We start from the raw sequence: 243,793 nt of genomic DNA, 5'->3' as shown, positions 1-243,793 counted from the left end.
AGTTGTTTGACTTTCCACAATTGTATTATTTTTATAAAAGCCTTTTATTCTTTTATCTAAATTTGCAAACAACCCAACCCTTCTTGTTCCGAAAGGTCAGGTGTACTGGAGGAGTACAGTTTATGAATAAATATGGCTGTCAGTCGTTAACCCGTCTCTAAGTTATAGAAAGGCCACCAGCAGTCTCAGCTTTCTACTGTACCTGAATGAAGAACAAGCTCAAGTCATAGGATGGGCTGCCAACGTACAGACTGCATTGAGAAGCCCTTGTCGAATCTCTTTGAGAAATTTGGACGAATTGTTGGCACCTACCCGGTCTGTTTTTTTGTTATAACTCTAATAGTATCCGGAATTCTGGGAGGAGGGTTTTATTTTCTGAAAGACAGGGTGGATAATGACATTGAACGACAATTTACACCAAGGAGTGGACCCTCAAAGATTGCTCGGGCCTTTGTCAAAGAGAACTTTCCAAATGACGACACAGAGTTCTCAAGCCAGAGGCTCTATGAAGAAGGGAATTACGCATCAATCATCATGGTATCCAATGACAAATCAAATATTCTAAGCACAGAAAATTTGAAGAACATTATCAAAGTGAACAATAAAGTTAAAGATATCTCGGTTGATGTAGACCAAAGGGAGCTGAGGTTCAGCCATTTATGTGCAAAGACAAATGGACATTGTGTGTCAAATGAGATTTTAGAAATTATTGACTTCAATGCAAGCAGAATTGAGCAGACAAACATTACTTTCCCTCTATATACACATAAATCAAGACAACTCTTTCTGGGATCTGCAATAGGTGGGGTTCAAGCAAATGTCAAAAGTGAAGTCAAAAGTGCCAAAGCTGTAAAGCTTTTCTACTTCTTGGAAAGTCACACCACCAGAGCTGAGGCATGGTTAAAAGAATTCCAAAGGATCCTATCAGATGAGAGAGACAATGAAAATATGAAGGTATGTATGTCATTGAAATAATAGCATATATGTACTATAGCTTTAGCCAACCTTATGAGAGCATTACGACGGACAGGGTTGGGTAGGTTACTTTCTAGACATCCTTTCTGAATTTAAAAGTAATCCAAGAAGTGATCATCTAGTTTTTCAAAAGTATCTGTAATCTGATTACAATATTTTTGCTGGTAACATAACCGATTACAGTTAGTTTTTTATAAATCAGATTACATGTAACATGTAACTTACATGTAATCAGTTGCTCCTCAACTCTGACTACGAAACATTGAAAGAAAGTGTTATCAAGAAAACAAACTTAAAGTACTGGTGTACCACTTCACAAGAAGGTTACACAAATCAACATTAACTAATCATTTTACATTTAGCAGATGCTCTTATCCACAGTGACTTACTGTAGTGAGTGCAAAGGTTTATGTACTTGTCCCCCACGGGAATCAAACCCACAACCCTGGCGTTGCAAGCACCATGCTCTACCAACTGCGCCATTATAAGCTAACAATTATCAATTTGATTCACAAAACATGGACAAAACTTATTTTATATTTGTTATATTTGTTTTACTTTTACTGTTGACAAGCTATATCCCAAGTATAAAAACAGGAAAGTGCACACACAAAAGGGTAAAAAACAATGTTTTGAGAAAAATAGATGCTAACATCAAGGAGTAGGTCTGATGGGCATTTGTGATGTCATCGGCCATCCACGCCCCGAAGAATACAGGTTGTTCTGTAGGCAAAGGGGGGTCCTAGATGGGTGCACCTAATAAACTGGCAGGTGAATGTATGTTCTTGGTAACAAGTAAGTATCTGGTGGCACGAATGGGACATTAAGGGCATTTTCTGAGCTATAGTTCGAATCAGAGTTTGACTATTTGTTACGTTGTATTTTTGTGATTTTTAAACTGGTTGGTTTCATATTCGCAAAATGTCAAACAAACTAAAAGTCCTAAATAAAACCACGTGTTCATGCAATATGTTTGTTTATTGGACAGGCATAATCACGTTAAATCCATTTATGATTATCATGAAGCATCACTTGTCTTCCAATCTTCATATTACTTTCGCTCTGGTCTTTCAACAAAGTGCGGGAGCGCAAAAGCCGCTCTTACTGCAAGGTGAATAGGTTATATTCAGTAGCCTTTATCCCGGTATAACCCCCATATCCCTTAATCTGCATCGGATGCGCTCATAAATGCGCTCCTACTCACTGAATGTTTCAGAGATATCAAGTTATGATGCTGCGTGTATTTAATAAAATGCTCCCAGTCAAACAACCAATAATAATGTGCGCTTCTGATTATTTTCCTGTGTTTGATCCGGACTGCATTCTCAGCTACAGCGAACCGAACCATGGTATGAACTGAATATGACCGAGACCACCGTGGTTGAGCGAGCCACGGTGTGCTGTTTAGTGCGCTCCAGAATGCACACCTGTTCAAACAATCCAACTAAGGGGGTGAACGGAAACCCACCAGAGTGCGAAACCCCCTAATCCATTCCAGACCAAACAGTCGCAATTTCAAATCCCAAGAGGATTTATGTCAAGTGTCCCTGAGCACTTCTAATTTTTAGTTCGCGTTTTTACTGAGTCAATTCAAGGTTCGGTAGCCGAAGTCTACGCCCCTTCATAGGTAGGTGATTCGTCAACAGTACTACTGTTAAAAGGAGTGGGAACTATGGACGGAATTGTTCAATTAAGTGTTTGTTGTCATTTAATGAAATGCGACTAGTTTTCATGCAAATTTTTTTCACTTGAGAAATACTGCACCAAACATCGTAGTTAGATGTAAAATTGCGCGACTAAGACTTCCTCTGCAAAAAAAGTCCAAATTAATTACAGATTCATTGATTTATCTTAGATTATTACAGAATATTTTGAGGAAGTGTGTACTGACTATGTTGTAGTTACCTTGCCTCAAGAGGGACAAACAGTAACATTGCCGTTTTTTTCTCGTTTTTCAGGCGAAGGCCTTTAAGGGAATATGGGAGGCACAGACATTCGTATCGCCTAGACGGATTTCTTCTAGGAGTAAACTATTATCAATCAATCAATCAAATGTATTTATAAAGCCCTTCTTACATCAGCTGATGTAACAAAGTCACAAAGTGCTGTACAGAAACCCAGCCTAAAACCTCAAACAGCAAGCAATGCAGGTGTAGAAGCATTTTGCAGCCGCCTTTACAGAAAGAAACATGGAACTGTCACTTCTCTTTGCTTATTTGATCTGTTCTTGCCATAATATGGACTTGGTATTTTACCAAATAGGACTATCTGCTGTATAACACCCCTACCTTGTCACAACACAACTGATTGGCTCAAATGCATTAACAAGGCACACCTGTTAATTGAAATGCATTTCAGGTGACTACCTCATAAAGCTGGCTGAGAGAATGCCAAGAGTGTGCAAAGCTGTCATCAAGGCAATATATAAATATAAAATGCATTTTATAATGTAGAAATTAGTAAAAATAAAGAAAAACCCTGGAATGAGTTGGTGTGTCCAAACTTTTGACTGGTACTGTATGTACCGGTAACCTTATTTTAAAGCATTAACAAGTACGGTAATGGCATGGCTACAGCACTTGAAATATAGCACTCTATGTGCTTTGCTAGGCAGCTAAACATTGACTGGAGAACTGCAGCAAGCTAGCTAGCTGCAGTACCTTCAGAAACTATTCAGACCCTTATGACTTTTTCCACATTTTGTAATGTTACAGCCTAATTCTAAAATTGCTTACATTGTTATTGTTTTCTCATCAATCTACACACAATACCCTATAAAGACAAAGCAAAAACAGACATTATTATTAATTTATAATAAAAAAATTATTGAAATATTACATTTGCATAAATATTCAGACCCTTTATTCAGTACTTTGTTGAAGCACCTTTGGCATCGACTACAGCTTAGAGTCTTCTTGGGCATGACGCTACAAACTTGGCACACATGTATTTGGGGAGTTTCTCCCATTCTTCTCTGCAGATCCTCTCAACCTCTGTCAGGTTGGATGGGGAGAGTAGCTGCACAGCTATTTTCAGGTCTCTCCAGAGATGTTCGATCAGGTTCAAGTCCGGGCTCTGGCTGTGCCACTCAAGGACATTCAGAGACTTGTCCCGAAGCCACTCCTGCATGGTCTTGGCTGTGTGCTTAGGGTCATTGTCCTGTTGGAAGGTGAACCTTCACCACAGTCTAAGGTCCTGAGCACTCTGGAGCAGGTTTTCATCAAGGATCTTTCTATACTTTGCTTCGTTCATCTTTGCCACAATCCTGACTAGTCTCCCAGTCCCTGCCGCTGAAAAACATCACCACAGAATGATGCTGCCACCACCATGCTTCACCGTAGGGTTGGTGCAAGGTTTTCTGCAGACATGACACTTGGCATTCAGGCCAAAGAGTTCAATCTTGGTTTCATCAGACCAGAGAATCTTGTTTATCATGGTCAGAGTACTTTAGGTGCATTTGGTGCAAATTCCAAGCGGGATGTCATGTGCCTTTTACTGAGGAGTGGCTTCCGTCTGGCCACTCTACCATAAAGGCCTGATTAGTGGAGTGCTACAGAGATGGTTGTCCTTCTGGAAGGTTCTCCCATCTCCACAGAGGAACTCTAGAGCTCTGTCAGAGTGACCATCGGGTTCTTGGTCACCTCCCTGACCGAGGCCCTTTCCCCCCGATTGCTCGGTTTGGCCGGGCGGACAGATTTAAAATCCGTCAATGAGGCCTTCAATGCTGCAGACATTTTTTGGTACCGTTCCCCAGATCTGTGCCTTGACACAACTTTGTCTTGGAGCTCTACGGTCAATTCTTTTGACCTCATGGCTTGGTTTTTGCTCTGACATGCATTGTCAACTGTGGGACCTTTTATAGACAGCTGTGTGCCTTTCTAAATCATGTCTAATCAATTGAATTTACCACAGGTGGACTCCAATCAAGTTGTAGAAACATCTCAAGGATGATCAATGGAAACAGGATGCACCTGAGCTCAATTTCAAGTCTCATAGCAAATGGTCAGAAAACGTATGTAAATACGGTATTGCAAAAATGTATAAAAAACAGTTTTCACTTTGTCATTTCGGGGCATTGTGTGTAGATTGCTAAGGATTTTGTTTTATTTGATTAATTTTAGAATAAAGCTATAACGTAACAACATTTTGAAAAGTCAAGGGTTCTGAATACTTCCTGAAGACACTGTATATGACAAATTGAATAGAATATAAACTATGGGCGATATTTTCAGAACATTGCTTCTTCAATGTATTTGTTAATCATTTTCTCATGCTATAACAGAAATGAATGCAAATGTATGTAACCATATTCTAAAGTGTTACCAAGTACAGTAGTGGCATGGCTACGGCACTTGAAATATAACATTCTCTGTCCTTTACAAACCAGAGGAATCTTCTATACCACAGTTACGATACTCCTCTTATGGATTATTGACTTTTAAGTAGGCCCTATATTGAAATAAATATATTTTGTTTAACAGTTGCTTCTCCGTGGAACATTTCATTGTGTAGGTGTTTTACTATACATCACAATCGAAGCAGGAGGAGATAGAAAAACACACCACAGACGGGATTCCATTGTTCTCAGCCACATATGTCCTTGCCATCGCCTTTTCAGTCATATCTTGCCTAAGGTAAGCAGATTTGTTGTTGTTGACCAAATTGACCAGTCGCTGTCAAAGTATGGTAAATTGTCATTCAACTGTTGATCATTCCAAGTAAATTTGGTTGTTTGTGGATGACAACCATTTTGTCTTAGGCTGGACAATGTGAGGAACAAAGTGTGGGTGGCTGCTATTGGTGTCCTCTCTGCTGGCCTGGCTGTGCTGTCCTCATTTGGATTGATGTTTTACATTGGAATACCCTTTGTCATTACTGTGGCAAACTGTCCTTTCCTTATACTTGGTAAGATCATTTATGGAGTCCATAATAAGTCAATTTTCAATGTCAGGTTAAATGCATTTCAAAGCTCCAACTGACTCTGTTCACAAGATGACAACAGCATGTATACTTTACAGGAATTGGTGTCGATGACATGTTCATTATGGTGTCAAACTGGCAGCAGACCAATGTCAAAGACCCCGTGGAGAAACGCATGGCACACACCTACAAAGAAGCTGCCATGTCTATAACCATCACCACCTTGACTGACGTCCTTGGGTTTTACATTGGACTCATGTCCGACTTTCTGTCAGTACAATATTTCTGCCTGTATACAAGCACTGCCATTATATTTTGCTACATTTACAATGTCACATTCTTTGGAGCTTTCCTGGCATTGAATGGGAGGAGAGAAAGAAGCAACAGACACTGGTTGACTTGCATAAAGATTCCATCTGAGAATCCCAAAGAATGTTCTAATGGGTATAGTATGTGTTGTGTGGGAGGGAACTATGATAAAGCCACTGGGACAGAGAAAGAACAACCAATCAATCATTTCTTTAAGAAATACTATGGTCCTTTTCTGACAAAACCATGGACCAAAGTAATTGTAATCTTTATTTATGCTGGGTATTTGGCCGCAAGTATCTATGGGTGTTTTCAAATACAGCAAGGAATTGATCTTCGTGATTTGGCTGCTGATGACTCTTATGTTATTCCGTATTATGACAATGACAGGCAATACTTCTCTACTTATGGTCCTAATGTCATGGTAATTGTCAGTGAGAAATTTCCATACTGGGATAAGAACAAACGATCTGAACTACACTCCTGCATGGATGACTTTAAGAAGCTTCCATTTATTACGGATGATTTGTATACATCCTGGCTAGATTACTATGAAGGCTATGCACAAAGTACACATTTAAACATTGATGATGAAATTGTATTCAGTGCAAATTTATTTTTATTTCTGAATTTGTACCCTGATTTTAAGCAAGATGTGAACTTCACCAGTAATGCTATCCATGCTTCTCGATTCTTCTTCCAAACTGTTAATATAGTCAATGCCAGTATGGAAATTGAAATGGTGTACAGCCTTAAAGAAACAGCAGAAAGTTGTAGTGTTGTCCCATTGATGGTTTACCACCCGGCATTCATCTACTATGACCAGTATGCTGTTATAGTGAGTGGCACCCTTCAGAATATTGGAGTCACGACAGCAGTCATGTTGATTATCGCCCTTTTACTGATTCCAAACCCTCTCTGTTCTCTGTGGGTGACATTCTCTATCGTTTCTGTCATTGTGGGCGTCACTGGTTTCATGGCATTGTGGGACGTCAATCTAGACTCTATATCCATGATCATTCTTGTTGTCTGCATTGGTTTCACCGTTGACTTCTCTGCTCATATATCCTACGCCTTTGTCTCGTGCAAAAAATCGAGTGTCAATGAAAGAGTTGTTGATGCTCTCTTTACTTTGGGCTATCCCATAGTACAAGGGGCTAGTTCGACCATTTTAGGTGTGGTGGTTTTGGCTGCTTCCAAGAATCATATTTTCAGGACTTTTTTTAAGATTATGTTCTTGGTAATGCTTTTTGGGCTCATTCATGGCATCACTTTCCTCCCAGTGTTTCTAACTTTATTCACATCCAACTCAGAAAAACCAAAAAGTGATCTGAAAAAAGATTTTAAGAGTGGGGTTATGCCTGAAATGAAACTTGACAAGAAGTGTGTAGCCTGTGACAACAAAGTATTTGTTACCGATAATTTTTGCAATGACATCCACACAATATGTACACAGAAAACCCACATTTGTGTGATACAAAACAAAAACAATTTGTCTCACACAATTTGGGCCACAGACCCTGACTGCCCATGAAGCATGATGGTGATACTAGCCCAGGATGTCTTCATGTACTGTACAGTTTCGATAGATCTGTCACTGAAGTTACTATTTACCACGTGTGTCAATTAAGGTGCTGTTTACAGTTGTATTTCTTTGGTTTGTCTGTTTTTTTTAACCTTTTAATATGGTATACAAAATCTGCTTATTTTGTACTTTGACTGTATCTGTTGACTTGTGTCCTTTTTAAATGTCAAATAAAGGTTGCTTCATATGCCCCGTTTAAATGATATCCAATGGGTATCCAATTGTATCACAAGTAGAAATCCTAAGAATCTTGCATTTTTTTTGTTGACATTTTTATTTAAACTTTAAAATGTTATTTTACTGTCACTGGTGTAGAGAGGAGTAGGTAGGAGGCAGTCGCAGGTTTAGAACGACTTAATTTATTAAGCACCCTAGAACAAAGCAGGACGAAACCCAAACACTGTTGTGCTCAAAATATATCTTCATAATCATCATCTTCATAATCAAAAAGGCATAGGACAAACCCAAAGTGCAAAATATAAATTACTCAGGAAATAGTAGGAGAGATTCCTCTCAGGATAACAAATAACACTTACAATGACCGACAAAGACAAGTGGCAGAGGGAGTATATATACAGTGATGGAGTGGGTAATTGGAACCAGGTGTGTGTAATGAAGGGCGTTTGCCAGCAGTAGGTTCGGCAGCAGCTAGAAGGACGGCAATGCCGAACGCATGAGCTGGACAGGAGAGGGAGCCAAAGTGAAGGCTGGTGTGACATTTACAACAATTACCTGACGTCTTAGATCACTAAATCAGCTAAATTACCTATCAATACAAGTCTTACAGCTTTTTCAATTCCAGGAGAAATGGCTAAATACATTACTTCCATCTCTAAACTGTCAGAGAGATCTGGACTTAAATGTCTCTCAAAGTGCCAATTACTCTGTATTAAGGTCCTCTGATAAATTATAGTGTACTTTGAACACTGGCATGTCTTTTTAAGAGACTTAAAAACAACTTCAGTTTGTCTGTCTAGAATAAATAATTTGAAATTGTTTACATTTGATTGTCTGGGTGTGAAGATATTGAGCAATCTGTCTGGAAAATGTACACCATACTTAAGCAATAAGGCCCAAGGAGGTGTGGTATATGGCCAATATACCACGGCTAAGGGCTGTTCTTAGGCACTACGCGATTACCAACGTAATTAGAGCAGTAAAAATACGTTTTGTCATACCCGTTGGCATTCAGGGCTCGAACCACACAGTTTATAATTTCTAATAGCTACTGTTATAAAACTGGTTGCTTGGATCCTGGATGGTGATTGGACGAGCAGCGTTCCAAGCTGTGCTGTATAGGCCGCCACAGACACCTATGCCTGATAACGGTTCCATCTGAAAAGTATCACTGCTCCGCAAGAAGAATATTATGTTCATGTTGCTGTTCGAATCATCTCTTGTGTTTATCCCAATTCGCACATTATTTCCCCTTACTTCCAGGCTAGCATTTAGTTTGGCACAGCGGGGGTTAATATAAGCCTCGGAAACAATGTTTCACTTTTCGATCTCTGCACTAACGTCCAGAGTAAACAGTACCCAGAAGAGACGAGACAACTTTTTCTGCGCCAGTGGATATCACGCATCAACGTCATTATCATGGACATATCCAAGTAAATGTCAATTGAAAAAAAGCTCAGACAAACGAAAATGCAGCTAGTGTACTGTCATTCCAGGTTTAGTGTTTGAGTGACTCAGGTAGCTAAAGTTGGCTAGCTAGCTAGCAAATGACAAAAACATTAGCTGTCCAGCCTGCATAGCAACAATTTTGTTTAGAACGGATTGTATTATTTTTGCATTAAAAATAATTAAAGTCGTTAAACCAAAATAATTTACTACCAGATTTTTGTTCGGGCTACATATTCTGTTGGAAGAATGAAATTGTATGAAATTACTTAAATTTTAACGGTTTAATTAAAACATCTAATTCATTGTTATTTTAAACATGGTAACAGTTTTATAAAATCAATAAGGCACACGAGGCAGTGCTGTATCATGAATACAGTCACAGGTAAATGGGTTGACTGGCCCAGAGCAGAACAATTCCATTTACCTGTGACTGTATTCATGATACAGCACTGCCTATGGTGCCTGATTGCTTAAATATAATGGCATAATGGTGACCTCTTTCAAAATGAATTTATCAGTATATGTGTTTGCTTATGTATCAAATTGCTTATCTGTGCCATTTACATTGCATCCCTCATGTGAATAGTGTTGTTATTTTGAACTGAAACACAATTTATGCAATTCCTCAACCAATATATTGGAAAAGCAGAGGTTTGAGATGTGGCTGATAACGATGGGTGCACCTGCTTCTGCTGATCCATAAGTCTGTCTTGGATGTTGGGTTTAGTTCCCTAGTGGCCCTCAGGAGGCACCCCAGCACCCAGCTGTCACACACCCTCCCTCCCCTCCGTCACGGCTGTATTCCCCCAGCCTTAGCCTCCTCCCTGGATGAGATGCCTCCAGCCCAAACAGCGTGACTTGACATGCCCCTACACCCCAGAGAGAGATAGGGGAGAGAGAGAGAGGGAGAGGTTGAGAGGGGGATGGATAGAAAGAGAGAAGGAGGGGGTGGAGAGAGATAGATCGAGAGATGGAGATAGAGGTGTGTGTGTGTGTGTGGGGGAGGGGGTGAAAGACATGCAATGAGATAGATACAGGGTCCACATGAGTTAATGAAGCCATGATCCTTCAATGATGCTTGCTTGAGTAACACAAATGAGGGACCCACAGAATACTTTAGATGAGTTTATTGATTGGAAGGTGCACAGGTCTATAGTAGATTGTAGGGGAAATACACGCCTGAATTTGCAAGGTGCTGTAGGCAGGATATAATATAACAGGCTTCAAGGCACGCTTCACCTCATTTTATGCCTCACAAGAGGTCTAAAGTAGAACTGGAGTCCATATTCTATTCTATTCTATTAGTCGGATTAGTTTGGAATCAATAAGGTGTGCGGCTACATTAGCAAATTCATAGAAATGGCTTCATTCTTTGAATGTTTTCTTTATTTATTCTCTTGTTGAGAATACTGTACACCCATGAGGTTAGAGAGTTATAGCTTGATTGACAATTTGATTGATTGTGAGGATAGCGGGACCCATTGAAAAGGTGTCAAAAGACTAAGATGCAAAGGTGACAGGAAATGTGTTGTGAATGCCTGACTGTTTTATTGATGGTCTTGGTTGTAAAGAATGTTGTTGATGAAGCGAAAAATGGACTTTAAATATTCATGCCCATAAACATTTATGAGGGTTATAGTGACACCCTATGGTCAACAAGATATCACAGACTCACGTCATTTCTTGACGTCCTTGGAGAAAACGTTATTTTTTACTATTAACTTGACTTCATCTCCCGTCATCCTGTATTTAAGCACACAGCTCCCGCATAGGCTCCAGACGATCTAGGTTTATATTAGGCACACTGAAACAACTACTATTGGCACAGAATGCATTGATTGTAGTACACAATCCATAACCATGTAATATAAACTGGATATGGAATTGAGTAAGAATGTTGGTCATTGTGTGTGTGACAGTGTTTCACTGCAAATTGCGTCTCACATATCGTTTCATTTATAAAGACGAGGGAAACTGACATTGCATAATATGACAGTGTGTACTTGTGCAACTCAAGCCACGCCCTAGAATTTATTTAGGATGTCTAAAACGAGAAAAATCTGTTTTTGTGCCACATGACCCAGTGACGCAAGTCCAAAGAAAGATGAAGTCGTTTGTTATTTGATATTACCTTGTTTACAGACATGAGCCAACGGATTAAGTGGTCGTGCAGCTACAATGACTCATTGCACCATGATTCACAACTTGAAACGTTTTACATTCAGCCTGTTCTATTTTCCGGCGGTCCCTCATCACCTATTCTTGGACCATATTTGTCTGCGAGGCAGAAAGGATACAATACAATTTCGATGCCATATAGCCTACTTTGGCTGCGTCTACAGGCAGCCCAATTCTGATCCTTTTTTTCACTAATTGGTCTTTTGACCAATCACATCAGTTCTGAAAAAGATCTGATTTGAAAATATCTGATGTGATTGGTCGAAAGACCAATTAGTGGAAAAATATCAGAATTCGGTTGCCTGTGTAAACGCAGCCATTGTGACATCTTTCAAGATGTATTCAAATGTGAATAATCAATTCGTGATGAATGGTTTTGTATTTAGCCTACATTGCGGTTGCCTCCTAGGCCGGTAGTCACTAACGGATTTATTAATAAAGACGAAAGCAACGTAATCTGCGCTGTGGCATGTTTTTAGCATTACTCATCAATCCATTTGTAGCCTATACCTATTAACACTTAGCCTAAACAAATAAACACAGCGTATTTTACGACAAAATACCTTTATCAATAAAATCCCAAAATAATGTAAACCTATCTTTAGAACGTTATTATAGATTAGAATAACCGAAAGTCTCCCTCTAAAAATCATCATCTGAGAGAGATCACAGGTTGCTGAGCGAGCGACTCCTTTCCTTGCCTGTTTTTCTCGAGCGCAGCTTTCAGGACTGGACAGCTCCTTCGCCGCTCCACCTAACCCGCGTTCCCATTGCAATGATTGACAGAGGAAACGGCCATACGCGAATCAAGGGCACTTTAGAAATCCTATAAGATAATGAAGGAGACGGGCTTTAAGAACGAATGGTTCCCGATGTCCCCACGGTTTAGTTACTGCTTGTTGTGGACGGAAGAGGGCGGAGTGTGTTTGTCACCCAAGTGTGAAGTACTGACTCGGTGCTTCCAAAAATCGGAGGATTTTTCCCCCGTTTCAATTCAGGCTGTGTACAAACATCACAGTCTAAGGAGGACGCCAAGCAACACCCAAGCCCGTCTTGGATGTTATTTAGATTGGTTTACCAAACGGAATCAGAGAGGATAAAGCAGCTGCAAGCGGGAGACACAATAACAAGCCAAACGTGACAAATGTTTGGAGACAAAATAAGGGATTTGACTAGAGATTTCAAAATAGTTATCTTATTTTCAGGAGCCAAGTGTGGAACTCGCGTGAATATCTACAGGTGAAAAAAAAAAGATTTGGTAACTGAGAAATTGGTTCGCTCTATGGTGCCCAACGCAATCATTTGCTGAGCATCAACCCAGTCGCCAAACATCTGTAAAATGATTGGGGATATGGCTGTTTTCCGGTTATCAATACTGTTGCAAGTGGGATTTGTTATTGGATCAAATTATAGACATGTGGAGTGGCCAGAGCACGAGCGAGATATCAGAGCACAGCAGCCGATCTACAACACTCATATCAAGTACCAACAAGCACATCTTCGTGCGTCTCATCCGCCAAAAGGCGCGACAGAGCGCTCTGTCTTGCCGCAGACTATTGAGGAGCATCTTCCTCGGGTCGTTACGGCGTTTTTACACACAGGGGATTCTACTACCTTAAAACATGCCAACTGCTCACGGAGATACGAGCTCAGTGCTCTGCGAGGAAGGTCTCATACGGCCCCGCATTATACCATGCACAGCGTGCTGGACACTGTGATGCACGCTACTAACTTCCTAAACATGATACTGCAAGCCAACAGGTCAAGGGAGCAGAGTCTCCGACGAGACATTGAGTGGTACCACGCGCTGGTCAGGAGTATATTGGAGGGGGACTCCAAGATCCACAGGGCCGTGGTCATATTCAACACTGAGTCGTCTGCCCAAGGCCCCTCTGTCTTTCTCCAAGCTACGAGAGCAGGAGGCGAGATAGTTCTCCAGGATCTCTCCAGCACGGCCCACCATCACCTCAAAAACAGAACGGCCGAGACAGAGTGGTACCACGACATCAAAGACAAGAAGAAGCCCCACTTCCACAAAAGGGTGTTGAGCCAAGACATTACATCAGTTGACGCTTCTCTGAAAAGAGGAGAGAGTTTCATACCTGACAAATCCCATATCAAATGGTCAGCACCATACCTGGAGTGTGAACACGGGAATTTCATCCCGCGGTGGCTTTTGACCCTATCAGCTGGTTTCTATGGCCTCAAACGCAACCTGGCTCCAGAGTTCAGGTATGGTTGAACTACTACTGTTGTTTCAGTCGTTATTCATAAGCATTGCACCCAGGGGAAACCAGAATAGTAGGCCTATGCTGCTGCTGTAAGGTAACGTTACTTTTGGCACATGAGTAAAGTAGTGAGGCAGCGGCATGCTGGTGTCTTTGTGTAGCCTATACTTTTTTGTTTAAGTCACCTTTCTTAAAACACCCCAATGCACAACGCTATATAATACATTTCAGTTGGCGTGGTAGGTCTACTGGTACTCCGTACGTTTGCGTGAAAGCTAATGATTAATTTCAAGTTATCTACCGCCGCCGTTATTTCCAACGGGTGTCGCTCCTTCTCTCGTCTAACAACGCGCGTTGGGAAAGCGTCACTGCAGGTGCAGAGGATGATGCTAAAAATAACTCCCGATGTTATTCCGTTGCAACGATGGAAACCTCTGGCTAATTATTTTTTCAAACTCGTACATCTCCTTTACGACTCATACAGTGTTGGGTGCGTGCTTTTCCCTTATCCGAAAAGAAACCCTTCTATTTTCATATCACTCAAATGTGCATAACAAACATAATATCCTGGTATTTCGAGTAAAACTGCATCCAATTGAAATGCGAGACACAGTCTCACGCATGCTCCAGGGTGGCCAGTTTGCGTCTCAGCTGTAACGAGGAATGTTGAAATATATATTCTTGAATATGAGTGTTTTATCTATTATTCATACTCCAATATGTTTACCACCACTACTGTCTAATAGCTCTCCTGTAAGTGTGGTATTACCATGTTTACGACAACAGTGGAATAGGTAGCCTAGCCTAAGTGAGGCTCAATAGAATTTTGACCGACATCTTCGTGATACATTTTTTATTCAGATAGATAGTTGTGTGCACTGCGTTCAATTCATCTTTAATTGATACACACCAGGGTTGCTCACGGAAAGGCATGGATTGCAAATGAGACATATAGTGCTGAACATTGTATATAGGCTTACTATAGCTACGTTACATTAAGCTTTGGAATCAAATTCATTTTCTATTCAGTTTCTCTTTCCTCACTGCAGATGCAGCATCATGTCCATTTGTGATACCAATGTTACTTCAATGTAACAACAACGTACAATAAGAATGTTACAATGCATTTCTACCCCATCAACTGTGTAAACTCAATAACAACATCATACTGGTTAAATAGTGGATGTTATGTATTGTCTCAGGTCCTTAGGGAGTGGCCACAACAACAGCAACCAATGGTGCATCTTTTCAATCCAATTGATCCCACAGGTACTTTGGAAATGTCTCACCAGTCAGCATTATACATTCTCTTCTGAAAATCATTATTGTGAATCAGTATCCGTACATAAAACACTTGTGTTTCACCTCAATGATTAGTTAAATAACAGCTTGTATCAGTCTGGTCTTTTCTTACCCCCACATTCAAACTACATGAGAACATATTGTGATGCTGTCATATGCCCAGCCATTAAGACTGCTGTGTTACCTTTTGTTTAACACAGAGGATAGGCCTATCTGGTTATAAGATGACATGTGGTTCATCAGGTTTTTACTTAGTCAACATTTTGTTTTGTGGGGAACCCCCTTCCCTCCACTTTCTCTTTGAATTGTGTGATGTTCAATTACCTCTATATATATTCTCTTAAAACCTTTCTGTCCCTTACCTCCCCCGTACACAGATACAAAGGGGGAAATGTTTGCTAATATACTGCGTCAGACATCACTTCTTAGTCCCCTATCCAGATCAATACGCAATCAATACAATGATGAATTAATAATGAAAGATGTTCAACAACAACCCTGGGCCATCTTGATTCCAGTCCTTGAATTCTTCAACAGCTACTTTTAGTTTTTACTAATAATGCACTCATTCTGAAATTGGGAATTGTGCCTCATGTTAGAATTGTTGCCCACAACACGGAGAGGGAAACTGTGAATAAGTCAATGTCTTTCTACAGTTATTCAAAGTAGATTTGAGTAAACTTTGTAGTGGTGCAAACACTTACTAATCTGTCCCTATACGGTACAGCAGATTGGTACACTAGAATGAGTGTGTGTCTATATGAACACGGGTGGATGTGTGTGTGGCAGATCAACCTGCTCACATGGAGGTGTGTGAGCTCACACTTTGAACATCCTCTCAATTCATCAACATTTGCCACAGGGGACAAGAGGGAGGCCACAGGGTGTAGTTAGAACAGTGTGTAGAGACATGCTATCTGTACAGTTCTGGCCCTTAGCTATACCCATCGGGGATGAGTGTGTGTGTAAGAGAGACAGAGACAGAGAGAGAGAAAGTAGTGTATTTGTACATGTATTTATCCGCTTATTTTAGGCACTAAACGATCTCCATATATATTTCCATTCATATACGTTTGTAGCCTAAACTGTGCGGAAACTACAGACAGAAGTTGGCAGAAGAGGAGTCTTGTGAGGTTTCTGGGCATCCTAGAGCAAAACGGAGAAAACCATCATGTTAGTGAGAGTCTCAGCTTTCAGTAGCGTGCTTTGTAGGCGAAACCGTTTGGATGCTACAGACTTTTATGCGACAAGACCGATTTTCGGGATGTCTCATGGTCTGACAAACACCACTCTAGCTCTGTCACCTTTCACCACAGATGCCCAAGGGTGATATCGGCGGATGCGGTGGATTGAGACGCAGCCCATGCAAAAAAATATATCTCTAGCTTAAAGGGACAGATTTTGATGGGGATGTTTTTATTATGTTAATTAGGTTGTACCATAGTTTGGGTGAAATAAAACGCCTCCCTTTTCCCTGCAATATTCCCTATCTTTGGTTATGTTACACTGACCTTAGCTTTTGCTGCCTTTTTTCCATTTGCAAGTTTTGGCACGTTCATTCCAGCAACATAGCACACGGCATAGCACTGCTGGTTTGCCTCTGAAGCTAAGCAGGGTCTGTCCCTGGATGGGCGACAAGATGTAGCTGGAAGTTGTGAAAGATGTATTTAAAAAAAAATATATATATATATATTTCACCTTTATTTAACCAGGTAAGCTAGTTGAGAACAAGTTCTCATTTACAACTGCGACCTGGCCAAGATAAAGCAAAGCAGTGTGACACAGACAACAACACAGAGTTACACATGGAGTAAACAATAAACAAACCAATAACAGTAGAAAAAAGAAAGTCCATATACAGTGTGTGCAAAAGGCATGAGGAGGTAGGCAATAAATAGGCCATAGGAGCGAATAATTACAATTTAGCAGATTAACACTGGAGATCTGTGTCTTAAACACCCCTTTCAAATTAGTAGATTTTCCTATTTCAGCCACACCAGTTGCTGACAGGTGCATAAAATCGAGCACACAGCCATGAAATCTCCATAGACAAACATTGGCAGTAGAATGGCCTTACTGAAGAGCTCAGTGACTTTCAATGTGATACTGTCATAGGATGCCACCTTTCCAACAAGTCAGTTCCTCAAATTTCTGCTCTGCTAGAGGTGCCCCAGTCAACTCTAAGTGCTGTTATTGGGAAGTGGAAATGTCTAGGAGCAACAACGGCTCAGCCGCAAAGTGGTAGGCCACACAAGCTCATAAAACGGGACCGCTGAGTGCTGAAGCGCATTACAAAAACAAAATAACAAAATCGCCTGTCCTCGGTTGCAACACTCACTACCAAGTTCCAAACTGCCTCTGGAAGCAACGTCATCACAATAACTGTTTTCTCGGGAGCTTCATGAAATGGGTTTCCATGGCCGAGCAGCCGCACACAAGCCTAAGATCACCATGCACAATGCCAAGCGTCGGCTGGAGTGGTGTAAAGCTCGCTGCCATTGGACTCTTGAGCAGTGGAAACACGTTCTCTGGAGTGATGAATCATGCTTCACCATCTGGCAGTCCAATGGACAAATCTGGATTTGGCGGATGCCAGGAGAACTCTACCTGCCCAAATGCATAGTGCCAACTGTAAAGTTTGGTTGAGGATAAATAATGGTCTGGTGCTGTTTTTCATTGTTTGGGCTGCATCAGATGACCTGGCCTCCACAATCCCCCGACCTCATCCCAATTGAGATGGTTTGGGATGAGTTGGACCGCAGAGTGAAGGAAAAGCAACCAACAAGTGCTCAGCATATGTGGGAACTCCTTCAAGGCAGTTGGAAAAGCATTCCAGGTGAAGCTGGTTGAGAGAATGCCAAGAGTGTGCAAAACTGTCATCAAGGCAAAGGGTGGCTACTTTGAAGAATCTCAAATATAAAATATGTTTCATACTTTTTTGGTTACTAGATGATTCCATATGTGTTATTTCATAGTTTTGATGTCTTCACTATTATTCTACAATGTAGAAAATAATAAAAATAAATAAAAACCCTGGATATTTATTTAACCAGGCAAGTCAGTTAAGAACAAATTCTTATTTACAATGACGTCCTAGGACCATTAGGTTAACTGCCTTGATCAAGGGCAGAACGACAGATTTTTATCTACGCAGCTCAGGGATTTGATCTAGCAACCTTTAATTACTGGCCCAACGCTCTCACCACTAGGCTACCTTCCGCCCCTGAATGAGTAGGTGTGTCCAAAATTTTGACTGGTATACCAGGATTTTTTCATGTTTTTCCTTGTAAGGGAGCTCACGCTCCCATTCTGATCAAGCTGGTAAGAACCCAGCAAGGAAAAGTGTCCTTCCCTTTTGACCATATTATTAGCACCTTCTAAACAAATAGTTTTCATCTCATGTACTTGGATTGACTTTATTCCCAGTAAGCAACTGAACTCAGTGTTAGAGGATAACATATAATGAAGGGATTAACCTCTCTTTGCTTGACATTTGGAGTCCTTTAAAATAAGATTTGTTTTCATTTGTGCACATTATCGCAGGTACTAGGAACAACTTTCCTTGAATATTGACAGGCCAATATTCAAGCCGTGATTGCACGGTTGGATACATTAGTCCATCTAGTTTCACAATGCGGTGTCTCGATTACATCAGTTTGAATAGACATTCAGAGGAGCTTTGAGTTGAAAAGACCCCATGAAAACATAGATTCTCTACTCTGTTAATGTGATTGCAAATCCATTCATTATGCACACTACTGTAGTAATACAAAGAAAAGAACAAGAAGGATCATGACCGATATACTATCTACACGTTCATTACTCTATTCAAGATACAAATGTACTGTAGACTAGAAAATGAGTGTTAGAGAATGGATGAGGTAGAGTACACTCTTGGGAAAAAAGGGTTCCGAAAGGCTTCTTCGGCTGTCCCCATAGGAGAACCGTTTTTGGATCCAGTTAGAACCGTTTTTTGGTTCAAGGTAGAACTCTTTTGGGTTCCATGTAGAACCCTCTGTGTAAAAGGTTCTATCTGGAACCAAAAATGGTTCTTCAAAGATTCTCCTATGGCGACTGCCGAAGAACCCTTTTAGGTTCTAGATAGCACCTTTTTTTCTAAGTGTAGAGGGGGGACAAGGACAACCATTTAATATAGTTATATACAGTATGCAGTGGTAATATCTTGGCACTGCCATGATGACAATACACTAAGCCAGGCATAATATACATGGTCACTTCTTCATGTGCTGTATTCAATCAAAGCTCCTCTGACCAAAAGTAATTTGTTTAGCCAGCCCAAGTCACATGCTTGCCCACATATAACCAAATATATCATATCTTTCAGAAGAGCACAACACCTTATGCATTATGTCAAAGAATGATCACATTGTCCGATTTTTTTCTGGGAAAATGTCACCAATGTGATGGAAATCTATTAACCTGACAGGACAAGCAGAGACTAATGTGACCAGCTAGCCGCTGGCTGGGCTCCGCCGCTGCTGCCTCCATGAAGCAATGCAACCGGGGTCATTTTATAGAGTTCTGTCGCTGGTCATCAAAGCAGACGGAACGCCCATGGCGACTTTAATGTCACAGAAAGCAGTGAACGCCATTCTCTTGAGTGCTCTCGCTTCTCTGTCATAGCGGCACTGCACTTTAAACACCCTCACGTCAACCCTCTTTTCTTTAGACCGTAACCCAGAAATGATTGAGATGATTGAGCAATACCCCCATCTTTATCAAATTAATGAAAAGTGAAAATATCCATAGTATTGAGAAGATCAAATTTAAGATAATCTCACCATTACTTTTAGTTCATCTAAACATGCAGAAACATGGCCATAGCTGAATTGTTTAGCCTTTATTACGCCCTATATTGTTTACAGCATGTATCTTTACCCCCAACTAGCCAGCCCAAACACATCTCTCATTAGGCCTTCTCTACTGTATTACAGCTCTAGCTCTCTGCAAAAGATTACATGGGGATAAATCTAAAGACATTACAGGATTAAAATCCCTGTAGGCGATCTGTCATGCAACAACAGATGGTGATTTGATTATCATGAATAAAACCACTGAGATGGTTATTATTAATGAAATGGTTATTATTAATTGCTTTCTCTCTCTATGTAGGGGAAGTCGTGTTTTTGTGTGTCCAATGAGCCTCAGCCGTTTACTCACTGTTCACATTTACCTGATTGGCAACAGAGTATTGACAAGTAACCTTACTGAGCAGTGGAGCCATGACATCAATGGAAAATGTAGGTAAATCCTAGGGATTGTTAGCTAGCCATTGCACATGTCAAATACAACGTTGCTACAGCGCTGTAAACCATATAATTTACCCTGGCATAACGTTATTGCAACATTACGGTAGGTTTTGTGTTTGTTGCAATTTGAAGTCCCTGATCCCAGAGAGTATGGCTGTCAAAATGATAATTTTCTGTCCTCTCTGATCTTCACAGCTTACTAGCATATTATTCCACTTAGCTAGAGGCATACTGGGGCTTCCTTACTAGCTGTTTCTGGAAGGCCACCATCTCAGCAGATGCTATTGGCACCTCACTGTGCTCCCACTCTGGAGGACAGTGGGATGTCCCGTAGCAGTCAAGCTGTCCAGATAGCAGTCAGCTGCTAAGCCAAACTGAAAGCCGGCTACATAGTTCTCTAATGGAAACCATTTGACCATTGGAGAACATAACAATTTTTTTTGCTCTTGGTCTTTCTAGTTAGTATAAGCTTTAGGATTTTAAAGACAATTCTGAACGACTATTCTGCCCCCAAAACCACTCATGTCATCTCCAATTTGAACGTCCACAGTGCAAGGTGTTCTACATTGGACGGACCAAGAGGCGCCTTCAAGACCACTTAGTGGACCACAAGTACGCCATTACGGGTAGGCAATGAAGACTACCCCATGGCAAGGCACTACAAGTCCTTACACCATGGCGATCCTGCCTCCCTACAAGCTATGGGTATTGATCATGTTCTGGCCTCAATTAGAAAAAGGGGTAATCTTAAACAGCTAAACCAAAGGGAAAGTTTTGGGATTTACAAACTACAGGCCACTAAGTACCCTGGTTTAAATGAAGATATGGATATCTTACCTTTCCTGTAGGGTCGTGAGAGGTCCATTTGCTGTCATCTAGTGGACATTTTGCTCTATTGCCCTCAGCTATGTTTAGACTGTAGTGGTCCATGTCTGCTGTGATCTAGTGTACTATAAAATAGATGGCTCTCCTATTCGTAGCACTTGGGCCAGTCATATTCAAGGTTAGAACTACCTTTCTAGGGGTTCTGATGCGTCTAGCCTTGAGTTGCATTTTTGATAACATATCTACAGTATTTCACTTTTTAATGTGCATAGTATTGCTTGCTAGGTGTTGTTCAATGCATTCTTTAACCACTCCCTCTTCAAATCAGGGTTGATTGAAAAAAGCTGTTCTAAAGAGGACATTGTATTATCATATCTTTGTACTCTCTGACGAAGGCCATGCAGCTGAAACACGTTGGAGTTTTTAAACTTGATTTCCATAGAACATGCCATACAAATAAAGGCATTTTACTTAATTATATGAAGAGTGCCTTGGTCCTCCTTTCTTTTTGATGACTATTCTGATCCATTTAGCATTAGGTCTCAGCATTTCTACAAATCACTGCACATATTAGCATATTGACTTTGAAACATGTGGAAGAGACTTCAAAGTACGTGGGCTAATATTATATATTATATTTTTTAGGGGGTAGATCAGTTTTAATATTGCAGAGAGATTGTATCTTCCATCCAATCCCCCATATATTATTTTGCAAGTATAATATATATATATATATTTGCAAAAAAAATGCCAATACATATACATACGTACACATATGTATGGGTTGGCAGGTAGCCTAGTGGTTAGAGCGTTGGACTTGCAACCGAAATGCAAGATGGAATCCCCGAGCTGACAAGGCAAAAATCTGTTGTTCTGCCCCTGAACAAGGTAGTTAACCCACTGTTCCTAGGCTGTCATTGAAAATAAGAATTTGCTCTTAACTGACTTGCCTAGTTAAATAAAGGTTAAATACATACATACTGTTGAAGTCAGAAGTTTACATACACCTCAGCCAAATACATTTAAACTCCGTTTTTCACAATTCCTGACATTTACTCCTAGTAAAAAATTACATGTCTTAGGTCAGTTAGGATCACCACTTTATTTTAAGAATGTAAAATGTCAGAATAATAGTAGAGAGTATGATTTATTTCAGCTTTGATTTCTTTCATCACATTCCCAGTGAATCAGAAGTTTACATACACTCAATTAGTATTTGGTAGCATTGCCTTTAAAATGTTTAACTTGGGTCAAACGTTTTGGGTAGCCTTCCACAAGCTTCCTACAATAAGTTGGGTGAATTTTGGCCCATTCCTCCTGACAGAGCTGGTGTAACTGAGTCAGGTTTGTAGGCATCCTTGCTCACACACGCTTTTTCAGTTCTGCCCACAAATTTTATATGGGATTGAGTTCAGGGTTTTGTGATGGCCACTCCAATACCTTGACTTTGTTGTCCTTAAGCCATCTTGCCACAACTTTGGAAGTATGCTCGGAGTGAGTCATTGTCCATTTGGAAGACCCATTTGCGACCCAAGCTTTAACTTCCTGACTAATGTCTTGAGATGCTGCTTCAATATATCCACATCATTTTCTTTCCTCATGATGCCATCTATTTTGTGAAGTGCACCAGTCCCTCCTGCAGCAAAGCACCCCCACAACATGTTGCTGCCACCCCGGTGCTTCACAGTTGGGATGGTGTTTTTCGGCTTGCAAGCGTCCCCCTTTTTCCTCCAAACATAACGATGGTCATTATGGCCAAACAGTTCTATTTTTGTTTCATACTATATACATTTTATGGTCTATTTTAAAATAATTATATTTTGTTTGTTTTCACTCCTGTCCTTCCTCTAACCTCAACCTCTCCCATCTATTTATTTCACAAAAGTCTTGAACCTACGGTGTATATGCGTTTTACGGACACAGTATGTTTTACATTAGTTATCTTGTTGTTATTAGTTGTTATTAGTCCCAACCTTCAGATCTATTCAACCCCTCCCATCTATCTCACCATTGATATTGGATTTCTATTTGCTATATATTTTTCAACTGTGCTATGTTTTACAAAAGGTCTGAACATTTCTACTCTCATAATTTCTACAGATTGTAAAATTAAAAATAAACATTTTTGCTAAAAGTATTATTATATTATTGATCGATTGACTATGACTTTTCAGATCACCCAGTAGCTATCTGCAGAGTCAGCTCCAGGTAAATGTTGCAATCTTCAGCCATTCCTGGACCTGTGACCAAAAACAAGCTACATATGGACGGTACCAAAATAAATGTTCTAATGATTCTGTCTCTTTGCAGCAAAATCTGCAGAGCTGGGAAGGTTGTATTCCCCCATGTACTGTAGGTAAACTGGGATATGACTAAAGAGTCAGGGTGATTTTTCCACAAATAGACAGGTATTTTCCTTTCCATGGTAGTAAGATCTTGTCTATTTTTGCTAACTTTCTTTAAAAATCTATTGGAATGAGATCATTTATTTATTTCGGAATATGTATCCAGAGTATGTCCACCTCAGACCATTTTACTGGGAAACTAGACAGCAATGTAAAAGTAGCATTTTTTTGTGATCCAATAAATAATATAGTACACATAATTTGGTTGTAATCCAGAGAGGTTAGAAAAAGTATCTAGATCCTCTATGAGGCTGTGGAGGGATCCAAATAGTGGATTTCAGCGTACAATGACACCTTTGTTTTTAAGCCCTGTGTTTCTAACCCCTTGATATTATTGTTGGATCTGATTTTAATAGCTAACATTTCAATGGCCATAATAAATAGATATGCCAATAGTGGACCACCTTGTTTTACTCCTCTTCACAGTTTAAAACTTTCTGGGAAGTAGCCATTATTTAATATTTTACACCTAGGGTTACTATACATGATTTCAACCCATTTTATAAGAGATTCTCCAAAATTGAAATATTCCAGGCATTGATGTATAAACTCCAGTCGTACTTTATCAAAAGCTTTTTCAAAGTCAGTTATGAATAGCAGACCTGGTTTCCCAGATTTTTCATAGTGTTCTATTGTTTCCAGTACTTGTCTTATATTATCTCCAATGTATCATCCATGTAAAAAAAAACTGTCAGATTAGAATGAATATTATCTGACAATACCTTTTCAATTCTATGCGCTATACATTTTGCTAGAATTTTTGCATCACAACACTGAAGTGTAAGGCGTCTCCAATTTTTTTAATGGACTGGATCTTTGTATTTACCACTTTTATCCTGCTTCAGTAATAATTAAATCAGACCTTCTTGTTGAGTGTCTGATAATCTACCATTTACATCGGAGAGGTTAAACATGCTAGTAATGGTCCTCTGAGTATATCAAAGTTTGGTATACCTCAACTGGTATGCCATCCAGCCCTGGAGTTTTCCCGGTCTTAAAGGCTTTAATAGCATCAAGAAGTTCCTCCTCTGCCTTCACATGAGTCTTTCTGTACAGCTGTTAATTTTACATTATTAATAGAACAAAAATCCATACAATTAGCTTCAGTTAGAGGAGATGGAGGAGACTGAAACGAAAACAAATTGCTTCCTCTTTCAAAATCTAATTTGGTGAATCATGGGTGACAAGTTTCAGTAAATTATTTTTGGTAGCATTTATATGTTGAAGACGAAAAAGTATTTGGTATATTCCATCAAGTTTGTTTTATTTTTTATAATATATTATACTTTCTTTCTTGAATAAGTTCCTGCATTTCTTTTAGTTTTTCCTCTAACTTATTCTGAGCCTCTATGGTATAGTTTTTATCGCTATCTATCTGTTCTGTTAGACCTTCTATTTCCTTTGTTAATATGGACTCTTTTGACAAATTATGCATTTGTTTTATTGATGAGTACTGAATTGAATGGCTTCTAAAGGCACATTTAAAAGTATCCTATACAATAAGGGGATGTGCTGTACCTATGTTTTGTCTGAAAAATTCTGTTATAAATTCCCCTGTCCTAGTTTTAAATAAGTTATCAACAAATAGGCTTTGATAAAATTTCCAATATCCTCGCATACGTAGGCTAATTTTAGCACGGCATTGTGGCTGACTGGTCCATTAGAGGAAGTGGAACCCCCCTGTCCGATGCTCATCCTTTCTCCCACTGTTCTTTAGAACCTGCAATGAATGGAGATGGAGGAAAAAAGAGAGCTCTCTGATTCCTGGGACAAGACTCTTTCCTGTTCCCTGTGATCTTTCAGCCTTTGTGCCTGAGGGCCCAATGACCACTAGGATGCCTTTGGAGCCTGCTCCTTGTGGCTGCCCAGATTAAATTGCACTCCAACGGTGTCGTTTTTATTCATTCACTGCCTCTGTCGGATAGAGCCATGGTTCTAGGCATTTGGACGCTTCGGAAAACTGCACGTGCTTGAGACTTTTTGCGTATCATATGGCCGCTTTGGCTCGGCTGCTGAAAATTGCCTGGGGTATTTCTCTTAGGCTCTAAAAGAGATGGATAAATTCGGAAGAAAAAATCAGAAGAACATACTTTTTTGTTTGGTGGGAAAGCAATGTCTTGTTATCTGAGCACTGGCTGGGGGTGTGGGTCAGGCGAGGTCGTAGCAAGAGTTATAAATAATGGCATACTGTAGGTAGGTAGTGTTTGTCCACACATCACATTATGTCCACTGCGTACACTAGAAACCAGTTCACTTGGACCTGGAGAAGGTGCTTCACCAGCAACATTCATAGCAACATGTGTATGTGCTTGTGTGTGTGACTGGAAGAAGTACTAGGAGTAATATTAATATGTCCTAGTACATAGTATCAATTTATGTACACATCCAAATATGACTTTTTAGGTAGTTGAGACTGAATGATTGTATGATTGTGTCAGAGGCAGGACATTGAAATGCATTATTTTCAAAATATCGTTTACCGGTATCTAGTTTTGGCAGCAGCTGGTAGCATCATAGGAGGATGGAGAAATTGCACCTTTTTTCTTTTCTCATCTCTGTCGGTATCTGCTTGTGCCAAGCTGTTCTCCAAATCACAGTGAGGTTGCCAACAGCAGGTGCAGGTAAATCAGGTGCAAACACCTGCTGCACCTAGAGTAAAAATAAACAAGGTGAAAAGATAGCATCGTACTGTGACTGAATAGCGCAGTCAACCTCCTATATCCTCTCTCCCATCGGAACTCACCGTCCTCATAAGCCTCATGGATCTAACCAACTACAGGTCAAACACTATTTCATGAGATTCTCCCATGTTAAAGGGATAGTATGAGATTTTGTCAATCAATCCATTTTTATGTCTCTGCGTGCAGTTTGAAGGAAGTTGAAGGTAGTTTCCCAACCCATTGCTATCTAGCATTAGCGCAATGACTGGAAGTCTACTGGAATAGCTCCTCTTCATTACCATAAATTAGAAAAATATACTCATTTCCTCAGCTCTTTTTGTTGAGGAGGGAGGTATAAGGATGACTTGTCATTAGGAATGAGTGCTGGGTTGGAAATTGTTATCTGTTATTGATACACTCTTAGAAAAAAGGGTTACAAAAGGGTTATTTGGCTGTTCCCGTAGGACAACCTTTTTTGCTTCCAATTAAAACTATTTTGGGTTCCATGTAGAACCGCCTGTGTAAAGGATTTTACATGGAACCCAAAAGGGTTCTACCTGGAACCAAAATATTCTACCTGGAACCAAAAATGGTTATTCAAAGGGTTCTCCTTTTTTCTAAAAGTGTATTGCACAGGAGCATTATTCTATGGCACTGGGGGCAAAGAAAACATTAGAAATCATAAGCACGGTAAAGCCTAGTTAACAAATCTGCAGGTGTAGGGACCTTGTTTGTTTTTTTCTCTGTCAAAAAATCACAAGATAATGGTACATGGATAGTGGTGTCCATTTTTTGTCTTACACATAGACCAGCTTGGTCTCATAGACTAGACGTAACATAGTAAACCTAAATCCGGGACACTCAAATTAGTGTGCTATGTTACGTTTGGTATGGTTTACCACAACAAACTTGAATTTGTAACATATCATACGTTTTGCAAATTCATAACATCAAATCAATTCAAAGTGTATTGGTCACATACACATGGTTAGTAAACAGGTATTATCAAACAATTCCACAACAAAACCTAATACACACAATCTAGTAAAGGAATGGAATAAGAATATATACGTTTAAAATATATGGATGAGCAGTAACAGAGCGGCTAAGATGCAATAGATAGTAAAGAATAGATATTGAAGGATATAGTAGACATTATATACATATAGTGTAGGATTCAGTATATACATATGAGATAAATAATGTGAGGTATGTAAACATTCTTAAAGTGGAACAATTAAAGTGACTAGTGTTCCATGTTTTAAAGTGGCCAATGATATCAAGTCTGTAGGGAGGCAGCCGCCTCTCTGTGCTAGTGGTGGCTGTTTAACAATCTAATGGCCTTGAGATAGAAGCTGTTTTTCAATCTCTCTGTCCCAGCTTTGATGCACATGTACTGACCTAGCCTTCTGGATGGAAGCGGGGTGAACAGGTAGTGGCTCGGGTGGTTATTGTCCTTGATGATCTTTTTTGCCTTCCTGTGACATCGGGTGCTGTAGGTGTCCTGGAGGGCAGGTAGTTTGCCCCCGGTGATGCGTTGTGCAGACCGCACCACCCTTTGGAGAGTCTTGCGGTTGTGGGCGGTGCAGTTTCCGTACATATTGTATGAAATGCAATTGGTAACATATCATACGAATTGTAATTTCTTTGTGGCAAACATAAGCTAGGTGGCTAATGCTAGGTGGCTAACATTATCTAGGCAAGGGGTTGGTGTTAGGGGTTGAGGTTAGGGTAACATATCATACGAAATGGATGATGGACATCCACAAATTAATACATATCACAAGACATGTAACATATCATACTAATTGGGGTGTCCCGAATTTACATTTACTATGTTACGTCTACCCCTGAGTCCAGGTTGCAGCGACGGGTTGCCTGACAACTTTACGAATATGATGTGTGCGCAACGATGAGGCAGAAGGCTGTGTGTTTTATGATTCTGGATGGTCAGATAGCTAGCAACAAGTACAATAAGTTGGCTTAGTTGGCTTGTTTTCAGCTAGTTCTTGATACCATATCTTGTTTTGAGGTATTTTGACTTATGTCAGGCCTATACTAATATTGCTAAAATTCACTAGCTAGCTTACCAACAACTGTAACAATGTATTTGAAAGACAACAAGTACTTATTGTGAAAATGTATTTATGTTTTCAATAAACATTTGGAGACAAAATATAGTTCAAATGTTCTCAATCAATAAGCCTTTGGAGATGACAGCTGTTTTGCCCTAAAGTTGCACACGCATAAGTTTTGTTGCTAAACAACCCATCCGTCTATGTAACCTGCCTAAGAAACTGGGGAAATACTGCCCTTGTGGTGAGTGTGAGTGCACACGTACATACATCTCTGTTTGCACATTTGTGTGTGTGCACATATGTGTGCGCGTGTGTTCGTATGTGCATATGCATGTGTGTTCGAGAGGGGATTACAGCCAGTCGATGAACAGAATGCTGTTGCAGTTCAGTGAAATGTCATTATTGGCCTTACAAGCTCCTGCCTTTCCATTTTCAGGAGCAGGTTCACTTCTTCATCAACCTTGCTCTAAGTGTTTCGCCTCCAGCCAAACGTTTCCTATAATTGTACAATGATTTCTATGCATGTTACTGCAACGTGTCTAATACCAATTACTAGTAATAACTCCAACAAGGGTTATTGTAAATACGTATTTATACAGATTAGAAGTAGTGTTTACTTTGTAGTACAGGTTCAGGAAGTTTTTCTTATAGATACAGTACCAGTGAAAAATTTGGACAGATCTACTCATTCAAGGGTTTTTATTTATTTTTACTATTTTCTGTATTGTAGAATAATAGTGAAGACATCAAAACTGTGAAATAACATAAATGGAATCATGTAGTAAGTTTTAAACAAATCAAAATATATTTATATTTGAGATTCTTCAAAGTAGCCACCCTTTGCCTTGACAGCTTCGCACATTCTTGGCATTCTCTCATCCAGCTTCATGAGGTAGTCACCTGGAATGCATTTAAATTAACAGGTGTGCCTTGTTAAAAGTTAATTTGTGGAATTTCTGTCCTTAATGCGTTTGAGGTAATCAGTTGTGTTGTGAAAAGGTAGTGGTGGTATACAGAAGATAGCCATATTTGGTAAAATACCAAGTCCATATTATGGCAAGAACAGCTCAAATAAGAGAAGAGAAATGACAGTCCATCATTACTTTAAGACATGAAAGTCAGTCAATCCGGAAAATTTCAAGAACCTTGAAAGTTTCTTCAAGTGTAGTCTCAAAAACAATCAAGCGCTATGATGAAACTGGCTCTCATGAGGACCACCATAGGAAAGGAAGACCCAGAGTTACCTCTGCTGCAGAGGATAAGTTCATTAGAGTTACCAGCCCAAATAAATGCTTCACCAGAGTTCAAGTAACAGACACATCACGACATAAACTGTTCAGAGGAGACTTCGTGAATCAGGCCTTCATGGTCGAATTACTGCGAAGACACCACTAGTAAAGGACACCGATAAGAAGAAGAGACTTGCTTGGGCCAAGAAACACGAGCAATGGGCATTAGAACGATGGAAATCTGTCCTTTGGTCTGATGAGTCCAAATTTGACATGTTTGGTTCCAACCGCCGTGTCTTTGTGAGAAACAGAGTAGGTGAACGGATGATCTCCACATGTGTGGTTCCCACCTTGAAGCATGGAGGAGGAGGTGTGATGGTGTGGGGGTGTTTTGCTGTTGACACTGTCTGTGATTTGTTTAGAATTCAAGGTACACTTAACTAGCATGGCTACCAAAATCAAATCACATTTTATTTGTCACAAACGCATGTTTAGCAGATGTTATGGCGTGTGTAGCGAAATGCTTGTGTTTCTAGCTTTAACAGTGCAGTAATATCTGACAGTAATATCTAACAATTTCACAACAATACACACAAATCTAATTTAGAGGAATGGAATTAAGAATATATAAATATTGGGCGAGCAATATCAGAGCGGCATAGACTTAGATACAGTAGAATATGATAGAATACAGTATATACACATGAGATGAGTAATACAAAATGTGTAAACATTATTAAAGTGACTAGTGTTCCATTATTAAAGTGGCCAGTGATTCCAAGTCTGTGTATATAGAGCAGCAACCTGTAATGTGCTAGTGATGGCTATTTAACAGAATTTAACAGTCTGATGGCCTTGAGATAGAAGCTGTTATTCAGTCTCTCGGTCCCAGCTTTGATGCACCTGTACTGACCTCGGCTTCTGAATGATAACGGGGAGAACAAGCTGTGGCTTGGGTGGTTGTTGTCCTTGATGATCTTTTTGGCCTTCCTGTGACATCGGCTGCTGTAGGTGTCCTGGAGGGCAAGTAGTTTGCCCCCGGTGATGCGTTGGGCAGACCGCACCACCCTCTGGAGATCCCTGCTGTTGCGGGCAGTGCAGTTGCCATACCAGGCGGTGATACAGCCCGACAGGATGCTCTCAATTGTGCATCTGTAAAAGTTTGTGAGGGTTTTAGGTGCCAAGCCAAATTTCTTCAGGCTCCTAAGGTTGAAGAGGCGCTGTTGCGCCTTCTTCACCACGCTGTCTTTGTGGGTGGACCATTTCAGTTTGTCAATGACATGTACGCTGAGAAACTTGAAGCTTTCCACCTTCTCCATTGTGGTCCTGTCTAAATGAATAGGGGGATGCTCCCGCTGTTGTTTCCTGAAGTCCACGATCAACTCCTTTGTTTTGTCGAGGTTGGGTGAGAGCTTATTTTCCTGGCACCACACTTCCAGGGCCCTCACCTCCTCCCTGTAGGCTATCTCGTTATTGTTCGTAGTCAGGGCTACTACTGTTGTGTCGTCTGCAAACTTGATGATTGAGTTGGAGGCGTGTGAGGCCACACAGGTATGGCTGAACAGGGAGTACAGGATGGGGCTCAGCAAGCCCCAGTGTTGAGTATCAGCAAAGTGGAGGTGATGTTTCCTAACTTCACCACTTGGGGGTGGCCCATCAGGAAGTCCAGGACCCAATTGAACAGGGTGGGGTTCAGACCCATGGCCTCAATCTTAATGATAAGCTTAGAGGATACTATGGTGTTGAATGCTTAGCTATAGTCAATGAACAGCATTCTTACATCGGTATTCCTCTTGTCCAGATGGTATAGAACAGTGTGCAGTGCGATGGCGATTGCATCGTCTGTGGATCTATTGGGGCGGTAAGCAAATTGAAGTGGGTCTAGTGTGTCAGGTAAGGTAGAGGTGATATGATCCTTGACTAGTCTCTCGAAGCACTTTATGATGACAGAAGTGAGTGCTACGGGGCGATAGTAATTTAGTTCAGAAACCTTTGCTTTCTTGGGTAGAGGAAAAATGGTGGACATCTAGAAACATGTGGGGACAGTAGACTGGGATAAGGAGAGAGTGAATATGTCCGTAAACACTCCAGCCAGCTGGTCTGTGCATCCTCTGAGGACACGGCTAGGGATGCCACCTTGCGAGGGTTAACACGTTTAAATGTCTTACTCACGTCGGCCACGGCGAAGGAGAGCCCACAGTCCTTGGTAGCGGGCCGCATCAGTGGCATTGTGTTGTCCTCAAAGCAGGCGAAGAAGGTGTTTAGCTTGTCCGGAAGCAAGACATTGGTGTCGGCGACGTGGCTCGTTTTCGAGGGAATAACTACTCTGTTTGTATTCGGTCATATTCCCAGTAACCTTGTCATGGTTGAATGCAATGGTTGGCACTTTCAGTTTTGCACGTATGCTTCCACCTATCCACGGTTTCTGGTTTGGGTAGGTTTTAATAGTCACAGTGGGTACAACATATACAGTTCCTGATAAACTCAGTCGCCGTATCAGTATATGCATAGATATTATTCTTAGAGGCTACCCGGAACATATCCCAGTGGATTCCAATTGGTCCGACCAGCGTTGAATAGTCCTGAGCACCGGTACTTCCTGTTTGAGTTTCTGCCTATAGGAAGGGAGGAGCAAAATGGAGTCGTGATCAGATTTCCCAAAAGGAGGGCGGGGGAGGGCCTTGTAGGCATCCCGGAAGTTGGAGTAGCAGTGGTCGAGTGTTTTAGCAGCGCGAGTACCACAGTCAATGTTTTCACATTTGCTTTGTTAAAATCCCCAGCTATGATAAATGCGTTCTCAGGATATGTGGTTCCCAGTTTGCATAAAGTCCAGTGAAGTTCTTTGAGAGCTGTCGTGGTATCGGCTTGAGGGGGGATATGCATATATGTGACTATAACCAAAGATAATTATCTTGGGAGGTAATACAGTCAGCATTTAATTGTGAGGTATTCTAGGTCGGGTGAACTAAAGGACTTGAGTTCCTGTATGTTATCACAATCACACCATGAATCGTTAATCATGAAACATGCACTCCTGCCCTTCTTCTTCTCGGAGAGATATTTATTCCTATCTCCGCGATGAACTGAGAACCTAACTGGCTGGACGGACACAAACAGTATATCCCGAGAGAGCCATGTTTCCGTGAAACAGAGTATGTTACAATCCCTGATGTCTCTCTGGAAATAAATCCTTGCCCTGAGCTCATCAACTTTATTATCCTGAAAATAATTGGCGAGTAATATACTCGGAAGCAGTGGGTGGTGTGTGCGCCTCCTAAGTTGGACTAGAAGACCACTCCAGGTATCTCTCCTCCGCCGGCGCTGTTTTGATTCAGCCTCTGGAATCAGTTCAATTGCCCTGGGAGGTACAAACAAGGCTACGATTCAGGAAAGTTGTATTCCTGGTCGTAATGCTGGTAGTGCTGGTGAGTTACCACCGCTCTGATATACAAAAGTTCTTCCCGGCTGTATGAAATAACAGAAAAATATTCTGGGCTAATAATGTAAGATATAACACATAAAAAAACAAAATCCTGCAGTTTCCTAAGAGCTAGAAGTATGGCAGCACTCTCTGTCGGTGCCATTTTGCAGCGATACGCCATCCCATCTGGTTTGCACTTGGTGGGACTATCATTTGTTTTTCAAAAGGACAATGACCCAAAACACACCTCCAGGCTGTGTAAGGGCTATTTGACCAAGGAGAGTGATGGAGTGCTGCATCAGATGACATGGCCTCCCCAATCACCCGACCTAACCCAATTGAGATGGTTAGGGATGAGTTTGACCGCAGAGTGTAGGAAAAGCAGCCAACAAGTGCTCAGCATATATGTGCGAACTCCTTCAAGACTGTTGGAAAAGCATTCCAGGTGAATCTGGTTGAGAGAATGCCAAGAGTGTGCAAAGCTGTCAATAAGGCAAAGGGTGGCTACTAAATATTTTTTGATTTGTTAAACACTTTTTGGGTTATTACGTGATTCCATATTAGTGAAAATAGTGAAAATAAAGAAAAACCCTTGAATGAGTAGGTGTGTCCAAACTTCTGACTAGTACTGTATATTTACAAGTACCGTCAGATATACTGTATAACAGATAGATAGTCTGTAACTGGCTTTGGTAGTACATCATTGTTTCTTCCTCTGTTTTTAGGGGTGTGGTTCGAGTGGATGTCAGTCTGCAGGATGTTGACATCGACCAGTGCTCTGCGGATGGCTGGTTTGCTGGAACCCATCGATGCAACCTGACTACTATGGAGGTAGCTATGTCTAATGGATGCATGAATGACTGATTGATTTGCGTGTGTGTGCGTGTATGCGTGTGGGTGTGTTGATGTGTTCGTGTGTGTGTGTGTGTGTGTGTGTGTGTGTGTGTGTGTGTGTGTGTGTGTGTGTGTGTGTGTGTGTGTGTGTGTGTGTGTGTGTGTGTGTGTGTGTGTGTGTGTATGTGCGTATGTGTGTGTATGTCTATATGTGTGTGTGCGTGTATGTGTTTTATATGATTCGTGCCTTCCATAAACCTGTACACTGGCCGATGGCAAGTCACATTACAATGTCTTGAATGCCATGAATGGGTAAATGCTGAATCATTGCACCACTTGATCAATGGCAGATAGTATACTTCTTGTATTTTATTGATGTTGTACATGCATCACAGCACTTGATAGTCACATTATGTTGCCTGTCATTGTATTGTTGGATTGGCTATATTTTGTCCTATTTTTTTAATAGAGACTTACTCATTTCACCCATACATTTTTATGAAGTAAATTCAATAATCCCAGAGTTGGATCATGTACAGAAACATATAAACAAATTTCGCATTTTACACTACAACAATACGGTACACCTACTGCCTTTACTGTTATATTTTTGCACCTACTGTACTTAATAGGTTTTTGTAGCTATCAGCTAGTCTTTGTCGATGGTCATAATGCTTTAACCTGCTGTTTTAGGATCATCATTGGGAATGATAGATTTTTAAGAGGCACTGTAGATCAGACTCCTTCATAATACATGTGATGTAATGGATTGCAGGGAGCTCCTTGAATAATTAATTTGTCTCTTTGTCTGAGCACTTCCATCTCTCCATGGACAGTTGGCTGGAGTAGGAGACTGGCAGAGTGTGTGTGTGTGTGTGTGCGTGCGTGTGTGTGTGTGTGTGTGTGTGTGTGTGTGTGTGTGTGTGTGTGTGTGCGCGCACAATAATAAGTCTATGTGTGTTAGTGCAACTGGTTTCTCTCTCTGTGTTTGTATGCGGTCATTTTTTTGTGCTTGTTGATACAGTAACCCAGTTCAGTCTGGCCTTGTCCATGTAATTTATCTGGCCTTGACCCTGTACTATATCTGGCCTTGGCCCTGTAATATATCTGGCCTTGGCCCTGTAATATATCTGGCCTTGGCCCTGTAATATATCTGGCCTTGGCCCTGTAATATATCTGGCCTTGGCCCTGTAATATATCTGGCCTTGGCCCTGAAATATATCTGGCATTGGCCCTGTAATATATCTGGCCTTGGCCCTGTAATATATCTGGCCTTGGCCCTGTAATATACCTGGCCTTGGCCCTGTAATATATCTGGCCTTGGCCCTGTAATATATCTGGCCTTGGCCCTGTACTATATCTGGCCTTGGCCCTGTAATATATCTGGCCTTGGCCCTGTAAAATATCTGGCCTTGGCCCTGTAATATATCTGGCCTTGGCCCTGTAATATATCTGGCCTTGGCCCTGTAATATATCTGGCCTTGGCCCTGAAATATATCTGGCCTTGGCCCTGTAATATACCTGGCCTTGGCCCTGTAATATATCTGGCCTTGACCCTGTAATATATCTGGCCTTGGCCCTGTAATATATCTGGCCTTGGCCCTGTAATATATCTGGCCTTGGCCCTGAAATATATCTGGCCTTGGCCCTGTAATATATCTGGCCTTGGCCCTGTAATATATCTGGCCTTGGCCCTGTAATATATCTGGCCTTGGCACTGTAATATACCTGGCCTTGGCCCTGTAATATATCTGGCCTTGGCCCTGTAATATATCTGGCCTTGGCCCTGTAATATATCTGGCCTTGGCCCTGTAATATATCTGGCCTTGGCCCTGTAATATATCTGGCCTTGGCCCTGTAATATATCTGGCCTTGGCCCTGAAATATATCTGGCCTTGGCACTGTAATATACCTGGCCTTGGCCCTGTAATATATCTGGCCTTGGCCCTGTAATATATCTGGCCTTGGCCCTGTAATATATCTGGCCTTGGCCCTGTAATATATCTGGCCTTGGCCCTGTAATATATCTGGCCTTGGCCCTGTAATATATCTGGCCTTGGCCCTGAAATATATCTGGCCTTGGCCCTGTAATATATCTGGCCTTGGCCCTGAAATATATCTGGCCTTGGCCCTGTAATATATCTGGCCTTGGCCCTGAAATATACCTGGCCTTGGCCCTGTAATATACCTGGCCTTGGCCCTGTAATATATCTGGCCTTGGCCCTGTAATATATCTGGCCTTGGCCCTGTAATATATCTGGCCTTGGCCCTGTAATATATCTGGCCTCGGCCCTGTAATATATCTGGCCTCGGCCCTGTAATATACCTGGCCTCGGCCCTGTAATATATCTGGCCTCGGCCCTGTAATATATCTGGCCTTGGCCCTGTAATATATCTGGCCTTGGCCCTGAAATATATCTGGCCTTGGCCCTGAAATATATCTGGCCTTGGCCCTGTAATATATCTGGCCTTGGCCCTGTAATATATCTGGCCTTGGCCCTGTAATATATCTGGCCTTGGCCCTGAAATATATCTGGCCTTGGCCCTGTAATATATCTGGCCTTGGCCCTGTAATATATCTGGCCTTGGCCCTGTAATATATCTGGCCTTGGCCCTGTAATATATCTGGCCTTGGCCCTGAAATATATCTGGCCTTGGCCCTGTACTATATCTGGCCTTGGCCCTGTAATATATCTGGCCTTGGCCCTGTAATATATCTGGCCTTGGCCCTGTAATATATCTGGCCTTGGCCCTGAAATATATCTGGCCTTGGCCCTGAAATATATCTGGCCTTGGCCCTGAAATATATCTGGCCTTGGCCCTGAAATATATCTGGCCTTGGCCCTGAAATATATCTGGCCTTGGCCCTGAAATATATCTGGCCTTGGCCCTGAAATATATCTGGCCTTGGCCCTGAAATATATCTGGCCTTGGCCCTGAAATATATCTGGCCTTGGCCCTGTAATATATCTGGCCTTGGCCCTATAATATATCTGGCCTTGCATACTGTATGTAATAGGAGCTTGACAACTATATGACAGCTTTGTGAATGTAGTAATCCGTATGAAAGAAACCCTTGACGGTACAGTATTTTTCTCCAGAACAGACACTCACCTCTATCCTCAGACCTTGTGTTGCTGCCTGCAGCTGCTGTACTCATCTGAACGTACTGTAGGGCCATCAATGAGTCGATGTCAGCAATGTATCTGTTACAGTTAACAGCTTGCTTTTTCTATAGGATCGTGCTACAGTATGAGGTAAAGTAGAGGTAAGGGGAGAGTGGGGCTTCTCTAGTGATGGAGACTACCTCTATAAATAGCACATTGGACTGCAATGTAATCAAGACGTACTCAACAGTGCTGTAATGTGATAAAAAACAAAGACACATTTTGTTGTATTACCGTGCTTCTGTTTCACACAGAAACTGTACAATCCTCCACGGAAACTATCCCACTGTTACCCTAAATAAAAAGGGTTTTGATGTGTGTAGGTCTTGTCAGGGGGGTGTGAAGAATCAGGAGTCAGGTAGGATTCCGGTGCAAATGGTGGTATTTATTTATAGATGGTGAGCTGGATCCATTAGTATTTACAAGATATTGACAACACTGACATACTGTATAGACTTTCAAGATTACAAGCAGATAAACTTAATAGGCAGAGTACCTTCAAACTAGGTATTGTGTATATAAGTTCCTATAAGTTCCTCACACAGCTGAGTTTACACTTCAGCCTTACATTTACGGAAAAAACACGAATTTCACATGTGAAGTGTTCCAAAAAACAATTTTGTTATGTGATCGTACATATGAAGTTAATGTGATAACATGTGACAACATGTAAAGAAACGTGATGATATGAGACTATACATGTGAACACGTGATCACATATGAAGTGTTCCAAAAACACGTTTTCACATGAACAGGTTAAAAGCCCAACCCTAAACACTGTGGTAATCCAAAAAGCACCTAAATAGGTATTTAATCTATTAACAATTAATACAAATGAACAATCAGTCCTTTTCACCAGTTTCAATATCAATGGCTAATACATACACATTTCATATGCATTTCAACATATCCGGACATAATATCACAAACATTCAACAAATAATGATATCGGGGAAAATACCCCTCAACATAGAGCATTTTAATTGTAATTATATTTTAATTATACCTGCTGGATAACTAGGAGCATGTCCTTTCTTATAGATACCTGGGCATTTGGATCAATGATAAATTGTCTTTTAAAACACAGTCTTAATTGAAGTATTTGTGTCTAACTTGTGTAATTGCTTGGTGCTCTTGTAATGCAGGGCTCCTTCGAAAAAGAGACATTGGTCTCAATGGGACTCAATGGGACATGTTAAAAGGGATACTTCGTGATTTATGTCTCTGTGTCCAGTATGAAGGAAGTTCGAGGTACTGTAGTTTTGCGAGCCGATGCTAACTAGCATTAGCACAATGCCTGGAATTCTATGGGTACCCATAGACTTCCAGTTATTGCATTAACGCTAGCATCTGATGAATTTGAGAATGATTAGTTGCTGCATTCAAAGTCGGCCACGCTACCCTACTAGATGGCACCATACAGGACTATAAGGGCTGAACAGATGTACATGGGGCCATGAAATTTGGTATATTAACATTATGTATACAGTGCATTTGGTAAGTATTCAGACCACTTGACTTTTCCACATTTTGTTACGTTACAGCCATCTTCTAAAATTAATTAAATCATTTTTTTCCCTCATCAATCTACACACAATACCCCATAATGACCAAAAAAACTGTTTTTTATACATTTTTGCAGATTTTTTACAAATAAAAAACTGAAATATATCACATTTACATAGGTATGCAGACCCTTTACTTAGTACTTTGTTGAAGCACGTTTGGCAGCGATTACAGTCTCGAGTCTTCTTGGGTATGATACTACAAGCTTGGCACACCTGTATTTGGGGTGTTTCTCCCATTCTTCTCTGCAGATCCTCTCAAGCTCTGTCAAGTTAAATGGGGAGCGTCGCTGCACAGCTATTTCTCTCCAGAGAAGGTCTCTCCAGAGAAGTTCGATTGGGTTCAAGTCCTGGTTCTGGTTGGGCCACTCAAGGACATTCAGAGACCTGTCCCATAGCCACTCCTGCATTGTCTTGGCTGTGTGCTTAGGGTCATTGTCTTGTTGGAAGGTGAACCTTCACCGCAGTCTGAAGTCCTGAGCACTCTGGAGCAGGTTTTCATCAAGGATCTCTCTTTACTTTGCTCTGTTCTTCTTTACCTTGATCCTCCCAGTCCATGCCACTGAAAAACATCCCCACAGCATGATGCTGCCACCACCATGCTTCACCGTAGTTATGGTGCCAGGTTTCCTCCAGGATGATGCTTGGCATTCAGGCCAAAGAGTTCAATCTTGGTTTCATCAGACCAGAGAATCTTGTTTCTCATGGTCTGAGAGTCTTTAGGTGCCTTTTAACAAACTCCAAGCGGGCCTTCGTGTGCCTTTTACTGAGGAGTGGCTTCCGTCTGGCCACACTACCATAAAGGCCTGATTGGTGGAGTGCTGCAGAGATGGTTGTCCTTCTGGAAGGTTCTCCCATCCCCACATGGGAACTCTGGAGCTCTGTCAGAGTGACCATCGGGTTCTTGGTCACCTCCCTGACCAAGACCCCTTCCCCCAATTGCTCAGTTTGGCTGGGCGGCCAGCTCTAGGAAGGGTCTTGGTGATTCCAAACTTCTTCCAGAAGCATGTAAGGCCACTGTGTTCTGAGGACCTTCAGTGCTGCATAAATGTTTTGGTACTCTTTCCCTTGATCTGTGCCTCGACACAATCTTGCCTCGGAGCTCTACGGACAATTCCTTCTACCCCATGGTTTGGTTTTTGCTCTGACATGCACTGTCAACTGTGGGACCTTATATAGACAGGTGTGTGCCTTTCCAAATCATGTCCAATCAATTGAATTTACCACAGGTGGACTTCAATCAAGTTGTAGAAATATCTCAAGGATGATCAATGGAAACAGGATACAACTGAGCTCAATTTCGAATCTCATAGCAAAAGGTCTGAATACTTATGTAAATAAGGTATTTGTTTTTCAAAATGGTATTGAGAGATGATTGCACATAAAGGAAGATAGTCCCTACATTATAGAGTGCTTGCTTTGTCAAAGAATTCCTATTCTGTCCTTTCCGTCATCCTGTGAACCCCATTCATTGCTGCTTGCAGCTATATTTGCTATTGATTGATTGTTTGACAAAGGGTAGTCTTTCGACTGAAGTGTCTTATTTCCCAATTATCATCAATGTATCCCCCTCTATCCAAATAATGGTATTTCTTTGTTAGCTATTTTCCTCCTTTCCTACTACAATAGTGCCAATGTAATTGATTGTTTCCCTTCATTGAATGTTTGACAATGTAAGGGGCTAATACAGTACCCCACCCATATCTTACCCCACTGTTCAAGCTGCTGTTTGGCCAGCCAACCATGCAACTAGCCCAAACTGAGATGGAGGCAGACGGATGTCTGATTCATCACAGAGAGAAAAAACAAAATGAGGCCCAGTCTGTCTCTTTGTCTGAAAAAGAAGACCCAAAGAAACAGAAACAACCCGACAACAACAACCAATGTTTATTTTCTGCCAGACATCGCTATTTTAAGATCCAACCCCCATATCCATTTGAATCGATCTATTCCCACTGACTCATCCAGCTTTTGTCCTTATTGATCATTTTCACTATCTTCAATTTTTTGCCAACCTTTACGTAAAGTAGACTGGGAAAATATGAGCATTTGAAGGAGCCGTTTTGTAATATAACTGACTGCCAAACAAATACAGTGGATTGCATAAGCCGTAATATGTAATATCTGAAATAATCAGTGGTTGTGTATGTGTGTCTGTGTGTGTGTGTGCACAGTTTTGTTCTCTATCGTGAAGTTTGCTAAAAGTACATATTTAGTGAGCCTTTTCTCCTTGCCTGTCTTTTAGATGTGTCATGAAGGAGATACATGTCTTCAAAGAGATGTGGTGGTAATGAAAGGGGCTTCGCTGCATGGTGGCTCAGGAACAGTTTCTCTGAGGCCTCTTAGAATCAGAAAACAACCACGATGATCAGCTAAAGTACACTGTCTTCTCCTTCCAACATCAACATGCATAAATCTGTATGGAATTGTTTGCATCCACCAAGTGTCCTTGTACAATCATCCTGCACATTCTGAATTCTGAGATCCACCCGAGTTAATGTCAGATGTTAGATTTTTCTTTACCTCTTCCGGCTTACATTTCTGCATATGGTCTGATTATGAAAATGACAGAACTCTGATGAAGGTGAGCGAGTGTTGCACCTTTTCCTTTGCAATGAAAATTACAGCAAGGCATGAGGAAGTAATATTGGGAGAAGGGTAGTCTGGTGGACCAGCCAGTGATAGCTAGCTCGTTTTACTCATGCTTCAGGTGATAGAAATCTGACCGCACTACCAGCGGTTTTAAAAGTTGCTTTAATAATACTTTCCTGTGCATATATTGTCTCACATTTCAAGCAGCATAAGGACCAACACCCAGACAACCAGTAAGTAAGTTAAAATGTAAGTAAGTTCAAATGTAATTTTATTCAACATTCCAACTCGCAGCGGTCCTTAGGAGGACCCTTTCCAAATAACTACATTCCATTCTACCAGAGGGTGCATTAGAGATGTAGGATCTTAATTTGATCACCCTGTAGCAGGATAACTCTCCTGTAATGCAGGAAATGCAAAACTTGTAATTTCTTTGAGGTTAAAAAAGGCTTCTGAAGTTTGTAGATTCCACTTTGGAATTTCAGACTTGATTTTCCCTTATGAAAAATGTATCAATCCATTCAGAAATGTCCACTAATTATAATCCACATAATAATTCACATTTCCTGTTGCTGGAGGATTCTTTTCCTGCTTTAGCAAACTTGCTCAAACTTTATCTGTAGCTAGCTATCACCGGCTGGTACATCAGGCTAGGAAAAGGGGTGACCAAGCTATATTCAGTTAACATGTAAATAAATGCATATCACCGTTGAATACAAGAAGGCCAATGCCTACGGGGTGGAAGCATCAATCTGCTTAGGCCAATGCCAATGCTACTTGGCCTGTCAAGGACAATATATGACAATCAATTTGGTCATGGATTCTAGGCTGTGAACCAACCATCCATTAGCTTAACAGCCAGGCTGCTTGGACCGATTGGATCTCTATATAACTGTATCAGTAATGTTGTAAAGACTCAATGCATATGAAATGTATTAAATACAGCATATATATATATATATATATATTCTAATGGATACACAATGTTTGCAGCCATACTAGTAAGCCATAATGTACTTGCTATCGCTGCAGAAACATTTACAAACAAGATGGGCCTTCAATCGGGAAGCAAATAGGAGTCAAACCTGTCATACTTGACATTTTCCTTTTTCCCTTTTTCCTCATCTCCCACTAATGGCACTTTCATTCTTGTGCTTCAGTGTTCTTCAAAAGTCTTGAACTTTGCCCCGGGGGCACCTTTCATGCAAGTACATAAAGATGATGATGAATGTCTCAATCACTTAGCTTATTGCACAGAACAAGTGGTGAAGCCCACAGGGACTGGCTGCTGGAGCCCAGTGGATGTGGTGACACATAGCTTGAATGATTGACCCAGCAGAATAACAGTGACTGCAGGCTTCACAAGGCTCTCAGTCACAGAGACTGACTGTGGAGAAATGGTCGTACCTAGTGTTTGGCTGCACTGGCTGGCCTTAAATCAACAGGCAACAGTGAGCAGGGTTGGGGTCAAATCCATTTAAATTCCAGTCAATTCAGAAAGTACACTGAAATTCAAAATCAAACTATTTTCAGTGCTTTTCAATTAGGAAACTTTGGAATTGGAGTTGTGTACTTTTTGAATTGACTGGAATTTAAATGGAATTGACCTCAAACCTGGCAGTGAGTTAACCTAGTATTTCATGGAACTTGAGTTCTGATATGTGCTGTTCTTGTAACATAAAGTCTCAGGCTACATCCTCATGTCCATACTAGGATATCACATTGAATGTCGAACACATTGTCTCATTCAGGTCGTATGCTAGTGTGGATATTGTAACAGAGACTTCAAGTGTTTCTCAGTATGCATACTTCCGTGCTTCACGCTAATTAGAGCAGGGAATGGAGCAGGGAGTCCAAACAGAGCACGGAGGACAGTTCTCAGATGTGAACTCCATTTGTACACATTAAGAAGCAAGCATCGAAGCAAGCTTCAACTGAAATATTCCCAGGATTGTTAATGTAATATGATGCAACCACGTAAAATATTATGCAAAATTTATTGAAAATTATGGCGGGTGTTTTTTTTAGATGAAGCGAGAGAAAATTAACTCCAACTTCGAAATGAAAAGTTGCCCACTCACATCTTATGTACAGTATGTTGTCGGACTTCAATATTTTATCTTGATTTGTTAATGAATACATGTTGTGTTCATTTTGACATGTTTAACTGCCTAAAATATCCACAGTGGTCTGCGTAGATCGTAGGCTAACAGACGAAGAATTGGTAGCTAGCTAGCTACCCATGAAAAATGTGTAGCTAACGTTGAAAATCTACCGTGCATACTGTATACAAACATCCCACTGCTCACATACGTCAATTTAACATCTTGTTTTGATTTACATTTGGTTGAGTTGTCAATTAAAGTGAATTCAATGTGAAATCAACAAAAAATGTAATAATTTCATTGAATATAGGTTGAAAGTTGTGTGAAAAAAAATAGGAAATTTCCTTACGGTGATGACTTTTTGCAAATCCAATCCGTTTTCCACGTTGATTCAATAGACAATGTCATGAAAACGATATGCGTGCTTCCATGGGACAGAAGTCAACGTGTTGTTGTGGTTCTGGATGGCCAGATTGGTCGCAAAATTACAAGAAACTGCCATGAAGGGAATCATAAGAGGCTCATTTCAGCTCGTTTCATCTTGTTATTGATACCATGTCTTGTTTTGACTGATTTCAGCTCAATGCTAATATCGCAAAAAAATGTGGTAGCTAACTAACCAACAACTGTAACAATGTATTTGAGAGACAACAAGTGCTCATTGTGCAAATGTATTTATGTTTTCAATAAACATTCGAGACAAAATATATCTTACATGTTGTCAACAATCTAAGCCAACCCGTCTGTTTTGCCTCATAGTTGCGCACCACTCGTTTTTGTTGCTAAACAACCAACCTGTCTATGTTATCACATTGAATATTTGTTGTTTAAATGTCGTGGAAACAACGTTGATTCAACCACGTTTTGCCCAGTTGGATTCGTTTTAGGTTGTTTTTTGACATGGAAAACTAGCTAGCTAGCTAGATTAAAATGATTCACATATAGCTAGCTGATAATTCTGAAGTTAAACATTTGTGTTTGCTTTATGTAGCTATCTTGTTAAATCTGCGAATGCTTCTCAAGTGTAAAATGTGTTGCTTTCTCCACACTCTCATCTTAACAAGAACATGCGCAAGAGAACGTCATCAGAGAACCAGCTTAGAGTATGACAGTGTACAGCGTGGTAGTAAACATATTGGGAGACACGCTTAGTTTTTCCAGTGTGCCACGACCAACTTTATCGTTCCTGAGTGGGTAAGCCGCTTCTGACATTTCAGGTCTTTTCTTTCAATGTGTTTTTTGGTTAATTCTCACCTTGGTTCACAAGGTTATCATTGCCTCACACTGTCATCTCTATCATGCTGTGGTGTTCCCTGTCCCCCTAATGCTTCTGAATTAATAAGGCAATCTGTGTTCCAGCGACCTGCTGCCCTGAGCTAACACAAACTCCATGAAGAGGAATGAGAAACCAACATGCCTCAGTCTGCTCCATTAATCTTTCTCAGTGATACATTTGGGAAAACGTATGATGGCACCGCAGTTCCAATGTTGAAAAGCTGTTTAGACTCATAGGCAGGCTACAGATGACATAAAGGACATGGATAGATACGGATACACAGGCTTTTAGCGATATCTATCCATTGAATGTTTAGTTAGGCTATAATGGATTTATGGGAAGAATCACTTATAAATTCAAGGTACCTGATAATTTATAATGTTTAGTGGTGGTAACCATTGATGATGTCTTATTGGCCTCACTGTTTCACAAGTTCACATAGAGAGATGCTGTATGCATCCTCATGGCCTCAGTGTAATAGCATGAGACAGAGGCCTGCCTTACACTGATAGCTGTGAAAAGAAGTGATCCATCTTCATGTCAACGCAGGACAATTCATCTGGTGTGCTCGCCAGCAACGTGTAGCAACCAGACCCAGCCAAAATGGGTCTCAAAATAACATGGCTAATGCTGTTTGGATCTCGTCTGGGTGACCACCCAAAGGGGAGCTCTGAAACACACTGAGCATGCTCGAAGGGTTGGGTTTTGCAGTGTTAGCATTAGCATTAGTTGAGTAGCATCATTGGGCATCGAATTCATTGTCTCTCTAATTGAGTGTGTTTTTAATGAGATAACCAATTAAAGGTCTACAAGGGTATGGTAAGGACTTCACTTTAGTTGAGGCAAAATCGATTGTGCTGAAATAGCAAACAAGGGATGAATTAGTATAAGTGAGTGATGGGACCCGCGCCCTCCCGAAAATGAGCATCAAACACAGACAATGGCAAAAAACTATTGAATACATCAACAATTTAATCAAGCTTTTGTTGACTTTGTCTTCAGGCAAGACCCACAAATTACCTTTCGAAGAGCAGGAGAAAACAGCTTTTCTCCACAATTATCTAGCAATTACACTGACAGCTCCCACAAAAGCCAGCCAAAGACACTTTGAGATAGGCTGGCGCTCTCTGAATATGAAGTGGAATATTATGTTGAGATCCCATGGGTTCCTGTGACACAAATAGGCCTACATGATGCCAAACTTGTGAATTGGGTGCTGGAAGCTAGCCATTTTGCACCAGATAATGTACATAGAATGTGTTGGATATAGCACTAAATAGGATAAAATTGAATGACAATGTATGAACACTTACTGTAAATACTAAATAAATAACAAAGCATCAACATTTAACACACGCACAAGGAATTGAAAGGAAAATGCTAATCACAGTCATCAATGATCAACTGAGATAAAGAAAATCAGTCTTTTTTTCGAGTCTAACTACCGTATGCTTTCTCAAAGATGTTACTTTGTCTTTTTTTGATGTGGAAGGTATATACTCCCCCCATGCAGCCCTGGGAAAGTAGGTGATATTTTAGCAGAACGTCAGTGAGTAACATATTTATCTGTTATTAACAGTGACAGCTTCTCCGCTTGGTTCTCCTTCTACAGGATGAAAAAAAGGTTCTTACTCTTTCATCTCCAGCCATAGTTCCAGATTGCTCGATAAAAATAGCGAATTCTCCTGTTCTCTTGAGGGATTTCCCCGGCGTTATAAACATTGTGTCATCCCAAGTAGGGCCCTATGTCAACGAATGAGGGCCCCTGCTCCTTCTCCTCCTCCGCCCACCCCCACCCCCATTCTACAGTACAACTGATTAGGGGCCAGACAGTGACACTGAGCAAAGGGATTGGGATTAAGCAAACAACACTGATTATTTGCTCTGCCTGTTATGCCACACTGGGGTGTATCATGTGTGAGACATTTGGGTTGGAAGGGATAGAAAATAATCATCATCATTTTAGCGCAACCAGACTTTTGTATCAGACCTTATTATGTGAATTAGCCAGGCAATGTAATGGCACCCCAATGGTATTCGAAGAGCTCAAAGTCCAAAGTGGACACTGCTGAGAAATCTAATTTCCCATGGCCATAACTCCACAGGGCCAGCCAGTTAAGAACATCAAATGCAAAGTTTGGGCTGTTGTCCATGATACTGTTCGTGGAGAGATCACAGAACACGTGTGGATTTAACAGTAGCCTCCGTCGTTGTCTGTACGGGCTTTCCTTAAGCACTGTCCCGTTAATTGGCCATGTGGATAATGTTGGAACTCTGAATTTACATGAAAATGCTTTGAAGACTTTAATACACATGCCCCAAGGCATTCTTTCACATTTTAGTTTCCCATGTCTGTATGAGGCAGAAAGCAAAAGCAGCAAGGAAACAGATTCAGTCAGGGAAGTATGGGATGACAGAAGGGTTGTCAGATACTGTAAATCCAGAGCTCTTGAGTTTAAATACGAATGGGAATTGATCTCAAACCTTGGCTGGTAATTAAATGCAAGTTGTTGGTGTACCTGAACAAGAAACTATACATTGTTGGCTTCAGCAAAAATTCATCGCAATACAGCACATAGAAAAGGAAAGCAATAACTATAATAAGAGGTAATGGGTCAGATCAGTGGAGGACAGATCAGTATCTCACCACACGGCATAATTATGATGGGCCTGAGCTTTATTATATCAGCCATGAAGCTATTTAGGCCTTCTCCCCCCTGGGGCTGTTATGGGCCTGTCAAAAGGCTGAGAGTGGGTGTCCATCCTCTGCCTATGCTCTCCTCATCTCTACTCTCCTTGCCCCTTTGCTTATCAGAGTGTGTACGCCAACTGTACGTTTTAGGAGTGTGTGTGTGCGCGCGTGTGTGTTGATATGTGTGTATGATCAGAGCAATATGTCACAAGCTGTCTTGTGCTAGTCGCCACAGTCCCTGCCTGGTAGGCTGTTTAGCTCAGTGTTTGGTCTCAGTGTTTATCTCAGTACCGTTTAGAGGCTGGCCATTGGACATCACCCAGGGCATTGCCTTTTGCGGACCAGACTGTGTGTGTGTGTGTGTGTGTGTGTGTGTGTGTGTGTGTGTGTGTGTGTGTGTGTGTGTGTGTGTGTGTGTGTGTGTGTGTGTGTGTGTGTGTGTGTGTGTGTGTGTGTGTGTGTGTGTGTGTGATTGTGTGTGTTTGTGTCTATCTGAATGTGTCTAATGAGAATACGTGTGGTGTCAAGATGGTGCTATGTTTAGCAATTCTCACAAAACTCCTGTTGTTTTTCTCTTCTGTCAAACAAAACATGCACTGGCTTAATATCCTCTTATTTCCCCTGAGCCTTCACACGTACTGTAGTCTGAGCTGGCATCTTAGCTGAAGCACACACACACACACAGACTCACACACACACACACACACACACACACACACACACACACACACACACACACACACACACACACACACACACACACACACACACACACACACACACACACACACACACACACACACACACACTTCGACATCATGCCTGCAAATGTTGCGTTTTTAAATGTCATAGAAATCCATGCACCTCCTGAAAATGCTACATGTTTGAAGGTTAAAGCATGCTGGATCTTATTTCAGTATCTCATGAAAACTATGGGATAAGTCAAATCTTGAAATGTCACCTTGTCCATTGGTGTAGCCATAGCGAGCCGAATGGTTTATGACAGGACATCATAGCGGTTATCACTATGAAGATCATTATCATGTAACTACCAGTGTTACTTTGCATGTCTACTATATGGAGGTCCATAACCACTCTCCTTCGCCATGATAACTCCACAGCCCCTCTTTACCTTAAAGAAAACATTCAAAATATTGAAACCTCATATTCATCAACTCCAGCACCACCCCAACATCAACACATGTGAACATTTCGCGTGTCTAGGTTTTATAGTAGAAGATATAGAGTAAAATAGGTGTTTCCAATGACATCATCAGTGTGATTTTAACCAATTATGAGTAAGCATTGCCTACTAATTGTCTACTAATTGGTTGATGATGTCATTGGAAACACTCATCTTCCTCTACCTTTTTTATGCCAAAACAATGAAACGCACCATTTCCACATGTTGGGGTGGTGCTGGAGATGATGAATATGATGTTGAACATTTTAAAAATTTCCCTTGAACTCCTCCCAAAATACCATGCTATACATAGGGATCACTCAGTCCACATCCAGAGACCTATTAGAGAGTTGATGAGGCGCTGTGTTGGACCGGAGGAGTGTGATTGTAATTAATTCAAAGAGAAGTGGTTTATGGGTAAAGGTCTAATGATCGAGCAGTGTACCTACTGAGCAGGTGGAAATGGGAAGGCTTCTGTATCAATTAGCCCAATTGCAATATGTTCCCCCCCCTATTGCATGTCAGAGAGAGTTGAATGAGGAGACCCTCTTATATGTTAACGCGAAAATGTGTGTGTTTGTGCCCATATTAGCAGACTTATTTCATTTCAAACTTTTCTCTAGTATAAGCTATTTACTGTGATTATCTATGTTAGTAAAATGCCCTCGATAAGTGGCTGGTGTCAAAAATGTTCTGTTTATCGTCCCAGCTCTACAGTATATTTGTGGAGCCGTATACCCTGAACCACATGTGTACGTTTTCCTGCAGGCAATACTTATTGTATAATGTGTTTGTACTGGAGCCAGTGTGTCCACCGTTCATTTCTGACTCCTATAGCTACCCTGTCATAGGCTCTCGGTACCGACGGCCCCCCTCTGGCGTGACAGCATGACGCTCTCCAATAAAAAGGCTCTCGCTCCCGGTCACACACATGTCGCCATGGCAATTAGCGTGCCAGAGAGTGGGTGATTGACAGCTGCCACAGCTGTGTTGTAAACAAAGAGCAGTTGTGCTCGTAGGGAGACCTACGGCAACCACTGCATCATACCTTTTCTTTTATGATTAATAGTAGAAATACATTGCATACTGTAGGAGTCTCTGTACATCCACAAGTGCAAGGTGGAAACAGATGGTCAGAAACGGATATCATTATAATGATACTGTATGACAGAATGTATGACAGAATACATATCAGTTTACATCCGTATACCGTGCCATATAATACCTAGCATCCAACTCTCTGTCACTTGTGCTTCTAAAGCTCCTTATCCCTGTGTGGAAAGGTTTATGTATCTTGTCCAAACGGACCATTTTACGGCCCATTGGAGGTAATCCCACTCCTGGCTTGGCCGATGGGCCGATGTTGCTGAGATCACATGTGACGGATGGCAGGTAGCTGGGAAGCAGGCTGCTCCGTCTGGCCTCCTTCGCCGCTCAACACACTCCGGGCCCAGCCCGCATCAATCACCTAGTCAGAGTGGTGGGGGAGTGCTGTGACTATTCCCGGCCCCTCACACTTTTACACACACACACACACACACATGCACACAAACACACACACACAAACACACACAAACAAACACATACACACTTCTCATTTCCCTAGCTAATGCAAAGGGACTGTGTTGAAAGTGGCAGACAGGTCCACTGCGCCCCACCTTCCTTCCCCACACACAGAGCAGATTTCAACAGCGGTTTGTTCTGTCAGATGGAGAATTAGGAATGACTTGCATTTCAAACCAAGCTGCACAAAGGTATAGCCTCAATTGGTAGGAAAATATTTGCAACAAGACATTTCACTTCATCAACTGAGCTAATTGATCCATTTCAGTGATTTCAGGAAGAATCTCACCTACCTGTGCTCTCAGGTCGAAACCCAAACATGACCCAGCAGCAGTGCATGGGTAAAATCGTTGGGGAAGCCAAGCCCCCCCCCCCCCCCCCCCCCCCCCCCCCCAAAAAAAACGTGTGTTGGGATTATTGCATTATTTGCTGTTAATTCATATGCCTTGCGACTGTGATATATATATGCCTAAAGGCCATTACAATAAGAAGACAGCGTCAGAATACATTTTACCACAACTTTGTTCCATCACAAAACCGGATAGCAACTTCTGTCCGGTGAAGTCCAGGAAGCATATTGCATGTAACAGACGGTTACATGACCTACAGCATGGTTAAGCAAGTTAATGTTTTCGACATTTTCGGTCCACTAAACAACTATTTATTTAAAACCACAGAGAGTTACCTCAAGTCGCAAAGAAAACAGGAGCTGCCTCCACAAAACGTGTTGACTCACTCTACTTGTAGAGAAATGCCAATGCCGTCCTCCTCTCTTTCATGTTGACAAAATGGTTTGTCACTCTGTCATACAGTACATGCTTTTATTTTTTGTTGTCCTAGGCTACCTGGCTAAAATATTTGCTCACCAGCCTAACTTCCATTCACGGGCAACGTGAAGCTAGTTACCATTAGCCTTCTACATCCAGGTACTGTACATATTGAACTTCCATCCTCTCAGGTTAGGGGCACAACAATATTTTCATTCATGGTTGGATCAGAACCACCATTATAATCATTGGCCAGTACAGAGAATTAAGTTAAACCGTCCAAATCCGTCTCTCCATCCATGGCTAATTTAGGGGCCAATTTTAACTAGCTAGATAGCCACTGGAGGACAACAACACAACGAGATGCAACAATTCAAGTTGTTTCTGTTAATGATGTATGCTCTCAAAGCATCTTGATAGGAGAGACGCCAAATCCAAGCAGGCTTCCTTTGACACTTTTTTTTTCTTTCGCCAGGACCATTCATAGTTGATCTCGCTCAGTTTAGCTCAATGCTGATTGGGAAATTTTGTATATTTTTCTTGTCAAGGGAGGCCATGTGCTCGCTGGCTTCTCATGCCTTCAATGATATGGACGGCAACAATGTCATACTTGTTTGGACCAGACAGCATCAGATAGATGGCCTACACGTAGAGAGACAGAGGGGCGCTGTATCGCTCGTTCGGATGCTTTCTCCTGTGAGATACATTCAGCCTCTTGCCAATTGAAGGAAAATTATGGAACACAGAGAGACAAAAGAGCTAAAAAATGGTGGTGGTGGGGGGGGGGGGGGGGGCTGGCTTCCGTTGGCCTTCATGAATACACGCCACTGAACATGACACGTACAAAATCTGACCTGCCTGCGATACTCCAGAAAAAGGGTCGCCAGTCCTCCCATAGCTCACAGAAAATAAAATATGTTCTCTGTTCTAAAGGCAACAGAGAGAGAGAGAGCTGCATGACGCTATAGTAGCGTGTTGTCCTGGAGTTGTTCACTGCTGGCCGCTTTGTGAAGCAGGGTGAGCAAAGTTCAGCAGGCCAACACACATTCTTAATGATTCATAAGGTTTGGAAGCATGGTGGTCCCAGTTGACCTTACTGAAGGTCTGAGAAGATGCCTGCTGAGTGGGGAATTCAGAGGACTAATACTAAAAGAGATGGCAAAGATTCAGGAGGAACTGTGCTACACTATCCTATTCTATGGAATTTGAAATATGCTGTATCAATGAAAAACCTCAGCAGCATCATTCATTTTCAAAAAAGTATTTAATGTCATTTCAGCCTGAGCCAGTTATAGGATTCTCTGGCACACTCTGAGGAAGAGGGGTGGAGCTGTCAGGTTCCTGACCTTATTTCCTTTGTTTAGTATGTGTTTAAGTGGTCAGGATGTGAGCTGGGTTTGCATTCTATGTTATGTGTTTCTATTTTGGGTTAATTGTATTTGCCTGAAATGGTTCTCAATCAGGAGCAGGTGTTTTACGTTTCCTCTGATTGAGAACCATATTAAGGTAGGCTGTTCTCACTGTTTGTTGGTGGGTGATTGTTCCTGTGTCTGTGTATGTCGCACCACACGGGACTGTTTCGTTTTCGTTCGTGTATGTGTTCGTTCCTGTTAGTGCGTTATGTTCTCTAGTTCAGGTTTGTTCACATCGTTTATTGTTTTGTAGTTATTCAAGTGTTCTTCGTGTTCGTCGTCTTGTTTAACTAAATTTCATCATGACATCAGACACCGTGTTATGGTAGAGCGCACGGTGTCTCCTGTACGTGTGCATAGCCCGGTGCGGGTTATTCCACCTCCCCGCACTGGCAGGGCTAGATTGAGCATTGAGCCAAGTGCCATGAAGCGGTCCGATCCTTCTCGCCTCTCCTCATCCGAGGAGGAGGAAGAATTAGACGAACGTTACAGGAGCCCTCTTCCCCAACAGTATATTTGCATCCGATTGTAAACAAGATCTGCTGGATGGAGTTTTCCATGGATTTTCATGGCAAGTTAAATGTCACTGAAGCAGGGGCGTAGGCAAATATATATATTTTAGATAGGCCTAAAAAATCTGGATAGGCATTTTTTATACTTATTTATTTAATTTATTTAGCGATTGCACCGTATATTATTTTCGTAATACAATAATTTTATACTAGTGCATGGTACTTGGAGCAGCCTCGTTACATATACAAATAATGACCTATCCCAGCATATTAAAATAAGACAGTAACTTTAGACCAGTTGCCAACAACACAAAACTCATCTTCAGACGCACTTTAATCTCAATGGGCTTACAAGCCTATATTTGATATTACAATTTATACCACGGCGGGCAGTAGTACTATAAAATGGTACCTTACCTTTAGTAGACGTATCATAAGGCGTGACCTACATCACAAGGCGCAAACGGTGAGGTTTTGAGTTGAATATGGTGATGATTTCATCATAATCCAATGTATCTGTAAATTCACTCTCAAAAGACAGCAAACTGAAGTGGTTCAGCCAGGCGTTTGTCATTGATGTGGGAAGACAATTTTTTATCCTAGTTGTTGTTGTTGAGGAAAGTCTCTCCACACTGCATGATGACATTGGAAGTGTGACAATGATCATTAACAGAGTTTATATTAGAGAAAACATCATCAGGGCAGCTGTCAAGTACACTCATTATGGAGGAAAAGTCACTCTTTCCCATGTTACTTTTGCAACTCAACTGCTGAATAGAAACAGTGAATTCAGCATCCTCAATTGATATTGCAGAATGATTGCATGTGGTCTTCAGCTGCTCTTTAAGGCCACAGGTTTGGGATTCTTTGGAAAAGGAGGCTGCCGCTTGCATGATCCTGTATGTGTCTTGTTGAAATCTTGAGTTCAACTCAGTAATCTGTCTGTCTAGAATATTGTTGTTGTTCCCTAATGAAGTTGTGACTACACTTGTCTGCGAATTGTACAGGCAGTTTTCGCTGCCGTGATGCACTCACATCCCAATTACTAATATCATGCTTAACCATCATCTCTTCAGTTAGCATGAGAATTTTATCGAAGTCTCCTCCTGAGTTATCTCTGAACGTAGAAAAGGATTTCAATTAAACCAATACAGTCCGTCACAGATAATGTAGAGCTTTGTAACAGGAATAAGGAATAAACACTTGTTGTTCTGGATTTGTTGTAAGAGGGCATCGGCTTCTAATTTGGTTTGTCCACAAGCCTCTGAAAACTCTGCAAGAACCTCTAAAATGACATCTAGCAGTATTACTCACAGACACTGATTTTGAACTCCACCGTACACCTGTGGATCTTTCTAACTCGATGCATGGTCTTTCGGGATGCAACTCTTTCTGTACTTCTATGAGTCCAGCATGTCTGTGGAATCCACTCATAAATGTGTGTAGCTAATTTACCGTGTCTAAAAAAGTACTGACATGTACCGACACGTTTGCTGCGGTGCACAGAACCGAATTCAGACGGTGGGAGTTGCAATGCACATATACCGCTTGCTTAAATGTTTGCTTTAGTAGGACATGTACCCCTCCTCTGTTCCCTGACATGACTGATGCGCCATCGAAACAAAAACCCACACAGAGTGGGATCCAACTCCAGGGGTTGCAACACTTCAAGTATTTTCAGAGACATTTCTTGTGCAGACAAATCAGCAGTTTCCATAAACCCAACAGCTCTTTCTTTAATCATTCCAGCATGAATGTATCGGATGCACACAGCAATAAGTTCTCGTTTAGATTGATCTTTATATTCATCTGCTAGTATGGCAAAACACGTGGAAGGTGCAGAATGAACTTCATCTTTTATCCTCCACAGTAACAGTGATGCTGCACACTCCAGCAACTCGTTCTGGATTTCGGGGCTCATAAGCGTGGCATTGTGTGGTAGCTCATTAAGCCTGTTTTGTATTTCTGAGTCATACTCTGAGATGAAATTGAAGATTTCTAAAAAGTTACCTTTGTTGACTGCCTCTTGGGTTTCTCTATGCCCTCTGAGTGGAATATCCTGCTTTGCACACATTGGAACCATATCTATGACCACTTTAATATGTGCACGGTTTCTTTCTATAAAATCCATGTTTGCATCACCATGCATTTGGTTCAACACAGTCCCACGACTTCTAGGCCCATGGGTCGCCTTGTAGGATGAACATTTTGCCAGGGCACTAACATGTCATTTGCTATTCTCGTGTTTGCAGCAAGCATTTCTTGTGAGTTTCCAGTTTTTACATTTTTAAATCTTGTATAAATCTGAATTCGACATTTGCCCCAGGAAAGTGCCTACAAAACTTACAATAAATTCCATATTTTGCTTTACTATACTCGTTCCACACGAACTGGTCATACCACCTTGAAGAGAAGCAGTGTGATTTGCCATTTATCATACTTGAAGGGAACTTTGCTAGCTTTGGTGGACGGGCATACCACCTTCATCAACGGCAAACAAATATGTCGGTGGACCTACTGAAGGTTCACCCCCGCCCGCAGCATCAAGAACGAGAGGAGGCCGTGGGGTAGGCAAGCATGCCTGGCTCAACGTGGCATTGGCGGTTGTGATGGAGATTGCGGTTGTTTCTATCATGGCGCCACCTGTTAATGTCTCATTCTGGAAGCTATCGGTAGATCGATCCAAATTATTTTCTGGCACACACTCCTTTTCCTCACTCCTTTTCCTTTTTTGAAAAACCTAGCGATCGACATTTGGTTTGCCATTGCTAGAACTACTAAATGACCTTTAGCTGGTGAGTCAATTTGAGTAAGCTAGCGTTGTAGTGCTTGCTAGCTTATGCGCTACAAAGTTTAGCCATGTGACGTTGGCAGGTTGTTGAGGCAAACTACGGTATGAATTTATTTTAAATGTAACCAATAGTCGGAAGCAAACTTGATTGTCGCGGACTATTTCTTTGTTACATTATAACAAAATTACCCATAGAAAATAAATCTCACATGCGTTTCTTTTAAAAATGTAATAAATTATAACACAATTTATATTGAATAATTTCTGGGACATTTTCTGGGTAGGCCTGAGATCAAACTGGGTATGCCGCTGCACTGAAGTTAGGATTTGACGCCATGTAAAGGGCAGCTCATTGTACCCTATATGACCAATTTGATTTGAATGCACATCCCACTTCTGACACCATATTACTGGGGCGGCAGATAGCCAGCTGGGATGGCAGGTAGCCTAGTGGTTAGAGCATTGGGCCAGTAACTGAAAGGTTGCTGGATTGAATCCCAGAGCTGACAGGGTAAAAATGTTGTTCTGCCCCTGAACAAGGCAGTTAACCCACTGTTCCCTGGTAGGCTGTCGTTGTAAACAAGAACTTGTTCTTAACTGATTTGCCTAGTTAAATAAAGGTTCAATTAAAAATAAACAAAATATCTTGGGCAGGGCTTGAATCAAGGACCACTATGCCACCATACTGCTGAATATTTCTGTTTAAATAAGCTGTGTAGTGCTGATTTAGGTGGCTTGGTGACATCAGTGCTTTGTCTGAGAAGAGTGTCCATTGAGCGGTAACTCTATAATTACCTTGCGATTGCAGATGGTCGGGAAGGAGAGTCTCAAAGGATTTGTCTGAGGGCCTGGTTGACTGTTTTCAGATTTGTAAATGCAGATGGCCTGGCTCAGAGCTCCTTGAGAGACAGACAGAAATAGCGACCTCTTAATGCAAAGTCCAGTCACAATAGCCGCTGCTTCATTTAGAGTAGACGGTGCCACTGCCATTGGCCTTGAACCACAGGTCACCAACACTTCAACACTTCACATCATGTTAAGTGTCTGGTGGAGTCCAATACTTCGTCTTGGTCCCTCTTGTTATCCTGGGATTCTCAACTGAAGTTATATTAATAATCTGGGCTGAGAAAATAAAATCTTGTTTCAGTTTGAAAATGAGACGGTACTCTTAAAAGAAAATAACATTTTGTCTCACTGTGACCCAGATGTTTTAGAAGCGGAATGGAAGATGGAATCAGGTCCCCCGAGACATAGAATTAATAGTTCTCTTTTAATCCTTGCAAATACGCCTGTTCTTAATTTAGATATTAATTACATCTTGTAATTTGGCAAATGCCGAGAAAAGTCTGCCAAGGATGCCCCTTGACGCTCCTCTGGAGCTCTCTCTAACAGGCCTCTCTCTGTTTCCTATCAGCTCAATCAAATGAAACAGCCTCGCCTAATTTAATATGGAGCATTTCACTGGTTTTCCCATTATGTTCATTGATTAAGACGAGGCTTTGGAGGTTTGTGCTCACTGTTGTAAGTGTTTTCATTGGTTAATTGCTGAGAGAATTGAGTGCGATTCTTTGACATATGTTTTTTAAATGTAAATAGAATTACCATTGAGAGCAACTGCTTCTCAAGATGAACACATATACAGTAAATCCATATATTGTCAATTTTATTCAACATATATTGACACCTGTACCTACAGTAGATGCCAAATACTGTATTGTCCTTTTTTCTATCCACAGTGCATGTCTATCCGAGGCCATGGGTTTGTGCTCGACAAATACAAATGCCAGTGCAAGACGGGCTTCTACCACCCCAACAGAGTGGCGGTCAATGGCTTCAAAAGTAAGTAACATTACTGATATTTGCCAACATGTTGCAAACATGCTCTGCGAGGTGTGACATAATTTGGGATGGGAGCGTGGCGAGGACCGAAGGCGAATCATGGTCCTCAAAAACTCGGACAAAATATGATCCTCATTCGTAGCAGCTGCAAGTCGGTGATGTGTTGACCATGCAAATGTATTCAAGTTCTTCTTCTTTCTGTTGTTCCTTCCAGTCGCATATGATGGCTCCTAATCAGGAAGAGGAATTTAGCAGATGTAGCTGTCTGACCCTTTGAACGCTCTCTCGCGACATGTTCAGTAGTGTTAGTAGCATTAGCATTACTGTTGCTATGACGACATTACCGTTGTTTACGGCGACATTGCCGTTGTTATGACGACATTATCTTAAACCCCGCCTGGTGTTGGCACCATGTGGTCCTTTATAATCCTTTATTTAAGGAACAAGATACAGTGGAATCGTCATTTTGCGACCCTCCTTCCTTCCCTCCATTGTGTTAATTAGAATAGGCCCTTGCAGACATGAAGCCCCTGTGGTATTCGGTTGGTCGGGCTTGAAGCCCACTCACACTCCTGTGTTCTCCTCCCAGCTCTCTCCCTCAGTCTCCTCTCATCCCACCCGGACCTCTGCGTGTCTCTCTGTGTCTGCATCAGTCCCCCCCTCCGTCCCTCCCTTCCTCCCTTTATCCCTCCATCCTTACCCACACCCGTCCCTTTTTGCATATGACAGCACAGCAAGAGCTCCCACCACGAAGTTAAGCTCTCTCTCATTCAGAGAGGGGTGGATGTGTCTGTGCGTGTGTGCGTAGCTGTGCGTTTATGTGCAGGGGGGGGGGGGGGGGGTAATTTGATTAGAGCAAACAGAGGCACGTGCCTTACAGACATGTTCTTCAGAAGTTTTGCCCACCACCGGGCCAAAAACAACTGTTGTCTTAACCTCAAAGTGAACATTCTCCTTCCTCAACACTATTTGTAGAGGAAACCGCCACTGTTCACCTTTCCTTTTCGATTCCTTACATTTCCATAGCTTTAGCTTCCAATGAAATTAGGTTCGCTTTCAGACTGTGAGAAACTGAGTCAACAGGAGAAGCAATGAGCCAAATGAGAGACAGCTATGAGTCATACCATCAACCCAATGGGAGATAAGTAGGTATTTTCAGGAGATCAAGGATGTGCAGAGTCATAGATTTCTAAAATAGTCTTTGGTTAAGAGCAAAGTCCCAGTAAATGGGAGAAATGGTTGGAGTTTTACCCAATATCACTGCCAAACTGGCATCACTAAAGGGTTTCTCGCTCTCTCCATCGACACCCCTCTTGAGACAATTATCTGAGCCCACCAGCATTTCCCATGTCCCCTGAATTTGTCCATGTAGAAATAATATGAGCCTTGCACATTTCTCTGTGCTTTAGCCATGAGTATTCTCTGCGGAGTCCTGGTATGATATGCCAGTCGTTGAACCAGGGAAACTGTGTTGACTTTTCATGTTCACACATATGCTTTGATGTTTAGGTGCAGTACAGACACCAGAGAGAGCTTAGGTTTCATCCTCCAGGCTTTCACTCCGTCATAGGGTGGCAGGTAGCCTAGCGTATAGAGCGTTGGGTCATTAACCGAAAGGTTGCTGGTTCGAACTCCTGAGCCAACAATGTGAAAAGTCAGTCAATGTGCCCTTGAGCAAGGCACTTAACCCTAGCTCCAGAGGCACCGTACTGCTATGGCTGACCCTGTAAAACAACACATTTCACTGCACCTATTTTTTTTATTTTTATAGAGGATACTGTCATAATTTTAAAAAGGCTGTTTACTTAAAGGCCCAGTGCAGTCAAAAACTTGATTTCCTGTGTTTTATATATATATGTCCATACTATGAGGTTGGAATAATATTTTAATAATACTATAATAATAATAATAATTGTGAAAATTATGATAATGCCTTTTTAGTGTAATTGCTGTTTGAAAAACTCCCTCAAATTTCTTCATGTTTTGGTTCGGTTGGAGTTTTGGCCTGCCTGGGGACATCATTATTAGACCAATAAGAAAGAGAGTTCCAAACCTCTCTGCCAATAACAGCTAGTTTTCAGTGTTCCCCTTATCACTCAGACCACTCCCAGACAGTCCTAGCAATATTCTTTCTTGAGAAATTGCTCTTTGCTAAGAAGCAATTTTTGTTTCTTTTTGTCCATTTGAATTGAAAACATTCTCAGCAAGGTATTTAATTATTGCCCAGAAATGATTTGATATTGAGATAAAAATGGCTGCATTGGACCTTTAACACAAGAGCCGAGTGAGTCATTTAGACTCAATATGAATTCAACATTATAAACAAGATGTGTTTCTATGCCCTCATTCATACAGCCAATCAAACATTCAGCGACGTTTAAAGTGTCCGTTACTTAGCTATGGCTTTAGCAATGTCAGGTGTAGGTGTATGTACTGCTGACAGAAACACTATATTACAACAAACAGTATGCCACCCCTCCTTGTTATATACAATGGTACACAACATAAATCCTTTTTTACACACTGAAAAGGATGTCATCAATGATCGAAGATGTGGAAGTTAATCAATGGCACCCTATTCCTTTAGAGTGCACTACTTTTGACCAGGGCCCGGGATCTGGTCAAAAGAAGTGCACAATGTAGCGAATAGGGTGCAATTTATGCACATGCTGGGTCTTATCTTAAACAATAGCTGTGAAATTCCAATAAATGGAGGTGAGATGATATCATGATGATGATGATGATGCCGAAGCCAGAGAAGATATTAGAGATATAAAGGCCTGGCACAGATGGTGTTCGAACACCCACGTAGAGACCTACAGGAAACCACTGGAGGAGCAGCCACAATCAGAGAGAAGGGCCTATGTTTAACACGTTTAAGGAGAGTCACTTGAACAGGGTGAAAGGTTACGTTGACATGAGGAGTCTGGCTCCCTCTAATTGCTACAAAGGAGCTAAAGAATAGCACTAAGTAATTTACCAAATAAAGCTACCATAAAGTACTACAAAGTACCTAATTTAGGTGAGTGTTGAAGTGCCATTTTATTGGAAATTGTTTTTATGACCCAGGTAAAAAATCTTTAAGAAATCTTTCTGTCACAGGTTGGGGCAGAAAGGGAAAAGCTTCAGACGGGAGTCCTAACCTGGCCGAGGGGTCGTCCAGCGACTGCCTGCCCTGTCAGGAGGGCTGTGCCTACTGCAAGGATGACACGCCCTGTGTTGCTCGAAGCGACAGCGCCCTGCGCATGGCCGTGCTCTCCTTCCAGGTCCTGTGTATGCTGGTGGACTTTGTCAGCATGGTGATCATCTACCACTTCCGCAGGACCAAGGTGAGGCACTATTCAGCCGTCATTCATCCCCTTTAACGTTGATCATAATCACTATTCATCATCTATTACATTGATATATGATATATTAACATATAGTTCATGACTTAATACATGTTATTCATGTTATTTTCCATCCTAATTCTTCATCTATGTTGATGTATTTGTTCATGGATGACTTGATACATGTTATTTTATCCTATTAGCCTACATTGTTTTATTCATTAATGGATGACTGGGTCTATCTGATCCTTTTCCTTTTCTTTGTTCTTGAACCTGAATGAGAACAGGGGCACACACTGCACTGTACTTTTTGAACAGAATGATAATTGCTGTATATTTTACTGTATAGATTGTACGTGTTTTGACCATATGGCCATGGGTAGCTCAGGAACATTCAACTAGTGTATTATTCATGGGGATACCTCTTCTAACAGTTCAGAGCACCACAAATAATAATTGACTCTATCTGATTATACATGATTCATTGGCACACGCAATCTGGTACAGTTTGGCACATTGATGGCAGAACTAAGGTTCCAACTCTAAGCTTTAATGCCGATTGACATGTTTAGTTGGCATTTGCACCAGTTCAAAAGTTGTGTCTTTAGTTTCAACTGAACTGGAGTGGGTTTTCCAAGACATTCGTGGCACTAAGATCAGCGTTCGTCCCTTGCCAACCAAATGTCTCACTCTTAGACTCTATGAGAGGATCTTAGCTACAACGTTTTGGGAAGTTCACTATAGAGCTGGGCTTCTATCCATGAGATGTTTCAGAGTAGGAGTGCTGATCTAGGAACAGGTCCACCCTGTCGACATTATCTTATTCATTATGATCTTAAAGGGAAAACTGATCAGATCAGCACTCAGCAAGCATTAAGAATATGGGCCCTGATGTTCAGCATATGTTATGAAGGGAGAATGTTAGTACAATGAAATTGAGAACAGTGCTGTAGGTGCATACCTTAGGTAGATGATAATAACTATGTTGCGTCTAAGACAAGGGTTTAGTCTAGGCCTCACTGGTAAGTAAGTCTTGTCAGAGCCAGAACATCTTAAAGGGTAGGAGCCTATTACCTATCTTTTTAGCATGAGGCAGCTTGTACAAGTACACCCCCTGGACAGGATGCTAGACTTTCGTAGGGCCGATCCATCTCCTTAATGCTGAGTGCCAAGCAGGGTATTATGTCCCATTTTTAGAGTCTTTGGTATGACTTGACTAGGGATCGAACCCGAAACCGTTCAATCTCAGGGCAGACACTCTAACCACAAGGCTACTGAGTTGGTACGTGGAGGGATCTGATTTCTCTTAACAAGATTCAGTTTCTCCATGGCTGTCCTAGATGCTATGGGCTTATAAATAGATCTGCCTAGCTTCTCCAATGCCCACACACTCTCCAAATCCCCCAGGCTTCTAACAGGAAAATAATAACATCTCTGAGATAGAATAATCTTGGGTACAGTGATATTCTTTGATACAAGTAAAAAATTCACGAAACTTCCTTGCCATGGATGTGGAATCCTCAAGAATGTGTGTACTGTAGACAACAATACCTACCTAGAGAGTTTTCATCTGTATTTTCCATAGCTGTCTACATACCACAGTCAGAGGCTGGCACTAAGACAGCATTGAATGAGCTGTATTCCGCCATAAGCAAACAAGAAAATGCTCACCCAGAGGCGGCGCTCCTAGTAGCCGGGGACTTTAATGCAGGGAAACTTAAATCCGTTTTACCAAATTTCTATCAGCATGTTAGATGTGCAACCAGAGGAAAAATCTCTAGACCACCTTTAACTCCACATACAGAGACGCGTACAAAGCTCTCCCTCGCCCTCCATTTGGCAAATCTGACCATAATTCTATCCTCCTGATTCCTGCTTACAAGTAAAAATAAAAGCCGGAAGCACCAGTGACTAGATGAATAAAAAAGTGGTCAGATGAAGCAGATGCTAAGCTACAGAACTGTTTTGCTAGCACAGACTGAAATATGTTGCGGGATTCCTCCGATGGCATTGAGGACTACACCACATCAGTCAATGGCTTCATCAATAAGTGCATTGATGACGTCATCCCCACAGTGACTGTATGTACATACCACAACCAGAAGCCATGGATTACAGGCAATATCCGCACTGAGCTAAAGGCTAGAGCTGCCGCTTTCAAGGAGCGGGAATCTAACCCGGAAGATTAATAGAAATCCTGCTATGCCCTGCGACGAACCATCAAACATGTAAAGCGTCAATACAGGACTAAGATCGAATCATACTACACCGGTTCTGACGCTCGTTGGATGTGGCAGGGCTTGCAAACCATTACAGACTATAAAGGGAAGCACAGTTGAGAGCTGCCCAGTGACACAAGCCTACCAGACGAGCTAAACTACTTCTATGGTCGCTTCGAGGCAAATAACACTGAAACATGCATGAGAGCACCAGCTGTACTGGAAGACTGTGTGATCGCGGTCTCTGCAGCCGATGTGAATAAGACCATTAAACAGGTCAACATTCACAAGCCCGCAGGGCCAGACGGATTACCAGGACGTGTACTGCTAGCATGCGATGACCAACTGGCAAGTGTCTTCACTGACATTTTCAACATCTCCCTGTCTGAGTCTGTAATACCAACATATTTTAAGCAGGCCACCATAGTGCCTGTGCCCAAGAACACTAAAGTAACCTGCCTAAACAACTACCGACCCGTAGCACTCACGTCAGTAGCCATGAAATGCTTCGAAAGGCTGGTCATGGCTCACAACAACACCATTATCCCAGAAACCCTAGACCCACTCCAATTTGCATACCGCTCCAACAGATACACAGATGATGCAATCTCTATTGCACTCCACACTGCCCTTTCTCACCTGGACAAAAGGAGCACCTATGTGAGAATGCTATTCATTGACTACAGCTCAGCATTTAACATCATAGTGCCCTCAAAGCTCATCAATAAGCTAAGGACCCTGGGACTAAACACCTCCTTCTGCAACTGGAACCTGGACTTCCTGACGGGCCGCCCACAGGTGGTAAGGGTAGGTAACAACACATCCGCCACGCTCATCCTCAACACAGGGGCCCCTCAGGGGTGCGTGCTCAGTCCCCTCCTGTACTCCCTGTTCACTCATGACGGCCAGGCACGACTCCAACATCATCAATAAGTTTGCCAATGACACAATGATGGTAGTTCTGATTACCAACAACGACAAGACAGCCTATAGGGAGGAGGTCAGAGACCTGGCCGTGTGGTGCCAGGACAACAACCTCTCCCTCAACGTGATCAAGACAAAGGAGATGATTGTGGACTACAGGAAAAAGAGGACAGAGCACGCCCCCATTCTCATTGACAGGGCTGTGGTGGAGCAGGTTGAGAGCTCCACCACGTCACTAACAAACTAACATGGTCCAAACACACCAAGACAGTCGTGAAGAGGGCACGACAAAACCTATTCCCCCTCAGGAGACTGAAAAGATTTGGCATGGATCCTCAGATCCTCAAAAGGTTCTACAGCTGCACCATCTAGAGAATCCTGACTGGTTGCATCACTGCCTGGTATGGCAACTGCTCAGCCTCCGACTGCAAGGCACTACAGAGGGTAATGCGAACGGCCCATTACATCACTGGGGCCAAGCATCCTGGCATCCAGGACCTCTATACCAGGTGGTGTCAGAGGAAGGCCCTAAAAAGTGTCAAAGACTCCAGCCACCCTACTCATAGACTGTTCTCTTTGCTACCGCACGGGAAGTGGTACCGGAGCGCCAAGTCTAGGTCCAAGAGGCTTCTAAACAGCTTCTTCCCCCAAGCTATTAGACTCCTGAACATCTAATCAAATGGCTGCCCAGACTATTTGGATTGCCCCCCCCTCCCCTCCCCCCCCTCTTTTTGCACAGCTGCTACTCTCTGTTGTTATCATCTATGCATAGTCATTTTAATAACTCTACCTACATGTACATATTTCCTCAACTAACCAGTGCCCCCGCACATTGACTCTGTACCGGTACCCCCCGTATATAGTCTCGCTATTATTGTTTTAATGCTGCTCTTTTACTTGCTACTTTTATTTCTTATTCTTATCCATATATTTTTTTGTTAACTGAGTTGTTGGTTAAGGGCTCGTAAGTAAGCATTTCACTGTAAGGTCTACACCTGTTGTATTCGGCGCATGTGACTAATAACATTTAATTTGATTTGATACTGGCAAAATATGGCAAGGCCATTACTTAGATTTGACAGTATTAAAGGCAACTTCGCTATTCTACATCTACAACATGACATTTACTTTTTATAGTAGAGCCGTATAGTCCTGAACCAGTACATTAATCATAGCCTGGTGAACTTTTGGCTGTGTAACTTTTGGCTCTATAATCGCATTAGCTTTCTGGATTGGAGCACAACACCTAAGCCCTCAGTTGGGTTCTGTCAATTAATTGGCTTCATTTAGGACTTTGTCTTGAGCGTGAGAAATCTCTGGATTAGAATGTAGGTTGACAGATTCACTGACAGGAGAACATCTCCTTACTGGATCACACACACCTTGGGATGAGTTAGCTCTAATAGGGTTGAGACGAACAATGTCTTTTCTCACTAATACAACTTCTAGAATTTGGAGGTATGTCATATTGATTGTCCCTGTATGTAATCATCATTCCTCCAAAAGGGACTTTACTTCTGTTGCCACTCTATGCGTGGTAGCAGCACTATCATTTGCTCAAGGTTCAAGAGCAGTAAGCTGTGTATAGGCACTTATACTGTATGTTTGCAAACCCATGGCACAGCTGTCCATTGCCCCTTGAAAGCATCCTCAAGCACCGTTTACTGTAAAAGAATGCATGGCTGAATGTCTGGTGTACTGTAAGAGGAGCCTGGAAATATCCATGAAATGGAAAACCATAGAAAACGTAGAATGTTCTAGTTCTGTGGGGCAAACATTTATTTGATGAGGTTTGATAAGGCTTAGGATACAGCTGTTATTTATTTTGTTTGTTTACGAATGCACTAGTACATTTACATTTTAGTCATTTAGCAGACACTCTTATTGAGCGACTTAAAATAAGTCCATTCACCTTAAGGTACAGTAGCTAGGTGAGACAACCACATATCACAGTTATAGTGAGTACATTTTTTCCTCAATAAAGTAGCTATGAAAGTAGGCTTCATTCAGGTCGTCTTGGCTCCTACTAATACGTAGTTTTAGCATTATTCAAATTAAACCTTTATTAAATGTTGTTTCTGTCTCCTGTGTTCCAGAGTATCAGAGCCTCTGGGGTAGTTCTATTGGAGGCCATCCTGACTGGAGCACTGCTTCTCTACTTTCCGGTAAGTCACAGTGTGTGTGTGTGTGTGTGTGTGTGTGTGTGTGTGTGTGTGTGTGTGTGTGTGTGTGTGTGTGTGTGTGTGTGTGTGTGTGTGTGTGTGTGTGTGTGTGTGTGTGTGTGTGTGTGTGTGTGTGTGTGTGTGTGTGTGTGTAGGAGGGGGGTTATTTACTATCTCTAGTATGACTGGCCTCTGCCCTTATTATTTAAAAGTTTATGACAAAGTTTGTATGTGACAAAAAGTTGCCATTCAGTTTAACCTTTGATCCAGACTATATATTCATTCAACAACGCATGAAGGCTGCCGTGGAATGTTGACTTGGTCAGGTAATAGAAAAGCATTCATAAATCACAGTGCCTTGTTTTGGAGGGTTTCTACAGAGGAGAGTTAAACAGTGTTACTTTGTTTGGCGGAGACAAACATCCTGGGGCTCTCCTCTGACCTCCTGCTAACTGTACGCTGCTAATCTGCCCAATGAACCCGGCAACCTGTGAAATATACCATCTGTTGACCAGCCACTCATGTTAAATGTGTGCAGCACCTATTCAGACCTTAGCAAGTCTCCTATTCAATTACATTACATTCGCGAACACATTTCTTCACAATAAGGATGGTTGACATTAACTGTCTATAACCTTATTTGACACGTGTTACATCACTCATAACAGACGTTACACCATTCTAATTGTAGAAACTCATAGAAACGATCAACTGTACTAGATTAAGTATCATTAAGAGCAAACGATACAATTTAGAGGCAGATGAAAATAACCAAATAACCAGAGCTTCTATTTGAAGCGTCTGATTATTTCCACAGATGACCGAGCCTCAGGGCGTCTCCACATAACATGGATTTACGCAGATGTATTGTTATGTCTTAGTCAGTGGTGCCCCGGGCCTCTGGGTGATTGCAATTTGGTGGTGATCGCAGCGAGCTATGGGCTTAGCATAGCCACGAAGGGTAAATTAAAGTGAACTGATTTAGAGCCGCTCGCTAATCAATGCAATTAGCCAGTGACAAGGAAAGTAATCATCTTTGAAATTGCAATTAAATAGGGAGCGAAAGCAGGGGTTGGTTGGATGGGGATGGGGTCGTCTGTGATTGGATGGACAACGTCAGTGTAATGTCCGTCGTTAAATGAAGACCAAGGTGTAGCGTGGTAGTCGTACATTTTCTTTAATATTAAATGTTCCACCAAAAAACAATAAACAACTTAACAGAAGTGAAGCTAGGAGTGCAACACCTGCAACATAAAAAGACAAGATCCCACAACCGAAGGTGGGAAAAACGGCTGCCTAAGTATGATCCCCAATCAGAGACAACGATAGACAGCTGCCTCTGATTGGGAACCATACTCGGCCAACAAAGAAATATAAACATAGATTTCCCACCCTAGTCACACCCTGACCTACCAAATAGAGAATTAAAGGGATCTCTAAGGTCAGGGCGTGACAGTCAGTCCTGTTGGAGGATTGGTGAACGAGCAGGAAGTGGGCATTTCTCAGACGGAAATTAAAATATGGAAATTACAACAACAAATTAATTGAAAATAGTGGTTGAAAAATTGCTCCATGTCTTGTGTTTCCATTGAAATGGAATGGACCACAATTCTTATGGAACACCATTTTGGCAAACATCTTCCATTATCAAAATGAGCCATCCCAATTGAATATTGAACATATTGGAAGGCTGAGCAAATTATTTATACCCATATTTTATGTATTGAAATCCAAGTCACCACAAGACCTCCTTGTCTCATTTTGATATGCTGTCTTTCAGTTCCTTTATATGAAAATTGTTCCTTTCTGCACGAGTCCATTGTCTACGTAGGACGCTATATTGATCTCCAGCCTGATCCCTTTGCATGTCTCCTTTGTGAATCTCACATGAGCCTTCCTTCCTGCCTGCTAGGGCGAGTCGCATCACTCCCAATCTAAATATAGATTCAGAAATATTCCACCGCTGCTGCTGCTTCTATTTTAAATAATTCCAGTGTTATTAAGGAGCAAGGAGATGCATCTCATCCCAGCGCTCTCTTGGCATTCCGTTCTTTGGAGTAATGCAATTTCCCCCCCTTTCCCCTGTTCTCCTCAGTGTGTCACATGCAATAACTTCAGTCCCTGCCCAGAATAAGGCAGGAGGAGAGACAGGGAGCGAGCGGAAAAAAGGAGAGAAAGGAAATTACGGGAGTGCCAAAGCTTGCTATTTCTGTTTGGCTGTGTGGAGATGAGAGAGGAGGGAACAGACACATAACTTGTGATTCTCCATGTGATCTGTGCATTAGCTTTCCGGCTATGTATTTGTCTCTTATTCAGGTGGCTCGAAAGCCTGAGATTGGAGTAAAGTGACAGTTTGGATTGCTATTTCTCATCATTTTCAAAATGCCACCAAGTTTCTCAATCAAGGGGGGATATATTCAGATAGAATCATTTGTGGGAGCTGTCCATCGTGGTACAACCTCACTCACTCATTCACTCACTCACTCACAATTCTCTCCTCCCTTCATTCACTGTTGGTAGCTCCATCTCTCTTTCTTTCGTTTCCTGTCTTCTCCTCCCCCACAGTGTTTTGTGCTGCTCCCTCTCCCAGCCCATCTGTGTGTGTGCTAGCGCAGGCTGCCACTGAGACCCCCCGTCTTTCCCTCTCCCCCCGCCTGGGTACCCCATCAGAGACTCTGGGCTTTTACTCTGCTGCCTTCCTGTTGCTTCACACACATACGCCCACAAACATGCACACACACTCACATATACACAGTCAACCACAACAACCACATCATGCGTGCATATACTCTCTCTCCCTCTCTCCCTCTCTTTCTCTCTCTCTCTCTCTCTCACTCATACACACACACACACACACACACACACACACACACACACACACACACACACACACACACACACACACACACACACACACACACACACACACACACACACACACACACACACACACACACACACACACACACACACACTCCACCTCTCCCTCCTTCTCCTCCTCCTCCACCTGTCTGCTTGCGTCTCTCCTCTCCTCCTCCATCTCAGGCCTTCCCCAGTCCCCATGCAGTGCAGGGCAGACAGACATAGCGTCACAGCACATCAGGGGGCTAATGAGAAACAGTATGTCTGAGGGATAATGCATCCTGACCTGTCAGGCCATGAAACACGGCCCGCCTGGCATCTCCTTCCCCCTTCCTGCTTCCCATCCCAGCTGCTCCGACACTTTCAATCTGCCTTAAGTGGATCTGTTGTGGGTGGAGGGTGAAGTGGCGTGTTTTGGAGCCCCCCCCCCACCGCCAGATCGTGTGCCTCCCTGCTTCCCTGCTTCCCTGCAAAGTGCTGAGGCGTAGGGCTCATCCAAAACCCACAGATGCTCTCTGAGTAGAACGTTAGGGGGTAGATAAACTTGTGCTATTGTGGTACTTGGTGTGTTTACAGAGAAAGAGGAACTTAAGAGAGTGAGATTGAACATAGATGGAAGAGCATGAAAGAGGGTTGGACAAACACAGTACATTGACTTAGGTCGACCAGTCAAATCAAATCAAAATCAAATCAAATTGTATTAGTCACATGCGTCGAATACAGCAGCTGTAGTAGACCTTACAGTGAAATGCTTACTTACGAGCCCCTAACCAACAATGCAGTTTAAAAAAATATGGATAAGAATAAGAAATAAAAGTAACAAGTAATTAATGAGCAGCAGTAAAATAACAATAGCGAGACTATATACGGGGGGTACCGGTACAGAGTCAATGTGCGGAGGCACCGGTAAGTTGAGGTAATATGTACATGGAGGTAGAGTTACTAAAGTGACTATGCAAAGATGATAAGAACAGAGAGTAGCTGCTGTGTAAAAGAGGGTGGGGGGCGGGACAATGCCAATAGTCTGGGTGGCCATTTGATTAGACATTCAGGACTCTAACGGCTTGGGGATAGAAGCTGTTTAGAAGCCTCTTGGACCTAGACTTGGCGCTCCGGTACCTCTTGCCATACGTCTATGACTAGGGTGGTTGGAGTCTTTGACACTTTTTAGCGTCTTCCTCTGACACCGCCTGGTATAGAGGTCCTGGATGGCAGGAAGCTTGGCCCCAGTGATGTACCCTCTGTATTGCCTTGCGGTCAGAGGCTGAGCAGTTGCCATACCAGGCAGTGATGCAACCAGTCAGGATGCTCTCGAAGGTGCAGCTGTAGAACCTTTTGATGATCTGAGGACCCATGCCAAATCTTTTCAGTCTCCTGAGGGGGAATAGGTTTTGTCGTGCCCTCTTCACGACTGTCTTGGTGTGCTTCGACCATGTTAGTTTGTTGGTGATGTGGATACCAAGGAACTTGAAGCTCTCAACCTGCTCCACTACAGCCCCGTCGATGAGAATGGGGGCATGCTCGGTCCTCTTTTTCCTGTAGCACACAATCATCTCCTTTGTCTTGATCACGTTGAGGAAGAGGTTGTTGTCCTGGCACCACACGGCCAGGTCTCTGACCTCCTCCCTATAGGCTGTCTAGTCGTTGTCGGTGATCAGAACTACCATAATTGTGTCATCGGCAAACTTAATGATGGTGTTGGAGTCGTGCCTGGCCGTGCAGTCATTAGTGAACAGGGAGTACAGGAGGGGACTGAGCACACACCCCTAAGGGGCCCCTGTGTTGAGGATCAGCGTGGCGGATGTGTTGTTACCTACCCTTACCACCTGGCGGTGGCCCGTCAGGAAATCCAGGATCCAGTTGCAGAGGGAGGTGTTTAGTCCCAGGGTCCTTAGCTTATTGATGAGCTTTGAGGGCACTATGGTGTTGAACGCCATGCTGTAGTCAATGAATAGCATTCTCACATACTGTAGGTGTTCCTTTTGTCCAGGTGGGAAAGGGCAGTGTGGAGTGCAATAGAGATTGCATCATCTGTGTATCTGTTGGGGCGGTATGCAAATTGGAGTGGGTCTATGGTTTGTGGGATAATGGTGTTGATGTGAGCCTTGACCAGCCTTTCAAAGCACTTCATTGCTACAGACATGAGTGCTACGGGTCGGTAGTCATTTAGGCAGGTTACCTTAGTGTTCTTGGGCACAGGGACTATGGTGGTCTGCTTAAAACATGTTGGTATTACAGACTCGGACAGGGAGAGGTTGAAAATGTCAGTGAAGACACTTGAAAGTTGGTCAGTGCATGCTCGCAGTACACGTCCTGGTAATCCATCTGGCCCTGCAGCCTTGTGAATGTTGACCTGTTTAAAGGTCTTACTCACATCGGCTGCGGAGAGCGTGATCACACAGTCTTCCGGAACAGCTGGTGCTCTCATGCATGTTTTAGTGTTTTTTGCCTCGAAGCGAGCATATAAGTAGTTTAGCTTGTCTGGTAGGCTCGTGTCACTGGGCAGTTCTAGGCTGTGCTTCCCTTTGTAGTCTGTAATGGTTTGCAAGCCCTGCCCCATCCAACGAGTGTCAGTGCCGGTGTAGTACGATTCGATCTTAGTCCTGTATTGACGTTTACCAGTTTGACGGTTCGTCGCAGGGCATAACGGGATTTCTTCTAAGCTTACGGGTTAGATTCCGGCACCTTGACAGTGGCAGCTCTAGCCTTTAGCTCAGTGTGGATGTTGCCTGTAATCCATGGCTTCTGTTTGGGGTATATATGTACGTTCACTGTGGGGATGACGTCATCGATGGATTTATTGATGAAGCCAATGACTGATGTGGTGTAGTCCTCAATGCCATCGTAGGAATCCCGGAACATATTCCAGTCTGTGCTAGAGAAACAGTCCTCTAGCTTAGCATCTGCTTCATCTGACCACTTTTTATTGATTGAGTCACTGGTGCTTCCTGCTTTTATTTTTGCTTATAAGCAGGAATCAGGAGGATAGAATTATGGTCAGATTTGCCAAATGGAGGGTGAGGGAGAGCTTTGTATGTGTATCTGTATGTGGAGTAAAGGTGGTCCAGAGTTTTTTCCCTCTGGTTGCGCATTATAGAAATTTGGTCAAACGAATTTAAGTTTCCCTGCATTAAAGTCCCCGGCTACTAGGAGCACCTCCTCTGGGTGAGCATTTTCCTGTTTGCTTATGGTGGAATACAGCTCATTCAATGCGGTCTCAGTGCCAAGATCAGTCTGTGGTGGTATGTAGACAGCTACTAAAAATACAGAAACATTCTCTAGGTAGATAGTGGGGTCTACGGCTTATCATGAGATACTCTACCTCGGGCGAGCAAAACCTTGAGACTTCCTTAGATATCGTGCACCAGTTGTTATTTACAAAAATACATAGTCCGCCACCGCTTGACTTACCAGACACTGCTGTTCTATCCTGGCGATACAGCTTATAACCAGCCAGCTGTATGTTGATAATGTCGTCGTTCAGCCACGACTCCGTGAAGCATAAGATATTATAGTTTTGAATGTCCCGTTGGTAGTTTAATCTTCCACGTAGGTCATCGATTTAATCCAAAGATTGCACGTTTGCTTGCAGAATGGAAGGAAGTGGGGGTTTATTCGATCGTCTATGAATTCTCAGAAGGCCCTCCGGCACCTTTTTCTCCACCTTCTCTTCACGCAAATGACGGGGATCTGAGCCTGTTCCCGGGAAAGCAGTATATCATTCATGTTGGGCTCATCGAATTCGTTAATGGATTTTGCCAGTCCGTGGTGAGTAATCGCCGTTCTGATGTCCAGAAGTTATTTTCGGTCATAAGAGACGGTAGCAGCAACATTATGTACAAAATAAGTTACAAAATAAGTTGCAAACAACGCAAAGAAACAAACGAAAAAAACACAATTGGTGTAACAGTCCTGACCTGTTTTATGTTGTTTTTATGTGTTTATGGTCAGGGCGTTAGTTTTGGGTGGGCAGTCTATGTTATTTGTTTCTATGTTGGTTTTGGTTTGCCTGGTATGGCTCTTGATTAGAGGCAGGTGGTTTGCGTTTTCCTCTAATCAAGAGTCATATTTAGGTAGGGCATTCTCACTGTTTGTTTGTGGGTGATTGTCTCCTGTGATGTCTTCGTCGTTGTCGATGTTATTCACTTTCGGAGCTGTTTGGCTGTTCGTGTGTTTTACTGTAACGTTCCTGTCCGTGAGTTTACGTTTATTGATGTGAGTTTATGTTCAGGTTTCGTTCTACGTCGTTTTGTTATTTTGTAAGTTTGTTATAGTGTTTGTGTTCGTGTTGCCATCATCATCAGTTTTTTCGTTGTTATAAAATAAAAGATGGCTTATTTCCCGCAAACCGCATTTTGGTCTGAAGATCCTTCTCTCCTCACCTCATCCGAGGATGAGGAGAGCGACAGCCTTAACAATTGGTTAGGAATACGTAAAATGTCAGCCTTGTTCTCCGGCGCCATCTTGACTCGCTATCTTTCAACCCTCTATATTCGTTCCTCTTCTTCCTGAGCGTAGTTTTCGTATTCAATGAGGCCATACAGGGCGGCTGTTTAAAATGCATCCGCTGATTTCGTAATGTGGAGGGTTGGAGTGTTGAGTTGAGTTTTCACCTCTCGGACAGTAATGTGACAACATGTGAAGTGTGCACAGCTGAGTTCTGAGTAACTTGGGGACGTCTGCGTTGGTGACACATATCAAAATATCCAGATTAACATACTGTATGCACACTGTAAATTGCGGCACATACAAACACAAACAGTCCCATGTCCCATGTCTCATTGAGAGGGAATATCTCACAGGAAATAGCGGTGACAAGGAGAAGGTATTGTGGGAGGCCAAGTTGGATGTAATTTACACAAGGCCAACCTCAGGGGGACGAGGGGGAGAAACCATTACCTCGCCCATAGCCACTAGGCCCTCTCATATCATATCATTGGGGAGTAGCTGTCAGCTTTCATATCAAAACAGATTCATTGCCCCTATCCCATACCAACCCCACCTCCCACCCCTCTCTCCCTTTAAGGAATTTACTCGATTAGAGTGGAATAGACAGAGGAGGGGAACGAGATGATGACCAGAAAAGAGAGGATTGAGAGAGATGGATGGATGGAATGGCAGTGGGCATGTCAAAGCACTAGAAGGGGTGTAATGACATGATACTTTCCTGAGGCTTCAGTCTCACATTATCTCCTTCTCAGATGGAAACAGACAGACATTGTAACGGTCCTGACCTGTTTTATGTTGTTTTTGTATGTGTTTTTGGTCAGGGCGTGTGTTTTGGGTGGGCAGTCTATGTTTTGTATTTCTAGGTTGGTTTTTGTGTTCGGCCTGGTATGATTCTCAATTAGAGACAGGTGTGTATCGTTTGTCTCTAATTGAGAGTCATACTAAGGCAGCCAGGGTTTCACTGGGGTTTTGTGGGTGTTTGTTCCTGTGTCCACACATGAACGGTTGAAGGTTAGTCACGTTTGTTGTTTTGTAGTTTTGTAGTGTCTTGTTTGCTGTTTTCATTAAAAGATGGCTTATTTCCCTCAATCCGCATCTTGGTCCTATCCATGCTCCTCCTCGTTTGAGGAGGAGAACAACATTGACTGCCTTTACAGAAACACCCACCATAACAGGACCAAGCGGATTGAGGAGAGAGAAAAGGAACTAAAGCACTGGACACAGGAGGAATGGTCTTGGGAGATCATGGACGGAAAGGGACCCTGGGGAAGGGTTGGAGAGAATCGCCGCTCTCGGGAGGAGAGGAAGGCAGCCACAGCCCAGGAGCGCTGGTATGAGGAGGCAGCACATAGGAGAGGCCGGAAGCCCGAGAGGCTCACCCAAAAATTTCTTGGGGGGGGGGGCTAAAGGGGAGTGTGGCGAAGCCGGGTTGGATACCTGAGCCAACTCCCCGGGCTTGCCGTGGAGTAAGAGGGCGTCGTACTGGTCAGACACCGTGTTATGCGGTAAAGCGCACGGTGTCCCCAGTACGCGTGCTTAGCCCAGTGCGGGCTATTCCACCTTGCCGCACTGGGAGGGCTAGGTTGGGCATCGAGCCGAGTGCCATGAAGCCGGCCCAACGTATCTGGTCTCCAGTACGTCTCCTCGGGCCGGCGTACATGGCACCAGCCTTACAGGTGGTGTCCCCGGTTCGCCTGCATAGCCCAGTGCGGGCTATTCCACCTCGCCGCACTGGCAGGGCTACGGGGACCATTCAACCTGGTAAGGTTGGGGAGGCTCGGTGCTCAAGAGCACGTGTCCTCCTTCACGGTCCGGTATATCCGGCGCCACCTTCCCACCCCAGCTCAGTACCACCAGTGCCTACACCACGCACCAGGCTTCCAGTGCATCTCCAGAGCCCTGTTCCTCTTCCACGCACTCTCCCTATGGTGCGTGTCTCCAGCCCGGTACCTCCAGTTCCGGTACCACGCACCAGGCCTAGAGTGCGCCACGAGAGTCCAGTGTGCCCAGTTCCTGTTCCCCGCACTCGCCCTGAGGTGCGTGCCCTCAGCCCGGTACCTCCAGTTCCGGTACCACGCACCAGGCCTATAGTGCGTCTCAGCCGGCCAGAGTCTGCCGTCTGCCTAGCGCCAGAGCCGTCCTGCCATGACCAGCCAGAGCCGTCCTGCCATGACCAGCCAGAGCCGTCCTGCCATGACCAGCCAGAGCCGTCCTGCCATGACCAGCCAGAGCCGTCCTGCCATGACCTGCCAGAGCCGTCCTGCCAGGACCTGCCAGAGCCGTCCTGCCAGGACCTGCCAGAGCCGTCCAGCCAGGACCTGCCAGAGCCGTCCAGCCAGGACCTGCCAGAGCCGTCCAGCCAGGACCTGCCAGAGCCGTCCAGCCAGGACCTGCCAGAGCCGTCCAGCCAGGACCTGCCAGAGCCGTCCAGCCAGGACCTGCCAGAGCCGTCCAGCCAGGACCTGCCAGAGCCGTCCAGCCAGGTCCTGCCAGAGCCGTCCAGCCAGGACCTGCCAGAGCCGTCCAGCCAGGTCCTGCCAGAGCCGTCCTGCCATGACCTGCCAGAGCCGTCCTGCCAGGACCTGCCAGAGCCGTCCTGCCAGGACCTGCCAGAGCCGTCCAGCCAGGACCTGCCAGAGCCGTCCAGCCAGGACCTGCCAGAGCCGTCCAGCCAGGACCTGCCAGAGCCGTCCAGCCAGGACCTGCCAGAGCCGTCCAGCCAGGACCTGCCAGAGCCGTCCAGCCAGGACCTGCCAGAGCCGTCCAGCCAGGACCTGCCAGAGCCGTCCAGCCAGGTCCTGCCAGAGCCGTCCAGCCAGGACCTGCCAGAGCCGTCCAGCCAGGACCTGCCAGAGCCGTCCAGCCAGGACCTGCCAGAGCCGTCCAGCCAGGACCTGCCGGAGTCCCTAAACCAGGACCTGCCGGAGTCCCTAAACCAGGACCTGCCGGAGTCCCTAAACCAGGACATGCCGGAGTCCCTCAGCCCGGACCTGCCGGAGTCCCTCAGCCCGGACCTGCCGGAGTCCCTCAGCCCGGACCTGCCGGAGTCCCTCAGCCCGGACCTGCCGGAGTCCCTCAGCCCGGACCTGCCGGAGTCCCTCAGCCCGGACCTGCCGGAGTCCCTCAGCCCGGACCTGCCGGAGTCCCTACGCCCGGACCTGCCGGAGTCCATAAACCAGGACCTGCCTGAGTCCCTCAGCCAGGACCTGCCGGAGTCCCTCAGCCAGGACCTGCCGGAGTCCCTCAGCCAGGACCTGCCGGAGTCCCTCAGCCAGGACCTGCCGGAGTCCCTCAGCCAGGACCTGCCGGAGTCCCTCAGCCAGGACCTGCCGGAGTCCCTCAGCCAGGACCTGCCGCCCCTTATCCCGGTGCTGCCCCTTATCCCGGTGCTGCCCCTTGTCCCGGTGCTGCCCCTTGTCCCGGTGCTGCCCCTTGTCCCGGTGCTGCCCCTTATCCCGGTGCTGCCCCTTATCCCGGTGCTGCCCCTTATCCCGGTGCTGCCCCTTATCCCGGTGCTGCCCCTTCATTTAGGTGGTGTTAGTGGGAGGGTGGTCATTGGGAGGGGGATAAAAAAGCGGGGATTGATTATGGTGGGGTGGGGACCTCGCCCTCAGCCTGAGCCACCACCGTGGTCAACTGCCCACCCAGACCCTCCCCTGGACTTTGTGCTGGTGCGCCCGGCGTTCGCACCTTGAGGGGGGGGGTTCTGTAACGGTCCTGACCTGTTTTATGTTGTTTTTGTATGTGTTTTTGGTCAGGGCGTGTGTTTTGGGTGGGCAGTCTATGTTTTGTATTTCTAGGTTGGTTTTTGTGTTCGGCCTGGTATGATTCTCAATTAGAGACAGGTGTGTATCGTTTGTCTCTAATTGAGAGTCATACTAAGGCAGCCAGGGTTTCACTGGGGTTTTGTGGGTGTTTGTTCCTGTGTCCACACATGAACGGTTGAAGGTTAGTCACGTTTGTTGTTTTGTAGTTTTGTAGTGTCTTGTTTGCTGTTTTCATTAATAGATGGCTTATTTCCCTCAATCCGCATCTTGGTCCTATCCATGCTCCTCCTCGTTTGAGGAGGAGAACAACATTGACTGCCTTTACAGACATGTTAAATAGCTCAAAGGGATTTTTCTTTTATGCCTCAGGCCCAACACATGTTGACAGTTATCGTTGTATGAAAAGATCGGAATGCCCCACATAGCGAACCGTCTTGCATTAACTAGTTAATGTCTGCTGGTTGGAGCATGGTTATGGCAATGTTCTAGCAACATTCTGGCAACTAGAGACGTTTCTAGGATTTGTACACATTCAGGATTGTTATTTGTTTTTAGGAGGAAAATGTTATTTTTATAAATGCATTTCTTGCAATTCTATGTCATATTACTTGACTCGATAAATTACCAACATTTGTTTTAAGGCAAAAATGACCAAACATACTAGCCTACTCTGACGCTGATAACCTGAGATCAATAAAAATGATATTGTCTTGAATGCAACCCATACAAAAATGTTAGAGTGGAGAAAAATTGTAGCCCACAATATTACGTCCTTCTGGAGGCTTTTTTCCCTTTTCGCCCATGTGAACCTGAGTAAACCCAGTCACTCAGACCCTTAGCCATGCCTGTTTATTGGCACCACACACCATCACGCACTGCCTTGGCTGAATTCAATCTTCTCAACCAAAACTCACACTCATGAAATGTCATAAGCTTGCAGAGGAGACAGGCAGTCAAAGCAGCTGAACCAAGGTGCGATTTGAAGCTTATGAAATTTTGTTTTTTGGGAGTAGATTTGATTTCAAGCACTGCCTGGCTCCCTAAAGACATGCTCCCTTTCAACTGAAAGTAAGGATACTACCCCGTAGGAGGAAAAAAAGAAGGAAAGTGTCACTGGTGACACTTTGCGTCTTGAAAGTCCAATATGTTGAAACCTTGACTGCTGACATGCAAAATACTTTGAGACTGTTTGTTTCAACAGAGGACTAATTCAAAAAATACCTAAAGATTGTTTTTGAGCTCAGGTCACAACTCCAAAACTGGACTTCTGTGTATTTCCCAATATCCTTTATGGAATGCATTGTATTGTATTGTATTCATTCAAATCAAGCTACTATGCAGAATAAAGAACAGGCGACAGTTCTATTTGGTGTATTTCAACGCCAGAAAATTTACTACAGGGTTACTACGTGTATGGGGGAAAGGTGAATAAGAGGTCAAAGGGACAATTGTTTCTTGAACGGATGGTCAGGGGGCTGGAACATAATTACACATAATTTGTAGACTGCCCAAACAGATATAATATTTGACTGAAGCATAATCACTTCAAACCTTGTATACAGTCACATACAGTGCATTTGAAAGTATTCAGACCCACTTTTTCCACATTTTGTTACGTTACAGCTTAATTCTAAAATGTATTAAATAAAACATTTTCCTCATCACTCTACACATAATACCCCATAATGACAAAGCAAAAATGTTTTTTTTGTCAGCTGTGGGACCTTATATAGACAGGTGTGTGCCTATCCAAATCATGTCCAATCAAATTAATTTACCACAGGTGGACACCAATCAAGCTGTAGGAACATCTCAAGGATGATCAATGGAAGCAGGATTTACCTGAGCTCAATTTCGAGTCTCACACCAAAGGGTCTGAATACTAAATAAGGTATTTCAAAAAAAATAATGTGTGTAGATTACTGAGGATTGAAAAAAAATGTAATCCATTTTATAATACGACTGTAGCGTAACAGAATGTGGAAAAAGTCAAGGGGTCTGAATACTTTCCAAAGGCACTGTACCTACTATATAAGTGGGGGTGGGATGCAGGCATTCTAAGGGGGTCTCAGATAAGCACCTGATAAGGTTTTAATCCTGTTAGTATTTTGGTGATGAGGTTATTGGCATTTGACCTTTGTGACATAGGAAATCCTTCAGGGGTTCAACGGTTAGTTACCAGTGGTTGAGATTGAATGAAAATATTAGCTTTTTGGATTGGTTCACCGATGAAGCGGAACTTCATTGTAAATGTATTGACATTACATACAGTAGTTGAATGATTTAAGTGATGGTCGCAGTCAGTAATCACACCTGTAATCTCTTGTGAGAAACACATAAAAAAAAACACACACACACACACACACACCCACACACCCACACACACACACACACACACACACACACACACACACACACACACACACACACACACACACACACACACACACACACACACACACACACACAGTCAGTTCAGTTGTTTTATCTAACTAAATAACAGTGGAATCAAATAGCTGACGGGAGATCAATACCCGGGGCCACACGTCCTGACCTTGACAGGAAGGAAGGGGTCCATGTGGGGGATCGACCCCTCAGGTACTCACCCCCCTCCAAGCATCTATCGATACCACCTCTCCATCTCATTTACATGTTTATTGTCTACAGACTATAAGTCAATTACATAAAGGCCTGTCATGCCAAATAGTGTCCGCCCTGCCAAAAAGTCCCCCCCCCCTTGTGTCACAATGGGATTCGATAAACTATTAGCGGCTCATTCTCTGGTGGTCAAAGGCCATGTTGTTGTGATCTCAGAACTCTATCTCAGTGTCTCATGTGGTCAATAGCTCCCTCCTCACCTCCCACTGTAGCACGGCTAAGTCCTAAATGGCACCCAATTCCCTATATAGTACAATATGGCCCTGGTAAAAAGTAGTGCAAGTCGTAGGGCATATGGTGTCATTTGGGACAAACCCAGGGTTTCACACATTGCTGTTAAAAAACAACATGGAACAGTCCTATTCAGTAGACTACTGAGAGAAATGAGGTGAAGGGAACTACCCTGGTGCGTTTGGATTACTGTTACAGTGCTAGTTGGTGGTTAATTGGGACGGCAGGTTGCCTAAGCACATTGGGCCAGTAACCGAAATGGTGCTGGTTCGAATCCCCATGCCGACTAGGTGAAAAATCTGTTTGTGTGCCCTTGAGCAAGGCACTTAACCCTGATTGCTCCTGTAAGTTGCTCTGGATAAGAGCTTTTGCTAAAAATGTCAAATTGGATTTGTTTAGACATTTTTATTGTTTTATTATTGTGTATTGTTTGACATTTACTGCATTGCTAGGAGCCAGTTACATAAGCATTTTGCTGCTAAAACATCTGCTAAACTGTGTAGGTGACCAATAAACTTTGATTTGATTTGTGCAACAACACCCATGATGGCAGTTATGCCACGGCTTTGTGGCTGAATGACGTCACTCGTGTCAAAAGGGACACACTCTTCTGAGACACAAGCTGGCAATGATGAGCGTTATGGGTGCTTGAATGAGCTTCATTCTATAGAGTTGTCTTAGTCTGCTCATTCCCACCTTTGTGACTGGGATGCTGAGAAAAGCGAGTGGATTTGGGAGGCCAACAACAGTAAAGTCAGCGTTATAGACTTATTGCCATCAATACGTTTGTTATCTATTTGTATCAAGCCTCGAGTTGTACAATCTGACACAGGTAGCTCGTCAGCAGAGCTCTCTACTGTACTGTAGCACAATGACGTTCTCAGGACCCACAGGCCTTTGTGAAGGAAGCACTGCAGTCAAAGAATCCCAGCTAATGTACACGGGTGCAAAAACCAAATCACTCCCGCTGGAATAGAAAGATATGAATGCATTCTAACTACGCTTTCAATTGACAAAGGCTGGTTTTGAGATCCCAGTACTATGATGCACTGATGAGCAGTGATGAGCAGTGATGAGCAGTGATGAGCAACAATAGGAGTGTTCATTCAGGAAAGGTGGTCATTAACACTGGAATGAGAGCATGATTCATGTATGGTGCATTATGATCTTTCACTCTCTCCTTTCTTTCTTTCTTTCTTTCTTTCTTTCTCTCTCTTTCTTTTTTTCTCTCTCTCTCTCTCTCTCTCTCTCTCTCTCTCTCTCTCTCTCTCTCTCTCTCTCTCTCTCTCTCTCTCTCTCTTCCTCTCACTCTGTCATCTCACTCGCTGCCTCTCTCTCTACTTCCCTCTGCCGAGCTTCTATTGCCCCGAACAATGTTTGAGCAACAGACTGAGGTGGTTTGATGGGGCGAAGCTGGCGTGTGTCGATGTCTAGCACGTTAAGTGAAAGCTGTGGGCTCTTTCAGACTGTGTCGATTGACAAAAGTGTTATTGTCAAACTCATCCCTGTCTCCACTCGTGTCTGTGTTCAAACACTTACTGACAGGTTCTCTACTCCACCGGTGCTCTTGTTGTGTTCTGTAGAAAGAAGAACAAGTAGTGCTCTAGGGACAGACTTAAGGTAGATAAGTGCTTAAAAGTATAGAAATGGTGAAATCACAATGGACGGAGTATAAGAGCTCCTAAGAAAACGCTATGAGAGTAATTATGAGAACAAACCATGTATCCTGTCATACATGTAGATAGTCAATGAGTAGTCATCCTAATAGCTTATGGGAGATTCCGCCCCAGGAAGGCCCGAAAATATTTTGGTGTCTCCGATTGTTCTGGCAATTCTCACATAGAAATTGAATTGGGAGGGAAGGATGTTAGATACGCTTTTTACATTTGTATCACAAACCACAAGCCTATACATGCCTCCAGTAAGACCCTATGGTCTGTGAACCATACGTGATACAGAAAACAACTTGGCGTCATTATACTTATAAATATTAATATCTCAAAAGTACCCCTTTTTGATTCGGATTATGTTGAGACATGTGGTTTGATAAAACATACTCATCAGACATGTCACATTTCCAGAGCGGGCTCTCTGCTACTTTTGAACCATTTTGTCGTAGAATTGACATTATGGGTCATTAACAATCACAGCCCTCCTTTACGATTACACATCCAGACAATCACCAGCAGAGAGAGTTTCCTTTAAATCCATCTTCCCATTCACTGTGTTGGGGGTGCTCATAACATGTATTAGAACTTGAAAAGTAGCAAAGAGCCCACTCTGGAAATGTGATGCACTTATAGAGTATATTGTTTGAAACATTATGTCAAAAACATTTACAAAATCCAAGGGTGGCGGGTAGCCTAGTGGTTAGAGCGTTGGGCCAGTAACCAAAAGGTTGCTAGATTGAATCCCTGAGCTGCCATGGTAAAAGTCTGTCGTTCTGCTCCTGAACAAGGCAGTTAACCCACTGTTCCTAGGCCGTCATGGTAAATAAGAATTTGTTCTTAACTGACTTGCCTAGTTAAATAAAGGTTAAATAAAATAAGGTACTTTTGAGATATTCATTATGAATATTTTTATTGTTGAATAAATTAATGTGAAAAATTGCATTTCAGAATGTAGACCTACTCCATATGTTAGAGCACCCTAAAAGGAGTAAAATGACACGAAGATGGTGTCTGTATCCTGTACGCTTCACAGATCATCAGGTCTTACAGGAGGCATGTATAGGTCTAAAAAGGGCCTAATATGACCACTTTAATCATGGTCTTCTCCCCCCAAAAATTGGGACAAAAACGTAAAATGCATGTCAAACATCCTGTCTCGTAATGAGAGAATTCTATGTGAGAATTTCCAGAACAATCTAAGATACCCATAATATTACTGGGCCACGCTGGCATGGAATCGCCCTATACTGTAAATGGAGCCTTGATGGTCACGGTAAACATTCTAGAGATGAGTGTATGTTGATAATGGTCTCCAGGATATTGATGTCTGTTAGAAAAGTATAAGGTAGACTACCCCTCCCCCCACCCATACACATCTCCCACACACAAACAACACCCGATCCCCTCCCTCTTCCGCCAGAGCGGAGTCCAAGGTTCCGAGCACTCAGCATTGATTATTAATAGAAGGTTTTAAAACAGAGGAAGGGAGAGGAATTGTCCTCCTCTTTATGCATACTGGAATTAACACCCACTTGTCAAAGCATCAGGGCTTTCCTTTTCCCAGAACTGATGCAGTCTGAGGAAAGTGCAGTTCAACAGTGTGTTGCTAGTCTAATGGCTCTCTGCTGAATAGGAGATTGTGTGTGTTTGTGTATGTATGCGTGTTGGTGTGTGTGTGTGTGTGTGTAGGTAAGTAGGTAGCAGTGCATGGCGATGGTAAGAGAGAGATGTGTGGGGGGTAGAGGATATCATATTAGATATCTGAGACGTAGCTACAGAGTAGAGTGGAGAATCCAGGAGGGAGACATTTTGGACCTTGTGTTTCGGCCAAGTCATCTCCTCTCATTGTTTTGGAATAGGAAATTAGAACCTTGTAAAATGCTCATGTATGAGTAACTTTGAGCAATTATTTTTTTAAGCCTTGATACAATTGAGACATGGATTGTGTATGTGTGCCATTCAGAGGGTGAATGGGTAAGACAAAATATTTAAGTGTCTTTGAACGGGGTAAGAACTGCAACACTACTGGGTTTTTCACGCTCAACAGTTTCCCGTGTGCATCAAGAATGGTCCACCACCCAAAGGATATCCAGCCAACTTGACACAACTGTGGGAAGCATTTGGGTCAACATGGGCCAGCATCCCTGTGGAACGCTTTCGACACCTTGTAGAGTCCATGCCCTGACAAATTGAGGCTGTTCTGAGGGCAAACTCAATATTAGAAAGGTGTTCTTGATTTTATGTACACTCACTGTATGATGATCATTAAACAACTCTCAACTAGAAATACTATGGGGAATAATACCATATACACACGTATGTATGCACATACTTCATTCCCCTGATATATCTCACAGTAGTCATCAACACATTGCTGAAAAAAAGGTAAATCATTGATCATATCATCAATACTATTACAGTGTACGAGTAAAGCCGGTTCAGTGTCAGTTGTGGCATCCTGCAGAAGCAAACCTTATACAGCCACATCACGGCATCACAGATTCAGTGGGTATTTATGCAGTTTATCTAAAAGGGTGTCATGATCTGTGTTTTCCCATGGTGCATTTTACAAATCATGTGACCTCTTGTGCCTTGTTAATTCCCAATGGACCTGGGCATGCGTCAGCAAGTTGCTCAGTGCCTGCCTCGCTCTCTCTCTGTTTGTCTGTCTCTCTCTCTCTCTCTCTCTCTCTCTCTCTCTCTCTCTCTCTCTCTCTCCTCTCTCCTCTCTCCTCTCTCTCTCTCTCTCTCTCTCTCTCTCTCTCTCTCTCTCTCTCTCTCTCTCTCCTCTCTCCTCTCTCCTCTCTTCTCTCTTCTCTCTTCTCTCTTCTCTCTTCTCTCTTCTCTCTTCTCTCTTCTCTCTCCTCTCTCCTCTCTCCTCTCTCCTCTCTCCTCTCTCCTCTCTTCTCTCTCTCTCTCTCTCTCTCTCTCTCTCTCTCTCTCTCTCTCTCTCTCTCTCTCTCTCTCTCTCTCTCTCTCTCTCTCTCTCTCTCTCTCTCTCTCTCTCTCTCAGAACTTGTTTATTAGCACATTCTCTTCTATCACTTGCGGGTTAGGGGAGGGTTTGGCCGGGGGGGGCTTTACTTGGCTCATTGCACCATACACCTGAAACCCCACCTCTTCAAGGAATACCTAGGATAAAGCAATCCTTCTGCCCCCCCCCCCCCCCCCCCCCCCTTAAAAGATTTAGATGCACTATTGTAAAGTGGCTGTTCCACTGGATGTCATTAGGTGAATGCACCAATTTGTAAGTCGCTCTGGATAAGAGCGTCTGCTAAATGACTTAAATGTAAATGTAAATAGAGACTCCTTGTGGCGGGTCGGGTGCCTGGAGGCTGTCGCCAGTTGAACGGTCTTTCCTCCAACCCATTGGTGCGGCTGGCTTCTGGGTTAAGCTGTGGGTGTTAAGGAGCACGGTTAGGTGGTTCATGTTTCGGAGGATGCATGACTCCACCTTTACCTCTCCTGAGCCCGTTGGGGAGTTGCAGCGATGAGACAAGATTGAAATTGGGGAGAAAATACATAAAATAATACAAATGTATTACGATTGGATACTGTGATTTTATTTCGATTTGATGTTCCAAACATATTGCTGCAGAGGGACAAGAGAGAGCCATAAGAACAGTTTTTGGTCAGTCATGGAAATAAAATGGCTGAAAACTACAGACCCGGGTTCATTCCAGGGCTGTGCCACAACCGGCCATGGGTGGGAGTCCCAAACAAATTGTCTCCCTATTTAAAAATAAGATGGAAAAATAAGCTATGAAGGAAAAATACTGCAGTTTTGGTGCAGGCAGAGCCAACGAGCGCCAAAATAATATTGCGATATTGTCAAAATGATACATTGCGATTTATCGTCAAAAATAATATCCCGATATGTAACAGATTTCCCCCCCATCAACACTAAGACAGTATGTAGGCTATGTTCGACTTAAGAGCCTGGAGCTCTGTAATTACAAGACTGGTCCCCAAAGGACTTTCTCAACTAAAGGAAGTGGCCAACATTGCATTGTTTCAATCAAAGCAGGTCTATTTCAGGAAGAGTAACTGTAGTTAATGTTGTCCCACTTAGTGGGGTGGAGGTTTTGGTTGGAGCCAGTCCACTTTGTTCTGTGTGTTGTTAGCCAGTTTAATTCAGTTCAGTCTGCTCAGTGTTGTCGCTCTGCTTCTGAGCTGCTGCTGATGATGTGGGACTCATCCGTCTCCAGTGGGGTCCTTCGCTGTCCTCTGACTGACTCAAACCTAGTGAGCACAAAGGTTACTATGCCTGCGTGCAGCTTCACTAGCCTACTGCTTCTCTGCCTGGGGGGAAATATTAATGCCTCTGCTAATCGGATTAACATGAACTATCCCACATCTGCAATGCACAGATAATTATGTCGCTTGAAATGTTTATTTTCTCTCTTTTAGGTTCTGGATGTTTTTTGGACAATCATCAGTGTTTTTTTCTGTTGTCTGCTAGGCTGGGCATCATTTCAGTGGGTTTCCGGGGCTTATAGCTAACATAGACGAAAGACCGCTTTCCTTGTCTAAAGGGCAATTTTGGTTGTTGTTGCGATGATTCGTGGTTTTAGTATGATCGATTTGTGATTACTGGGCAGTAAATTAAGTTTTGTTATAAACGTCTTTTAAGAGAGTCATAATAAATGATGCTTGTAGAGAAAGACTTACGATACATCCATAATGTAGATATGCATTTAGTACACTGAAGAACAGAGAGACAGTACGAATCATATAAAAGTGCAGGAAGCTTAAACCCCATACACTCATTAAAACACACTAGGCTCAAACTGGTTGAATCAATGTCGTTCCAATGTCATTTCTCAACCAATTTTGATGTGGAACGTACGTGGAAAATACGTTGGATTTGAAAAAAGTACTATTGATTTGTTGGATTCACGTCTCCATCTCAACCACAAAAATGTAAGTTAAAGAATAGGACTAAATGCACTGAACATAACGTTTGATTTGATTTAGTCCCATTCTTTACTTTGATTCTCGGGTTGAGATGGAGACGTGAATCCAACATATCAATGATTCATTTGTAGACAAACGGGAATTAAAGCCAGACTAAGTCAGTGTCACAAAAAATACATCTCCTTCAAACGTTGATACTTGGTTGCGTTGACAACCAAACACAACTCAATATCACTTTTGTAATATAGTAAATAGCCTTAAGTTAAGGCTATTTAAAGGTTGAAATCTCATTGATCAACGTCACAACCAAATATTACCTATATTTCCACGTTGAATGACTTGGTGTGACCAGCGGGAAGTCTGCTCACAGTATAGACTGTTGGGACTGGGCATCAGACAAGTGTCTGGGGTAACACACTGTGTTTGTTTGGGGATAGTCAGACAGACATACTGTCTAGGGCTACGGCCAGATGACCTATACTGGGAAGATGGTAGGAAATGAACACAGAGTCAACGCAATAGAACCCCTACAGAACATTCAACTTTGACTACAACACCCCATACTTTTCCTGATACATCAACAACCAATGGAATTTACCCAGTACTAGTTCTCTCCCCCTCTCTCTCGCTCTCTCTTTTGCTCTCTCTCTCTCTTTCTCTCTCTCTCTCACTCTCTCATAGGCAAATATTGTACATTCGAGTTGTGCAAAGCTCATAGAGACTTACCCAAAAAGACTCACAGCTGTAATCGCTCCCAAAGGTGCTTCTACAAAGTATTGACTCTCTCTCTCTCTCTCTCTCTCTCTCTCTCTCTCTCTCTCTCTCTCTCTCTCTCTCTCTCTCTCTCTCTCTCTCTCTTTCTCTCTCTCACTCTGTATGTCTGTCTGTCTTACTCTCTCCGTCTGTCTCACTCTCTCCTCTCCTCTCATTTCCTCTCCTAACCATCATAGCACTCAATTACGACCAAACAGTCAGTACTTCAAACACGGCCTAGATGTAATTAATCTACACGGAAGCAGTTTTAGCTAATCAATCCGATGGACTCACATTGGCAGTGAGCATACAGGCTTTATTGGATTATACAGAGTGAGCATTTCCCCTGTTCACACACTACTAAGGGCTAAACCAGGAAGACTCCCGACAGCAGATGCTCGTGGAGGTCCGCAGGAGGCCAAGGCACAGCTGTGCCTCTTTTTCAATTACAGCCCCTCGTCTGGTGCCCGCTGCCTTGTTTTGGAGTGTGAGAGGGAGAGTGTACGCCCTCAGAATATATGAGAGAGATGAATGTCAACACAGATCCAGCTACGGGTACAGTGTCGATGAGTTTGTGTGTGTGCGAATGTGTGTCCATCCCGCCATACAAACCCATAAAGTTGAGCAATAATGACTGTATGAAATAAATAATTGAAATACTGAGCAATATTGTATGCAACGCTTTTGAGGGAAATTCTAATATTTGATACTAACACAATTGTAATCCTGAATGAATCATGAATGAATCGTGAATAATGATAAGTGAAAAAGTTACAGAGGGTCAAAGATCATACCACCAAGACATGCTAACCTCCCCTTGTCTTTGGGGTATGATCTTTGACCCTCTGTAACTTTTTCACTCATCATTATTCACGATTCATTCAAGATTATCCGCAATAATGGTAGCATCTACATTAATGTAGAAGTGTTTAGAAACATATTAAATTCTTATTATATTCTTATTTAGTGACTCCAAAATGACACAATACATTTTGGAGTCATTCATTTTCTATTGGGCACAAAATAATCTGAAACGCAACCAAAACAAACTGCAAATACACCCAACAAGTTTATAGAGTCACAAGCTTGATGTAGTCATTGCGTGCTAGGAATATATGGGACCAATTACTACACTTTTGACTACTTTATTTATCAGAATCTTTAGGGGTGTCAATAATTTGGATCCCTTTGACCCCTGTCTTTTTGAGAAAAAAGCATTACTTGTTAAACAAAATCTCTTTCTCTGAGCAATTATATTAGTATAAAATATTATAATTTCCCTTTTTTTTCACACAATATAGCTCAGTATTTCAATTATTTATTTTATAGAGTCATTATTGCACATCTTTATCAAGGGTGTCAATAATTTCAAACCCCACTGTACATACTTTACATACACAGAACAAAAATATAAAGGCAACATATAAAGTGTTGGTCCCATGTTTCATGAGGTGAAATAATAGATCCCAGATATGTTCCACATGCAGAAAAATCTTCCTCCTCTCAAATGTTGCGCACAAATTTGTTTACATCCCTGTTAGTGAGCATTTCTCCTTTGCCAAGACAATCCATCCACCTGACAGGTGTGGCATATCAAGAAGCTGTTTAAACACCATGATCATTACACAGGTGCACCTTGTGCTGGGGACAATAAATTACCACCCTAAAATGTGCAGTTTTGTCACAATGCCACAGATGTCTTCAGTTTTGTTGGCATGCTGACTGCAGGAATGTTCACTAGAGCTGTTGCCAGATAATTGAATGTTAATTTCTCTACCATACCTCCCTCGTAATTTTAGAGAATTTGGTAGTACGTAACCATTCCAGCCCAGGACCTCCACATCCGGCTTCTTCACCTGCGAGATTGTCTGAGACCAGCCACCCAGAAAGCTGATGAATCTCTGGGTTTGCACAACCGAAGAATTTCTGCTCAAAATGTCAGAAACCGTCGAAGGGAAGCTCATCTGCATGCTCGTCGTCCTCATCAGGGTCTTGACCTGACTACAGTTCGCGGTCCTAACCGACTTCAGTGGGATCTCAGGGATTCCAACATGAGGCCAATGGTGATTTTAAAACAGTTCAAGAGTTTAATGGCTGTGATAGGAGAAAACTGAGGATGGATAATGTAGTTACTAGCTAAATGACAGAGGGAAAAGAAGGAAGGCTGTACAGAATACAAATATTCCAAAATATGTATCCTGTTTTCAATCAGGCTCTAAAGTAAAACTGCATCAAATGTGACAAAGAAATGAATGTTATGTCCTGAATACAAAGCATTATGTTTGGGGCAAATCCAACACAATACATCACTGAGTATCCCTTTAAATATTTTCAGGCATGGTGGTGGCTGCATCATGTTATGGGTATGCTTGTCATCGGCAAGGACTAGGGAGTTTTTTTTTTAGGACAAAACTAAATGGAATATAGCTATAAGCACAGGCAATATTCTAAAGGAAAACCTGGTTCAGTCTGCTTTCCAACATACACTGGCAGACAAATTCACCTTTCAGCAGGACAATAACCTAAAACACTATTCCAAATCTACACTGGAGTTGCTTACCAAGTCAACATTGATGTTCCTAAGTGGCCTAGTTGCAGTTGACTTAAATTGGCTTGAAAATCTATGGCAAGACTTGAAAATGGCTGTCTAGCAATGATCAACAATCAACTTGACAGAGCTTGAAGAAAAATGAAGGGCAATTAGTGTACCATCCAGATGTGCAAAGCTCTTAGAGACTTACCCAAAAAGACTCACAGCTGTAATCACCGCCAAAGGTGCTTCTACAAAGTATTGACTCAGTGGTGTGAATACTTATGTAAATTAGATATTTCTGGATTTATTTTATTTTTAAAAAATTGTTAAAATGTCTAAAAACCTGCTTTCACGTTATCATTATGGGGTATTGTGTGTAGATGGGTGAGATAAAACCCACATTTAATCAATTTTGAATTCAGGCTGTAAAATAAAATGTGGAATAAGTCAAGGGGTATGAATATTTTCTGAAGGCACTTCATACAGAAGGTGAGTTGTCGGCTTGTTGGTTGAATGGACACAATTCAGATTACACGACTGTACTTTAAAAGTCACCCTTAGAAGTTGAATGTAGGCCATGTCTCACTACTTCACTCTATGTTTACTTGACCTATGACCACATTAACATTCAAAAGCATAACAGGAACAGCAGGGGTTTTCCAGGAACTTATTTTGGCATTTTGCAAACTATCCCGTACAGTACACGGAAAATAAGGTTTGTGTTATTTAGCAGTCCTTCCATCCTTTAAAGGTCAAGGACGACAAGATTTGTTACCAATACCATTTGGTATGATTTTATTTTATGTGACTGTCCTAATATGGACACCATAGCAGCATAATCACATCAACAGAAATGATTGTAATTTACACTTATGTTCTCTCTCTGTTTGCATGCAGGTGGTCATTCTGTATTTCCAGCCGAGTGTATTCCGCTGTATCTTGTTGAGATGGGTTCGCCTGTTGGGATTCACCACAGTCTATGGGACAGTGACCCTAAAGCTCTACAGGTACTCTTTTACCATGTTTAATCATTACCGTTAACCAGGCATGGGATAAATGATGTTATATTGCTACCTGCTGAGTAATTACTTTAGGATGAGAGTCATGTCCCAAGAAAGGGACTCTGGAAAGCACTTGATTGCTGGCTTTTTACAGGGTTGCATGCAGTGGAAAACACTCATGCATGCACACATGTAACAGAGTATATTCTACACACACACACACACACACACTTCGACATAATATGGCTATCTAGAAACTGCCAATAAATCACCTTGTTTGTTTATGATTTTTTTTAATTTTCATAAATCAACAGGGTGATTCACTGGCAGTTTCTAGATAGCCATGCTATTAAAGGTCACATCCCTCTCTAGGTGACTGGGGCTGTCCTATTTGACAGGGACAACCCCATACCAATGTCCTGGGAACACCAGAGAAAGACGTGCACTCAGAGACGAAGGGAAGGATTCTACTGTAGTTGATTGTGTACTGGAAGAAAGAAGCAAAGGTTGAACATAGCCAATCACATCCTGCCTGTGTTCTGCCAGCTTTAGAGTTCAGGGTGTTACTCAAGGATCGGGTTTACTCTGAACATGTATCAAATGGAATGCTGTAAGGGCCATTCTGCCAGCTTTCAAAGTCTGTCTCATCCACAATGGTAATGAACTAAAGGAAAGGGAAAACAATGGAAAGGATATACCCCAAGGGCCGGTTTCCTGGACCTACAGTAGATTAAGCCTACTACTGGACTAAAAAGATATTTCACTGCAGATGAGACAAAGTCTGGCACATACAATTACAGTAATTTACACTAATTTAACGGAATATGTGCTCTGGCACTTCAAGTCTGTATTAAGTTCTGTAAGTGCATTCACATTTACAGTGCAAGCTCTTGTTTTATCCACAAGCCACCTACATTTGTTTCAACCGCGTTAAACAAGCCAGTTCATCCCTATTGACCCACTGTGATACTCTTTAATAAACGCAATTATAGGTCGGCTGATGTCTAAGAAAGTAAGAGCCCTTATGAAGTACGGGGAGCAGCTAGTGGCGTTTCTTGGCTTGTTCATCAGGCCACACTTTAGAAAAAATTCACTACCTCGTTAAGCGAGACTGAGAGTTTGCCCAGTTAAAGTGTGGGAGGAAGAGAGGGGAGAAAAAACAAACAGAGAGCACTTTGGCCCAAATGGTCTCAATTTATTACATTTTATCGAATGGCTGAGACAGGCCAGGAGGCAGAAAACAAATAGAGGGAGTAATGCTGGTAGAAAGAGGGAAACCCCTTAGTCAAAGCTAGCTGTGGGAGAGAGGGAGGGGTCTAGAGGAGGAGAGGTGGAGGGTGAGCCCCTGTGAACAGTTGATAATGAGACATGGGGCAGACGTATTTAAATAGATACAGGAGCGTGATCGGAAATGGCGACAGCGGCAGTGTTCTCAGCAAGTGAAGGTGGCAAAAATACCTAAGGAAGCTCTTAATCATGGTGGGGGGAGTTGAATTTGGGCGAGAGTAATCGGAAGGTGAGTCGTGGAGGAAGTCATGGAGGGGAAAGTGAGCACATTGCACAGATCCATTTTTGAGAGGAGCTCATTAGGGGGGATGCACAGGACACTTCATCAATGTGTCTGGAAGTTCTGGGGCTAATAATGAGGATGGGGCTGATGTTAAACACTCAACAGGACCTCTCTGTCTCTGATGGCCCCCATGGATGTTCATTTGAGGAAAGGGAAGGGAATTAAGAGACGTAGCAATGCCACTATTACATTACATCATTACATTGAAATCATTTTATGATGACGCTAATGAGAATGATGATAGTGACTATAATGACAAATGTTATGGTAATTCATAGATGAAGATGACAATAAAACCACAACAATAAAATCAACAAGCAGCATCACAGCAGCACCTTTCCTTGTATGTCTTGACATTGAGCTGTCCCATGTCCCCAGGGTCCTGAAGGTGTTCCTGTCGCGAACGGCCCAGCGGATCCCCTACATGACCAGTTGGCGGGTGCTGCGTCTCCTGGCCATTATCCTGCTCATCGTCTGCTGGTTCCTGGTGGCCTGGACCTCGGCCGTCTGCCAGAACCTGGACAGGAACCTGGCCCTCATCGAGGTGGGCTACACCCCCGACGGGCTCCAGTTCAGCATGTGCCTGCTAGATCGCTGGGACTACATGATGGCCGTCGGTAAGTGACATTTTTTTTAAATCTATATTTAACCTGGAAACCTCTTTTGTGTTGACGATAATAATATATGCCACTTAGCAGACTCTGCAAGCGAGTGCAGTTTTTGTATGTGATGTTTGCGGGAATTGCCAGCGCCTTTCTCTCACCAACTGAGACAGAAACATAGTGATCTTACTGCATCCTGTTAAAGATACGAGGGCCAATCATGTACTTTATGGCTTAAATGTGTGAAGATCCTCACTTAGAGTGAGACAGAGGGGCCAGAGAGAGAGAGCGAGAGAGGGTGGGAGAGAGAGAAAACACTTAAATATTTTATATGAACACGTTGTTTTGGGGAAAATTGCACTTGGTTCATAGAACCGAAGTCACGTCAGTAACGTCCAGCAGTGGTTGTAATTAACAGCGGTTTCGGTTTCCTTGCTACAAATGTGTCTCTATCTTTTGAACATTTAATTTTTTTATAATCAGAAGGTGAGTCATGGAGGAAGTCATGGAGGGAAATTTTATTTAATTTTATTCCAATTTTGTTTGATTTTATTAGATTTTGTTCGATTTGAATCAATTTGTTTTATTATAATACAAAACATAAACATACAAACGACAACATACAGTCTCCAGTGCCCGAATCACTCTCTACCACATGGCCTCAAACTGCACCATTTTGTTCCTCTCCGTCGCCCACGCACTTTCAACATTTAGATAATAAAGCATTTCATCTTCCCATTGTGTTAACGATGCAGGATTGGTTGATTTCCAGTTTTTAACGATACGTTTTTTCAAGTTGATTGATGAGAAAAGGATTGTCCAACCCATCTTTCAGTGATGACCCCATCACTGAAAGATAAGACTCTCAGGAACACATATGTGTCTTCTGATAACCCTCAAGCCACACAGGACTCATTAGTACAGAGCGTACAAGACCAGGCACTAAATCAGACGGGGGGAAATTCTACACAGAATATACAGTAATACAAGACTATTGCCTGATGATCTTCTGAACTTCCCAATACCTTTCTGATGCATTTCAGTCAATTCAAACCATACTCATACCAGACTGATTTGTAATAGACTGTTAAAGCCCCAATTAAAAAACTATACATTGGCCTTTGATAACATCACAATTTTTATATGGTGAGGTTGCAATTTTTTTTAAATATCAAAGTGGGGTAGCGTGCCAAAAAAGTTTGGGAATCCCTGGCCTACACGCTTATCTGTGCTCCTACAACAGACATGAACTCTCCTTAGGTAGCCTGCAAGTCAGCCCAAATTGAGAGTGAAAAGCAGACTCGTTTTAAGCATATGCTGACTAAGGTCCAAGTAATGCTCCAAGGTCCAGGAAAACAGAACGCTGGCCCTGCTTTGCATTTGTGGAACAGGTGTAGCCCAGGGCAACCATTACACGCTGTGTTGAAGCCAAACATCTTTGTGTTCAAGAGGGGAAAAACTGGAGGAAAGTCCAGCTAAATTTGACTCACTAAGCTGTGTGAGCAACTGGGTCGTTCCACGTAGTGAGTCCCTTTATTTTATTTTACCTTTATTCAAACAGTGAGTCACCACTGAGACCAGGGTCTCTTTCACAAGGGAGTCCTGCATATACTATTTAATAAGACAAAATCAAAATCAAATACAACATAAAATAAGTAAAATACAGCACAACACAAATAAGAAAAACTGTTAAATTCCTCAATAAGAATGTTTGATGTTTTAAGTAGAAAATGTGCACCAATATTGGAATTTAAAAGCCTGTTATATTAAATAGAGATATACTGTAAATAAAGACTTGCTAAAGTGCCAAATTGCAGAATTTTGAAATGTATCTCTGTGTACTCTCCATGACTTCCAGGAAGATTTTAACCAATTTAACCCTAGCATTTCTCAAAGTTTTCATCATCATTGTAAAGCCCTAGTTATTTTGTTGCTTTCACAAAGTGATTTCTGAAGACTATTATTTATTTCATGCGATTCATTTTAATGGGAAAAAACAATAAACTGTCCCTAATTTTAAGTTAAGGTCAACCTTGTGAAGTGAACTCAACTCTTGTTTTAATGTGTTGAAACTATTTGTTTAATTATTATTCAAAGGAAACATTGAACATTACAAGATGGTGCCGGAGAAAAAGGCTGTCATTACAAGATGGTGCTGGAGAAGAAGGCTGACGTTTTACCTATTCCTAACCCATTGTGTTTTTTGTTCGTTACTTTCTGTTGTTTGAAACTTATTTTGAAACTTATTTTGTACATAATGTTGCTGCTATCGTCTCTTAAGACCGAAAATAACTTCTGGACATCAGAACTGCGATTACTCGCCACGGACTGACAGAATCCTTTTTTTCCTTTAACAAGTCGAACGAGCCCGACGTGAATGACATACTGCTTTCCTGGTAACAGGCCCAGATCCCCATCATTGAGTGAAGAAAAGGCGGAGAAAAGGGGGACGGAGGGCGGGTTGCCTTCTGAGAATTCGTAGGCGATCGATTAAACTCCCACTTCCTTCCATTCTGCTAGCAAACGTGCAATCTTTGGAAAATAAAATCGATGACTGACGTGGAATATTAAACTACCAACGGGACATTCAAAACTGTAATATCTTATGCTTCACGGAGTCGTGGCTGAACGACGACATTATCAACATACAGCTGGCTGGTTATACGCCGTATCGGCAGGATAGAACAGAGGCGTCTGGTACGACAAGGGGTGGTGGACTATGTATTTTTGTAAATAACAACTGGTGCACGATATCTAAGGATGTCTCGAGGTTTTGCTCGCCTGAGGTAGAGTATTTCATGATAAGCTGTAGACCACACGATCTACCTAGAGAGTTTTCATCTGTATTTTTCGTAGCTGTTTACATACCACCACAGACTGATGCTGGCACAAAGACTGCACTCAATGAGCTGTATTCTGCCATGAGCAAACAGGAAAACGCTCACCCAGAGGCGGCACTCCTAGTGTAAGAGGACTTTAATGCACGGAAACTTAAATCCGTCTTTCAATCATTAGTATCAATTTTAAATGTGCAACCAGAGGGGGAAAAACTCTGGACCACCTTTACTCCACACACAGAGACACATACAAAGCTCTCCCTCGCCCTCCATTTGGCAAATCTGACCATAATTCTCACATTCTCACATAATTCTCATAATTCTCTCAAAAATAAAAGCAGGAAGCACCAGTGACTCGATAAAAAAGTGGTCAGATGAAGCAGATGCTAAGCTACAGGACTGTTTCGCTAGCACAGACTGGAATATGTTACGCGATTCCTCCGATGGCATTGAGGACTACACCACATCAGTCATTGGCTTCATCAATAAGTGCATCGATGACGTCATCCCCACAGTGACCGCAAGTACATACCCCAACCAGAAGCCATGGATTACAGGCAACATTTGCACTGAGCTAAATGCTAGAGCTGCCGCTTTCAAGGAGTGAGACTCTAACCCAGAAACTTAGAAGAAATCCCGCTATGCCATCCGACGAATCATCAAACATGCAAAGCGTCAATACAGGACTAAGATCGAATAGTACTACACCGTCTCTGACGCTTATCGGCTGTTGCAGGGCTTGCAAACCATTACAGACTACAAAGGGAAGCACAGCCTAGAACTGCCCAGTGACACGAGCCTACCAGACGAGCTAAACTACTTCTATGCTCGCTTCGAGGCAAATAACACTGAAACATGCATGAGAGCACCAGCTGTTCTGGAAGACTGTGTGATCACGCTCTCTGCAGCAGATGTGAGTAAGACCTTTAAACAGGTCAACATTCACAAGGCTGCAGGGCCAGACGGATTACCAGGACGTGTACTGCCAGCATGCGCTGACCTACTGGCAAGTGTCTTCACTGACATTTTCAACCTCTCCCTGACCGAGTCTGTAATACCAACATGTTTTGAGCAGACCATCATAGTCCCTGTGGCCAAGAACACTAAGGTAACGTGCCTAAATGACTACCGAACCGTAGCACTCACGTCTGTAGCAATGAAGTGCTTTGAAAGGCTGGTCTTGGCTCACATCAACACCATTATCCCAGAAACATTTGACCCACTACAATTTGCATACCGCCCTAACAGATCCACAGATGATGCAAACTCCAAACTGCCTTTTCCCACCTGGACAAAAGGAACACCTATGTGAGAATGCTATTCATTGACTACATCTCAGCATTCAACACCATAGTACCCTCTAAGCTCATCACTAAGCTAAGGACCCTGGGACTAAACACCTCCCTCTGCAACTGGATCCTGGACTTCCTGACGTGCCACCCTCAGGTGGTAAGGGTAGGTAACAACACATCCGCCACGTGCCCTCAGGGGTGTGTGCTCAGTCCCCTCCTGTATTCCCTGTTCATTCATGACTGCACGATCAGGCACGACTCCAACACCATTATTAAGTTTGCTGATGTCACAACAGTGGTAGGCCTGATCACCGACAACGACGAGACAGCCTAAAGGGAGGAGGTCAGAGACCTGACCAAGTGGTGCCATGGCTACAACCTCTCCCTCAACGTGATTAAGACAAAGGAGATGATTGTGGACTACAGGAAAAGGAGGACCGAGCACACCCTCATTCTCATCGACGGGGCTGTAGTGGAGCAGGTTGAGATCTTCAAGTTCCATGGTGTCCACATCACCAACAAACTAACATGGTCCAAGCACACCAAGACAGTCATTCAGGAAACTGAAAAGATTTGGCATGGGTCCTCAGATCCTCAAAAGGTTCTACAGCTCCACCATCGAGAGTATCCTGACTGGTTGCATCACTGCCTGGTATGGCAACTGCTCGGCCTCCAACCGCAAGGCACTATAGAGGGTAGTGCGTACATTCCAGTACATCACTGGGGCTAAGCTTCCTGCCATCCAGGACAACTATACAAGACGGTGTCAGAGGAAGGCCCTAAAAATTGTCAAAGACTCCAGCCACTTTAATCATAGACTATTCTCTCTGCAAGCGGTACCGGAGCGCCAAGTCTTGGTCCAAGAGGTTTCTAAACAGCTTCTACCCCCAAGCCATAAGACTCCTGAGCATCTAATCAAATGGCTACCCAGACTATTTGCATTGCCCCCCCCACCTCTCTTTTACACCGCTGCTGCTCTCTGATGTTATCATCTATGCATTGTCACTTTAATAACTCTACCTACATGTACATATTACTTCAATTAATTTGACTATTCGGTGCACCCGCACATTGACTCTGTACCGGTACCCCCCTGTATATAGTCTCGCTATTGTTATTTTACTGCTGCTCTTTTATTAAGTTTAATAAAAAATATTTTTTTTTAAATCTTTGACCATCATTCTATCTCCCACACGGCAACTCCACTCCCACTTGTCTCCATTTCCACATGCCAACCCTCATTTTCCCTCAGCCTATCCCATCTATCTCTGCTGGCCACCCACTTCGGGTTTCTACCTAACACATATCTTTCAACTATGCTGTGATGTTTAACGTACAATTTTACTCTATCCAATCGAATAGAATCCACAGATTGCAAGTTGAAGATAAATACTTTTACTAAGAGTATTAGTATATTAGTAATTGACTGACCCGGTCTCTCCAGATCTCCTAACAGTACTATTTCTAGGGTCAATTTTAGATCAATGCTATGCATTTTCCGCCATTCCTGAACCCGAGACCAGAAACAGGCTACCTGAGGGCAATACCAAAACAAATGGTCTATTGATTCTGTATCCTCACAACAAAATCTGCAGAGCTTTGATGATTTTATGCCCCAAACATTCAACATTTTGTTGGTGGCAAGAATTTTATATAATAATTTTAACTGAAAAGCACGAAGTCTTGAATCTTGCGTTGTTTTATATATTAACTCATACATGGAATAGGTACATCAAAAATCTCTTCCCAACTATTTTGCAATCTGTATGGCACAGTTGTCAACATCCTGGTCCTCAAATGAAACTGGTATACTTTCCTATTTATGCTATGTTTATCCCTCAGCCAGTTTTGATCCTTTATATTGGGCAGACAGACCAGTTCCCTACCTCCTTCCGCTGCCACCTGCCTGTAATCAATTGGTTGCACTCTTGGATTGAGCAGACCTTTCCGTACAATTCTGATAACTCCATGAAGGACATAACTCTACCATTCCAATTTATAATATATTATAAGAACAAAATAGCCTTTTCAAGCATCTTTCCCTTAAATACAGGTATTATATCAACCAGCACATTTGAGTTCAGCCATAATATTTGTTGTAGTAATTGTTCTACCTTTTCAGGGGGATGAAATTGAAATTGTATCCAGCTCTTCAATGCTTGTTTGAAAAAGAGAGATACTTTTTCAATTAATCGAAAATGAGACATGGCAATCTGCACAAAGGCAAAAAGGCCATTTTTAAACAATGGATGAGCTTTTGTTAGTAATCTACTTGAGAACCATTTAGGGTTCAAATAAAACTTTTGGATGAGTGAAGCTTTTAGAGAGAGGTTTAGTGCTTTTATATTTAATACTCTCAACCCACCCAATTCAAATTCATTATATAGATAGGCACGTTTTATTTTGTCTGGTTTAGCATCTCAGATAAAGCAAAATATTTTTTGCTTATATGATTTGATAAGCGAATCATCCGGAGTAGGCAGCGATGTAAGTAAGTGAGTAAACTGAGATTTGAATACGGAGTTAATGTCACGTTCTGACCTTAGTTCTTTTTTTATGTCTTTATTTTAGTTTGGTCAGGGCGTGAGTTGGGGTGGGCATTCTATGTTGTTTTTCTATGTTTTGTTCTGTATGTTATATTTCTATGTGTTTGGCCTCGTATGGTTCTCAATCAGAGGCAGGTGTCAGTCGTTGTCTCTGATTGGGAGCCATATTTAGGTAGCCTGTTTTTTTATTGTGTTTTGTGGGTGATTGTTTCCTGTGTTCGTACCATATGGTACTGTTTCGGTTTTCATTTATTCTCTTATTCTTTTGAATTTTGTATTCATTCTCTATTAAATGATATTATGGATACATACCACGCTGCATTTTGGTCCTCCTCTCCTTCCACCAACAGAAGCCTTTACAGTTAATCATGGCAATTTTCCCATAAATAGACAGGTATTTACCTCTCCATGGTTTCAGGATCTTGTCTATTTTTACAAGTTTTCTATTGAAATTCATTGTTGAGAGCTTATTTATAATATAATACTGAGTATGTCTACTTCACCATCAGCCCATTTTATAGGTAAACTGCAGGGTAATGTAAAAGTAGTATTTTTTAAGGATCAAATACCTAATATTGTACACTTATCATAATTAGGTTTTAGTCCAGAGAGTACAGAAAAGTTATCTAGATCTTCAATGAGACATTGCAAGGATCTAGCTTGCGGACTTAATATAACACTTGAGTCATCGGCATACATGGACACCTTTGTTTTTAAGCCTTGGATTTCTAATCCTCTAATGTTGTTATTGGATCTGATTATAATAGCTGGCATTTCGATGGCCATAACGAATAGATATGGTGACAGCGGACACCCTTATTTAACTCCTCTTGACTATACAACACTCTCTGAGAAGTAGCCGTTATTTACTTTTTTACTCCTGGGGTTGCTATACATAATTTTTTACCCATTTTATAAGACAATTACCGAAATTGAAAAAATCCAGGCATTTATAAATGAAATCCAGTCGTATTTACCATAATTAGTGCTTGTAAAGTTACTGCCATCAGAGGTATTATGAAGGTCAAAACTAGAGCTTTCAAATGACAGATATTTAGAATTCAAGAAATAGGTTCTAGCAATATTTGTTTTTTTACCTTGCCCGTTTGCCTGTGAGCCAATGCCACAGATGTTAGAAAATTTAAACAAGATATGTGTGTAGCAAATCTGAGTAGGTTTTCTTTTTTTTATCGGGTTAAAGTTATTTTGTGAGGTGGTCAGATCTTTCCATGATAGAGTATGTTGTTCCTCCATAGCGTAAAGCTGTTGGTACTCGTCGATTTCCCTCAGGATCTCCTTAGTATCCATTTGGCTCTTTACGGCAACCAGTTGTTTTACGAAAAGATAACAATGAGTCTTTCCCACGACGATGACAGGTGTCTGTACTACAGCCAGCTAGCACTCATGGAATCCACGCAAAAAAAGAAGCACAAACTTGCAGTCCCAGCCGTAAAGGCTAACCACGTCGTGGCATCCTTAGCAACAAAACTTTCATTCGGAATTAAAATCGATTTAATGAAAATGTTTTAATATAAACAACAAACTGAGTGTAAACAGTACAATGTTCTGTTGTGCACTCTGATGATGTATATCCGGTCCACTCACCTGTCTCTATAAGCTCTATAAGCTTGGCATCTTTAGTCTCTTTTATTACTTGTTACTTTTATTTCTTACTCTTATTCATATTTTTTTGAAACTGCATTGTTGGTTAGGGGCTCGTAAGTAAGAATTTCACTGTTGTATTCGGCGCATGTTATTTGATTTGACATGGGCCATTGATTACATTGGCCTTTGACCGTAAGGCATTACAGACGGTAGTGCTTACGGCCCAGTACATCACTGGGGCCAAGCTTCGTGACATCTTGGCCATATATACTAGGCGGTGTCATAGGAAGGCCCAAAAATTGTCTCTCTGCTACCGCACAGCAAGCGGTACTGGATTGTCAAGTCTTGGACCAAAAGGCTCCTTAGCAGCTTCTACCTCCAAGCCATAAGACTGCTGAACATCTAATCAAATTGCCAACCAGACTATTTACATTGACCCCCCCCCCCCCCCCTTCCTGCATAGTCACTTTACAAATTACCTCGACTAACCTGTACCCCCGATCATTGCCTCTCTACCGGTACCCCCTGTATAAAGCCTTGTTATTGTTATGTACATTTATTGTGTTACTTTTTGATTGTTTACATTTTTTATTTTTTACCTTAGTTTATTTAATAAATGTTTTATTAATTCTTGCCACTAGGGGGGTGCCATTTCGACATAGTACAAATTCGTTTCCAAATTAAACTGCCTCGTACTCAATTCTTGCTCGTACAATATGCATATTATTATTACTATTGGATAGAAAACACTCTCTAGTTTCTAAAACCGTTTGAATTATGTCTGTAAGTGAAACAGAACTAGACTTAGAGCAATTCTCCTATGAGGATTTGAAAATGCTGAAATCTGCTTGCTGTTCCCAGACCTGTGGATAACTCTGACTGTCTTCTATTGGTTGAGATGCACTGCATACGCCTTCCCCTGGTTGTTAGCGAATAGGGAGTCTTGAAATGGCGTCTCTACGTAGTTCCCAAAGTTTATAAATTGATTGGGAACGAGGTGGCTGATTCTTTCCACCTTCGCTCGGGCGCATTGAGGACCTGGGGACGTTCTTTTGGAACCATCGGTTATAGATCTCAGACATTTCCGGCTGTGTTTTTATTCGATATAGGTGTTGAAGACATCGTAATGTTGTTATTTTGAACCGAATTATATCAGTTTACGTCAGTATATTGCGATTTTCGGGTATTTATTTCCTTGGCGCTGTAGGAATGTGGGTATTTCTCTCTTTCGTGCTAATGTTAACTGCTAATTGCAACTCTGAAGAGGACGTTCTCCAACCTATCAACGATTCTTTTTGACAAAGGACACCTTTTCCCAAGATTCTGATGAGAGTTCATCGAAAAGTAAGAACTATTTATGCTGATAATTCATTGTTCTGTTGAAAAATGTCAAATGCATGAAACGCCATTGCTTGCAGTGTAGCATTGTGTTATCGCAGCCTGTATTGCGCAGTAAGGTTAATTTTAAAAATGTAATTCAGCGATCGCTTTAAGAACTAATTTGTCTTTCAATTGCTGTCCAACCTGTATTTTTTTAGTCAAGTATATGAATAGTTTTCGATAAGAGTAGGTGGCTTTTCAAGATGGCGCCGGACAGATTGCTCGAGCTCTTGGCTACTTTTCTCATTGTATAAGCACAATTTGTGCCACTAAATATGCACATTTTCGAACAAACTATATATGCATTGTGTAATATGATGTTACAGGACTGTCATCTGAAGAATTCTGAGAAGGTTAGTGAAAAAATTAATATATTTTGGTGGTTTATACGTTATAGCTATTTTTGCCTTGAATCAATGCTGTTGTAATGTTCGCTATTGTGCTAAGCTAATATAACGCTATATTGTGTTTTCGCTGTAAAACACTTAGAAAATCTGAAATATTGTCTTGATTCACAAGATCTGTGTCTTTCATCTGCTGCACACTGTGTATTTTTAAGAAATGTTTTATGATGAGTAATTAGCTAATACACGATGGTCTCTAGTTATTCTAGTCATTTTAGTGAGAGTTGTGATGGAGGCTGCAATGGTAAACTATGATTTATACCTGAAATATGCACATTTTTCTAACAAAACCTATGCTATACAATAAATATGTTATCAGACTGTCATCTGATGAGGTTGTTTCTTTGTTAGTGGCTATTTATATATTTATTTGGTCGAATTTGTGATGGCTACTGATGCAGTAAGAAAATGGTGGAGTATGGAAGTGGTGTCTTTTGCTAACGTGGTTAGCTAATAGATTTACATATTTTGTCTTCCCTGTAAAACATTTTAAAAAATCAGAAATGATGGCTTGATTCACAAGATGTGTATCTTTCATTTGGCTTTCCAACAGACATTGGGAGATAAATTCACATTTCAGCATGACTATAACCTTAAACAAAAGGCCAAATATACATTGCAGTTGCTTACCAAGACAACATTGGATGTTCCTGAGTGGCCTAGTTAAAGTTTTGACTAAAATCTGCTTGAAAATCTATGGCAGGACTTGAAAATGGTGTCTAGAAATGATCAACAACCAACTTTATTATTTTTATTTTACCTTTATTTTACCAGGGAAATTGACTGTGAACATATTCTCCTTTATAGCAATGAAGTGGGGGAATACTTACAGGGGAGTGGAGAGGGATGAATGAGCCAATTGGAAGCTGGGGATGATAAATTGGCCATGATGGTATGAGGGCCAGAGGGGGGAATTTAGCCAGGTCACCGGGGTTAACACCCCTACTCTTACGATAAGTGCCATGGGATCTTTAGTGACCATAGAGAGTCAGGACACCCGTTTAATATCCCATCCAAAAGACAGCGCCCTACACAAGGCAATGTCCCCAATGACTGCCCTGGGGCATTTGGGATATTATTTTTGACCAGAGGAACTTGACAGAGATTGAAGAATGTTTAAAAGAATAATGTGCAAATATTGTACAATCCAGGTGTAAAAAACCTCTTAGACTTACCCAGAAAGACTCATAGCTGTAATCGCTCGCAAAGGTGATTCTAACATGTATTAACTCAGGGGGTTGAATACTTATATATTCAAGATATATTAGTGTTTTATTTTATAGTCTGAACGACAACAGTGAACAGGCGACTCCGGGATGCTGGCCTTCTAGGCAGAGTTCCTCTGTCCAGTGGCTGTGTTCTTTTGTACATCTTAATCTTTTATTTTTATTGGCCAGTCTGAGATATGGCTTTTTCTTTGCAACTCTGCCTAGAAGGCCAGCATCCCGGAGTCGCCTCTTCACTGTTGACGTTGAGACTGGTGTTTGCTGGTAATATTTAATGAAGCTGCCAGTTGAGGACTTTCTGAAGCATCTGTTTTTCAAACTAGACACTCTAATGTACTTGTCCTCTTGCACAGTTGTGCACCGGGGCCTCCCACTCCTCTCTCTATCTTAGTTAGAGCCAGTTTGCACTGTTCTGTGAAGGGAGTATTACACAGAGTTGTACGAGCTCTTCCGTTTCTTGGCAATTTCTCACATGGAATAGCCTTCATTTCTCAGAACAAGAATAGACTGACAAGTTTCAGAAGAAAGTTATTTGTTTCAGGCCATTTTGAGCCTGTGAACCCACAAATGCTGATGCTCCAGATACTCAACTAGTCTAAAGAAGGCCAGTTGTATTGCTTCAGTACAACAGTTTTCAGCTGTGCTAACATAATTGCAAAAGCCTTTTCTAATGATCAATTAGCCTTTTAAAATGATAAACTTGGATTAGCTAACACAATATGCAATTGGAACACAGGAGTGACGGTTGCTGATAATGGTCCTCTGTACGCCTATGTAGATATTCCATTAAAAATCTGCCGTTTCCAGCTACAATAGTGATTTACAGCTTTAACAATGTCTACACTGTATTTCGGATCAATTTGATGTTATTTTAATGGACAAAAAAATGCTTTTCTTTCAAAAACAAGGACATTTCTAAGTGACCCCAAACTTTTGAATGGTAATATATATATATATATATATATACACTGCTCAAAAAAATAAAGGGAACACTTAAACAACACAATGTAACTCCAAGTCAATCACACTTCTGTGAAATCAAACTGTCCACTTAGGAAGCAACACTGATTGACAATAAATTTCACATGCTGTTGTGCAAATGGAATAGACAAAAGGTGGAAATTATAGGCAATTAGCAAGACACCCCCCAAAACAGGAGTGATTCTGCAGGTGGGGACCACAGACCACTTCTCAGTTCCTATGCTTCCTGGCTGATGTTTTGGTCACTTTTGAATGCTGGCGGTGCTCTCACTCTAGTGGTAGCATGAGACGGAGTCTACAACCCACCCAAGTGGCTCAGGTAGTGCAGTTCATCCAGGATGGCACATCAATGCGAACTGAGGCAAAAAGGTTTGCTGTGTCTGTCAGCGTAGTGTCCAGAGCATGCAGGCGCTACCAGGAGACAGGCCAGTACATCAGGAGACGTGGAGGAGGCCGTAGGAGGGCAACAACCCAGCAGCAGGACCGCTACCTCCGCCTTTGTGCAAGGAGGTGCACTGCCAGCTGCCTTAACTGTTTCCACTGCCATGTGGAAACAGTTAAGGGGTGGGAATACTTTCTGAAGGCACTGTAATAGTCAAAGCATAATCTAAAAGCGGGTGAGCTGATTCAACTCTTTTATGGACATTTTCTTGTGTTTGTGGTGAAAAACTGAGCGGGCCGAGCATAACACATCAACCCTGTTACCCATAGATAGACAGACTAGAAATGTTTTAAAACACATACATTTTTTTGTGAAGCTGTACATTCAATTGCCCCTCCCTGTTGCACACAACAAGCTTGCATTCCCTCTATAACAAGGGGATTCCTGACTGATTTAAGATTAAATCATCAACCCTGTTACAGTCTGTGACTTTATTTGGCACTTATTAGACACTTACTATGGTCATTTTTTTTATTTTACTTATTAAGTTGAACATGTGCTTGTTATGACAGAATGTTAAAATAAGGTGAGTTACACTACCCTAAAGGGACTGATTTCGCGGAACGACTCAACTATAGAGTAGGACACACAGGGCGGCCATTTTGTATTGTTGTTTATTGATGTAGACCTAAATATCTACCTAGGGCTATGGTAGATTACACCCTGTCAGAGCTCTTGATGGATCTTAGTCCTTAGATAAACATAACAAATGGCATTTTGAGTGAGCTATGGCACTCAATAATGTTTATCCTGCTGTTTAAGGCACATACTGTAGGCCTCTGTCAGACCTTGGAGCACTTCCATTCATGCAGACAAGCAACGTGAATGTTAAAATGGTGACAACTATTCATGGAAACGGCAGACGTCTATTGCTGTCAAGCCGGCTAAGCTACACCCAGAAAACAAGGGGGATTGGGGAAGATTTATAAAACCTTGGACAAGTCATGGAGTGTCTAGAGAATACAGTCAGAGCAGGTTTGCATTTTCATTGCATTTATTGAACATGTCATTTTTCAACATGCCAGTGTTAGACAATCTATATTGCCCTGAGTCCATGAAATCAGTCAACTGTGGAGTGCATGGGTGGTCGATGTTGATAGTAATACTGCTAAGGTGAGGAGGGGGGCATTTAAGGGTGAAACCTCCCATTCCTTTGCATTCGAAGCATGATGAACAGGCTTTGTATGTATTGCTTGTTGTTACTCTTATGTCTTTGCCCCTGGGTATATCAAGTATTCAATCTATCTATTTTTAAAGGGACAATCAGCAGTTGCTACGTTTAGAAGAATATACCTTATCAATGTCTCATGAGTTTAGTTAACTGTTGTATCCCACCAGAACTCAAATGATAAGCTTGTTTCTGTGAATTTGACTGTGGTTACATTTCTCCAGCCCCATAACTCAGCTTTTTACCGAAACAGGGGCGGGGAGGGGGCTTTGTTATTATTGCTACTGCCGATTTACGCTTTAATGCCTCTCCTACAGTAGCTATGTAGCTCCCATTGTGTTGAAGTTCTCCACGTCCTTCTTCATGTTTGTCCCACAGCGGAGTTCCTGTTCCTGCTGTGGGGAGTGTATCTGTGTTACACCGTGAGGACGGTGCCGTCGGCCTTCCATGAGCCCCGTTACATGGCCATCGCCCTCCACAACGAGCTCGTCCTGTCTGCCATCTTCCACGTTATTAGGTAAAGATTCCAACCTGTGGTGGGGAGAGATATGACAGTATGGATGTGTATTTATTTTTCTCATATTGAGCTATATTTAGAGATAAGTATATGCATTGAATATTATACATCATGGACTTTAATATGTTTTATATGTAAACAATCTGACACTTGTCACTCACTGTTGGCTAGCCTATTGCTGTCCACCAATTTGCAGTGATATTCAATGAGCCACAAGTATCTCTATAGTATCTCTCACAAGTATCTCTCTTTAGTATCTCTATGCGTTTCAAAGGGGAGTTTTGTTATTGTATCCAAGACTATGAATAGGCCCTCTGCTTTCCGTGTAGCCTATGTATCAAGTACTAAACATCCTAAATTAGATGTCGCACCGTTTCAGCTGACACCACCAAACCCATTCCCAGTTGTAATCCTACTTATTGAGAGCTCAGCTACATCAGATTATTCAGTCATTAGGCACATCAACATGATTTATGTTTTGACACACCATAGATATTCAGAGCTATTGGCAAGATCATTTCAGGCAGACATTACAGAACAAATGCCCGCCAATGTTTCCCACAAATAGGATGGGAAGGCATGGAGGTTTACCTTTTAACCGGTCTGTTATATTTGTCCTGTGGAAATGGGTTTTTTGCATATCCCAACTCCCCGTGAGACACCCTGGTAGAGTGTGGTCAATGACAGCCATTATCAACGGCAACCCTGAAACAATTAGGGTTAAGTGCATTGCTCAAGGGCACATCAACATATTTTTCACCTTGTCAGCTCAAGGATTTAAACTAGTGACTTTTCAGTTGCTGGCCCAACACTCTAAGAGCTAGGCTACCTGTAGTAGCTGGAAATTTGACAGCCAGCGTGTGTTTATGGCGGTGTTCGACTTCTGTTATGGCATTGGGATTGTTTCAGCAGCTAAAAGCAAGACGAGGCCCAACGTAAATGGAAAAATGTGTCTTGTCTGTTTGGGAAATGCTGAGAGCTTGTCACCAGGGAGTATCGCATGGGATTGTTAGAGCTAACACAATCTATGGCTGTTACTCATAGAACCTGCATGTGGTCCCACTGTGGCCAGTTAAGTCAAGGAGACTTCCTGTAGCATCTGTAGGGGCAATTAGCGAACTCTCTGTTCTAAGTGTTCAGATCATTATTTGTGATTATTTCATAATCCACACATTTACTCTCAGCTCTACCGATGATTTTATTGACTGTTTTCTTAATGAGGTGTTTTGGGAAACACTCTTGAAAATGTGCCACCCGTTCTCTCTAGACTTTAGCCTCCCCTCATGGTTTTTAGCTACCACTACTTTAACTGTACATTAAATAACCATTCACCAACTCCTGCCAAGTAATGAGCCTGTTGGATGCCATTTACTGGGATGTAGGCTTTCAAGTGGTTTTAAATTACTGTGTGACAGGACATGAGTCCTAATCACTCTACCTGGTCTCAGAGCATTTGGTATTATTCTGTACGTAAATCCGCGACACTCCATTTAGTATGATATGTTACATTTTGTATGATTTGTATTAACTTGTGGATATCCATCATCCTTTCGTATGATATGTTACTAATTTGATAAATTTACCATATGTTACGAATTTGAAAAACGTTTGATATGTTACGAATTCAAATTTGTTGTGGCTAATGTTAGCTAGGTGGCTAACGCTAACGTTGGCTAGGTTAGGGGTTAGCGGGCTAACGTTAGCTAGGTTAGGGGTTAGCTAGGTTAGGGGTTAGGGTTAATGTTAGGAGTTTGGTTAAATGTTTAAGACTAGGGGTAGGTGAAGGTTAGCTAAAAGGGTTAAGGTTGGGGTTAGGGGAAGGATTATCTAATATGCTAAGTAGTTTACATTTTTTTGTTTTTGCCTTAAGTAACCTTATGTAACCATACCAAACTTAACATACAGTATCATACTCATTTCAGTGTCCCGGATTTACATGTACTATGTTATGTCTAATGAGACCAAGCTGAATTACAACACTGTAGCTACTGTAATTAAAGCAATATTCCACAATTACATTTTTGTCACTCTGGAAACTGTTAATATGTTTTCTCCTTGATCGTCAGTCCAGAAGTCAGTCGAAAATAGATGTGCACTGGATTTGTAATCAATGTTGTTGCTACCTCAAAATGCCTTTTTTAATACAGTTCAGCAAGGAACCCACCGGGCACAGATATAACTTCAAGCTCTATTCAATGTTGGTTCCACGTCGTTTCATTGAAATGACATGGAAACAACGTTGATTCAACCAGTGTGTGCCCGGTGGGAAGTTATCAAGCTGCTTCTTCTAAATCAGAGCGAATCAGTGTCCTATACTGTAACAATCCAAGGTGAAGACAATCTCCCTGATGGGAAATGGATTACTGAGGCAGTAATCAGCATGGATAAACCACTCCAAGCAGTGGAATGAAATATGTTCACGCCCAGACAGAGTTTGGTTTAAAATGAACATCTTATATCCTGTCTATGTCTCTCACACTGTCTGTGTCTGTGAGGTTTACTGCAGCACAAAAATACATTTCTTATTGATACAGTACACAAAAACCGCTGTCATTCACTTAAATTCTGCAACATGCATTATGTGTTTAGTGTGATGCTTAGAATCAGCAGTTTTGTCTGTCACGCAAAAATGTTCCTGACAATTAATTTTTGGTTATGGGTTAGGTTTACAGCTAGAAAGAAATAACACTGCCTGCCACAATCTATTAAATATTACATGTATGGATCAGCTATCGAATAAAAACATGCTAACGGTGACATTGTGTACTGTAGCTAACAGGACCAATTTCTTCTCTGCAAACTGTCAGTGAGGCAGATGCCAGCCCTCTGTGGATTTCTCAATGAGCTCTATGATTAATGACTCTGCATAGCATTATTCAAATGGGAATCTCATCTGTAACCCAACACAAGCTCTGCTAAATATAGAACCGGGTCCTACTGTATGTCTTGTAATGTGTTTTTTATTACAGTTATGTTTTTGTACATTTTCACAGTCAAGTAAATAACTTTTTTTTGCTTGCCATCTCTTTTTCTTTTTCTCTCTCTCGCTCTCTCTCGCTCTCTCTCTCTCTCTCTCTCTCTCTCTCTCTCTCTCTGTGGTTCTCTCTCTCACTGACTCACTAATTCACTCTCTCTTTATCTTTATCTCTCTTTATCTCACTCACTAATTCCCTCTCCCTCTCATTCTCTCTCTCTGTCTATCGTTCTCTCTCTCGCTATTTCTCTTGCTCTCTTTCTAAATTTCTCTCTCTTTCTCTCTATTTCTCTCTCTGTTTCTCTCTCTCTTTCTCTCTCTCTCTCTGTTTCTCTCTCTCTCTCTCTATCTCTCTCTCTCTCTCTTTCTCTCTTTCTCTCTGTACAGGTTTACTCTTGCACCTGAGCTCCACCCAGACTGGATGCTGCTGCTATGGTTTGCTCATACCCACCTGACTGTAACTGTCACTCTGGGGCTAATGATTGTCCCCAAGGTAAACCTCTCATTCTGAGCATAGCATTACTTTGCTATTATACATCGAAACCAAATCAAACTAAGTCATTGCACTCTCTTTTGTTGACTACAGTTTCTGTTTCATGGTACTCACATGAGAGATGATATTGCCTCTGAGGCCTATGAGGATGAATTGGACATGGGTCGCTCTGGATCTTACCTCAACAGCAGCATAACATCAGCCTGGAGCGAACACAGTCTGGATCCGGAAGACATCCGGGTAAACAACTTTCCCTTTCCATTTTTTAAATAAATTCTCTCATTCAATTGCATAACCTTGTTGGTACAGTACGTTTTGAATCCTTGTCCTCTGACTGTGGCAAAAATAAAGATTTTGGTCTAGCAACAGTCTTTGGGAAAAACGTATCAATGTGAGCAGAGGTTTCCGTTTGTTTGTTAGAGTTGAAGAATTCTCTTGCCAAAGACTTGAGCACATTGTCCAAGTCTATTTATCAGAGCAAGAGATAAGATCTCCTAAAATCCTGCTTGAGAGAGCAGTCAATACATTAAATTCAAGACCAATGCTCAAAGGCTGTTCAGACCTAACAATAAAGCACACTCCAGTTTCCTTATTTAAAGCGGCAATATGTAACCTTTTTTGGCGACCTGATCAAATGCACATAGAAGTTGAGTTATAGATCTGTCATTCGCATTGAAACCAAGTCTAAGAAGCGGTAGATCTATTATATGCGCGCTATTTCTATGCTACCCATACTTAGGTTTAATTTTTGCATCTTTTCGGTTTTGTATACCAACTTTAAATAGCTGGGAAAAAATGGTTATGGAAAATATGTTTCACAGCAGTTTAGATGGTACAATGATTCTCTAAACAATGACTGCTTGTTTTTTCACATAAACTGAAATTAGATGAACTATTACAGTTTTACCAACCAGGAAATGGCGGAGCGATTTCTGTCTATTGCATCTTTAATACTGTCCAAAACCTGTCTTTTATTTATGTCAAAGAGCTTGTTATACACTGTAGTACATCGTTGAAGCACTGTTCGCAGTTTAAGCACTGTTCGTGTTTCAAATTCAAATGTGCATGTTCTGTATGCAATTGATGCATCGTTAAAACACTTAAAACACTGCATCGCTATCGGGAAACCGGGCCCAGATCACTTTTAGTCTTATTAACTTATGGCTGCAATCCCGTCACCGGGGTCGATATGACAGCAGCCAGTGACAGTGCAGGGCGCCAAATTCAAAAAACAGAAATCTCATAATTAAAATTCCTCAGACATTCATGTGTCTTATATCATTTTAAAGGTAATCTTGTTGTTAATCCCACCAAAGTGTCCGATTTCAAATAGGCTTTTCAGCGAAAGCACTACAAACGATTATGTTAGGTCACCATCAAACCACAATAAGCACAGCCATTTTTCCAGCGAAAGATAGCTTTCACAAAAACCAGAAATAGAGATAAAATTAATCACTAACCTTTGATTATCCTCATCAGATGACACTCATAGGACTTCATGTTACACAATACATGCATGTTTTGTTTGATAAAGTTCATATTTATATAAAAAAATCTGAGTTTACATTGGCGCGTTAGATTCACTAGTTGCAAAAACATCAAGTGATTTTGCATAGCCACATCGTTTCAACATAAATACTCATCATAAATGTAGATGATAATACAAGGTATACACATGGTATTATAGATATACCTCTCCTTAATGCAACTGCTGTGTCAGATTTCAAAAAAACTTTACGGAAAAATTAACCATCCAATAATCTGAGACGGAGCTCAGATCAATAGCCAAATTTGCCGCCATGTTGGACTCAACAGAAACCAGAAAATACATGATAAATGTTTCCTTACCTTTGATGAACTTCATCAGAATGCAGTCCTAGGAATCCCAGGTCCACAATAAATGCTTGATTTGTTCGATAATGTCCGTTATTTATGTCCAATTAGCTACTTTTGAATTGTTTACCAAACTCCCTAACCAAAGTCTCAAAGCATGTCCACTATAACGTGACGAAATGTCCAAAAGTTAAAGCGGCAATATTACAGTTACAGTCAGTAGAAACGTGTCAAACGATGTACTGAATCAATCTTTAGAATGTTTTTAACATACATCTTGAATAACGTTCCAACCGGAGAATTACATCGACTTCAATTGACCGATGGAACAGAGCTCACGCTCACGTGAACGCGCCAGTTCAATGCGTGGGCACCTCATGGAAGTGATTACTCATTCCTGTCTCCTTTGGCCCCAATTCACATTGGAGTCATCAGACAAAGTTCTATTGACTGTTGACATCTAGTGGAAGCCGTAGGAAGTGAAAACACATCCATATCTCTCTGTATTTTCAATGAGAGCTTGGTTGAAAATCTGGCACCCCCAGAAAATATCCAAACAGGAAGTGGAACTTCTTAGGTTTTTGCCTTGCATATGATTTCTGTTATACTCACAGACATAATTCAAACAGTTTTAGAAAATTCAGAGTGTTTTCTATCCAATACTAATAATAATATGCATATATTAGCAACTATGACATAGGAGTAGGCCGTTTACTCTGGGCACTTCTGTGCCCCTTTCATCCAAGCTACTCAATACTGCCCCTTCAGCCATAAGAAGTTCATTCATTTTAATAGCTCAATTTTTTTGTCTTGTTCTTGTCATTATGTGTTTTCCATAAATGTCCAGGAGGAGCTGAAGAAACTGTACTCCCAGTTGGAGATCTACAAGAGGAAGAAGATGTTGGCCAACAACCCTCACCTACAGAAGAAGCGCAGCTCCAAGAAGGGTCTGGGTCGTTCCTTGATGAGACGCATTACGGAGATCCCAGAGACGGTACACCGGCAGTGCAGCCGTGAAGACAAGGAAGGGGGCGATCATGGGAGCAATCGCAACAGCATCTGCGTCTTGAGGAAGAACCCCTTCGAACCCTCTCATCCGGGGAAGCCTGCCAAAGAGGAGTCCCTGAAGAGCAAGGTCTTCACCCTGAAGAAGTCGCACAGTAGCTACGACCATGTCCGCGACCAGAGCGACGACTCCAGCAGCTCTGCTACTGACAAGATGGAGGTTATGACCACTGAGGAATCCCTTATAGACACCCTGATAGGCAAAAAGCTGGTCAAGAAGAAGTCCAATGAGAAGATAGATGCTGTGAGCGAATTGACTGAGAACGTTCCCTTGGTCTGCAAGTCGGCCAGTGCTCATAACCTGACACAAGACAAGAAGCCCATCCACCCAAGAACGTCCATGCTACAGAAGTCACTGAGTGTCATTGCCAGCGCCAAAGAGAAGACCTTGGGCTTGACAGGAGGGAAGACACAAACTGTTGAAGACAGCAGCAAGAAGGTCCAACAGAACGCTAAAGAAACCAAGGGAAGTCCAGAATCAGAAGACGATTGCTATCCTCACATGATCGGTAGCCAGTCGGTGGAGTACAAGCAGACTGCAGCGAAAACTGGGATCATGAAGCAGCAGGTGAGTGGCAGCCAGCCATCCATCTGCTCCGACCCATCGAAGGCCAAGGAAATACAAGACCTCACAGAGGTGTGTCCTTGGGAGGTAGAGGACCTGCCAACACCTTCTGAGAACAAGGTCCAGAAACATGTCTCCATAGCACCCGAGGAAACCACCACAGTCCATGGAAATGGAACCAGGGGAGTCAAGCCCCAACAGCAAAAGCAGAAAGGTAGTGACCAGTCCTCCACAAGCTCCCGGCATTCTAAAGACATCCAGCGAGCAGACATATGCCCTTGGGAGGATGGAGGTGAGAGCAAAGCCCCAGTGGAGGGATCCAAGCCGCAATTCTCCAGTCAGGTTCCTCAACCTGCTAAGAATATCCAGTCTAACCAGCCTCCACCTGCAGCAGAGAGCTCTAAAAAGAAGGTTGACGTATGCCCTTGGGTCTTTGAAGAGGAGCCTGCCAAGATGGCTGAGGTAGCTTGTTCACCTGACAAGACTAGGCACAACAAGTGCACTACTCTAGTGGAGAGCAAAGGGAAAGGTGCTCTGTCAGAACCACCCTACAAATCACCAAGCAGCTCTCTCCTCCAGCCGGTTACAAAGGTTGACGTCTGTCCCTGGGATTATGACACCCCAGCGATATCTCCCAATTCTGAGAAAACTCCTAGTCCTACTACAGTTTCCAAAACAAAGGAATTCCCCTCCAAAAAGAAGGGCACACCTTTCACAAGAACTTTTGAGAAGGAGAAAGAGAAGGCAAAATACACTGACGATGACAACTTTAGAGCGAAAGCCAAGGACAAAAGTAAATCCACAGAGAAACATATGAGCCAATCCAAAATGACGGAGGTGTGCCCTTGGGACGTGGAAAGTAGTCAGGAAGTGCCAATGGTAGAAAAACGGAAAAGTGCAAATGTTGGAGCAGTTAAAGGGAAGCCGGTTGAAGTCTGTCCGTGGGATTATGAGGATGCATCAGAGAAAAAAGGAACAGACAAGGGTACTTCTGCAGCGAAACAGAGTAATCCAAATCCCAAAGGGGGGGTTGTAAGTGGCGGGAAAAAGGCTGATGTATGTCCTTGGGACTTTGACGACAGTACTGCAGGGAAAAAGGCCTGACATAAATCAACATTTATGGACAACTGGAAATGTAGTTGTTGTTGTATACATTGTTTTCCACTTTAGAGTCCTCAAATATAGACTTTTACCATGAATATGGTGACTTCGACGAAAATATCAAGTTGCACAAGTTGCCTTCCTTTCCAATATTTTCCCCTGTTTTGTCTTTTTTTGTGTGAAAATGTATAAACTTACAAAAACAAAGCAACAAAATCATATTAAGCATTCCAGATTCTTACAGAGTATTCTGAATGATAAATCTTAGTCGTACAATTATGCAACTTCTAATTCACTTTATGTGCAATGTTGAATAGACATTTCTCATATTCTTTATGAGTGGACATTTCAGTGGACATTTGCATTTTGTTTTTTTGGTCATAAAAAGCCCTCCACACACTAACATGGCACACTTAGAATACAAGGTTAATCGATATTATGTAAATAGATGTTCTCCTGCAGGTTTTATTAACCGAAATGTACTAGTTGTTGAGCATGAACTACCATGTCTATGTTTAAAGTCAGAGTGGCTTGTTGAACAAATAATAGAATGCCAAAGATATAGGGAACATCTTTAACAAAATAGTGGAAGAACTCACAAGAATCGTGTCATGACAAACAACTTAATAACTTTTGTGTGCCCAGACCAAGGCGCTGCTAGTGAGGGAATCAGCTTATAGCACTTTAGCGAAAACCTTAGGGAAAATGTTTTTCATCACCTACTTTATTCAGCCTCATGGTTTTAGCAAGTCACCACGTGTACATTCATGTATAAATTGCTGAGTTTTTAGATTTCCTTTAGTTCTCAGCAATGTCTAATGCTTCCAAGTCTGCAGAAATGTATTACTGTATGTGCCTAACTAACTAGAACTGTCTTCTTTCAGTCTGTATAAAGTCCTGAGTGGAACAGGGATTGTTCTTCAGCATTCTGTGAAGGTGTATTATATAAACAGCATGCGCAGTGAGGTAACGAGAGGGGTGGGATCCCAATGGTTTGTCAACTGAAGCAAATAATAATGAATTTATGTTATTAATACTTCAGCATGTTTTTTTTTCACTTTTAGAAAAGCATTAGCTCATCCTTTTAAGCTTTTGCATTCCCAAAAGCACATTGAGAGTTGAAATGATACAATGGGGAGAGGCATTATGGCATTAATGTGTGTCGAATTGTTCCTCTTTCTGGAAAGAATATATACCTGTATTTGTGATCGTTTTAGCATTTTTTTACATACAGTATATTTCTAGTGTTTGAAGTATAATGCTCGTTTTATTGTCTTAAGACTTTTGCTTAACACTGTCTCTACACATTCTTGGCAGAATAAATTCACACCTGGTTTTCATTATTCATACTCAAAAGTATTATTCATTATTCACACTTTTTTTTTCACACTTTTAGCTTCAATTCTTTGAGCAAGCAAAAAAATAATTTTGCTTTCATGCATCAATTAAAGATGAACGTTTACAGGAATATCTGACATCACAGTAATCATTTCTTGTAGTTTAGTAACCACTCTGGTTCTTAGCAACATCTGATGAAAAGTAATGGAATGGAAATAATATATCAACATAACATTAATGTAACAGTGTACTCATAAATTAGATGGTATTTTGGACTGCGTTGAATGTTGTCGTTGGTAATGATTCCTGTACAGCCATCCTAGTTGTTTGTTACAGTTAGCATGGATTACTGTAGGGTATGATCGCTGTACATGTGATCATGTGATTAGGTAATCAAATTTCTGCTTCATTCAAATTATTACATTATCTTATTTTTGCTTGGTAACTTAACACTCGAACAAGTAGATTTAACTTGTTTTCAAAAGCAAAATAATTCTCAAAGAATGCTTTTAATGCTTTTATTATCTCTTTATAATATTTCACTTGATTTTGTTTAACAGCCAAACAGGTACAGCATATCATAATATAGCTACTCCACATCCAGACTCTATAAAACATGATTTAGATGTCTCCCTCTACAGAGAATTATATCTACCATTGACCTCATGGGCCACGTCTGAAATATGTCAAACCCAGACTATCAGCCTTAGAGCATGAGATTGAGATTTGTCACAGGCTTTGCTTAATGGGCAGCTGGAATAGTGTCTGAAAGGAAATGTCACCCTGCCTAGTTTGATTGTAATGGTTTGATGGACCTTGATGATATTTATGAACTAGCCGTATCAACCATCACATACATTGTAATATCTGCTCTTAAATGCCAACTTCAGACAATCCCAGGGACCTAGCCTGCCCCTAGCCAACAGTATCCCCTCAAACACTGATCATATGAACCCATTGGCTCTTGAGCATATGATACCTGGTCATTTCAGCCATAGTAAGATCACTACAAACAACTCTCGATGCTAAAAGGATATTATGTTTTATACCATTCATAATTGGGTGTCTTCATACCTCTCAAATGGCGTGAAAGTGCTGTTAAGTACCAATAACAAAAATGAACATCACACAGGTCTTAACAGTCACATTAGATACACATAACCTTCAATGATATGTGTATCAGTACCTTGTGGCAGTTGAATCAGCTCATGGATTTGTAACAAAGTGTATCAATCTGTCTATTTTGTCAGTCTCTCTGGAAATGGTCGTTGTATTGCAGTATGTCCTACATACTTCGGTTCTTGATCATAATTATGACTAAAGACCCATTGTTACCTGTAACCTTTTCAACATGAATATTGTGTCCTGTTACTATTCTTCGATCTCATGATTTTACTTTTTAACCATGGGTGATTTCCGTCCGTAAGCTTGTTTGATTTAACCTGACTTCTCTTGTGACCAAACCAAGTCACTGATTGGGAAATACTACTACTACTACTCAATGCTGTAACGTTGTAACTATTGCTCTCGTGGCTTCTGCATGATGTCAAGAAATTCGTACGACCAATGTTTCACTGCCCTTGATAGAACAAAAAAAAAACGGTATCTTTTATGGACTGTTACAAGTTGTTTAGTGAGTGATACTGTACCATTACCCACTGTATTATGTGCTTGTTATACTTATTGCTCTATGACAAGCTTATAGCATCCATATATGGGAATATTTGGTAGATTTATATTGTGTTATATTGTGATAGCATGTACATAAAAATACCTCCTCTGCAATAAATATTTATATGAAACTCAACTGTGTGATTGGTGTTTTACAGGTAAGAATGGTCTGATATCGTAGGCTATACGTGTATCTGTTGACAGCTTACTTAGGCTAAAGCCATATTTTCTGATGGAATAATAGAAGACTGAAAAGCAAACTTCAAGGTATTTCTCAACTAAACAAGGACATTTTTCAAACATTTTGTTTTGCTCTCAGTGTGTATTTTACCTATCTTGAATGACAAAATCTTGTCAAAGATAACAAGATGTAGAAGTGAAATAACTGACATTCAAAATCTCCAATTGGGAGTCTCTGGGCTGAAAAGAAACCAGAGGGAAAACGAACATACCAAGAGTTCCTTATGTCCAGCCATTTTATACTGAGTTAATGGAATTATGCATTTAACCTGTGTTAGAGAAATTGAGTGGAGATCCTAATTAGACGTAGCCTACTTGTCAACTGTATAATGTGAGTGAAGCGTGCTTAATTCTTAAGACTGAACAGGTGGCTGCCATAATTTAAATGTGTTAGAAATTAATAGAAGCAAATTCTTGAGTTTATACGCACATTCTCAATAGCTCTCAAAATATTTCAACAGGTGCTCCACCTTCAAAGCATCCACGGAACCTATTTCAGCTAAATCCCCACACAGTATGATGATGAAGCCACACTGGGATTTGATAATTACAGTATCTCAGCCTTTTTCCTCCCACCACCATTGTGTGCATACAATACACTAGCAGTGGCTCCAGTCTAAGATGGACACAGGACACTCCCAGGGCGCATTGTGCCGGGCCAGTAATTTTCCCTCCCTGTCTCAGGTTACTTTACTGTCTCTGAATCCCGACTTTGAGAAATGCAGCCCTTTAAAAGCATTGTCCACCATAACCACTTTAGGATATTCGTATGCATGTCCTGGCTGCTTTCCTGCAATGCTTTTATGGGATGTGGTCTTTTAAGCCTTATTTATACCTGGTTCTATTATGTGTCCTGTGTCCTGATCTTGTCCAGATACTGATTGTGCACACATTTTCAGACGTGTCTACACATTGTATTAAAATGTGTTTCTTATCTGTCCACTGTGTCCTCGATGTGACCAGATTTGCTGGTTCCTCCCTGTATGCAAGTAATTTGACATATATTATTTCAAAATAATATTTATTATCACACATATTGATGCCACAAGTCAATTATTTCACATATAATTGATGAACATTGGTGCAAACTGTCAAGGATTTTACAGGGTGGAATAATGAGGATTTAAATGGTTTCACTGTCCAGAGCCATCCACACTTGTGTGCCTGACTACCTTTAGTTGTGGGCACGAAGATCTGATCACAATCAAATCAAAATGTGTTTTTTGATTGCCTACACCTGTCTAAAAACGTGGGCACAATAAGAATGTAGACACGATCAGGACAAAGGACACGTTAGGACCATGTTAGGACCATGTATAAACAGGGCTTTATACAGAGATCAATATTTCCCCTGCAGAAAGAGAGAGCAGGATAAGATGACATCACATTCTGGCTGGATTACACCTCTTACAGTAGCTTGAAATCTATTGAATCAAGTATACTATTGCCCGATGCCCAGGCTAACAGCCATTTGAATTTCCAGTCTCGAATGTGTGTATTTCAAATTACTTTGTACTGACCGAAATGAAAGCAATCGTTTCACTATCAAGCCACTATGCTTTTCTCTTTTAACAATTAAGGAGAAAAATAGTCAAACATCAGTCAAAAACCCCTCAATGGATTGTCTAGAGCCAATCAATGCAAACCCATCAAGTCAAACCCCCTAAAAAGAAAAAAATATAAATAAAAAGTCAAACCCAACAATAGATTGACTAGAGCTCTAAACAGAATCCCAAGACCTCAATTTAAATGTCCAGGTTCCTGAGAACCATTCACCGTAGGTTCATAGCATCAATCGGTATGCTGGCGTTTTAGCGCCAGAGTATTATTAAGAGACTAAAGACCTAGTTGCGCTTCCCCTCCCTGTCAATCTGAAAATATGATGAGCTATAATGTAACCTAAACGCACCCTGAAAGAATATAAAGAAATCATTTTAGGATTGATTTTCTGTTTTCAAGAGCACTATGTGTGCCTGCCTGACCAATGAAGAGGTTTTACTGCTCGGCTACAGGGATCTCAAATGTAGAAATATTGGTTGAAGAAATAGTAAACTATGAGAAATGGCCTGTGACTAGTAGACGTTATTGGTTTTCTCTTATCAATATCTTATAGGTCGTCTTCGAGGTTATTCATTCTACTGTATGTTGTGGAAAAATGAATGTTTTGTGTTGTGTTGTGTTTGTGTTGTGTTTCTGTGACGGAATGGCAAAGTGTCATTGCAATTAATTAGGCCTATAAAGAATGATCAGAAAAAAGTCAATGGAGGTAAATGTCATGCAATTCACATTCAATTCAGCATCATTACATTATACTGTTTGAGTAGGTTGAATCAATCTGCTGGATTAATCTGAGATGCATCATAATCTGTAGATAAGAAGGTTTGTATATTATACCAATGATATTATGTTGAATCTTTTCCCAATGAAATTCATCAGTGTTGTTTATTACAGTAAACCTTCTACTGCACGACAACAGTTCATAGGCAACTGTTTGTGACATGTGATTATGCCTGTCTAGTATGTGTGTGCGTGTGTAAAGTTTTGACATGGTACTATGAAACTACACGTGACAACATTTGAGCATGTGAAAACCCAAATGTCTAATGTCATTGAGAATGTTTTACTTTAAAATTCATCATTGATATTACTTCAATTTAAACAGATGGTCCCCTGCAAGTTTCTATCTAGTTCCCAGTTAATCCCCTAGAATGTTTTTAGAACATTGTGTCAATATCCCCTGGATAACTTGGGACTGAACCTTGCTTGGAGATTTGAACTCACAACCTCTTGGTTGCTAGGTATCTGAAGTGCCTGCTGCGCCACCAGTTATGTGGACATAATGCAGATTAACTATACATACACTCAGTGGATAGTTTATTAGGTACACCCATCCAGTACTGGGTTGGACCTCTTTGCCTCCAGAACAGTCTTAATTCTTTGGGGCATTGGAACATTGCTCAATTGGTATCAAGGGACCTAACGTGTGCCAGGAACAAATTCCCTACACCATTACACCACCAGCCTGTACCGTTGACACCTAAGGATGGGGCCATGGACTCATGTTGCTAACGCCAAATCCTGACTCTACCATCAACATGATGCAACAGGAAGCGGGATTCGTCGGACCAGGCGGACTATGTTTTTCCACTCCTCCAGTTTCGGTGATCTCGTGCCCACTGGAGCCGCTCATTCTTGTTTTTAGCTGAAACCGGTGTGGTCGTCTGCTGAAATAGCCCATCCGTGACAAAGGCTGACAAGTTGTACGTTCCGAGATGTGTGCGCACCACTGATGTACTGCTTCATTATTTGCCTGTTTGTGGCCCGACTGTTAGCTTGCACGATTCTTGTAATTCTCTCTCGTCAACGAGCTGCTTTCATCCACAGGTCTGCCGCTGATTGGATTTTTTTGTTTGTCGCGATTGGATTTTTTTGTTTGTCGCACCATTCTCGGTAATCCCTAGACACTGTCGTTTATGAAAAGCTCAGGAGGCCGTTTCTGAGATACTGAAACCAGCGCGCTTTTCACCATCGATCATACCACGCTCAAAGTCGCTTAGGTCTCTCATCTTGCCCATTCTAATGTTCAATTGAACAGTAACTAAATGCCTCAATGCCTTTCTGTCTGCTTTATATAGCAAACCAAGCCACGTGACTCACTGTCTGTAGGAGCGAACCATTTTCGTGAATGTAATAGTGTAAAAAATAGTGTACTCCAACCTCAATAGTGGTAGTGTACTCTAACCACACTTGGAACTCAACTGGGATTTGAACTACAAACCGCTTGGTTGCTAGCAACTTGAAATGTCCTACTACACCACCAGGTCTGTGAGTAAACAAAGAGATAAGGCTACTGATTTTGGCAAGAATGCATTCCTGCACTTTGCTAAAAGCTACCCAGAATCAAGTAAATAACAGTCTAATTATCACCACGAACCTTACATCAACGTAAGACTAGCAGTACTCAAGCACACTGGACATAGAGTATACATGAATGCTTTGGGGATTTGAACTTGCAACCTTTTGGTTGAGTGCATCAATGTTTCTGCAGTACCACCAGATTCATACTTATTGCTTGGATTGTGTACTAATGCACTAAAAAATAAAGGTATGGTTAGGGTACAGTGTTGTTCCCTGGGATTACAAAAGTCAAAGGTACACTTCAGAGGTATATACAGTATATGAACTCACATGGTACAATTTGGTACATTGTAGGTATAATGGGACATTTTTCTACGCAATATTATAATATTGAATATGAGGTACGATCATCACTGTGCTTTGATTAATGGGGGCAATGTACAGGTGGGGCTCATTAGCATATTTGGGGACGTGGTCAAATATATGTGTATTTGTGCCAACCGTCAGTGGAAGTGTTGTAGCAGTTTAAGTGTTTGACGGTTATGCCAATTCAAGTAGAGCACCTCCTTTGACACTGTTTGTTCTGCAAATGTTGTAAGAGCATGGGTCACTATTGACCTGCACGTTAAAGTAGTGATGGAGAAACAAAGCTTACAGAGGCATTGAGCATTTCTAGCCAATTGTGTTGAAAATATGTTAATTACTCAAGTGCTGGTCAGAAGATTTTAGAACAGCAAATTTATTACAGATGATATTGCACATGCCGTAGCGCACAAACACAGTGTAGCTATCTTGTTTTCTACCAATACCAAACCAATCAGGTGGTTGTTCAAAGAAACCAAGCTTTGGACGTCATTGTTCACTTGCTTCTGATAAAGCAATACAAGCATCGACACACTGCTTTGAAATGAACAGCTTAGCGATTTCAACGCATGCCTCAGCACTCTGGAATCAAATTGAAAATACTACTGTAAAGAGTTTATTGTGCATTTTCCAGTAATATAATGGCAACTTGTTACTGTGAATTTGTATTGTATAATTCACAACAACTTACATGCAACTGGCTGCAACTAGCAATATATGCCAGTAACCTACTGTGCCTTCACTGACTCTTCTGTTGACAACATGTAACATTACGTGCTACTTGGCAGCATACTGTAGCAGTGGTAGTGTAAGAGCTGTCGCTTTCCTCATCCTCGGATGAGGTGAGGAGAGAAGGATCTTCAGACCAATATGCGGAGTCAGGGAAATATGCCATCTTTTTATTTAATACGAAAACTGATGACACGAAAACAAACACTTTAACAAACTACAAAATAAGAAAACGACGTACACGCAACCTGAACATAAACTTACATGGACAAACGTAAACTCACGAACAGGAACGGACATCGAAACATACGAACAGCCAAACAGCTCCAAAAGTGAATACATCTAACATAACGAAGACATCACAGGAGACAATCACCCACAAACAAACAGTGAGAATGCCCTACCTAAATATGACTCTTGATTAGAGGAAAATGCAAACCACCTGCCTCTAATCAAGAGCCATACCAGGCAAACCGAAACCAACATAGAAACAGATAACATAGACTGCCCACCCAAAACACATGCCCTGACCAAAAACACATAAAAACTAACATAAATAGGTCAGGACTGTTACAGGTAGAATATTACAGCCATGGCTTATTGGAGGCATGGCTTTCAGATAGCTCTTATTTGTCTCCAATGAGAGGGAACGTCATCCCAGTTAATGTGATCTGTTGTATTCTGTTCATAAACACTAAGCTTGTGCAATGTCAGTTCTCCAGCATTGTTAAAGGCAGACATCAGTGCATGTGATACTGAAGGGCCATACAACATTTCATTAATTCTTAAGAGTCAATTGATGCACATGCACAGCTTACAGAGGCATTGAGCATTTCCAGCCAATTGTGTTGAAAATATGTTAATCATTCAAGTGCTGGTCAGAAGAATTTAGAACAGTATGTATGGCCCTTAATTAATTAACATAACAAAAAAAATCCCCATTAAAATCTCTGTTTAAGCTACAGATATCAGGTTTTTGCATGGGCTGCGTCTCAATCCACCACATCCGCCTATGTCAGCCTTCCGCATCTGCGGTGGAAAGTGGCGGAGCTAGAGCACTGTTTGTCAGACCAGGAGACATCCTAAAACTCGGTGTTCTCATGAAAAAGTTTGTAGCGTCCAAACTTTATGACCACTCTATGGAAAGGGGAGACTCCCACAAACATGATGGTGTTAAAAAAAAGTGTCATGGGACACAAGTGTCATGGGACTCATCTGAAGGTTGTAACGGCTATCGTCATATTCCTCCTCCTCGGACGAGGAGAGGCGAGACGGATCGGACCAATACGCAGAGTGGTTAGTGTTCATAATGATTTAATATAACAAAAACTGAACACTGAATTACAAAACAAATAAACGAAGTGCAGAAACCTATACAGTACCGTGTGGTGAAAAACACAAACAATGAAACAAACACCCACCAAAACACACGTGAAACCCAGGCTGCCTAAGTATGATTCTCAATCAGGGATAACGATTGACAGCTGCCTCTGATTGAGAATCATACCAGGCCGAACACAAAAATCCCAACATAGACAATCACACATAGACAAACCCACCCAACTCACGCCCTGACCAACTAAATAAATACAAGACAAAGGAAAACAGGTCAGGAACGTGACATAACCCCCCCTTAAGGTGCGAACTCCGGGCGCACCACCATAAACTCTAGGGGAGGGTCTGGGTGGGCGTCTGTCCACGGTGGCGGCTCTGGCGCTGGTCGTGGCCCCCACCCCACCATAGTCAATCCCCGCTTCCGTGGCCTCCTCCCAATGGCCACCCTCCATATAAACCCCATTGGATTAAAGGGCAGCACCGGACTAAGGGGCGGCTCCGGACTGAGGGGCGGCACCGGACTGAGGGGCGGCACCGGACTGAGGGGCGGCACCGGACTGAGGGGCGGCACCGGACTGAGGGGCGGCACCGGACTGAGGGGCGGCACCGGACTGAGGGGCGGATCCTGGCTGGCTGGCTCTGGCGGATCCTGGCTTGCTGGCTCTGGCGGATCCTGGCTGGCTGGTTCTGGCGGATCCTGGCTGGCTGGCTCTGGCGGATCCTGGCTGGCTGGCTCTGGCTGGTCCTGGCTGGACGGCTCTGGCGGATCCTGGCTGGACGGCTCTGGCGGATCCTGTCTGGCGCAAGGCTCTGGCGGATCCTGGCTGGCTGGCTATGGCGGATCCTGGCTGGCTGGCTATGGCGGATCCTGGCTGGCTGGCTCTGGCGGATCCTGTCTGGCGGACGGCACTGGCTGCTCCTGTCTGGCGGACGGCACTGGCTGCTCCTGTCTGGCGGACGGCACTGGCTGCTCCTGTCTGGCGGACGGCACTGGCTGCTCCTGTCTGGCGGACGGCACTGGCTGCTCCTGTCTGGCGGACGGCACTGGCTGCTCCTGTCTGGCGGACGGCACTGGCTGCTCCTGTCTGGCGGACGGCTCTAGCGGCTCGGGACAGACGGGCAGCTCTGACGGCTCGGGACAGACGGGCAGCTCTGACGGCTCGGGACAGACGGGCAGCTCTGACGGCTCGGGACAGACGGGCAGCTCTGACGGCTCGGGACAGACGGGCAGCTCTGACGGCTCGGGACAGACGGGCAGCTCTGACGGCTCGGGACAGACGGGCAGCTCTGACGGCTCGGGACTGACGGGCAGCTCTGACGGCTCGGGACAGACGGGCAGCTCTGACGGCTCGGGACAGACGGGCAGCTCTGACGGCTCGGGACAGACGGGCAGCTCAGACGGCGCTGGACAGACGGGCAGCTCAGACGGCGCTGGACAGAGGGGCAGCTCAGACGGCGCTGGACAGACGGGCAGCTCAGACGGCGCTGGGCAGGCGGGCAGCTCAGACGGCGCTGGGCAGGCAGGCAGCTCAGACAGCGCTGGGCAGATGAGAGCAACTGGAGAGAGAACCCGGAGAGACAGCCTGGTACGGGGGGCTGCCACCGGAGGACTGGTACGTGGAGGTGGCACCAGAATTACCGGACCGTGAAGGAGGACACGCGCTTTTGAGCACCGAGCCCGCCCAACATTACCAGGTTGAATGGTCCCCGTAGCCCTGCCAGTGCGGCGAGGTGGAATAGCCCGCACTGGGCTATGCTGGCGAACCGGGGACACCATTTGTAAGGCTGGTGCCATGTACGCCGGCCCGAGGAGACGCACTGGAGGCCAGATGCGTTAGGCCGGCTTCATGACACCCGGCTCGATGCCCAACCTAGCCCTACCAGTGCGGCGAGGTGGAATAGCCCGCACTGGGCTAAGCACGCGTACTGGGGACACCGTGCTCTCCACCGCATAACACGGTGTCTGACCAGTACGACGCCCTCTCACTCCACGGTAAGCACGGGGAGTTGGCTCAGGTCTCCTACCCGGCTTTGCCACACTCCGCGTGTGTCCCTCCCCCCCCCAAGAAATTTTTGGGTCTGACTCTCGGGCTCCCAACCGCGTCGCCGCGCTGCCTCCTCATACCAGTGCCTCTCTGCCTTCGCTGCCTCCAACTCCACCTTGGGACGGCGATATTCCCCTGGCTGAGCCCAGGGTCCCTTGCCGTCCAGGATCTCCTCCCAAGTCCATGTCTCCTGTGTTTTCGGTCTCTGCTGCTGCTGCTGTCTGTTCCCACTCTGCTTGATCCTTTTTTGGGGGGTGTTTCTGTAACGGCTATCGTCATATTCCTCCTCCTCGGACGAGGAGAGGCGAGATACGCAGAGTGGTTAGTGTTCATAATAATTTAATATAACAAAAACTGAACACTGAATTACAAAACAAATAAACGAAGTGCAGAAACCTATACAGTACCGTGTGGTGAAAAACACAAACACTGAAACAAACACCCACCAAAACACACGTGAAACCCAGGCTGCCTAAGTATGATTCTCAATCAGGGATAACGATTGACAGCTGCCTCTGATTGAGAATCATACCAGGCCGAACACAAAAATCCCAACATAGAAAATCACACATAGACAAACCCACCCAACTCACGCCCTGACCAACTAAATAAATACAAGACAAAGGAAAACAGGTCAGGAACGTGACAAAGGTAAAACAAATGAATGGAAGTATGGAGGTAGTTTTGTGCCAACAAAAAAAGGGGTTAAATATGTGTTAAGAAAAAAATATATATTTTCTGAGCTTTTTTGTATCTCCTAGATATAGATTGGTTAGCTGACAATGTCACGAAAACTATGTGTCCGCTTCCATGGGGCAGAAGTCAGCATGCTGCTATGATTCTGGAGTACCAGATTGCTAGCAAGAATGACAAGAAACTACCATGTGGGGTATTGTATGTGGCTCGTTTAAGCTCGTTTCATCATGTTCTTGATACCATGTCTTGTTTTGAGGTGTTTTGACTGATTTCATGTCAATGTTAAAATGGATAACATTAGCTAGCTAGCTAACCAACAAGTGTAAAGAGGTATTTGAGAGACAACTGCTCATTGTGCAAATGTGTTTATGTTTTTAATAAAGATTGGAGACAAAATATATGTTTATACAGTATATATTTTTATACATACAGGGGTCCTAAAATTCAAAATCAAATAGCTTAATTATCCATGGTATGACCATCTTAAAACAATTCTAATGTTAGCTTAGTAGACCCCCCCCCATTAAGAGGTTTTAATAGTTCGTCACCATGTAATTGTTATTCTCAGTTCCCTGCCACATCATCAGGTCACTGAGTGTGACAGATTGGCTACAATAAATTACTGTGGAATGTACAGTTGACAATAAGTTTTTGAAAATGTAACTTCAACTTTCCGTGAACCAGCTACCGTTAAGCTACTGGAAAATGCACAGTAACCTTTTCACAGTGCAGCTCTTGAGTGTCACAAGTTCTTACAGTGTTTGCAGAACTGACAGTGTCAAAAGACGTGCTCAACTTTCAGCAACATAACAATAAACCATTTAAACTCGTACATTTCCACTGACCCTTTGGCACAAATACAACATTAAGTATCTTACACCATGCCCCCAAATATGCTAATGAGCCTGAGCCATCACATTATCCACACCTACATTTCAAAGTGCAGTAATGGTTGTAACCTATATTGAATACATTGTATAGCAAAATGTACAATTATACTAGATTATCTGCACATGTACCCTAAAAGGTACCGACCAGTACCATGTGAGTTCCTATGAGTACCTCTGAAGGGTACCTTATGTGTACCTTTGACCTTTTTGTAAACCAGGGAACAACATTGTACGGTAACCATACTCTTATTTTCAAGAGTGTGAGGATATTTATATGGTGGCACTGCTGAGGCATTAATGAACTCCAGACCAAAAGGTTGCAAGTTAAAATCCCAAGAGCATTAATATCAAGTGTCCCTGAGAACTTCTACTTTTCAGTTGGTGTTGTCAGATAATCACACAATTATCAACTTGATTCTGTGCAAATTTTAGCAGTGCAGAAATGTATTCTTGCCAATAAATCTGTGGTCGATCTCTGTCATGGCCACAGACCTGGTGGCCACAGACCTAATTCAGATAGCTGGCATCCATCCCCCTTATGGAAAAACCACATGATTTTACATGGAAAATCACAATTTCACTTGTGAAATTTCACATGTGAAATCATATGCTAAGCTTACATATGGAATCGTTTTAAGATGGTCATACTATGGATAATTTTAGGACCCCTTTAAGTACAAGAAATATATTCAATTTTTTAAAATAGAAATATTGATTTTGGTCATAAATGGCAAAAAGGACAGTCAAAAAATATATAATAAGAAACAAGGTTTTGAAGTGTCTGTTCTATATTTAGGCGATATAAAATAACTTAGGAAATATTTAGTTTTGTGTGTACACATATTTAATCCCTTTTTTTGGCTGGGCACAAAACGACCTTCAACCATACTTCCATTTGAACAGGTTACCTTCAGACGTGGGGGTTCTAACGAACACCATCATGGTCGTGAGAATCTTCTCTTTCCATAGAGTGGTTGTAGTAGTTTGTAGGTCAAACTGTTTGGATGCTACAGACTTTTTTGTGAGAAGATCGATTTTCAGGATCTCTCACGGTCTGACAAACACGCTTTAGCTCTGCCACCATTCATCACAGATGTGGAAGTGTGACACTGGCAGATGCGATGGATTGAGATGCAAAAAAACCGAATACACTACATGGTCAAAAGTATGTGGACGCTTGACGAACATCTCATTCCAAAATCATGGGCATTAATCTGGAATTGGTCCCCCCTTTGCTACTATAACAGCTAACACTCTTCTGGGAAGGCTTTCCACTAGATGTTGGAACATTGCTGCGCGGACTTGCTTCCATTCAGCCACTGGAGCATTAGTGTGGTCGGGCACTGATTTTGGTTGATTAGGCCTGGCTCGCAGTCGGCATTCCAATTCATCCTAAAGGTGTTCGATGTGGTTGAGGTCAGGGCTCTGTGTAGGCCAGTCAGGTTCTTTCACACTGATCTCAACAAACAATTTTTGTATGGACCTCGCTGAAACAGGAAAGTGCCTTCCCCAAACTGTTGCCTCAAAATTGGAAGCACAGAATCGTCTAAAATGTCCTTGTATGCTGTAGCTTTAAGATTTCCCTTCACTGGAACCAAGGGGCCCGAACCATGAAAAACAGCCCCAGACCATTATTCCTTCTCCTTGCGTTCTCCTGGCATCCGCCAAACTCAGATTTGTCCGTCGGACTGCCAGATGGTGAAGCGCGATAACTCCAGAGAATGTGTTTCCACTGCTCCGGAGTCCAATGGCAGCGAGCTTTACACAACTCCAGCCAACACTTGGCATCGCGCATGGTGATCTTAGGTTTTTGTGTGGCTGCTCGGCCATGGAAACCCATTTCATGAAACTCCCGACGAACAGTTATTGTGCTGACGTTGCTTCCAGAGGCAGTTTGGAACTTGGTAGTGAGTCTTGCAACGACCATTTTTACTCGCGACGTGCTTCAACACTCGGCGGGGTCATTCTGTGAGCTTGTGTCGCCTACCACTTCGCGGGTTGTTGCTCCTAGACGTTTCCACTTCACAAGACAGCACTTACAGTTGACCGGGGCAGCTCTAGCAGGGCAAAAAAATTGACGAACTGACTAGTTGGAAAGGTGTCATCCTATGACAGTGTCACGTTGAATGTCACTGAGCTCTTCAGTACGGGCCATTCTACTGCCAATGTTCATCTATGGAGATTGCATTGCTGTGCGCTCGATTTTATACACTTGTCAGCAATGGGTGTGGCTGAAATCAACTCATTTGAAAGGGTGTCCACGTACTTATTTCACCAATTTGAGGGTTATCTGTATAGTTGTCTAATGTTAATGGGGCATATCATTCTGTGTCAATGTTACTCCAGAATATATATATATAATAGTTTTTCTTGAGTTTATTTTTAACAAAGCTGAGATTCCCTTTGAATTTCAAAGTATAAGAATACAGGTAAAATCAGTTACTGACACAGATGTGTTGCCGTAACACAAAGATCAGAATACCGTGAACCAAGAGGTTGTCAGTTCAAATCCCAGGTCAGACCATGTTGAATAGTAGGTCATATATCAACATGCACAATCTAAGTAACATTAAATAAAATCCCCATCAAAATCCATCAGTTTAAAGATGCTCTATGCAGAAATTATTCTGCCATTTCCTGGTAGCCAAAATTTATAATTTTCAGTTTATGTGCCGAAACAAGCAGTCATTGTGTAGAGAATCGTTGTACCTAAACTACTGAGAAATATTTATTTTTATGTAATTAAGGTATTTCTGTTTTTTATTTTTAATACATTTGCAAACATTTCTAAACCTGTTTTCGCTTCGTCATTATGGGGTGTGTGTAGATTGATGAGGAACGTTTTTAATTTCATCCATTTTAGTATAAGGCTGTAATGTAACAAAATGTGGAAAAAGTCAAGGGGTCTGAATACTTTCCGAATGCACTGTATGTATGTGTTATTCAATGTGTTTCTATGGGCTATAGTAGTGAAGACCAAATTCAATATTTTATCAAATCATAAAAAATACCAAAATAAATTATACCTAAAAGGGTCATAAAATTCTCAATGAAATAGCTAAACGATACATGGTATGACCACCGTAAAACAATTTCAAATGTTAGCTGTGAACACATTAAGAGGGATCTTTGACCATTCTTCCACACAGAATCCTTCCAGATCCTTGATGTCCTTCGCCTGTGTTTATGGACTGCGCTCTTCAATTCAAACCACAGCTTTTCAATGGGTTTCAAGTCCGGAGACAGATGGCCATTGCAAAATGTTGATTTTGTGGCCAATTAACCATTTATTTGTGGATTTTGATGTGTGCTTGGTATTATTGTCTTGCTGGAAGATCCACTTGCGGCCAAGTTTCAGCCTCCTGGCAGAGACAAACAGGGTTTTTGCTAAAAATGTCCTGGTACTTTGTAAAATTCATGATGCCGTTGAGACGTTGTTCTTAACAAAGGACTTGTGCCTCTCCTAAAACAGCAGCACAAGATAACGCAGTACAGTTCTGTTCTTAGAGCAGCAGAAGACATCAGATCCTTCTCCAACAAATAACAACCTCCCTAGCATCTCTGCTAGCTCACCCAACACTCCCACCTCAGCTCAGCTCAGCTCCAAGAACAACATGGGGTTGTAGTCATTATCTGTGACTCCAATGGCAAACATCTACGGCAGTGGTAGGCAAACATGGTCCTGGGGTGCCGCAGGCACTTCATGTTTTTGATTTAACCTACCTGGAAGACCAGGTGTTTTGAATTTAGGCAATCACTGAACTGATCAATTAGCTCAGTTGGGCAGGTGTGGTGCCTAGTTGGAACAAAATCCTGCAGCACCTGTGGTACTCCAGGAACAGGGTTGCCTACCCCTGATCTACGGGAAAGAGAACTACTACCTGGCATGGAGGTGAGAAAAACATTGTGGCCCACGACCCAGAGTGCCATTCAATAGGAGAGAAGACAATAATAATCCACACTGGAAAGAACGACCTAAAGAACATGAGGCTGTGTGGCCCCAGCTATGGAAGAAGTAGCTTGTATGGCCACAGAGAAATACCCATCTGCAAGAATAATAACTTCATCTCTTCTCCCGAGCTACAATGTGCCATTCAATAATATTTTTGAAAACAATGCAGCGCTCTCACTAAAATATGCACTAAGGCCTAATGTCTTTTTGGCACACCACAAAGACATCCACCCTCACCACATGCAAAACCACATCCACCTAAACAGGTGGGGTGTAAAAATCTTTGCAAGGCCGCTCAAGTGCATGGTCAATATGGGAAGAAAGACCAAGAGTATCCTGCCTATGGGAAGCCAGCAAATAAGAACAGCACAGCCTCACACCCAGAGAGTCCAACTCTCCACTCCATTGGCCCTCACTTACAGTTTTTTACAAACGCTAGGACCCATTTCTCAATGCTTAGGTCACTTTTTCAAAACTCTTCATATAGTGACAACAGTAGTCTATGTAGCCTAAACTGTGGATCATTTTTCATTGCTTTGGCACAAAATGCATTCAATGACTACATCTTTCAAATTTCATGAATTATTTTCTCACTCAGACACAACCACCACCAAAACTTTATGTGCCTACAGGCCAATTTGCACATGTTTACATACTCTTTTCAAAACAGTTAAACTTAAGTTCAAAACCTAATTTAACAAAAAAATTGAATAAAACAGCAATTTGCTACATTTCTACAGTAATACCATATTGAAATATATTCCAAATCTAAAAAATGAAATACTATCAAAACAATTAGACCAACCACAGCTGATTCCCATTGTAGCTGAACACCTACTCAGGTGTTAGTCTTTCAATTTCATTACCTTCTATATAAAAGGGGACATTGTAGGAATAACGGGGTACTGTAATGTCAACATGGACCCAGCTAGAGATAGAGACGTGGCTGACAGAGGAAGAAGAGTGGCTGGGAAAGGGAGAGGGAGAGGAGTACGTATGTGTGGTGGAAGAAGACTGAGAGGAAGATCAAGAGCTGTAGTCTCAGATGAGATTAGGGCCACTATAATTGATCATGTAATAAATCATGGTCTATCAATGAGAGAGGCTGGTCTGAGAGTGCAGCCAAATCTGCAACACTCAACAGTGGCATCTATTATGAGAAATTTCTGGCAAAACAACAAGTAAGATGTGCATTCTGAAAGGGCATCTGACTGAACTGCACATTACAGAAGTATATTGAGCAAAGCCTCCAAACCCACTTGTGTGTAATTGTTTTTGTATTTCTGCTTAGGACCCAACGGTTACCTCCCACAGGCAGGAGAGGTAGGATTTTCACTGCTGTGCAGTTAACTGCAATCGTTGATATGGTCATCAGAAACGATGGCATAAAACTCACAGAGATTCGGGACAGAGTGTTGGCAGACAATATCACATTTGGAAATATTCACAATGTAAGCATAACAACTATTTCTATAGTCCTGAAACAACATCAAGTCAGGATGAAGCAGTTGTACACTGTCCCCTTCGAGAGGCACTCTGAACGAGTCAAGCAACTCAGGAACCAATATGTCCAGGTAAGATGACTATAAAATACAGAACTGGTTTTGAACAAAAACCAAACAGGGCAGAGGCACACAATGGCATGTTTTTAGGTATAATGTAACCTACCGTAATAGCCTAACTCTTATGTTGTCTTGTGGATTTATTTTAGAGATTCATGGAGATTGAAGCCAGGCAAACACCCCACATATTCATCTTCGTGGATGAGGCTGGTTTCAACTTGGCCAAAACATGGCGGTGAGGAAGGAATGAGATTGGGAAAAGAGCCACAGTGGATGTCCCGGGCCAGAAGGGTGCCAACATCACAATGTGTGCAGCAATATCCTCTGATGGATTTCTGTTACACAAACCACTAATTGGGCCAAACAACACCGAGTGTCTCATTTCAGTCCTGGATGACCTCTATGGAAGGGTTGTGCCAGGTGAGGAAAGGGTTGCAATGAGGCGAAATCGGCCAACGTTTGTAAATGTATGGGACAATGTGGCATTTCACCACTCCCGTGCAGTCAGAGTGGTTTGCAGCCCATCCCAGGATGGTGTCACTTTTCCTCCCACCTTACTCTCCATTCCTCAACCCCATAGAGGAATAATTTTCCTCATGGAGGTGGAAGGTTTATGATCACCATCCACATGATCAAATGTCCCTCCTAGACGCAATGAATGCTGGATGCCTGGACATATCTGCAGATGATTGCCAGGGATGGACCAGGCCTGCCAAAACATTCTTTCCTAGGAGTATTGCCCAAGATGACATAAGATGTGATGTGGCTGAGAACCTGTGGCCAAATGCAGAAGACAGGGTTGACTAGCATTGCTACTGTATCTGTATCGGTAGATGGTGTATATACAAATTCTTGTATTTTGCAATCACTCAATGCCAAATAAATGACATAAAACATATTGAAGCATATTGCATCATGTCTGATTCATTCCTGTAACATATACTGCAGTGAATTCTAAACAGTAGAGAGGTGTCATTCTTGTTTTGTCAATACATTGTTACAAAAGAAAACATTGTGTAATGCTACCTGTTGTTAGTGTTTTTTAGGTCATTGTTTTATGAGTGACAAAGTGTGCTTGTTGGATGACAACCTTTGATAGTGTCATGGAAGAATGAGTTGATATGAGACATGTATGAAGTGTTTTGGTAGTTTTAGTGCATTTTGGACGTGAAATTAATTGCTGTGCCAAGCTGAAAGTTGGTTAGGAGAACTGTGTGAAGAGTTTTGAAAAAGTGACCTAAGTATTGAGAAATGGGTCCTAGCAATTGTAATATCCCACCCTAATATCTCCGCATGCTGACAGTACAGCACGTCAGCATGCACTGTCAGTATCCAGATAACATGGGTGTATTGTTAGTTAAGGTCTCTGATGTTAACAGATAAATGTATTTTCTTGTTGACCTGAACATTGACTTGTTATTATCTAGTTGTCCTGTCAAGAGGAAGCTTCCTACTGTGACTAACGCCTGTAACATGACCAAGGTTATCACTCAACTAACTATAGTGTACTGTATACCAATAGTGTTGGATCTGTGACATCCACTTGTATTGATCATATCTTCACTAATGCTGCAGAGCTTTGCTACAAAGCAATATCAGTGCCCATTGGCTGCAGTGACCATAACATTGTGACAATAAAAAGGAAAGCCAAAGTAAAACAAATGAAAAATTATATTACCAAAACAAGATAAATTACATAAAAAAACGATGGAAAAGATTTTGGAGCACCTTAAATGATATTATGGGCAGAAAACACAATTCATCTCCATCTTTCATTGAAGTTGATCGTCGTTTACAACAAAACATTTGGATATAGCTAATCATTTCAATGACTATTTCACTGGTAAAGTTGTCAAACTGATAAGTGAAATGACAACATTGAACGGTGAACCATCATATTTGTGTATTGAAGATCTAATAATGAAAGAGCAGTATTGCTGTTTTGAATTTGGTCGAGTTTGTGTGGAAGAGATGGAAAAACGATTGTTATGCATCAATAATGAGGAGCCACCAGGTATAGACAACCTGATGTGAAACTATTGAGAATGGTAGCTAACTCTATTTCCACCCCTATTTGCCATGTCTTTAACCAAAGCCTAAAGGAGTATTTCAAGTTACAAGTTTTAATGTCACGTGCACAAGTACAGTGAAATGCCTTTCTTGTAAGCTCCAAACCCAACAACGCAGTAATCAATATCAATGTAGCACTAAAAATAACAAGGTAAAACAAAAACACACGAGAAATAAAAATAAGAAGAACACGAGAAAGTAAGAAGCTATACACAGGGGCAGTTCCAATACCATATTTACAATGTGCAGGCATACTGGAGTGATAGGCTTCAGAATATATGATAAGCAGAGTAGCAGCAGCATAAAGGATGATTGTGTGTGTGTGTGTGTGTGTGTGTGTGTGTGTGTGTGTGTGTGTGTGTGTGTGTGTGTGTGTGTGTGTGTGTGTGTGTGTGTGTGTGTGTGTGTGTGTGTGTGTGTGTGTGTGTGTGTGTGTGTGTGTGTGTGTGTGTGTGTGTGCGTGCGTGCGCGTGTGCGTGTGTGTCATGATAAATGTGTGTGCATGTTATGTGTGTGTTGGAGTGTCAGAGTGCATGAGTGTGTGGAGTCCTGTGAGTGTGCATAGAGACAGTGCAAAATAATGTTTGCATGTCCACAGCCGTGGAAGGAAGCTAAAGTAATTCCACTACCTAAAAATAGTCAAGCACCCTTTGCTGGCTTTAACAGCCGACCAATCAGTTTGCTGCTTGTTCTGTTCTGATGGAGAAAATTGTGTTAGAACAAATACAATGCTGTTTTCAAAAGAACAAGTTAACTACTGAGTTTCAGCAGGCATATAGGGAAGGACTCTCAACTTGTACTGCACTGACTCAGATGACTGATGATTGGCTAAAAGAAATGGATAATAAGATGATTGTTGGAGCTGTATTGTTAGAGTTCAATGCAGCCTTTGATGTTATTGTTCATAATTTGTCATTGAAAAAAAATCACCTGTTGCATCACCTGCAATCACATCATTGGAGAATTGCTTATCTAGTACAACCCAGAAAGTGTTTTTCGATGGAAGCTTCTCAGGCTGTATCACATCCGGCCGTGATTGGGAGTCCCATAATGTGGCGCATAATTGGCTCAGCGTCGTCCGGGTTTGGCCGGGGTAGGCTGTCATTGTGAATAAGAATTTGTTCTTAACTGACTTGCCTAGTTAAATATATATAAATAAAAAATATAAAAAAACATCAGATATGTGCAGTGCGGTATCCCTCAGGGCAGTTGCATTGGGCCATTACTCTATTTTTACAAGTGATTAGCCACTAAAATGACTATGTATGCTTATGATTGCCAATTCCACACATCAGCACCTACAGCCAGTGAGACTCTTAGCAAGGAGTTACAGTCAGTGTCAGAACGGGTAATTAACAATAAATCTTGATTACTGTACGGTAATATGGTCAGGTGCAGCAAATAAAGACCTAGCAAAGCTGCAGCTGGGTCAAAATAAAGCAGCACGCCTTTCCCTTAACTGGAAACACAGAACTAACATCAACAGCATGCATGATAGTCTTTTATGGTAGAGAGTTGAGGAGAAATTGACTACTTCTCTTTTAGTCTTTTTAATAAGCATTTTTATTGTTGAAAATGTCTAACCACTTGTATAATATTTGCATACACTTCAAACAGACATACTCTACCAGACATGCCACTGTAGGTTTCTTGACAGTACCCAAACCAAAAACACAAATACATAGCTCAGTTAATGTACAGAGCCATGTCTTCATGGAATGCTCTGCCACCAGAGGTTACTCAGACAAAAAGCAAGTTTACCTTTAAAAAACGTATTACATTTTGTTTTTTGTAACACAGCGCCTCTCCTATTTCTAAAAATCTAATTGAACTGTACTGCGTATAAGAATAAGAATATGTATATATGAATAGTGTGTAAATAGTATTTTTGTTGTCTCTTGGTGTCTTTCCAATATATAAATCTTATTTCAATATTTATTTTGGATTTAATGTCCTTGTCTATAACGGTTCTGAACTTTGTCATGTATTTGTACGTGTTATGTGGACCACAGGAAGAGTAGCTACTGCATGTGCAGTCGGTGCAGTAATGGAGATACTAATAAACTAAACTAAACACACACACACATCATCTTATTGTTAATATACATACAGTTCTATGAGATGAATTACTAGTTTTATCATCATTGTCATCATTGTCATCAACCCCATGTCTCTTTATGAACATTGTTTTCTCTCTTCTCTGTCCATCTCATTGAAAGCAGCTAAGAAATGGAACGGCTTCCCCTCTGCTCTGACAAAAATGTAGCAGCTTCCAAGCCTTCTCGACTGAGAGTCCAATCAGTCTTGTACTCATTGATTTTAACTGAAAAGGCCATACTAACTTTTAATGCAACAGAAGACACATCAGTACATACGCAGGTGTAATGTCAATACGTGCAATAACTGGGCTATGTACAATAATTTGTAATATGTTATTTTTTTATAAAACTTTTTTTTTAGGTAAATCATCATTTTTATCCAATAGCAATGAGTTTCTATGAGCCATGTTTTGACTTCTGTGTTGAAACATGTCTATGTCCTGATCTCAGTTTTTTTTTTTAATTGTATGATCAATTTCTGTTTTTCTGTTTTGTAAATAATGTTTCCATGTCTAGATGTTCACTTATGTCTAGATGTCCGAGGGACTAAATAATGGAAATGAGCATTAGCTAAATCTGGTGCGACATGTTTCTTCAGTGCTCTGAGACGTGTGTTTGGTGTGCATTGTCCCTACCAAATAAACGTAATAAATAAATAAATAAAAAATCTACCTCTCGTCCAGGGAGGTAAACCATTTGATTTTCATAGGGGGGGGGGGGGGGGGGTCTGTTTTTTTTATGTAATTTAACTATAAAAATTGTTTACCTTTTAAATGTGGCATGTACACAAGTTTGGGGAAGTTATAATTTGTCCTACCATTTCTACCAATCTGCGTGACAGTTATGATTTTCATATGTGCATTTTCATGGAACCTTTTCCTTTAAATAACAACGTTTTCGTTTCTCTAAATCATTGTGACTTGGTTAATCATAAAAATATGAAATAAATTATATAAAATAAATTATATAAATCTATCAGTTAAAATTCAACTAATGCGAGAGCACCAGCCTCTGCCATATGGACACATTGATACACCGTGATCCATTAGCGGCTAAAGAAATAAGCGTATGCATGGAACTCTATAGATAGCCTATAGGCCAATGCAGCAGTCGGCTTATAACTTCCATTGTCAACTAAATAAAAATACATAGGGCCGACAAATAAAAACAGTAGAAAATTCCCTGATGAAAATGCAAGTTCTTTCAATAGCATTTATCTCTACTCCGGCTTTCTGCCTCCCTTTCTACCTGTCTTGACTAGAACTATCTCTAGTGAAGTGCAACATTGTATCAAATCAATCAACTGGGTCCAGCTTGGAGCTGTTGCTAGCAAACTTGCAACATTGTTTCAACTAGTCTATTCTGGGTGCTCAGAGTTTCACAGTACCCCCCCCCCCCCCCCCCAAGGTGCGGACTCCAGCCGCAAAACCTGAACCTATAGGGGAGGGTCTGGGTGGGCATCTGTCCGCGGTGGCGGCTCTGGCGCAGGACGTGGACCCCATTCCACCATAGTCTTTGTCCGCTTTAGTGTCCTCCTTTGAGCGGCAACCCTCGCCGCCGACCCTGGCCTGGGAACCCTACTAAATGGGCCCACAGGACTGAGGGACACTTCTGGACTGAAAGACGCCTCTGGACTGAAGAAGCAGCCCAGGACTGAGGGGCAGCTCATGACTGAGGGGCAGCTCATGACTGAGAGGTAGCTCATGGCTGAGGGCAGCTCCGGACTGAATGGCAGCTCCGGACTGAATGGCAGCTCATGACTGAAGGGCAGCTCCGGACTGAAGGGCAGCTCCGGACTGAAGGGCAGCTCCGGACTGAAGGGCAGCTCATGACTGAAGGGCAGCTCATGACTGGAGGGCAGCTCATGACTGAAGGGCAGCTCCTGACTGGCGGGCGGCTCTGGCGGCTCCTGACTGGTGGGCGGCTCTGGCGGCTCCTGACTGGCGGGCGGCTCTGGCGGCCCGTGACTGGCGGGCGGCTCTGACGGCTCCTGACTGGCGGGCGGCTCTGGCGGCTCCTGACTGGCGGACGGCTCTGGCGGCTCCTGACTGACAGACGGCTCTAGCGGCTCAGGACAGACGGGCGGCTCAGATGGCGCTGGACAGACGGGCAGCTCAGATGGCACTGGGCAGACGGGCAGCTCAAACGGCGCTGGGCAGACGGGCAGCGCAGGTGGCGCTGGGCAGATGGGCAGCGCTGGCGGAACTGGTGGTACTGGACTAAGGACACGCACCTCAAGGCTAGTGCGGGGAGCAGCAACAAGGCGTACAGGGCTCTGGAGACGCACAGGAGGCTTGGTGCGTGGTGCCGGAACTGGTGGTACCGGGCTGGAGACACGCACCATAGGGCGAGTGCGTGGAGGAGGAACAGGGCTCTGGAGACGCACAGGAAGCCTGGTGCGTGGTGTTGGCACTGGTGGTACTAGGCTGGTGCGAGGAGGTGGCACCGGATATACCGGACCGTGAAGGCATACTGGAGCTCTTGAGCACCGAGCCTGCCCAACCTTACCTGGTTGAATACTCCCCTTAGCCCGGCCAGTGCGGCGAGGTGGAATAACCCGCACTGGGCTGTGCTGGCGAACGGGGGACACCATGCGTAAGGCTGGTGCCATGTACACCGGCCCAAGGAGACGCACTGGAGACCAGATGCGTTGAGCCGGCTTCATGGCACCTGGCTCGATGCCCACTCTAGCACGGCCGATACGAGGAGCTGGGATGTACCGCACCGGGCTATGCACACGTACAGGAGACACCGTGCGCTCTTCCGCATAACAGGGTGTCTGCCCGTACTCTCGCTCTCCACGGTAAGCACGGGAAGTTGGCGCAGGTCTCCTACCTGACTTCGCCACACTCCCCGTGTGCCCCCGCCCAAGACATTTTGGGGGCTGCCTCTCTGGCTTCCAGCCACGCTTCCGTGCTGCCTCCTCATACCACCGCCTCTCGGCTTTAGCTGCCTCCAGCTCTTCACGAGGGCGGCGATATTCTCCAGCTTGAACCCAGGGTCCCTTACCGTCCAGAATTTCCTCCCATGTCCAGGAGTCCAGTGTACTTGGCCACTGCTGCTGCTGTCCCTTACCACGCTGCTTGGTCCCGTTTTGGTGGGTGGTTCTGTAACGGCAGATTTCCTCCTCTTCGTCTGAAGAGGAGGTGTAGCAGGGATCGGACCAAGACGCAGCGTAGTTAGTGTTCATCATGTTTAATAACGACAAAACCGTGAACACTACAAAATACAAAATAACAAATGTGGCAAAACTGAAACAGTCCTATCTGGTGCATAGAACACAAAGACAGAAGACAACCACCAACAAACCCCAACACAAAACAGGCTACCTAAATATGGTTCCCAATCAGAGACAATGACTAACACCTGCCTCTGATTGAGAACCATATCAGGCCAAACATAGAAACGTGAAAACTAGACACACAACATAGAATGCCCACTCAGCTCACGTCCTGACCAACACTAAAACAAAGAAAACACAAAAGAACTATGGTCAGAACGTGACACTGGAGAAGATGCACCCATATCTTATCCACTCTGTCTTATGTAGCAACATTTGAAATTGTGTTTTTTACATTGGATAAAAGTAGAAACTCAGAGCTAGAAACTGATATATCATACACTACAGTTGAGCAACAATAGGAGGTAATCATGCTTAGAATGTCTCACTTTTGGGTAAATGGCCCTTGAATGTTTTGGTAAACCTACTGGAGAGCTCTTCTTTGTCTACACCCATTCAGCATCGTTCACACCTTCTTAAGCTTTAGCCTCACCCATACCTTCAAAGATTCACATGTGAGGCCATGTACTAAACAACCAAAAATGTCAAGGCTAAAGGCTAGTTTATACTACAGGTGTGTTCGTAAATTTAATCTAGAGTGCCAGACTGTGCTCTGGGCGTTCGTTAACTCAGAGCATTGTCAGATTGTCTGTTCGTAAATTCAGAGTGTTTCGCTCTCTGAGTGTTCAGAGCCCACACTGGACGCTCTGGCCGAGAAGTATGGTTGATCTGGGCGATCTGACCTAACAACAGCAGTCAAGCACCTAAGCTAACTGGATAATGTTGGCTAGCTTGCTACAGTAGCTACTTCCAGACACAAGTGAGAGAACAGTTCACTCTGACCATTTTACCTGCACTAGCAGAGCTGGTAAGGCTGTTTTATGTTATCCAGAGTGTTGGTGACTATAACTGTGCTGCTGGCAACAATTTAACCTGTTGGGGATGGGGGCGCTGTTTAGACTATTTATGCTAATTTGGCTAATTTTTTAAACGGCTTCCCACAAAATCCTTGATCGTACAATATGCATATTATTATTATTATTGGATAGAAAACAGTCTATAGTTTCTATAGGAGTTGAAATTTTGTCTCTAAGTGGAACAGAGCCCATTCTACAGCAATTTCCCTGACATGGAGTCAGATTTGAGAAATGTTGGCCACTCTTCTGAAGTCAGTTAAAAGGGCACTGTCGTTGCTATGACTATACGGACACTTCTTACGTCTTCCCCTGGATGCCTTTACGTGATGACGATTCCAACGGGGTCGATTGCGCGTTCACAGGCCCTACAAATGAAAAAACCCTGAAGCTAGTCATTCTTTGGGAGCTGCGTCATGAGCCTAGAGGACACCGGCGCGCACCTGTTCCAAGCGTTAGTTTAGCCTGTTATATTTCTCCGGTCATCTTTTCACTCGTTATAGGAGTTAAAAACATCATAAGGTAGTTAATTTAAAGCGTTTTATAGCAATTTATATCCGTTTAGTGCGATTTTGGGACATTTATTTTTGCAACGATGTGAAAAGTTGGGCACGCTTTTCAGTTCATCCCGAACGCAGTTGACATTTCCACATGGCAAGAGGACAGCTTTCCACCAAAAGACGATTTCTCCCAAGAAAGGATCCTTTGCCCAAGATACTGATGGAAGAACAGCTCAAGGTAGGACATTTTTATTATGATAAATCGTGTTTCTGTCGAAACATTTTAGTGGCTTAGGACGCCATGTTTTTTGACGTAGCTTCGCTTGGCGCAAACTATATTGAAAAGTAAGGATAAATTAAAAAATGTAATAACGCAATTGTATTAAGAATTAAATTGTCTATCAATCCCTGTCCACCCTATATTTTTTAGTCACGTTTATGAGTATTTATGTATAAGAGTAGATCACTGTCTAAGTGGCACAAGGACTTTTTCTTTACCAGCTTGTCTACATTTCACATTGTCTAACCATGATTTTGGTGGCTAAATATAAAAATTTTCGATCAAACTGTATATGCATGTTGTAATGTGATGTTACAGGAGTGTCATCGGAAGAATTCTGAGAAGGTTAGTGAAAAAATTAATATCTTTTGGCGATGTTGACTTTTATCGCTCACTTTGGCTAGAATCAATGCTGGGCTGCTAATTGCTATGTGCTAAGCTAATATAACGATTTATTGTGTTTTCGCTGTAAGACACTTAGAAAATGTGAAATATTGTCTGTATTCACAGGATCTGTGTCTTTCGATTCGTGTATGCTGTGTATTTTTACGAAATGTTTGATGATTAGTAGTTAGGTAAACACGTTGCTCATTGTAATTATTCTAGTCCATTTGTGATGGTGGGTGCAATTGTAAACTATGCCATCTACCTGAAATATGCACTTTTTTCTAACAAAACCTATCCCATACCATAAATATGTTATCAGACTGTCATCTAATGAGTTTTTTTGTTGGTTAGGGGCTATAAATATCTTAGTTTAGCCGAATTGGTGATGGCTACTGGTGTTGGTGGACAAATAAAAGATGGTGGATTATGCTAATGTGTTTTTAGGTAATAGATGTACATCTTTACATATTGTGTCTTCCCTGTAAAACATTTTAAAAATCGGAAATGTTGACTGGATTCACAAGATCTGTGTCTTTCATTAGCTGTATTGGACTTTAATGTGTGAAAGTTAAATATTTAAAAAAAATATTTTTTTTGAATTTCGCGGCACTGGTTTTTCAGTGGGGGGGGGGGGGGGGTGTGCCGCTAGCGCCACGCTGATCCTAGACAGGTTAATTACACTTTTTTGCCAACGTTTACTGACACCAGCTATATTCAACAGTTGTTCAACAAAAGTGCTCTGAAATCGGAGTAGATAGCCAGAGCAAATTTTCCAGCTCCGTCTATCGACAGTTGTTGCAGTGTCATCATGAATATTCTATTGAAATGGTTACATGCATAGTGGAGTCTTTTGTTTAGACATGTAGCTAGCTAGCTAAACAATTAACCATAATCCCAACTCATAACGTTACTACCCTGCATGAATCTGCAGGTAGCTAACCAACAAGGTTGAATGTTAGCTAGCTAACATTAGGCTATAAATAGCAAATGGCTCTGAGATACGAATAATATTATTACACAGATCATACACGTAATGTTATCTAACAAGCCAGCCAGCTAACGTTAGCTAACTAGCTAACAGTACACTTGACTTGAATTGAAAACGACATTCTGACCAAATTAGAAAAGTGTAATATCTGAAAATGTAGCTAGCTAGACTATCTTACCCGTATACATGGATGGACGCTTCTCCCTCTCTGCCATGGTTGCCCTTAGTTTGAAGATGTAATCTGGAGGCAGGTGTTTTATACAAGAGCCTTGTGTGTGTTCTCTTCGACTCCGTCTGCATATTTGCAATCAAATGCCAGAATTATCTCCATCTCCTTAACTATCATACTCTAATACCACTGATTTCAAAACTCGGTCCTTCAGAAAGTGGAGCGCAACACTTATGCAGTCCTACTACGTGATATCTTTAAAAAAAGCCACGTTAGAAAGGATTACCTACACATACTGACCAGTTCATGTTATAGACAGAAGCGTGCTACATGTCAGACCAAATCCAAAATCATCTCTCGGCATGTCCAGCGCACTCATTATCTCAGCCAATCATGGCTAGCGGGAAGGTTGCTGACTTTTTCCGTGGCTAAACCAATTAAGCTCGTAATTGAACAGTTTTATTTGTATTTACAGATGACATACACATTTGTTATTAAGGCACATAAACGTTCACATTGTTCAAGAATGCGTTTTCTGCCAAAAATGCATTTTGATTAAAAAAGAGGTTCACGTTAAAATGGCTCTCCTGTGAAGTAGTGACGCTCTACATACGCCTAGTTTCCTGAAACGAGTCACAAATAGGCATAGGCCTATGCACAATCCCCAGCTATTTAAAAAAAAAAAGCTAATGATCCTCTGTGACTAAGTCATTCTTTCTGGTGAAGTATTTTGAAGTATTTTATTTATTTATGTACAGACAGGACAAATTATTGTGTATATACTGTATATAATTTTAGCAAATGTATTTAAATTTACGTTAAGCCTATTGGACGGGGTTACCTGCTAAGGTTACCTTAGCACGTTCGTTCAAAATAATTCCATCATCCGAAGAGTACACCGTGCACACGCCAACTTTCCTTCAATTCACATGGATGAAACTATTTCCCTGGAGAAAGCATCCGGGCGAGCGAAACAGCACCCCTCTGTCTTACTATATGTAGCCCACTTATCTGATGCTGTCTGGCAAGAAATAGTATGACAAGCCATACGGCATCAGATACATGGGCTACACATACTGAGACAGAGGGGCGCTATTTCGCTCGCTCAGATGCTTTATCTGAGATTGATGCGTCTTTCTGTTAGCACGCATCTCGGGTTAAATAAATTATCAATATTTGAACATTTTATTTGGACGGGCATGGAGGTACGGTAGCGCGGGCCAGGCCCCCTAAGGCCCACCCATAACGCCGGGCCCTGCTCTCCTCCCTTCTTCCTGTCTTTCCCCCAGCTATGAGAAAGCAGCAGAGCTCTGATTCAAATGGGTTGGGTTAAATGCGGAGGACACAATTCTGTTGAATGTATTCAGTTGTGCAACTGGCTGGGTAGCCCATTTACCATTCCCAAAGTGAGCCATGGAGATCAAAGAGGCAGATCCATCCCTGGTGTGTGGGAAGGCCCTGTCTTGACACTCGTCCAGTGGGGATATGTTAGGCCAGTAAAATTAAATCTATATTATTAATGTAATCATGTATTATTATTATAATAAAATAATGTGAAATGACATAAACACCACCCTTTTCAGGGCCTCAAACTCAGATTATGAAGGTTTTTTATTCAATATTCACAAACGTTTCCATATAAACATGTTTCTCTGTTACTATCTATGGAAGCATATAGCTGTGAAAATTCTATTTGAATTGGATAATGATAATTGGATAATGATAAAAATATCACCAATATCACCACCGACTGACTGTAAGTCTTTCTGTATAAGAGTGTCTGGTAAATTACCAAAATGTTAATGTATTTTGACACCAACAGTATATTCTTCCATACCTATTGGATGTGTGCTCATATCAAATCATATAAAATTGTATTTGTCACATGCACAGAATTCAACAGGTGTAGACCTTATAGTGAAATGCTTACTTATAAGCCCTTAACCAACAATGCAGTTCAATATAATACAATGAATCAGAGCTGTATTGATAAAGAATACTGAGATCTCTGGGGGCCCTTGGATCTGGGGGGATGGGGGTGGTCTGCCAGTCACTGGAATGAAATTTTGGAATCGGGGGTTTAGTGGGTGGAATAGTGGAGAACATTTGGAGGTTTACTTGGTAGCAATGCAAATATCATGGTACAGCTATATGGACACTCAATCGCTATGATACTTTTTAATGGTAAATTTACAAATATATATTATGATAAATAGAATTTAAACTTGTATCTCATTATGGTAAATGGTGAAATAACTATAGCCAGTTATAATTGTAATGGCTTAGCAGATAATAAGAAAAGACGATCAGTATTTACCTGACTGTATAGAAAGACTCATGTGAAGGCCAATTTACAAAGGTTTGGTATACCTCCACTCACTTGTGTCTGGCTTTAATTGCATCAATTTCCTATTGGTGCAATTAAAGCCTTTAAGTCCTGGAAAACTCCAGGGCTGGATGGCATACCAGTGGACGTATACTAAACCTTTTTTGACATACTAAGAGGACCGTTATTAGCATGTTTTAACCACTCCCATAAAAATGGTAGATTATCAGATACTCAACAAGAAGGTCTGATTTCATTATTACTGAAACAGGATCCAAGTGGTCAAAAGAAAGATCCAGTCCATTTAAAAAGTTGTAAGCCCTTTACACTTCAGTGTTGTGATGCAAAAAATTCTAGCAAAATGCATAGCGCATAGAATTAAATAGGTATTGTCGGATATTATTCATCCTAATCAGACATGTTTTTTACATGGATGATACATTGGAGATAATATAAGACAAGGAAGAAATAGAACAATATGAAAAATCTGGGAAACCAGGCCTGGTTCATAGCTGACTTTGAAAAGGCTTTTGATAGAGTACGACTGGAATTTATATATAAATGCCTGGAATATTTCCATTTTGGAGAATCTCTTATAAAATGGGTTAAAATTATGTATATTAACCCTAGGTGTAAAATAGTAAATAATGGCTACTTCTCAGAAATGATTAAACTGTCAAGAGGAGTAAAACAAGGTTGTCCACTATCGGCATGTCTATTTATTATGGCCATCAAAATGTTAACTGTTTAAATCAGATCCAAAAATAATATCAATGGGTTAGAAATCCAGGGCTTAAAAACAAAGGTGTCATTGTACGCTGATTCATGTTTTCTTGTAAATCCACAATTTGGATACCTCCACAGCCTTATAGAGGATCTAGATACTTTTTTCTAACCTCTCTAGATTACAACCAAATTATGATGAGTGTATACGTATTGGATCATAGAAAAATACAACTTTTACATTACCGTGTAGTTTACCAATAAAATGGTTTGACGGTGATGTGGACATACTACTTATACATATCCCGAAAGAAAGAAATGTTCTCACTACAATACATTTTAATAGAAAGTTAGCAAAAATAGATAAGATCTTGCTACCATGGAAAGAAAATACCTGTCTATTTGTGGAAAAATCACCCTGATTAACTCTTTAGTCATATCCCAGTTTACCTATTTGTTTATGGGCTTGCCTACACTTAGAGACCTGATTTTTAAACGATATAAGCAAAAAAACGGCAAGCCAGACAAAATTAAACAGGTGTATTTATATAATGAATATGAATTCACAGGGCAAAAATTATTAAATGTTAAAGCAATAGACATCTCACTAAAGGCATCAGTCATACAAAAGTTATACTTAAATCCAATCTTGTTCTCTAGCACAATAGTAAGAATGTCTCACCCCATGTTCAAGAATGGCCTTTTTCCCTTTATTCAGATTACAACCTCTGACTTTCGGTTATTTGAAAATGAAATCATCTGCAAAATATCGCTATTTTTAAAACAAGTCACAGAAAGTTGGTTGCAATTTCAGTTCAATCCACCAGAGAAGACAACAAATATTGTGGTTAAACTCAAATATAATTATCAGGTATGAAGGGAAAACCCAGATGCAGACATCGTCGAATTAAAAATGGTTAAATAATCCAACAGGGGCAGGCAATAGACAGGTCAAGGTAGGTAGGGGTCAGTAAACCAGAGGTGGGGCAATGGTACCGGACAGCAGGTAGGCTCAGGCTCAGGGTAGGCAGAGGTCAATAATCCAGAGGTGGGGCAAAGGTACCGGTTGGCAGGCAGGCTCAGAGTCAGGGGCAGGCAGAGTGGTCAGGCAGGTGGGCTCAGAGTCAGGACAGGCAAGGGTCAAAACCAGGAGGATGAGAAAAAGAGAGACTGGAAAAAGCAAGAGCTGAGACACAAAAATGCTGGTTGACTTGACAAGCAAGATGAACTGGCAACAGACAAACAGAGAACACAGGTATAAATACACAGGGGATAATGGCGAAGATGGGCGACACCTGGAGGTGAGACAGCACCTCTCCTCCGGGCCATAACCTTCCCAGTCAATCAGGTACTGGAAACCCCTGCCCCATGGTCGGACACTCAGGAGGCGTCTCACCGTGTACACCGGATGGCCATCGATGACACGGGGAGGTGGGGTGGGCCTGGAAATAGAAGACAAAGGGCTGTGAGACACGGGCTTAATCCTAAACACATGGAAAGTAGAGTGAATACGAAGGGTAGAGAGCCATACGCTCTGCCTGAGCCAATAGCATGGACCAGGGGTCCGGTGGTGATCCGCTTGTCGCCTATACCTGGAAGTGGTCTTCAACAGAGCGGCTCTGGCTCTCTTCCAGGTACGGCAACAGTGGCGGATGAACATCTGGGCAGAGGGATTGCTGACTTCCTCCTCTTGCTCGGGGAAGAACAGAGGCTGATATCCCAAGGAACACACGTTAGGGCAAGAGACCAATGTTAGAGCAAGGAAGGGTGTTGCGAGCGTACTCAACCCATACCAGTTGCTGACTCCAGGTGGGAGGGTTGGCGGAGACTAGGCAGCAAAGAGTCGTCTCTAAGTCCTGGTTGGCTCGCTCCGATTGGCCGTTGGACTGGGGGTGGAATCCGGAGGACAGGTTGGCCGATGATCCAATGAGCGTGCAGAACGCCTTCCAGAACCGGGACAAGAACTGCGTACCCCGGTCTGAGACCATGTCCACGGGGAGTCCGTGGATCCGAAAGACGTGCTGGAAGACGTTCTTCTCCGTGGCATTGAGGCGGTGGGAGAAGACGGCGCAGGGATGCAGCTTAAGGTCCAGAGAAGAACATTGGGACAGAACAGCCCCCACTCTGACATCCGAAGCATCTGCCTCCACCACAAACTGACAGGGAGGGTCAGGATGAACCAGGATAGGAGCAGTGGTGAAGTGGTGTTTAATGTCTCGGAATGCCCGGTCAGCAGCAGAGAACCACGTGAACGGAACCTTGGTAGAGGTGAGTGCAGACAGGGGGTGCCAGGGTGCTGTAACCCCAGATAAAGCAGAGACAAAAGTTGGCAAACCCCAGGAAGCATTGCAGCTGCACCCTGGATGTAGGCTGAGGCCAATCCACCACCGCTCTCACCTTCTCGGGATCCATCTGGACACTCCCAGCAGAGATGATGTAGCCCAGAAAGGGAATGGTGGAGCGATGGAATTCACAATTTTCCACCTTAACAAACAACTGGTTCTCCAGAAGGCGCTGGAGAACCTGTCGGATGTGGAGCACATGTTCTTAGGGGAGTGGGAGAAGACAAGGATGTCATCAATGTAGACGAAGATGAACCGGTTCAGCATGTTGCGGAGAACATCCTTCACCAGAGCCTGGAACACGGCAGGGGCGTTGGTGAGGCCAAAGGGCATGACCAGATATTCATAGAGGCCGCTGGCCGTGTCTTCCAGGTCTTCCACTCGTCCACCTCTCGTATCCGCACCAGGTGGTAGGCGTTTCGTAGATCCAGCTTGGGGAAAACAGTGGCCCCCTGGAGCGGCTCGAAGGCCGAGGAAATGAGTGGTAGCGGATAACGGTTCTTCACAGTAATGTCATTGAGTCCCCGGTAGTCAGTGCAAAGGCGCAGGGTCTTGTCCTTTTTCTCCACAAAGAGGAAACCTGTGCCAGCGGGAGAGGAAGAGGGATGAATAAATCTTGTAGCTAGGCAGTCTCCAATGTAGGTCTCCATAGCCTTGGTCTCTGGTCCTGACAGAGAGTACAGACGTCCCTGAGGCGGCATGGTGCTAGGGAGAAGGTCAATCCAGCAGTCATAGGGGCGGTGCGGCGGAAGGGAAGTGGCCTGGGACTTGCTGAACACCTCTCGGAGGTCCTGGTACTCCGCAGGAATGGCGGAGAGGTCCAAAACAACTTCCGAGCCCCCTGGAAGACATCCCGGGGCAGGTTGCGCTGACTTCAGACAATAAGCATGGCAGAACGGACTCCAGCCCATGATAGCACCCGTAGACTAGTTGATGAGGGGATTGTGTCGCTGGAGCCAGGAGAATCCCGAAACCACAGGAATCTGGGGGGACTTGATGAGCAGGAATTGAATGGTCTCGCTGTGATTCCCAGACACACGTATGTTAATGGGACTGGTGTTATGGGTGACCCGACTTATAGAGTGCCCGTCCAGCACTCTAACATCCATGGGAATGGAGAGGGGCTGAGTGGGCATGTTCAGCTCATAAGTCAGTGTGGCGTCCAAAAAGCTCTCATCGGCCCCAGAGTCAATGATTTTGCTGCGAAGAGACAGAATCATTAGATTGGTTGTTCTGTCCATATGTAGCTTGTTTTTGGTCACAGGTCAAAGAATTGCAACATTTACCTGGAGCTAACTCTGCAGATAGCATTACTGGGTGATTTGAAAAGTCAATCGATCAATAATATAATAATACTTTTAGCAAAAAAATATATATCTTTAATTTACAATCTGTAGAAACTATGACAATAGAAAGGTTCAGAACTTTTGTGAAACATCACAGCACAGTTGAAATATATATGGCAAATAGAAATCCAACATGTATGGTGTTATACGGTAGATGGGAGGAGTTGAGGGGAGCTGAAGGGTGGGACAAATAACAACAAGATAACTAATGTAAAATGTATATAGTTTCCGAACTTTTGTGAAACAGCACTGTTAAAAATATATGGCAAATTGAAACGGGAGGGTTGAAGGTAGCTGGAAGATAGGAGTAAAAACAAACAAAAGATAACTATTGTAAAATAGATTGTGTCTGTAAAATGTATATGGTATGTATAAGCTGGAAGTAGAAGGCTCGCGCGCGTGCATGCGTCTGCGTCCGACATCACGCACGTGTTGAATTTGTCTACCCACGCCAGACGCGATCAGGACACGCAGGTTGAAATATCAAAACAAACTCTGAACCAACTATATTAATTTGGGGACAGGTCAAAAGGCATTAAACATGTATGGCAATTTAGCTAGCTAGCTTGCTCTTGCTAGCTATTTTGCCCTGGGATATAAACATTGTGTTGTTATTTTACCTGAAATGCACAAGATCCTCTACTCCAACAATTAATCCACAGATAAAAGGGTAAACCGAGTTTGTTTCTAGTAATCTCTCCCCCTTTGTGCTTCTTCTTCTTCTTTGGACTTTATATGGTGTTTGGAAACCAACTTTAAGGTGCATTACTACCACCAACTAGCCTGGAGTGTGGACCTCAGTTCATCTTTCAATCACCCATGTGGGTATGTGCTCCTTAAAACCAATGAGAAGATAGGAGGCAGGACTTGCAGCGCATCAAGTTACACAAATAGAACCAAGTTCTATATTAGCTCCTGGCTATGCAGACGCTTGTTGCCGCTCGCAAGCAGTGTGGGTGCAATGATTGAATAGCATGTACAGTGGCAAGACAAAGTATGGGAACCCTTTGGAATTATAAATTGGTCATCAAATTTGATCTGATCTTCATCTAAGTCACACAATAGACAAACATAGTGTGCTTAAACTAATAATACACAAATTATTGTATGTTTCTTGTCTATATTGAATACATCATTTAAACATTCCCAGTGTAGTTTGGAAAAAGTTTGTGAACCCCTAGGCTAATGACTTCTCCAAAAGCTAATTGGAGTCAGGAGTCAGCTAACCTGGAGTCCAATCAATGAGATGAGATTGGAGATGTTGGTAAGAGCTGCCTTGCCCTATAAAAAACACTCACAAAATTTGAGTTTGCTATTCACAAGAAGCAATGCCTGATGTGAACCATGCCTCGAACAAAAGAGATCTCAGAAGACCTAAGATTAAGAATTGTTGACTTGCATAAAGCCCTGATGTTCATCAGTCCATGGTAAGACAAATTGTCTATAAATGGATAAAGTTCAGCACTGTTGCTACTCCCCCTAGGAGTAGCCGTCCTGAAAAGATGACTGCAAGAGCACAGCGCAGAATGCTAAAAAATACATCTCTGGAACATGCTATCATCTCTGTTGATCAATCTACAATACATAAAACACTAAACAAGAATGTTAGGCTATCTGTCCGCCAATTGAAACTGAACAGAAGTTGGGTAATGCAACAGGACAACGACCCAAAACACAGAAGTAAATCAATAACAGAATGGCTTCAACAGAAGAAAATACGCCTTCTGGAGTGGCCCAGAGTCCTGACCTCAACCCGATTGAGATGCTGTGGCATGACCTCAAAAAAGCAGTTCACACCAGACATCCCAAGAATATTGCTGGACTGAAACAGTTTTGTAAATGGTAAAAAATTCCTCCTGACCGTAGTGCATGTCTTATCCGCAACTACAGAACATGTTTGCTTGAGGTTATTGCTGCCAAAGGAGGGTCAACCAGTTATGAAATCCAAGGGTTCACATACTTTTCCCACCCTACACTGTGAATGTTTACACGGTGTGTTCAATACAGACAAGAAAACGTATAATTGTTTGTGTGTTATTAGTTTCAGGAGACTGGATTTGTCTATTGTTGTGACCTAGATGAAGATCAGATTAAATTTGATGACCAATTTATGCAGAAATCCAGGTATTTCCAAAGGGTTCACATACTTTTTCTTGCCACTGTATGTGTAAAAAAATTGCAACTCTCGCGCAAGTGAAGCGGGCGGTGTGGTCAGCATGTAAGTGATGTTGTTCAATAGTTTACTCCAATTAGGGGAGGGGTGGTAGGGTTAGTTGAAAATAATATATATATATATATATATATATATGTATACAGTTGAAGTCGGAAGTTTACATACACTTATGTTGGAGTCATTAAAACTCGTTTTTCAACCACTCGCATCCGTCATACTGCTCAGGAAGGAGACGCGTTCTGTCTCCTAGAGATTAATGTACCTTGGTGCAAAAAGTGCAAATCAATCCCAGAACAACAGCAAAGGACCTTGTGAAGATGCTGGAGGAAACAGGTACAAAAGTATCTATATCCACAGTAAACCGAGTCCTATATCGACATAACCTGAAAGGCCGCTTAGCAAGGAAGAAGCCACTGCTCCAAAACCACCATGAACAAGCCAGGCTACGGTTTGCAACTGCACATGGTGACAAAGATCGTACTTTTTGGAGAAATGCCCTCATGAGGAAGGAAAATTATGTGGATATATTGAAGCAACATCAAGACATCAGTCAGGAAGTTAAAGCTTGGTCGCAAATGGGTCTTCCAAATGGACAATGACCCCAAGCTACCTTCCAAGGTTGTGGCAAAATGGTTTAAGGACAACAAAGGCAAGGTATTGGAGTGGTCATCACAAAACCCTGACCTCAATCCTATAGAAAATTTGTGGGCAGAACTGAAAAAGCGTGTGCGAGCACGGAGGCTTACAAACCTGACTCAGTTACACATGCTCTGTCAGGAGGAATGGACCAAAATTCACCCAACATATGGTGGGAAGCTTGTGGAAGGCTTGACCCAAGCCCCATCATTCTGTCTACTATTATTCTAACATTTCACATTCTTAAAATAAAGTGGATGACCCTTACTGACCTAAGACAGGGAATTTTTACTAGTATTAAATGTCAGGAATTGTGAAATACTGAGTTTAAAAGTATTTGGCTAAGGTGCATGTAAACTTCTGACTTCAACTATATACAGTCCCAGTAAAAAGTTTGGAGACACATACTCATTCAAGGGTTTTTATTTAATTTGACTATTTTCTACATTGTAGAATAATAGTGAAGACATCAAAACTATGAAATAACACATATGGAATCATGTAGTAACCAATAAAGTGTTAAACAAATCAAAATATATTTCAGATCAAGGCAAAGTAGCTACCCTTTGCCTTGATGACAGCTTTGCACACTCAATGTGAAATACAATGTATTTCACTTAACAGGATTGTTTAGTTAAAAGTTAATTTGTGTAATTTCTTTCCTTCTTAATGCATTTGAGCCAATCAGTTGTGTTGTGACAAGGTAGGGGTGGTATACAGAAGATAGACCTATTTGGTAAAAGACCAAGTCCATATTATGGCAAAAACGGTTTAAATAAGTGAAGAGAAACGACAGTCCATCATTACTTTATGACATGAAGGTCAGTCAATCCAGAAAATGTCAAGGACTTTGAAAGTTTTATAAGTGCATTCCGAAAAACCATCAAGCGCTATGATGAAACTGGATCTCATGAGGACAGGAAAGGAACAGGAAAGGAAGACCAAGAGTTACCTCTGCTGCAGAGGATAAGTTCATTAGATGTACCAAAACCCTGCCATTTTATATGTGCCAAACAGATCATATTCCAAGTGCATTGTCATACTGGGGGCAAGCGCATTCTGTATTCTGGCTGATAAATACTTTATTGAAACAAAGTGTGCACAGAGAGTCAATCCATACAGTTTCAGAAGAGAAAGTTTCAGTTACAGGTATATAATTTGAAACAGCTGACAGTATGACATGGAGCAGCTCTGGTCCAGATCCTTTAAACTTCTTGACGCACGGATCCCTTTAGCGGGATCATTTTCGTAAACAACCGCTGAATTGCAGAGCGCCAAATAAAAAAAAAAGACAAAAAATATTTGTTTTCATGAAATCACAAGTGAAATATACCAAAACACAGCTTAGCTTGTTGTTAATCCACCTATCATGTCAGATTTTGAAAATATGCTTTACAGTGAAAGCAATCCAAGCGTTTGTGAGTTTATCGATCACTAGACAAAACAGTAAGAACACCTAGCAGCCATGTAGAATGGTCACAAAAGCCAGAAAGCAATAAAATGAATCGCTTACCTTTGAGGATCTTCAGATGTTTGCACTCACGAGACTCCCAGTTACACAATAAATGTTCCTTTTGTTCGATAAAGATTTTTTTAACATCAAAATACCTCCATTTGTTTGGCGTGTTAAGTTCAGTATTCCACAGCCTTAAGCAAGTCATCTAGGTGTTATAGCTGTCGCTCTCCTCATCCTCGGATGAGGTGAGGAGAGAAGGATCTTCTGACCAAAATGCGGAGTCTGGGAAATATGCCATCTTTATTATAAATTACAACGATGCAGATGGCAACACGAAAACTAAACAAAACACTTTCAAACTACAAAATAACAAAACGACGTAGAACGAAAACCTGAACATAAACTTACATAACTGAAACGTAAACTCACGAACAGGCAACAGACGACATCGAAACAAAACGAACAGCCAAACAGTCCCGTTTGTGAATATACATCGATAACGACACGAAGACATCACAGGAGACAATCACCCACAAACACACAGTGATAATGCCCTACCTAAATATGACTCTTGATTAGAGGAAAATGCAAACCACCTGCCTCTAATCAAGAGCCATACCAGGCAAACCGAAACCAACATAGAAACAGGTAACATAGACTGCCCACCCAAAACACATGCCCTGACCATAAACACATAAAAACTAACATAAATAGGTCAGGACTGTTACAGTACCCCCCCCCCAAGGTGCGAACGCCGGGCGCACCAGCACAAAGTCCAGGGGAGGGTCCGGGTGGGCAGTTGACCACGGTGGTGGTTCCGGTTCAGGACGCTGTCCCCGCACCACCATAGTCACTCCCCTCTTCTTTCTACCCCTTCTAATGCCCACCCTAACACTACCTTCCCCTAAATGAACAGCTAGCACCAGGACAAGGGGCAGCACCGGGACAAGGGGTAGCACCGGGACAAGGGGCAGCACCAGAACAAGGGGCAGCACCAGGATAAGGACCATCACTGGAATAAGGGGCAGCACCGGGACAAGGGGCAGCACCGGGACAAGGGGCAGCACCGGGACAAGGGGCAGCACCGGGACAAGGGGCAGCACCGGGACAAGGGGCAGCACCGGGACAAGGGGCAGCACCGGGACAAGGGGCAGCACCGGGACAAGGGGCAACACCGGGACAAGGGGCAGATCCCGGCTGAATGACTCTGGCAGGTCCTGTTTGGACGGCTCTGGCAGGTCCATGCTGGCTGACGGCTCTCGACGCTCATGGCAGACTGACGGCTCTCTACGCTCATGGCAGGCTGACGGCTCTCGACGCTCATGGCAGGCTGACGGCTCTCGACGCTCATGGCAGGCTGACGGCTCTCGACGCTCATGGCGCTCTGACGGCTCTGGCTGCTCATGGCTCTCTGACGGCTCTGGCTGCTCATGGCTCACTGACGGCTCTGGCTGCTCATGGCTCTTTGACGGCTCTGGCTGCTCATGGCTCTCTGACGGCTCTGGCTGCTCATGGCTCGCTGGCGGCTCTGGCAGATCCTGTCTGGTTGGCGGCTCTGGCAGATCCTGTCTGGTTAGCGGCTCTGGCAGATCCTGTCTGGTTGGCGGCTCTGGCAGATCCTGTCTGGTTGGCGGCTCTGGCAGATCCTGTCTGGTTGGCGGCTCTGGCAGATCCTGTCTGGTTGGCGGCTCTGGCAGATCCTGTCTGGCTGACGGCTCTAGCGGCTCCTGTCTGGCTGATGGCTCTAGCGGCTCCTGTCTGGCTGACGGCTCTGTAGGCTCATGGCAGACGGGCGGCTTTGCAGGCTCATGGCAGACGGGCGGCTTTGCAGGCTCCTGGCAGACGGATGGCTCAGATGGCGCTGGGGAGACGGATGGCTCAGATGGCGCTGAGGAGACAGATGGCTCAGATGGCGCTGGGGAGACGGATGGCTCAGATGGCGCTGGGGAGACGGATGGCTCAGATGGCGCTGGGGAGACGGATGGCTCAGATGGCGCTGGGGAGACGGATGGCTCTGGCCGGATACGGCGCACTGTAGACCTGGTGCGTGGTGCCGGAACTGGAGGCACCGGGCTAATGATAAGCACCTTCCTACTAGTGCGTGGAGCAGAGACAGGGCACACTGAACTCTCAAAGCGTACTCTATACCTGGTGCGTGGTACCGGCACTGGTGGCACCTGGCTGAGGGCACGCACCTCAGGACTAGTACGGGGAGAAGTGACAGTGTGTACAGGACTTGGGAGACGCACAGGTGGCTTAGTGCGTGGGGCCGGAACTGGAGGCACTGAACTGGATACACGCACTATAGGGAGAGTGCGTGGAGGAGGAACAGGGCTCTGGAAATGCACTGGTAGCCTAGTGCGTAATGTAGGCACTGTAGGTACTAGGCTGGGGCGGGGAGGTGGCGCCGGAAATACCGGACCGTGCAGGCGTACTGGCTCACTTGAGCATTGAGCCTGCCCAACCTTACCTGGTTGAATGCTCCCGGTCGCCCTGCCAGTGCGGCGAGGTGGAATAGCCCGCACTGGGCTATGCAGGCGAACCGGGGAAACCATGCGTAAGGCAGGTGCCATGTATGCCGGCCCGAGGAGACGCACTGGAGACCAGACGCGTTGAGCCGGCCTCATGACACCTGGCTCAATGCCCAATCTAGCCCTACCAGTGCGGGGAGGTGGAATAACCCGCACTGGGCTATGCACACGTACAGGAGACACCGTGCGCTCTACTGCGTAACACGGTGTCTGCCCGTACTCCCGCTCTCCACGGTTAGCCTGGGAAGTGGGCGCAGGTCTCCTACCTGCCCTTGGCCCACAACCCCTTAGCCCCCCCCCAAGAAATTTTTGGGAGTTACTCACGGGCTTTTCGGGCTTCCGTGCAAGACGTGTCCCCTCATAATTCCGGTTACGAGCTTGAATCTCCGGCTTCCATCCACGTCTCCTAGCTGCCTCCTCATACCAGCGCTCCTGGGCTGTGGCTGCCTCACTCTTCTCACGAGAGCAGCGATTTCCTCCAGTTTGCGCCCAGGGTCCTCTACCAGACAGGATCTCCTCCCAAGTCCAAAAGTCCTTGTTGCTCCGTCGAGCATTTTTCCCATACCGCTTGGTCTCTGTATTTTGGTGGGTGATTCTGTAACGACGGTCCTCCTCCTCTTCATCAGAAGAGGAGGAGCAGGGATTGAACCAAGGTGCAGCGCGTTGAAATGACATGATGAATTTATTTAATAAGACAAAACGAACTATACTTGAAAATGATACAAAATAACAAAACGAAAGTAGACAGACCTGAACGACGAACTTACATACAACGTGAAGAACGAAATGAACAGGAACAGACTACATGAAATGAACAAAACCGTAAACAGTCCCGTATGGTGCAAACATTGACACAGACACAGGAAACAATCACCCACAAACACACAGTGATAATGCCCTACCTAAATATGACTCTTGATTAGAGGAAAATGCAAACCACCTGCCTCTAATCAAGAGCCATACCAGGCAAACCGAAACCAACATAGAAACAGGTAACATAGACTGCCCACCCAAAACACATGCCCTGACCATAAACACATAAAAACTAACATAAATAGGTCAGGACTGTTACACTAGGCTTGAAGAAAATTCCATATAGTATCCGCAAAGGTCGTAAAAACATGCCAAATGTTTTAAATAATCAATCCTCAGGTTGTTTTTAACATCAATAATCGATAATATTGCAACCGGACTGTAAACTATTCAATACTGGAGAGAAAGAAAATGTTGAGCAACGAGTGTCTGGCGCAACAACTAATGGAGGGACATTCGCCTATCCACTGACGCGTTTTGATAAATCTCGCTCATTTTTCAAAATAAAAGCTTGAAACTATGTCTAAAGACTGTTCACACCCTGAGGAAGTTACAGGAAAAGGAATCTGGTTGATATCCCTTTAAATGGACGAAAGGCAAGCAATGGAACAGTGATTTTTCGAAATAGAAGTCATTTCTGGGTTGGATTTCCTCAGGTTTTCGCCTGCAAAATCAGTTCTGTTATACTCACAGACAATATTTTGACAGTTTTGGAAACTTTTGAGTGTTTTCTATCCTACTCTGTCAATTATATGCATATTCTAGCATCTGGACCTGAGAAATAGGCAGCTTACAATGGAAACGTAATTTTTCCAAACATAAAAATTCTGCCCCCTAGCTTCAAGAGGTTTTAACCTTTAAGGCTAAAACCACACTTAAGACCCTGGACCAGAGCTAGACATGGACCAGATGAAGTAAAGGCAGGTTTGTCCTGCAGAGAAATGTTAGGCCTCTTTCACCATCATTCAAAATGTTTTAGGAAGGGAAAATGCATTACAGTAGTAATTATTGGTCAGAGGCTGCATCCATAACTGCAATGATTGATTACTTATTAAATTCAGAGTGTTACAACAATCTTTCCTCTCTGTCAACATGTGACACATAAGCATAATTAAATATACAGCTAACATCTGTATGTACTTGGTCCATTACATCAAGCTTAAGTTAATTTAAGAGAACTACATACGATTTAGGGACAGGTAGTAGGCTAATGTTAGGGTATTGTAACTTCCAGTTTAGCTGTCTGATGCTGAAATTCAAATGTACAGCTATACGCTTCCACACTGAACAGGCTTACACTAGTAAATTCTTACCCTTAGTAAATTCCTACCCTTGGGGTACACAAAGATCATCAACAGCAGCACTTTAAGCTCATTAACCATGCATTGCCTTCCCTTTGTGCAGAGGTACTTGCAAGCATTATTGCTACTGTAGTACGGTTAGTGGTAAAGAAAGAGCTCGCTCTATTTTATCATGTGGAGATACAGTAAGATACAGTATGCTCGCTGCAATGAAGCTTGCGGTGTCAATGCTTCTTTATTAAAAGGTGGTAGGTGTACAATGTTGGTGAAATAAGCGATGCATGGCGATGATAATGTATGTGTCCCAAATGGCACCCTATTCCCTTCATAGTGCACTACATTTTACAAGAACCATAAAGTAGTGCACTATATAGGGAATAGAGTTTCATTTTGGACATAGCCAATGATGGTTGCCTGAAAGCAGAGGTGTCTTCCTACTTCCCGGCTACATCTTCCTCATCTGAGCCATCAGCTCCTCTCCTCTAGAGTCTCAACCTCTCCCCTGCCCCTGTCTTCTGGGAACAGAGCAACAACATTGTGAGGAAAACTTTGTCTTGGATCATGTCTGAGTACCCATACTAGAGTTTCATTTTTTGTAATTGAGTATCCTTTCCAGCCATTACTATGAGCCGTCTTCCCCGGGCCCTCACCAGCCTCCACTGATACATGGTGACTTTGTTTTCTGTTCTCACCATACAGATACTACAGTATTCTTAAAAGGTTTGTTTGGTACTGACCTTCTCAGGGATGGTGTAGGCCACAGTGATGCCCTGTGGGAGGCTGGGGATGGGGCCTGTGGCTGCCTGGAGCTCCTCATCAGTCACCTCCTACACCAACTCAGAGAAACAACATAGGTCAGTAATGTTACTTAGACATGATGACTTACTATGGACAGTACATTGAGACAATATCACTCTAGCTTACGCCAGTCATTCTCCTCGTGAACCACCTCCTCCTCCACCACTTCCTCTACAACCTTTTTTCTGTGGTCCACAAAGTACACACCACCGACAATATTAACTGGACTTGGTCATATACACTACATCCCCTCACACATCCTAGGTTATGATAGGTGAGGTAGAGAGAGAGAGAGAGAGAGAGAGAGAGAGAGAGAGAGAGAGAGAGAGAGAGAGAGAGAGAGAGAGAGAGAGAGAGAGAGAGAGAGAGAGAGAGAGAGAGAGAGAGAGAGAGAGAGAGAGAGAGAGAGAGAGAGAGAGAGAGAAAGAGAGAAAGAGAGAGAGAGAGAAAGAGAGAAAGAGAGAAAGAGAGAGAGAGATACAGCGACAAAGAGGATGAGAGAGAATTAGAGAGAGAGATAAAGAGATAAAGAGATACAGAGATAAAGAGACAGCAACAAACACAGCGACAAAGAGGATGAGAGAGAGCGAGAGAGAGAGATAAAGAAACAGCGACAAAGAGGATGAGAGAGAAAGAGAGAGAGAGAGGGAGAGAGAGAGAGAGAGAGGGAAAGAGAGAGAGAGAGAAAGAGAGAGAGAGAGATAAAGAAACAGCGACAAAGAGGATGAGAGAGAAAGAGAGAGAGAGAGGGAGAGAGAGAGAGAGAGAGAGAGAGAGAGAGAGAGAGAGAGAGAGAGAGAGAGAGAGAGAGAGAGAGAGAGAGAGAGACAAAGAGGACGAAAGAGAGACCGCAAAGCATCCACACACCATGAATGAGTAGGTGTGTCCAAACTTTTGACTGGTACTGTATATATATATATATATATATAAAAAAGTCGGAAGTTTACATACACCTAATAGGCTGACCACACCGCTCGTGTCGCGTGCGCGAGTGTTGCAAAATAAATGTAGAAATCTATGTTATTCAATTATTGCACCCACACTACTCGCGCACGTCAACGAGCGTCTGCGTTGCCAAGGGCTAAAATAGAACTTCTTTCTATTTCTGACGCAGATGGCGCTGCAAGTCCTGCCTCTCCTATCTCCTCATTGGTTTATAGAAGCAGGTACCCACGTGCCATCTCCTCATTGGTTATACCCACGTGGGTGATTGAAAGACGAACTGTGTTGCCGATCGGTGTAGTAGTACTATGAAAGCTTAGATGCCAATCACCGTTAAAAGATGAAAAAGCCTGGAAGGAGGAGAGCTGACTAGAAACGATACGGTTGACTGTTTTATGTGTGGATTAATTGTCGGAGTAGAGGATCTTGTGCCTTTCAGGTAAAATAACAACTGAATGTTTATATCCCAGGACAAATTAGCTAGCAACAGCAAGCTAGCTAAATAGGACAAATTAGCTGGCAAGTGCAAGCTAACTAGCTAAATTGCCATAAATGTTTATTGCTTTTCGACCTGTTGTCACGCCCTGACCGTAGAGAGCTTTATATGTCTCTATTTTGGTTTGGTCAGGGTGTGATTTGGGTGGGCATTCTATGTTCCTTTTTCTATGATTTGTATTTCTGTGTGTTTGGCCGGGTGTGGTTCTCAATCAGAGTGTCACGTTCCTGACCTATTTATGTTAGTTTGTTGTATGTGTTAGTTGGTCAGGACGTGAGTTTGGGTGGGCATTCTATGTTTTCTGTTTCTATGTTGGTTTATGGGTTGCCTGGTATGGCTCTTAATTAGAGGCAGGTGTTTGGCGTTCCTCTAATTGAGAGTCATATTTCGGTAGGTTGTTTCACTGTGTTCGTTGTGGGTGGTTGTCTCCTGTGTCAGTGTTTGTCGCACCATACGGGACTGTTCGGTTTGTTTGTTCATCGTTATTTATGTGTAGGCTATTTTCCCTGTTCATGCGTTCTTCGTGTTTATGTAAGTTCGTCGTCCAGGTCTGTCTACTCCGTTTGTTATTTTGTTAATCATCCAAGTGTATTTCGTTTCGTGTTTTTTCCGTCTTGTTTATTAAAATATCATGTCTTCACAATCCGCTGCATTTTGGTTCAATCCCTGCTCCTCCTCTTCGGATGAAGCATAACGATGGTCATTATGGCCAAACAGTTCTATTTTTGTTTAATCAGACCAGAAGACTTTTCTCCAAAAAGTACGATCTTTGTCCCCATGTGGAGTTGCAAACCGTAGTCTGGCTTTTTAATGGCGGTTTTGGAGCAGTGGCTTCTTTCTTGCTGAGCAGCCTTTCAGGTTAAGTCGATATAGGACTCGTTTTACTGTGGATATAGATACTTTTGTACGTGTTTCCTCCAGCATCTTCACATGGTCCTTTGCTGTTGTTCTGGGATTGATTTGCACTTTTCGCACCATAGTACGTTCATCTCTAGGAGACAGAACGCGTCTCCTTCCTGAGCGGTATGACAGATGCGTGGTCCCATGGTGTTTATAATTGCGTACTATTGTTTGTACAGATGAATGTGGTACCTTCAGGTGTTTGGAAATGCTCCCAAGGATGAACCAGACTTGTGGAGGTCTACATTTGTTTCTGAGGTCTTGGCTGATTGATTTCTTTTGATTTTCCCATGATGTCAAGCAAAGAGGCACTGAGTTTGAAGGTCGGCCTTGAAATACATCCACAGGTACACCTCCAATTGACTCAAATGATGTCAATTAGCCTATCAGAAGCTTCTAAAGCCATGACATCATTTTCTGGAGTTTTCCAAGCTGATTTTCCAAAATTATGAGAAATTTTGTAGTCATGTTGCGCGAGTTGGAACCGGTGTTTTTCTGGATCAAACGCGCCAAATAAATGCACATTTTGGATATATATTGATGGAATTAATCGAACAAAAGGACCATTTGTGATGTTAATGGGACATATTGGAGTGCCAACAGAAGAAGCTCGTCAAAGGTAAGGCATGAATTATATTTTTATTTCTGCGTTTTGTGTCACGCATGGAGGGTTGAAATATGATTGTCTGTGTTTGTTTGCTGGGGTGCTATCCTCAGATAATTGCATCGTTTGCTTTCGCCGTAAAGCCTTTTTGAAATCTGACACGTTGGTTGGATTCAAAACAAGTGTAGCTTTAATTTGGTGTATTGCATGTGTGATTTCATGAAAGTTTTATTTTAATAATAGTAATTTATTTGAATTTGGCGTTCTGCATTTTCACTGGATTTTGGCCAGGTGGGACGCTAATGTCCCACCTATCCCAGAGAGGTGTTAACAAGAAATTTGTGGAGTGGTTGAAAAATGAGTTTTAATGACTCCAACCTGAGTGTATGAAACTATGTATATACATACGCATATATATTTTCAAAAGTTTGGCGTCACTTAGAAATGTCCTTGTTTTTTAAAGAAAAGCACATTTTTTGTGTTGTGTTAGCTAATCCAAGTTTATCATTTTAAAAGGCTAATTGATCATTAGAAAACCCTTTTGCAATTATGTTAGTACAGCTGAAAGCTGTTGTTCTCATTAAAGAAGCAAAACTGTCCTTCTTTAGACTAGTTTCAGCATTTGTGGGTTCGATTACAGGCTCAAAATGACTAGAAACAAAGGCTGTCTTCTGAAACTCGTCAGTCTATTCATGTTCTGAGAAAGTAAGGCTATTCCATGCGAGAAATTGTCAAGACACTGAAGATCTCGTACAACGCTGTGTACTACTCCCTTCACAGAACAGCGCAAACTGGCTCTAACCAGAATAGAAAGAGGAGTGTGAGGCCCCGGTGCACAAATGAGCAAGAGGACAAGTACATTAGAGTGTCTAGTTTGAGAAGCAGACGCCTCACAAGTCCTCAACTGGCAGCTTCATTAAATAGTACCCGCAAAACACCAGTCTTAGTGTCAGTAGTGAAGAGGTGACTCCAGGATGCTGGCTCTTCGCTTCTTCATATGCAGTGCATTCGGAATGTATTCAGACCCCTTGACTTTTTCCACATTGTGTTACGTTACATCCTTATTCTAAAATGTATTCAATATTTTTTTCCCCTATTCAATCTACACAACTTATGTTTAATACATTTGGAAAAATTCATGAAAACCTGTTTTCGCTTTGTCATTATTGGGTCAGTGAAGTGGATTGAATACTTTCCGAATGCACTGTACCTTGAAAAAAAATGGATCTGAAAACCAGTTAGTATCTGGTGTGACCAACATTTGCCTCATGCGCGCATCTCCTGTACGAAGTTGCTGGATATTGGTGGGAACTGGAACACGCTGTCGTACACGTTGATCCAGAGCATGCTCAATGGGTGACATGTCTGGTGAGTATGCAGGCTATGGAAGAACTGGGACATTTTTAGCTTCCAGGAATTGTGTATAGATCCTTGTGACATGGGGCCGTGCATTATCATGCTGAAACATGAGGTCATGGCGGCTAATAAATGGCATGGTATCTCTGTGCATTCAAATTTCCATTGATAAAATGCAAGTTTGTTCATTGTCCATAGCTTATGCTTGCCCATACCATAACCCAACCGCCACCATGGGACACTCTGTTCACAACGTTGAGCAAACCACTCGCCCACACAGCGCGGTTGTGAGGCCGGTTGGACGTCCTGCCAAATTCTCTAAAAAGACGTTGGAGGTGGCTTATGGTAGAGAAATTAACATTTAATTATCTGGCAAGATCTCTGGTGGACATTCCTGCAGTCAGCATGCCAATTGCACCCTCCCTCAAAACTTGACACATCTGAGGCATTGTGTTGTGCACATTTTAAAGTGGCCTTTTATTGTCCCCACAGCACAAGGTGTAATGATCATGATGTTTAATCTGCTTCTTGATATGCCACACCTGTCAGGTGGGTGGATTATCTTGTCAAATGAGAAATGCTCACTAACAGGGATGTAAACAAATTTATGCACAAACTTTGAGAGAAATAAGCTTTTTGTGCATGTGGAAAATGTCTGGGATCTCTTATTTCAGTTCATGAAACATGGGACCAACACTTTACATGTTGTATTTATATTTTAGTTAAATGTCGTTGACACAGTTCTGTTCAAAGACCAACAGCGCTACCGGTATACTAATGCTGCTCCCAGAACAACAACATAAAAGATGACACAGTACAATTATTCTCTTAGAGTAGCAGAAGACCCTGTTGGCTCAAACTGATCTCAGAGCAGCAATATCTACTGTGGTTGACACAGTTCTGCTCCAAGAGCAGCAGTGCTCCCTGTTCATTCATGCTTCTACTAACACAGCAACATATTTATCTGGCTAGCTAGCCTGAATGCTTAAATTGGTAACCTAAGGCTAAAACTAGATTGCTAGCTTGGTAACTAATGATAAACTATGACAGTTTAGCATTAGTTACCAAGCTAGCTAGCTAGCCTAACAGTTGGCTAGCTAACAACATTAGCTCGAAAAACACATTTTAGCTAACTAACTCCAGCTTGCATCACATTGAATATTTAATCAATTATTTAGACTAGCTGGAAACAGGACATTGATGTGAAAAATGAACAACTTGCTAGCTATATTGAACAGCGCCTCCCCCCGCCACTCTGTTTGGAATTCACGTCACCTCTCCATTTTCATTGGTTGCCTGACACAACCAATCATAATCGTTTCTTCTCTGAGAAAATGTTTGAGTAAGTCAAATTCCCATGAGCAACCTGCTCATCCATGTGATTGAGACAGCGAGTGGTGATCTGATTAGTCTTTGTGCCTCTGAGGCCCCCTGGTCTCATCTTATAACACGCTACACGTGGATCTCTCTCCTCAGGCCTCTCTTCATCATGATTTCTCTCCCACCTAAAGAGCAACGTCTTGAGGGAATTCGCCTGTGCTGAGCCCCACTCCTCCTCTCTGCATCACAGGCCTCCCACTCTTCCTCTCCTGTTGCTCGTGTGTGCTGCATGTGAACACAGCGGTTCAATTGGCCAGACTGATGGGATGTTGTGTCTCTGCGTGTTGTCTTTATGGGGAAACATCATTCTGAATGGCAGGATTTATTTTTAAACCTCAGACGATGATTGGTGTGTCCGGATGAATCATATACCCTTTGTGGTGGGGTGCGTGGGTGGGGGAAGAGAGGGAGAGAAGGAGAGAGGGAGCAGGACAGGAGATGGGTGAAATCTGATCGCTAGGCCCAGGCCACGCTGTGTCACTGACTCATCTTTCTTTTTGCGATGGTGGTGAGGGGCGGGGAACGAGGGAGGGAGCCAGGGTCAATGAGGTCATCATGTCTCGTGGCTGGCTCATGACTCACACGCCTTGGCTCAGTGCATGCATGGCAGGGGCAGCAGGATGGCACACACACACGTGACATTACTACAACACCCCTACACTCTATGCATGTAGCCCACACACTGGCTTGAGGGAGGTTTTAGTCCTGAATCATAGTTGTCTGCCAAGCAAATAGTTGGAGAAAGTCCCTCCCCTTCTGCAAACAGAGGCCAACTTTTGCATCCTCTAATCAGATGCAACACTTTTCTGCTGGAGGCTAAACATGACATCAGCAGAAGGCAAGTGGCTACAGTCAGTGGACTGTAGACTTCCAATCGTAACAGTCTAACAATGTCGGTTATGTCACTGAAGCTGGACTGTGCTCAAGGTGACTTCCCACTGAGCACAGATGTCAGTTTAGTTTTAATTTATACTTGGTTGCGTTTTCAACTAACATGAATTCAACATGAAATTAACAAAAGATCACCATGTCATTGCATTTAGGTTAAAAGATGTGTGGGAAAAAATACGAAATGCCATGGAGTTTATGACTTTTTGCTAATCCAATCAGTTTCCCACGTCGATTCAGCGATATCACATAGATGAATGGTGTGTCCGGATGAATCATGTTTTGGGTTGAAATATTGTGGAAACAATGCTGATTCAACCAGTTTTTTCCCAGTGGGTTTGTTACAGAAGTAAAAGGACCGGGTCTGGTGTTGATTAAACAAACAAGATATATGGCTTATAGCAGCGATATGAGATTCAGCACAAGATTCAGCACAAAAGTATGGCATTCAGCACCACAAAATAGTGGACAGCGGCCGTCTGTTACAACCCGTCCACACTCGGCGAATCTCAAGATTAGTATAGCTAGCCTGCTGCAGCTATCTTAAATTTTTCAACCCAAACCTTGAGAATTATAAATAATAGGAAATTATTCTGCAAGTGATTAAACCATACATTTCCGGTGCCCGTAATTGTTTGAAACGGTACGCCTACAGTGCTCAAGGTGATCATGCTTTTCTGATTAACTGCTTGTGTTTTTATAACATATTTCTTTCTTTGGGGATTTTCTTGGCAATTGGAATTCATTTATGGGTAAATCTCATAGTCCATTGGATTATCTATTCAATAAATAGGATTGTAACATCTCAGAGTAATATAATTCAAATAATCAAATCCGTATAGTATTAACGTAACCAGCACAGCCAGTGGGTAGACCGCCACCCACAGAGATCTGTAGCTCTTCATTTTATCCTCAACAAATCCCAATTCTGGTCCGGACACCTACACAGCTTTTTCACCACCGCTGTCATCACTACTAGAGGGTCCCCCGTGTTGCGTAGGGGTTCCATGACTCACCACGCTCCATTGTTGAGCACCCCCGTCGTCCGCCCGCGACTAGACAGCGCCGTTGTTAAAGTAATGAATGTGTAATCTATTTGCCCATTATTTCTCCATGTCAAGGTTTAGCCCGATTGATTGTGTTAAATTGAGATGAACTGCTGGAAATCAGATGCTTTGGGTAATGGCATGTTGACCTGCTATTACGCACATGTAGGTGTTTAGCCTGTGTCACGCTGCAAGGGAAACAAACACATCAAGCAACACGTGTGTGTATGGGCCATAGTCATCTGTAGGCTTCACACGTCATTAAAATAATACATTTATCTGCATTGGATGCCTCAATCTTCTGGATGTCCTTAACTGTGAGGCCATAATAATGATATGGATGTGTTTTACTTAAATTAATCAATAATCGTGATTGCAGTGATGAAATGACATAGCAAATGATATAGGCCTATCATGTAACACGACAGGACATAGGCTATTACCCTACTTAGTACTACCTGGCCTCATATTGTAAACACTATAGCACATCTTTGCAATACTGCACATCAAATCAACAAAATGAGGATCAAGACTTATTGAAATTAATAGCCTGATGCATATTCATTGAGATTTTGAGACCAGCTTATTATGCTTGAATGGTTAGTTATAAAACATTGTTTGTAACACCTTTTCAGCCAACCACTTTCACTTGTCATCAATAATCCCCCATTTAAAAGTTGGGAGACATTGTATTTTGTGCATCATAATAAGTTATTATGTGAGCGAGATACACAATCAGACATCATCTTTATTTATGTCCATTCTCTGGTGCTAATGAAGGACTTTTGCTGAATGTAATTTCCACAAAAAGTACCATGTCTATCTCTGTGTTCAAGAGGCAACAGGTGCAATCTACCAAATTAATTGAGCAGTTTCAATAACAATGCATATAATATGTGAGCTATTGTCTCGATTAAATATGATTATAGACTAACTTACTGTCATTATCAAAATCTGTTTTAAACATGCAATATATTTATATGGGGGGGGGGGGGGGGGGGGGGTTGTCAGTGTCTGACCAATAGAAATGTAAGACTATTGTTATTTATCTATACTGTTTGGGAGGTCATTGAGGGATTGTCGTGTTCAAATAAGCAAATTAACACATATAGCATTGATTCAGGAATTGAGGAAGCTTAGAGGTTAGATTGACGTACACAAGCCAATGAACTGAACACATAGTAGTCTATAGACTCCAATTAGAACATGAACAGAAAATGCTGGGTCATGATTTCCTCAGGCCAACCTCAAAAGTCTCCACACTCCTCATTGAATGGTGACTATTTCCCAAATCATCTTTCTTCTGTCTTGTCTTTCTCCTTCACTTTGCTATGATTAACTGCATGCCCCTGTGGCACCTTCCCCCAATTAAAAGTTCCTTTCAGCAGCCTCTTGTCTTGTGTGGAGAGAAGACCATTTCTGTGAGAAATATCTGTGTGCGCCTGCCAGAAAATACTGTCTGCTCGTTGGAAGCACACCCACACCTTCTCCACCCGCACCAGTTTTATAAGATTGTGTAGGGTAAGTCTATAGTATGTGTGCGTGTGTGTGTGTGTGTGTGCATGCCTGCGTGCGTGCGTGCGTGTGTGTGAGAGAGAGAGAGTGTGTGAGAGAGAGGGGGGCATTTGGCTTACAGTCAGTTGCCTATTTATTGCTATTAGATTGAAATGGCTTCTCTTAGGGTAATAAAGTGATGATTATTTGACGTAAGCCTTTATTGTTAGTAGTTTGGACTTGAATGTGTGGAGCTTATGACCCTATGCAATCAATACCAATAGGCTATCTGTTTCGTGCTGCAGTAAAGGATTTGAATGTCTGTAGCCTTTAAGACACAGTTGGCTATTTTCTAATCTATAACACTTGCATCCTCGCTTCAAGAGCGTTGTTTAGTATACTATTACATTTTCGTACATCGACTTTGCTAGAACGGGTTCTCAACCTGAGGGAAATCAGTGGTTGTGCACTGACCCCTCGTGGATACAACCAGCAGGCTACTGTCACAGAAACGAGGAAAACATGAATGAAAGCAGTGCGCAGTTTAGGCCTACTTGATGAAGAAATCAGAGACGCGCGTTGTCATGGCATTCGGCATTTATGACGTAATGATAAAGTAGATCGCAATGTTCTATATCAATTTAGCGCCATTCGCGACACCATCTTTGTCGCTTTCTCCCAAATTCCCATTTCTGATCGGTTTCTATCATCTGAGTCGTCTGCGGTCCAAAATTATTATTTTATGTGCGAGTGTTATATAAGATCAGTTCTTGTAAGTATTGACTGTATGAATTTAAATTATTTTATTTGAGTTGTTTTATCTAATGAAGAAGCTCTCAAATATGTTTATTATGACCACTATAGTTAAGCAGTCTGCCTGCATTTTGATTTATTCTCATAAATCAATGATATATCACCTTGATTAATGCTGTAGGCTACTGAATTACTTCTCATGATTTGGTTTGTTTCAAAAGTTGGCCTACATCAGATCTACCATCAAGGGAAAGTATGGAGACTCCGGAAAGTGACCAGTTCAAACCTACTCAGGAAATGCAGTGTCCATCAATTGTGGTGTGTATTTATTCCACATGCATGGGGATTGCGTACTGTAGGGCAGGCAATGTCATTCTATGCTTCCCTCATTCATATTGTAGGAAACCACTTGGAGTGATGTTTATGCCACTGCCCATGTTAAATCATCACCCTAAATAAAATAAAGACAAAATAAAGTTATGTAAGAAAGAATAGACCGACAGAGTTCATTTCAAGAAGTGAAGAGTTATTTCGATAGTCAAATCTATGACTTGAATTTGGTTGACAATAAACGTATAATGTTAATGTCGTAAACCACAAGGTTCCATGGTTGAGATGTGTATAGGCTGTGGGGTCCATCCTGGTCATTCCCTAGCCACACCCGTAACCACTTCCTTGTTTAGAAACCGACTTGATTTTGCAATTTCGTTTGTGACTCTTGGCCTGATCCTACAATCTTCATGTGAGTGCATTTTGGGGAATTTTGGTTAGATTCTCTATGGCAACTGATTCATCTGTGAATGCACGTGATGCCTTTTAGTGCTGATTGACCATTAAAATGTTGTCTGTGCACTGGATGAAGGGCAGGCGAAGTGTGGAGATGAAAAGTGTCACGAAGGAGTTCTTCTGTCTCACTGGTGAGACGGACCAAGGGAGGGTGAGTGTGTCAACACGTGGAGCCAGTATGAGGAGCAGCCACACTCCTGGACACTGCCAAGGGAGTGAATCTGTGCTGCGCAGGTGAGTACTTCCCGTTTATTGGCATGCTAGTTAAGTATAGGTAGCAGCGTCCCGGACTGGTCTCGGAGTAGTAGGCGTGTCGAAAGAAATGGGAAAAATACATTTTGATTGAACAGGGTTTTTGCCAGTGCCACTGTTTAGAGTAGCCTATTTGTTCAGTCGCTTTCCGGAAGTGCATGGAGGATGCTAAAGCATTTTTAATCACATACAACTCAAACTTTTATGAAAGCGAACATGGCAAATTGTTCCCCTTGTACTAAGTGCCATGAACAGTATTGTTTAGTCTCAATAATTGTCACCTACACACCTCTAACTTATATTAAAGCAATCGTGACGAAACATGAAGATCTGCCTTCAGGGTAACCTAATTGTAATCTCCTGATTTTGTAACGTGCTAGTAGTATCAGACGGGTATCAGTGTAGGCAATTTTCCCGGGAAGCTCACTTCGTAAATTGGTCATCAACTGCAGCCAGGCACGCAACCCATGTCTGCCCTTGTGTTTAGAAATGGGGCATCGACAAGTTTAATAATGGCATTGCTTACACAATTGCAATGGAATGGGATACATGTAAAATGTTTACAACATGAAAGCATGTTAAGATACGTGCATTTACATGCAATGTTTTTCCACTGCCTGAGTTATTTCACGACACCACCATTCTGAGTTTCCCAAACGTCCTCAAATTAATTTCGATGCGCATTTATACACTGTCATGTTTCCACAAATATCTGCACTCGCTGACAGAAAGTCAGACCAATAGATGTGCGCTTTCGATACGCCTACTTTCTTTCGACACACCCAGTCTCTGGCCGCCATATTGGGCTGCAGCTATCCGCTTCTCATGCTAGTACTTACAGTGATTGGCCGACATAGGCCATGAACTGGTGCTTTCAAGACAACTGGGAACTCGGGAGGAACGATGTCATATCATGACGTCAGTGATCTTCAGGTCAGGAAGTCAGAGCTCGAGAAAGCTACCCGAGTTCACTTGGATTGTTCAAAACTATTTTTGTCTTGAACGCTCGGGAAGTTGGATAATTCCGAGTTTCCAGTTGTTTTGAACTCGGCATTAAGAATCAAGAGACTTCTTTCAGGACTGTGACCTTGGATTATAATGATGGTGATGACTATGATGATACAGTGGGAATCGCTGAACATACAACAAAACCAGAAGTCACAGAAGGTAATAATTATTTCACTCTGTACAATAATGTATCAGTTATTGACACTTCTCTCAATTACAGTCTGTTTGCGTCTGTGTTTAGAATGGATGTCAGTCATGGGGGCAAAACTCCCAGAGTTACCAGTTCATAAAAAGGAGACATCAAGAACGGTAACAAGAACAAGGACCTCCCATGACGCAGACACAGAAATCTAGAATTAGTTGAACAATTAAAACATATACATCAATATAATTGATTTGAATTTCAGAAATGTGAGTCACCAAAAGAATATATTCAGCTCCAAAGTGATAAAGGTACAGTGTACACTGTAGACATAATCATGATGTTCTGTTACATCAACAACTACCTATAATCTCTCATGCCAACTAAGAACTACCTAAACAGACTGACGCCTGTTTTGTTTTCAGTCAAAGAAAGAACTAGCTTATGTCCTCAGAATGCCAGTCTGCAGTACTTGGCCTATAACTTTTACAATTTGAACTGCTCTCCTACAGTATACTGTAAATGTTGGCATTTGAAAAAGCATGACGTTTTATTTTATAAGGGATGAGTGTACCAGAAACACAGACAAGGATGAAAGATCAGGCCAAGATACTGGTGAGTCACAACGTACCAGAGGAGGCTGGTGGTAGGAGCTATAGGAGATCTGGCTTATTGTAATGACTGGAATGGAACAGAGTCAAACATGTGATTTACATATGTTTAATGTTGTTTGATACGTTCCGTTTTTTTCCATTGCTGTCACGTCAATGAGCCGTCCCCGTATAACTCCTCCCTCCAGCCTCCTCTGCAACGTACTGTCTGAATCAAGGACAAGTGCCCATAATTACCACCCGCACGTCATTATACACTCTTTTCCCTTGTGTTCTCTCTGAAATTTCAGCATGAATGTTGTATGTTATAATACGTTAAAAAACTTGCTCGTTACCTAAGGTTATGCCATACTTTCTGTTTCATGTTCTTGCTTGATGTCGATGGGCTCTAGCCAAGTACTGCAGTTGAGATTTCTCAAAACCTACTGAAAGCCCTTGCTGTTAGGGCCGCTGTGGTTCACTGTGTTTACGCTATCTGCTTTCAGTTACCACTAAAGCCTTTCAGTGAGGGATATGAGGCTGCATTCCTCAGGGACAGAAGTGAGATCATTATTATTATTATTATTATTAGTCATTTAAACATTACTGTTACAAATGGAGGTATGCGTTATCATCAATCACATTGATGACATAACTTAGTTTCAAGAGATCTGAGTCTCAAACATTGATTATGATAAATGACACTAAGGGAGGTTGAAGATGGGTCGTCCCCAGGCTGGTGTCGTTTAATCAGTATAATTACAAAAAATCCTTGATCATAGATCCTTTTTATGAAATATCTGCCTCCCATTGAGTCATCCCATGATGTCTGTGTTTTGGTACTATCATGATGATGGAGTGTCTTAATGGAGGTTTCCTCTGTGAAGCCACCTGGTTTGTGTCATGGTCCTCTGTCACTTCCTGTGTTTTGCAGTGCGAAGGCTCTGCAGAAGATCAGAACCTCCTTTCTCGCTGTTCTCCCCTACGGAAAGCCTGCAGGACATACTGTACAGGAAAACCAAGCATGTGTTTGACTACACAGTCACGGACATGAAAGACAAAAAGCCTGGTGAGTCAGCCTGATAGTGGGATTTGGAAATAAAATGTATTGAACGCTACAACAAAGAGACAGATAGGATAGCATCTATTGGAAAGGCCTGGGGCCCTATTCAGTCATCATCGGTCACAGGCGTTCAGGATTAATACCAGAAAATATATTTGTATATAAGTATAGTAGTATGATCTTTTTTATTTCACATGCTTTGTACTATAGATTAAATTAATCAAATGATGCCACATTTCAGATGTTTCAAGGTGGGGTTCCAATCTAAGCCAATGTGTTAGACCAGCCCCCTTCCCAGTACGGAAGGGCTTCAATGTATCCACATCTAGGAACAGCCAGGTGAGTAATATACTGTAACTGAGATGATGTTCACACACACACACACACACACACACACACACACACACACACACACACAATGGTACAGTGGTAACCTGTATTTACCTTCTTTTTCAGAGAAGGGAACAATCAATTTATCAGATGACGGTGATCAGAAAAGATCATGGTAAGATCCTATACTAATTCCCTGTGTTTTAATGTACAAAGAAACACACTGGACATACCCAATTGTAAACTGTTCTTGTTCCCACTTTAGTCGGTAGGCCTTTACTGATGCTGAAAGGCAATGCAAGTCTAACCAACATTGATGGAAGCAACAACACGGATTCATTTGCTTATTCATCCAGACTCACAAAGGTATCAGAACCCTTTATTGATATCATGTTGGTATTGATATAGTGAGAATGTCATTAAACTTTTACAGTCCTGAATAAACTAAGCAACATTTTTATAGCGGTTGGCTTTTTTTACTGACATCATTGATAATGAGCCAGTAGTGGTACATGTACTAGCTTCAATTAAACACAGGAGGCCAGTGTTGCTCTACATTTGACTCAATCATCCAACATGCTAAGTTTATTCATATGTGGACCACGTAGGATAGGCTCTGCCATAACAGAATATATTGACATATTTAATCTAGGGAAAACCATCAACCTCTTCTCAGCCAGGATCTGACATCAGGATCCCACCAGTAGTAACCAGGAAGCATTCTGCCATCATCAGAGAGGTAATCACTTTAGAAATTGGTGTGCCCCCCAAAATAAGCTTTTGTCCATGTTAAAAGAGCAGATCATGCTAATTTTGCTGTTTTTCTTTTTCATGTTGAACCATACTCCATGACCAATATGCTGTAACTTATAGGAAAGAAAGATGCACTACTACAAAGACCTGTGTCAGCAGGTGGAGGAGAAGAGACAACAAAAAGTGAGGGAGAGGAGAAGGATTACCACCGCCGAACAAACTGTGAGTCATCGCAAGCATAATGATTCTATGTTACCCATACCTTCTATATAGAGATCGGACAGGAACTTGTCACCTTTTTTAGTCACATGATCCTCATTTTTTTCATGATTGTTTGGAATAATTATACACAACAATGGTCACTGATAGTGATTGACTCAATTGGAAGGACGGACATTGACAGATTGCACTTCAATCGCCTTGTCGTTGGCAGCACAACGAGACAATGCAGTTCTGCACCTGGGGGATGCCAGGGAGCGGAGCCCCAAACTACCACCTGGACTCTGTGAGAAGGAACAAGTTCAGTTGCACAGGAATGATACCCCAGGAACAGGTAACATATCAACATGACGTTTATGTTTAGTAGAGGAGACCAGGGAACAAAGTAAAAGTTTTAGGCTTTTGCTAAGTATGAAAATAATTATGGTTTAGGATCAGGGTTAGGATTAGAATTTTAGGTAAGGATTTAATTGTAACAAATGTTACAATTAACCCCCATTACAACTCTAATCAGAGTCTTAATAATTATTGGCATCAACTATACCAATCAAAATACCTATTTTTATTGATAACAATGATACATGATTAGATACATGGGAAATGTTCTGCAGGTCAATAATCAAAAAAGAGAGCCAGCAAGAATATTTAGAATTCAACCACATTTTTTGTGTGGGGGGGGGGGGGGTCAATAAAACAATTATTTATGGATTTAAGCAAAATTTCCTAGGCAGGTTTATTTTATTTTTATTTTACCGTTATTTTACCATTTAAGTTGACTGAGAACACGTTCTCATTTGCAGCAACGACCTGGGGAATAGTTAGAGGGGAGAGGAGGGGGATGAATGAGCCAATTGTAAACTGGGGATTATTAGGTGACCATGATGGTTTGAGGGCCAGATTGGGAATTTAGCCAGGACACCGGGGTTAACACCCCTACTCTTACGATAAGTGCCATGGGATCTTTAATGACCTCAGAGAGTCAGGACACCCGTTTAACGTCCCATCCGAAAGACGGCACCCTACACAGGGCAGTGTCCCCAATCACTGCCCTGGGGCTTAGGGATATTTTTTTAGACCAGAGGAAAGAGTGCCTCCTACTGGCCCTCCAACACCACTTCCAGCAGCATCTGGTCTCCCATCCAGGGCCTGACCAGGACCAACCCTGGTCAGGTACTGTAGATACATTAGCACATTGAATAACAGCCGTCAAAGTTATTTCTAATTTGAGTTATTTAGTTACTATGTGCCCGTGTTACTTTGTTCCCCAGTCTCCCCCACTACCATTCACTACATAGAAGCAGGTAACCTTTATTAACAGCTTTCAGGGCCCATATTCACAAGATGTCTGAGTTGGAGCACTAATCTAGAATCAGTTTAATTTATTTAAATTTTTTTCTTAGGGGAGAATAAGTTTAGCCTTTTTACATAATTAATAAGATTATATGGACAAGGGGGATCTCATCCTAGACCAGCACTCTTACTTCAAGACCATTTGTGGATCCGAGATTATATCCACTATACAGTGCATTCGGAAAGTATTCAGACTGCTTGACTTTTTCAAATATTTTCTAGCCTTATTCTGAAATGAAAAAAAATACAAAAAAATCCCCCCATGAATACGGGTTGACACAAAACCCATAATGACAAAGCAAAAACAGGTTTTGGGATTTTTTTACAAATGTATTACAAATACAAAACGGAATACCTTCCGAATGCACTGTATAACTGTGCCTTGTAAAGAATCCGTCAATATAAGCAGCATCCGCCTGTCGGCCTTCCGCATCTCCGATGGAAGGTTGCCGAGCTACAGCGGTGTTTGTCAGACCATGAGACATCCCGAAAATCGGTCTTCTGACGAAACGGTTTGGCCTACGGTTTGACCTTTCTATTCTATGGAAAAGGGAGACTCTCACGAACACGATGGTGACTCATCTGAAGTTGGTAACGCTGATGTGCCAACTTCTGTCTGTAGTGTACGAACCATTTGAGCTACAAACTCATTTTAAATCACCACCTCAAAACAATTCCACAACCCCCCCCCCCCTCCTCCTTAGACATTTAGAGGTTTAAAGAAGCCAGTGAAACGTGACACTTTGATTATAGATGATATAGCACCAGGAGTTACCCAGACTTAAAGCAAGTCTTGTTTGAGGTCATTTGAAAAATAACAGGAGAACCGCAATACTCTAGGAGCTCAGATGCAATAATTTAATAACCAACGTTTCGACAGACAAGCTGTCGTCATCAGGGTATAATGAGAAACACTGCGGGTCACTAGTTTATATAGTTTCAAGGGACACACAGGTGTCTGTAATCATGGCTGGGTGTGGCTTGATTATATAGGTTAATTTACAGATATAAATAGAACATTTAAAAAGCATGAACGGATAACATACGATCATAGGTACAATTTGGCTACATAGGCCTACAAACATTTACAATGAATAGCAAAATCACAAGAATGGCTTCAGATCAAAGTCTACGTTGAGACCGACGGGAGCAAGGGTCTTTAAATTAAAGATCCAGGCAGCCACTCGTTTTAACAATACATTTTCAAGGTCACCCCCTCTCCTAGGGAAGGGGACTTGTTCGATGCCGATATAATGAAGGGACAAAATAGAGTGGTTTGCTTCCAAAAAGTGGGACGCAACTGGGTATGTGAGTTTTTGAGTTTTTGCACCTAATGGTGCTTTTGAGATTCTTACTTATAATTCACGCTTCGTTTTACCCACATCATTTTCGTTAGTGGAGTTCAGTACGTGATAACACCTTTGACTGGGATCCGTTTCCCTGTTTTAGGGTGTTTGAAGGATCTGCATTTGTAAGAGCCATTACACTTGTAGTTTCCATCGGGGAGAGGCGCAAATAGACATTGTGCGGGGGTATTTTTGGGTGTTAAATCAGTGTTTACCAATTGATCTCTGAGATTTCTGCCCCGTGAGAATACAACCAAGGGAGGGTCCGAAAACACATTACAGATGCTGTCATCAGATCTTAGAATGTGCCAATGTTTGTGAACAATTCCCTTAATTTGTTCAGAGCACTTTGAATAGCACGTTGTTTGAGGTCATATCATAGTCTGGATGCTGATTCATAGTGACAATTAAACCCTGTTTTGGTGGATAGATGGACCTCTGACTGCTGTCTTTGTTCTCTCCTCAGCTCCGCTGTAAAGGCTTCAGCGGGATCCCTTTTCATCTGCATGTCAAATGACGGCCATTTTATGGTCCCCAGCCCAGACGATTGATGCTCAGCTCAGACAACTGATAAACCCATTAAACTAACGCAGTAGTAGACCAAAACACTACACTCTGCTGACTTTTGTCCCATAGGTGGTAGATAAGTCATCGTTTAGCTGGATTTCAGCACTCCTTGGCACTTGTATCCATTGATTAATTTACTGTTTCAAACTCCCATGCGTGCATAACCACACTCAAAACAATTATGGATCTAAGGTTTTACACATTCTGATGGTGTTCAAATCAGTTGTGATGTACATAAACAGTTTTATATATACACTGCTCAGAAAAATAAAGGGAACACTTAAACAACACAATGTAACTCCAAGTCAATCACACTTCTGTGAAATCAAACTGTCCACTTAGGAAGCAACACTGATTGACAATAAATTTCACATGCTGTTGTGCAAATGGAATAGACAAAAGGTGGAAATTATAGGCAATTAGCAAGACACCCCCAATAAAGGAGTGGTTCTGCAGGTGGTGACCACAGACCACTTCTCAGTTCCTATGCTTCCTGGCTGATGTTTTGGTCACTTTTGACTGCTGGCGGTGCTTTCACTCTAGTGGTAGCATGAGACGGAGTCTACAACCCACACAAGTGGCTCAGGTAGTGCAGCTCATCCAGGATGGCACAACAATGCGAGCTGTGGCAAGAAGGTTTGCTGTGTCTGTCAGCATAGTGTCCAGAGCATGTAGGCACTACCAGGAGACAGGCCAGTACATCAGGAGACGTGGAGGAGGCCGTAGGAGGGCAACAACCCAGCAGCAGGACCGCTACCTCCGCCTTTGTGCAAGGAAGAGCACTGCCAAAGCCCTGCAAAATGACCTCCAGCAGGCCACAAATGTGCATGTGTCTGCTCAAACGGTCAGAAACAGACTCCATGAGGGCCCGACGTCCACAGGTGGGGGTTGTGCTTACAGCTCAACACCGTGCAGGACGTTTGGCATTTGCCAGAGAACACCAAGATTGTCAAATTCGCCACTGGCGCCCTGTGCTCTTCACAGATGAAAGCAGGTTCACACGCACATGTGACAGACGTGACAGTCTGGAGACGCCGTGGAGAACGTTCTGCGTTCTGCAACATCCTCCAGCATGACCGGTTTGGCGGTGGGTCAGTCATGGTGTGGGGTTGCATTTCTTTGGGGGGCCGCACAGCCCTCCATGTGCTCGCCAGAGGTAGCCTGACTGCCATTAGGTACCGAGATGAGATCCTCAGACCCCTTGTGAGACCATATGCTGGTGCGGTTGGCCCTGGGTTCCTCCTAATGCAAGACAATGCTAGACCTCATGTGGCTGGAGTGTGTCAGCAGTTCCTGCAAGAGGAAGGCATTGATGCTATGGACTGGCCCGCCCGTTCCCCAGACCTGAATCCAATTGAGCACATCTGGGACATCATGTCTCGCTCCATCCACCACAGACTGTCCAGGAGTTGGCGGATGCTTTAGTCCAGGTCTGGGAGGAGATCCTTCAGGAGACCATCCGCCACCTCATCAGGAGCATGCCCAGGCGTTGTAGGGAGGTCATACAGGCACGTGGAGGTCACACACACTACTGAGCCTCATTTTGACTTGTTTTAAGGACATTACATCAAAGTTGGATCAGCCTGTAGTGTGGTTTTCCACTTTAATTTTGAGTGTGACTCCAAATCCAGACCTCCATGGGTTGATATTTGATTTCCATTGATAATTTTTGTGTGATTTTGTCGTCAGCACATTCAACTATGTAAAGAAAAAAGTATTTAATAAGAATATTTAATTCATTCAGATCTAGGATGTGTTATTTTAGTGTTCCCTTTATTTTTTTGAGCAGTGTATACACACACACATAAATGCTACAGTGGTAATTGACAGATCATGGTGAGATAATGAATAGAAACAGTGGCTCACTAAAGATAAGATTGTACACAAAAAAGCTCCTAACTGGTCGCGGAAGCGATAAGATACTGTCTGCCTACAGTCAAAGAATTCTTATTTTTTTCATCATATTTTTTACCATTTTATATGAGTAATTTTGTATATATTGCAGCCAGAGTTGTAGTGAAATAAAACTCTCCTGTCAGATAAAGAGAGTGGGTGGAAAGAATTGAGAAAGTCTTAATGTCAATGCTTTGTAGGTGAAGTGATGTGGAAATCTATCCTCTGATGCTGACCTAATATTTGGGTTGAATGATTCACAAAGAAACAATGGGTAGTGTAACTATAGTATTTACAAAAAGCTTTTCAACATGAGGACCGATGCACAAACGAGCACTGATACAGTAAGCTGCTCTTCAGGTGGCCACTAACATTTGTATATACAATGTACTACAATGATGACATAACATGCGACTATAGGTATTTTTATCCGTATAAAATATAGCTGATTGATCATTGTCTAATACATAGTAAATGTATGTTCTAATGCCTTATTGTCATCCACAAACTTCCTGTAAGGGTAATTAATTACAGTAAAGTTGATAACATTGAATAGGTTGTTCCTGTTGGTGCTGTCAGGTTGACTTGCACATTAAAATCCAAGAGGGTGAGTCACTCTCTCTAATTGTTCTGTTGCTGTGGCATTGGGATATTTAATTGTCCCATGGTTTTTTAGGCCAACTGGGTTTAATTTCAGTGGGGACAGCATTATTTTCCTCCAGTGGGTGGCTAATTAACATAGAGAGAATTCTAAAGTGCATGGAAGAAGCTGTGATTAAACTGTAGGCTACCAGGTTTGTAATTTCAATGAACAGCAGCCTGCCTAATCAACACGAGAGGTGGCTGTGAAAAGGTGTCTAGCTGTCACTGTGATACTCGGGACATAAATCCTGATCTTACTGTTGTATTGGTTAGTGTGGGTGGACAGTGGGCACGCACAGACATCAATACTGTCAGCAGGTTTCTTTGGAAAGTTTTAGTAGGTCTAGCTCTTAGGCTACTTGATTTACTTGTATCTTTTTAGTAATTATTGATATATCCATATTTACAAGTATAGACAATTGGAGCACAAAGTTCATATATTTTATTATTCTGAGTAGCATATGTATTAATGTAGTCTCTTGGAATCATCTTTGAGTATAACATAGTTTGGAGAATACTAATCTGTTTAATTTATCACCATAGTAATCGTAAATGTAGTTTTGTGTTCATAACATTTCAAAATAAAGGATGAAAATCGCAGAGGCGCCTTTCGAGTCGCTACCTCCGATGTAAGTAAATGGTTAACTGAAGGAGGTGCTTTCAATTCCGTTATATTTCTGCGCGATGACGTTGCACATTCGTGTCACTCGCCAGTCCTTCCACAACTACGATAAAGAATCCGACTCTCGCCAGCTACCGAAGACTCACAACAGCGGGACAAACATTTCGAAAATGGGCAACTGTCAAGTGAGTACCATGCTTGATTTTTACGCACCAAATGTAGGCCTATGCTGAAATTGCGGCTAGAAATGCGAATTAAATGTTAAAATTTAGGCCCCTAACGTTATCCTATGGTCAGAAGAAAGACATCTCGAAGATGTGGAAAAAACGTAGTAAAATAAGGCGTATCTATTGAAATTATAGGCCTATAAAATACGTTGAATACATTTCTACAATTGCTGTGTAAATGTTTCATTGTAAGGGATATGGACATCTTCATCAAAACGATTATCCAAACGACGTTCCACACTAATCTCAAGTAAAATCTCGCGTAATTTGGTCAACTACGTGCAGAATGTGGAGATTACACGCTACTACAATTGAATGCGGGGTTATGGATCACTTTCTGAGAGATTTTTTTAAAATCCACATAGCCTTTGAAATGTGACAGTGAGGCAGGGGAAAAGCAGAGGAAGTGGCCACTCTGCGGAATTCGTCACAATCCCGTTAGATGAATGTAGGCCTAAACAATGAGTGAATCCGAGAGGAAGGGCACGGATGGGAGTAGGGGGATGAGTGTGTTTCCATTGTCCTCTCAATTTCGCCTATGGGGCGCTGCGCCCTTCTACTTTGTTTGGTTAAAACACGGCAGCGGCCAAATTCCTGAGCCAGTGCATTTCTTGCCATTGCAGTTCATTGCGTTCTCCCCCTCCCATGTCATGTTACATTCTAATAGGCTTACTGCTGTTTTATAACATATGTGAACAATTGATTCAAAACTTTAAAGCTATTCAAATGTCCAATATTTTGTTGATTTGAGGGGTGGCAGACATGAAGAACTAGGCTAAGGGAAAGCAGAGATGACCGTTTCTGTTGTAGTGTGTTACAATAGATTAGGCCTACTAAGTGTGTATTTTTTTAAATTCCCAACATAACATTGAGATACAATGGTGGTGGTTGTGTTGATATTAGCATTTTATTGTCCTGTTTATGTCATAACAACAAGAAATATGTTCATTTCAGCCCACTATCGTGCCATATGAGGGGTTTGATGTTATGGCTGATATAAAGGCCATACGCAAAGCTTGTAAAGGCTTGGGTAAGTTGTGATCTTTTTAGTTCATATATAATTCTGGCATTCCAGGGATGCTTCTGCTCAGTGAGTGAGAGATTGTTTGGAACAGTCTGTCAATGTGTGTTTGCCTATAATTAACATATCTGTGCGAATGCTGTTTAAAGGTACAGTGTGGCACCAGTTTATTTATTGATTGTGTCCTGTTGTGCAGGCACTGATGAACAAGCCATCATTGACATACTGGCTAACCGCTGTGCAGCCCAGCGGATGGAAATTAAACAAGCCTATTTTGATAAATATGACGATGTGAGTATCAAACACATTTTATTAGAAGTAGAAGAATCTGACCATAGCACCGGTTCCAATCCAAGTGCCAATGGCGTTTAGCAAACTCCAGGCGGTGCTATGGTCAGATGACATGAAAATAGAGGTCTTTGGTCACAAATATCAGTCGTGTGTTTGGTGTCTCAAAACCTATGCAGAAAAGAGCCTCATACCTGCTGTAAAATATGGTGGTGGATCTTTGATGTTATGAGGCTATTTTGCTTCCACTTGTCCTATGTTAATGTCTAAGACATTTTGAAGTATTAGGACATTTTAGCCCAAAACCTGGTCGCCTCTACCAGGAGGCTGAAACTTTGCTGCAAGTGGATCTTCCAGCAAGACAATCACCCCAAGCACACATCAAAATCCACAAAGCTATTGTTAATTGACCACAAAATCAACATTTTGCCTTGGTCTTGGACTTGAACCCCATTGAAAACCTGTGGTTTGAATTGAAGAGCAAGGATATCAAGGATCTGGAAAGATTCTGTATGAAAGAATGGTCAGAGATCCCACCCCCCCAATGTGTTCTACAATCTCACCCCCCCAATGTGTTCTACAATCTCTCTCTTTCTCTGGAGAAGGAGTTGGTGGATGTGCTGAAGAGTGAGCTGGGGGGGAACTTTGAGAATGCCGTCCTGGCCATGTTGGACCCTCCAGTCGTCTATGCGGTGAAGGAGCTCAGGAGGGCCATGAAGGGAGCAGGCACTGATGAGGATACTCTGGTGGAGATTCTGTGCACTGCCACAAATGCTGTACGTTTCAGTTTCATTCTGAATAGAATCTTTTAAGTCATGTGAAATAGAAAATGCTGTTCAAGATTTAAAAACATAATGGTCTGCTTAAGAGGATTTATTTTTCTCTTTTCCGACAGGATATTCACATGTTCAAAGAATGCTACTTTCAGGGTAAGTATCAATTTCACCCTCACACTGAACCTTAAAGCTGGAATCTTTAATGGTGAAACAGCCACATCCAGCCAGTACCAATGCTCCCCTCACTCAATCAAGTTGTCTTTTTACATAATTATTTCTAACAGAATACTTACCAGGGTTGTGAACGCAGGAGGACACTCATTGGTCTCCAGTTAATAGTTGGCATAACTTGAGAGGCCCATAAGGCTTTGTAGCATACAGGTCACATGATCAAAATCTAGAACAGTGACTAAAGTTCTAAAGGTACCTGCTGTGCTAGGCGGTGATACAGCCTGACAGGGTGCTCTCAATGGTGCGTCTGTAGACGTTTGTAAGGCCAAGCTGTCTGTGTGAATGGACCCTTTTAGGTTGCCAGTGGCGTGCACACCGAGGAACTTGAATCTTTTGAACCGCTCTACTGTAGCCACGTCTACGTGGATGGGGGCGTGCTATCACTTTTGTCTCCAGTAGTCCACAATCAGCTCCTTTGTTTTTGTTGAGGGAGAGGTTATACTCCTGGCACCACTCCGTCGTTGCACAGGGGAGGTTTCAGTCACAGGGTACCTAGCTTAGTGATGAGCTTTGAGGGCACTATGTTGTTGAAGGCAGAGCTGTAGTCCATGAACAGCATTCGCGAACGCTGCCATCTATCCAGGTTTTTGGGTTTGGATACGTTCTAACTGAATCGGGGTCGTTCTGTTTCCATTCTGCCCATCCTGTTGTTTTCTGTGCTGCTGATTCACTTTTGATTAGGGTTGCGATTTAAAAAAAAGAGAGAAAAAAATTGTTTTAAAAACACTTCTTGTTTTTATGACACCCATAATGACAAGATGTTTTTTTTAACCACAATCCTGAGTCAGAAGTTAATCAGCAGCACAGAAAACCACAAACGGTTGGGAAGAATCTTAACAGAATGACACCCGCTTTCCACAATGGCTCAAATGGAATAATGACATCAGCAGTTATAAATAACAAGGGAACTCCCATTCCTCTGCCCTTAATCTCATATTATCTCTGTCTGTGACTTCTCTAGTGCATGAACGGGACCTGGAATCAGATGTCGAAGGGGACACTAGTGGAGATGTGAGAAACCTGCTCACTGCTCTTTTACAGGTAAGTGGCCCCATGGTTTTACGCTTGGACTCTTGCCATGTAACACAATTCGATTTCTTTGGACTGAAATCGAGCTCCCTCTGCCTGACCTCTCTCTTAACCCCAAGTCTCTCTCTTTCGGTCTCTCTTCCTGTCTCACACACACACACACACACACACACACACACACAAACACTGGCTGGTTGGCAGTCTGCCTGCTTTTCCGATTTCCTTTCATTAGTAAAATGGAGGCCAGATACAATATCCTGAGCCAGACAGAAAGGCTACATTTCATCTCACCACAGAAGTCAGTGAAAGCTTTCTGTTCTAGGGCACCAGAGATGAGAGTTACGATGTGGATGAGGGTCTGGCTGAAGCAGATGCCACCGCCCTGTTTGAGGTATTGCACGGAGAAGTACATTCAAGAAACAGTAATATCAAGAAGTGGATTTACCCGTTTCATTTCAATCATATTTACTATTTAGGCTGGTGAGGGATGTTTTGGAACGGATGAATCCACTTTCAGCTTCGTCCTGGCCAACCGAAACTACCTTCAGCTACAGGCCACCTTCAAGGTGTATGAGCAGGTGGGTCCACTATTAGCAGCCTATGTCTGTTCACACAAGCTGAAATGAGTGCCTTGAATATTTATAGATATAAATAATAATATATGGTTATACTTCAGTGTAGTTTATTTAGAACCTGTGATAAGTCTATTTAATTGGAAGCACATCAGGCTCCTTTTGTTGTAGCTACCCTCTGTACCAGTGTTTCTGCTTATATCCATTCCCTCCCTGCTTTCCCCAGCTCTCTGGAACAGAGATTCTGGATGCCATTGATAATGAGGTCTCTGGGACACTGAAGGACTGCTACATCACACTTGGTATGTATACAAGTTGGCTTGTGTGGGTGCAGAGATCATCTGAGGCCAGAGACACCGAAGGGATGCATGTGACTTGAGTAAAGTGGGTATTACTCACTATTTAGTTGGTTGTGTGGGTGGCTGTTCAGAATTTCCTTTAGCTAGCCTGCGTTTGTTCAAAATGTGAAATGGTGTTTTACAATACAGGCCTAAAAAACAGTAATGAATTAGAAGTAACTGACAGTATATTTGAATGCCTTTTGATGATGTATTTTCAGTGAGGGTTGCTAAAAACCCTCAGCTGTATTTCGCCCGGCGACTGAATGAAGCCATGAAAGGAGCAGGCACTGATGAGGACACCCTCATCCGCATCCTTGTATGCCGCTCTGAGGTACAGTAACATATGGATCCAAACTCTCTGACAGAACCTTAGCTTGGTTCTATCAGACACCAAATAATTTGACAACTGACTACATTGTGATTACATGCATCTAAGTGATTTTTGAATACTTTTTGTTATGGACACGTGATAATTTCTCCATAGCACATTTTTAAAACCGGGGGAGTCTATGCTATCAAGCAAGGCTATACTAACTTTGTGGACTACCATGGCAACACTTGAAGGCATTATAAACTCAGCAAAAAAAGAAACGTCCTCTCACTGTCAACTGTGTTTATTTTCAGCAAACTAACATGTGTAAATATTTGTATGAACATAAGATTCAACAACTGAGACATAAACTGAACAAGTTCCACAGACATGTGACTAACAGAAATGGAATGGAATAATAGAACAAAGGGGGGGGGGGGTCAAAATCAAAATTAAGTCGGTATCTGGTGTGGCCACCAGCTGCATTAAGTACTTCAGTGCATCTCCTCATGGACTGCACCAGATTTGCCAGTTCTTACTGTGAGATGTTACCCTGCTCTTCCACCAAGGTACCTGCAAGTTCCCGGACATTTCTCGGGGGAATGGCCCTAGCCCTTACCCTCTGATCCAACAGGTCCCAAATGTGCTCAATGGGATCCGGGCTCTTTGCTGGCCATGGCAGAACACTGACATTCCTGTCTTGCAGGAAATCATGCACAGAACGAGCAGTATGGCTGGTGGCATTGTCATGCTGGAGGGTCATGTCAGGATGAGCCTGCAGGAAGGGTACCAATTGAGCATTGAGATTGCCTGCAATGACAACAAGCTCAGTCCGATGATGCTGTGACACACCACCCCAGACCATGACGGACCCTCCACCTCCAAATCGATCCCGCTCCAGAGTACAGGCCTTGGTGTAACGCTCATTCCTTCGACGATAAACGCGAATCCGACCATCACACTTGGTGAGACAACCGTGACTCGTTAGTGAAGTGCACTCTTTGCCAGTCCTGTTTGGTCCAGCAACGGTGGGTTTGTGCCCATAGGCGAAGTTGATGCTGGTGATGTCTGGTGAGGACCTGCCTTACAACAGGCCTAAAAGCCCTCAGTCCGCCTCTCTCAGCCTATTGTGGACAGTCTGAGCACTGATGGAGGGATTGTGCGTTCCTGGTGTAACTCGGCAGTTGTTTTTGCCATCCTGTACCTGTCCCGCAGGTGTGATGTACGGATCCTGTGCATGTGTCACATGGTCTGCCACTGCGAGAACGATCAGCTGTCCGTCCTGTCTCCCTGTAGTGCTGTCTTAGGCGTCTCACAGTATGGACATTGCAATTTATTGCCCTGGCCACATCTGCAGTCCTTATGCCTTATTGCAGCATGCCTAAGGCACGTTCACGCAGATGAGCAGGGACCCTGGGCATCTTTCTTTTGGTGTTTTTCAGAGTCAGTAGAAAGGCCTCTTTAGTGTCCTAACTTTTCATAACTGTGACCTTAATTGCCTACCGTCTGTAAGCTGTTAGTGTCTTAACGACCTTTCCACAGGTGTATGTTCATTAATTGTTTATGGTTCATTGAACAAGCATGGGAAACGGTGTTTAAACCCTTTACAATGAAGATCTGTAAAGTTATTTAGATTTTTACTAATTATCTTTGGATGACAGGGTCCTGAAAAAGGGACGTTTCTTTTTTTGCTGAGTTTACATGGCTCAGGGAATTGTGTAATCATTAAGAAAATGCCCCTTCTAGACTACTTGACTTGGAATCTAAAAGCAGACAAATGTCAGCTAAAGAGATATGTGTATTCTGTTCAACAGTATGATCTGGAGACCGTTAAAGACATGTACCTGGAGAAGTATGACATGTCCCTGAAGGACGCCATCAAATCTGAGTGTGGTGGGGACTTCAAACGTCTCCTGCTGGCTATCTGCCATTGAGCGAGAGAGAGAGAGAGTGGCGAGAGAGCAGAGTGCCTGAAAGGGACCGAGGGTGCTCCTGCTCACTCCTGGACAAACTAACGCTACTTACAATCGGTCCCACTGTCCTCAAGCATGCGACATTCTCGGATAGGGCAGGGGGTGGAACTTGAGATAGCTCAAATCCAGCTGGTTCTCCTGATTTGGCATTGATGTCTAGGTTCCCTACAAAAGTGTTATCAATATGTGTCTGCTATATTTGATCTACTTATCCAAAGGCAGTTGGATGCTCATAACATACCATGTGGTGTGATTGGTTTTGATCGAGAGGAGTGCTAGGATTAGAGACTTACCTTAGACCAGCGATCCACAGTACCAGTGAAACTTAGTAGCCCTTGTCCTTGATATTCTGTTTACTGTGTACACTTGTGACTAGATCTGACATTCCTAAATTCTCTTTTCTGCAGGTAAATTGAAGTTCAGTAGGATCAGGTGGTTCAGTGCTTGGCAGGAAGGTCAGTCTGCACACAAAAGGGCATTTGTAGGAACTAGAACAGGGTGTAGCTGGAAGATTACAGTTATAGCATTGTATTGGACGTATCTGTCTTACACAGATGAGACCTATTCCATGGAGCAGTGATCATATTTTTGAGCTTGCATTTAAAATGAACAAACATTTTGTCCATGCTTAGTGAGACACCAATTGGATTTGATCTATCCAGTGCCAGTATCTTCCACCCCAAACTCCATCTTCAGTATTAACAAGTGTTTATAAACTGTTAGCTAGCTAGTTATATGCAATCTGTCCATCTACCTTGAAGTTATAACTTAAATGAAGGAGAAATGAAAGTGTCCTTATGAAGCAATGGTATTTTATATGACACGAATCAATGCACATATATTTTTTAAATAATCAACACTACCACTCCAAAGATTAAGTACAGTGTAATTCTACTGTCTGATTAATCTTCACGGTGTCAGTCAAAAACAGTTATTTAATCCCAAAAAAGTAACTGTACATTGACTTCATGCTTCAATATGTTGCAGGCAAGGGAAACTGCTGTGACAAATCTTCAACACCTCATAAAATGTTTGTATTGCAGAACTAAAACTATTAACTGCATTAAGACTGCAGTATTATGTATCATTTAAATGTGTTTAAAGATTTACTGTACCGGTATACACAAGAAGGTGTTTGAAAAGATCTCGGAAGGTATTTGAGAAAAAGATTTAGACTTGTACCTTTGAAGTATCTAAACTCTTTGAATAACATGGTCTAAAATGTTATGACCACTGTCACTTCTGTGTCCCATAACGGCAGCAGTATTTTTAACATATTCCTATATTAGGAATGAGGTCATATTAGAAAGTCCTGTAATCTCAGCTGAATAACTTGAGATAGTTGTAACAATTTATAATGCTGGCTAGGCTACTATGAATTCCATGCAAGAGAGGATAATGTCAACAGGGTTCAGACCGTGCACACCTGCCCTTATGGAAAGATATGGAATAGGGACCAATATTTGCCTCTGTATCAGCAAAATAATTAGTTTGGTAACAAATAAACACATGCAAATTACAGAATAAAATTGATGTTCAAAAAGTGTATATATATATATATTTCTTTGTGAACATGGGTCTGTTTATGGAATCACATTTTACTGTACCTATTCAATACGTTTATTGGCCTAGATAAAGGCATACATAAATATCATTAGTGTAAAAGGGGAAATGTTACACTCACTGCAAAGTGCTCGTGTTTCAAAGTTGAAGCTCATTTACTGCATATCTACACAATTGCTAAACTGTAAAATGCTATTTGGAGCTTCATTCACCTCAGTCGATAGGGGACTAAACATTCTATGAACACGTCATACAGCATTTAGCTGCAACGCACTAGCTCGGCACCAGTATTAAAAACTATAGTTTAGTGCCCTGTAATTTCTATGGACAGCTGGGACACTTTTCAGCTATGAATGAACCCAGCGTTAAACGGCAGCAATTCGCCCATTGGTCGATGCAATTTATAGACTGCACAGGGAAGACAACCTTCTGTCCTTATAATACAGTTTGTTTCATGCTCTCTGTGATGAGTCTTTGGATGTGTTCCCCTCCTTAGATGTTGCATGCATCAACCAATGGTTACATGCCACCTCATCGACTGTTCTGTCAGAGACCAGATTGCTATATTGTGGGTTGTGTTCCTCTGCTCAGAGAAATGACTGTATATGAATGGACAAAGCCATTGATCACGTGAAACCATTCATTCCTATGTGAAGACTGAAAAGCGCATTGAAGCCAAATGAAGTCAGTTAAGATGGCGTCTCATGGAGACATACAATGCTCAGTTTAAGATATTCTAGGAAGTGACGTTGCTGGCAAGCTCAGTGCTGCCCCCTCATTGAGTAACTCAAATTGAAGGCTGAATTGGGTACTGCAGACTGCAATTAGTAACTAGATTATCCATATACAGTGGGGCAAAAAAGTATTTAGTCAGCCACCAATTGTGCAAGTTCTCCCACTTAAAAAGATGAGAGAGGCCTGTAATTTTCATCATAGGTACACTTCAACTATGACAGACAAAATGAGAGAAAAAAATCCAGAAAATCACATTGTAGGACTTTTAATCAATTTATTTGCAAATTATGGTGGAAAATAAGTATTTGGTCACCTACAAACAAGCAAGATTTCTGGCTCTCACAGACCTGTAACTTCTTCTTTAAGAGGCTCCTCTGTCCTCCACTCGTTACCTGTATTAATGACACCTGTTTGAACTTGTTATCAGTATAAAAGACACCTGTCCACAACCTCAAACAGTCACACTCCAAACTCCACTATGGCCAAGACCAAAGAGCTGTCAAAGGACACCAGAAACAAATTTGTAGACCTGCACCAGGCTGGGAAGACTGAATCTGCAATAGGTAAGCAGCTTGGTTTGAAGAAAACCAACTGTGGGAGCAATTATTAGGAAATGGGAGACATACAAGACCACTGATAATCTCCCTCCATCTGGGGCTCCACGCAAGATCTCACCCCGTGGGGTCAAAATGATCACAAGAACGGTGAGCAAAAATCTCAGAACCACACGGGGGGACCTAGTGAATGACCTGCAGAGAGCTGGGACCAAAGTAACAAAGCCTACCATCAGTAACACACTACGCTGCCAGGGACTCAAATCCTGCAGTGCCAGACGTGTCCCCCTGCGTAAGCCAGTACATGTCCAGGCCCGTCTGAAGTTTGCTAGAGAGCATTTGGATGATCCAGAAGATTGGGAGAATGTCATATGGTCAGATGAAACCAAAATAGAACTTTTTGGTAAAAACTCAACTCGTCGTGTTTGGAGGCCAAAGAATGCTGAGTTGCATCCAAAGAACACCATACCTACTGTGAAGCATGGGGGTGGAAACATCATGCTTTGGGGCTGTTTTTCTGCAAAGGGACCAGGACGACTGATCCGTGTAAAGGACAGAATGAATGGGGCCATGTATTGTGAGATTTTTGAGTGAAAACCTCCTTCCATCAGCAAGGGCATTGAAGATGAAACGTGGCTGGGTCTTTCAGCATGACAATGATCCCAAACACACCGCCTGGGCAACGAAGGAGTGGCTTCGTAAGAAGCATTTCAAGGTCCTGGAGTGGCCTAGCCAGTCTCCAGATCTCAACCCCATAGAAAATCTTTGGAGGGAGTTGAAAGTCCGTGTTGCCCAGCAACAGCCCCAAAACATCACTGCTCTAGAGGAGATCTGCATGGAGGAATGGGCCAAAATACCAGGAACAGTGTGTGAAAACCTTGTTAAGACTTACAGAAAACGTTTGACCTCTGTCATTGCCAACAAAGGGTATATAACAAAGTATTGAGAAACTTTTGTTATTGACCAAATACTTCTTTTCCACCATAATTTGCAAATAAATTCATTAAAAATCCTACAATGTGATTTTCTGGATTTTTTTTCTCATTTTGTCTGTCATAGTTGAAGTGTACCTATGATGAAAATTACAGGCCTCATCTTTTTAAGTGGGAGAACTTGCACAATTGGTGGCTGACTAAATACTTTCTTGCCCCACTGTATATATTCTTATGGGTGCGATTTAAAATATAATTGGTTCAAGGACATGCATCTTGTGTATTAGAAGTAATTATTGTTACCATGATTTTCTTCAATTTTGTGTTTATTTATGCGAAGACTGACCACAAAGATCGCCATTTTTCCATTCACTACGCTCCTGCCTACTCATCTATTTGAATACTTTTTCGAATATTCGATGAGTGTTGATGTCAACCACCTGTACTCAATGAAGAGTGAGACGTTATGCTATACTCATGAATATGCATAGGCCATCTCGAATTTCAACAGGGAAATCTCCAACAAAGTGTTTTTCTCAAAGTCGCGGGGTCACGTGCATCACACTTATATCAGTAAACTCGAAACAACATTAAGAAACTTCTATTAGATCAAATAAGCCTCACGTATCAAAATAGCAATTAATTTTTATCTTGACTAAATTTGACACTCGCTCGTTTCCCCCCATACAAAACGTCTCACTTGCTTAATAAGTAATGATCTGCTTAACGTGGACAGATTTTTGGCGGAGTAAACCCTCATGCTTCACCTCTCCCTCTCTGTCTGGGCTTAGAGCAGGGTGTCAAACTAATTCCATGGAGGGCCTAGTGTCTACTTTTTTCCTTTCAATTAAGACCTAGACAACCAGGTGAGGGGAGTTCCTTACTAATTAGTGACCTTAATTCATCAACCAAGTACACGGGAGGGTCGAAAACCAGGAGACATGCGTCATTCTGTGGAATGAGTTTTGACACATGTGGCTTAGAGTTTTAGCAAAGATAAGTTTAGAAACTCTGTGGTCGTTGTAGCCAGAGACGGAAGAGGAAGCGAGACAGCACACACACTACTTTTTTTCTGGTTCAATGAAAGTCAATTAACTAAATCATATTTCACTTAGGGCCCCCAAAAGGCTAGGGCTAGCTCTGTCTGGATGTGGGTAGGTCAGGGGTGTCAAACTCATTCCACGGAGGGCCTAGTGTCTGCAGGTTTTTGGTTTTTCCTTTCAATAAAGCCCTAGACAACCAGGTGTGGGGAGTTCCTAACTAATTAGTGATGTTAATTCATCAATCAAGTACAAGGGAGGAGCGAAAACCCGCAGACACTCGGCCCCCGTGGAATGAGTTTGACACCTGTGGGGTAGGTAGACCTGTGAGCCACTGCAACCCCCATCAAAGTTGCACATCTCTGAACTAAGTAAACCAGACCCAGCTGCTATTTCATTGGTGTCTATGGGAGACACACCCAGTTAAGTAGACCGGAACTGACACATTTATTTCAATTGTAAACGGCCTGAGTGAACTGTCTTTATTTATCCACCAACTTTGGTTTTAGCCTCGCTAAATCGAGGCTGATCTCGCGAGTTTACATGAATGTCCGCTGCCACAGCTGGTAAATACGAGGATATCTCAACTATATACGTCAGTGATCTCAACACAGCGGAACAAATATCTGTAAAATGGGAAACTGCCAAGTAAGTACCGAAACCTTACATCCTTTTATAAATTTACAAAGATGTGATAAAACGAAGTGTAACCGGGGCAAGTCGATTGGAAATGATAGACATTTGTGAATATTATCTAGGCTACTGTGTAGGCCAATACGTTTTTTATTTTTTTGGTCAATTATTTTTGTACGGGGTGGATTGTTATAACGCCATCAGAAAACTATTTTGATTTTGTATCTGACATTCCACACTGTACCACAACTGAATGTAGAATTATAATAGATTCCATAATTGTTATTCAGATTGACACATTGTGTCATCTGTCACCGTGATTTATTAAATCCAAATGCCCTACAAATTACAAACTAGCGCATGTGACAGGCCTGGGGAAACGCAGAGGAAGCAGCCACACCTCTGCAGAATTAATCACAATCCCGTTTAGATTAACCTAAATAATGAACGAGTGAATCGGAGAGGAAGGGTGCGGGTGGGAGGCTATGGTGGGAGGAGAGCATGAGGGTGTTTCATAGAGATAGATAGAGGACTCGTCTTTGTATCTGTGCTATTATGGAGTCTGCGACATCCTGGGCAACGCCCTTGAGACTATCTCCATTTTAAAGTAGTCAATATTCTTCTTTTGTGTTTGAAAAAAGCATAAAGCTAATATTTGGGATTGAACCAAGTCTTGTGCGTTAAGTTATTGTAGCCACTAGATGGCAGTGATATACCGGTAGCTTTAAGCCTTTTACTAACCATAGGCAACTCAATTTGAAGAAGAATGCAATGCTGTGATCATTGGCTGATCACTCCCAACCCATAGGAATCCCCACCCAGTTGACTATTATAAAATGGTGAAAGTCCTCAATGGCACTGTCCGTGCTAAAATGGTTATGTCCATCTAGAGTCCTCTGTCTTTTTCTATGGGGTGTTTCCATCATGTCTCAATTTTGGCTATGGGGCGCTGCGCCCATCTACTTTGTTTAATTAACACACATCCGCCTCCAAATTCCTGAGCCAGTGTATTTCTTGCCATTTCAGTTCAATATATTCTCCCCTCCCCCATGTCATGTTACGTTGTTTCTAATGCTACATTGTTATTACATGATACATACCTGAAAAGGCCTACTGATTTCAATGTTTTTAAAGTATTGTGACGTTAAATAGTTTTTCTCACTAGGATTGGAAGGGAGGGTAGACTAAACCAGGCTACTATATAAGGGAAGTCATGCATCAAACTGCTCCCAAAATGTTTTCTATTAGGGTGTTTTTTTATGTGGCTATTAGCTCTTATGTAGAGCATGTCATAATGATTATCTTTATGTCAATTTAGCCCACAATCATGCCATGTGAGAACTTTGATGTTGGGGCTGACATAAAGGCCTTATGCAAAGCCTGCAAAGGCTTGGGTAAGTTGCAATTTATTTTTTGTTAATTTATAGCATTCCAGGGATGTTTCTGCTCAATGAGTGAGAGTATACTTACAATGAACAAGTAGCTGTGCCCAAGCTATTTAATCTCACAACATTGTACCATAGTCCAAATAGGGCCTATGGGTGGTATTTGTGTTTTTTTTAATGATTGTATTTTGTTGTACAGGCACTGATGAACAGGTCATCATTGACATACTTACTAACCGCTGTGCAGCCCAGCGCATGGAAATTAAACAGGCCTATTTTGACAAGTATGGGAATGTGAGTATCAAACTCGTACATAATTCCTTGCCTATTAAATGAATATCTTATACCGCACCAGGAAATATGTCGTTTTGCATAACGGAAATGTATGGCTAATTTGAGGAAACCAGCCAACTACACCCATCTCTCTCTCGCTCTCTTTTTTTCTCTGTCGCTCTCTTTCTCTGGAGAAGGAGTTGGTGGATGTGCTGAAGAGTGAGCTGGGGGGAAACTTTGAGAATGCCGTCGTGGCCATGCTGGACCCTCCAGTCGTCTATACAGTGAAAGAGCTCAGGAGGGCCATGAAGGGAGCAGGCACTGATGAGGATACTCTGGTGGAGATTCTGTGCACTGCCACAAACGCTGTACGTTTCAACACATTCAAGATTTAGAAGAAAAACAGTCTTCTTAATATGTATTTTTTTCCCTCATTCTCTTTTTTTCCCCCCCAACAGGATATTCACATGTTAAAAGAATGTTACTTTCAGGGTAAGTATCAATTTCACCCTCACACTGCACTTTAAAGCTGGCATCCTTAATCTCGGACATCATTGCACGTGTGATAGAAGAGCACAATATGTACTACCAAGAGTCGTGCTCCTCAGCTCGGGAACAAAAACAATAACAATGGTAGTTGGGCGGCCAGTGGTACTGTTTCCCCCTACCGGGCATGACATCTTTAAAGGGACAACCTCATATTCATAATCTCCAGCACCACCCCAACATCAACATATGTGAAAAGACAAGTGTTTCTGATGACATCATACGCACACACTGTTGACATCATCTGGTGTACGTCGTGATTTTAACCAACTATGAGTAGGCAAAGGTTACTTCACCCGTTACTTTAATAACCTTCGCTCGCTCATACGTGGCTAAAATTACATGATGTACACCAGATGATATGGAAAGTGTTTCCGGTGACATCATCTGGTGTGCATCTTTTTGACTGCAAAACAGAGAAACTCACTGTTTTCACGTGTTGATGTTGGGGTGGCGCTGGAGATGATCAATAAGAGCTGCCCAAGCTCCTGTGGATTACGCACTGTCAAGCTATTATTAGAATGGTGAAGTTACGTGATAGCTAGTCGTTTTATTTCCATGTCAATTTCCAACCGTCTACTAGTGGCAACGCGAGTGTCTGTTAACATCTAGTTGGCTCGCGTCAAGCTAGGGTGTTGGGGATGGGCTAAAGCGTAAGCTAAAGCTCCGAACATTGCGGGTTCAATCCCTGTGCTAGGCACTCGTTTTTTAATTGTAATTATATTCTAACCCTGACCAACACCTTAAAAGGAAACTTATGTAACAGTTTAGCTTCCGGCCCTCTCCTCGCCCCTACCTGGGCTCGAACCAGGGACCCTCTGCACACATCGACAACAGCCACCCTCGAAGCATCGTTACCCATCGCTCCACAAAAGCCGCGGCCCTTGCAAGGGGAACAACTACTTCAAGGTCTCAGAGCGAGTGACGTCACCGATTGAAACGCTATTAGCGCGCACCACCGCTAACTAGCTAGCTCACATCGGTTACAATTACCCTCTTGGAATTAATGCCTAAATTTAACCCATGACCTTAACACTTACTCAGAATTAATGCCCAAACTTAACCCTCAAGGTTAGTTTCAGTTTCACTTTTCCGTAGTTTGACTGATAGCTACAGATGTAGGATCTTCTTTTGAGCCAGTATGATACAGCAGATAAATAATCCTGCAGCAACAGGAAATGTGAATTATTATGTGGATTATAATTAATGGATTTTTTTTGTAGGCGTCTGACATTTTAAAGTGTAATTAAAAACTTTAGAAGTCTTTTAAAACCTTGAATACACTACACGTTTGCATTTCCTGCCGAGCAGGAAAATTCTCAGCAGCAAGAGTGACCAACTTAAAACCTGTTTGGGCTGCAGGGGCAGTATTGAGTAGCCGGATAAAAGGTGCCCATTTCAAACGGCCTCATACTCAATTCTTGCTCGTACAATATGCATATTATTATTACTATTGGATAGAAAACACTCTCTAGTTTCTAAAACCGTTTGAATTATATCTGTGAGTAAAACAGAACTCATTTTGCAGCAAACTTCCTGACAGGAAGTGGAAAATCTGAAATCGATGCTCTGTTCTAGGGCCTGACTATAAATGTCCTTGATATTTATTAGAATACATGCACTTCATACGTCTTCCACTAGATGTCGACAGGCAGTGAGAGAAGAAATGGAGTGTATAACTTGATCTGGGGTCGAATAAAAGCTCTCGGCATGACGTGTCACCAGTTTTCTGGAGAGCGTGTGATGGGCCCTGGTTTTGCCTTCTGATAAGCTGTCGTTATAGACGACTAATATCTCCGGCTTTGATTTTATTTGATACATGTGACAATATCATCGTTAAGTATGATTTTTTCAATATAGTTTTATTAGATTATTGAAATTTTTTCGGGACGTTAGGCGTGTTGCGTTGTGTGCCTTTGTTCAGGAAGGAGAGCTTCGCGCCACTTTGCTAGCTTTCCGTGCTAATTGACTGGAGAAGAGGACATTATAAATCCAAGCAACGATTGTTCCCGACAAAGGACCCCTTGTACAACATTCTTATGAAAGATCATCAAAACTAGGACCCATTTTATGATGTTATTTCATATATCTGTCGTACATGTGAACTAGTAGTTTGCGGCCAGGTTTTGGGCACGTTCTCGCCATAACGTAAACTGCATATCGTAATGAAGTTATTTTTAGAATTCTAACACGGCGATTGCATTAAGAACTAGTGTGTCTATCATTTCCTATACAACATGTATTTTTTTAGTTATGTTTATGAATAGTTATTTGGTCAGAATATGTGTGTCAGAAAAATATCCGGACGTTGTAGGAAAAAGATGCTACGTTAGCACAATGTATAACCACTGATTCCAGCTCTAAATATGCACATTTTCGAACAAAACATAAGTGTATGTATAACCTGATGTTATAGGACTGTCATCTGATGAAGCTTATCAAGGTTAGTCAAAAATTATATATTTTGCTGGTTTATTCGCTAACGTGCCTATTGCTATCGCTAACGTGCCTTGATGAATGAATGCGGTAATGTGGTAGGCTATTGTAGTAAGCTAATATAATGCTATATTGTGTTTTCGCTGTAAAACACTTAAAAAATCGGAAATATTGGCTGGATTCACAAGATGTTTGTCTTTAATTTGCTGTACACCATCGATTTTTCAGAAATGTTTTATGATGAGTATTTAGGTATTTGACGTTGGTGTCTGTAATTACTCTGACTGCTTCGGTCCTTTAGCTGTGATGGTAGCTGCAATGTAAAACTGATTTATACCTCAAATATGCACATCTTTCGAACAAAACATAGATTTATTGTATAACATGTTATAAGACTGTCATCTGATGAAGTTGTTTCTTGGTTAGTTAGGTTGGCTTTGTGCATGCTACCTGTGCTGTGAAAAATGTCTGTCCTTTTTTGTATTTGGTGGTGAGCTAACATAAATATATGTGGTGTTTTCGCTGTAAAACATTTAAAAAAATCGGACATGTTGGCTGGATTCACAAGATGTTTATCTTTCATATGCTGTATTGGACTTGTTAATGTGTGAAAGTTAAATATTTCAAAAAAATATATTTTGAATTTCGCGCCCTGCACTTGAAGTGGCTGTTGTCATATTGTGCCCGGCTTTGGTCTTGCAGCCCAAAGAAGTTAAGACCCTACATCTGTAACAGATGGCAACACGGTCCATAATCAGCCACACACTCTAATAACTGTTTCCTGCAGTTACGGCAACTCTCTCTGTCTGCCTTAAAGGTTGTGTTGAATATAAGGATGAAAAATATATTTTTTCCCCATTAACTTAATCAAGTGTCTTTTTGCATGATTATTCATTATATAATATTTACTAAAGTTGACACGGGTTAATATGAAGAAGCCCTGAAGTGAACCTAACTCATTTGGCTGGTTTAGGGCAAGAGTTCATAGTTTGCATGACCTTTTAAAGTCCATAGGCTTGCCATCCTAACCACACTGGTCACCTTATTCTGCTCATCCTGTTGTTTTCTGCACTGCTGATTCCGTTCTGATTTGGGATTGTGATTAAAAGACATATCTTGTTATGGGTGGGGCTTTCCACCATGCCTTTTCCCAATTGGCTTAGATAGAATAATGATATCAGTGGTTTTATCAACTAGGGAACACCTATTCCTCTGTGCCTCTCAATGTTACATCTGCCTTTTAATAATATATTCCCAATTCTTCAGTTGCATTCTCTCTCTTTGTTTCTCTGTGACTTCTCTAGTCCACGAACGAGACCTGGAATCAGATATCGAAGGGGACACTAGTGGAGATGTGAGAAACCTGCTGCTCTTTTACAGGTAAGTGGCCCCATGGTTTCACTCTTGGACTCTTGCCATGTAACACAATTCCCTTCCCTTCTTTGAACTGAAATCAAGCTCCCTCTGCCTGCCCTCTCTCTTAACCCTATGCCTCTCTCCTTCTATCTCACTCACTCACTCACTCAAGTTGGCTGTCTGCCTACCTGCTTTTCCAATGTCCTTTCATTAGTAAAATGGAGGCCAGATACAATATCCTGAGCCAGACAGAAAGGCTACATTTCATCTCACCACAAAGTCAGTGAAAGCTTTCTGTTCTAGGGCACCAGAGATGAGAGTTACGATGTGGATGAGGGTCTGGCTGAAGCAGATGCCACCGCCCTGTTTGAGGTATGGCACGGAGAAGTACATTCAAGAAACAATAATATCAAGAAGTGGATTTACCTGTTTCATTTCAATCATATTTTTTTATTTAGGCTGGTGAGGGATGTTTTGGAACGGATGAATCCACGTTCAACTTTATCCTGGCCAAAAGAAACCATCTGCAACTTCAGGCCACCTTCAAGGTGTATGAGCAGGTGGGTCCACTGCTGGCAGCCTGTGTCTGTTATCAGTCTCAGTATATTTATTTTGTACGCACAGAAGGCTCCATGTGATCTGTACTGCTGTGTATGCTTAGTGTTACGCTAACCCTGTTTCCTTTGTCCCAGCTATCTGGAACGGAAATCCTGGATGCCATTGATAATGAGGTCTCTGGGACACTGAAGGGCTGCTACATCACACTTGGTGTGTACACAACTTAAAAGCAGTACATTCAACTAGATTCAAAAGTTACTCACTTGAATGCGATGTGTCGGGTGCCTTTACAAATAGCTATCTTTATTTTGGTTGAGAAAATCAGTGTATTTTAAGGCGTTTTCTCTCTTCAGTGAGGGTTGCTAAGAACCCTCAGCTTTATTTCGCCCGGCGACTGAATGAAGCCATGAAAGGAGCAGGCACTGATGAGGACACCCTCATCCGCATCGTCATATGCCGCTCTGAGGTAATGTATGGACATACACTCTCTGACAGAGTCTTAGGACCGTGCTTTGCTCTTTCAAAGACACCAAATAAGTTTGTGACTACTGACTACATGCATAAAATGTATATTAAATACTTTACTTTATGGTAACATTTGTAAACCATGCAAATAATGAGATGAAAATAGGTTGGTGGTATGTCATCCAAAGAGGCTATGCTAATTTTGCGGACTACCTCAGCAACAATTGCAAATGCATTATACATGGCTCAGGGAAATCATTAAGAAAATGCCCCTTTTAGACTACTGGACTCGGTTGATTAAGCTAAATGCAGACAAAGGTCAGCTGATGAGATGTGTATTCTGTTCAACAGTATGATCTGGAGACCATTAAAGACATGTACCTGGAGAAGTACGACATGTCCCTGAAGGATGCCATCAAATCTGAGTGTGGTGGAGACTTCAAACGTCTCCTGCTGGCTGTCTGCCATTGAGAGAGGGAGGGAGGGAGGGAGAGAGAGAGAGAGATGTATAGAGGGAGGAGAGATCACAGAGTGCCTAAAAGGGACCGAGGGTGCTGCTGCTCACTCGGACAAACTAACGCTACTTACAATCAGTTCTACTGTCCTCAAACATGCAACATGCTCAGATAGCTCAAATCCAGCTGGTTCTGTTCTCCTGATTTGGCATTGAAGTCTAGGTGTCTCTACAAAAGTGGCATGCGTATACTAAAGACAGTTGTGTGCATGTGACATGATTCGTTTTGATCTAGAGGAGTGCTAGGACTAGTATAGAGACTTAACATACTGTACTTTAGACCAACAATCCATATAGCCATTGGAACTTATAGTGGCTCTAGTCCATGAAGTTATCTCTAGATATCAAAGTTCCCAACATTCTCTTTGCTGCAGTGAAATTGGCTAAGTGAAGTTCAGTAGGATCAGGAAGGTCAGTCTGCACACAAAAAGGCATTTGTAGGAACTGGAACGGGGTGTAGCTGGAAGATTACAGTAGAGCATTGTATTGAACGTATCAGTCTTATACAGATAAGACCTATGTCCAATGCAGCATGTACATTTGATAGGATCTGTAGTGCACAGATATGTGGCAGTTTATAAATCATTTCTATTTCAACATGACATGCACTGCTGATAAAACTGCATTGCCTAGAGCAGTGATAACAAATATTTTGACCCACCTGGTAGCTTGTGTGCAAATATGTAATGGTTCATATGTTTACCCTTGCATTTTAAACGAGCAGCAAAACATTTGGTCCATGTTTAATGAGACACTATATAGATTTGATCGATCCAGTGCCACTATCTTCCACCCTGAACTCCATCTTCAGTATTAACGAGTGTTTAGAACTGTTAGCTCGGGTATTAAAATATTACCTTTTATTTAGACTACAATATTATATATTCAATAAATGTGTTTACAGATATAGCCACAAAAAGGTGCTGGGGAAGGTAATTGAGGCAATGTCAGAAGGTATGTGCTCTAATGACACTAAGAATAGTTAATTGTGTGTTGCGTAACGGCAGCTGTATTTTAACATATATTAGGCATTTGGTCATATTAGAAAGTCCTGTAATCTCAGCTGAACAACTTGAGATACCTGAATTTTTAATGCTGAATACTAATGTGAATTAAATTCACGAGAGGAGATGTTAACAGGGTTTAGACCATGCACACCTGCCCTTATGGAAAGATATGGAATGGGGACCAATATTTGCCTTTGTATCAGCCAAATAATATGTTTGGTAACATAACTACATAACGATTACAGAATTAAAATGTGTGTTTATTAAAATGTTTCTGTGTGTGTGTCTTTGTGAACATAAGCCTAATAATCACATTTTCAATAATATATAGGCATATATATATATATATATGACAGACAGTACCAGTCAAAAGTTTGGACACATCTACTCATTCAAGGTTTTTATTTTATTTAATTTTTTTACTATTTTCTACATTGTTGAATAATAGCGAAGACATCAAAACTATGAAATAACACATGGAAGCGGAGTCAATCACCACCTGCCGGAGACACCTGAAACCCCACCTCTTTAAGGATTACCTAGGATAGGATAAAGTAATCCTTCTAACCCCCCCCCCCCCCCTTAAAAGATTTAGATGCACTATTGTAAAGTGGTTGTTCCACTGGATATCATAAGGTGAATGCACCAATTTGTAAGTCGCTCTCTGGATAAGAGCGTCTGCTAAATGACTTAAATGTAAATGAATCATTTGTAACCAAAAAAGTGTGAAACAAAAATATATTGTAGATACTTCAAAGTCGGCACCCTTTGTCTTGATGACAGCTTTGCACATTGTTGGCATTCTCTCAACCAGCTTCATGTACTCTTGAAGGACTACCCACATGCTGAGCACCTGTCGGCTGCTTTTCCTTCACTCTGCGGTCCAACTCATCCCAAACCATCTCAATTGGGTTGAGGTCGGGTGATTGTGGAGGCCAGGTCATCTGGCGCAGCACTCCATCACTCTCCTTGGTCAAGTAGCCCTTACACAGCCTGGAGGTGTTTTTTGGTCATTGTCATGCTGAAAGACAAATGATAGTCCTAAGTGCAGACCAGATGGGATGGCGTATCGCTGCAGAATGCTGTGGTCGACATGCTGGTTAAGAGTGCTTTGAATTCTAAATAAATCACAGACAGTGTCACCAGCAAAGTACCCCCACACTATCACACCTCCTCCATGCTTCACGGTGGGAACCACACATGCGGAGCTCATCTGTTCACCTACTCTGCGTCTCACAAAGACACGGCGGTTGGAACCAACAATCTCAAATATGGACTCATCAGACCAAAGGACAGATTTCCTCTGGTCTAATGTCCATTGCTCGTGTTTCTTGGCCCAATCAAGTCTCTTCTTCTTATTGGTGTCCTGGTAGTGGTTTCTTTGCAGCAATTCGACCATGAAGGCATGATTCACGCAGTCTCTTCTGAACAGTTGATGTTGAGATGTGTCTGTTACTTGAACTCTGTGAAGCATTTATTTGGGCTGCAATCTGAGGTGCAGTTAACTCTAATGAACTTATCCTCTGCAGCAGAGGTAACTCTGGGACTTCCTTTCCTGTTACGGTCCTTATGTGAGCCAGTTTCATCATAGTGCTTGATGGTTTTTGGGACTGCACTTGAAGAGACTTTAAAAGTTATTTTCATTTTCCGTATTGACTGACCTTAGGGCAGGCCGTCATTTTTAAATAAGAATTTGTTCTTAACTAACTTGCCTAGTTAAATAAAGATTAAATAAAAGACCATGTCTTAAAGTAACGATAGACTGTAGTTTCTCTTTGCTTATTTGAGCTGTTGCCATAATATGGACTTGGTCTTTTACCAAATAGGTCTATCTTCTGTATACCACCCCTACCTTGTCACAACACAACTGATTGGCTCAAACGCATTAAGAAGGAAAGAAATTCCACAAATGAACTTTTAACAAGGCACATTTGTTAATTGAAATGCAAAATTGTCATCAAGGCAAAGGGTGGCTACTTTGAAGAATCTCAAATATTAAATATATTTTGATTTGATTAACACTTTTTTGGTTACTACATGATACCATATGTGTTATTTCATCGTTTTTATGTCTTCACTATTATTCTACAATGTAGGAAATAGTAAAAATAAAGAAAAACCCAGGAACGAGTAGGTGTGTCCAAACTTTTGACTGGTACTGTGTATATCATTAGTGTAGACGTGGCAATTTTACACTCAAACTCCCTAGGTGCTCATGTTTGTCGTCGTCACAGGTCAAATAGCATTTTTCTGACATCACCCCATTAAAATGGACATTTAAAATGGTTAAAGTAAGGGTTAGGTGAGGGTTATGATTAAGGTTAGGGTTAGAGTAGGGGTTAAGGTCAGGGTAGGGACGCTCCAAGGATCTTAGATAGCACTATACCATTTTTCTTGTATTTGACACCAACTACAAAGAGACAACAGCCCGCGTCACCTCCAATAGTGTATCCGTAAAAAAAAAACAGTTATATAGCGACCACAACGGCTATTCAGGCTAGGCTACTACGAAGGATGCCCTTATCTGCTGAGACGCATGCATTGGACACCTGCATGACAAAACTACTATTTTGGAAAGAAGTAACCTGCAAACTGCCAAACCTCGGTTTGTAGTGTGAAAATATCTGGAAGTAAAAGGTTTTTCAAGACGGTAAGGTCACAAAGGCTCATTACTGGCTCTATTTTTCTGCCTAGTTTGCAGCCATTTGCATCCATCTTGAAAGGTTAATTATCGCTGATAAAGAAATGGTAGCATATTATATTGCATTGACACAATACAACCAACGGTTTAAAGTCATATTTGTGTGCTAAAACATAGTCATTTGACGGATTTGTTTATATTAAAAACGCCTACGTAATGAATATACTGCTATAGTAAGTAAATTATTACTGAAAGATCAAATGCATTGTCCTTTGTACGCAACTTTCATTTGTAATAATTAACAGTGTAACTAATGAATAGTTAATGATTAATAATGACTCACTGACTGTAATGTAAAAGCCTATATTTTTACTGGTTTTACTACTTTTATGAATTTGAGCATCTGAGTAAATTTGACAAATCTCTAGGCAGGCGTATGGGTAGACATCTCCATGGAAACCTCAAGCGTGTGTGTGTGTGTGTGCGTGCACCATACACATGTCTGGGGTCAAGGTTAGTGGAGGATTAAAGTTATTACTCAGAGGGCATTTTATGTGTTATTTTAGGAAGTTATACCAAACAGTGCATTGCAACACTGGCCATGCCTTCTTCTTCCCAAGTAGAGACTAGAGATGTCCTCTGTGTGGCAACAGGAACCGATAGTGTACTCCCCCAGTGTAGAGATCGATTCCAGCACCGTGAGGAGGAAGGCCAGGGTGGGTTCCTCACAGCACTGGCTAAAGCAGGAGCATGACCTGGAAGTTGTCAAGTGGGAGAGCATGACCTCTGGAGCAACTAGCGATGTGGAGCAGGACAACACACCCAGCAGTGCTGTATCCAGTAAGAACTGCATAGAGGTCTAGAAAAATGCATGCACCAAGATGCCTTAAGATGACTTTATTACCCATAATCCATGTATTGTCCTAGATCTTCCTGTGGGTTGTGTGTATTCACACACTGGTGGCTGATATGTCCAATAATACTACTGTATTACAACTGTATAATAATACTTTGGTTCATTAATAATACATGTATTGCGTCAGTGTGCAGCTAGCTTCTATTTCTCACTGCTAATGTATCGTGTTCCCAGGGGTGAAAGTAGACATAAAAAATGTTTTATGGGCCTAATCATAGAATTACATATAGAATCCATATTAAATCAATAGTGGGCCTAATCGTAAACATATCTGTTACACAGAACACCAAAAGGCAAGCGTCATTAGGCCAGAATTTATGCGTCCACTGCTGTCGTTGCGCATCTTGGTGTCGGCCACTCATCTTTGCCTTGGCAAAATGCCAATTTTTTTGTCGAACCACATCGCATTTTGGAGCGTAGTCTATTCCACCCGTTTTAAAGTCCATTCGCTAATTGTTCATGCCTCTGACATGCTGTAAAGATAAAAAGGTGGTCTCATAGCCTACAGTTTTCTTGACATTTTGTTTGAATTATTATGATATGCTCATGTTTTACCGGTACGGCGTACTCCCACTATTTATTTTGCCGTACCGGACCGTACCACCTTATTTTCATTCCTGGGTGTTCCTCCAGCTGCCTCCCAGCCTGAGGGCAGCCTGCCTCCCCGGGTCATGCTGACCATCACCAAGCTGCAGTGCATGCTAGAAAGTAAACAGGAGCGCATTGCTGCCCTGGAGAGACAGGTGGAGGACCTGCAGCAGGACAGGAAGTTCCTCAGGAGCCAGATTGAGAACCTGACCAGCCAGCGCTCTGTCCCAACCTTCACTACCACCGCCACTTCAGCCGCTGAAGGTCAGTGCCCCCAGCCCTGAATGGTGCTGTTGTTATAGTGGACTGGACAGTGGAATCTGTATGTATTATTTAAATGTGGATTTGTATGTTATCATAAAGACATAATTCAGTGTTAAATACTTATTTACCTCTATTTTATACTGTATCTCCATATAATGTAAGAAATAAGTGAAAGGCTGGAATAAAAGCGGACCACTCCGTCTTGTCTCATCACAGCACCTAAAGCGGGGAAGTCACTGTATTCCGAACCCAAACCCCGGAAGAGAGAGAGGGTTGCATCGTCCAGCTCTTCCTTCAGTAATGAAAGTGGCTCAGAAATGTCTGTCTCCACTGTTATGTCCGGAGCCTCGAGCGACCACAAGAAGCGGAGACACCACAAGGAGAGGAGGAGAGGAAAGAAAGGGAAAGACTACAGCAGGAAGAGAGGTATGCTAAAAAGGGTATTCTTATCAAGCCTATGAGTACTGTACAAGTTTGCTTTCAGCATCTGATCGGTTTGTACTTTTCCCATTCATTTTTTTAAATTGTTCTGCCCACAAATATTAAACAAATCCATCTGATAATTCTAATATTGACTCAGTTAGCCAGCAGCATACCACCCTGTATCTCACTGCTGGCTTGCCTCTGAAGCTAAGCAGGGTTGGTCCTAGTCGGTCGCTGGATAGGAGACCAGATACTGCTGGAAGTGGTGTTGGAGGGCCAGTAGGAGGCACTCTTTCCTCTGTTCTAAATAACAATATCCCAGGGCAGTGATTGGGGACATTGCCCTGTGTAGGGTGCCATCTTTTGGATGGATGTTAAACGGGGGTCCTGAATGTCTGTGGTCACTCAAGATCCTATTGTACTTATCGTAGGGGTGTTAACCCCGTTGTCCTGGCTAAATTCCCAATCTGACCCTCATACCATCATGGCCACTTAATCATCCCCAGCTTCCAATTAACTCATTCATCCTCCCCCCTCTTCCCTGTAAATGTCAGTCAACTTACCTTGTAAAAAAAGTTATTGTTTGAAAAGTATCAAAACGTCAGGAACTATATTCATCATATAATTGTTATAATAATGTTATAATTAAATGTTCAGAATATGTTTTTATACTCAAATATTGATTTGAGAGATCAAGCCAAAGCCTTTTAGTGAAATGTAGTTGCAAATTAAAGCAGCAACTAAAAAGAGCAATTGGAAATTATTTGACTGGATCCACGGAGACTGCATGCAATATCTATTTTCTTTAAGACAAAAGGGTAAGTTGTCTTCTTCAACATTGAACCATTTTTCAACTCTTCAATCCCCACATTCCAAGTCAGTTTTCATAGAGTTCAGCACTCCTAGCACGGACATACCATCTTCCCCTTCCTCACCGTCTCTCTTCTCCTCAGCCACTGGCGTCCAGTACGTGATCCACCGCTACAAACAAGTCCTCGCGGCCTTCATCAAGAAGAAAAGCATGAGTGGCGCTTTCCGTCACTACGGCATCGACAGGAACACCATTGCCAACACGGCGTCCATCGCTGAGCTCTACCTGGCAGCCAAGGAAACCCTGCCGCTGGTGGGGATGTTCCGCCCACGAGAGGAGACCCTGGTGAGCTACGCCCAGAAGTGTGCCCTGGTCATTGAGACTGACGTGGCGCTAGCCAGGAAGATTGAGCAGATGAAAGCCACAGGGGAGCTCCTGCCCATCACTGTGAAAAAGGCCAGGGCCATGCACTCTGCTCACCAACAGCTAGGGGGCACCGCTGAGAGCCTGTTAATGGGCTGATGATGTAGCTAGGGGGCTTTGAGGGGTGAGTTATACTGGAAGTGGAGAACACTTGTGTTGACAGAATGGAGACATATTTAATTTAAAATCTTGGACCTGGGTTGATATAATCACAAGGGAAGGATTTCTCTGCCTCTCTTTATTTATTGCAATGTAACTATTAGTGTATCTATAATGCCTTCTTTAAAAGTAATGAATGTTTTTCTATAGTTTTTTGATATCGTATGAATACAATATTCAACAGGTTTAAGCGGGTACACTTCACACATGTTCCACAGAAGACCATGTCTTTTTGCTTAGGAATTTCCTCACTCAATAATTGCCATTCGTTCATAGTGGTCCTAGCTGAACAAACACGGTACTGAACAAACATGGTACTGAACAAACACGGTAGCATCTAGCCATAGCCACAGAAGGGGTTTTCCCTGTAGGATAACAGTAAAAGTAGTGACTTTTGTTTGACAGTGTTTTTCCCTGGAAGTATCCCTCTATATTTGACTTAATGTTGATAATAACTCATCTGAAGATTCCTTATAGCTGCCCTTTCCCTTGCAGACCCAAGGACAAATATACAGTGAACTCATTGTGATAGTCAGAAATGACAGGTAGCTGAATGTCTTAGACGGAGACTAGAAATATGTGATGAGTATGTCCACCAGATGGCGCTGCACTCACTTCAATGGATGTTTACACTACTACTTCTGTAATCCTGAGTACATTTTCCAGGAGTATTTTTCCAAAATGGTGGACACTTTATGTCTGCTTCCAGAGAGCACTTTGATATTATTTTATTTCTTGCACCTAAGTATTTATTTGGTTTGATATTTTGAAAACCACACAGTTGGCATGTGTATACTGATACATTTGGAACATGCTGCCGTTTTTAGGGCTGTAATTTATATGCTGTAATTTATATATTGATTTAGCTTAGTAAAATATTGCGGTTTTTAGGTGTTTTAACTCACAGCCTTCAGAATTTAGGAGAATAAAATGGAATTCCTGCTATTAATTGATGGTGTGAACAGGTGTTGAACTACTGTTAGTCCTACCTAGGGATATCCAATGTACTGTTGTGAATTATAATTGCTAATATGGACAATTCTTCTGTTGACACTGGGCTATTCAGTTTTTGTATCAAGTTTGTTCACTTATCTCTCAAACTGTGATTCTTCAAAAGATATTTTACTTTGAATGGTTTGAGAAATAAAGCATTTGGCAATACTCTCATGCAGTTATGAATGTTCTTGGCTGTACCTCATTGTATTTGTGACATCACATCAACATGGTCTCATGACCAATCATTAGAGTTCTACGGGAGAGTACTCAGACCTGTGGGATTTATATTTTTATGTCCACATGTGCAATAGCAAGCCCATTCCATACCATCAAATGTGCTCACTTTGTGTACTAATTTTTTCCCACCTTGTGGATAAGTTATGCACTTCATGCTTGCTCAAGCTATTCTGAGGCTTGAAGTGTTCCTTCAATGGGGGTCCATTTTGTTTGTTTGTCCTGTGACCAGAATAATCTGCAGTGCTTGCATGGACAGCTGGGGCTGTTCGCTATTAGAAATCCTTGGGCAATAGTAAGTGGCAGTGCATAGCGTTGCCATTGCCTTCCCCGCTGTTTGCTTTTCAATCTGAGTGACAAATGACCAGTGCTAAGCCATTACAGGGCTGCACCCGGGCTGTTTATCTTTGCATGCGACTCACTGTCACTCTGATTCACACACTGGCCCTCCCTATCTCTCACTCTCACATCCCCCTCAGTCCGTCATTCTGTCTGCACTAACCCACCCCACCCTCTGTTTCACTCGCTGTCTCTCCTCCCAACCCGGTTGTATCAGTCCCAATTTCCTTCATTTCCGTCTCTTGGTTGGAGATCATTTTGTCTGTAGGCCTTGTGTTTCTTTCCCCTTCTTTTTATTTTGCCCGTTTATTCTCTTGCCCTTTCAACCAACGCTCTTCCTTTTCACCTCTCTTTCTTTCTCTCTATCGCTCCCTTCTTCACTAACAATAGAGCCGATTGTGGATGAGGGGCCTGGAGGAGGTGGAGCGGTATTGCTGTGGTCAGCCAGGCGTCTCAGTAGCTCCGGCGAGAGCAAACATGAGAGAGAGCCCACACACTATAACCTGAGGTGGCAGGTGCATGCTGGTATTGTGGGAGGCACTGGGGAAGGAGCAGGCATACAGCTCGGCCATCTATCCTCACTTCCTCAGTGACAGAAATGTCACAAATGGCTTCCTCCTCCAGTCAAATATGGGATGTATCCTACATTTTAAATGGATATTTTCCTCAATTGTATTGGCATATGATTGTAATCACAACCAACAGAAAAAAAGTCATTTAAGACAAGCTATTCATACCATGTTGTAGATGTCTACATATTCATACCATGTTGTAGATGTCTACATATTCATACCATGTTGTAGATGTCTACATATTCATACCATGTTGTAGATGTCTACATATTCATACCATGTTGTAGATGTCTACATATTCATACCATGTTGTAGATGTCTACATATTCATACCATGTTGTAGATGTCTACATGTTTATACCATGTTGTAGATGTCTACATGTTTATACCATGTTGTAAATGTCTACATATTCATACCATGTTGTAAATGTCTACATATTCATACCATGTTGTAGATGTCTACATATTCATACCATGTTGTAAATGTCTACATATTCATACCATGTTGTAGATGTCTACATATTCATACCATGTTGTAAATGTCTACATATTCATACCATGTTGTAGATGTCTACATGTTTATACCATGTTGTAGATGTCTACATATTCATACCATGTTGTAGATGTCTACATATTCATACCATATTGTAGATGTCTACATATTCATACCATGTTGTAAATGTCTACATATTCATACCATGTTGTAGATGTCTACATGTTTATACCATGTTGTAGATGTCTACATGTTCATACCATGTTGTAGATGTCTACATGTTCATACCATGTTGTAGATGTCTACATATTCATATCATATTGTAGATGTCTACATATTCATACCATGTTGTAAATGTCTACATATTCATACCATATTGTAGATGTCTACATATTCATACCATGTTGTAGATGTCTACATATTCATACCATGTTGTAGATGTCTACATGTTTATACCATGTTGTAGATGTCTACATGTTCATACCATGTTGTAGATGTCTACATGTTCATACCATGTTGTAGATGTCTACATATTCATATCATATTGTAGATGTCTACATATTCATACCATGTTGTAAATGTCTACATATTCATACCATATTGTAGATGTCTACATATTCATACCATGTTGTAAATGTCTACATATTCATACCATGTTGTAGATGTCTACATGTTTATACCATGTTGTAGATGTCTACATGTTCATACCATGTTGTAGATGTCTACATGTTCATACCATGTTGTAGATGTCTACATATTCATACCATGTTGTAGATGTCTACATGTTCATACCATGTTGTAGATGTCTACATATTCATACCATATTGTAGATGTGTTTGCAAGTGTTGGTCAATTGACCAGAAAAAGGCAAATAAACAACATGTCCACCTGCCGGTCTTTAAGAGTGGCAGCTGTGTATGTGGCAGTAATGACTTGGGGCAATGGAGGAGATCAGTGATGGGTGTCGGCCTAATCGAGCCTGATGCATCCCCTCTCTTCTCTCTGGCTCTCTGACTCACGTTGGTCTGAGTGCAGCTGGGACTTCACTTTGTGGCGGTGTGGTTGTTTGTTTGGTACTCTAATTTTATGGCAGGTGCAACGGCACGGTCTGGGGCCCATGTGCCTGATGAGTGCGACGTTTATATCCCTCCTCTTGTCCAGTTTTGTAACAGAGAGACGCCCCACCCCCTTTCTGATCCAAGCTAATGGTTGAATAGAGAGCATTTACATGCACTTGCTAAGGGGAGCTGATAATGACCTCTAAATACCCTCTACCAGATCTGTATCTGTGGGATGAATTGTTTGGATTTGTTACAATTTCAGCCACATGACAGTAAATGAGTTAGTATGCGTCTAATGGAGGATGGAAGGATTCTAAGACAAATGTGAGAAAATAAGCTGTTTACGCTTCAGCAATTGATTTGGAGCTTTCTAGTAAATAAAGAGTTGAATAACATTGCTGGCTTCTGCTGTCAGATAACTTGAGTAACAACGAAAACCCTGTTTCATTACAGTATGCTGTGCTGCAGTGGTTAATACATGGCTTGTAATGGGATACTTAAACATGTTCAGGGGTTTTCAGTATTTCATGGCACATTAAAAGCACATATAATTGGGATGTGTGTAAATGAACATAGATACATGTTCCTTTAATTTAAAGGTAGAATCCTTAGTTGAAACGATAGCAAAGTGGAACACCCCGCCTCTGTTTTGGTCATTGTTAATAAGAATTTGTTCTTAACTGACTTGCCTAGTTAAATAAAGGTTACATTTAAAACATTTGGTAAAAGCTGAGGGATGGGCCTGGAGAAATGTCGCCACTCTCACATTCATAGACAAAGCTATGGATGCAAGGACTGACCATCCATGATATCAAAATTATAGTTTTAACCATGTTTTGAGGCTATACATTTTTTGTTTACATGTACATTGTTTACAAACAATGGAGAAAGAAAAGCTTATATTTTGGGTTCTGATACTGGTACAGCAGTTGAACTAAGCTCATGATATTCTTCAAGAAGCAATAGGTATATATCATTAACTTAAGTCCAAATATGGATGTAGCAACTAAGGATTCTAGCTTTAATGGGGTTATTGCGATGTTTACCGTAAAAATAGGGTTGGAATTCAAGATTCTTCTAATTACATATGATTTCCAATTGTCTGTATTCAATACTGTGATGGGACACCAGTTCACTACATTTTTATTTTAAGTACTGTCTTTTAAATGAGATATCAGAAGCACTTTTTGACACTTCAATGCAGCAATATAATACAGTATTTATAGTTTATTTTATGTTCTTAAAGCCAAGCATTGATTTTTTTCATGCTCTTTAAGAAAAATAATGAAATGTAAAGTCCACGCCTGTGGTATTTTGACATATACCTAATCAGCTACAGATACCTAGGACTTTCAATGGAGTTGGCCCTCATAATGTTATTGATTCCTGAAGGTTAAAGCCGTCACTGATCTATTATAACCTATGAAAGAGAAGTGAGAGGCTGATAAACCACGGACAGGATGTTGGTTCTAGTTATGAGTACATTTCCTACGGTGAAGGTAATTTATAAATACATTTCCTACGGTGAAGGCAATTTAAAGAATTGCGATATGAAAGGGAATGTCACTGACTTTATAGCTGTACTTGTTTCCCATATTTTTGTGTAAAGTGTGAAAATATGATAACTGTTCAGTCATGTAGAGTAAAATATCACTCTTGCAAGATAGCAAGTATGTTGACAGATCAAATGGCCCTCGGTATGATAAGTTGGTAAAGCAATGATGAAATAGAGCAATGCAAATGCTTCTAGTCTCACCCAGCCATTCTTTGATGGAGTAACTGTCATTGGTTTTCTATTTTCTCTGGGTGGGTTTCAAAGCTGATAATCTGTTATTTGTCTGACGTGGTCTGTCGCCTTTCCATGTCTTTGTAGATGAATTGCCCATAGGATCAACCTTTGACCCCTATGATGTATCTCCCTGAGCTGAACTGACGTGTCATTTCATATTCATGTCAGCAGTGGGTTGGAAATTATAATTTAAAGCCACCTGATAGAACAATGAAGCACCACATCTTTGAGGTAATTTGGGGACTCGAGTTTGACATTTTGTGCCATTGTGTACAACAGATGTCCTCATGTCCATGTTTTGTCATAACTCAACGCTATTCTTAGAGATATGTAAATGCTGAATGTTTCACAAATTATGAGACATCTTGACTGAGTGCGCACAAGCGAATTTGTACATTCTTTGCATTAGTATTCATTAGGATCGTTCTTAAATGGACATCTGCTCTGCATGTCTGTAAGTCATTGGCCAGGCAATCCACCTTTTATTTGCCCTGTGGGCAGCTCTCCATTGTGAAATCTTAAAATAACCTGCCCACTGCTGAAAGTGGGTCAGAGCACCATGGCGACGTCAATCCAAAACAAAAGGACCAAGTGGTGCATTATGGGTATTTACCCCATTGGTGATTAATGTGGCGTTATAGAGAAAAGGGTTGCGTGGTACCTAGCAAACTAGTCAACATCCTTATCAGTCTTCTTCAGTCGGGGTCACAACATCCTCATTGACCTTTTTGATTCATGGCCAGCCTCTGAATCCAATCTAGTGAGCACACCACCCTTGGGTAACTGCAGGGTTGCTGTAGTAACTGACTTGGCTATGTGGCAACTATTTATCAATGTGGCACTAGAGGGCACTGTTGTATCCAGAAGAATATGCAGTGTTGATTTGATTTGGCCAGACACATACAGACATACCTGGATGCACAGCCCTACCACAGCCTATTAGAGTCTGTCTGAGGGTTTTATGTGGGATATTCAGTGTCTGTTTCCATTTGGAACATGTTGTGCCTATACCTTTAATTATCTTAATGTCTCGAAGACAAACCTAGAAAAATGCAAAGACATTTTCTCAAAGGAAGGCATTCAAACACAGACAAACCTTACAAATGGAATTGTGCACAATTCAAAAAGAAGAAAAAGCCTCCCACTTTTAAGGCACTAGCATTTAAATCGTGCACATACATTGATGCTACCAAACCACTCCCCTTCCAGCATCTCGGTATAAAAATGAAAGTGATCAAATACATAGTCATTAATGCAATTTATTTTGCTGATTGAGACAGATCAAATCTGTAGCTGCTGAATTTCGCCTTAAAGGCAGTTTTTTGCTCTCTCGATCATCAAGTCTGGAGGTATTGACATTGCTCATGTGCTTTCCATCTGGCTGTCACTGATAAGAACTTCCAAGGGGCTTCTGGGTAATAGTCTCACCAGCTTAAAAGCGGGGGGCATAATGTATTCTGCGGGAGTAGGGGGCCTTAGCAGGCTGGCTCTGCCTCTTACTCTCACTCTCACTCTCCATCTCGCTCCCTTTCTTTCTCTCTCTGAGAAGCGTCAGGCACAGACACCAGTTTCAATATAGCTGCAGGGAGGGCCATCTCGCTGCCAGAGAGTCATGATGCGCTCTGAGAGCAATTTTGTCCTGGGAGAAACAAGATGGCTGCTTTCAGATACAACCTTCAGCAATAGAGCTTGGCTAACGCCTCGTACATAGTGACCACATCATAGCTCCCCTTGTGTATTATTGCTCATTGGAAGAGTTGGCAATCTGTGTTACAGATTGACCATCCTATGATAGGATCCATGTGATTTGTGGTGTAATGCCCTTCACCCTTACCTCTTGCTCTGTCTCCATGGACAGAAAGAAAATATGTAAAGAAACAGTCACCTTTATTTTCAGGGTCACTACCTCCTGTTTACACCCCCAAGTGTCCTCAAACCCGCACAGGTGCCTCATGGGAGATGGTTGCATAAAGATAAAAAGCATGCACACTAGGTTTAACATTTTTATATTTGTGGTATTTTGCCCCAATATACAGAATGCATGTGGCATCCTATGAACACAGTTTGACCATAGTATTCAGTGAGTCAGACAGCAAAAACAAAGAGCAGTTTCAGAGGCTAGAGAGTGATATGCTCAGCAGTAGGGGACATAGAGAAAATGATTCTACGCAACATACTGTATTAGAGAAAAGTGGGGCAAAGAAAAGAAGGAGAACGCCTCCATTCCCCCATCCATCCTGTTGGCCAGCCATAGAGTGACGTAGAGGCATAAATGCACGTCTGAGGAGAGGAAAAAAGAAAACGCTCAGGGAGCACGTAATGCAGAGTGACAGTTTTTGGGAGCCGCACCCCACGTCTGTACGCTTGCCAGACACACACAATACAAATCCGATATGTCACTCGCTCATTTCTTTCTTTTTTTATGTCAGATGTTGGACTGGACCCTGCCAGCTCTGTACCCTATTCTCTTTTGTGTTGCGTGACAACAGGGAGATTCAGATCGTGCCCACTAGACCATCTATCTCTGAGGGAGTTAATGACGGACGACAAAGGGGGATTTTTCCCCCTAAATTCTGGCAGCCATTAGTAGCCAATCAGAGCTGTCACATTACCAGGGAACACAGATAGATGACAGATTACGGCCATTGCCTTTGGTTACGGCCAAAGGCAATGGCGGGACTGTGATAATGTCAGTGTCCTGGCTGGCACACAATAAGCACACTGAGACAGCCACATGTTTTAGGGTACAGTGTAGCATATTGGAGGCTTTTGCACTATAATCAAATAAAATCAAATAAAAAAATATATATTTGTCACATGCGCCGAATACAACAGCTGTAGACATTACCGTGAAATGCTTACTTACAAGCCCTTAATTAAGAAGCCTTTTGGACCTAGACTTGGTGTTCCGGTACTGCTTGTCTTGCGGTAGCAGAGTGAACAGTCTATGACTAGGGTGGCTGGAGTCTTTGGCAATTTTTAAGGCCTTTCTCTGACACTGCCTGGTATAGAAGTCCTGAATGGCTGGAAGCTTGGCCCCAGTGATGTACTGGGCCGTACGCACTCCCCCCTCGATAGTGCCTTGTGGTCGGAGGCCAAGCAGTTGCCATACCAGGCGGTGAGGGAGAGGTTGTTATCCTGGCACCACACTGCCAGGGTTCTAACCTCCTCCCTATAGGCTGTCTCATCGTTGTCGGTGATCAGGCCTACCACTGTTGTGTTGTTGGCAAACTTAATGATGGTGTTGGAGTTGTGCTTGGCCATGCAGTCATGAGTGAACAGGGAGTACAGGAGGGCACTGAGCACGCACCCCTGAGGGGCCCCCGTGTTGGGGATCAGCGCGGTAGATGTGTTGTTACCTACCCTTACCACCTGGGGGTTTCCCGCCAGGAAGTCCAGGATCCAGTTATAGAGGGAGGTGTTTAGTCCCAGGGTGCTTAGCTTAGTGATGAGCTTTGAGGGATGATGGTGTTGAATGCTGAGCTGTAGTCAATGAATAGCATTCTCACATAGGTGTTTCTTTTGTCCAGGTGGGAAAGGGCAGTGTGGAGTGGAATAGAGATTGCGTCAGCTGTAGATCTGTTGGGGTGGTATGCAAATTTGAGTGAGTCTCTGGTTTCTGGGATAATAGTGTTGATGTGAGCCATATCCAGTCTTTTAAAGCACTTCATGGCTACAGACATGAGTGCTATGGGTTGGTAGTCATTTAGGCAGGTTACCTTGGTGTTCTTGGGCACAGGAACTATGGTGGTCTGCTTGAAACATGTTGGTATTACAGACTCGGTCAGGGAGAGGTTGAAAATGTCAGTGAAGGCACTTGCCAGATGGTCAGTGCATGCTTGGAGTACACGTCCTGGTAATCCGTCTGGCCCTGCTGCCTTGTGAATGTTGACCTGTTTAAAGGTCTTACTCACATCGGCTAAGGAGAGCATGATCACACAGTCATCCGGAACAGCTAGTACTCTCATGCATGCTTCAGTGTTGCTTGCATCGAAGCACGAAGTCATAGAAGTAATTTAGTTCATCTGGTAGGCTTGTGTCACTGGGCAGCTCTCGGCTGTGCTTCCCTTTGTAGTCTGTAATAGTTTGCAAGCACTGCCAAATCCGACGAGCGTTGGAGCCGGTGTAGTACGATTCAATCTTAGTCCTGTATCGATGCTTTGCCTGTTTGATGATTTGTCGGAGGGCATAGCGGGATTTCTTATAAGCTCCAGAGTTAGAGTCCCGCTGCTTGAAAGCGGCAGCTCTACCCTTTAGCTCAGTGTGGATGTTGCCTGTAATCCATGGCTTCTGGTTGGGGTATGTACGTGCAGTCACTGAGGGGACGATGTAATTGATGCACTTATTAATGAAGCCAGTGAATGACGTGGTGTACTCCTCAATGCCATAGGAAGAATCCCAGAACATATACCAGACTTTTAGCTTAGTATCTCTGTTATTGGAACACTTCTGTATTGAGCGAGTAATTGGTACTTCCTGCTTTAGTTTTTGCATGTAAGCAGGAATCAGGAGGATAGAGTCAGATTTGCCAAATGGTCAGATTTGCCAAATAGAGGGCAAGGGAGAGCTTTGTGTGTGTCTCTGTCTGGAGTAAAGGTGGTCTAGAGTTTTTTTTCTCTGGTTGCATGTGAAACATGCTGGTAGAAATGAGGTAAAAAGATTTAAGTTTGCCTGCATTAAAGTCCCCGGCCTCTAGGAGTGCCACTTCTGGATGAGCATTTTCTTGTTTCCTTAAGGCCTTATACAGCTCATTGAGTGCGGTCTTAGTGCGTCGGTTTGTGATGGTCAATAGACGGCCATGAAAAATTTAGATGAAAACTCTGTAGATAGTGTAGTCTACAGCTTATCATGAGGTACTTTACCTCAGGCGAGAAATACCTCGAGACTACCTTAATATTAGACATCGTGCATCAGCTGTTTTTGACAAATAGACACACACCCCCACCCCTCGTCATAGCAGACGTAGCTGTTCTATCCTGCCGATGCACGAAAAACCCAGCCAACTGTATATTATCTGTGTCGTCGTTTAGCCACGACTCGGTAATTCATAAGATATTCGTTTTTAATGTCCCGTTGGTAGGATATTCTCAATCGGAGCTCATCCAGTTTATTCTCCAGTTATTGCATGTTGGCTAATAGAACGGATGGTAGAGGTGTGTTATCTACTCAAAAGTTATCCTAGTCTCTGCTCCCTGTATTTCCTTATTTTCTTTATGCGAGTGATGGGGATTTGGGCCTTGTCTGGGAGCAACGTTATACCCTTTGCGTCCGACACATTAAAGAAAAAATATTTGTCCAGTTCGAGATGAGTAATTGCTGTTCTGATATCCAGAAGCTCTTTTTGGTCATAAGAGATGGTAGCGTCAACATTATGTACAAACAATGCGAAAAAACACACAAAATAGCACAATTGGTTAGGAGCCCGTAAAACTGCAGCCATCCCCTCAGGCGCCATTCTTTGTGGTGATAATAATCCTGTTGTCTTGTAGTTGTTCTCCATCGGCAAAGATACAATCGCTACAAAATTATTCAAGGAACCAATCCAAGACCTGGGGTTGTCACAGCTTTTGTTTCCTGGCTTCTTGAAGAGGAGTGCCACGAATTAGCTAGGGCCGACCAACCAGTGCTCCCGCACATTGGCCAACCGGGCCATCTGCATTGTGTCCCACCCACCCACCACCCGCCAACTCCTCTTTTACACTACTGCTACTCTCTGTTCATCATATATGCATAGTCACTTTAACCATATGTACATGTACATACTACCTCAATCAGCCTGACTTGTCTGTATGTAGCCTCGCTACTTTTATAGACTCGCTACTGTATATAGCCTGTCCTTTTACTGTTGTTTTATTTCTTTACCTACCTATTGTTCACCTAATACCTTTTTGCACTATTGGTTAGAGCCTGTAAGTAAGCATTTCACTGTAAGGTCTACACCTGCTGTATTCGGTGCACGAGACAAATAAACTTTGATTTGATTTGACCGTTTGACCTCCATTACGATAACATATGTTAATTACACAGTGCTGGGTTTCCCAATGAGCCACAATGTGCCTGTCTGCTGCTCGGACAGACTCGGGCTTCTGAAGCATGTCCTTCTCCCAGACTCATCTGAGGTGCGTGCAGAAATCAATGTCATTCAACCCCTTGTTCTAATATTAGAAAATTACAATCAGCAAAGTTATACAATCTGTGTGTTTCTGGCTTGCATTCTTACCATGTCATTATGGCACAGCACATGATATCGTAAGGAAAACTCACAGTATGGAAAGCCCTCTATAGAAAACCCGCTATGGAAAACCCTGGCCTTAGTCCAATACAACAGAGACAACTGTCTATTCGGGGCACTCAATACAGAAGCCTATATGTTTGTTCCACTGTTTACCCTTACGGAAAAAACACATTCATGTGAAGTTAGTGTGATAACAACATGTGACAACATGTAAAAACAACATGTGACAACATGTAAAAACAACATGTGACAACATGAATCTACACGTGACAATATTTGAATGTTTTTCACATTTGAATAATTTTTTCTTCCGCATGTGAGAGTTAGACTTTCAACATGTGAAAGTGCATTTTTGATTTTGACACATGAGTTTGATTTCCACATGTAAACAACTCCCCTCACATGTCTCCTTGGTTTACCACGTGAACATTTCAGCTGCTATTTCACATATGTGTCTCATTGTAAGGTAAGTGGTACGCTGTTCAGCTAAAATAGTGTAAACATCTATAATCAAAATGATAATATTTGACATGATCACTTAGTGCTGATTTTTCAGTATGACTCTATCTGGGATTTGAACTCACAACCTCTGGATTTGGGGTTAGCGGATTTTTCTGCTGTGCCACAAAGTCTGTAGCCTTCTCAAAAGTCCCCATACAGATTCATTAACTACAATACATCTCTGCAAAGAGTGACATCTGCAGTGCAATTTTTGTTATCAGTTAATCTGACTATTCTCTCATCATTTTTAATGTTCTTATTTCAGCAATTTGAGGATTTTCTGTATAGTTGTCTCATGTTGGTGAGGAATATTATTCTGTTTTTATGTTACTCCTGAATCACTATGATAAATATAATAGTTTTTCTTGAGTGTATTTTCAACAAAGCTGAGATTTACTAACTGTAAGAATACAGGGGACATCAGTTCGTCATGGTGGTGTATCAGGAAAATCGGAATGGCATAAATCAAGAGGTTGTGAGTTCAAATCCCAGGTGAGGACATGTTGAATAATAATTACTGTATTAACGTACACAATGTAGTCATGTTTGTCAAATATGTTAATTGAAAACATTTAGTTTGCAGTGTTCCAAACCACATGTGAAAAGTTATGTCAAAATCCACGTGAAATATCATCACATGTAAAGAGTTCCAATACCACATGGTTTCACATGTGAAGGACAAAAAAACATTTTCCCACATGTGAATTAATGTGGTTTTTCCATAAGGCCCTATTCTATGCTAAAACATGGAATTTCAATGATAAACAGTGTTGTCCTAGGTCAAGCGTAATTGGTACCAAAATAGTTTAATTTATGGTGCAGATTCTTACACCAACAATGCTTACTGCTGCATGCGGCATATGATACTCTACAGGCCAAAGCACACACACACATACACACTCACACAAACACACACACACGCAAGGGGAGGGCACTGCAAGTCTATAGAACTTTTATGCAACTGAGGAGGGCAAACTTTTCTCGATGAGACATTGAATTACATTTTTGAGGGCCTCTAGCTATCACATCAAGTAGACCTCTAGTTGTGTTTATGTGTGATGGGAGAGGAGTGGGCAGAGGATATAAACGACTGTTCTTTATCTGTAGTCCTCATTATGTGATTCATGTACTGAATGATTCAACAGCATTGGGTTTGTTTACACCCACAGAGCTTTTCAGTCTTAGGGACCAAAGATAGTGACAGTGGTTGTATCAAATCAAATTGTATTTGTCACATGCGCCGAATACAACAGGTGTATTACAGTGAAATGCTTACTTACAAGCCCTTAACCAACAATGCAGTTTTAAGAAAAAATAATAAAAAAATAAAGGTAACAAATAATTAAACAGCAGCAGTAAAATAACAATAGCGAGGCTGTATACAGGGGGTACCGGCACAGAGTCAATGTGCGGGGGCACCGGTTAGTCGATGTAATTGAGGTCATATGTACATGTAGGTAGAGTTAATGTACATATTACCTCAAAGTGACTATGCATAGACATTAACAGAGAGTGGCAGCAGTGTAAAAGGGGGGCAGGGGGCAATGCAAATAGTCTGGATAGCGATTTGATTAGATGTTCAGGAGTCTTATGTCTTGGGGGTAGAAGCTGTTTAGAAACCTCTTGGACCTAGACTTGGCGCTCTGGTACCACTTGCCGTGCAGTAGCAGAGAGAACAGTCTATGGCTAGGGTGGCTGGAGTCTTTGAAAATTTTTAGGGCCTTCCTCTGACACAGCCTGGTATAGAGGTCCTGGATGGCAGGAAGCTTGGCCCCAGTGATGTACTGGGCCGTATACACTACACTCTGTAGTGCCTTGCGGTCGGAGGCCGAGCAGTTGTCAAACCAGGCAGTGATGCAACCCGTCAGGATGCTCTCGATGGTGCAGCTGCAGAACCTTTTGAGGATCTGAGGTCCCATGACAAATCTTTTCAGTCTCCTGAGGGGGAATAGGTCTTGTCGTGCCCTCTTCATGACTGTTTTGGTGTGCTTGGACCATGTTAGTTTGTTGGTGATGTGGACGCCAAGGAACTTGAAGCTCTCAACCTGCTCCACTACAGCCCCGTTGATAGGAATGTGGGCGTGCTCAGTCCTCCTTTTCCTGTAGTCCACAAACATCTCCTTTGTCTTGATCACGTTGAGGGAGAAGTTGTTGTCCTTGCACCACACAGTCAGGTCCCTGATCTCCTTCCTATAGGCTGTCTCGTCGTTGTCGGTGATCAGGCCTAACACTGTTGTGTCGTCAGCAAACGTAATGATGGTGTTGGAGTTGTGCCTGGCCGTGCAGTCATGAGTGAACAGAGAGTACAGGAGGGGACTGAGCACGCACCCCTGGGGGGCCGAAGTTTTGAGGATCAACATGGCAGGTGTGTTGTTACCTACCCTTGCCACCTGGGGGCGGCCCATAAGGAAGTCCATGATCCAGTTGCAGAGTGAGGTGTTTAGTCCCAGGGTGCTTAGGTTAGTGATTTGAGGGCACTATGGTGTTCTCACATAGGTGTTCCTTTTGTCCAGGTGTGAAAAGACAGTGTGGAGTGCAATAGAGATTGCATCCTCTGTGGATCTGTTGGTGCTGTATGCAAATTGGAGTGGGTCTAGGGTTTCTGGGATAATGGTGTTAATGTGAGCCATGACAAGCCTTTCAAAGCACTTCATGGCTACAGACGTGAGTGCTATGGGTCGGTAGTCATTTAGGCATTTAGTTACCTTAGTGTTCTTGGGCACAGGGACTATGGTGGTCTGCTTGAAACATATTGTTATTACAGACTCAGACAGGGAGAGGTTGAAAATGTCCGTGAAGACACTTGCCAGTTTGTCAGCGCATGCTCTGGGTTTATGTCCTGGTAATCCGTCTGGCTCTGCGCCTTGTGAATGTTGACCTGTTTAAAGGTCTTACTCACTTCGGCTGCGGAGAGTGTGATCACTTAGTTGTCCGGAACAGCTGATGCTCTCATGCATGTTTCAGTGTTATTTGCCTCAAAGCGAGCATAGAAGTAATTTATCTCGTCTGGTAGGCTTGTGTCACTGGGCAGCTCTCGGCTGTGCTTCCCTTTGTAGTCTGTAATAGTTTGAAAGCCCATCCACATCCGACGAGCATTGGAGCCAGTGTAGTACAATTCGATCTTAGTCCTGTATTGATGCTTTGCCTGTTTGGTGGTTTGTCAGAGTGCATAGCGTGATTTCTTATAAGCTTGCGGGTTAGATTCCCACTCCTTGAAAGCGGCAGCTCTAGCCTTTAGCTCAGTGAGGATGTTGCCTGTAATCCATGGCTTCTGGTTGTGGTATGTACGTTCAGTCACTGAGGGGACAACATCATCGATGCACTTATTGATGAAGCCAGTGACTGATGTGGTGTAGTCCTCAATGCCATCGTAGGAATCCCGGAACATATTCCAGTCTGTGCTAGCAAAACAGTTCTGTAGCTTAGCATCTGCTTCATCTGACCACTTTTTTATTGACCGAGTCACTGGTGCTTCCTGCTTTAATTTTAGCTTGTAAGCAGGAATCAGGGGGATAGAGTTATGGTCATATTTGCAGATGGAGGGCAAGGGAGAGCTTTGTATGCGTCTCTGTGTGTGGAAGGTGAAATTGTTGCATTTTCCATTTATATTTTTGTACAGTGTATGTTTTTAGATGTGCATTCTCCATTGCACCATATTAAATTGTATTTTTACCTAAAGGCTTTTAAGTTTATTAACCATAACCAACAAACTGGATTAACTTGCTAAAAACTGTGCTTCCCTCTTATTACATTTTAGTCATTTAGCAGACGCTCTTATACAGAGTGACTAGGGTTAGGTTCCTTGCTTAAGGGCACATCGACAGACTAGTCGTCTCAGGAATTCGAACTAGCAACCTTTTGGTCACTGGCCCAATGCTCTTAACCGTTAGGCTACCTTCCGCCCTATCTTAGATTATACTACAGGCTCCAGCAGTGGGCGAAAATACGCTTCCAATTACACAGAAAGGGAGCAGTTTCAAGGTTACCTGTCAGGGAATCAAGCTTATTTACATCTTATGTAAGATGTCACACTAGTAGTTTGGTCTCAATGAAAGTGGGCCGCCGTTAGTGTCAAGTGGTTTGTGGCTTCAGTTCACTCTTAGGTCCTTTGGCATAGCGGTATGTTATTTTGATGCCTTGGTTAAGCGCGATACATTTTGTGACAATGTTATCATAATTTGCCAACATTTATATAACTAACAAACTGAAATATTTAGGTAAATACTGTGTTTCCCTGTCTTATCTCATAGTACACTGCAGTTTTGAAAGTTCATTTTCCATGTAATACAGGCTACCAATAACAGTTATAATAATTAGGACTAGATTGTGCTTCACGACACCCTCATACTGAGAGAGCTGTCAAATCCACAAGTGGCACCCGGTGTTATACCTATCTCAGACATTGCCATTGGATGCACCGAGTCGCATTAGTAGGAATCCCATCCAGCCATGTTACAAGTTTGAACACTGGCATGTGTGATGTAATCTATACCTCGATTAGGCTGATATAAATCCTAATTATTTTGTTAATGATAATTATCAATGATTTTCAGTTTAAGTATCATCATTTATATATAGCATACTTTTCCTCGTTCTGAACTTAAAACGCGGGTGCAACAGGTGTGGCTTCGTGACAATGACCACAAGAGTAGCCATTGACAGCTCTATTGCAGTTACACTTCCAATACCACCAAAACACCAGCTATGCGGGGGTCGGCTAGCGCGGGTTAACACTAGATCTGATTGAATCTAGGCCTTAATAGCAAAATAGTTTATGGAAATAAATATGATTCTGTGATTCTGATTTGTATTAGCATAAATACGGATACATGAGGTCTAAATTAGGTTAAAAACTGCCCCTATCTCTACAGTATTCATACTTCACAGCATTATTGTATGGCTGGCCTTCATAAATTGAACTCCATATGACATGGCTATGATAGCCTTATGACGACGTTGTTGAGAATAGTGTGCACCAATATACTCCACGTCTCTATTTATAAGTGGCTCATCTTTGCAATCTGCCACAGCTGGGTTAGTCATTACTCAATAGCTTTCCACAATAATGGCCAGGCAGGCGGTGATGTCAACGCTGGAGCAGTCAGACATTCCGACCACGTACCTATGACCACAACGACCTCATCAGTTGCTTCATTTCAATCAACCTTCAGATACAATGCAGAAGAGCACCAGCTATTCAGCCGTCCACAATCCAGCATATCTCAGTGGCATCCATTACTGTGGCTTTGTTCTAACGTTGAAATGCATACACCGTAAACCCCAAGGCATTTTCTACTCAAATACTTCTAGTAAATTGAACTCAAAGTCAACGAAAAGTCATTATTACTTAAAATGTTTATGGCACTGACTCAAAACTAAATGAGAAGTCACATCAACTCTATTTTTTAAAGTTATGATAACAAAATCACTTTTTTCCCAGCATGTTCTACGGCAGGTAGATTTTTTGGAATTGTTTTCAATGTCTGTGTTTTTGCATGTACATTGAGTGATTGATTGATCAATCTAAATGCTACACAAAGATATATAACATAAATGTTTCTGAACTAATCCAATAATTTAGTTAGATTGTTCTTACAATGTGGTGAAATGGTTGTTCCAGTTTAAATGGCTTAAGAAGTCTCCTCACACTGTTCCTAACCCTGGCAGTCATTATGAATGCAGGGTGCGGGTGAATACAAATTTCAACTGTTGGAGATCCTAACTTTGGCTGGATTCCAGTATTACACATCACTTTGCAAGCGAGGATAACGTGACTTTCAGGAAGGGTTGCACATTTCTGGTTCACTTCCCAGGTTTTCCAGAAATCCCTTCAACCAGGACTTTTTGAAAATCTGGAAATTTTTGGGAAGTTATCAACATTTTGCAAACCTACATGCAGGCCTGATGTGGCCTGTAAACCATGAGTTTCAGGCCACTGTATTACTGTAAAACTAGGCCTCAAAATAAGGCCTTATGAGATATGTAATGTTTTGTCATAAATGATTTTACCATAATGATAACATTCGCCTAGGAACTCACTGAACGAATTCAACAACCATGTCTCTTTCACTAACAAATACAGTCAAGGGTGGTAACGTTACAATTTACTCGCAAAGGCCAGGCACACTGGGAAATTATATTAGCGGCGTGGCTTACTCAAAGTGTTCAAGCTGATAAAACTCAAATCTGGACCCCCTACAGGGTCATATTGACGCTATCGGTTTGAGTAATGACTACAAAATCACTTTAAGTAACTGTACCCAAATATATATTTATATATTAAGTGCAACAGGTTTTCTCCTCAGTGTAGGTGATCACTGATTAGACATGATTGGATAGGTTAATGCAGGTGTTCCACCAATCGGGTGGGATTACTTCAGTAGTGGCACAGACAGAGTGTGCTTTTATAGAGCGTTCTCTTAAAGTTGCAATAAGTGGTTGAAGGTTGATTAGTAGGTCATCACATTCAAACTGGAATTGCCCCAAAGAGGTCAGGGGGTATAGATAGATAGATAGATAGCTAGATAGATTTGTTTGACAGTTTATAACACAATACAACCACACACGTGGATAATGGATTTACAGTCATCGATGATGATACAAAAAGTTTGAAAGTATTTCCATTGTGGTCCTCTTAAATAAATGGTTCAAAAATGAACAACTATTAACATAGTAGTCCTAGGCTACACATTAGAGCTAGCCTATTAGCCATACATTTTTTACACATACACTACCGTTCAAAAGTTTGGGGTCACTTAGAAATGTGCTTGTTTTTGAAAGAAAAGCACATTTTTTGTCCATTAAAATAACATCAAATTGATCAGAAATACAGTGTAGACGTGTTAATGTTAATGTTGTAAATGACTACTGTAGCTGGAAATGGCAGATTTTTTATTGAATATCTACATAGGCAAATAAATAAACAAAGGACAGGATGACATTGTCATAGCCTAGAGCATTACATAGAGATACAAAGAAAAAAATCATATTGTCCGATTATTAGCCAGCTTTTGATCGGCATGGCTTTGAGTTGCTGAGGTAGTTTGTTCCACTCAACAGCACCGGTGTATAAAAAGGTGTTCTTACCAGATAGACTCTTATTTTTAAAACAGGCAATATCATAGTCTCTTGCTCTGGTGTTGTATTGGTAGACATCTCTAATATAAGTGAAATTATTCGATAGGTACCTGGGGGCTGAGTCAGTAGTAATTCTATGGACCACACCAAGTTGAATTAAAAATATTGTTTTCTCTATTGATAGCCTGCCTAGCTGATTAAAATGCTCGACCTCCAGATGTCACGGATCCCTCCGGAACTTTCATTACGAACATCTGTCCCCTATTCTCACTGATTAGTACTTGTATAAGTGTGCCCTTTGGTTTCCATTGGGCTGTCGATTTTTGTTACAATGTCCATTGGTGCATATGAGTACCTGTGCTGTGTGTTTTGGGTTTTCGTGCCCTTGTGGAATGCGCAGATGATTACAGGTCTCGTCCCGTGCGTTAAACATTGTGCGCGTGTGTATTTATTCGAGGTACTCCTCGCTTTTTTGTTTGGGTTTCAACCCTGTGTTTTGTTATGTGTTTGCTTGGTCTTCGTCTCCGTGCCCTTACACGGCACGTCGTAATTTGGGGTATAATTTTTTTTAAATTACGCATTCCTGCGTCTGTCTCCCGATCCATTTATGCCAGCATGACACCAGATGAGTACGGGTGGGGGGTTTAAGTACAACTCTCACCAGCTTGTTTTGGCTATTCTGTAGATGTTTAGGGATGCTGGTGAACCATGATGTGCACACATAATCAATAATCACTATCAAGATATGTTGAGGTCGGAGCTAGGAATATTTTTTTTTGCTTTATCTTTGTTCAAACATTTAGGGCCATAGTCTCACCAGTCAGGTACCCATCCAATTCACACCAAAGGTGGCTGACTGAGGCTTTTAGTGTAACATCTGAGTTGCCCACTTTGAAAATAAAACCAGGAGACCTTGCACGCTTTACTCTGGAACCAAAGAAGATGGATTCTGTTTTTCCAAGATGCAGAGAAAGTTTGTTATCGGAAAGCCATTTACAGATATTGGATATTTCTTCTACTGAGGCTTTGTTCTTATGGGACACCAGTAGAGCAGAGTCCTCCACATGCAAAGACTAATTATGAGAGCAGGCTGATTTCATATCGTGGGAAGAGAAGTGGGCCAAGGATGCTCCCCTGCAGGACCCCACAGCTAATACCCTTTGCACTAGAATGTGTCCCATTAACATCCACGTTTTGGTGTATACCTCAATGGCCATGGCCCTGCTGTTAAAACCAAGGGCTTTAAACTTGTAGAGCATGATACTATGATCAACCATGTCACATGCCTTCTGCAGATCCAGCATTGCCATTCCACAGAAATGTCCCCGGGTCAACTTCTTTGCTGATGAAGTCAGTTAAAAACAATAGACGTGTGAGTTGAGTGGGATTTTAAAAAACCAGACCGTAGTTTGTATAAAATATTATTCTTGCTCGTATTTTCCTCTATCTGTTAATAAATTACTTTTTCCAGCACTTTAGACAGCACACTCAAAACGGATACAGGTCTATAGTTGCCCTTGTCTGTTTTGCCGCCCTTCTGTGGATAGGGATTACTGTAGCGTGTTTCCTATCCATATAGATGTTGATTAAATGGGTGACCCCAATAAGTTCAGCACCGTCTCTCAAAAACCTGGCAGCGATATTGTCGAGGCCTTAAGCTTTGGAGCAGGGTTCAGACAGTCTCTTGACAATTCAGCCTGAGACTCTGCTGTAAAGCAAAAGGCATCAAATTGTACATCCATCTTGGAGTAATAACCTAGGACCTGACCCTCCCCATACTCTCCACTACAACCAGATAGCTCCTCAACCAAATTTGAGGCAACTGTTGTGAAAAAGGTATTGCGATTGTCAGCTACCACTTCTTTGTCAAACGTGATTTCTCCATTGACCTCAAAACCCAAGCTTTTGCAATTTGTTTTCTGGTCCTCACTATATCCCAACAGTTTTAGTGACTGCCACAACTTCCTAGGATTATTCCTACCCTCACCGATTTTGAATCATCTTCAATCATCTGATTAGCTTTGTTCTTTAGGGTTCTGTGTCTAGTGAATCTTCCTCTTTGGTTCTGTTATATTCTCAAAATGCAGTATTTAATGGCCTCAAGGATTTCCTGATTCATCCAAGGTTCAGGTCTTTGTTTAATTATTTTGGGTTTCCATAGAGCCACTACATCCACAATGCTTAAACAACAGTTGTTAAAACAGTCCCATGCTTTATTCATATCTAGACATGTGAGTACCGGGTTCCAATTAACTTTCCTCAAGTGATCAGTTAATGTATCTTTGCTATAATGTTTCAGAGCTCGAGCAGTTATTGTGTTGTGACAGTTAAACAACTTTATCTGAACCTTGTTGTGTAGTAAATCATTGAATGGTAACTAATCCAAGAGGGAACAACACCACGTAGATCAACATAAATCTTAGATCAAATCTATGAGTTACGTAATCTAGTATGCTCTTTTATCAGTTGATGCAAATCAAATAATACCCTGCAGAATTTAATGAGGATAGGTTGATTGATTCAAAGTCAAACCACACACGCGTACACGCACGCACGGATGCACGCACACACACACACACACAGACGTGATGTGTGTCAATCAATGTCTCTACAAATCTATCAACCTTTACATTGTAATTTGTCCTTCAGACCAGTGTGTCACAAACCCCAGCTGAACTTACACTTTATTGCCCCAAAGAGGCCAATTCAAATAGATTGGAGATCAATTAACACTTTTTCGGGGTGTGAATAGATTATTTTCCAATTATTTTTTTTTATGTTGCAAAAAACTAAAATGTCTGCTGTTTAATTACAAAACAATGTAATCTGCTATGCCTTCTCTGCTGCAATGTAAAACAAGGTCACGATAGATTTGTTTTGGCTGACATTGCTTGGTTATATTTCTATGCATGAAGCTGTTGTTTTTCCCTTAACATTAAAGCCACAAGCAGCTATTTCACGCCATATGGCACATGAAAATATCAATTATTACAATGAGTTTACTGTGTGGGCAAGAGACTGGGCTGAACGAAAGCACACATATCTCCCATCAAAGGCACTTCATTCTCAATGGGATAAAAACAGCCATACAGTTCTGAATCACAACACAGTGCTACTTTGTAACATGTAACATACATGTCAGATGACAGCCGCGTCAACTTCTGGTAAGATTCTCACTCTTGTTCATCTCATGCATGCAAACAGTCTTTATAATTGTCAGAAATATCCTTATATGTTTCTTACTGGAGTAGCTATGTTATGTTATAGTATTTGTTTTGTCTGTTGCTTAATTTGTGTATTGACATAAGGCATTGTATTCTGTACCCTAATTTAGAAGTTGTAATCTTCAATCTACCAGAGCAACTTCATTAGCTTTTCATTAGCCACCTACCAACGTGTGATCAAATATCTGTTTTTGTAATTCAGTCTGGTACCTTTGACCAAACCCTTGACCCATCTCTTATGGAGTTGCTTTTGATTCGCTGTCACAGAGAGGGAAATGGCTTGGGTCAAACACCTGCTTCAGCATCGATCATATTTGCAAGTTTATGGAGCAACAATAATGGCTTCTATGAAAATCGAAGAGACTCCAGCTGATTGCAGAGAGAAACAAAAAGATAGAGAGATGGGGTTGTAATCATGTGGCTATGTATTATCTGCTGGGTGAGTGTAATGAAACACGCTACTGGAGCAAGGACAATGTTTCTTTCAAAGATTGGAATCATTCATGTACTTAGCAACACTCAGAGAAAACTGAAAATCAAAATGCCATCTGAATGAATCACTTTAAAAATGTACACTACCATTCAAAATACATTTCCTTGTTTTTGAAAGAAAAGCAAATTGTTTGTCCATTAAAATGACATAAAATTTATCAGAAATACGGTGTAGACATTGTTAATGTTTTAAATGACTATTGTAGGAAATGGCTGATTTTTAACAGAATATCTACATAGCCGTACAGACGGCCATTATCAGCAACCATCACTCCTGTGTTCCAATGGCACGTTGTGTTAGCTAATCCATGTTTAGCATTTTAAAAGGCTAATTGTTCATTAGAAAACCCTTTTGCAATTATGTTAGCACAGCTGAAAACTCCTCTTTCTATTCTGGTTAGAGCCAGTTTGCGCTGTTCTGTGAAGGGAGTAGTACACAGCGTTGTACGAGATCTTCAGTTTCTTGGCAATTTCTCGCATGGAATAGCCTTAATTTCTCAGAACAAGAATAGACTGACGAGTTTCAGAAGAAAGTTCTTTGTTTCTGGACATTTCGAGCCTGTAATTGAACCCACAAATACTGATGCTCCAGATACTCAACAAGTCTAAAGAAGGCCAGTTTTATTGCTTCTTTAATCAGGACAACAGTTTTCAGCTGTGCTAACGTAATTGCAAAAGGGTTTTCTAATGATCAATTAGCCCTTTAAAATGTTCAACAGGAGTGATGGTTTCTGATAATAGTCATTTACAACATTAACAATGTCTACATTGTATTTCTGATCAATTGGATGTTATTTTAATGGACAAAAAATTGCCTTTCTTTCAAAAACAAGGACATTTCTAAGTGACCACAAACTTTTGAACGGTCGTGTACATGATAATTGAACACAAAGGGTTTCATACTTTCTCATGGAAACTGCTAGAATCACATGTAATGTTTACCTGGTGTTCCGTCACTTCTCGATTATGCATAACGTTCTATCATACTTTTCCCTTTCTCAATACGGTCTTTGATCAAAAGAGAAGCATGATATGTCATTCTCCGTTTCAATTTAGATCAAAGTAAATATGGAAAAAACTAGGTGACTGAAATCCACAATAATCCAAAGATTCAACACACCAGAGTGATTTATGCAAGGGACGTTCAATTACTGGCCATCATTCACGTTCCATATTATCATCTTAATATTCTCTGACAGTTTCCTGGTGAATCATTGACAAGTCATTATTCATTGCATTGTGTCTCATGACTCCATCAGTGTGGAAGCTGCCAATTACACAGAGAGGGATACGTTTCTAGGTTACCTGTCAGGGAATAAAGCTTACTTGCATCTTATGTAAGATGGTCTCAATGAAAGTGGTCCGCCATTAGTGTCAAGTAGTTTGTGGCTTCAGCTCACTCGTAGGGCCTTTGGCATAGCGGTATGTTATTTTTGATGCCTTGGTTAGGCATAATACATCTTGTGACAACGCTGCTAATGTTATGGTCCGTGCTATCGGGGATCCTTGGGATGTCCCTACCCCAATGAAGTTTACATTTAAATGGTTAAGGTAAGGGTTAGGTAAGGGTAAGGGTAAGGGTAGGGGTTAAGGTTAGGGTGTAGGGTAGAGTAGGGACGTCCCAAGGATCCCTGTTAGCACTGACCCTAATATTATCATAATTTGCCAATATGGATGGCGTTGTTCAGTCAAAACTCTCCATCCCAAAATGATGTCATGTTGTTGTTGTCCAAATGTATTTGATGAAAAAGGGGGCTAATTATACTGAGTCAGGGCCAGAAGGGGCAACTTTCTCGCATATTTCCTTAATGTTGTGAGGGGTTAATCAGTCTGACCTTAGATAAGTCCGACAATAAGACTTAGAGGTTTATCCACCCAGCGTGCTGGACCTGTGCCCACACTAATCACAAGGTCATTATGGCCACGAGTGTCTCTCTCCATTCTGCATCCAAGAGCCATTTGTTAACCAACGGAGCAGGAAATGACCCAGGTTTTGCGGCCGGTAACCCAAGCCTGGAGGATCTGGTTGAGGGAGCGCCACTTAAGACGAGACGTTGATCAAACTAGGTCCCTTCTAGACCGAGAGTGCGGGATTAGTGGGCGGAAGTGACATTGTGATTCACGGCGCTACTGCTCGTTGACGACGACATCAATGGCTTCAAACTCACTATTGTTGACAGACTATGGTACTCCCAGTCCACTGATGGATGTGGTTCGATGTTTAATTCCTCCTTGGTGCTCGGTGAGGAATGACATCCTTGCCTCATCCAGTTGATCTATAGTTTTAGTATGACATACATGCCGAGCGGTTAAGTGGACAAACGCACTACTTCCTATCCTCCACTTTGTAACCCTAATCCAGAGGCAAGAGAAGGGGAAGCGAGGGGAGGGGAGGGGAGGAGCACCACAGTATCCTCGTAATAATGGCTGTGAAAACGGAGAAGCTGTCATTAATATTGCAACTTTCTGGATGCCTTTAGCTATTGTACTGTCCCGTCAGGCAGAACCTATCATGGCCACGCACCCATAAAACACGAGCCTCCATTACACAACGTTCCATAGAGCAGCATTGGGTGTGGAAGATGAGTAGGACTGATTGGCATATGACAAGGCATAACTCAGAGATTGAGTCAACTGGACACCCAGTACAAGCCTATTAAAGTGATTGGATTACATAGATAATACTGGTTTGACTCTAGAAGTCCAGTTCAGTACAGTACAATTCTATGTTGGGCTGACAGTAGGTGGACACGTTAATGTAAAAGGCCATTGGTGGTTATTGATTGGATAGAGTAACCTTAACATACACTATACAGTAAAGCAATACAGACAGTGGATGGTTCATTCAGGCATATATTTTATTGATTTCATATTAAGATGACCAAATCACATCCCCAGAGGTATAAGTGTGTAATTAAACCCAGTTGAAATAAAATCCCAATTCTCTGTAACTTTCCTTAAAGAGGCAGTGCAGTCAAAAACGTGAATTTCCTGCTTTAAAAAAATGATATTTCCACACTATGAGTTCAAAATAACACTGAAATGTTTGTGAAAATGATGATAATGCCCTTTTCTGTGTGAGAGCTGTTTGAAAAAATGATCACAATCTGATCGGATTATTCTGACCAATAACCAGTAATATTTTATTTGCATATACTGTATATCCTCCTACTCTGAAGGGGTAAGTGGGGTAGGCTCTAGAGTCTAGAATCCTATCTGCCAATCAGGGCTGTGTATGTAAATATATAAACATTTGTATCAACACGCCCATACGATCAGCCTGAGCATTTCAATTACAAAAGGAGGCTCAGGAAAATAAATTATTAATAATATATTTGGAGTTATTTTCATGAAATTAACAAATATTTGTTAAACATACAGTGATGATTTAATACAATTAAAACGACTGCATAGGGGCTTTAAAAATCTATTAACTCCTGCAGTCCCACTGTGATACATGTACATTGTGGACTTCTAAACCCTTTTAAACATTGTGTATTTGAGCTACAGACTTCTGCACCATTGGATTCGTCTATTTCTTCTGCACCGGTTGGTACCAATCAGTAGTCTGTGTGATTAATTGGGGCTGAGCTAGAGTGGTGTTTGTGAGACAAGGGTGGGTCCTGAAGGGGCCCGGGGCCGGTTCTTTTACAAAAACGTCAGTAGAGTCAAATTATGTTCTACTTGTAGCGCTGCTTGTCCTGAAAAGAAAATAGAAAAACACTTCATTGTGAGGCTAACTATAAGGGCTGGACTGTCAGATAAATGAAAATACGATTTTTGCTGGGGTCTCGGGACTGACACGGTTAACAGTTGTACACCTTGCTGTGATCAAATCAGAAAGTCTAAGGGATAACTTCACAATCAATATCTAATTTTAGGCTTCGTTACCTTTTACTACGGCCAAGTTGACAATGGAAGTTTGTTCCCCAGAAGCATGGCTCATGGATCGAAATAGAGTAGAACAGTTGAAGAAGGAAACACACATGTGGAGTTTGCATCAAAGAAATATCATATTGTGTTTTTATGATGGATAAATGCCAGTGAGTCTGTCGGTCACAAACTCTGTGGAGAAAACAATCAGGGACCCATCTGTTCCCCTGCATCAGCCATTACCAGTTACATTTCTACAGCAAGCTGTTCTTGCCAATACGAGCACAATCAATCAATTACAAGCACAGTGTCGTAACCAGTCATAACAACTGATGTTAGTTTATGACAACCAACATGGTTGCAGAAAATGACATTGACTGCAGGGCTCCAGACTAACATTTTCCCCTGGTGGCACTAACTTTGTCAGTTGGTCACACCAGCCCATGATCTGTTGGCACCCCAAAACATTTTTTTTTGGCGCAGCGTCAAACACATCAATGTCAGTCATCATAGAAAGTATTTAGAAAGTTATTCACAATGTTTTATTAAGAAGTGTAATCGACTAATGATATGGTATTCAATAAATATGTTGTTATATCTAACATGTCCATGCAGGAATGCATGATATTTTGATATGCGTTTTGGGTTGACAATTAGGCTATTTTTAGGTAACACTTAACTTGGATAATCTCAAGTAGATGCTTTGTAGATGTTCAGTAGATGTTCAATAACTGTCAACAACATTTCAACTAACTATCCTCGAACCATAACACTGACCCTAACCTTAACCTTTATCCTAACCCTGAACTGAACACTTACCCTAGCCCTAATCTTTACCCTTAGCCTAACCCTTATTCTGAACCTAACCATAACAAGCATTTGCATATCAACAGTGACTTTGTTGATAGTATGACAATCTGTTGCCAGCAGCATACCACCCTGCATACCACTACTGGCTTGCTTCTGAAGCTAAGCAGGGTTGGTCCTGGTCAGTCCCTGGATGGGAGACCAGATGCTGCTGGAAGTGGTGTTGGAGGGCCAGTAGGAGGCACTCTTTCCTCTGGTCTAAAAAATATCCCAATTCCCCAGGGCAGTGATTGGGGACACTGCCCTGTGTAGGGTGCCGTCTTTCGGATGGGACGTTAAACGGGTGTCCTGACTCTCTGAGGTCATTAAAGATCCCATGGCACTTATTGTAAGAGTAGGGGTCTTAACCCCGGTGTCCTGGCTAAATTCCCAATCTGGCCCTCAAACCATCATGGTCACCTAATAATCCCCAGTTTACAATTGGCTCATTCATCCCCCTCCTCTCCCCTGTAACTATTCCCCAGGTCGTTGCTGCAAATGAGAACGTGTTCTCAGTCAACTTACCTGGTAAAATAAAAAAAATAAAAAATCTATATGGCACTATCTAAATAAGTGTGACCTATTTTGTTAAAATTTTACTGTCGAAATAGGGCTCCAGAATGTTCAGATTTTTTTTGTTCAAAAGAGATGAATTTGCCTTCTTCTTTACGTACACTAATATTATATACAGGCCTAATTCAATTGGTTCTAATTCACCACCCGAGGAAGTGTAAACTCAAAACACATTAGCTAGATTGCTAACTCTAAATATAACACCTACTGCTAGTAGGCATGTATTCATCTAAGAGTAAATGTCTGAAAAAAAAGTGCACTCGCGGTGGCCAATGTGCAATTTCGCGAGCCACGTATTTCAAACCCATATCAGATATCTTGATTGTTAAACAGTGTGCTTTGACCTTAATACTGATCGGTGAGAAATACAAAGTATACTTCCTGAAAGCTTAAACCCTACTCTCTTTAATATGGACAACTAGTTCCTTTTTACAGCAGCCCATCCCAACGAAACAGGCAGGCACAGTGGCAGGACAGACACTTTTATTACAGGAATCATGAGGATAATGTACTTTATTGTTTAACAAATTCATGGTCTTATCTGCCCCAAAATTTGGACGTTTTGATTGAGGTGACCAGGTAGAATGTGCAGCTCTCACCAGTGCGACCAATTCATTTGTTTACTTGCAAAGCCAAGTCAAAGGGTCGCTTAATGTGTGGTTGCAGTCTGAAGCCTTGTGTTACTGCTTACAATGTGACAAGAATAGATCATGACATATTGACATCATTTGTTACGTCTGAATATGCTTTTTTAACTTATGACTGTGGTAACCAAATCTTATTTTTCAACTGGTCAAAATAAGTCCCAAAAAATAGTCTTTACATCCAAGTTCTCAAGCTACAGTTGAACTTACATCCTTGCTATATCTTAACTCCTCTCCTGCAAGGGCTAAACAAAACACCAGTGCTTTGTAAGCCGATACCACCATCAAGTGATTCTGAGGAGACTTTGATGAAGTCATGCCCCGTCTCACCTGACATGGACCTCTGAGTGCCCATGCTGAAGCCTGTTTTGAACCTGCCTTCTCTCGTCTTATTTATTGATTCATCTATTGGACTTCCCAACACCTCCGTAGGAAGGACCATTAAACTGATTGTCAGAGCGTGATAACTTTAACATACTCTGCAATATAGTGTTACTTATTCGGGATGAATAATAGATTGTTGAAGAAGTTGAACCCAGCCGTGAGTGACTGCAGACCGCTCTTGCTGATTAACACTGATATCAAGGATTGATACTCAAACATGTAGACGCATCTCAGAGCGGTAAGTATATTGAAATGATAATTTGATTTCAGTTAAACGTATGCCTTTGACGGTTATGAGAATTATTTGAAATGGACTGCACAGTAAGTCTCAGTCTTTGGCCTTTTGAGATGCACACTGAAGTTTATTGTCAATGCATGCAAAGCAGAGACTTTGTGTAGTTGGAGCATGTCTTATTTGCAAGTCATTGGGAGTGACTATATGTGAGCATGGTGTGTCTCTGGGTAGAACCAGGCTTCTTCCCTCTCAAAGGTCAGTGAATCTTTATGTTTTATTAACTTTTTAAATAAGTGATGGTAGTTGTCAACAAGCTTGTTTCTGTAAGTCTCTCTGGAGCTACAGGTTATTGATACAATAATAGATCTATAAGTATATTGTGAAGTGAGCCAATCTTACGAGCAGTGTACTCTTCTCCTTTATCTGTGTGAAAACATAATGACAGTAGCGATGGTTGAAAATGTCATGTATTTATGGAAATACATATCTGAGGTGTATTAATAACAACCAAATGTTAGATCCGGACATGCTAGCAGGCAATAGTTAATGGGGATTTAACACTATACTTACTGTGAATGTTGTGATAGATTCAGTGAAGGATTATCAGCAGGAGAGCAATAAATTATACTCTTACGTTTGGTTTACACTTTAAATATTAAAGCACATGCTTCCCTATGAATGACCAATAATGTAAATACAGACAGTCAGGGAGACTGTAATGGCCAAGACCAGTTGACTTGGATATACCCAAATGAGAAAGTTTATCCTGGCATGTCTTCCAATGCCAAGGTTAACCCGAAACTTTAACCAACTCATCAGACACAGATTAACCAGGTCTCATTACCCCTTGTGGTGATCCGATAGGATCTCCTGTTTCTCTTAAGGGCCTCAACCGGCCAAACTTGTGTCTTATTGAAATACAAATCAGGTTGACCCGTGCATCACGTTTGTAGCCGTTTGTTTGTATTATGGGTCTTGTCAAATTGTAATTGGTGCAGAAAGCTAGATGGAATCTCAGAAGAGGTAGCGCTGTCTCTCTTCTCTTCTTTGTTTATTTTCTCTGCTCCTTGCAGCTAATCCTTCTCCCTGAACACTTCATCTTTCTGTCTGAGTGAGCAGGCACACACACCCATGCATGCACACACACCCACGCATGCACACACACACACACACACACACACACACACACACACACACACACACACACACACACACACACACACACACACACACACACACACACACACACACACACACACACACACACACACACACACACACACACACACACACTCTCTCTCTCTCCTCCTCCTAGGGTTAAGTCCCCACGGCATGTGTTAGTATTGAGGTGAGCCAGCCAATTGTTAGATCTTGCCCATGTCTTCTGTGTTACAATATGTCATCACGTATAGAGTTGTAATATATTATTCACCATTTCTGTGGGGTACTTAGGTCCTGTACATTACACTAACAAGCAGCTCTATTATAGCAGAGTTGAACGCCTGTATAGAAGCCTAATTGCTCTGCATAGGTAATTGCTGATAAATGTCTCTGTAGAATGATGTATGTAGTCAGGTTTAGTTACAAACCTCAAACTTTGTTTAACTGATTTGTTCATGTTCATTTTTAACACAAACATTTAAACAACCAACATTTTCAGACTGCAAAACCAATGTGCCAAGTGCAAAAAATACCATAAATCTCATTAGAGTCTTGCATTGTGATTTATATTGAAACTTTTCTTCAATAATGTGCACGATAAAGCTGTGACTATTTATGCATTGCATAAAAAACTAGCTTCCTTTATAATGCATATTGTTGAAGAAAAGTTACTAAATTAACTCACACCGCGAGATTTCAATGAGGTTTAGAGTATTTTTAGCACTTTGCACAATTATTTTGCGCTAAGAAAATGTTGCACTTAATGTATGAAATACAGAGTTTATGTGTATTGGTTCAATTGTTGTGTCTATTTATACTGAACAAAAATATAAACACAACAGTTTAGTACTGACCAAAAATATATACACAACATGTAAAGTGTTGCTCTCATGTTTCATGAGCTGAAATAAAAGGTCCCAGAAATGTTCCATATGCACAAAAAGCTTATTTCTCTCAAATTTTGGCCACATATTTGTTTACATCCCTGTTAGCAAGAATTTCTTATTTGCCAAGATAATCCATCCACCTAACAGCTGTGGCATATAAAGAAGCTGATTAAACAACATGATCATTACACAGGTGCCCATGTGCTGGGAAGAATAAAAGGACACTCTAAAATGTGCAGTTTTGTCACACCACACAATGCCACAGATGTCTCAAGTTTTGAGGAAGCATGCAATTGGCATGTTGACTGCAGAAATGTGCACCAGAGCTGTTGACAGAGAATTTAATATTCATTTCTCTACTATAAACCGCCTCCAACGTTGTTTTAGACAATTTAGCAGTACGTGCAACCGACCTCACAAATGCAGACCAAGTGTAACCACGCCAGTCCAGGACCTCCACATCCAGCATCTTCACCTGCAGGATCATCTGAGACCAGCCTCCTGGACAGCCGATGAAACTGAGGAGTATTTCTGTCTGTAGGAAAGTCCTTTGTGGGGAAAAAAACTCATTCTGATTGGCTGGTCCTGGCTCCCCAGTGGGTGAGACTGGCTCCCAAGTGGTTGGGCCTATGCCCTCCCAGGCCCACCAATAGCTGTGCCCCTGCCCAGTCATGTGAAATGCAGAGATAAGGGCCTAATTAACTTATTTCAATTGACCGATTTCCTTATATGAATTGTAACTCAGTAAAATCGTTGAAGTTGTTGCATGCTGCATTTATATTTTTGTTCAGTATATATAAACTCAGCAAAAAAAATGTCCCTTTTTCAGGACCCTGTCTTTCAAAGATAATTAGTAAAAATCCAAATAACTTCACAGATCTTCATTGTAAAGGGGTTAAACGCTGTTTCCCATGCTTTTTCAATGAACCATAAACAATTAATGAACATGCACCTGTGGAACGGTCGTTAAGACACTAACAGCTTACAGACGGTAGGCAATTAAGGTCACAGTTATGAAAACTTAGGATACAAAAGAGGCCTTTCTACTGACTCTGATAAACATCAAAAGAAAGATGCCCAGGGTCCCTGCTCATCTGCGTGAACGTGCCTTAGGCATGCTGCAAGGAGGCATGAGGACTGCAGATGTGGCCAGGGCAATAATTGCAATTTCCGTACTGTGAGACGCCTAAGACAGCGCTACAGGGAGACAGGACGGACAGTTGATCGTACTCGCAGTATCAGACCACGTGTAACAACACCTGCACAGGATCGGTACATCCAAACATCACACCTGCAGGACAGGTACAGGGTGGCAACAACAACTGCCCGAGTTACACCAGGAACGCACAATCCCTCCATCAGTGCTCAGACTATCCACAATAGGCTGAGAGAGGCTGGACTGAGGGCTTGTAGGCCTGTTGTAAGGCAGGTCCTCACCAGACATCACCGTCAACAACGTCGCCTATGGCCACAAACCCACCGTTGCTGGACCAGACAGGACTGGGGAAAAGTACTCTTCACTGACGAGTCGCGATTTTGTCTCACCAGGGGTGATGGTCGGATTTGCGTTTATCGTAGAAGGAATGAGCGTTACACCGAGGCCTCTACTCTGGAGCAGGATCAATTTGGAGGTGGAGGGTCCGTAATGGTCTGGGGTGGTGTGTCACAGCATCATCGGACTGAGCTTGTTGTCATTGCAGGCAATCTCAATGCTGTGCGTTACAGGGAAGACATCCTCCTCCCTCATGTGGTACCCTTCCTGCAGGCTCATCCTGACATGACCCTCCAGCATGACAATGCCACCAGCCATACTGCTCGTTCTGTGCATGATTTCCTGCAAGACAGGAATGTCAGTGTTCTGCCATGGCCAGCAAAGAGCCCGGATCTCAATCCCTTTGAGCACGTCTGGGACCTGTTGGATCGGAGGGTGAGGGCTAGGGCCATTCCCCTAGAAATGTCCGGGAACTTGCAGGTGCCTTGGTGGAAGAGTGGGGTAACATCTCACAGCAAGAACTGGCAAATCTGGTGTAGTCCATGAGGAGGAGATGCACTGCAGTACTTAATGCAGCTGGTGGGCACACCAGATACTGACTGTTACTTTTGATTTTGACCCCCCCTTTGTTCAGGGACACATTATTCAATTTCTGTTAGTCACATGTCTGTGGAACTTGTTCAATTTATGTCTCAGTTGTTGAATCTTGTTACGTTCATACAAATATTTACACATGTTAAGTTTGCTGATTTTAAACGCAGTTGACAGTGAGAGGACGTTTCTTTTTTTGCTGAGTTTACATATACACCTACTCATTCCAGGGTTTTTCTTCATTTTTACTATTTTCTACATTGTATAATAATAGTGAAGACATCAAAACTATGAAATAACACATATGGAATCATGTAGTAACCAAAAAGTGTTAAACATATCCAAATATGTTATATTTGAGATTCTTCAAAGTAGCCACGCTTTGACTTGATGACAGCTTTGCACACTCTTGGTATTCTCTCAACCAGCTTCACCTGGAATGCTTTTCCAACAGTTTTGAAGGACTTCTCACAAATGCTGATTACA

At 42.2% G+C, this 243,793-nt stretch overlaps 5 protein-coding genes and 1 pseudogene across 10 annotated transcripts; all 6 read left to right on the top strand.

Annotated features, from left to right (window-relative positions):
• The first annotated feature begins 231 nt into the window (after window positions 1-231).
• Window positions 232-7,975, top strand: LOC129859307 (patched domain-containing protein 3-like). The gene is made up of 4 exons (XM_055928922.1): window positions 232-954; window positions 5,488-5,609; window positions 5,735-5,880; window positions 5,994-7,975. The coding sequence occupies exons 1-4, from the start codon at window positions 232-234 to the stop codon at window positions 7,736-7,738; spliced, it is 2,736 nt and encodes a 911-aa protein (XP_055784897.1). The 3' UTR covers window positions 7,739-7,975.
• Window positions 7,976-12,293: 4,318 nt separating this feature from the next.
• gpr158a (G protein-coupled receptor 158a) lies at window positions 12,294-118,530 on the top strand. Its single transcript, XM_055928921.1, has 11 exons — window positions 12,294-13,825; window positions 33,737-33,842; window positions 57,207-57,309; window positions 60,412-60,638; window positions 65,878-65,946; window positions 90,681-90,790; window positions 92,733-92,971; window positions 107,216-107,354; window positions 110,716-110,821; window positions 110,915-111,061; window positions 113,502-118,530. Exons 1-11 carry the CDS (start codon window positions 12,933-12,935, stop codon window positions 115,386-115,388), a joined length of 4,026 nt encoding a protein of 1,341 aa, XP_055784896.1. The 5' UTR covers window positions 12,294-12,932; the 3' UTR covers window positions 115,389-118,530.
• A 51,699-nt stretch (window positions 118,531-170,229) lies between these two features.
• Window positions 170,230-181,972, top strand: LOC129859303 (uncharacterized). 4 transcript variants are annotated; one of them, XM_055928917.1, is made up of 14 exons: window positions 170,230-170,329; window positions 171,277-171,373; window positions 171,918-172,075; window positions 173,172-173,260; window positions 173,806-173,858; window positions 174,340-174,394; window positions 174,768-174,902; window positions 175,138-175,235; window positions 175,353-175,401; window positions 175,492-175,592; window positions 175,879-175,965; window positions 176,100-176,201; window positions 176,413-176,532; window positions 179,361-181,972. In XM_055928917.1, exons 2-14 carry the CDS (start codon window positions 171,311-171,313, stop codon window positions 179,409-179,411), a joined length of 1,161 nt encoding a protein of 386 aa, XP_055784892.1. In that variant the 5' UTR covers window positions 170,230-170,329; window positions 171,277-171,310; the 3' UTR covers window positions 179,412-181,972. The 4 variants fall into 4 exon arrangements, with proteins under 4 accessions (XP_055784892.1, XP_055784891.1, XP_055784894.1 ...); XM_055928916.1 differs by lacking the exon at window positions 170,230-170,329 and adding an exon at window positions 170,820-171,074; XM_055928918.1 differs by lacking the exon at window positions 170,230-170,329 and having other exon boundaries at window positions 171,289-171,373; window positions 171,923-172,075.
• Window positions 181,973-182,665: 693 nt separating this feature from the next.
• On the top strand, window positions 182,666-190,934 carry LOC129859304 (annexin A13-like). Its single transcript, XM_055928920.1, has 11 exons — window positions 182,666-182,803; window positions 183,800-183,875; window positions 184,063-184,157; window positions 184,760-184,930; window positions 185,050-185,083; window positions 186,123-186,202; window positions 186,513-186,581; window positions 186,667-186,768; window positions 186,989-187,064; window positions 187,322-187,434; window positions 189,228-190,934. The coding sequence occupies exons 1-11, from the start codon at window positions 182,681-182,683 to the stop codon at window positions 189,345-189,347; spliced, it is 1,059 nt and encodes a 352-aa protein (XP_055784895.1). The 5' UTR covers window positions 182,666-182,680; the 3' UTR covers window positions 189,348-190,934.
• A 3,733-nt stretch (window positions 190,935-194,667) lies between these two features.
• On the top strand, window positions 194,668-203,654 carry LOC129859305 (annexin A13-like; annotated as a pseudogene).
• Window positions 203,655-205,592: 1,938 nt separating this feature from the next.
• On the top strand, window positions 205,593-210,769 carry LOC129859302 (coiled-coil domain-containing protein 106-like). 3 transcript variants are annotated; one of them, XM_055928912.1, is made up of 5 exons: window positions 205,593-206,033; window positions 206,648-206,864; window positions 207,574-207,792; window positions 208,009-208,218; window positions 209,169-210,769. In XM_055928912.1, exons 2-5 carry the CDS (start codon window positions 206,657-206,659, stop codon window positions 209,546-209,548), a joined length of 1,017 nt encoding a protein of 338 aa, XP_055784887.1. In that variant the 5' UTR covers window positions 205,593-206,033; window positions 206,648-206,656; the 3' UTR covers window positions 209,549-210,769. The 3 variants fall into 3 exon arrangements, with proteins under 3 accessions (XP_055784887.1, XP_055784888.1, XP_055784889.1); XM_055928914.1 differs by having other exon boundaries at window positions 205,594-206,033; window positions 206,678-206,864; XM_055928913.1 differs by having other exon boundaries at window positions 205,593-206,864.
• The last annotated feature ends 33,024 nt before the right edge of the window (window positions 210,770-243,793 follow it).

This window comes from Salvelinus fontinalis, chromosome 7 (assembly GCF_029448725.1).
Source record: "Salvelinus fontinalis isolate EN_2023a chromosome 7, ASM2944872v1, whole genome shotgun sequence".
Classification (NCBI taxonomy): Eukaryota; Metazoa; Chordata; class Actinopteri; order Salmoniformes; family Salmonidae; genus Salvelinus; species Salvelinus fontinalis.
This window is presented reverse-complemented; position numbering and strand designations above follow the sequence as displayed.

Coding starts and splice junctions, on each gene's coding strand:
- LOC129859304 (XM_055928920.1), top strand. CDS start 182,681: ATGACGTTGCACATTCGTGTCACTCGCCAGTCCTTCCACAACTACGAT. Junction 187,065..187,321: donor GGACTGCTACATCACACTTG/GTATGTATACAA, acceptor ATGTATTTTCAG/TGAGGGTTGCTAAAAACCCT. Junction 187,435..189,227: donor TCCTTGTATGCCGCTCTGAG/GTACAGTAACAT, acceptor TCTGTTCAACAG/TATGATCTGGAGACCGTTAA.
- gpr158a (XM_055928921.1), top strand. CDS start 12,933: ATGATTGGGGATATGGCTGTTTTCCGGTTATCAATACTGTTGCAAGTG. Junction 65,947..90,680: donor CACTGCTTCTCTACTTTCCG/GTAAGTCACAGT, acceptor GTTTGCATGCAG/GTGGTCATTCTGTATTTCCA. Junction 107,355..110,715: donor GCCATCTTCCACGTTATTAG/GTAAAGATTCCA, acceptor CTCTCTGTACAG/GTTTACTCTTGCACCTGAGC.
- LOC129859307 (XM_055928922.1), top strand. CDS start 232: ATGGGCTGCCAACGTACAGACTGCATTGAGAAGCCCTTGTCGAATCTC. Junction 955..5,487: donor GAGACAATGAAAATATGAAG/GTATGTATGTCA, acceptor TTCATTGTGTAG/GTGTTTTACTATACATCACA. Junction 5,610..5,734: donor TCAGTCATATCTTGCCTAAG/GTAAGCAGATTT, acceptor ATTTTGTCTTAG/GCTGGACAATGTGAGGAACA.
- LOC129859303 (XM_055928917.1), top strand. CDS start 171,311: ATGGAGACTCCGGAAAGTGACCAGTTCAAACCTACTCAGGAAATGCAG. Junction 173,859..174,339: donor AAGATCAGGCCAAGATACTG/GTGAGTCACAAC, acceptor ATCTGCTTTCAG/TTACCACTAAAGCCTTTCAG. Junction 175,402..175,491: donor GGTGATCAGAAAAGATCATG/GTAAGATCCTAT, acceptor TTCCCACTTTAG/TCGGTAGGCCTTTACTGATG.
- LOC129859302 (XM_055928912.1), top strand. CDS start 206,657: ATGTCCTCTGTGTGGCAACAGGAACCGATAGTGTACTCCCCCAGTGTA. Junction 206,865..207,573: donor ACCCAGCAGTGCTGTATCCA/GTAAGAACTGCA, acceptor GTGTTCCTCCAG/CTGCCTCCCAGCCTGAGGGC. Junction 207,793..208,008: donor CGCCACTTCAGCCGCTGAAG/GTCAGTGCCCCC, acceptor GTCTCATCACAG/CACCTAAAGCGGGGAAGTCA.